Below are 288,358 nucleotides of genomic sequence, written 5' to 3'. Positions count from 1 at the left end.
TGACCCAAAGTACTAGGCCTAGGTGTGGAACCCTGACTACTGCCCCAGCTGAAACCAGGTAACCCAACTGTTACGACCAAGGTGGGAGGAGTGCACTGTCTTTTCTGGTTCCACTTTCCACAGGTCACAACATATATTTTATCCAGTTACCAATGCAGTCAGTCATATACTCTACTCTTTATCCCAGAATAAAATACACCAACCAGGTTTCTTTAACACAATTATCAATTTATCAAGCAAGACTTATCCAGTAACGAAGCAAAGCATTAACACAGATTGAAATACGAAAGTTCCCTTTTTAAATTCTCCCCTCCACAAAAGAAAAAAAAATACAGAAATTCTCTCTGCAGAGATCAGTCACAAAAAAAGACAAGGAATACTTTGGCCAAATACTTGCTAATTCTTGAAGTAAAAGAAGATATGGAAGGAAGTCAGCTGTCCGGTTATACGGAGACGAATCACTGGGATCTTTCCTAAAGCAGTTCTTTCCAGACAGCGTTGAGAATTAATCTGGCAGGTTTTTCCAGCTTCTCAGGTGAGATGCAGCATCAAGGATTTTAGCACTCCCACACTGGATCTTTGCAGAGTTTCTTCAGAGGCAGAGAAAGAAGTGAGCTGGGTGGTTTTGCCTTGGCAAGTTGATCTCCAACTGTCTTCAATACACCCCAACAGAAAGTCAACCTCCTGACCTCCATAAACCTCGACATGTGGCTTCTTTGTAAACATCTTCCCCAGGTCACCAAGGTTTCTGTTGTTTATTGAGCTTAAAGCACATGATTTCCAGCACAGGTTGTTTTCAAAGATCTCAAGTATCCTTTCAGTGAACTTGGTAAAAGAACACATTCATGGATCTTCAGTTTTAACATAATCCTAAAAAAAAAAGTTAAAAAATGGAAGCACTTTCGTAACACATCCATCCTTGGAGGAATGAAACACCATTTTTAAATGTGTTTCAGTACAAAGTGGAAAAAATGAAAAATATTAAAGCACATTTACACACTCATTCTCAATCACTCTTTACCTGTAGCTAATAGAGTTTGGCTTTCGACCATCTTTGCACTCAGATAACTCAAAGCATCCGCAATTGCATTATTTTTTTCTGCAACATGGATACTCTTTAAGTGATAAGGTTCCATCGGAATAGTCTGGCATTCTGGTTTTTACATTTTTCCAGAAAGGCTAGGGGGTTGTGATCAGTATACACCAGTGTCTCTCTGTAGTCATGGCAGACATAGACTTCAAAATGTTCAAGAGCTACTAATAAGCCCAGAGCTTCTTTTTCCACTGGTCTTTCCAAGTCTGATTCATCATTTTGTACCAAGAATGCACCGGCCCCCAGGTCACTGGCATCAGTTGCTGTCTTGAAGAGCTGAGTGAAATTTGACGCAGCCAACACTGGTTCAATCAAAATGGCTTTCAGCCTCTCAAAGGATGCTGGCACTCCGCTGACCACACTACCTTGGTTTTCTTTTTTTGCAACAAATCTATAGTACTAAAATTTGGTACAAACTTGCAGTGGAAACCACATATCCCCAAAAACCTCATGATTTCTCATTTAGTCTTAGGGGTAGGGCACTCCACCAATGCTTGTACTTTTGCTGTTCTTGGCAACATTTGTCCTTGCCCTACTATACGCCAAAGGTAGGTTATTCTCGCTTTTGCAAATTCACTTTTGGCTTGGGTGATCACTAAATCAGCCAATTGTAATTTTCTAAACAGAGCTTCTATTTGTTCCAAGTGTCACTGTATACCAGCACATCAAGATAAACCACACAGTTAGGAACACTGACTACCACTTGGTTCATTAGTCTCTGAAAAGTGACTGGAGCATTTTTTTAGCCTGAATGATATCACTCAGCATTGGAAAAGACCGCCTGGTGTGACAAAGGCCAATATTTCTTTAGCTTGAGGTGTTAAAGGAACTTACCAGTATCCCTTTAACAAATCTATTTTTGTAAGAAATGTGGCACTGAAGGAATTGGGTAGGCGTCTGCCTTTGTTAATGCATTAACCTTTCTGTAGTACATGCAGAATCTCGTTGAACTATCAGGTTTAGGCTCTAATAATACTGGGGAACTCCAGCTGCTTTGACTAGGTTCAATTAAGTAGTTTTCCAGCATGTATTGGATTTCTGATTTTACCTGGGCCTGTTTCTCTGGACTGAAGTGATAAGGATGATGTTTTATAGGAAAGGATTCCCCTACATCCACATCATGTGTAGCGAAGGTGGTACATCCTGGCTTGTCCCTGCAGACTCTTAAATGCTGTGAGTAGCCTTGTTAGGTCTTCTCATTGTTCTGCATCTATATATGAAAGCATAGTGTCCCATCTCCCTAACAATTCAGTATTAGCTAACCAGATAGGAAGAAGTTTAATTTGAGAATTGTCTAGGTCTCCTTCTGCCTCATCCTCACTACCCCTTTCATCCTTCACTGTTTCTACTACTTGCATTACCTGCTTATCCTTCTCCTGGCAGTGATATTGTTTCAACATATCGATGTGACACAGCTGATTCTTTTTCCGACAATCTGGGGTGTCAAATAATTTACTTAACCAATTCTTTTGACCACTTTATATGGACCACTGAACTGTGCTTTCAGCAGTTCACCCTGTAAAGGCAATAATACTAATACCTCATTCCCCTGGTTGAAATGGTTGAATTGGCATGCTTGTCTGCCCATTTCTTCATGGCTGTTTGGGAAGCTCTAAAGGTATTCCTGAGCCACTTTGCAGGCTCTCGTGAGCCGCTCCCGGAACACTGATACATAATCCAGCACAGATGATTCGTCCCTCTGTTCCAAAAACCGGTGATCAGGTTTAGAGGACCCCTTATCTCATTTCCATAAACTAATTCAAAAAGGACCAAAACCCATAGGTGAATCCCTAGTGGCAAACAAAAGAAATTCCAGCCCTCTATCGCAATCACGGGGATATTCATGACAATATGCCCTGATCATTGTCCTGAGGGTCTGATGGTACCTTTCTAAAGCCCCTTGTGTCTGTGGGTGGCGTGCTGAAGACTTGACCTGTGTTATACCCAAATTATTCATAACTTCCTGGAAAACTTTAAACACAAAATTGGAACCTTGATCCAACTGAATCTCAATCGGTAATCCATATCTAGTGAAGAACTGGGTTAACTTCTCTACCACTACCTTAGCAGAAATTGTTCTCAAGGGAATGGCCTCTGGGAACCGAGTAGTCATATCCATGATTTTGAGCAGAAATTGGTGTCCCGCTTTTGTTTTCGGCAGAGGTCCTACACAATCTACCAATGCCATATTTAATGGTTCCCCAAAAACGGGTATGGGAATTAGAAGTGCTGGTTTTATGACGGGTTGCGATTTTCCCACAACCTGGCATGTATGGCATATTTTACGAAACTACATCACGTCCTTGGAAAGACCTGGCCAGTAAAAATGTTGACCCAAGTGTGATTGGGTCTTAGGAATTTCATGGGCCATCCTTAATATTTCCTGGTGATAATTGGGTGGTATCACGATTTGATGAACAACCGTCCCTTCTTTGTCCGCAAGTTTGTGAGGAGGTCTCCACTTCCTCTCAGAATCCCATTTTTAAATATACTAGCCTTCTGGAAATCTCTTTGCCTCAGCTTCAGTTAGAGCCAACTGTGCCACTGTGGATCAGCTTGCTGAGCCTTGATCAGAGAAGACTTACCGAACATTTCCTTTGGATTATCCAAATCCCCAAAGAAAGTTTCAGTTATTCGGCTATCTGTGGTGCCAATTTGACTTGCAACAATGGAAGTTGTTTAGCCATTGCTTGGGTCACTACACATGAAGGAAAAATTCATGGAAACTTTTCCTGCAACTGTTGGGTCTCCAACTTCACCTGATTTTTCCGTGACTACTGGAGAAGCTAATACCTTTGCTCCAGCCAAATCATGCCCCAGGTGTAGGTCAACTCCATTTACAGGCAAACTATGGACAACTCCTACTGTAAGCATTCCAGACATTAGGTCACACAGGTATATACTCCCCACCGATACCAATCACTAAAATCTTGGCATTCAATTCGTTCTCTGGTGTGAAAGTTATGTCTTTCCCCGGCGAGAGAGTTGGGTAGCTCCTGTATCCCCAAGTATAATGACATGTTTATCTGCATTACTTGAGGGATAAGGAGTTTCTTATCGTTTTGACAAGAATTCTCTATAACTCTCAGGTATCTTATTCACATCCCTCACACTATGTGATTTTTGTACTTGGCCTTACAGATGCAATCTGAGCTACAGCCTGATCTGTCGTATTCTTGGTCAGGGCCCCTTTCTCTGCATTGGCTTTGTGTACCCCTATAAGTCCCATGGGTATACCCCGTAACTGCCAGCATTCTGCACAAAGGTGTCTTACCTTGTGGCAATGATAACACTTAGGCTTTCGGACCTCACTTCCACCCTCAGCATCTTCCTTTCTGGCCAGAGGAGGAGATCCTCGGGCGTTCCCAGCTGTTGCTGGCTACTTGCCTTCCTTTCACTCTCCCACCTTCTAGGGTTTGTGGAGGTGATGGACAAAGGGTTTGAGCTTGTAAACAAACTCGTAATCATTAGCGATATTCGCTGCCTGTCTGGCCGTTCAAACCTTCTGGTTCTCTACTTGGGTTCTTAATAACGGAGAGAGTGAATTTTTTAATTCTTCCAGGAGAATTAATTCTCTAAGGTTTCATACATGGCCTCTATCTTTAGTGCCCGCATCCAACCATCAAAATTAATTTGCTTTACTTTCTCAAATTCTATATAAGTCTGTCCAGGCTTCTCTGGAGATTCCAAAATTTCTGAAATAAAAACAAAATACTGTTCTGCCTGTGCACTTCAAGGACAAACTCAAATAGCGGGAATAGCCTTTTTTGCCAACTCAAATTGCAGAAGCCTCCTCGGAAAGCATGGGATAAACTTCTTGAGCTCTGCCCATGAACCTGCTTTGCATAAGCAGTATCCAGCTTTCTTTAGGCCACTTCATCTGTCTGGCTATCTTTTCAAAAGAAATGTCCCTTTCCTCAAACTTCGGGAGGGCTTGTACAAATTTAAACAGCTCTCCACTGGATCCTGGGCTGCAATCAGATCTTTCCTCACAAGAATTTTCCTTGAAGCCAAGGCCACTCTTTAACTCCAGCTTTTTAAACTTTGAATTCCCTTTCTTTTTGAAATGCTCTCTCTTTTTCCCTTTCCTCTCTGTCAATTTAACATTTTTTTCATTGTCAATCCTCTTTCCTGTTGAAGTTTTATGTTTTTCCAATTCCTTTTCCTGCTCAAGTTTTTTCATTTCCAACTGCAACTGAATCCTAGCTAATTCAACTGCACTACCATCTGGTTCGCCTTTTTCTTCTTCCAATTTCAAATTGTGTGATATTACCTCCTTCCCCAAAAAGGTCATAACAACTGGTGTAAGCTTTACTCTAATGCACAGGAAAACATTTTTTTTAATTTCCCTCCTTTTCAATTATTATTACCCCACTTACAATTGCATGTTGCCAGCTTTTGAGTTACCCCACACAGAGCCCCCAATTATATGTTGCGACCGAGGTGGGAGGAGTGCACTGTCTTTTCTAGTCCCACCATATATTTTAAAAATGTTTACCCATTCATATACTCTACTCTTTATCCCAGAATAAAATATACCAACCAGATTTCTTTAACAAAATCAGATCAAACAAGACTTATCCAGTAATGAAGCAAAGCATTAACAGATTGAAATATGAAAGTTTAATTTTTAAATTCCCCCCACACACTGGAAATACAGAAATTCTCTCTGTAGAGATCGGTTACAAAAATAGACAGAAAAAGGAATACCTCGGCCAAATACTTGCTAATTTTTGAAGAAAAAAAAAGAGAAATGGAAGGAAGTCAGCTGTCCCTTTTGGTCTGGCGTCCGGGTATACGGAGACGAGTCAGTGGGATCTTTCCTAAAGCAGTTCTTTTCAGGCAGCGTTGAGAATTAATCTGGCAGGTTTTTCCAGCTCCTCAGGAGAGATGCGGCAGCAGGGATTTTAGCACTCACACACTGGATCTTTTCTGGGTTTCTTCAAAGAGGTAGAGAAAGAGCTGAGCTGGGTGGCTTTTCCTTGGCAAGTTGATCTTCAACTGTCTTCAAAACAGTTCACACACACCCCAACAGAAAGTCAACCTCCTGACCTTCATAAACCTTGACATGTGGTTTCTCTGTAAACACCTTCCCAGGTCACCAAGGTTTCTGTTGTTTATTGAGCTTAAAGCACATGATTTCCAGCATAGGTTGTTTTCAAACAACATTTCAAATGTCCTTTCAGTGAACATGGTAAAAAAAAAAAATCCATGGAATCTTCTCAGTTTTAACACAAGTACTAAAAAAAAAATTAAAAAAGGAAACACTTTCATAAGACAGAAATCAAATCTAGGTCCTTTCGAGCCTAATAAATCATTAAGTATACAGCAACTGTTTACATTTCTGCAGGCAGCAGTTCACAGGCTGTGGCACAAGGCCAACCCTTATCTCAAGGAATATTTTATGCCTCAGGACACTGCTAGTGCATTGTTTAATTATATGGGATCACCCAAGGGTACTCCTGCTACTGGAGGCAACCCTGTAAAAAAAAAAAACTATGGGTTTTAAACAACCAACCCAGGAGAGTCCACTCTCCACCGCAAGCCTCCTCCCCCATTGAAAGATAATTTTGCTTCAATTTGGCTTTGCCCTGGTGGCAGTACCAGCACTACTGGAAAGCCCATCATATTTTGGGCTTTTCATACTACATATTTTCCTCTGGTTCAGCATCAGCAACTACTTCCATAAACAAATTTCATGCCCCCCACGATCCTGAGTACATCCTTTTCTGCCTCAGAGATTGTAACAGAAAATTCTTACTCTGTACATCAACTACAGGAATTTATTACGTCACCATAATTCTCTTCAAAAGCTGTACGCTCTTTACAAGATTGAGACACTGGCTGCAAAATCAATAAATGGTTTTATTTATACTAAACAGTTGAATGAACAGTACAAGGTATAAATATATTCATTTTGTTTGCCTTGATAGAAAAATTATGCACTTTTAAATTTCAACAGTTTACTTACTGTAGCTTGAGTCTGGGCTAGTTCTGCTACAGCTTCAGCACCAAAACTTACGTGAAGACAGACAGAAACACTGACCACTGGTTCTTGAATTACACATGAAGCCCAATATAAATCAGACATCCCTAGCGCCTGAGACGTCTGCCATAGAGAAATACAGCCAGTGACCCTTTTCCATAGGCTTGATTCTTTGATCCAAAAGCAGCAGCCTTGGAAACAGCAGGCAAGCTAACCCACAGAAATATAATCTAAAGTCCATTGATACACAGAAACATGGGGCAATAGACTTACTGAGTCTCAATCATGAAACATACATCAATATTTAATAGTTAGCCAATGATGATGATGGGAAAGAAATTTGTGTTTGAATATAATGCCTCTAGTCAACTTAACCAGACATTTCAAACAACCTATTTTTCTGGCCTTAAAAACATGAACCTGTGGGGCCCTTACAGCCCACACCTGTCTGGTGTGCACGATTGCTTTCCTATTGAGAAATAATTTTGTGACCCTGGATGTTAGCCATGACATGCTGTTTCTAGCAATACAAAAGTTCAACATGGACAAAAAAGTAAATTGTCACACCGACCTATAGTTTTGTTTTTAGATGCAAAATAAGTAGACCAGCTCTTTGGTCCACCGCTCATTTTAAAAAGTGATTAAGTCAACAACCTCAGTAGCTGTTCTTATTTCAACACTTCATCAGGAGTTGAAAATCAGTAAGCAATATTCCTTGTATGTATTTTCACATACTCGCATAGAATTGAGCTAATTTCCATTCTACAACAAGGATACAAATATTTGTGATCCCACACTCTCATCACTCTATATACTCTATCTGGTATACGCAAGTATAAAATGTATTCCTAAATATCGGTTGAATTATATGGTCTTTTCATCAATTATTGCATCAATTTGTGATTCATAATTACCAACTATGAAGGTGGGCTTTCCAGTAGTGTTGTTACTGCCCTGGGGCAAAGCCAAATTAAAGCAATGTGAGGATGTGCATTTAGCTTACATTGTTACTGTTCATGTTTACGTTCAGCGTTATGTTTGATTCAACTTCTTGTCATTGTATTTTTAAGGCAAGACAATAGGTTCAGATAAATAGTGATACAGGCCATACTGGGCGAGACTTGGACATGGACATGGTCAAAGGATAAGAGGGCCAACATCACAATGGTGGAATATTTTCAGTGCACTAGCAGGTCTAGTGCCACAATATTAACAAATGTATATTTCAACATTATTAACCTGCTCCATAAACTATTTTTTCTTGCTACTACTTTTGACATTCGCACCAATATTTTAACTACTACCATACCATATACTGGGGAGAGCGTGAGATGATGCTACTCTATATGAATTTTTAAAATACTCACACCACTGGGTCATACTACTTAACATTTGCACATCAGGCTCTGCATTTAAGGGAAACCAAAAAAGAAAATGTCCTTCAACTCAAATATGGCTTCAAATTCAGCTTACTGTTAGCATTTTGAGGGGGCCTAGTGTCTTGTTATCCAGATCCTATTGCACACCTGGGACTTTTACACTTATTTTGTCAGTGGGATTATTTTAATTGACTGTCACCCAATGTCAGCATCAAACATTCTAAGGACAAGCAAAGCACAGCTGGTTGCAGGATGAAGTATTCTTTGCTCGATCCCAATTGTACCCAAACAGAACAGCATCCCCTACTGCAAAACTGCAAATTTATTTTTATTTTATCAGTAGTTGCTTTAGGTTTCAGTAATTTGGTAGCCTGTTTGGATTGGTTTTGATATTGGTCACATAATTTGAAAATTTTGTTACGTCTCAGTTAACAGCTTTATAAAGCTCTCCAATGGAGCTGACAAATTCAAAACTCTATGGAATTAAGCAGTACAGGCAATTCCAGGTTTCACTTCTGATCTCAGCTGGGGTGGTAGCGATGGCCATGTTTGGTCTCAGATTTCTTTACTCAGCAGGAGGTTAGAAAGGAATTCTTTGGCATCAACCATTATTGAAAGAGACTCAAAAACTTACTTTAAAGGGCAGTTAGATAGTTGCTTCCAAATGAAAATGATTAAGAGACTGTGGGGAGTGAGCGGAAGGAATTAAACTAGATGAATATGTTGGAAAAAAATAAAGATATCATAGGCCAAATGGCTTGTTGCTATGCTATGAATCTTGCGATTATATAATTGTTTCGAAAGCTTTGTTACAGTGAGACACAGGAAGCCTTAAATAAAACAATATTTCCTGTTTATGTCATCTTAGCATGATCAATAGCACTGTTACTTGAGGGATGTCCCGAGCATGCAAGAAAGTGATAATCCAAATGATTTTTCAAACTGAAAAATTAAAATTACTTGGGTGTATTATAAGGCTCCATCACAATTAAGTTCAGATGATAAAATAAACCATTGTCTCTCTTTGCCACTTATTTCACAACTAGCAGTTAAATGCAGTTGTAGTGAGATGAGAATACAAACAGCACCCACAACGGATTGAGACAAGATGGAAGCACAGACGTCACATCCAAGCCCATACTGGAAACATGAAAAAAATCTCAGTAATGTGTCACAAAATGTGTAGTGTGCATTCTGCTGTTCTATGTAGATGGGAGAAGTTGGTACGAGAATGGGGAGCAAAATAAGAGTCAAAATGGAGATTTACTAACTATCCGCCACATCACTTTTGTAACTGCATGATAAAACAGCTCTATGCATTTCTCAACTAAAATCAGCAAACTCACTTGAGTAAGCTCTGGCTACAACAGAATTTAATGAGCCCTCCCTTGGAAAACGAGCATGAGTAGGAGAACTTTGATTGTATAGGAGCAAGATGTTGCATACACATTGAGGTTCAATGCAGTCCACTTAATAATAATTGTGGTATGGGGAGAAAGGTAAGAGAAATAAAAAATCCTGAAAAAATTTTATTTGTTCATGGGATGTGGGCGTAACTGGTAGGACAGCATTTATTGCCCATCCCTAATTGTCCTCGAGAAGATGGTGGTGAGCCGCTTTCTTGAACCGCTGCAGTCCATGTGCGGTCGGTACACCCACAGTTCTGTTAGGAAGGGAATTCTAGGATTTTGACCCAGCGACAGTGGAGGAACGGCGATATAGTTCCAAGTCAGGATGGTGTGTGGCTTGGAGGGGAACTTGCAGGTGGTGGTGTTCCCATGCATCTGCTGCCCTTGTCCTTCTAGGTGGTAGAGGTCGTGGGTTTGGAAGGTGCTGTCAAAGCAGCCTTGGTGCATTGCTGCAGTGAATCGTGTAGATGGTACACACTGCTGCCACTGTGAGTCAGTGGTGGAGGAAGTGAATGCTGAAGGTGGTGGATGGGGTGCCAATCAAGCAGGCTTGCTTTGTCCTGGATGGTGTTGGCTTCGAGTGTTGTTGGAGCTGCACTCATCCAGGCAGGTGGAGAGTATTCCATCACACTCCTGACTTGTGCCTTGTAGATGGTGGACAGGCTTTGGGGAAATCAGGAGGTGAGTTACTTGCTGCAGGAATTCTAGCCTCTGACCTGCTCTTGTAGACATGGTATTTATACGGCTGGTCCAGTTAAGTTTCTGGTCAATGGAACGCCCAGCATGTTGATGGTGGAGGATTCAGTGATGGTTTTGCTTCATTGGCATTACAATCATTTCAGTCCATGGAAATTCTGTACGAACAGCAATAATGCCAGCCCTAAAGGTTTCCTTACGTACTTTTGAGTGTTCTGTGTTTATCAAGGTAATAGATCATCACTTCTGAAGACTCTGCACAGTGGCTGTCCAAATGGGCATCGAGTACTCCCTGATCAAGCTTGGCATTAGATGCTCCCCCAATGGGTCTAAATCACAACTTCAGAAGAGAACTGCCTGTAGCACTGGTGTAACATTTTTCTGTTTTCTCCATCTTATCCAATAAAAACAGAAATTGCTGGAAATAGATCAGATAGCATCTGATGAGAGAAAAAGTTAACATTTCCGATCAAGTGTGTCTGTTGTAGTTCTTGGCTAGGGAAATTCAAAACTAATCCCATTGTCCTGTTCTCTCCCCATATCACTGCATGTTTCTCTTCTTCGAATATTGAGAGATTTTTCTTTTAAAACATTTCTGCATCCACTACTACCCGTGACAAAGCATTCCCTGCTCCTACAAATATGTGAAGAAATTTCTCCTAATCTCTCTCCTCAGATATTAAATTGATGACCCGACCTCCCCGCCCCATCACCAATACCCCAAGCAGAGGAACTAATCTTCCCTTGTTCACTATCAAAATCTGTCATAATTTTAATAACCTTGATTAAACTTCATGACCTTCTCTGCTCCAGTGGAAATGATCCCCAGTACCTCAAGTCTCTCTGCACAACAATGGTTTCCCATTCCGGACATGATCCTGGTGAATATAAAACATATGCTATCTACAGCCTCAGCTTTTTACTATAACGGGGTGCCAACACTACATATAAAAAAGAAAGAGGACCGGTAGAGATCAGTCCATCAATTTTCTATCCACTCTGCTTTGCTTCATCTTATACCATGCACCATTTTTTCCAGCACGTCCTTTGTGATGTACTCCATCATCTGTGCAATTCGACTTCTATTCAGCTTGAATCAACTGCACAAAACTGTCCCAATTTAACAATATAATTCCATGGAGAAAACTGAAAAATGTTGCACCAGTGTGGCAGGCAGTTCTCTTCTGAAATTGTGATTTAGACCCATTGGGGAGCATCCAATGCTATGCTTGATCAGCGATCGATGCCCTTTTGGGCAGCCACCGTGCAGAGTCTTCAGACAATCTAGCACCTTGATAAACACAGAACACTCAAAAGTACATAAGCAAACCTTTAGTTCTGGAATAAATGCTATTTGTGCAGAATTTCCAATGACTGAAATTATGGTTTTGATGAAAAAAACTGATCAACTAAGCAGAAACTAAAAAGGAAGTACAAAGAAGGTCACTAAAAGAATAAAAACTCATTAGCACTAAGCTTTATTTAGCAAAAAGCTTTTAATATTACTGCTTGGGTAGAAATTTCATTGGTTGAAACATTTATTTTCATTTTACAAAGGAGCATACAAAACAATTGTTTGAAAAGCTTCAAATAAATATATTTGAGTAAATGCGTTAATATTTGAAAACAAATGAATGGACAGACCAAGCATGTCAGTGTTTAGTTGGATCATAGAACTAGATTACATTAAAACTGATACTAGAGCTTGTGGGCATTATTACCAAACCACAGGCTTCTTGTGGTACAGGAGATGCAAATCAGACTATTCTGTTCCAAAAATAGAAAATTTGAAACGCCTTGTGAAATTTCAGTGTCAACACTTGAGAGTCCAGTGATAGTATGAAAGTTTCAAAAGAACTGAGAAACACCCAGTAGTACAGTTTTTGTCCTTTCAAACGGAACGTGTTACTGAAAGGAACCTTTTTACCTGAATACCAGGGTGAAAGGTTTGTGGTTACAGTTCTATCACTGTTGGTGAAAGCAATTGAAAGTGATGCATTAAGGAGCAACACATGAGAAGCATCCTGATGCAGTAAAATATATTGACTCGTGTGATTTTTTCCATTTCATTTTGTTACCAATATGTTATTATAAGCCCAATGACAACATTCCAAGACAATACAATGTGGAATAGACAGGCTTTAGAATAAATAAAGCTATTAAAATATAAACATCATATTTCACACCACATTCAACAATAAATTTAATTCCTGACTTACTCTGATAACTGGTGTACCAGTTATGTACCTTCTCATGTCACTACTACAGATTTCTAGGGAAGATATGAATAATTTGACAATTCAGACCAGTTAATATTGAAAATGTGAGCGTGAATGTTTTCACTTACCCATGAAACTAATAACATCAAGATAAAATGAATGAGGGCATTCACCAAAATGCCACAGAACAGTATCTGCAAATCAACTAAAACCATTAAAAGCTAAAATGAACAGCAAATTAAACTATTTTAAAATTATGTTGGTTCAAATGGTTTCAGAGACAGAACTAAAAGGGGAATTACTGCAACTTGTTTTAGAAGAATATCCACACTTTCATTCAAATGCCAGGCAAAATATCATTAGTAAATTAGGTTATGAAAACAAATGAAAACTTAGTGAAATAATATCCATGTCGAAAACAGAAGTAAAAGCATTTGCCAACATCAGGGTTTAAAAGCAATTTAAATCAATCAATCCAAAATTATGGTGCTGAATCTGATCTTATCTTCAAAAGAAAAATTATTGGAGATTTTAGAAAGTTGAGACTTAAATACACATTAAGTTAGCTAACTATACTTCAGTGCAGTGATGAACCACATTAGCAGAATTTCAATTCTGGTCACAGTCATTACCACATAGGGTGATCACAATGACAGATCAAAACGGACCTAAAAATTAAATAAAGCCAAATTAAAACATCAAGCCAAAAAAATCATGGAGTGATTTCAAGGCAATTCCAGTATTAAAGAATAGACATAATCCAATTCGGTTTTTACAGAGTTTAGAAGATTATTTAAATCTTTTGATTAGACTGAAGAGGTTTTCCTCCAGTCATGGAAAACTGCCTTACACATGATGCTTTCCATCAAATTTCTTTGCTCTTCGATTAGTTTTATTTTTAATAGACATCTTGCAGAACAAATCCACATGACAAAATGCAGCAGTTGAAAAAGGTGAAAGGTTGGATGATGTAGAGAAACAGCGAGATGGGGGTGGACGGGAAAGTCAGGTTCACAAGACATTAAAAATACTTCAACTGGATAATGCCATAAAAAAGCTAACAGAATACTGGGTTTTATGCATTATGTCACTGCATAGCATAATGTAGGAGTGTTTTCTGGATCACACATTCCAGGTGGCCACCCCACAGGTAGTGTGTGTTCAGGATAATAGATGGGTGCCATCGGAAGAGTAGGGAGAGGCAGGAAGTGCAGGAATTTTTCGGGTGTGTGCCACTCTCAAACTGGCATTGAAGACTTCGGGGAGTGACAATACCCTGAAGGGAGTACAGTCCACACAATGGCACCATTGGGCAATGGACTGCACAGGTGGGAACAGCAAAGAGTAGAAATGTAGTCATTATAGGAGATTACATAATTAGGGAGACAGACAGGCATTTGTATAAGGGTCATCTCGAGTCCTGCATGGCGTGTTGCCTCCCTGCTGCCAAGGTGAAGATCACGGAGAGGGTGAAGAATATTCTGCAGGGAAGGGAGTGAGCCAGAAGCTTTGATACACGTCAATACTAACGACAGAGAGAACAGGTATGGAGATCCTATAGTCAGATTTTCAGGAGGAAGTTAAAAGGTAGGACCTCAAAAGGTAGTGATCTCTGGATTACTGTGGTGCCATCTGTAGTGCCACACGTTAGCAAGAGTAGAAATATGAAGACAGGGAGGATCAGTGCTTGAGGCATGGAGGAGGAGGGAGGGCTTCAGATTCTTGGGACACTGGGATCAGTTCTGGAGCAGGAGACACCTATTCAAAGGGACGGGTTGCATCTCAATAGGATTGGGACAATTGTGCTTGTGGGTTGTGCTTCACTAGTGTGGTTGGGGAGGGTTTAAACGAAATTGGCAGGGGAACGGGCACCAGCATATATAAGTAGAAAAGAGGAACAGAAAAAGGAGCGAACATTGGATAGCATTAGAGAAAGAAGTAGTACTGTATTAGAAAGGAGCAGACTAAGGAGGACTACCAGGAATACAAAGACAGGTTTGTATTGCATGTATGCAAATGCACAAAGCGTGGTGAATAAGGTTGGTGAACTACAAGCACAAATAGCCATGTGGGAATATGATGCAGTGGCAGTAGCGGAAATGCGACTTAAAAATAGTGAGGTGAGGCGCTTAATATTCAAGGACAGTGGTGAGAAAAGATAGGGCAGGAAAAGAGGGAGCTGGTGTGGCAGTACTGATCAGGGAAGACACTAGTAGTGGAAAGAGAGAATATCCTTCAGGGGGCAAAGACAGAATTCATGTGGTGAGCAAAAAAAAAAAGGATATCTTTGGCCTCCATATCTCGAGAGACAATGGGTAAGCGCCTGGAGGTGGTCAGTGGTGTGTGGAGCAGCGCCTGGAGTGGCTATAAAGGCCAATTCTAGAGTGACAGGCTCTTCCGCAGGTGCTGCAGAAAAATTTGGTTGTCGGGGCTGTTTCACGTTTGGCTCTTCCCTTGCGCCTCCGTCTTTCTTCCTGCCAACTGCTAAGTCTCTTCGACTTGCCACACTTTAGCCCCGCCTTTATGGCTGTCCGCCAGCTCTGGCGAACGCTGGCAACTGACTCCCACGACTTGTGATCAATGTCACAGGATTTCATGTTGTGTTTGCAGACGTCTTTAAAGCAGAGACATGGATGGCCGGTGGGTCTGATACCAGTGGCGAGCTCGCTGTACAATGTGTCTTTGGGGATCCTGCCATCTTCCATGCGGCTCACATGGCCAAGCCATCTCAAGCGCCGCTGACTCAGTAGTGTGTATAAGCTGGGGATGTTAGCCGCCTCGAGGACTTCTGTGTTGGAGATACGGTCCTGCCACCTGATGCCAAGTATTCTCCGGAGGCAGCGAAGATGGAATGAATTGAGACGTTGCTCTTGGCTGACATACGTTGTCCAGGCCTTGCTGCATAGAGCAAGGTACTGAGGACACAGGCTTGATCCACTCGGACTTTTGTGTTCCGTGTCAGTGCGCCATTTTCCCACACTCTCTTGGCCAGTCTGGACATAGCAGTGGAAGCCTTTCCCATGTGCTTGTTGATTTCTGCATCAAGAGACAGGTTACTGGTGATAGTTGAGCCTAGGTAGGTGAACTCTTGAACCACTTCCAGAGCGTGGTCGCCAATATTGATGGATGGAGCATTTCTGACATCCTGCCCCATGATGTTCGTTTTCTTGAGGCTAATGGTTAGGCCAAATTAATTGCAGGCAGCCGCAAACCTGTCGATGAGACTCTGCAGGCACTCTTCAGTGTGGGATGTTAAAGCAGCATCGTCAGTAAAGAGGAGATCCCTGATGAGGACTTTCCGTACTTTGGACTTCGCTCTTAGACGGGCAAGGTTGAACAACCTGCCACCTGATCTTGTGTGGAGGAAAATTCCTTCTTCAGAGGACTTGAACGCATGTGAAAGCAGCAGGGAGAAGAAAATCCCAAAAAGTGTGGGTGCGAGAACACAGCCCTGTTTCACGCCACTCAGGATAGGAAAGGGGTCTGATGAGGAGCCACCATGTTGAGTTGTGTTTTTCATATTGTCATGGAATGAGGTGATGATATTAAATAGCTTTGGTGGGCATCCAATCTTTTCTAGTAGTCTGAAGAGACCACGTCTGCTGATGAGGTCAAAGGCTTTGGTGAGATCAATGAAAGCAATGTCGAGGGGCATCTGTTGTTCGTGGCATTTCTCCTGTATCTGACGAAGGGAGAACAGCATGTCAACGGTCGATCTCTCTGCACGAAAGCCACACTGTGCCTCAGGATAGGCTTCCCGTTACTGGGGGTATTCTACAGGCCTCCAAATAGCGAAAGAGATAGAGGAGCAAAGCTGAGGAAAGTCAGATGTGCAAGAACTATAGAGTGGTAATACTGGGAGACTTTCATTACCCAAGTATCGATTGGGATAAATGATAGAGTAAAGGGTAAAGAGAAGGAGGAAGTTCTGAAGTGTGTTCAGGAGAACTTCCTTGAACAGCATATTCTTGGTCCAACTATGAAGGAGGCATTGCTGGACCTGGTACTGGGGAATGCAGTGGGCCAAGTATCTGTAGGGGGAGAACTTGGGCAAGAATGATCATTGGATCATAAGGTTTAGATTCGCAATGGAGAAGAGCAAGAATAATCTAAAGTAGAACTTCTAAATTGGAAGAGGGCTAACTTCAATATGAGAGAGGAAATCTAGCCAGGGTAAAATGGAAATGAAATTTGACAGGAAGAGCTGTAACGGAACAATGGGTGATCTTTAAGGAGGAGATGTTTCAGCTACAGGCTAGGTATGTACTAGAGGGAAAGACAGGGGAACCTTAGCCAGGGCTCCTTGGATGACAAGGGAGATAAAGAACATGATGAAACAAAGAGAGGTTGTATGATGCATAGCAGGTGAATTCTTCAAGTGAGAACCAAGCCAAATACAATAAGCTGAGAAGGGAAGAAGAAAAGACTGCCAAAGAGAATATGAGAATAGAATGACAGTTAACATTAAAGCGAACCCAAAAATCTACCAGCATGTAAATAGTAAGTGGGTAGGTAGGTCCGATTAGGGACAAAGCGGGTGATATGTGCTTAGAGGTGCAGAGCAAGGCTAGAATACTTAAAAACACTGATTCAAAGTGTTCATTAAGGAAGAGGATGCTGACAAAATATCGGTAGAAGTGGAGATGGTAGAGGTAATGGATGGGATGCAAATTGGGAGGAAGGATGCACTGGAAAGACTGGCTATGCTGAGAATGGATAAGTCGCCTGGTTCGCATGGCTTGCATCCTCGGTTGCTACAGGATGTGGGAGGGGATCGGAATGGCTTGCCATAATCTTCCAATCTTCCCTAGTTACAGGGAAGGTGCCAGAAGATTGTAAAGTGGCAAATAGGACACCCTTATTCAAAAAAGGGTGGAAGGACAGTCTTACTAACTACAGGCTGGTCAGTTTAACATCAGTGGTGGGTAAGGTCTTAGAAACAATAATCAGGGGGGGGAAAAAAAAAAATCACCAGGCATTTGCAGAGGTTTGAGTTAATTAAGGAGAGCCAGCAAGGATTCATAAAAAGCAGGAAATGCTGGAAACACTCAGCAGGTCTGGCAGCATCTGTGGAGAGAGAGAGAAGCAGAATTAATGTTTCGGGTCAGTGACCCTTCTTCGGAACTCACTGACCTGAAACGTTAACTCTGCTTCTCTCTTTCCACAGATGCTGCCAGACCTGCTGAGTGTTTCCAGATTTCTTGATTTTATTTCAGATTTCCAGCATCTGCAGTATTTTGCTTTTATTTGTAAAAAGCAGATTGTGCTTGACTAACAACTGAATTTTTGGATAAAGTAACAGAGAAGGCTAATGAGGAAAAAGCACCGGATGTTGTCTATATGGATTTTAAGAAAGCGTTTGAAAGAGTACTACGTAAAAGGCTGGTTAACAAAATTGAGGCTCATTGAAAAAGGTCAGTGTCAGCTTCAATAAAAAATTGACTTCCGGACAGAAAATAATCGAGTCATGGTAAAGGTTGTTTTTCAGTCTTGAGGAAGGTAGACAGTGGTGTTCCCCAAGGTTCAGTGCTTGGACTACAGCTATATATGCAAATATATGACTTGGATATTAGAATATAGAGTAAAATTGCAAAACCCACCAATGATACCAAACTTGGAGGTGTGCCAGTGAGGATGATACCAATTAAAGGCCTGCTACCCGATCTGGACCTGACGACGTGTCGGGTTCGGGTCAGGTCGCGCCGGACACACACGCTAAGTGCTCTGCTGGTAAGTATTGGAATAATTTTTTTTTAAATTACCTGAGCTGGGAGTCCTGGACACAACAGTCTGCATAGTGAGCGGGTGACGTCACTATGACATCATCATGCATGCGCTGCAGCTTCCTGCAGGTTCAGTATCAGGGAGGTAAGTAAAGGGGTGGTTGGGTCAGGCCTGCTATGGTTCGGTCGGTTGGGTTCTTTTTCCCCAACCTGAGCAGGTCATTAATATCAATGGACTTTAATAGGGCATATATAAACTAACAGAAGGGCAGACAAGTGGCAGATGGAATTTAATACAGAGAAGTGTGAGGTGATGCATTTTGCTAGCAGGGATAGGGAAAGGCAATATAGACTTAATAGCACAGTTCTAGAGTGTGCTGGGGCAGAGGGACCTGGGAGTTCACGTGCACAGATCTTAGAAGGTTAGCTTAGCAAAGCATATGGGATCATGGGCTTCATAAATAGAGGTATTGCTTGCAAAAGCAGGAAAGTTATGCTGAACCTTTATAAAGCTCTGGTCAGGCCACAACTAGAGTGCTGTGTCCAGTTCTAGTCACCACCCTTGAGGAAGGATGTGAGGGTTCTTGAGAGGGTGGAGAGGAGATTTACCAGAATGGTTCCAAGGATGAGAGATTTGAGCTACAAAGTTAGGTTGCAGAAGCTGGGGTTGTTCTCCTTGGAGCAAAGGAGATTTAGGGAAGATTTGATAGAGGTGTACAAGATTATGAAAGATTTAGATAAGGTAGACAAGAAAATCTGTTCCCATCAGTTGATGGAACAAGGACTAGGGAACACAGATTTAAAAGTTTTGGGCAAAAGATGCATGGGGTTGTGAGGAAGAACTTTTAGAACTTTTTTATGCAGTGAGTGGTAATGACCTGGAACTCGCTTCCCATAAGGGAGCTGGTAGCAGAGATGGGCACTTGAGGGAAATAAACTTGCAGGGCTATATAGAATGGGGAACGAGACTGACTGGATTGCTCGAGAGCCGGCATCGATTTGACGAGCCGAATTGCCTCCTTCTGTGCCGTAATGACTCTACGTATGAAATATAAAAAAGTTGAAATGTATTAGTGAATCTATATAAGATCTTAAAAACCAGCTTCGGTAGTGGGCCGCACACTACAGGAAGGATGTTGAGGCAAGAGTGCACAAAGATTCACAAGGCTGCTTTCACCAGTTCTGATGAAAGGTCACAGACCTGAAATGTTAACTTTGCTTCTCTCTCCACAGATGCTGCCCGACCTGCTGAATATTTCCAGCACTTTATCTTTATTTCACAAGGTTGCTGTCTGGTATAAAAAATACTTCAAAAATTGGGGCTGTTGTCATGGAACAGAGATTACAGGATAATTTGATGTGGGTATTTAAAATTACAAAGGGATCAGACAGAATAGTTAAAAATAGATAGTATCCGGTGATGAAGCAGTTTCGAATAAGAGGGCATTAATATAAAATTAATAGAAGACATTTAAGGCAGAGAGGAAGTGAAACTTTTTAAGTTGGAGGATTGTGAGGCAGTGAAATACACGACCATTAGTGACTAAAGCAGAGATCATGGGACCATTTAGAAAGATAGTTTAATGAAAGGATTCGAAAGATAGGAAAAGGGCAAGCACGAGATTTGGATTACTGCTCGGGTGGAGGGCAACCACCTAGGACCGACTGGTCAGAAAGGCTGGTTTCCATGTAATTTCTGTGCAAGGTATAATAGTCCATTTGTTTTTCGAAACAAAAAAATTCCTGCAAAAGTGCAATTTTCTAAACAAAATGTGCCCAAATGTTATGGATAGAAAGAATTGTGTATTAGATAGATATCAAATGCCCATCATTTCTCTTAACTAGCAGCTTTTTGTAGTTTATTCATCCAACATTTCACTCTTTCACAAGTGAAATTGCAATGTGCAACAGGTATGGACAAAGCATGACGTACACAAATTTGTACTTTAGAAATCAGAGAAATTTAGAAGAGGCGAAGGTGAGAGTAACTCCCCTCATCAAGGTAGCATCTCACTGAATACGGCATCAAGGAGCACTAGAAAACTGGAGTCAATGGGAAATGGGGGGAAAACTCTCCGTTGGTTGGAGTCAGACCGAGCACAAAGGATAATGATTGTGCCTGTTGGAGGTCAATCATTTCAGTCCCAGGAAATCACTTCAGGAGTTCGAGTTTCTCAGGGTAGTGTCCGAGGCCCAACCATCTTCAGCTGCTTCATCAACGACCATCCCTCCATCATAAGGTCATAAGTGGGGATGTTCGCTGATGATTGCACAATATTGAGCACCATTCGAGATTCTGCAGATACTGAAGCAGCCTGTGTCCATACGTAGCAAGACCTGGACAATAACCAGGCTTGGGCTGGTAAGTAACATTTGCACCACACAAGTGCCAAGCAATGACCATCTCAAACAAGAGAGAATCTAACCATTGCCCCCTTGACGTTCAAAGGCATTACCATCGCTGAATCCCCCACGATCAACATACTGGGGGTGGGGTGGAGGTCACCACTGACCAGAAACTTAACTGGACCAGCCACATAAATGCTGTGGCTTTAAGAAGTCAGAGGCTGGAAAATCTGCAATGAGTAACACCTCCTGTCTCCCCAATGCCTGTTCACCACCTACAAAGCACAAGTCAGGAGCGTGATGGAATACTCTCCACTTGCCTAGATGAGTGCAGCCCCAACAACTTTCAAGAAGCCAAACACCATCCAGGGAAAAGCAGCCCGCTTGATTGACACCCTATCCATCACCTTGAACATTCACTCCCTCCACCACCAATGCGCAGTGGCAGCAGTGTGTACCATCTCCAAGATGAACTACAGCAACTCACCAAGGCTCCTCAGACAGCACCTTCCAAATCCATGACCTCCACCACCTAGAAGGGCAAGGGCAGATGCATGGGACCACCACCAGCACATTCCCCTCCAAGCTACACACCATCCTGACTCAGAACTGTACCACTGTTTCTTCACTGTTGCTGTGTCAAAATCCTGGAACTCCCTTTCTAGCACTACCGTTGGTGTACCAACACCCCAAGGACTACAGCAGTTCAAGGCGGCAGCTCACCACCACCACCTTCTCAAGGGCAATTAGGGATGGGCAATGCTGTAATGTTCTAATTCTAAATGCTGGCCTAGCCAGCGACGCCCACAACCCCGAATGAATAAAACAGAAGTGTTGATAGAGCATTCTTGATGGCTTAGTTGGTAAGCATACTACCTCAGAAGTGTTTGTTCCTAATATAATGACTCACGATGGAAGGCTCACATGGAAACCAGTTGAGGTCAAGGCCAGGCTCAGCTGTTCAGTCCAACAGGAAAATAATCTGCTGACACTCATTCAAGGCCAACATGTGAAGAATGGTCATTTAGATGATGTACTGGGGAGAAGCTGGTGCCATTGGAACTATACTGCAACAAAAAGCAGCAGCATCAGGATTGGGAAGAAAATATATTTGTTGCCCAATATAACAAGTTGGAGCTTCTATTTACCAGTAGGGGTTAGCAAATTATCCTTTGTTTTTGCAACTCGGGTTTGAACCCAGCTCAAGTTGATAGGATGCAGATGTCCTCCCTCAGTTTTAAATATATTTTAAACGCAGATTCCAGTGGACACCTGAATAAATGTACAGTTAGTGTTTAACTATGTATCTGGGTGTGGTATACCAAATCTCGAGTGTAGTGATGCAGACACTATGTGGCAAAATGAGAAAGTGTCCCAGAGTGCCCCCTCCATGACCTACCTCCACCCAAATGACGACATTCCATAACTTGTTCTGCAATTGATTTTCATTTGCTTAGCTTTCAGAAGCAAGTTGGTCAGTCCTCAGCTGAAGTGCCCTCGAATCAGGACAAAACAAAGGCAGACCCAGCCTCGTTGACCCTCTGAAGTCCTAGTCACATATCTGGAAGTTGATGCTAAAGTTGTGTCCCACAGACTAGTCAAGAAACAACATAACTGAGAATATATCTATCCAATAACGTTCCAGACTCCATCATCATCATCGCTGGATATGTCCTGTCCCATTGGCAAAGTAGGGTACTGCTGATTACCACATACCATTATCTCTCGGCTGCTGAATCAGTACTCCTCCACGTCAACCAGTTGGAAAAAGCACTGAAGGTAGCAAGGACACGGAATGTACTCTGGATGGAAAACTTTCATGTCAAGCACAAGAAAGCCTCAGTAGTACCACCATTAACCGACTGGTTGAGTCTTGAAGGGCATAACCACCCATCTGGACTTGCTGCAGGTGGAGAGAACCAATACGATACTACTGATCTGATCCTCACCAATCTACCTGTTGCAAACATTGCTGTCCATAAAAGTGTTGGTAGAAGCGACCATTACATTGTCACAAGACACGTTTCATTGTGTTGAGTGGCACGATCATGCCAAGTGGGTAGATTAAGAACAGCTTAAAACTGGGCATCCATGAGGCACTGTGGGCCATCAGCAGAACTGAGTACTATCACATTCTGTAGCATCATGGCCTGCATGTTCTTCACTAATCCATCAAGTCAGCTGTCCAACCTGGGTTCTACAGGGAGCATAGAGAAGCATGACATACACTGATTACATTCAGCATAACTTGTCTTTGCCAGCATTTATGCTCCACACAAACCTCCTCCCACCCCTCTTCATCTAACCTAATTCACATATCCTTTTATTCCTTTCTCCTTCATGTGTCACTTCCCCTTTAAAGCATCTGTGCCGTTCACCTCAAATACTCCCCGTGATAGGTAAGTTCCACATTCTTAGCACTGTCTGGAGAAAGAAGTTTTTCTTGAAATTTCCTATTCGATTTATTGGTGACTATCTTATAATTATGGCCAGTAGTTTTGGTCTCCCCCACAAATGGAATCATCGGCTGGAATTTTACACCCCCCTGCCCCCTCCCCAAAGAGCCGGAAGGCGCGAGGAGGGGAACGTAAAACGGAGCGGGGTCCTTCCTGACCCGCTCCCGCCACCACTTTAAGCAGGGTAGCAGCAGCTAATAACAGTCCGCCCGCCCCAGGCCAATCAAGGCCCTTAAGTGGCCACTTAACGGCCCCTGCTCGCCGCTACTGGGATTTTACCCATGGATGGTCGGGTGGCCCAGGCACGAGAGAAGCTATCTGACAAAAGCAGGCGGTTCTGTGACGGCCAGGAGGGGAGACCCGCATCAGGCACCCCGTGCCCGACAGAGGGCTGCCCCTACTGCCCCAACCACGCCCAGTCCCCCCATTCGACCACCCTTGCCAGACCAATCACTCCCGGCGAGGCCCCAAAAGCCTACTTTTGTTCTGGGCTCCTTGACATCATCTTTGCAGTGGCTGGGTTGCAGTCTCAGCAGCGGCCACTGCTCCCATTGGCGCTGCTAGGACTAAGATGCCAGCCCACTGATTGGCCAGCAGCTCCATTAGGCAGGACTTCCTGCCTCAAGCAGGTGGAAGTCCCACCTCAGACCAGTTAAGGGCCGGGGAACCGCAAAATGCAGATCGGATACAGAGGCCAGGCAGAAGCAAACTCGCCACTGACTTTTCAGATGGTGGACGGCTCCCGTCCGCTGAGGGAAAAATCCTGGCCATCATCTCTATCTCTGTCCTATCAAACCCTTTCATAATCTTAAAGGCCTCCATCAGGCCATCCTTTAGTCTTTTCTTTTCAAAAAGACCCAGCCTGTTCAGTCTTTCCTGATGAGTAAATCTCATCAGTTTATCCATGTGAATCTCTTATGCACTTTCTCTAAGCCTCCATATTTTAAAAAAAAATGGAGACCAGAACTGTACGAAGTATTCCCAGTGAGGTCTAACTAAGGCTCGCAACAAATTTATCACATTTCCTTTTCAATTCTATCCCACCAGAAATGAACCCTGGTGTCTGGTTTGCTTTTAAAAAAAAAAAGGCCTTTATTAACCAGTCACTTTTAGTGATTTGTGGAACTACTCCCATAGACTCCTTCGTTCTTCTACCCCATTTAAACTCTTACTATCCAAGGAGTACGAAGCCTCTTTATTTTTCCCTATCAAAATGTAACACCTCACAGTTATCTACATGGAAATTCATTTGCCAATTACATACCCATTCTGCAAGTATCTTAATGTCATCTTGCATTTTGTCGCAGTCTTCTGCAGTATTTACTTTACACCCCAACTTGGTGGCACCTTCAAATTTTGAAATTAAACTTCTGATTCCCAAGTTCAAATTGTCAACAGTGGTCCCAGCACCAATCCTTGTGGAACACCACTTCCCACCCTTTGCCAGTCTGAGTAGCTACCTTTAACTCTTACTTGGTTTACTGTTCTGTAGCTAACTTGCTATCTATTCTGCTACTTGTCCCCAGACTCCCACCTAATCTGACCGTAGTCATGAGTCTGGTACGCAGGACCTAATTGAAGGCCTTTTGAAAATCCAAATACATGTACTGCATTGCTCGCCTACCCTGTTACTCCTTAAAATAACTTAATAAAGGTTAGTCAGCATGACCGTCCTTTTTAAAATCTATGCCACTATTATGTTTTGGGTTCTAGATGTTTACCTAAAAATGAGGCACCTACCTACTACAGGACTACATGCATACTGAACAGCAAAAGCAAAATGCTAGACGACATTAAGAAACCCCGCAACCAACAGATGAGGTTAAGGCACTGTAACCTGTGACATCCAGCCATGAATGGTGGTGGTAAATTAAGCAATTAATAGGAGGACATGCCATCAACATTCCCATTCTAAAGGTTGGAGGAGTTCTGTATAGGTTTGCAAAAGACAAAGCTTAAGCGCTTAAAACCATTTTGAGTTAGAAAAGGTGAATGATGTGTCTTGTGATATGAGTGGATGATCCTTCTTGGCCTCTTCTTGAAGTTCCCACATTCACCAAGGTCTGACTTCACCCACTGCTATTCACTCCACGTGACATCAAGAAACGGCTCAGTGCACTAGACACAGCATAGGCTATGGGTCTCAACACCACCCTGACTGTATTCCTGAACATCTGTTCTGCATAACTAGCCGTGCCACTGGGCTAAACTGTTCTAGTACAGCTACAACAGTGGCATCCGCCTGGAAAAATGAAAATATTGTCAAGGTATGGCTTGTCCATAAAATTCAGAACAATCCTATCCAGTCAGTCAATTAACCTACCAACTTACACCCAATCAGAAAATTGATGGAAGAAGTTGTCAATAGTGCTATCAGGTGCATTTACTCATCAATAGTCCATTAACCTATAATTAGGTTGCGTTCCACCAAAGCCACAATTCTGCATCTCATATAGCCTTGGTCCAAACAGACACGAGGACTGAAATTCCAGAAGTGAGGCTAAAGTGACTGCTGTTGACATCAAGGCAGCATTCAATCAAGGAGGCCTAGCAAAACTGAAGTTAATGGGGATCAGTGGGAAAATTCTCCAAGGTCTGAAGTCATACTGGGCACAAAGGAAAATGGCAGTGATTGCTGGAGGCCAATCTCAGCCCAAGGATATTGCTGCAGGAATTCCTCAAAGACAGTACCTGAGGCCAGACTATCTCCAGCTGCTTCATCAATAACCTTTGCTCCATCATATGGTCAAAGTGGGGTTGCTCAATTACTCCAGATACAATGGATAAGGATAACCATTCCTCAGATAATGAAGCAGTCCATGCCCATGTGCAGCAAGACCTGGACAACAAACAGGTTTAAACTGAAACAGCAAGTAATATTTGCGCCACACAAATGCCAGGCAATTACCACCTCCCCATTTCATCCAATGGTATTACCATTGCTAAGCCACCATTGTCAACATTCTGTGGGGGCGGGGGTGGAAGTCACCATTGACTAGAAACTCAAATGGTTTAGACAGATCAATGCTGTGGGGACTAAAGCCAGTAAAAGTATAGATATTCTGCAGTAATTGTCTTACTTCCTGATTGCCCAAAGGCGTTCCACCATGTTCAAGGCACAAGTCAGAAGTGTGATGGAACACTCCCAATTGCCCGGATGTGGATAACACAAGAGCCTTAATGTCATTCAGCACAAAGCTCGACACTTCACCCATTAGCCTAGATATCCATCCCTTCCACCATCGTTGTGTACTAAATACAGGATGCACTGCAGCAACTTGCCACTGCTTCTTCAGCAGTACCTCCCAAACCCAGGACTTCCACCTGCTAGGACAAGGGCAGCTTGTGCATGGGAACCAATGTTCCTGCAATTTCCCTTCACTGTGCACGGCCCATTTCTTATACTGCACTGTCCCTTTAAGATTGCCACGCAGCCACTCGTCTTAAAAGGGACCGCTGCTTGTGCCAGAGTCTGTTTGTCCCCTGCATGGCTCATTCCCAATTACTGCATGACTGTGTATCCTAGAGGAAATGTTGATAGGAACCCAGTAACCTTCATGTTGCCTTCCAAGTTATACACCATCCTCACTTGGGCATATATTTCCATTTCTTCAATCACTGGGTCAAAATACAGGAACTCAAATATATTTAAAACTCTGATAAAAGTTCATTGATCTGAAACATCAAAGGTTTCGCTCTCCACGGATGCTGCCAGACCCGAGTATTTCCAGCATTTTATGTTTTTATGGTACAATTTTGGAGAGACACAAGACGACTTGTCTATATGGGGTCAAAGTAAATTCACTGATTCTCCATTTTAGACAAGCAATTCACCAGGAAGAGCAAATTGCACTGAAAATAGTTTCAATGCATTATGCAATAACCAAAACACTACGGTTACTTTAAAAAAAAAGCTAGCAGCATAACCAGTCTCTAATGCTAAGTTTCATTTATCTGCTTCAGTGCTCATTTCATCAGATTTAAGTTTCTTTAGTATACGTATTTTCACTATAGCCCACTTCTTGGTTCCAAACGCCAGATAAACAGCTGTGTAAAAGAACAATGGATTTGATGCAATAAATCTTAAAGCTTCATAATATTTAAATTAAGAGGAGTTTACTCCTAAACTGAATCTGCACAGCTTCGTGTGAAGTAATAGGAGGCAGCTGAAAATTTAGTCTAAAACACTAGGAATGATATATAATCTAAATCTTGGCCTTTTTTTTTTAAATTAGGAAGTGAAACACCAAGACTAACTTTAAAACTAAGATTCAATAGGCCATACTCATTGCATCATGAGACACATATGGCACCAATAAGCTATTTTTAATTGGCAAGTCACATGACATCTTTTACTCAAAGTTTAAGCAAACCACACTCAGAGGCTACCATGATTTCAGCTTATGTAAATTTATTCTAATCATACTTAACATCGCTAACAGCTACTTTAACTGGGAAAAAGTATTTTTTGGACCTGCATTTATAATTATAATTACCCCAGTTTTCAAATGGCTGAGTCAGTAAGATCCATACAAACCAGTGGGATCTCAAATTCAAAATCTCAGTTGCTGCTTAATAAAGTGATCAGAGTTGCAGTAATGGTATTTGCATTACAACTGGATTAGGGATAGGGGAAAAAATTGTGAGGATATCAGGTGCTGACGTTTGTGTCTTTGAACAATTCATGAGAATAGGGTTGAGGTTGGCTATGATGTACTATGCCATGGAACAGCTTTCCACTACCACCAAGGTTTACATATAACCAACAGACACAGGTGTAATAGCAGTGAGCAGTTGCTACAGTTTCACAAACGGCAACTAACACCTTCAACAGAGGCAAAAATCAAGAGAAAAGAACAGCGTGGGAGAGGAAAGAAACAAGGACATGAAAAGATCAGAGTGTAATGTTATCCAATTGAATTAAAGATCTGCAGGACATTACAATGAACAAACAGATAAGCAGAGAGTTCAACGGCTGATCTCTTCCCCATAAATAAGCAGTAAACTCTAAACTGCATTGAAAATATACACTGGTCTACAGCTCACGGCCAGCTCTCTCACGTTTCAGCAAATAGTAATACAATTCTCCAGTTACTTTTTTGACTTATCCCACGTTTCTCAAGTTAATACTGCTGGGCAGCATGCGACAACAGCACTCCATCAGTGTCAAGGTTTAAAAGCACAACCATGATTCTCTCAAACCAAGTTAACACTTTGCTCCAAAGGGAAGAAAAATAAAGTCACTATGGTGCAGAACAGAGGAAGTATACAGCAGCAGATGCAAAAGTAGGTTACATGTTTGCTCTGTAACCACTGCTAAAACACTATTACACAATTAAAAAAATACAACTACATTAGAGCTGTAAGATCAATTTTCCAAAATAATTGTGTTTGTTTGGGGGTGGCGGTGGTGTTCAACTCATTTATAAGATCACATGAACATCGCTCCAAAATTTTCGATGATATTTTAAGCAAGGTAATGAGATATTTGCTACAACCCCTACTTGTACACAATTTGCAAAGCAACATGATATTTAAATCAGAGGTAGTTTCATTTTCTTGGGATATTGTATTTTGGAATTCTAAGTTGTGAGATACATGATAAAAACTCAGTCGATTCATCCACATCTGTTGCTTTAACTTGTTTTTGAACAAGCAAATATTAAAAACCAAACTGTACATGTACAGATTTTCAGTATACTCATGGTTTGAATGTTGACTTGATTTATAAATCCAGGTTATTGCAGAATCATTTTATATTTCATGAAACTTTTAAAACTTAATTCTAAAAAGTGTCAAAATTATCAGTTTCACCATGCAAGTCTATGAGTAAAGCACAAAACACAAACAGCAATAAAAAGTTTTTCCAGTCAGATGTTTGCAAAAAACTAACAAAACATTAATTGAGCAGGCATTTAAATTACACCACCCAAAAGTAACTGCAAATTTCAAGGTCACTTTATAGTAGGAAATATATTGTGTATTTTTCATGTAAATTTTTTCTTCAGCATGTGGATGATGCTGGTAATGCAGCAAGCAACCCTAGTTTCCCCGAGATGGCGATGGAGGCAATTTCAAATGACATTTAGAATCAACCACATAATGTAGGACTGATATCACATGTGGACCAGATCAGGTATGGATCAGGTTTCCCTTCCTTGAAGGGCACTAGTGAACCAGTAAATTTTCATGACAAGCTGGCAGCTTTCAATCATTTTTCTTGTGCTATTTCTTAACCCACAAATTACCAGATATAATCAAGATCAACTTCGCAACTTGCCAGCAAGGGATTTGCACACAACCCCTGGGATCTACGTTCACTGTCATAACCATCACACCCTATAATCCATTTTTGACCCTAGAGGGTTATACTAGTTGTTCATGTCCAGTGATGGATCTATGTTTGTTAGTGACGCAATCTACAGGCATACATCCATTACTGTCCCCCCAATTATGCAGATTGCTTTCTGGAAAAGTTGCACTGCAGGATTAACTGACTAATAGTTTATCCCCATTTTTCTGGGAATGTTTTATTTTAGACAAGGAAACTTAAGTTACATGTGCCGAATTGGGCAAGTGGATTCACAGTTCGGCACCAGCTCCAAGTCCGTTCCTAATACACCAATATTCAACTTAGTGAGCATGATGATCATTCAACTCAGAAGTTTGCTGCTCCCAGTTGTCTGCTCAGCAAGCTCCACCAGAAATGCTGTTAACAGTACTCAGTCCTCTTCCACTGGCCACTCTCACATTCTCTCCATCTCATGCGGTAACTGGTGGACTGCCTTTCCAAGCGAGTATCAGTCCTACAGGAAAGTGCTTTTAAAAAAGTTATCATGCCTTCTATTCATTACTAAATTTCTCCCTTCTGGAGTTACAACTAGAATATATGAAGGAAAAAAGCTAGATGAATCTGTGGCATGGTACACCTAATTTTAACAAATTTTATATTATGAATAGCAATGGTTTCAAACAGTCTATTAAAAATACACCAACTGGTAAAGTACACAAAGGCCCAGAAAAACCCTAAATGCTGCATTTCCACTTGAACAAATCAATTCAGTGGGCTCCAATATTTGAGCATTTCCAAATGAAAGGGGGGAAAAAAAGTGATAAAAATAGCAAACAGGAGTACCTACCATTTTATAACACTTTTAGTACATACACTTTAAAAATAACTAAGTACAAAAATGAAAAAAATTGGCACAGTTAAGCTTAGGGTTGGCATTTATTCAACTATTATTTCACATTTTATTGTTGTATTTAGTAAGCAATTTAACATGTTGAGAGAGCATATTCAATTATATGCATTGTGGGGATTTGGTTAAAATACATTTTTCTACAACCACTGATCCAAGTTTATACATTTTTTGAAAATGTTATTCCCATAACATGGTTGGTACCATGATGGAATTTTCATAGATTTCTTCCACCACTATGTTTTACAGCTTATACAAGCTTCATTCAGGAAAATATTTAATTGCATCCGCAATACTTGATAACTCACTCAGCAAAGATCAGTAAAAACCCAGCTATAATCACTCAAAGGCACTCAGATGTAGAGATTACTTGTAAATACAGCAATACAAAGTATAGTGTTCAGGTTTGAAGAATGAGAAACATTACAATTCCTTGCTGCATATAAAATTTGCACTGGAGTTGCAGAAATGATCTGTAGACCAAGGAATAAAATTAACAGAAGCAAAAAATCAAAGACACCAACTGAGTCTGAAGTATCAGCCTGCATTCCAATGAAAATGTACAACTGCTCAAAATATTAATGATTAACAGAATGCATCCGATGTGCCTTTTATACAATGCTGTTTCAAACCATTTAAGCAGCAGTTTCTTTCAAGTACAACAAACTGCATGAGTGCTACACGTAGGAAAATCTAAAAATACTAATTTACATAAAAAACCCACTCTAACCTCAAAAATCTCTTCACTTGACTGATTTGAGACAGCTAGTAAAAATTTATGTTACTTAATTTTGATCATTCCTGAACGTTTTAAAGTTTGAACATATACTATAGTGTCGTTCACTGGTTTGTACAGATCAGGCTCTTACCTGTACCTCAGCTGCTGGTGGCCAGAATTGTGTTTTCTTTTAAATACATTACCTCTGTTTGTGCACACTGCGAAATTGAGATTAAGGGACATTTCACCCAGAGACCTGCAAGGGTACAACACCTGGGCTGAGGTTTAAGTAAACAGACTATGGTCATAGGTGGTGTACCTCATTTTTGCTTGTAAAATTGTTAAATCAAAATAACAGATAAAATGTGAAAAGAGACAACCAAAGAAAATTAGACCAATTTTATTGGATATATTAGAAATCTGATTATTCAGAAGGCTCTCAAAATGGATTGTATTCATATCTGCAAGCTTAAAAAAAAAGCAGCCCAAGTCGATCACAATTTGGCTCAAAAACGGGAAGCACATATCAAACACATGATCATCATGCTGTCAACATGGAGAATCACAGAAATTAATACATTCTTGAGAAATATGAATAATGAAGTCCTTCTGGAGGTCTGAGGCCTGTTTCATTGGGTAGCTTCCCTCTTCAGCATCATCACAGAAACAAGAGTAGGCCATTTAGCCCCTCAAAACATGTTCCGCCTTTCAACGAAACGGCAGCTGATCCAGGATCCTACTCCATTTACCCCACCTTTGCCCCATATCCCTGAATACCTTTGGTTAATAATTATCTACCAATCTCAGATTTTAAAATTATCTAGTATGAATTGCTATTTGAAGAGTTCCAAATTTCTACACCCTTTGTATATAGAGATGTTTCCTAATTTCAACCCCGATTTTTAGATTCTCCAACCAGCAGCATAGTTTCAATCAACCCTATATGATCCCCTTAATACCTTGAAAACTTAGATCAGATCATCCCCTAACCTTCTAAATTCTCAGGAATACAAACCAAGTTTGCATATCTCTCCTCGTAATTTAACCAAGTCCAAGTATAATTCCAGTAAATTTACACTGCAATTCCTCCAAGGTCAATATAACCTTCCTACAGTGCGGTGCCAAGAACTGCTCACATCATTCTAGGTGTGGTATAACCAGGGCTTTATACAGTTGTAGCATAATTTCTAACCATTTGTATTCTAGTTCTCTAGATATAAAGGCAAGTATTCCATTAGCCCTTTTGATTATTTTCTGTACCTGTTCATGGCATTCTAATGATCTATGTACATGGATCTCCAAGTTTCTTTGGACCTCCACTGCTCCTAGCTTTTCACCATTTAGAAACTATTCTGGTTTTATCCTTTTTAGATCCCAAGTGGGTGGCCTTACATTTGCCTACATTGAAATCCATTTGCCAGTTTTGTCCATTCACTTTATCTATTAAGATCTTAATTTTATGCTTCCATCTACACCACTTACAGAGCCACAATATCTCATCTAAGTCGTAAATATAATGAATAGTTGAGGCCCCAACACAGATAACTTACAAGACACAAGTCACATTCTGCCAATTATAATACCTGCCCATTATCCCTACTCTCTGCTGCCTGCCATTCAGCCAACTGCATAACCAGAACAATAATTTCCCTTCAATTCCATGAGCTTCAACTTTAGCTAACCGTTTCTTATGAGGGACTTTTATCTAATGCCTTCTGGAAGTTCATTGAAATCGCGTCCAGACATTCCTATGTCCACTAATTTAGTCACCTCTTCAAAAACTTCAACCAGATTCATCAGGCATGACCTACTCTGTTTACAAATCCACACTAGCCCTCTCTGATCAGTTGAAAATTTTCAAGGGTGTTCAGTAACTCTGTCCTTCATTATAGGCCAGTAATTTGTCTGTAATTTCCTGGTTTCCCCTCTCACTTTTCTTAAGTACTGGAATGACATCCACAATTTTCCAATTTAAAGGAATGGTTTCTGAATTCAGAGAACTTTGGAAGTTTATAGTTGGGCATCTGCAATGTTCTTAACTACTTCCTTTAAAAACCTGGGATGGAAATGATCTGGTCCTGGAGATTTGTCACTCTTTAATGCCATTATTTTCTTCACTACTGTTATTTTGTTTACATTAATTTTGGTGCACACGTCCCTGATTCAATATTAATTTCCTTTGGATGTCCAGCATGCTATCCTCTTCCTCTGCTGTAAATACCAACATAATTATTTAATACATCTGCTATTTCCTTATTTTCACTGACAATATCACTATTCAATTTTCAAGGGGCCTATCTGCTCCTAACCACCATTTTCTTTTCCTAATATAAATTATAAAAAGGTCAATTTTGATATCCCTTGCAGGTGTTTCATACTCCCTTTTTGTAGGGTTTTCTGTCTGTTTCGTTATCCTTTGCTGTTCTTTGTACTGCACTAATTCACCAGCATCTGTGCTATTTTTTGCATTTTGCATGTTTTTAAAAAATTTTTTATGTTGCATCTTACTTGTATTTGTCCAGGGCTGTTGCTTTGGCAAGTAGAGCTCTTGTTCCTATGGGGTATAAACTGGTTCTGCATTGCAACATATTTTTTGAACACCTGCCCCGATCTATCTTTTTGCACATTAACAGATTTGTCCGGTTTACTGTGGACAGTCTCTGTCTCATTACATTGAAGTCAGCCTTACCTATATCTAGAATCTAAGCAGCTGCTTCACGTTTCTCCCTTTCAAACATTACATCGAACTCAATTATATTATGATGATCGCTATTTGATAAATGCTCACACTACATTAGTCTATTGACGAAAATCGAGCGCAATTCTCATTACTAAATCTAATAATGGCATGTCCCCTTGTTGGTTCTGACATGAGCTTGTCTGCTTATCCCAAACCATATGGAAGTTAAAAACCCTCATTAAAACCAGTAGTCCTTTGCTACATGCTTGGCTAATCTCTGCATTTATACATTTTAGCACTTCACAGCTGCTGCCAGGGAGCATATACAACTCTTACTATAGTCTTAAGTCTTTTTTCTATTTCTTAATGCTACCCATAAAATGTCCATTACTTGCTTACCCCTCTTATCATGGAAGTTATTTCATCCTTAATCACCAAGGTTACTTCCCCCTCTCTACAATTTTCCTTATCTTTCCCATAGGCCTTTTAACCTCATACACATTTAGTTCCCAGTCCTAAACGCACTGCAATTATATCTCAGTAATTGTTATCATGCCGAAGTTGAATTTGTGCCTGCAATTCCAACAATAGATGCCTAATAAATCAATCAATTTGTGATTGCAAATCCATGGTGCATGAGCTGGCGAGCAGAATCAGAATGACATGCCTGATGACGGAAGATTGAGTTAATCCCCCACAGAAGACTCAATCATTTGGTGCCTGAGTTAGGTAATTTGCAGTACTCCCAGCACTGTTAATTGACCAGCCATCTGGTGAAAAAGCACAACTGGATGGATGGATCTGTTACTGGGGGATGGGATTCTTCTTCAGCTCCAGATAATCCTATAAGCCAAGACCGTTACACGTAGGGCAGCTCTAGCTAGTTTACTTATGACTTTGTACACTTATTTGCGGCACACCCCTGAACCGGTCGTCCTGTTCTAATGTTTCACTCATTTCTTATTTCTCTCTCCAGGTTTTAACTTTTAGTTTGTCTAAAGCGCAATTTCTGACAGTTACTCCACTCTCTTCGCTTTTGTTTTTATAAAAATTATTAGTTATATGACCTTTTCCACCTGAGCCTGCACCACTCACCTCCCCCCATTTACTAGTTCAGTTTAAAGTTTTTGCGACTATGTGTTTCATAATTCCTGCTAGGACCCTGGTCCCTGCTTGGTTCAGGTGGAGCCTATCTCAACAGTACATTACTGTCCTATCCCAATACTGGTGTCAATGTCCGAAATGGAACCCCTCTTTCCTTAACCACTCCTTCAGCTGCGTGTTCACCCCTCTAATCTATTTATCCCCATGCCAATTTGTATGTGACTCAGGTAATAATCCAGAGATTGAGGTTGTTTTTTTTTTTTAAACATAGCTCCTGGTTCCCGGTACTTTTCAAACAGGACTTTTACCTACTTTTCCCCCAAGTTGTTGGTCCCAACATGGATCACAGAAACATGGATGCTCCCTCTCCTTCTCCAATATCCTTTCAAGTTGGTTCAAGGTGTTCCTCAGCCTGGCACCAGGTAGGCAACGAACCATGTTTTTAACCAATTCTTTTCTCAGGTTAAGCGAGCCTGAGTAAATTTGCCTGATATGCACAAAAACTCAATACTTGCAAGTCTCCAGATATAGTTTTAGCTCATCTGATAAGCATACTTTACCTCTGAAATACAGATTAGCAAGAGAAAAGTTCAGGGATCCCAAAGCAAAAAGCATCAGTAGTTTCCTGTTGTTTGTCTAGCTAGGACTAAAGGCCCGCTAACCGACCCGAACCCGACATGTGCTGAGTTCGGGTCGGGCTGCTCTTCCGGGCTCGGGTCGGGTCAGGTCCGGGTCGGACACGCACAGCAAGAATTGCTGTTAAGTGTTAAAAAGTAAAAAAAAAACCTTACCTGAGCTGTAAGTCCAGGATGTCAAAGAAGGAAACGCTGAGTCTGTGCAGTGAGTGTCTCTATGACGTCATCACGCTCATGCTGCAGCTTCCTGAAGATTGGGAGTCGGTAGGTAAGTAAAGGAAACATTCAGGTGGTCAGGTGGGGTGTGGTTCCGTTGGGTTCGGTTCGGGTTGGCTCTTTTTTTTGGGACTTGAGCAGGCCTTTAGCTAGGACCACCCGACTTATAGCGGTCTTGGCTTCTGGGATTATCTGGAGCTGAAGGAGAAGAATCCCAACGCCCAGTAACAGATTTATCCATCCAGCTGTATTAAAATACGGTGGCTGGTCAAGTAATAGTGCTGGGAATACAGCAGAATTACCTGGCTCAGATATCAGATGACTGAGTCTTCTGTTGGGGACTAACTCACTCTTCCATCATCAGTCTCATGTCATTATGATCCGGCTTGTCCCATGGTGTTATAATTACCAATCGGTTATTAGGCAACTATATAAATGTATATTCAACGCAGCAATATCCAAACTATTTGAACTAAGCAAAATTTTCAGGCTGAATGGGAGACACCATATTTATGTTTCAGTGGATTACCTGATTAACATGGTGACTAATGCACACAAAGATGCATACCATCTTAAGAATTGCCAAATAAAGTTAGAGAAATCCACATCCATTTGTAGGTATCTATTTACCCAAAATGGAATTCACACACTTTCTCTCTTCCCAACTACCCCCACAAGGATTATATTCATATATCCAAAATTCAGTGATGAGGCACACCCTAGGCTTAGCAAACCCCAGCTGTGAACTGGGATACTATTAGGTGCTTAACCAGTCAAACAGAAGCAATATCCAGGGCTACTGCCTGCCACTTTTCCAGTCATCCATTGGTATGCAGGGTTACCTGGAGCAAAGTAGGAGAATTCTAACTCCCAAGGACACTGGTGCACCTGCAGCTTCCATCAGTGGGCCAGTTAGGTGATTTGGTGCATCATTAACAGTACCCGGAGAACAACAGACCTACTTCAGGTGTCACAAAGTAGAGTCTGCCAGACAGTTGGTTCAGTGTCACCTTAGAATAGTTTTCTATGTTGAAGGTATTCCATAAATGCCCCTGATCATAATTTGCATGAGGCCTTCTAAACCCTCAGAAATGCAGCCATTCAGGTATTTTGCCTAAATATCTGCCTCTTGTTCTGCAAAGGGCACTGATTAATTTCCACTAAAACTCAACCAAAATGCTAAGTCTCTCAGGGTAATGCAATGAATAATGTCAAACTCTACAACTGGAATTATAACTCCGTCTTGAGGGGCACAGAATTGACTTAACACTATCCCAAAAGTCCAAAATCAAAAGGAATTCAAGAAATTCAAGACAACTTGAGGTCGAAATTTACAAACACAATGCAGTGGCAGTGTCCCTTTTGCATGTTGTAGCTAATGGGACATGCAATTATTTCATGACTTCAAAGGAATGCGTGGAGAGATTAAGGGCAGATTTTGATTTTGAACATCAAATTCTTAGCTCCCAAAGTAGCTCGGTAAAATGACTTAGCAGGTTAAGACAGAAACTGAACCAGAGATTAGAAATATCCCAAGTTTGATCCTTGACATTTACTGAGCTGACAAGAATGGGTCAATGGGGCAAAATACTACAGACACTCCAGCAGGAGAGAAAGAGAAAACAAGAGAAAATTGACAGGAAAAAAAAAGACAAAAAGATTCTTCTGCACAGGCATAACAAAGTTTGAAACTTCAAGATACCCAAGACAAATATACTATTAAAAGGTCAATTATCTTGTATCCAAATAGAAATCTCCATCACCTCAGAAATAAACACTGGATCATATCACAAAGCTGGCTCTATGCAGCTTCAGGATGGGCTTTTCTTTCTCAGCATTCGTCAAATCTTGCTTTCAAACATTTAAAATAACTCACGAGTTGGTTAGACTTTTTGGGTACCAATTCCTTTGTCTAGCTCTTCAATATGAAATAATATGCACACAATAGCATTCAAAACTATCCACTTGGACAGCTCAATAGGGACACCAAGAGCTAGGCCTGAAGGGAATACAATGACAAAAGATACAGGCTTGCATCAAGTTCCCTGGTCTTGCTCAAAGACTCAATATAGTTCTTCACGATAGCTTCTAATCTTACTCAGCCATTTTGAAATATATTGTTCACTTGAATCGTCCACGTGATATAAAAAGAGTCCTTAGCAGTCTGGACATGCAGTTGCTGAAATCTGCAACTCAATATTACTGAGTATAATGGAAAATCAGAAGCGCCAAGTTAGGCGGGCAACCACCGCCCTCAAAAAGCACCTACCATGGATGAAGTATCTTTGGTGGAAATTAGCTGCACAGCTATGAAAGATTTGGCTGATGCTACAGATCAGGAGGCATAATAATTAGTTCCACCCACATAAGGAATTAGATCGCTTAGCATTTTTAAGGACTGACCTAAGGCAGTGTTAGAGCAGTGAGTAAAAGCAAGACGACAGCAAAATAGTAGTGATGAATTTTGATGTTTTTCTGAATAAAATTTGATGTATTCTCCAACCATGCTTCCTTAGTTAACGAATGTCTGTTCGGGTACTACAGTTGGCCTAATTGATTGAAAGGGGGCGTGGGAAATGGGGTAAGAGCCAGGGTTTGTGCTCCCAATTGGTACCGTGTGTGGACATGGGTTACCACTGCTGTTACGTAGTGTGAAAACATCAGATAAGTTAGGACTCTGAGGTGATGCCTTCCACCCCCACAACATTACACCCACCGTTGAAGCACAAGTATGAAGGCACAGTCACCTGACATATTGGCAGGATGAACAATGCAGTGGACTCATAGCCCAGTAAGGAGTTAATCCTGTTAAGGAAGGGGAGAAAATTAAAGAAAATCTGGTAACCAGAAATTGATTCATGTCACCAGTTTACTCTGACAACTAGCAACCTGAGTTGGTCTAACCACCACCTGGATATAAAGATTGTAATAATGTATTGGGATTCCAGTGGATTATGTAATTAACAGCTTCAGAACATGAACTGTGTGCCCATTTCAGTATATGGAGAAGCACTTCAAAATTACAGATAGAAATGATAAATTTTAAAAAATCATTGTTGACAATTACTGCAAGGAAAAAAAATCTATTAGCTCATGGACAACCCAGGACATTAGACTGGATCACAGAAATGCAGCTCAATTACCTTGATTATTTCGGCAAAATAAAATGATGCAGCATTTAAATGACAACCAAGTATTTTAAGCACAATATCCAATGATGCAGAACTGTATACTTATCAAAAGTAGAAACATGATTATAGGATTGTGTGGTGTGACATCACTTACAAGCTTCCACAACAGGACTGGTGCTAAACATGAGACTTTAAATGCACAACAATTTTTATAAAATTAATTCACTTAATGTACATGGAGTAGTAAGCCTCATTTTTTTTTTTTAAAGTGGTGAATTACAACATGGTTATTTAAAGTACAAAGTATTTTGAGCTGCATATCCAACCATAATCCATAGCAAGCTATTGAAGTTGAAATGAAGTTTATTGTACATGTATCATTTGAGTAAATATACACAAAACCCTTTGCACAAATCCCACTGTATATAGACACAATATATTTGCAACACAACTGGTCGTCAATATTGAGAACAACCTCTGATAAAATTGAAGTATATTGCAAAATACAAACTTAACCAGTATCTAAAAAAAAAGTAACACTTTATCCAATTTTCTCCATGAATGAAATCAGCCTGTCTGCTAAAAAAAATTCTTGCGTAATGACTTACCAGTTACATTTCAGCTGCTCTTATAAACAGATCACAGCAGATGTGCTTAACCGTTTAATCTCTTGGATACTACATCCACTCTCAAATAATCAATTTTCAGCATGCTAGGCATGTACAAATGCTAAGTATGAAATCCTATATGGATGTGCAAAAAGCACAAATCAGTAATTTACAAGAGTAATCATCAGGCTTTCAGACAGATAATAGTCAACTGACTGTAAAGTGACATTATACATTTTAATACAATTTCATCAACCACTACTTATCCAGGTATTAGGTGAAGTTCCACAAAGAAAAATATTCTGCAAATGTTGGTGCGAAGGTTTCCATCCAAATTAGCATGGTCACTCGAACATTTTACTTTTAAAACCAAAACATAATTGAGGTCATAAATCCACAGCTGTCGAAATGGAATATTTTATAGTGAAATGATTCATAAATATGCTTTAAAAAGCACAGATGCATACGATAGGTGTAAGATGTTCAACCATCAAGAAAATTAGTGGAAACATAACAAAAGCAAAGGATAACTAAAACCACCAGTAGAAATGCTAATTGGACAAAAACACTGGACAACTGCAGCAGTGACAGCAAGTCTTTTTGCAGTTAAGTTAGAAATCAAGGACTATATTGGTCCTTCAAAAGGATGTGTCAGGACAAGTTAGACAAAAACAAAATTATCAGGCTGAGGAGTTAAATATATCTTTTGCATTTTTTTTTACTTCAGCAAGTGGTCGCAGTACCATAATGTTACCAGGAGAGGTGTGTAGCTAAAATTGTTTCTGCAAAAATAACCACAGAAATAGCTTTTGCCAAGATGAATGCATTTATGCAAATATCCCCTTTACCCCAAAAAGTGTTCAGGGAACTGGGAAAGGTAATTTGCAAACCACTTCCTCATACATACATACATACATACATACATTCAGGAGCTCACTGAGGTCCAAGCTGATTCCGAAAGATTGGAGAATGGCTCACATGATCCAATTATTTCAGAAAAGATTAAATTGCAGTGGTAATTAATTTTGAGTTTGACGACAGTAATTGTGAAATTGTTGGAAAGCATCATGAGATACCAGATGTACCTGGTGAACTCAGCCATTATTCAGAATACCTTGCATGGTACGCCATAGGCTCTGCCTCACTAATCTGTTAGATTAGAGTTCTTTAAAAGTGGCTAGAATGGTGTAGGAAGCAAGTCTGGCTGATGTTGTACACCTCGACTTCCAAAATGCTTTCAGTAAAGCACTGCACAGACAGCTACTGCAAAAAAAAATTACAGGATTATAGGATAACTATTACAATACCACATAAGCAGAGGGTTGTGGATCGTTATTAATGGATTTGATTGAGCTTTGGAGGTTTCACAGGATTTGACAGAAGTGTTCAAAAATCATGAAGGGTTACGACAGAGTAAATAAGGAGAAACTATTTCCAGTGGTATCCTTCAGGGCGGCACAGTGGTTAGCACCGCAGCCTCACAGCTCCAGCGACCCAGGTTCAATTCTGGGTACTGCCTGTGTGGAGTTTGCAAGTTCTCCCTGTGTCTGCGTGGGTTTTCTCCGGGTGCTCCGGTGTCCTCCCACAAGCCAAAGACTTGCAGGTTGATAGGTAAGTTGGCCATTAGCAATTGCCCCTAGTATAGGTAGGTGGTAGGGAAATATAGGGACAGATGGGGATGTGGTAGGAATATGGAATTAGTGTAGGATTAGTATAAATGGGTGGTTGATGGTCAGCACAGACTCGGTGGCCCAAAGGGCAGTGCTAGGACCATTGTTTTTTATATTTGTACATAAATAACTTAGATATTGGAATACAGACTAAAATTTGCCCATGATAGCAAACTTGGGAGATGTGGTAGACAGTGAGGATGATAAGAATCAACTGCAACAGGACATAGACTGGCAGAATGGGCAGACAAGTGGCAAATGAAATTTAATACAGGAAAGTGTGAAGTGCTGCATTTTGGCAGAAGGAGTAGGATAAGGCAATATGTATAGATCTTTGAAGGTGGCAGGATATATTGAGTAATTATCAAAACATATGGATCTTGGGCTTCATAGAGGTAGAGTACAAAAGCCGGGAAGTTATGCTAAACCTTTATAAAACTCTGGTTAGGCCACAACTAGAGTATTGTATACAGTTCTAATCACCACCTTTTAGGGAGGAAGGGTGTGAGGGCCCTTGAAAGGATGCAGAGGAGATTTAGCAGAATTGTTCTAGGGATGAGGGATTTTAGCTACAAGGTTAGGTTGGGGAAGCTGGGGTTTTTCTCCTTGAAGCAGAGGAGACTGAGGGGAGATTTCATAAAAGTGCACAAGATTATGACATGTTTAGATAAAAGGTAAATAAAGAAAAACTGTTCCCATTAGCTAATGCTAAGTATTGGGAAACACAGATTTAAGGTAGATGGGAGGAAGAATTTTAAAAAAAAATTCACACAGCTAGTGGTAATGATCTGGAACTCGCTGCCTACGAGGGTGGCAGAAGCAGAGAGGAACAATGATTCCAAAAGGAAATTGGATGGGTACTTGAGGGAAATAAACTTGCAGGGCTATGGGGATAAAGCAGGGGAATGGGATTGATTGTATTGCTCTACAGTGAGCTGGTATGGAGTTGATGAATTGAATGGCCTCCTTGTGCGCCATTATGACTCTACGTATCAGTAATCAGAGGACCTAAATTAAAAAAAGGATTTAACAAAACCACCGGAGGTGAGATAAGGAGGATTTAAAAAAAAATAACAGCAAGTTACGAAGATCCAGAACGCACTACCTGGAAGGGTGGTGGAAACAGATTGAATAGCAACCTGCAAAATTGAATTGGAGAAATACTTGAACAATAAAGATTGAGGCCCATGAGGAAAGGAATTAAATCGCACAGCTCTTTCAAAGAGTTGATGGGTGAATGTTTTTTTTATTCATTCATGGGATGTGGGTGTTGCTGGCGAGGCCAGCATTTATTGCCCATCCCCAATTGCCCTCGAGAAGGTGGTGGTGAGCTGCCTCCTTGAACCACTGCAGTCCATGCGGGGTAGGTACACCCACAGTACTGTTAGGAAGGGAGTTCCAGGATTTTGACCCAGCGACAGTGAAGGAACAGCGATATAGTTCCAAGTCAGAATGGTGCGTGGCTTGGAGGGGAACTTGTAGGTGGTGGTGTTGCCATGCATCTGCTGCCCTTGTCCTTCTAGGTGGTAGAAATTGCAGGTTTTGAATATGCTGCCCAAGTATCCCCTTGGTGCATTGCATCTTGTAGATGGTACACACTGCTGCCACTGTGTGTTGATGGTGGAGGGAGTGAATGTTTGTAGATGGGGTGTCAATGAAGCGGACTGCTTTGTCCTGGATGATGTTGATCTTCGAGTGTTGTTGGAACTGCACCCATCCAGGCAAGTGGAGAGTATAGAGTATTCCATCACACTCCTGACTTGCGTCTTGTAGATGGTGGATAGGCTTTGGGGAGCCAGGGGATGAGTTACTCACCACAGGATTCCTAGCCCCCGACCTGCTCTTGTAGCCACGGTATTTATATGGCCACTCCAGTTCAGTTTCTGGTCAATGGTAACCCCCAGGATGTTGATTTGGGTGGGGAGGGGGGGCGAAATTCAGCGATGGTAATGCCACTGAATATCCAGGCGAGATGGTTAAGATTCTCTCTTGGTGGAGAGAGTCATTGCCCAGCAATGAATGTTCCCCTATCTTTGCTGTCTCATTCTTTAATAAAATTGACAAGTGCAGTGTCATGCACTCAAGTGAAGAAACACCAGGCAGATTTACACTAAGAGGAAGACATAGCAAGGGAGTAACTTGATCATTTCTTAAAAAGTTGCATAGTGCAAGATGGCCATAGATAACAGAAATAGTGTTTTTCAGTACTTTAGGGCAATAGGAGGTACAGAAATGAAGAGCATTAAACTTAGGCGACTTAAAGTACTCGTATGCCTGCACTTCAAGTATTGTCTCCAATTTAAGTTCCCGTGCAAGGTGAGGAATATTAAAGCTAAGAAGGTGCAGTGGAGGATAACCAGAGTAACAACAAATCTTGATACTAGATGAGGATACATGCCAGACGTTATTTGCTTTGGAGAAACACAGATATAGAGGATATGATTTGAGGATTTTAAATTGACAACTCAATTGCATAGTTAAATTAGATTATTTGAAGTAAAGAGGGATTGGAGAGCTAGAGATCTGCCTATAAATTCCATAAACAAAATATTAGATAAGATGCCAAGAATAAACTGCCAAGACAGGTGGCAGTAAGGGATCACTCGTCATTCAAATGGGAATTTGAGAGGTTCATAAGAGAAAAGGATGTTCCACTTACAGGACAAGTTGCTGGTCAGCTGCGACTAGAACGTGCACAGGTTACTACAATCTCCAAGAGTTTTCTTGATTGCCTTTGGGAGTTGGAAAGGAATTTTTCAGTTTTCCCCGAATTTTCTGCACGTGTTTTGTCTCTCAGGAGACATCTCAGCTGGGGAATGGAAGAATGAAGCACGTAGCTGTACCCTTTTCTGATTAAAGTGAGCTTGATGGGACTGAAGATTATTTCTCATCAGTTTTTTTTTAAAAAAAAGTCATATCCAAATATTTAGTATAATCTAAAATACAGTGAAGCCTTTGTATTAATATACAAAATTTATTGGAAAGTACTTGAACCAGAGACCACCCAAAACCTTCAACTTTATGTTGATCACAAAAATTACTTCCACCTTAAGATGTCCAAACTTGATGGAAATGTAGGGTAGAGCAACCAAGATGCAAAAATGAATTTCATTAAAGAGTTCACACAAGGAACCAAAAATTGGTTAATGATCAAAAATCAAAGGCAAAAAAGTTAAAAAATACCCCTCTATACTCTGGTCACAGCTATTTCTAAGCATGAAACTGTTCAGACACAATTCAACCTCAACAAAATTAGCATTGAGGACATCAGTCTAACCTAACCTAAAACTTTTTTTTTTAAAAACTCTCTCTGCTAATTGACCAAATACCTGGTTAGCACAATCTAATCAGATCTAAGAAATCAACACATAAAAGAAGACATGATAGTTCTATACTAAAAACAAGTTATTTTTGAAATGACCATTTAAAAGATGCAAGTGAAAACTCAAGTAATTTGAAAAGAAAAATGTTTCAACTCTCAAATTTGATTTCTTTTTAAAAATTTGGGCCTCAATTTATGATCAAACTGATGTTATGTCACTCAACACTACTTTAGTAAACTTTATGTAACTCATTCATTTAAAAGTTAGAACTAAAAATCTCTATATATTTTAAACTTCCAACAAGCCTACAACTCCATTTATTAAGGGGTCAATGCTGTGAGAAACATAAGATACCATAAAAAAGGCCCCTTCTTTTGATAAGAAATAAGCAGGCTCTACTCTTTGGGGGATTGAAGATTTGAAGCATGTTGCCAATCTAGCAGATATGTAAAAGTACCTTTTTCTTCAGCAGGAAAGTAAGTGAGGTGTTAAGAGTTTATGTTTGCAAAATTCCCAAGTAAATGGAAAAAATGTTTTGCTAATAGTTATTTAATGGATGTTGTTTGTTAACTGCCTGCAGTGTTCCTGTAAGATAGCTGATACGGCACAAGATTTCAACATGGTGACTTTAAGCAAAATAAACTACCTTGGAACACACTTTCCTAGATGTCCCCTCAAGTTTTCACACACTAATAGCACTTTGGTCTAGTTATGTATATGTGGGGGCTGGGGAAAGGGGAGGGAAGGAAGGAAAACAGGAATTTACCTTGCAACTGTTTCCAAGCAATTAAAAATTAACGGTGGATATTAAATTAGCATTTACAACTGGAGTTTGAGTTAATAATCTGTGAAGCGGTATAATGAACTCTGGGGTGGGATAATTTGAACACCTTCAGTACTAGGATCTATCAAAGAGATATGATTGTTGGCTGCACCAATTTTCTAATCATGCACAGCATATACACTGTGCATTTCTCAGTATAAATGGCTTAGTTTTCAATTACTTTTACAAAAAGAAAATGGTTTATTTTCTGTTTTATTTATTATTCCAGAACTCCATGGATTTTACAGCATGGTCACATTTTAAAAGATGTAATGTACTACATTCACAAGGAGTAAACCCAACTTGCTAAACAATGATGTTTATGTGGTTGCTGTTCTATGCTACAAAGACTGAAGCATTTACTTCAATATAAAGGTTCAAACAAAAGATTTTACATAAGAAAAACAAAATTCAAGATCTACATCACATTAAAAAAAAACAGTGTCAGCTAACAGCAGATAAAACTCAACTGATATTTTTAAATCACCAGATATCCATATACCTTAAATTGTCACAGAAGGGAATGGTCTGTTGTTACAATTCAAAATGTCTAAAATCTGTGGCCTCTAGGGGTTGTGTCAAAATTACCCCTTTGATTTCCTTTACCAAAACCACCAGGTGCACCACTCACGGTACCCACACCTGCCATGGGTTGTTGAGGAGCCTCAGGTGCAGGGGTTCCACTCAGGTTTCCCCTATTGATCATAGGAGGAGAACCCATTTGACCAGGGCCTCCTTGGGGAAATCTATCATTGCGCTAGTGTCCATTCAGATAGCAATTATTTTTTAAAAAAGTGTCCATTACACGTTCCATTGTAGGAACAAACCAAAAGATGGCAATTTTATGTATTGATTGGCGACATCCCCGTGTTGGTGTCATGAAGTTTGGCAGGCAGTCCAGCAGTACCAGGAACATACAAAAAGGAGATAGAAAGGAGCAATTACATTAGTTAACGTATAGATTAATGGTGCTTTGAATTATGAAAAATTTATATTTCACAGCCTACTTTCAAGCTGTCACAAAAAGTAACTACAGCCATAATACAAAAAATTAGAAATACCCTAAGAAATCCAAACCCTGATAAAACCCATTATGCAAATTCATCACAATACTAGATTTTTGAATTATAAATTTGATTTTCTCTGTACTTTAAAGACAAAAACAAATAACTAAAACATGACAAATCTCAAAACATTAATTACATAAATTACAATTATGCAATCAACCAAGAATCAAAAAAAATTTTATTTTTCACACCGCAAGTGTAGTATTTGTATAGCTCTAACTGCAACCATATTTTTGGAGAAAAAAATCTATGATCTTTTAAGAACTGACCAGTTCCACATTCAGGAACAATGAAATATCACGTATTTTTTTAGTATCACCTCATTGATAGCTCATAGTTACCTCCAATACCTCCTTCAACTGGTTTACATGGTGTTAAAATTTTGGTCTGCTAAGGCTGTAACATCTTCCAACATTTAAAATTTTCATTAGATTTATGCATATCATAGTATCAATGAAGTGTAGCTCATTTAAAAAAATAATTTTAAGTTATTAGAGCAAGGGTATCCTTTTGAAGGATCGAATAAATAGGAGTGGACAGTGTATGATGCAATCCTTTCAAAACATATCCAATCCTTAAGCATTTTTTGTACTACTTCAAGTCACTGGACCATGTTATTTCCACTTCTTGCTCTTCACTTAATCATCTTTTCTGAGCAACTCCACTGTGCATCCCCAGCCCTCCCAAATCCATCTCCCTCACCTCCTTCTCCACTTCTCTCTCCTATTCTACTGCCATTTACACTTCCCCACACCCCAACCATCTCCACTCCCCATTTCTTCCCTCACTCCTCTGTCATGCTCTCGCTCAATTACTTCCTCCCCACCCCTCACTCCTTCTCCACTTCTTCCTTTTGCTCTCCTCTGCCACCTCCTCCACTTTGGTCTGTCTTTCTCCCAGCATTACATCTTCCCACCTTCATCAGTCCTCTGTGTCTGTCTGTATTGCTCCACTTCCTCCTCGACTTCTGTCTCGCCCTTTCTTGCAGTTCCATTCACCCATTTTTCTGCAAAACAAGCTCACTCTCATTCTGCAATTCTAGCTCTTTTTACTTTCTTTCTCTCCACCACACTTCCACTCTCTTGCCCAACTGCTGTCTTTTAGATCTTCTTCCTCTGACCATACCTTCCTTTTCTTTCCATTCTCACTCTTCAGATTTGATGCCTCTACGTTGCTTTTTGCAGGAATAGTGGATGAGGAAATCATGCAAACAGGGATTGCAATTGTCCCTTGATTTTTTTGTAGTCTGGGGGTGGTAGGGGGGCGGGAGCGCGGGCTATGCAGGGATGCTGGCATACATACACTTACTCTGTGCAAATCTTTTTAAAAGGGCATACGGGTTGCTCTAAAGTGGCAAGCCTGACTACACTCAACCCTCCCATTCCCAGCAGACAGCAACACTGAATAAGAAAAGCTCCATGAATGAAAAGATCACTTCTGAAAAACCCACCAGCAGAGACAGATTTTCCAGCAGGAAATTTAAAATAAAAGCCTCTAGTTCTTAGGCGGATGCCATAGTCCACTCCTGTAGTACTGCTCTCCTCAGTACCTACTTTAGCAACTTGACAATACAAGTTCCAATTGAAGAGGAGTGCTTCTGGAGGTGGAAAATGAACAGAATCCTGCTGCATTACCAGAGCTGCAGCACTGTTTCATTCCTTACCAGCAGATTTTTGGGCAATTCTTAAAATCAGGAGCTGGAAGTGGCAAACAGGCAGGTATTGAACACAAAAAATTTACAAATACCATTTTGATATGGTTTCACCAAATTATCACAAATGCTTGATGCTACACTAAAATAGTTTTTGTTTTTATATAAACAACTCTGTTTGGCAATTCCAAAGCAGTAGTGCGCTTTTTTCTCCCTAAACATTTATGGTAGATCACACACAGTAAAACTAACTCCCAACAGATACATGTATGGTTTATATAAATACACAAAGGAAAATATTAATTTGGTTCTCATTTGCAACACTAAGCAGCCAATGTTGTCCAATCAAAATAAACAAAATTCACCTTTCAGATTATGTGACCAAATGTACAGTATGCTGACATAGGTAAGAGTGAATGTTTGCTACTGATGTGTGGAAAACAGTATGGCCAGCCGGTCACCTGTAACAGTCCTGTCCTCTCAGCAATTTTAACAATTATGAAATCAACTTTTCTTCTGTCTCGTAGGTCAGTTCTGGGTGGGAAGAGGGGGCTTAAGATAAATCTGTCTGTGTACCAACAAGGAAAAAATACTGCCAAAAAAACCTTTTAAAAAAAACGGTTAAACTAAAAAAGGCAAGACCATTGAAAGAGGAAGATATTGGCAATGTTTTTCCAGCTTGCAAAGATATTCATTTCTATCCCCACTTTCCATTTGTGAATCTAGTCTCCATTACAGGAGAACAGTTTTAGACAGTGGAGCTGGCACCTCCTCGATGTGCTCATATGTAGATTCTAGCCTCAGATCAAAATATGAAAAAAAATGGTGCTAACTACAGTACACAAGTTTTAGAATTTAAAATCCAATACCCATACTTGCTATATTACTTCAAAAATCTTAGCTTTTGATGACTTAAATAAATGGAACTATGATATGGGCTGCACCCAATTTTTAAGTACTCATTTCATTTTTTATCATTTTGTATGCCAGACAAACAATTCAAACTTTCAATTTTGTTGAGAAACAGGAGTAAAGTTTCCTCCCCCCTCCCCCAACCATTTTCTTCAGCATAACCAAATCTAGTAGTACACAGGGTGTACAGCTTGATGTGACTGGAGATATGAATGCTTATGGAATTCTCAGTCTCCCATTTTAGCATTGTGCTGTATTACTTTAAGATTTATATTCTAGACCCGGCAAATCTCAGCTTTGCACAAGTGTGAAGATGCAAACAATGTTTTTGTATGAATTTGAGTTTAATATCCGAAAGATATGTTTACACTTTCAGAAAGCTTGGCACATTGCACAAAACTGTACAATCTAAAGTAAGAGCACCTAAGTAGTTACAGCAAAATTTGAAGTGTCAGAAACAAGTTGTGACTGGGAAACTTGAAATACTTTGAAGTATTGTTTCAAGTTCATGCTCGTTTTGCGTGAAGTGCAATGGCAGATGCCACATAATGTGGGTGAATGCTTAGTGTTACACAAATCCCTTTGAAAGATGACATTTGGATTTTATCTAACTTTTCTCCCAAACTGGATCACAGAAAACATTACCAAACTTCAAACTTGCCCAGAGTCCATCAGAATATATAGAGGATAGTCATTTACTGTTGTTAATTTAATTTGACTTACTGCATGGTCCTGTAATATAATCACTGCCATAATTTATATTTACTTCAACAATGATTACACTAAAGTACAATCACTATAACAAAATAACTAAAAATCCTATTGCCTATTGAAATTCACAATCGAGGTTCATCTGTGTACTAAAATCCTAAAGAATGAATACCTCAAGCTTTTATACGAGCTATACTCTGATAATGCCCAATTTCAATGCACCCATACTCTTGATAATTTCAATACTGTGCAATTGCTATATTACACTGCTCTATAACATTTTTCACTTTATCACATGTATAAATTCTGATCCATCTTAGTGCATCAGAATACCCATCTTCCTAATTGAGGATGGATCTAAAAATACCTGATAACACAACTGTGTTGATAATCCAGAGGATATTTTACTTTTTTGATTTTCCCAAGTATGCTTTCTATAAAGTATTTGTGCTGAAAACTAGAAAGTTTTGATATTTATTTACATAAAGTATGCAGCTCTGATAAAAAAATCATGCCAGTCTGAGTGTTAGTGTAAACATACCTTACGGTACTTAATAAAAAGGCAATAAACATTAGGTGGTTTAATACATTACCATTGTTCCACCGTTGTCTCCCAGCATGGGTGTTCCCAGATTTGCAGCTCCTTCTGGCCCAATGGCTGGGACTGGTCCCATTGTAGCGCCAGGCATAGGTCCACGGTTGTTCATGTTCATACCCAAAAGTGGAGCAGGGCCTTGATTGCCAGCAGGAGCCGGGCTATACGCATCTATTCAAAATAGTGGGTACTTAGATCTAGCCTAAATCTAATTTTGCTTCCAAGGCAATTAATTGGATTGAATATTTGTAGAAACTCAGTAGATAAATATAGAAACATGCTTATTTAATAGACTGACCATGCAAGGCAACTGCTACCTGAGTAACAGCCTGCAAAAATTGTTCTTTGGGACTGTACAAATTATACTGCATACACACACCCCAAACATTTTTCCAACATCTTTGCTTCATAAACAAGCTTTCCACAAGAAGAACTACAGTATTAAAAATATATTGTTTGGATATTTCCATTTCTGCAAATGATTTGTTTTCCAGTTTTAACTGTGAACCATTGAGGAGACAATTTGATTACAGTTCAAAGAAACACCTGTTGAAAATAAGGCCAAACATCAAGTAGTTACGGATTTTTCCAAGTATTCCTTAGGCGGTGAAATTATTTTTTCCACATTATAAACTAAACTATGGTCATTCTGTTCCATTCATCTGGAAGATTCTTCACAAGCTTAAGCAAATTTACCCACTTTCCCTCTCTACAGAAGTCATAATATCTCCAGTCCTAAAAGTTACGAATTGGGATGGTCTTTGCCAGTGCTTATACTTGGCCAAGAATTCAGTTACAGATAAAGACCAGAGCTGTCAAATCACAAATTTTCATTAACTTCCTTGGAACTTTTCTCCCCAAGTCTAGTGTAGGGGCATATGTTTTTTTAAATCTAGGTTTACACCAATATAAATATGTCTAACAGGATACTGAGCTGACAAAATGTAGCATGTTATTTTCTCGTCACTTCTGCAACCTAAAGAACAGAGCAGAATTATTTTGGAAGAATATTGGTCGCACCTGTAATATTTTGCTTCACATTACCAGCTGCAAAAAGTTGGACTGCCAAAGTAAGTCAACTGAAAACTATTCTAAATATTACTTTGACTATTTTAACAGATTTGTCTCCCAATGTTTTCATTTTAAATCAAACATAAAAAAGCAAAAGACTACCGAACATTAATAAAATATATACAATACCATAACCTTTAGATATTATCTATTCATGCTTAACTGTTCAGTCCCAAGTAATTAATACTACAATCTTAAACCACACAATGGTAACTTGAAACAAAGGATTTGAGCTAAAATTGAAACACTTGCAGAGTTCAATTTTACTTTTTCTGCAGTCTTGGACTCGCTCCCTTAAACCACTTTAAGTTCATTTATTGAAATATCGTACAAGCATGATACCAAATCCAAGTACAATTCTTAAATATCATAATTTCTAAAACATGTCATCTTACAATAATCTCCCTGGTTGATGTAATGTTCATAATATCTGGTTGGTGAGGGGAAGAAGGGGAAGAGAGTGGGCAGCTACAGAATGCAAGGGATGACAAGCTTACAAAGTTCAAACCATTCCCACTTTGCATAATGACTTTAAGTGCAACTTTGCTTAATACTTGATTAGTAGCCTATGGCACTCAATCACATGCAATGCCCTGAACAACATTCACTTAGATAGTGACTTTGCCATGTCATACATCTTTTGAGTGGTTACAGAAGTACAGGACAAACAGAACTTTTCATAACTTCTATATTGGGGACATATACCCACTGAAATAACAGAATTCATTTTCTTTCACTTGCACCTGTAACATCCATCTGATGGATTAGTCAAATTAAATTAACAAAAGACCCACATCCTAACTCTGTTAGTTTTACTACATTTAGACTGGCTGATAAAATTAAGCAGATTTCATAGAATGGTTACAGCACAGAAGGAGGCCATTTAGCCCGCCGTATCCATGCTGACTCTCTGCAAGAGCAAATTAGCTGGACCCATTTCCCCACCCTTTCCTCATAATAATGCATCTTTCTCCAGATGCTTATCTAATTCCCTTTTGAAAGCCACGATTGACTCTGCCTTCATCACACTCAGGCAGGGCATTCCAGATCCTAACCACATACTGGTCAAAAAAGTTTTTCATATCATCATTGGTTCTTTTGCCAATCACTTTCAGTTGGTGCCCTCTGGTTCGTGACCCTTTTCGCCTATGGGACCAGTTTCTCTCTACCTACTTATTTTTATAGACCACATGCTCGGAATTCAGCTAGCATACATTCCAGAAGCACCAAGTACTGGAGTTTAAATTCCTTTCTCCAAAAAAAAAAGACACAGGATTATAAGACATGTAAAGAATGCTATCTTAGAATGTATGCAATAAGAAGCTTTCAGTTACTCTTGGATAAACATAGTTTGAGCATATGTACCATCTGTGAGGGAGACAACAGGTGAAACTGCATTTGTAACTAGAATCCCATTAAGTTCCATTAAACAGAAATCTTATTATTGCTGGCATATATAATCTTTGATTGGCTGTTAGATATGAAGCATACCCACATCTCATGTTGAAACAGTAATTAATTGTTAAACCAATTTTAAAACCATGTTTTTGATCCAGACAGAAAATGTCTTGGTTTTATTTCTAGGATAAATATAGTCTTATTCAGTTTGAATACAACAAGTCGAACACAAGTATGTCCTATTTTTTTCCGAACAGAGTTTCAATTTAGTCATTTGATTTAAAAAAGACAACACACAGAAATCCATGCTAATACTACATTTATATTACAATGCAGCTTCTAGGAGCTCCAAATCAGACAGCAGTACTGTAACATGAATAAGGTGTTGCAGAGCACCATCAGCTGTAGATTTCTCCCCAGCCACTCACCAGCTGCCTCCAGTTGTAATAGATCAGTAGAGTCCAATATACTAACCACATTAGGAATTAAGATGTGGCTAACTGCATTTCTAATTAGAAAATTTTAAAAAGTAGACATTATTGGGCATGTGATCTCACGACTCATTTACATGTCATCTGCATATGTGCTTTCACTGTGTGTATTTGTTGATAAAATGACAAGACAAAAAGTAGAGGTATTTTTTGATTACTGTGAATGCTTTACTTCCTTGGTTGCTGGACGATGGTAGATGTTTGCTAAGTAAATATGCTTGTGTGAAGTAGATTTATCTGTATTGCAAGCAAGATTTTTTTTACTAAGATTAGTGCATGCAGCTAACACAGTCGCTGCAGCCATGCCTGAGGCAAGTCAGCAATTTCAAATGGTTAGCATTGTAATTGATTCTATGCATCATCACTTTTTCTAGCCTTGGGCTGCAGTGCACCATGCAAGATAGGAATGCTATTTTGTATATGCAGTCTTTACAGACCTACCCATAACATTGGGTACAGTAAAAACAAAAAATAAGTATATAGTTATTTCTCTGATGTTACTGTTACTCCTAAATTCACCTGACGAAGCAGGGAAAATTTCAGAACTGCTGGCTGCTTCAGCCTCTGGTTTGACTGATCACTTTGTCTCCATTGCAAGCCAAACACCATCCTCCTCAGGACCAACAGGCAGTTTGGGCCAAACGGTTATTAATATGCCCAACTACAATGTCTACTCATTATTTATTTACCAACCAGAAATTTAGTTAGCCACACCTTGATTTCTAATGTAGCTCGTGGCGAATGGATTGGACAATACTGATCTATTGGCACTGAAGACAGCTGTTCATTGTAAGTGGCTGGGGGAAATAAAAAACTTCAATTTGTGGAGTTTCTGCAATTCATTTGCAGTGATGGATTGTCCTGGCCAATATGTATCCCTCAACCAACATTATTTAAAAAAATTACATTGCTGTTTGTGGCAACATGCTGTGCATAAATCTGGTCGTCACATTTCCTACGTTACAACATTAACAATGCTTCAAAAGTGCTTAGGTCCCAAGGTTCTGAGAGGCATATAATTCCAGCACTTTCTATCTTTCCAGCCTCAAGATTGCACCATAGTGGCCAAAATACTTCATGTGTCACTGCGAATACGACAACTGATTAAAAATTGCACGTTTAGACTCTTAATGGTAGAACTTGAGAATTGCGACTATCCATGGCTATTCAAATTTAATTGGAAAGTCAATTTTTTAAGATTCTCCTGAACCCATATATTCTGATAACGGTTTATCACAATGTTAAATAAGGTGCAACTTGTACCAGAATGTGACATCACCAAGCAGTGCAATCAAGTTCAAATTATCTTTATTATATAGATGGTACGACTGCTAGAATATTAAAGGTTTTTCAGAACTGCCAGACATCAACTGAAAAATATTGACAAAATGTTCAAATTCATTATGACAAAAACATTCCACTGCAGTATGACTTAAAAGCAAAGTAAATACATTACAGTGTAACTGTCAACACCTCAGTGAAGCATATAAATGCAAGGATGTTTGTTTGACCACTAGTTTCACGGAGCACGAAGAGCAATTATGTGCCGTACTATAGTCTACATACAAAATGTTGTATATTTAAATACTAATTGGTTTTAACAAACGGCAGTCCACATTATCTTCTCTTTGGTACAAGATGTAACTTTACAACGGTCAGACCATTGCAGAAGATAACGGTTTACGACAATTCAAAAAAGCATGCAACTTGTTCCATAATAATATGGCATCGCCAGTGAAATTCGATTTTATTAAGTTATTTTATTATATAGATGGAATTATTGCTTCAAGTTTACAAAGTGGTTCAGAACTGTCAGACACCAGCGAATAAAAATAGTAATAAAAGCTTGGTGAATTTAAAACGAGAGCAGGACTTTTAAAATTCAAAAGTGCCATTACTTTTTGACAAAAAGCAGTCAACTACAGTTTGACTTAAAATCAAAGTAAATACATTAGTTTATTAATAAGCACTATAGTAAAGCATATAAACATGAGAATGCTTATCTGACTGTTTTTGTTATTCATTCACAGGAAGTGGGCATCACTGGCAAGGTCAGCATTTGTTGCACATCCTTAAATGCCCCAGAGAAGGTGGTGGTGAGCTGCCTTCTTGAACTGCTGCGGTCTGTATGATCACCAGTTTCAAACAACTGAGTGACTTTTTAAAGGGCAGTAAAGCATATTGCTGTTGGTCTGGAGTCACATATAGGTCAGATTGGGTAAAGGACAGAAGATTTCCTTCCCTAAAAAGGACACCAGTGAACCAGATTAACTGAATTTAAATTCCCCAGTCGCTGTGGTGGAAATTGAATTCATGTCTCCAGACTATTAATCTAGTCCTCTGGATTACTAGTCCAGTATCACTATGCTCCCAACTCCAGCAGTTTCATAGTGAGTGAAGAGCAAATGTACACCATAGTACAGTTCAGTTATGTACAAAATGCTGCACATTAGAAATACTAAGCGATTTTAACAAGTATTTCACATTATAAACTCTAAGTATATGTACTAGATGTAGCTTTACAACTTTCGGAACACTGACACCTTTACATGTAGACTTTTAATAAATAATTTCATCTTTCAAACAGGTACAGTCCCAAAGAACATTGCGAGGCACAACCATGAAGTAACAGATGTCCAACACCTCAGGTGTTTTCACGGATTAAAACCCTACCTCCCATGCCAATTCCTCCACGTGGACCCATATCACCCATCCTCATATCCTGTTCTCTCTGAAAATAAAAACATTTTCATGGTCAACCTACCAGCACAGATTATCTGTGTATGTTCAATTTCTTACCTTTAACAGCACCAAAAAAAACCCATTTGCTTTATCAAAAAACCCAGTAACTTTAAAAAGGACTACGATTAAAAATCTGAATTTTGGGGAGGGAAGAAAAAAATAGTTGAAATCCAACTGTATCTCACATATATAATGTACCCTTTATGAAACAGATAATGGGGGTAATTTTCAACTCCAGCGGAGGGTGGAAAACTGGCAGTAGTGGATCAGCAGCCTGTTCTACCACTCCACCCAATCTTCCTTTCCATGAACTTCAATTTCACTTCTTCGTTTTTTTTTGCACCACCTAATATGAAAAGTGCCCCCAATGTCTGACTTTTTTCTTGAAAGCATCTGTAATTACATTAGAATGAATGTATCTGCACTTAGCAATCGTCAAAGCAAGTTTCACATTCTTGTATTTTGATACATTACAAAAAATCAGTTTGTAAAGTATGAAATATTACAAATCAAACCAATTGATACATGCCTGCCTATTCTCCACATTCTCTAGAAAGTACAAGTGACTCAGGATTTGTATTATAGCAGTATTATTTTAGGCATATCCACAAAATATATTACAAAAAAAGCAAATAAAGTCCATTCTTGGCAAAATTAGCTTACTTTGTCCATTAGTGGTCATCGCCAAAAACAAAAACACCTAGCTATACAGCGCAGATTATTAGCTTATTGCATTCAATCAGAATTACACAAAAACTGTAATTTGTCCCCAGGCATAATTATCTTATGTTTTAGAATCAAAGCTTGTTGTACATTATGTAAAAGATGCAAATTGTGTCCTTCCACAGGAGACATATCTGAAAGCAAAAATCTCAGAACTTAAAAGAACAGAAAAATTATCCAAAACATACACCTAATTATAACGTTACTATTAAGTCAGCCTCCGTATTAAGGGCTCCCAATTAGAACCAATACTCTGCTTTTCAACTGCTTAACAGGATACATTCAGAAGCATAATTTAATATAACGTGCGTGCCTTTTTGTTTGATGGTAATTTTCAACAAAAAGTTTTTTTAAAAACTAAAAATGCCTCATTTGGTAGCAGACCTAAAGTATTCTTACAAATAAATTATACGAACCTCTGCACATGCAGTTTCTCAGCCATTCTTTTGCATCATCTCGAACAATTGTTTTCAAAAATTGTGTGGGTTACCTCTTAGCTTAACTTCCAAAAGACTGGCAGGTACCCAATGGAAAAAAGTAGCACCACTGGGTAAAACACTTCGGGATTGAAACAGAAATATGATACTAACCCAACAAATACAGAAAACAAATGTAGACATGGAATACTAGGCTAAGTTCAGGCAGATGTCTGGTAACTCTGAAGACCCCCTTAGGGTCTGAATGCTAGTGCTCAGTCTTCCCACTTTTAATTCATTCCTAGCCCAAGAATAAAAAGCATTTTAAATGAAATCTATGAAGGCATTAACAATTCATGGGTTCTATTCTAGAGAAGTGTTTGTGGTACAATTGTGCTCCTGAAGTGGTAAATTTAAATCAGCAACACAGTGTACCTTATTAATGTGAATAAGCTGCTAATTTGTAAAATTTTTGACTATTTAATTTCCCACAGGTGTATACAAGAGGACTGAAGACCACATTCAGTCCTTTGGTGAAGCAGGTTTATAGGACAGGTTATAATTGCACCAGTATCTGCAGATATAATTCAGCATTCACGTTAAAATCATATCCCATCCTTATTCTCATACTATAATTTTATATTACAATCACAAAATTTCTAGCAATTTTGAAATGACAAGTGGAATTGGCTGCAGCATTGAAGATTCTAAGGGTATAGTAATTTACAATGTTATTTTCCATTCAGATGACCATCTCCGATGACCACCCCCCCACTCCATTTCTAATATGAAATAGTACTCCTTAGTGCTGCTGCACACATTCTACATACAAAAATATATGATATGATAGCAGTCTTTTGAACCATTTACTATATTTCACGAATTATTTTTGCAAGTATGAAATTCTATTCAGTTACCACTGACTGGTGGTTTTTCCAAATCATTCAGTACAATTTCCCTCCTTGTCATGCTCATGAAAAAGGTCTTGATGAGCTTATTTAAGTAAAATCCAACCATACCACTCCTGCAATTAAAAAAAAAATTGAAAACTGTTACACTGAAGTGAGTCGGAGGACAATTCTTGGAAAACAGACATTCCAAAAAAGAGTGATGGTGCACTTTTGTGGTCAAAAGCTTAGAAAATACATTTTTGGTCTCATGAAAATATCACATTCTTCAAAGTAATTCATGGAATAAAAGCAGTCTTACATAAATCATTGCAGCAGAGCACGGAGCACTAATGGTAGAAATGTTGACTCCCAATATATAGTACCATTGATGCAAAGTTTGTAGTCTCAGGTTAAGAGTACTTTCTTTCACAAAAGCCCATGCCCTGCAAGAAATCTGCAACCACTCAGGCAGCTATAAAAGTGGTTGACAAAAGATAATGTTTTAGAAAGTTCCTTTCATTGCCAAGAATTAACAGTTTCTCGGGTTTATCTTTTTATTTTCAAGTCTTTTGGGAATACTGCATTCTGTTCGATTCTGGCTTCATTTTTACATAATATGAATTCACAAATTTATTTTGCTGCTTCAAATTTGGTACATCTCCTGCAACTTCAAAAATAGATTACAATCAATTTTCTTACATTATATTGATTGCAGGGTTGTTAGCATGGCAATCTGTGCTATGTCATTTGAAAGATGAAAATATGTTCTGATTCTCTGAAGATTTTACACAGTATAAGACTCAAGACGACCTAACATGGATTTAGCTCAATGATTCACCTACATCTCCCAAAAAAAAGACACCCTTGCTGTTTAGGATTTATACCTGGAGACTTGCGCATTGCCATTTGTTTTCCCTCTTGGGGATCCTGTGTACTTCAGCCACACAAAATTACCATGTTACGCAAATCAGCTATATTTTGACTCGAAAACAAAATGCGCTCCAACAGTATGTAAAAATTCCACGCTCATTACGAACAAGCTCATGACTAGTTCACTGCCAATACAAATCAATGCTGCCTAGTAAATCTGAAAGATTTCAAAATGTCAACATCTGATACTAACAATTTGTCTCATCAATTTTCAGCTTTTGGCATCTTTCTCAACGTTAATGTTTAGTCCCCAATTATGCCAAGTTTCAAATGGAAAACTGGCACAGACTCAGACTACTGAAGGAATCAGAAAAAAATGAAGTAAAAAAAAAACACGAGCAAATTATTACAGACCTGGTACCAAATGAGGCATGAGCTAACCAGTTAACATAAAAAATATATAATCAGTATTCCAGGTTACGGCAATGACCCTTCAATCAATCTACAATTTGTGACGAAATTCCCAAGGGACCATCTACTGCCTTTCAGTCTTTAGGGATTATATTTTTGTTCTTTACCATTACAGTACAGAATTTAAGGAAATATGGAATTCAAATAAAAGTTTCACTTCAAGAAATGGATCTGAAAATCCTTAAAAGTACAAATACTGCATGATTGAACTTTTTCATTATTCACCTAGTGACTGCATTTACATTTGTTCAGAAACAAAAATTCTTGACCAAATACAGTTAGAAATGGTGCAATTCATATTAGGTTTGCAAACTACAAGAGGATATTTTCACATATTTCGCAAGACTTTCGGTGACTTATGATAACCTGTTGAGAGCTTTTCCATAGAAATATTCTTTTTTCAATTAGGACCGTTCAGAAAGGATGTGCAGTTCTTATCTGTATACTAAAAGTAACAAGGGTGAAAAAATATGAGTTTTACCTATCTAATACAGCCACTGAAAACTTTAAAATGGTCAAAAATAGAATATTGCTCATCCAAGCACTCAACTTAAAATTACAAACCACTTTATTGATTAAAGCAGTCACAGGCTAACTCCATATCAATTCTGCAGTACTTTCCTTTGCCCAATGGGCAGTGCTTATATCATTATGAACTATTCCATCACTTGGTACAAGAGGGAATATGAGAAACTTTTGCTGGCAGCTAACCTATCACTTCAGGGAAATTAAACTACTAAACTGCTTTAAAAATGATTCATCAGCTGGTACAATTAAAATCATATCATGGTTTACAAGATGTGTGTGGCCAATAGAGAGAAGAGAAAAAAGGTTCCAACTTTAGTACAAGGCATTAAATACTATTAGTAATGCAAGGAGCACTCTTTTTGAATCCATAACAAACTTACAACAATTCATGTGCACTTACCAATGTGTTTGGCAACCATGGATAGGTTAATAAAGTGTCATCACACAATGGCAAAGAAATCAACAGATCAGGATTTATAATGTTAAGAATGGACTGCAAACCTGTACTGAAAGACCTAGATTACTTGGACTGGGATACTAAGAACTACTCAAGATTTCAAACAGCCGAATGCGAGCTTAACAGCCCTGCTTTATTCTACACATGAGCTTCCATGGGTTCAACAGGCAAGAGGTGTGTGAAGTTACACTGCTTTTAGACTTTTTGGATGAGATCAATAGAATAATCAGGTAGCAGCTATTGTATTCTTGCCATAGACATGGAAGGCTGGCATAATTAGATCTCAAGCACACTGTATACTCAGCATTATTTTGAGAAAACAAACATTAAAATGTTAACATTGGCAGTGCTCAGATTAATGTTGACATTACAGCACTACAGTAGCTTTGGCACACTAAGTGATCTTTCAAAAGCTGATTAAAATATAAAATAAAGTTGGCATTAACTTAGATGTGCACACAGTAGTATATGCCTATTTTGCAAAATCCTCTAGGGTCCCAATTATTAGAACGGTAGCAACTTTTTTTCATCAGCCAACTCGGAACGAGTAGTATAATTCTTCGAGTAGGTTCAATTATGCCACCAGATTTTTAAAAATTGTTCCTACGGTTTCAAAATAAAGAGTTCATCTTTTCACATTCAGATGACCAACGACGTTAAGAATTGTCTGAGTTCTGGTTTTACAATATAAATTGAACATATAGAGGTTAGAAACTGAAGCTTGATTCCTAGATCAAACTGATATAGCTTGTTAAATGCCAAATAACTGGCAATAGTTTAAGAGAATTTAACTTCAAAATTCTGCTGTTTCTAATTAAATTTTTGCAGTTAAAAAAAATAAACAAGCAAATCAAAAATGCTGTTATCAAATGCACTCTAAATACACAAGTCTTTCACAGTAGGTGTATGGAAGACAAGCTTCCAATTTTCATTCTGGAAAATAAGTTTGTGGAAAAGCCAAAAACAGTGACAAAGACAATAGTCACCGTTGAAAGATGATGGAAAATGCTAGATAGCTTCAATATATTTATTTGTAAACTAATGCAAAACACACATTGAACTTCCTGGAAATAAAGAATTTGTATTGATTATCCATGGACCCCAGGAGGATAATGCTCACCAGTTGCGTAATACATTTCTGAATTGCAGTTACAGCTACCAAGAACAAAGCTAGCATGTATTTAAGATTGTTACTCAAATTCAGACAGTTACAGTTTTGCTACCTTGAAAATACATGCATTCTATTTTATTCAAGCTGCAATTGTGACCCCAGAACTGAACCAGAAATATTTGAGGTCTAATGTGAAAGGAGGTACCTTTGAGGTCAAACAGCCAACCACGCCCCCCCATCCCTGTCAACGTACTCTGAAAGGCAATGCATTACCTGAACCTTTCCTTTTTGAAGATTGTGCTCTGTGCTAAACTGAAACCAAATCTTCCCAATTTCTTAAATGAGGATTTCCAAAACCAGCTTATGTGTGTATCTTTTTCCAACTTGACTGCAAAATGGTGTAAATAACTTCCCATCTAAATTCTCTGTAGGCTGCATGTGAATGTCCAGAAGATCACAACCCTTGACTTGTTCAAAAGGAATAGCTGAATATTAACAGAAAACCCTGAAGCTTCAGGCAAAACCATAAAACATGCATTATGAAGGCATCTAGCTGAAGTAATTACAGATCCTCAATGGGGAGTTCGCATCCGAGCTATTCAAGAATTCTCTGGTGATTCTGTTGGCGGTGTTTCAAGACCTCCTAAAGCTCTTTCACTTATCCACCAAAGGGAATCTAAAACTGTGGGCGCTGCAGTTTCAAACAGAAAGGAGAACAATTCATTCAAGAGAGTTGTTAAGATTCCATGGACCACAAAATGTTCTCCCAGGCCCAGGGCATCTAGTACAACCTGCTGGTATGATGAAACAGTCCAACGCTCGTCTTCACTCTGCAAAGCATAAGCCACAATCTGGAACTGTGAAGCCAATTTATGAGCCAACAATCCCAAATAGGATTTGGATGCCAAGCAATCTGAACCCTGTTAGAAAACCCACCAATCAATATAAGTCCAGCTGAAAGTTTGGTAGCTCATGATTGACATCCTACTTGGTAATCTTCCCACGTCTGATAAACACACAGACGCAGCAAATGAACTGGCATGCATACAGTGGAGACACCAACAACTGTAAGTTGTCATACAACTTGACTGATAACTAATGTTGCTGTTTCACATCAGCCTCCAAAATATGAGGCATGGTAAATATGGCAAACTTCCAGAATTATGTTTAATCTGTGGGCCAAGGCATTGATCAAGTCAGATTTCTAACCCTCGATCAAGAGCTTTCTGCCCTGTCAGCTGATGTAGTTCTGTGCCACATCTTCATGTTAGAACAAAAGGTGGTACATACTTGGCTCCAATTTAAGCAACAGTGATGGCTAAAGAAGTTTCCACGCTGACGAATAGATGAGGATGTCAAAGCTCTATTAACAGCTGCCTTCCATGCAAGTCATGTGTTGTAGAGGGCTAACTAATGTTCAAGACCTCGATCTTGTTTTTTTTTTAAGCTGATGCAGCATCAAACAATGTGTAGTCTAACCATTATACAGGGTTTCTTTATAACATTATCTTACAGAATACTGGATATTCCTGGACTTGAGTCTTTATGGGTATCAACAGAAAATACAACAGATGGGTGTGTTACGTCTGAAGGTCGAATGCATTTTACACATGCTTAAAGTAGACGTTAGAGGGAAAATTACCCCATGGCCAGTTGGCTGTAAACATAAGTGTTAATAAAGGCTCAAGGTTTAAAAAAAAGAGTGATGGGGAGGGGCGGGGGGAAGGCATCAATTCTAACTAAATCTAAGGTGGCCAAACATCAACTTTAAACAAAGAGTTATTTTTTCTTTCGCAAACATGCCAACAAGTGATACAAAAGATAATCTAGAACGGCTCAAACAACATTTCACATCGAACACTGGATTGGGAATACTGATTACTTAATTGAATTGAACAAGCTGCGACTCAAAACCATGTATGAGGCTTTAAACACTCAAAACTATGAGGCAGGCAACACCCAACACCACCAATGTCGACACACACCAAATTAAGTGTCGCTCGACAACACAGTCATCCATTATTTTCCTATGCTATTGTGCTTGGTGTTTGAACTCAAAGCATGTGGAAGATATTGAATTGGAAAAGTTAAGTTCTAATTGTACACTACAATTCATCACATCGCGGCACAGGGAATAAAAAAAAAACAGATGAACAAACACTTACTCTGTTCAACTGACCGTTCACTTCAACGGATCAATTGCTGATAATTTTTGTGTAAACTACTATCAATTCTGCTCTGTATGTACAGGATCTTTTAGCTGTCCAAATACAACAACTTTGAAAAAGGTAAACAATTGTAATTTTGATGACTATTGTGACGGAACCGTATTTATTCTCTCCTCGGATTAAAACAGAGCACCTTTAAGATAGAGAGAAGTTAGATTTGTAAGGCAGTGTGCCAGCTGCAACGGTTACCTAGGGGAGAGAGAGAGAGAGAGACAGAGATCACATGGTGTACAGTGTCATGGTCCTGTAGTTCCCCCCCCCCCCAGGAATATGCAGTGTACCTTTAAGGCTCGCAAAGTATCAGTACTGTTTTAAGAACCAGCAAGCCTCAGGAATTAGAGAAAATGCATTTTTGGTTGCCATTGGATACAACCATTTGGAGACTGATTCAAAGGGTGCATTCTCGTTACCATAGATACAGCCACTTGGAGTATCAAGCGATACATTTGTTACAATTCAATTTTGAACTGGCTATTTAGTTGAAGACAGTTTGTTCTAAGAGGACACACAGACAGCTGTGGTGTTAGCACATGAAAACAGTGCTCTCAGCCATTTAAACTTGAGAATTTTAGTCTGTTTAAATATATCTCTAAAAATTCTTTAAAAAAGTCAAGCCAAAACAGAGATCTCTGGTAATTTGAACTTAAAGAAGGGAAGTTTGACTGTGACAATCTTTTATCCCTCAAAAACTCTAAAGTCAGATTGCCTTTCCTTTTGGGCCTCCTTATCTCGAGAGACAATGGATACGCGCCTGGAGGTGGTCAGTGGTTTGTGAAGCAGCGCCTGGAGTGGCTATAAAAGGCCAATTCTGGAGTAACAGGCTCTTCCACAGGTGCTGCAGAGAAATTTGTTTGTTGGGGCTGTTGCACAGTTGGCTCTCCCCTTGCGCCTCTGTCTTTTTTCCTGCCAACTACTAAGTCTCTTCGACTCGCCACAATTTAGCCCTGTCTTTATGGCTGCCCGCCAGCTCTGGCGAATGCTGGCAACTGACTCCCACGACTTGTGATCAATGTCACACGATTTCATGTCGCGTTTGCAGACGTCTTTATAACGGAGACATGGACGGCCGGTGGGTCTGATACCAGTGGCGAGCTCGCTGTACAATGTGTCTTTGGGGATCCTGCCATCTTCCATGCGGCTCACATGGCCAAGCCATCTCAAGCGCCGCTGACTCAGTAGTGTGTATAAGCTGGGGATGTTGGCCGCTTCAAGGACTTCTGTGTTGGAGATATAGTCCTGCCACCTGATGCCAAGTATTCTCCGAAGGCAGCGAAGATGGAATGAATTGAGACGTCGCTCTTGGCTGGCATACGTTGTCCAGGCCTCGCTGCCATAGAGCAAGGTACTGAGGACACAGGCCTGATACACTCGGACCTTTGTGTTCCGTGTCAGTGCGCCATTTTCCCACACTCTCTTGGCCAGTCTGAACATAGCAGTGGAAGCCTTACCCATGCGCTTGTTGATTTCTGCATCTAGAGACAGAGCCCTTTCCTATCCTGAGTGGTGCGAAACAGGGCTGTGTTCTCGCACCCACACTTTTTGGGATTTTCTTCTCCCTGCTGCTTTCACATGCGTTCAAGTCCTCTGAAGAAGGAATTTTCCTCCACACAAGATCAGGGGGCAGGTTGTTCAACCTTGCCCGTCTAAGAGCGAAGTCCAAAGTACGGAAAGTCCTCATCAGAGAACTCCTCTTTGCTGACGATGCTGCTTTAACATCTCACACTGAAGAATGCCTGCAGAGTCTCATCGACAGGTTTGCGTCTGCCTGCAATGAATTTGGCCTAACCATCAGCCTCAAGAAAACGAACATCATGGGGCAGGATGTCAGAAATGCTCCATCCATCAATATTGGCGACCACGCTCTGGAAGTGGTTCAAGAGTTCACCTACCTAGGCTCAACTATCACCAGTAACCTGTCTCTAGATGCAGAAATCAACAAGCGCATGGGTAAGGCTTCCACTGCTATGTTCAGACTGGCCAAGAGAGTGTGGGAAAATGGCGCACTGACACGGAACACAAAGGTCCGAGTGTATCAGGCCTGTGTCCTCAGTACCTTGCTCTATGGCAGCGAGGCCTGGACAACGTATGCCAGCCAAGAGCGACGTCTCAATTCATTCCATCTTCGCTGCCTTCGGAGAATACTTGGCATCAGGTGGCAGGACTATATCTCCAACACAGAAGTCCTCGAGGCGGCCAACATCCCCAGCTTATACACACTACTGAGTCAGCGGCGCTTGAGATGGCTTGGCCATGTGAGCCGCATGGAAGATGGCAGGATCCCCAAAGACACATTGTACAGCGAGCTCGCCACTGGTATCAGACCCACCGGCCGTCCATGTCTCCGTTATAAAGATGTCTGCAAACGCGACATGAAATCGTGTGACATTGATCACAAGTCGTGGGAGTCAGTTGCCAGCATTCGCCAGAGCTGGCGGGCAGCCATAAAGACAGGGCTAAATTGTGGCGAGTCGAAGAGACTTAGTAGTTGGCAGGAAAAAAGACAGAGGCGCAAGGGGAGAGCCAACTGTGCAACAGCCCCAACAAACAAATTTCTCTGCAGCACCTGTGGAAGAGCCTGTCACTCCAGAATTGGCCTTTATAGCCACTCCAGGCGCTGCTTCACAAACCACTGACCACCTCCAGGCGCGTATCCATTGTCTCTCGAGATAAGGAGGCCCAAAAGAAAAAAGAAAAGAAAGAAGAAAGTTGAGGTAGTTCTGCCCCTGCATGTCAGTCATGCGCCATCTTCATTCTCCCTTGTTTTTTGAGCAGTGTCTCCTGCAACTCAGAGAATTTGGACAGATGATGCCTTGGCAGAATTGTTCTCATTTGTCTGCCAAACATAATCTCTGCTGGTGACGGTAAGCCCATATCTGTAGCTCTGAGGTGTAACATGGCAACACTAAAATCTTGTTTCATTGTCCTACACTTCGGGATAAGCGATTTAACTGCGTGAACCATTCGTTCGGCAAGACTTTTAGATCTAGGGTAACGTAGTGAGGACATCACATGGTTTATGCCCCATTTGGCACACATATCCCTGAAAGGTCTGCCCATATACTGTGGCCCATTGTCAGAAATAATTTCTTCAGATGCACCAAACAGACTGAATATGGCACTCAATGTGTCTGCAATAATAACGCTTGAAATTTGGAGAAATAATTGGTGACTAAGTTAAAGTCATCTCCATTCATGGTAAATAGATCAGTGGCGATTTTGGACCATTTGACTGACGGAATCTTGTGAGGTTGTAGAGGTTTTTTATATTGTTGTGGCTGGTGGCTCGGGCATGCCTCGCAAATCCTCACTAACCTTTCGATGTCACCACCTGCCAATAAACAGTGTCTTGTGCCAGTCGTCTCGTTCGTTCTATACCCATATGGCCTCGGTGAGATTGATTCTATTGAAAGTGTTCGCAAGTTGTTAATTGTTGAAATCCATCGCTGAAGAAGGAAGCATCACTTACTGAAGTTGGACTATGGACTGTTCTACTGTGGAAGAGCCTTTTTCCCCGGCTGTGAGGACTTCAAGCAACATTGGATTGTACATTTGCAAGGACTCTAATTTTTTCCATTTTAAATGTTGTTTATATCTTCATAGTGTTTAAGAATTTAGTTCTTCTAATTAAACAGTTAATTTGTTGATTTAAAGACACCTGGTTTGATTAGCCTCATTTGGGGGCTAATAGATGGTACAATTTGGTTGGGTCTTTTAATTTGGAAAGTTTTAAATGATGTTAGGCGATCTGCGGAGCAACAGGATTGAATTAACAGTGCGTTTCTCTCACCACAATCAGAATCGTATATTTTGATTGGGGGCTTTGACTGGAGCAGTCGGTTGTAACAACTGTAACAATTTAACTTAGTACAAACCAGAAAAAAAAGTTCGAGACACTCATCAGCAAAGCGTGCCATTGAAGAGCTGTCTATTTATCTCAGCAAAAATTCTACAAGGAGCTTAATTACCTACGGAGGAAATAACGCTTTGAAGAGACCGTTTGCGTTGCTGAAGTAAAGTTTCGACTGAGACCCCGACGGTTTTTTAAAAATTCAATTTGACCTACTGCTGTGCTCAACGTTGAAAGAAACAGCTGATGCCTGCTGCAGCCGAATGCCTATCTAAGAGGCTGCTTCATCAAATCTGCATGGAGATGTCGAGTGGCATTTGATTGTTTTTACATTTAGATACCTCACCCATCAGGGACGCAACCCACAAAGACTTATTAACTGAGTTATTTATTTATTTATTCTCAAGAAACAGCTAATTTTATCATTTTCTTTAAAAACCAGTTAACCGTTAATTTTTGAGTATGTGTGTATGAATGGGGGAGTTAGGTTAAAATAGGAAGTTATAAGATCTTTAGACATGGGTTGAAGATGTAGTGTTTAATAAATAAATAGTTAATCTGTTGTTGTCTAAAGATACCTGGTTTGGTCTGTTTTATTCTGGGGGTTACTAGAGTGTTTAATTTGGCGGTTTTCCTGTTGGGTGGGAAAACTTTAATAATATGTTACGACCTGTGGAGTGATGGGACTAAATTAACAGTCCGTTGCTCCTACTTTGGTCGTAACACTATGTTCCATACAACTGAAATATTAAATTTCCATTTCAACACTAAGTATGTATCAGTGAATAAGTGATGGAATAGTTTGCATTTCCAATGTTTTGTACAGTGGTCGGACCCAGGTTTACACCTGCAATCTCAAAAACAGCTCATAAGTCAAAACATGCATCAAAATCCAAATTTTTCCCAAGATCTGCCAAATTATATTTGATATTTTCATTGGCTGCATTGCAATTGCAGGATTGTGTTAATAATTTGGTAAGCAACAATTATACATTGTATAAATCGATTGCAATTTTAATTCGGAGATTGGAATCAAAATCATTACATAACTAGAATTTAAACACCAGTGTGTGAATCAGTCAGCTGGAATTCCTCCTTTAACATGGGAATAGATTAACTAAAATTCAGCAATTCGAGACACTGGCTGAAGTATTAATCAGCTGTTTCCCACGAAAAGAGTCCTTGAACAAATGCCAAAAAACTATGCAACCAAAAGGGAGTTGCCCAAGTCAACTGCCTGCTCCTTCTTCCTTCCTGTCTCCTCATCTAGCACACAATTTGTCACATCAATAGTTACCAGTTTCATAATACTTAGCTAAAGAATATATTTTATGTAACCATTGCACAACAGGTCACATTTGGTTGCATATGCCTTACATATTTATCATTTAACACTTTGTGCAAAACTTTTCATTCCATCGAGTTGGAACACAAAAACATCAACCTGGCATTTTCTGAAGTTGTGCACAATTGTGCAGAAATATTTCACTTTTCAGCAAGTACCTTGCTTAAAAAAAATTGCTACTAGAATGCCAATAGCTTAGAAATAAGCTTCACGGTTTAGAAAGAGGTTATGTTTCACTCTTTCTGAAATCTACTATTCATAGCTACTGCTTGGGTGCATTATGGGTAGCAGTGGAAGTGAATACATTAAACACATCACCCAAATAGTTCTACTGTTCCCAGTACGTGCAAGAATGAGACACGAACCCAAAAGCAAAATACTGCAGATGCTGGAAATCTGAAATAAAAACAAAAATGCTGGAAATACTCAGTAGGTCTGGCAGCATCTGTGGAGAGCGAAACAGATGCAACATCTGCCCTTTTACTGCCTCTCTCCTCGCCGTCCAAGGCCCAAATCTCTCATTCCAGGTGAAATAGCAATTTACTTGACTTCTCTCAATTTAGTATACAGCATTGGCTGCTCTCAAGGCGGTCAACTCTACAGTGGAGACCTGACGCAGAATGGGTGGCTGCTTTGTGAAGGACCTCCGTTCAGTCCGCAAGCGTAACCCCGAGTTCTGGTGGCCTGCCATTTTAATTCTCCACTTTGCATTCTCGCTGACATTTCTGCCCTCAGCCTACCACAGTGTTCCAATGAAGCTCAAGGAACAGCACCTCATCTTTCGATTAGGTACTTTACAGCCTTCTGGACTCACTGAAATCAACAATTTCAAACCGCAATCTCTGCTCCCCATTTTATTTCCTCTTCTTTGCATGTTTCGGTCTTAATCTTGTTTATGTTTTCGGACAGCAGCTTTTTATTATTCTGCCATTCACACCTCTTCTGGACACATCTTGTGCCTCTTTACTTGTCCCATTATTACTCCCTTTGGCTCTGCTTCACCAACTCTCGTCATTTAATGTCTCCCGCCTTCTGCCCTATCACAGACCCTCCTCCATTTGACCACTTAAAATCTATTAGGTCTCTACATTTTCCCAGTTCGACCTGAAACATTAACTGTGTTTCTCTCTCCACAGATGCTGCCAGATCTGCTCACTTTTTCCAGCACTGTCTGTCTTTATGCAAGAATTATAGCTCACAGTTGTATTAAGTATAAATAAATTATTAAAAAGATAATAAAGCACTGCTTCCAGACCAGTACTTGGAACAGAAGTGGACTAAAGGAAGCAATTCCAGAGGCACCTTTAATTATTTTAGTAGCTCAGTCTTTCAGATCAACGTCTCAATTAAGCGCCAAGTCACTGCAGTGCATCTGGGAATATGAGAGCTTCTTTGATGAATTTCCAGGATGAGGCTACCCCAGCTACAGGTGGTGAGGGAATGGCTGACCATTAGAGGGTAAGAGGAAGACATAGGTAGTGCTGGAATTCCTCAAGCCAGTAGCACTTGCTTATCAGTTTTCTACTTTGAAGACTGGGAAGAGTGATGACTCTTTGCAGGAATGCACTAAGAATCAAATCCCTGGCATCACAGGAGATTTCACAGTATTCAGAGGAAAGAAGAGTAAAAATGAAGTAGTCATATTGGATTTGATAGTTAGGGGCATCGACAGATATTTCTGTAACCCACAATAGTGATTCCCGAATGGTTTGTTGCCTCCCTGATGCCAGGGTAATAGACATCACCAAGTAAGTGCAGGACATTCAGCAAGAAGGGGAATAGTCTATATTGGAACTAATGACAAGCAGAAAAAGTGCTTAGGTCCTTCAGGCAGTTTCAAGAGCCAAGATGATTGGTCATTGAGCTACTAAAATAATTAGCGGCACCTCTGGAAATGCTTCCTTTAGTCCACTTCTGTTATAATAATCATCCCAGGATTACTCCCAGTGCCATGTGCCAGTGAGAAACAGGAAGAGAGTGCAAGTGAATGTGTAGCTCAGGATGTGAAGGATGGAGAGTTTCAGATTCTTGGGCATTGGGACAGATTCTGGGGGAATGAGCACCTAAACAAGATGGCTGTGTTGCACCTGAACAAAGCCAGGACCTATGTTTCTGCTGAGGCGCTAGCTGGTACTGCTGGGGAGAGTTTAAACTAATTTGGCAGGGGAGGGGGAAAACCAGAAAATATCAGAAATGACAGGAGAGATACAAACAGCAGTAAAATTGGAACGATCCCAAAAGTTGCAATGACCAGACTGAGGAAAATAGCGAAAATTAACGAAGACGGCATTAAAATTGTGTGCATGCCATTGTCTGTAGTTTAATCAACGGTGAGCTTCAGGCACAAATTACTGCATGGGAATAAAAGGTGGTTGCATTAACTAAGATGTAGCTCAAACAAGGCCAGGAATGGGTTATTAATATTATTGGTTACCAAATATTTAGGAAAGACAGAGAAGGAAGAGGACGGGTCATGTTAGTATTAATTAAGGATGATGTTATAGTTCTAAATAGAAAGAATTTATTACATGGTTCCAGGCCTACATCTATTTGGCTCGAGTTGAGAAACAGAGGGGAAACGGTTACACGATTGACAATTTCACAAAGTTCTACACAGGGATAAGGAAATAGATGAGCATATTTATCAGCAAATTTCAAAAGGTGTAAGACGAAAAAAATAGTAACATTAGGAGACTTATGTTACCCTCATATAGACTGGGAAAAACCATAGTGCTAAGGGTAAAGAAGGAGAAGAATTTCTAATGTGCACATAAGAACCTTCTTGATCAATATCCTCAGTCCAACAAGGAAGCTTTGTATCTGGTTCTGGGAACTGAAGTTGGGCAATTGGAGTGTGCCACTGTTGGAGATCATCTAGCTAACAGTGACCATAACATAATTCATTTTAAATAAATCATGGAAAGAGACCGGAAAATACTTAAAGTAATAATGTTTAACTGGGGAAGAGTTAATTTCAGTCATCAAACAAGGGACCTAGCACAAGTAGATTGGAAAAGGCAATTTAAGGGTACAGCAGTTACAGAGCAAAGGAAGGCACTCAGGGAAGCGATAAATCAGGTAAAAATTATGCATATTCCTTTAAAGGGAAGAGGTACAGCATCCAATGCTAATGTGCATTGCATGACAAAGGAAATAAAAGTCAAAATACAACAGAAAAGGAAGCCTCATGACCAATGCCAGGAAGAGGATTCAGTTAATACCTAGGAAGATCATGGAAAGTACATAAGGAAATTGGAAAGTTAATACTGGAGACAAAGGGAGGTTGCAAGAAAGATTAGCAGGTAACATTAAATTGAACCCTAAAACATTTTATAGAGCTATAAAGTGTAAGTGGTTTGCTAGGGAAATGGTTGGTCCTATTAAGGACCCAAAGGGAAATTTTCATGCGGAGGCCGACGACAAGGTTAATTATTAAACGAATACTTTGCATCTGCCTTCACAAAGGAAGCGGGTGACATGAAGGTTACACTAAAACAGGAAATGGAAGATGTTAATAGAGAAGACATACTAAAAAGATCATTCCTGATAGTCCAATAAGTCATCTAGTCCAGATGCAATGCATCCTAGATTGCTGAAAGAAGCGAAGGTAGAAACAGCAGAGGCACTGGTCACAATTTTTCAATCCTCATTAGATAAGAGTTGTACCAGAGGCCTGGAGGATTGCTAATGTTACACCACTATTCAAGAAAGGGAAGATGGATATAGCTGGGAATTACAGACCAGTTAGTCGAATGGTGGAGATGAGGAAGTTATTGGAAACCATTATTGGACACAAAATAGACTTTCATTTGCAAAGGCATGGGTTAATCAAGGACAGCCATCATAGATTTAGAGGTTAAATCGTGTCTGATTAACTGTTCTTTGATGAGGTAACAGAGAAGGTCGATCAGGGTAATGCAGTAGATGTCGTATATACGGACTTTAGGAAGGCATTCAATAAAATGCCGCAAAGCAGGCTTATTAAGAATATGAAAGCCGATAGAATTAAGGAAAAAGTGGCAGTTTGAATATAGAATTGGCTCAACGCCAGGAAGCAAAGGGTAGTGGTGGATGAGGTTTTTCACTGGGAGGTAGTCTGAAGTGGTTTCAACCCAGGGTCAGGTTTGGTCCATTACTCTGCAATTTTTATTAACGACCTAGACTCAGGTATAGGGAGTGGCATTATAAAGTTTGCAGATGCTATGAAACTTGGTAGTCATGATGAAGTTATAGGTTTCACGATGACTTAGACAGGATGGTAAAATGGGCAGAAGCACGGTAGATAGAGTTCAATGCAGAGAAGCGTGAAGTGATGTGTTCTGCTAGTATATGTATGAAAAGACAGTATATTATAAAAAGAGTATGATTTTGAAAAATGTGGATGAGCAGAGAACCCTTGATGCCCATACACAAATCTTTATAAGTGGCAGGGTAAGTTGATAAGGTGGTTAACAAAAAAGCATGAGTTATTTGGGTTTATAAATAGAGGAACAGAATAGAAAAACAAAAAAGAGATTATGACAGAACTTCATAAAATCACCGGTTGGGCCCCAGCTGGAGTACTGGGCATCATACTTGAGGAAAGATGTAAAGGAAGGATACAAAAGGAGGTTTACCAGGATGTTACAAGGGACGAGGGGATTCAGTTAAGAGGAGGTTGGAAAAGTTCAGACTGTTCTCCTTGGAACAGAAATGGTTAAGAGGTGACCTAGTTGAGGTTTTAAAGATGAGATTTTGATAGAGTAAATAGGGAAAAAAAAAATTCCTCTGGCAAGTGGGTCAATAACTGGAGGTCATGGATGTAAAATCATTGGAAAAAGATCTGGAGAGGAGAGGAGAGGAGAGAAATTTTTTTTAAATTGTGATTGAAAAGGGGACCTAAAAAGGTGGTGGAAACGGATTCCATAATCTTTATAAGGGAGTTGAACAGGTCCTTGAGGTAGAGGAACTTACAGGGTGAGACACAAAAAGCGGGGCTATGGGACAAAGCATGACTGCTCTTTCAAAGAACCAATGAAGGCATGACAGGCTCTATAGCCTCACTCTGCTCTACGTTTCTATGATTTTATGATTCAAAAAAAATTCTGATGTCCTAAATTATAAAAGCAAAATCCAAGCCATAATCTGAACCAACATGGAAGTGCCTCCTGTAATTCTTAGTCATTTATAGCTTGTTTGAATTAAATTGATTTTCTTTTTAAAAGCTTGCTGCAATTTCTTTGCTGTTCGATGATGCAAAAAAAAACCCCATCTGATGGCATACAATGCTCTCACTACATCAGGCTCTGCTGGATGAATCAAAAAGGATTCACCACTCTTCATATATATGCATTACTGTAAATCCACAGAAAGATCAATTAACTTTTAAAATCCTTTTATAGGCCTTTCATCACGAGATTCATTGCTAACAGCTCTGACATGGACGTTAGGATTTGCTCTGTTTATGGAAATTTACCCCAGGAGATATTTAAGTCCCCTTACAGGTTGAAACCAGTTTTTAGCTAGAATTTTTTTTTAAACACTGCAAAAAGGGCATCTTCTAGCTATAAATGGGAGTAATGTGTGGTTCAGAAACAATTATAAAATTAAACAGAATGTAATGAGATTTCCATGGCAACTAAAAGCATATGCACATACAGAAAAAGTCAACTGTTACATAATCTTGTACTAGTCTACTATTCAGGTCACAGTGAAAACTATGACATTAATTGCACTGCTGTTAAATCAGTGGTATGAAATAAAACACCAATATACATTCACATCCTAGTAATGAGCATGTAAAAAAAATTCCTATCATCACATCTGGTCTAATCATGTGGGAGACTAGCTGTTTAATGCTGTCCATACAAAGTCAAAAAGGTAGCAATTAAAAAAAAAACATATACATTGTGCTCCCAAGGTAGTAGCATACTTTTGTGTTGAGGTGATATTGGTAAAGTTCAAGATCTATACATTTTAGTATGACAATTTAGCACTCCAGACTGTGCATTTCCTTTCCGGATTTTTTGTTGCAGAAATCATCATTTCAGGGCATTTATTCAGGATTTTATTACTCATGTCACAATAAAACACTTCATTCAAATATTAGATTAAAGCTTAATTGTGCAAACACTTAAAAAAATATTGGATGACTGTTTAATTGTATTTATTAAGTGAAGATCATTTATGCAGAGATTTTAAAATTAATTATACAGTCAGGATTCCATTCTTTTGCAGAACATGATGGCAAAACAACTGCAATAAAATTACAAGCCATAAAAATCCCACCAAACTGCAGTACAATACCAGTTTAAGTATTCATCTTTATTATAGAAGGGACAAGCTTATAAAGGAAAAAAGCATCCATCCTTTATGAAATCAAAATTTCTAAAAATCCTGACTGTCTAAAATAAATATTGTCCTGCCATCCACCCAAGTCTTTGTATTTCTTACTTACATTGTCCATGTAGTTGGGCTTATACCCTTCTTGCTGCCTTCTCAATTCATCCTGTTCTCTCTGGCGCATCATTTCCTCCTCTCGTCGGCGACGTTCCTCTTCATGCCTGTCAAAATTTAATATGATCTTAGTTTAACATAACAAGCAACTGAAAGGCTGTCCAACTTAAACAGCTAACAATGCATTGGAAGCATAATTCATCTTCTCAACCTCTCATTTTCTTGATTGTGTGTTTTTATGCACATCAAGATGATCAATAACTATTTGGACATGACAAAGGCACATCCAATCCAGTGAACCCTGCAAAGTCCTCCTTAACATCTGGCAACTTGTGTCAAATTGGCAGCGTGTCCCAAAGGCCAGTCAAGCTACAGCCCATAACCCGACACAAAACCTTCCTTTTCAGTCAACATTACAGAATCCTCCACCACCGTCCCTGGTTATGTCCTGTCCTACCTGCAGCTGGTACAGTGGTATACAGTCAGGAGAGAATGGCCCTGGGAGGCATCAACATTGACTACACACCCTAGGAAGCCTCATAGCATTAGGTTAAACATGGGCAGGGAAACTTGATTACCACCTACTGCCCTCCCTCAATTGATGAATTAGTACTCCTCCACCTTCAACATCATTTAGACGAAGCAGTGAGGGTAGCAAGGGCACAGAATGTACCCTGGGTGGGGGACTTCAACGCCCATCACCAAGAGTGGCTTGGTAGCACCACTACTGACTGAGCCCTGAAGGATATAACCACCAGACTGGGCCTGCAGCAGTTGGTGATACCACCAACAAAAAAAAACCTACTTGATCTCACCAATCCACAGATGTATCTGTCCATGACAAGTGTTGGTAGGAGTAACCACTACACAGTTTTTGTGGAGACAAAGTCCCATCTTCACAGAGGACACCCTTCATCGTATTACATGGCACTACTACCGTGCTATTTGGGATAAACACAACAGACCTAGGAGCTCAAAATGAACACCTATGAGGTGCTATGGGCCATTTGCAGTGGAATTGTATTCCACCACAATGTGTAACCTCATGGCCTGACATATCTATTCTTCTATTACCATCAAGCCAGGGGACCAACTCTAGTTCAATGAGGACTGTAGAAGGGTGGCACAGTGGTTAGCACCACAGCCTCACAGCTCATAAGATCATAAGAACTAGGAGTAGGCCGTCCGGCCCCTCGAGCCTGCTCCGCCATTCAATAAGATCATGGCTGATCTTTTCGTGGACTCAGATCCACTTACCCGTGCTCTCACCGTATTCCTTAATTCCTTTATTGTTCAAAAAGATATCTACCTTAGCTTTAAAAACGTTTACTGAAGAAGCGTCAACTACTTCACTGGGCAAGGAATTCCATAGATTAACAACCCTCTGGGTGAAGAAGTTCCTTCTTAATTCAGTCCTAAATCTGCTCCCTCTAATCTTGAGGCTATGCCCTCTTGTCCTAGCTTCACCTGCCAGTGGAAACATCCTCTCTACTTGTATCTTATCTATTCCCTTCATAATTTTATATGTTTCGATAAGATCCCCCCTCACTCTTCTGAATTCCAATGAATATAATCCCAATCTACTCAGTCTCTCCTCATAAGCCAACCCCCTCAACTCCGGAATCAACCTAGTGAACCTCCTCTGCACCCTCTCCAGTGCCACTATATCCTTTCTCAAGTAAGGAGACCAAAACTGCACACAGTACTCCAGATGCGGCCTCACCAGTACCCGATACAGCTGCAACATAACCTCTCTGCTTTTAAACTCAATCCCTTTAGCAATGAAGGACAAAATTCCATTTGCCTTCCTAATTACTTGCTGTACCTGCAGACCAACCTTCTGCGATTCATGCACAAGGACACCCAGGTCCCTCTGCATAGCAGCATGCTGCAACTTTTTACCATTCAAGTAATAATCCTTTTTACTGTTACTCCTACCGAAATGAATGACTTCACATTTATTAACATTGTATTCCATCTGCCAGACCTTTGCCCACTCAATGTATCTATGTTCCTCTGCAAAGTTTCACAGTTATCTGCACACTTTGCTCTGCCACTCATCTTAGTGTCATCTGCAAACTGACACCCTACACGTGGTCCCCAACTCCAAATCATCTATATAAATTGTAAATAATTGCGGTCCCAACACCGATCCCTGAGGCACACCACTAGTGACTGATTGCCAACCAGAATAGCACTCATTTATCCCCACTCTCTGCTGCCTGTTAGTCAACCAATCCTCTATCCATGCTAATACTTTACCCCTAACGCCATGCATCCTTATCTTATGCAGCAGCCTCTTGTGCGGCACCTTGTCGAAGGACTTTTGGAAATCTAGGTACACCACATCCACTGGGTCCCCATTGTCCACCTTGCTCGTAATGTCATCATAGAATTCCAAAAGATTTGTCAAGCATGACCTGCCCTTCATGAACCCATGCTGCGTCTGCCCAACGGGACAATTTCTATCGAGATGCCCTGCTATTTCTACTTTGATAATAGACTCAAGCATCTTCCCCACTACAGAGGTTAAGCTAACCGGTCTATAATTCCCCATATTTTGTCTACCTCCCTTTTTAAACAGTGGCGTCACATCTGCTGTTTTCCAATCTGCTGGGACTACCCCAGAGTCCAGCAAATTTTGGAAAATTACCGCCAGCGCACCTGCTATTTCTCCCGCCATCTCTTTTAGTACCCTGGGATGCATTCCATCAGGGCCAGGAGACTTATCAATCCTTAGCTCCATTAGCTTGCCCAACACTACCTCTTCCGTAATAATGATTGTTTCCAGGTCCTCACCTACGTTCGTCTCTTTGTCAATTACTGGCATGTTATTAATGTCCTCCACTGTGAAGACCGATACAAAATACCTGTTCAATGCCTCGGCCATTTCATCATATCCCATAACTAAATTCCCCTTCTCACCCTCTAAAGGACCAACGTTTACTTTAGCCACTCTTTTTCGTTTTATATATTTATAGAAACTTTTGCTATCAGTCTTTATATTCTGTGCTAGTTTTTTCTCATGTTCTATCTTACTTTTCTTTATAGCTCTTTTTGTGGCTTTCTGTTGACCTTTAAAGTTTTCCCAATCTTCTAGTTTCATGCTGTTTTTGGCCACTTTGTATGCCATCTCTTGAAATTTGATAGCCTCCATTATAGCTCCAGTGACCCGGGTTCGATTCTGGGTACTGACTGTGCGGAGTTTGCAAGTTCTCCCTGTGACCGCGTGGGTTTTTGCCGGGTGCTCCGGTTTCCTCCCACAGCCAAGGGTTGATAGGTAAATTGGACATTCTAAAATTGCCCCTAGTATAGGTAGGTGGTAGGGGAATTGAGGGAAGGTGGGGATGTGGTAGGAATATAGGATTAGTATAGTATATTAGTATAGTATAGGATTAGTGTCCTCAATACCTTGCTCTATGGCAGCGAGGCCTGGACAACGTATGTCAGCCAAGAGCGACGTCTCAATTCATTCCATCTTTGCTGCCTCCGGAGAATACTTGGCATCAGGTGGCAGGACCGTATCTCCAACACAGAAGTCCTCGAGGCGGCCAACATCCCCAGCTTATACACACTACTGAGTCAGCGGCGCTTGAGATGGCTTGGCCATGTGAGCCGCATGGAAGATGGCAGGATCCCCAAAGACACATTGTAGAGCAAGCTCGCCACTGGTATCAGACCCACCGGCCATCCATGTCTCCGCTTTAAATACGTCTGCAAACGCGACATGAAGTCCTGTGACACTGAACACAAGTCGTGGGAGTCAGTTGCTAGCGTTCGCCAGAGCTGGCGGGCAGCCATAAAGGCGCAGCTAAAGTGTGGCGAGTCTAAGAGACTTAGCAGTTGGCAGGAAAAAAGACAGAGGCGGAAGGGGGAGCCAACTGTGTAACAGCCCCGACAAACAAATTTTTCTGCAACACCTGTGGAAGAGCCTGTCACTCTCGAATTGGCCTTTATAGCCACTCCAGGCGCTGCTCCACACACCACTGACCACCTCCAGGCGCTTACCCATTGTCTCTCAAGATAAGGAGGCCAAAGAAGTATAAATGGGCGGCTGATGGTCGGCACACACTCGGTGGGCCGCAGGGCCTGTTTCAGTGCTGTATCTCGAAATAAAAATAAAATAAGAGCATGCTAGGAGCAGCACCAGCTGTACCTGGTGAAACTACAACACAGGACTAAATGCATGCTAAACAGCAGAAGCAGCATGCTATAGACAGAGCTGAGTGATCCTACAACCAAAGGATTGCATCAAAGTTTTGCAGTCCTGCCACATCCAATCATGAACTGTGATGGACAAATAAACAACTAATTGGAGGAGGCTTCATGAACATCCCAATCCTTAATAATTGCAGACTCCAGTACGTCAGTGCAAAAGACAAGGCTGAAGCGTATGCAACTATCTTCAGCCAGAAGTGCTGAACTTGGTCCATCTTGGGTGCTGAACTTGGTCCATCTTGGTTTCCTTCTGAGGTTCCAACATCACAAATGCCAGTCTTTAGCCAATTTGATTCACTCCACGTGATATCAAAGAAACAGCTGAATGCACCAGATACAGCAAAGGCTATGGGTCCCAACATTCCAGTTGTACTGCTGAAGACCACACCTCAAGTCAAACCGTTCCAGTACAGCTACAACCCTGGCATCTATCCCAGTGAAAATGTATGTCCTGTCCACAAAAAGCAGGACAAATCTAATCTGGCCAATTACTGCCCCATCAGCAAAATGATGGCTAGCGTCATCAACAGCATTATCATGTGGCACTTACTCACTGATGTTATTTTGTGTTCGGCTTGGATCATTCAGCTCCAGACCTCATTACAGCTTTGGCCCAAACATGGACAAAAAGCTGCTGAATTCCGGAAGTGAAGTAAAAGTGACTTCCCTCAACATCAAAGCAGCATTTGACCGACAGTAGCATCAAGGAGATCTAATAAAAATAAAAAGTCGATGAAAATCAGGGGGAAAACTCCACTGGCTGGAGTCATACCTAGCACAAAGGAAGATGATAGTGGTTTTTGGCAGGCCAATCACCTCAGCTCCAAGAGTTCCTCAGGTTGTGTCCTGGGCCCAACCATCTTCAGCTGCTTCAATTGCCTTCCCTCCATAAAAGGTCAGAAGTGGGATGGTCACTGTTGATTGCAGAGTTTTCAATTCCAATTGGAACTCCTCAGATAATGAAGCAGTCCATGTTGCCATGCAGCAAGACATGGAGAACATTCAGGATTGGCTGCTATATAACAGATAACATTCACACCACACAAGTGCCAAGCAATGAACATCTCCAACAAGAGAGAGTCTAACCACCTTCCCACGACACTCAATGGCATTACCATCGCTGAATTCCCCACCATTGCTGAATTTCCCACCATTAACATCCTGGGGGTCACAATTGACTAGAAACTTATTTGGACCGGCCATATAAATACTGTGCTTATAAGAGCAGGTCAGAGGTTGGGTATTCTGCAATGAATGACTCATCTCCTGACTACCCAAGGCCTTTCCAAGCACCTATACACACAAATCTGATGGAATATACTCCTGGATGAGTGCAGCTCCAACAACACTCAAGAAACTTCACACTATCCAAAACAAAGCAGTCCACTTGATTAGCACCCCATCCACCAGCGCAACATTGCTTAGTGTGCACCATCGTGGAGATGCACTGCAGCAACTCGCCAAGACTCTCAACAGTATCTTCCAAATCTGCAACTTCTACCACCAGAAGGACAAAGGCAGCAGACACATGGGAAAGCCACGACCTGCAAGATCCCCCAAGTCACACACCATTCTGACTTGGAAATATATCACCTTTCCGTCATCGTCCCTTGGTCAAAATCCTGGAACATCTTCTAACACCGGGGGAGGATCTTCGCCACCAGACTGCAGGAAGACAAGAAGGTGGTTCACCAGCACCTTCTCAAGAGCAATTAGGTATAAGCAGTAACTGCTGACATTGCGAATAATACCCACATCCTACAAATGAATTAGAAAAAAAAAAATCTATGCTGGTCATAGACAATGTTTCAAAACAGACAAGCCAAACACGAGATTCTGGATTGTACAATGCAGTTAGCACCTGTAAACTTAATCCCATTTCAGCTGTGCTCATTGCAAGTTGAGAAATAAAATTTATAATTCAAATCAAATACATTTCAAAACCCATCCATACCAACCATGGACACGTAATTTGCACCCTTTTAAAATGCAGCATTAATACAATCATGCTTCACATTTTAGCATTAAAGTAACTTATACTTTTCATCTAAAAAGCACCAATTATTTGGTTTAAACTAAAAGCACGAGATTATCTTGCAAGCAGGTCCAGCAAATTTTCCAAACATCAGAATTAAACTGATTAGCTCAGTGATACAACACTAACAAAACTGCTCAAATTTAATTTTATTACTGCAATCTTGAATCTTTTCTTTATGGTTTGTTATCTCCGTTGACCACACCTATCTTATTATCTCCATTTTCAATGATTCATTCTGTTGAATAAGCATTTATTCTGACTCTATGCCCCATCAATTCTGTTTAAAACATTTACTTTTCCAATTGTTCAATCTTTTCCCTTCCACTATTTGGATGTTGGGCATTTTTAAAAATGACCATCTGATTGACTTTGGTTTGTGTTAAACTGGGCAGTCATTAGCAGCCCAGGGAACCAATAAGCTTGACCACAGTTCAATGATCAAGCCATTTTACTTAAAATATTCCAAATGATCCGCTTATCAAAACTGTGTATAAAGTAAGTAATGTTTAGACTTCTGGATTTTATGATTAAACAAGACACCACGCTCCACTGATGGCCCAGTGGTTAAGGACACCACCAGGTTTAGCACTAAGCTATTCAGACCACAAAATACTACCGGCGATTCAGTATCTGTGCCAAATCCCACTGATGGAAATTGAACATGTATAAATGGCTATTATAATACCTAAACTGCTCATTATAACTCCACTACAAATGCACAGGCTTTACTTTTCAAGAAATTTGTATTCAGGGCATTTCCTTCATTAATCACCAAAATAGCAAGCAGCACCACCAAAGCTTTACCCCACTGCAACCCGAACAAAATTATAACAGCACCCCTAGAAACACACAAATTGAACAGGGGGGCAGGGGGAGAATGTGTAGAAAAGCACAATATTCAAAATGTGGGAAAAAGGGGCAATTTTATGGAGGAGATGGGGGCCTCGGCCACCGGCTGGGGAGCCAGCGAGAGACCCGCGTTGCCACCTTTGGGTAAGGTCCACCATATGACGATCCATTCAGGCTCTCGAGAGGCCACTGGCAGGCCTTTTCCCAGATCAGGACCTCAGTGGTGGCTGCTGCTGGGAAGACACCCACCCGAGGCCCAGGTCAGTGCTGGATCCTTGACTCAGGTGACTGATGGCAGGCGGAGTTTTGCGGGAGGGGGTGATTGGCAGCAAGGGAAGCAGGTGGCTCTCAGCAGGACCCCCTTCCCAGTGCCAGGTCCTTGAACAAGCACTAAGTATCTTTGAATGAGGCTCCCACCCCGCACCCCCGCAGGAGGCCCACAAGCAACCTTGCACGGGTTTGCATGTTGTACTCCCAGCATGGCGACAGGCCCGCCCACCGTTGGGTAAATACCAGAGGTAGTGGGAAGATGCCGTTAATTGGGCATTAACTGCCCCTTAAGGGCCTCCATTAGTGGCAGGGCAGGAAGGCCGTTCACAGGTCTCCCTGCCACTGACCCAATTGGGGTGGAGGTGGAAAGGTGAAGAGGTCATCACCTACCACCAACCCACCCAAAGTCTTTATTCAAAAGGTGAAAGAATTAAAACATTATAAACAAAAAGGTTGTACTTTCGACAACAATTTAGTGCTGAAACAAAATATACATCTACAGAGCATTCTTAACGTAGTTAAACAATCCAACATGCTTCACAGAGGGAAGAACAGATACCAAGGTTCAATTTGTAGTACTCTCACATCAGAATTATAGGTTGAAGTCCTACTCCAGGACACAAGTGCATAAAGTTTGGCTGACACGGTGGTACAGTGGCCTCTGCTCACTTTGGTGGTTCAGGTGTGAAGTAGAAATCTGAAGGTATTATTTAAAGAGGACGTTGCTGTGGTGTCTGACTAAAATTCTTTTCTCAATCAAGATCAAAGAAAACAGATCAACTTATAATTCATTGCATTGTTGTTAGTTCTGCACAATCACTGCGCTTCGCAATACATACTTCCATGGAAAGTATTTTGAGATAGATAAACACTTAAGTGATGTGATGATACACCATATTAAATCAAATTTCTTTTCTGAAATGTGGTGCTGATTTTCCTCTCCCACCTTGCCTAGCACAGGGCAGATTGACCATTTTTGCACACGCCTGACTCAACCCAAGATGCGCACAGCAAATTTTCTTGACCCGATGAAAGGTCACAGACCTGAAATGTTCACTCAGTTTCCCTCTCCAGATACTGCTAGGCCTACTGAGCATTTGTAGCATTTTCTGTTTGTATTTCAGATTTCCAGCATCTGTAATATTTGCTTTTGCACCAAACTTGAACATGAAGGGCATAAAAGCAACAGGAAATTTATCTCTAAGTGTAAAGTTAACTGAATCCAAAGAAATATTTGACCAACTATGGATCCAAGAGGCAGTAATGGCAAGTCTGCTGATCGAGACACTTCCAAAATTTGACATGGCAATATCATTAAGAGGTTGACAAGGTGGTATTATCAGTATCTACTTCCAATCGATGTGCTTTAAACCAGCATGCATTTACCCAAACATTTAACAGTTACTACCAAAAGAAATCGGGATTCTGAAAATGTTTAATTAATTCACTGTACTAGATAAAATACAAGATCACTTAATACAAAAGCCATATAGTGAGGCTGTTTCTTCTATTTCTTTTTAAAGTTATATTTATGAGGGCCATCACTGCTGGGTAATTCAGTATAGCACTTAGCCAGCTCTGGAACAAATCTTTGCCTAACCTACTCAAAGTATATATCCTCAGGTTTGCCTAAGTGACATTTGCCATTCAGTACCAAATTAGGGAAATATTTTGTTGTAAGCCAAAGGCAGCTAACAACTGAAAAGAGACTACCCCAACTCATTTCAAATGAGACACTTATTGCCAGCAAATGAGGGGAACTGTCACCCCATCAATCCAGATTTGAATCTTGGTTCCACATGCCAGCATCTCATGTCCTGCACCACCCAATTTCTTCCCCCCACCCCTGCCGTTGAACTTGAATTATATCTGATCCTCAATGAAGCCACTGATATACAAAAATGCAAGAAGTACCATTTCTTTCAATCAACACACAAATTTCAGCTCGTATGAAATGACTCACACTTGTAATCAACACTTTGTGCACTACATAAAAAAGTCAAATCCAAAAGTGGAGATTAATAACAAACAGAAAAGACCTCTTGCATTAATTTATATTAAGAATGCACCAAAGCAGAACTTCCAGGACTGAACAGTTACAGAATTACACCAGCAGGACCTGAAACTTTAGGGTGTGGTGCAGGACCTGTTGCAATTAAATGATTACTTCATTTGGAAGACACAAATCTGCATTCAAATGGATATTTCCAAATGATCCAAATTGTCACCCGCATACCAAGGGGGGAAAAAAATCAAATATATACACGCTGACATATCTAAAATGGAAGTTTAATACCAGACACAGCCATTGCTCCAATCTCCCCCACTGACAATTGTGAAAGACATTATGCTTTTAATTAAACGTTTCAGAAATAAAGGAATCGTATAACATACTGCAAGATCTTGATCTGAACTGCACGTACCTCATTTCTATATGTTTTCGTTTCTGCAGCTCTTGATTCCTCATTTCTTCCAGGCGTCTCAGCTCCTCTTGGCGTCTCATCAAATCTACAAAGAACAATCACTTTCAATTTAACACTTGTTGCAGAACATAAATTAGGTCAGCCATTTTTAAAGACATCTCTTAGGTGCTTGCACCAGACAAGTAGCCATACAATATCCAGTACTGCCCGATTTCACGCTAGTGCAGCACAATTATATAGCGTAGAAACAGAAACTAGTATTTTCAAAATAGTGACATAATTAGTAACACAGTAGCATGAAACCGCAGCAACCCAAGAAACCCACTAATCGCGATGGTCTTTGCTTACACCGACTGCAAAATATCCCGCTTAAAATCAACGTTAGATACCTAACTGGTACATACCTTAAAGAACGATATACGCAGGATCTGTCAATTTGTAATTGCAAAACACGAACTCCACCATGACCAACTCATACAAGTACATATTTTTCCACAAAAACAAACTGGGGAAATTAAGATTAAATTATGTCAAAGGAATATACAGATTTAACAGCATGAACTCGGCTGTTATTCTGTATTTCCTAAAATATAAGCAAGGAAGGAATAGCAATATTGGGAAAGAAGTAAATGCTTCGCGTCAAGAGGACTGATCTGCACATAAAGCATATTTAGACAGATGCAATATGCTTAGAGATCAAAGATGAAAAAGGGATGTTACTTTAGCATAATTTTACTACAGATCCCTGAAACACTGTAGGAAAACAGAAGAGGAAATTCACAGAAAGATCAGAGATAGAGCAGAGGGAGAAAAAGGAATGGAGCTCCTAAACGGTGTGTGTATATCCTTCCTAAAGCAGTATGTTAGCATATTTACAAGAGGAGAGATGTTGCTGCACCAATCTATGAATTGTAAGTTAAGTCAAATAAATGAGTTAAATAAGCGCAAGGGCTTCAGGAGTAATAACCATAAGCCTGCAGGTCCAAATAGAGTGGGAAAGCGTTAGCACAAAATTGGAGGGTTCCAGATGGTAATGGGGCACGTTTTAGAAAGGTAAATGAGCTGAAGAGGAAAAAGAAATTGACACACAGGACATTTTTTTCAAAAAGGAGAGTGCGAAGTCGCAGACTAAATACACATCATTCAAAAAGAAAACAACTTCAAGTTTCAAGATGCTGTGGATAAATAAAAAGATTAGAAACAAATTAAAACACAAGGGTATATGTATGATGACAATGAGAAAGTAAGGAAAAGTAGGACAGGGACAGTCAGGAGGGAGGGTGAGGAGATAATCTCAAGAAAGTAAAGCATTCAACAATATATCAGTAAACAGAATTGTTAAATGCAAGGCATAACCTGTAAGGAGTGGATAAATAGAATGCTTAATAAGTACTTTGCTTCAGGGAATGATTTTTGGGATAAGGTCAATCCTGAAATGGCTGGTTGAGATAATGTAATAAATGAAAGGAAATGGAGAAATTAGTTAAGCTGAACTTGGCAGAATGCCCTGGAAATTATCGTTCCACGGAGAGGATTGGAGAGTGGGCATTTCAAAAAAAGGAGACAGAGTTAATTCTGGCAATTACAGGTCAGTCAGTTTTACATCTGTAGTTGGGAAAATTTTGGAATCTTTAAAACTTAATTACTAAATGGCGATGTAGAAGAGTAGAATGATTAGGAGTACAAGTTCACAAGACATTTAAAAGCAGAATCTCAAATAACTAAAGACATAAAAACTAATAGAATACTGGCTATTATGAAAAGGTATAGAATATACCTTTTATAAAACTTTATATATACACCTGTATAAAACCTCAGTAAAACCATAGTTGGAGTAGTGTGTTCAGATTTGGGTTCCATGCTAAGGGAAGGTGGCTGAGACAATAAACTGTACAGTACAGATTCACTAGGATGTTGTCAGTTATAAGGAAATACAAATATGAAGACTTAAAACTGGGTCTGTTTGTGCTAGAACAGAGATTATGCAACAATCTGATAGAGGAGTTTAAAATTACGACAGGATGGGACATTGTAGATACAAACAGATAACTTGTTGATGAGGGTCTAGAACAAAGAGACAAAAGATGCAATATTAAATACAAGACATTTAAAAAACAGATTTTTCTGTCTGTCCTCAAAGTGTGTTATGAGATTGTGGAATGCGCGATCGGAGCTTGTGACTAAAGTAGAGGCCTGGTCAACATTTAAGAATAAGTTAGATAGGTGGGTGAAGGAAAGGAAAATAAAGGGATATGGATAAAAGGACAGGCACAAGGGATTAGGATACTGCATATGTGGAAGATAAACACCAACACTTAATGTGGTGAAACAGTCAGTTTCAGTTTTGTGATTTCCATTTAGTGTAATGTAAATCTATGATGGGCTTTGCACCTCATAAGCAACAGCCATAAATAGTTAGGAAAGATGACCACTAAAATACAAAATACATATTACCGATTACTCACATTTTCATATTTGCAAACTCCCTATAAATATCAGTCAATCCAAGTTATTGTCCAAAATAGGGCTCTGCATTGATCATAGCAATTTTTCAGCCAAAATAAATTAATTTTCCCAAGAAACTTCTTTCACATAGAGGACTCTTAAATCAAGTATTTTTTCTGTGGGGGGGTGGAAAAGAGATTTACAAATATTGGGCCAGATTTTGCAGTGCCAGTAACAACAATGCGTTCAGCATTCACCGCTACAGATTGTCAGGAGAGGCTCCGCAACATCTGTAGTACCCACATCGCACTGTAGTGCGCAAATCCCAAAGCTGCAGTGGGCCAACCAATGCTACACCAAATGGCAAATATGAATCCAAAGCGAATTTGGGCTAATTGTCCAATTATGAATTAATCACTAAAATTTTAGAGTTATATTTCCCTCTCAATTCACAAATACTTAATGAGGAGGTCCACACCAGAAAGGATCCTTTAAAAAAAAAGTTAAACCGGATTGATTTAAAAGCATACATTTTCCAAGTCTGATAAATGGGTAAAAAGGAAACTCTATGATTTGTTCACGAGTTAACATACTTCTTAAATATAATAGAAAAGTAATTTGTGATCAAAATTATTGTACTTTTGTTAAAATGTTTCAATTTTTAATTTTGTAAAGTTGTGTTTATATTTTCGATTTTGTCTACGAATTCTGATTTTCCATAGCCTTTTTACCTCAGCTGACTGCTTTATACACTTTTTGCAGTGCAGTGACTGTAAACCACACCATAACTGCCTGCCGTTTTTGCCCACTCTACAGAGTGCTATTGGGCCTTACTGAGACAATCCTCCTTCAAGGCAAATGAAATTCTCGCCATGGGGATCATGGTACGTTGGTGCGTAGATTTATTCAATGTCACGTAGTGAGTGCCATCCATACACTTCTGACTGCAAAATCCAGACTTATGTGTTAACTCCAATTAAAAGACAAATGTTTGAGAACTCTTAAAAGCACATGCCAGAATGCCAGCCAAAGAAACTGTTGAAGGTGCAATTAACCTGCTCTAAACTGCAAACTGATATGCAGTAGGTTTTATAAAATGATGGTAAAACATTGTTTATGGAAGAGAAATAAACACCTAGTGACAGCTGAGGGGGAAGTTAATAATGTAATCTTGCACGAGCTGATAATAATCACTGTCAAAATACCAAGTCTTAAAAGGCATTCCTCACCAAGGAGCAAAAGTAACTACTTGCTTCCAAACTGTTGCCAATACAAAATATCTTGGCTGAAAGTGGCAATTTAATCTTTCTGGGAGCACTTTGGGGCAAAAGTGCAGCATTATTTTCCTTTAACAAAATTAATACATCAAAAAAAACAGGAGAGAGAGAGAAAAAAAAACTAGGACAGAGAGAGAGAAGCCAAGACAGATCTAAAAAAGAATGTGCAAGGGTTACAGGGTGAATTGCTTATTCGGAGAGCAGGTGCAGACATGACGGACTGAATGGCCTCTTTCTGTACTGTAATAATTCTGTGAAACCAGAGTCATTTCAAGCAACCTGATGACCCTTTTCATAAATTCAGCTGAATGAGTAGAGGGAAATTGAACAGAGGGAAAATAATAGACACAGGTCAGGTTGCATTAGTTCATTAATCCAGATGCAAGATATGAAGTTACACCAATAATTTACTTGAAGATCTCCAGATACCTTGCTACACTCTTAAGTTATGGCAGCAGAACCAGATTTTGGAAACTCCACAACCACCACCTCAAGATATTGACTTTCAAGATATGTCCTAAGATTACTCAGTGGCTGATTACCACAGGTTACAATCCACTGCAATTATTCAATAAAATATCAACCGTAACAATCTTATAGGTAAAGTGTAATAACTTACCTTGTCTCATAAGCATAAGCTGATGTTCATGACGAGCAGCTTCCATTTCTGCCTCTAGTTTCTGTTTTGCTTCTCGGATGTTTCTATCAACTTGCTCACGTTGTTGCTTTTCCATTTCATCAAGGGCTTTCCATCGAGATGCATATTCAAACTCAAATGTCCCAGGCTGAGCAAAACGTGGTGGCTGCTCCCTTTCCCTAATTCAATAAAAACATACATTAACCATAAATCACCAAAGCACTACTCAATTACCACCAGTTCCTATATTTATGAAATACATGTAGCTTTATACCATGTTTAGTAACACACAGGACATCACAGACTGTCTGTGCATCATTTCAATATGCTCTTTTTACATACATCTTAAATAATACCCTTGATGCAGAGCTTGATACACGCAGAGGGAAAGCAGCTACCACCTTTGGTCGACTCGCGAAACAAGCATGACTCTTAGGATCAAGCTGTTGGTTTACAAGGCCTATGTTCTTAGCACCTTGCTGTATGGCTGTGAAACATGGGTGACTTACAGCTACCAGGAAAAGAAGCTCAATTTCTATCTTCGCTGTCTGCGACGCATTATGGGTATACTCTGGCAGGATAAGAATCACAAATTGGCAGTTCTCTCAAAGGCAGAGATCACAAGAGGGTTGGCACTAATCAAGCAGAGGCGGCTTTGGTGGATCCGACTTATCTGTAGAATGGAAGACAGTCGCATACCCAAGGACCTTCCATATGGTGAAGTTGCCGGGGACAGATGACCAGTGGGGTGCCCAAAGCTCTGCTTCAAGGGTGCTTGGAAGTGTGACATGAAGGCCCTAATTGTCGACTATTGCACTTGGGAGTCACCAGCTGACGAAAGAGGGAAATGGCAACACACCCTGTGGACTGGTGTGCACTACCAAGACGACCAGTTGCTACACCAGCTTGGCAACAGGCACTGTCAAGAACTCCTCGCAGCGTCACCTGGCAGCTTCCCGTGCAGCACTTGTAGCAGAACCTGCCTCTCAAAGATTGACCTAAACAGCCATCAGCAAAGATGCATGTAAGAGAAGACACCCCACCCAAATGGATTGTTTGCTGCGTGTCCATCATCTTTTCGTAGATGGAAGGATGCCAACCTCTCTCAATATGCACCAACATCTTCATTGTCCTCTTAAAAGATTCTCAATAGCCCAGAAGATAGAGACAGAAGACATTTTAGTATTACTTCCTGCAACATATAGTGTCATTTCATGGTGGAGAAGCTTTCATTTTTCCATATAAAAGTATGAGGTTCGTCATATGTTAAAGTGTAAATCTACAACATCTTTTCAAAAGGTACATATTGTGATGGAATCTGCGGTCTGCACGACCTATGCAGAAATGTGTGCAACCTGTTATAGATGGCTTGTTGAATGCTCTGGTAGGTGCACAGACCCTGGTTTGCAAAGATGGTTTCTTTTTTTGGAGCAGAATGTCAGAACAGAAATTGAAGACAAATACTTCAGGTTGCGGAGGTAACTAAAACTGGTTATAACCAAATAAGAGTGAGACACTGCCATCCAAGCTCAGACAGCAAGTGTTTTTGTAAAAACAAACAAGGTGAAGAGAGAGATGACAGGAACTAGGAGCGGTTTCTGTTATTTAGGGGAACTGATTCATCAGACCTGGCCGTAGAGTGCACAGGGTTGTCACTAAAGGACACAGATAAAAGGTAACATTGGGAATCCATGCCGTCAAGTCTGTCGTGAGGAGAACTGAGAAAGTTCTGGAGAAGGATGTCATTTTTCATTCAGTAAAGTCTGTACCTGTGGAACATAGGATTAAAGTGAAACTGCTGTCAGTCGAGAATTGTGGCTGCATCTTGGAAGACAAGATCTGGAGACCTACATGAGGAATTTCAGAGTTTTGAAGAACTGTGTGACTGTAATTTGGTGCCATACATGTTGAATGGACTTCCCAGTAAATATGAGATCCATCTTTGTTGTATCTGATAGTGAATATATAATTAGTCACATCTTGATCGTGATCTGTCTGGTAATTCATGGTTAATTTATGTTGATTCTGGTTTGATTTTTAAAGTAAAAGTTATAACAGTGAAATCTTGTCCATTGGGATTGCTTGGTAAATTTGGTTCTTTTGACTTGTTGGTCTCTATGGGGATTATAACAATATTTCAATAATTATTTCCTAATGAATAACCTGTCGACTAATTACTTGTGATAACAAAGCCCTCATTTTCTCTGATATATTGCCTTTGACCAAGAGAGTGGGTGCCAAAATGAAATTCCACTTTAAAACGGCAAATGCTAACAAATTAAGATTCAGGCAGGTTGTGAATATCCATTTCCAATTTGTGGAATGCTTCATAATCTGCATTCAATGATTGAAGCAGTATGTTGTGTTCAACTAAACTACACCTTGATTCGCTGTAAAACATTCGAGGTTCTGCTCAATGCAAAACATGGAAAAAAGGCTTCATGATTCAAGAGACCTTAACCGCAGTCACATAGCACAGAAACTGGAAAAAAAAGCTGTAACAAAAGGCTATAGGTGAGCATGATAGCAGTCCTCTCTCAGACTTCAGTCACCCCTCTGCTGATGGGCCAAAAGACTTGAAGGTAGTCACAATTTGTATATTATGTGCTGTATTTATTGCTCTTACTAAGTGCAGTTAAGGTACCTTTGATAGGAATCCTTGACTTTCACATCATGTGCCAAGAATGAAAAGGTGTACTCTGTACAAAATTATGGAGATGCTTATGGGACAAAATTCTCAGAAAGCATTTCCAGCATCATTTTTGCACCTTTACAATTCTCAGCCCCAGACAGAGAACTAAGTCTTCCAAAACAGTAAAGTATTAATGTATCAGAAAAATAAAACCAAAAGCTTCACATGTGCACTGTAGACATGGAAAGTGATCCAAAAGCATTTTGTTTGGTCAACAAAATACCTCTTAAATGAATGGCAAAACCCATAATATTTTAGATGTACTTGTTACACTAAACAAAATAAGATGGAAATATCTACTTGTGATATTGAGTGTTCTTTTGCAGTAGTTTCTCAGGAAGTCCATCTTCATCATCAAACTGTTCCATGGGCTCCACAATAACAGGACGAGGAGAGCTGAAAAATATTATAACATGGCATTTACAGTAGGAAAAGGCTAACCAACGTTAAGAACCTTTAGAAGTACTTGATATGGTGTTAATCGTTTCCACTAATTACATTATCTTAAATAACTTGCATAAAACAGAATGCACATTTTCAGAAGGGTTCAACCTGGTCAGAATTCCTACCTTCAAACAGCTGCACCAGACTGTAATTATGTACTTTGGCCTACATTAACAGATGAGACCATGTACAAGCATCCATGTTACAATTTGCCATTTTAAGATTTTGCTAGTATAGAAACACTTATTTCAGAAACATGCTTATAAAAAAAAAGAGGTGGCAGGTGAGCTGAAAAGGTAAAGCTAAAAGGTAAACCCTCAGAATGTTTATTATTGAAATAATGTCAAAGTTAAGAAACGATTTATAATTTGAAGTTGTACTAATCTACTGTTCTTTCAGTGTTCCAATGGAAGGCTTTGAAATCCAAAGACTCTTTCACCCTCTTGGGTGCTTATTCATAAGTATCTATTTGTATTTTAGCGATCCAGAAAGTTTGTAGTATATAGAATTATCTACAAAAAAGTGAAACTTGTTTAAAAATAAAACCATGAAGTTCTCTTACTTTGTCGCCTGGTTCGTCATATTGGAAGTCCTATGGGAACAATAATTGGTTTACTGTCAGGTGATAAACTATCAATCAAATCTACCTTTGAATGTGACTGCGGTTAACCTCACATGTACCGAAATATTACACAAAATTTTACAACAAAGAAACAGGCCATTCAGACTAACAGGTCGATGCCAGTGTTTACGCTCCACACAAGCCTCCTCCCACCTTACTTCATCTCAACTCATCAACATATCCTGTTCTATTCTCCCTCACATTCTCGTTTCACCTTAAATGCATCTATGCTATCTGCCTCAACTACTCCATGTGCCTATTGTAAGACATATGAACAAATTGTCATGAATTTAATAAATATTTCAGTATAAAAAATAAGACATATTGGGCATCAAGTATGCATCTTGCATAACAGCATACTACTAACATATTAACTAAATTAGTAACCATGCCCAATGTTTCCATGGTAAGAAATTTTGGTCAGTATCTAAATGAAATGAATCCATAACTACTTGAATTTATACTAGATAGGTTTCTCTTTAAAACAATCATTTTGATCCTATTCATTTGAGAAATGTATATGCCAAAGATGCATAATTGTTGAATACAATAAATTTTTTGCATTATAATTCACAATGTACATATTCTGTCAATATGATATCCATTTTTTTTTTTTTTTACAGAGTTTTCTGCTTTAGGAATTACTGTCAAATCTTTATTTGGGAGAAGAAGCTTTAATTTTTTTGCTAAAGATTGAAGCTGGTGTTTATGCACAATTATAACCACAAGACACTTCTTGCCCACATCCTACCTTTTTGGGCTTGGTGGAAACAAAAGTGATTAAAAATAAAAAGTATAAAGCTTGTAAAGGAGCAAATCCCTTAAGATTTCCTCAAATATTTCAATGTTTCTAGTCAGTAAAGCAATATCATGCTTATGAATCCAAACACTACATAAGTGCTGCCAAGGAAGAATAACTATTTTAGACCCTATATAATATAAACCTTACTCTGTAGCCGAGAAAAAATTCGACTGCAACAGAGATTGAGAAATTCCCACCAGTCTGAAGGGCAAAAGTATAACTTGCGCAAACGGATTAGTATCAGTTCAAGGACACTGCAGAGAAATTATGGGGCTGTACTTTTAAATTGTAAAAATTCATGTAGCATCTATGAAATCCCCAGGGATCTGAACCTCGAGTCATGTACATTCTTATCAGCTGGAAAAACACCTATCTCTGCACACCACACTTCGTTTGGCCAAAATGAGGGTTACACAGCAATGAGACTGCTGAAAGTGAAGAAAATGACTTACGACGTCAATAAAAATGCTCCATCGGAGCACCTTTCCAGTGCCTTGCGAGCAGCAGGCTTTGCTGCAAATTCCACGTAACCTTTTCCTGTAGGCTTCCCACGGTCATCAACAACGACTATTGCTCGCTCTACTGGACCAAACTGAGAAAAGGCCTGCTCTAGAAGCTCATTAGAAACCACTGGAGAAAGATTCCTCACAGTCAAAGCTGCTCCATGAGTAGCAAAACGAATACGTAGAGGTCGATTCCTCAGCATTGTACTGTCAAGTTCAGCCTTTGCTATTTCAGCTAATGTTCTGGTTTCCTACAGGAAAAAGAATTTTACATTTTAAAATTGATATCAAGCATTAGCAATCGCAAAATTTCATTCTTAAAATTTCAACATTCTGGAAGCACTGATTCAGATGAAGTCAAACAGTTGCAATGTTCTGCTAAACAACTTAAATTGCAGTTTCAGCAATTTGTTCACACTCTTGTTCATTAAAGAGCATTCAGTGATGAGAAAATTTACAACATTGCAAGTGATTTTTAAAAATGAATTTACAAGAAAAATCCTCAACAACTTATGGAAGAGACAGTAAGGCATGTTGTGGAAAACTCTATGGCAGAAGGTGCTGAAAGTAATTTGCATAAATAGGAAACTGGAGCTGGAAGTCACCACTGGGGATCTGTGACCCAGTTAATGCCACCATGTCGAGATCTTAGGCTATACAGCAGCATTGTTCCCCATTCCCACATAGCCCATGATCACCTTCACCCCATCTGTAAACTAACTACTCAACATACTCCTGTTGCTGCGATCTAATTTACTTCTTGAGGATCTCTAAATTGGTAGTTAAAAAAGGAATTACAGGCAAGCGTTTGCCACCATTATCCCAGCACCCAAACCACCACACAATGGATATCCTGAAACCCTTGCCACTTTAATGCTTTCAGTTTTCAGGCCTTAACCACCTCCTTTTCACTATCTGGATGGACATGTCTGCATCTTGAATAAGCTCACAAACATCCATCATAAGCTCAATGACACCAAAAGCTACTCGGAGTCTGCTTCTCTGCACTCACTTAAAAATCACAAAATCTCACAAACACAGAAGACAGCCATTTGTCCCAACTTGCCTGTGCCAGCTCTTAGAAAAAGAGCAGTCCAATTTCATCCCACATACCATCTTTTCCCTCTTAACCCTGCAAACTGGCTCTCTTCAAATACTTGTCCAATTGCCTTTTGAAAGTTTCAATGGAATCTAATTCCACCATCCTTTCAGGTAGTGCATCCCAGATCATCATAACCCTGTGTGAAATCACTTCTACTCATTTCCCCTCTAGTTCTTAATTATTTAAATCTGCGATCTTCAACTCCCAACCTGCTTACTAGAGGAAAAAAAGTTTCTGCATACTTGCTCAAACCCTCAATTTTGAATACCTCTAACAGATCGTCCCTTAACCTTCTCTGCTCCGAAAGCAACCCCCTGTCTCTAACCCCTCGAAATAACTGAAGTCCCATATCCCGGGTATCACCCTGGTACACCTCCTCGGTACCCTCTCCAAGGCCTCAACATCCTTCCTAAAGTGGTGCCCAGAAATGTACACAATACTCTAGCTGAGGCCCAAATCAGCTTGCAACAATTAAGCACAACGTCCTTGTTTTGTATTCAATGCCCTATATACAAAGCCAAGTATCCCATACCCGTTCATAACTGCCTCATAAACTTGCCCTTCAAGAATTTGTGAACATGCACCCCTTCAAAATTGTACCATTTAGATTATACAGCTTCTCAATGTTGCTTCTCCCAAGGTGTACCACTTCAGTTATCCACATAAAATTGCATGTCATGTATTTGCCCATTTGAGTCTATGTCCTTCTGAAGTATGCTAAAATGCTGCTTATGACTTACGATATTGCTAAGTTTTGGATCATACACAACCCTCAAAACTGTACTCACTATAATGGTCCTAATACTGACTACCAGTAAAGACTGCATGGTATCATCCATTTGATGACTGACCTCCACACTGCAGCCTCTGAAATGTCCTTTCCCTCAACAGTTTCCCCTCCACAGTGGCCGACAGAACTTGACTGCATTCATCCCATTTCCCATGCCTGTTCTCACCCCTTGCTTTTCTCTCAATAGCAAACCCTCTTGTCCTCACACTCCATCCCCAGCAGCCTCTGCATTTGCCAGATCATCTGCCATTTTGCCACCTATACGATATTACCGCCAAGCACAACTTTCCCTCCACTCACTAGACAGACCACTCACTCAAGCATGCCTTTGTCCACTCTTCCACTAACCTTAATTCCAGCCACCCTCCTCTTAGCACTTTCCCAGAAAAAAAAGACTTGCATTTATATATTCCTTTTCATAATATCAGGATGTCCTAAAGTGCCTCACAGCCAATTAAAGCATGATCACTGTTATAATGTAGGAAACGCACCAACCAATTTGCATGGAGCAAGGTCCCACAACAGCAATGCAATAATGATCATATTTTAGTAATGCTGATTGAGGGATCTTCAAGTGAACTCTCCTGCTTGTCTGTGAAATAGTGCCATGGGATCTTTGGGGTGGGATCTTAACTCATTCAAAACCCACATACTTGCAGTTGAAAACCCTTTACGCCCACGCAACAGAACAGATGGGGATTCGGTTTAACGCCTCATCCGAAAGATGGCACTTCCGTCAGTGCAGCACGGTCTTGGTACTGCTCCAGAGTGTCAGCCTACATTGTGCTCAAGTTCCTGGAGTGCAGCTCAAATGTACATACTGATTCAGGGAGGTGTGCTCCCAGTAAGCCATAGTTGATGCCTTGCAACTGCAGCAGGCAACACCAATATATCCAAATCTTCCCACACAAATTGTCCAAGGCCTAAACCACTCACCCCGCAGTAGACAGTAAATAATATGCATGGCCTCCACTATTGCATTCACTGCTGACGGGACAGCATTGACACTGGTAGAGTAAATATAGATTATGTAAATTTGTTTTATATTTGTTCGGTGGATGTGGGCATCACTGGCTAGGCCAGCATTTATTGCCCATCCCTAATTGAACTTGAGAACATACAAACATACAAATTAGGAGAAGTAGGCCATTCGACCCCTCGAGCCTGCTCTGCCATTCAATATCATGGCTGATCTGTGTGTCTCGAATTTCACACTCCCATCTATCCCCGATAACCTTTGATTCCCTTTCCTAACAAAAATCTATCCACCTCTGCCTTAAAAATATTCAATGACCCTGTCTCCACCACGTTCTGAGGCAGAGTGTTCCAAAGTCTCACAATCCTGAGAAAAACTTTTCCTCATCTCTGTCCTAAAAGGGCGATCCCTAATTTTAAAAAAGTGACTCCTAGTTCTGGAGTCACCTTGTCAAGACCGTTCAGTATCTTATATACTTTAATCAAGTCTCCCCTCACTCTTCCAAACTCCAATGAAAATAAGCCCAGTCTGTCCAACCTTTCCTCATAAGACAACCCGTTAATTCCAGGTATCAATCTAGCAGACCACCTCCAACGCATTTACATCCTTCCTTAAATAAGGAGACCAAAACTGCACACAGTATTCGAGATGTGGTCTCACCAATGCCCTGTATAACTGAAGCATAACATCCTTACTTTTATTTTCAATTCCTCTCATCGTAAAGGATAGCATTCCATTAGCCTTCTTTATGACTTGCTGTACCTGCATACTAACTTTTTGTGACTCATGCGCGAGAACACCTCGATCCCTCTGCACCTCGGAATTCTGCAGTCTTTCTCCATTTAAGTAATACTCTGCTTTTTTATTCTACCTGCCAAAGTGAACAACTTCACATTTCCCCACATTATACTCCATCTGCCAGAATTTTGCCCACTCACTCAAGCTATCTATATCGGTCTGTAACCTCATGTGCTCTTCACAACATACTTTCCTACCTATCTTTGTCATCTGCAAATTTAGCTACCAAGCCATTGCTCCCCTCATTTAAGTCATTAATATGAATTGTAAAAAGTTGAGGCCCCAGCAGAGAACCTGTGGGAATCCACTCGTCACACCCTGCCAATCAGAAAAGGACCCATTTACGCATACCTTCTGTTTTCTGCCAGCCAATCTTCTATCCATGCAAATGTTACCCCCTACACCATGAGCTCCTACTTTGCACAATAAACTTTTATGTCGCACCTTGTCAAATGCCTTCTGGAAATCCAAGTAGAGTATGTCAATAGGCTCCCCATTATCCACAGCACGTTAGTCCTTTAAAGAACTCCAATAAATTGGTTAAACATGATTTCCCTTTCATAATACCTTGCTGGCTATTTCCAATTACCTTAAGTTTTTCTAAGTGCCCAGCAATAGCCTCTTTAATAATCAATTTTAACACCTTCCCCATGACAGACATCAAGCTAACTGGCCTAGTTATCGGTTTTCTGTCTCCCCCCACCCCACCCCCACGAATAGAGGGGTTATATTTGCTACATTCCAGTCTGATGGAATCTTTCCAGAATCCAAAATATTTTAACCAACGCATCTACTACCTCATTAGGATCTCTTTTAAGACCCTAGGATGAAGCCCATCAGGTCGTCAGTACCGTTTTCCCGGTGATTGTAATTTCACCAAGTTCCTCTCTTTTCACCTCCTAATTTACAGTGATTACTGGAATCTTTTTTGTACCCTCTATAGTGAAGACAGAAGCAAAATATTTGTTCATTTCACCCACCATTTCCTTATTATCTATTTACTCCCCATTCTCACTCTCTAGATGACCAACACTCACTTTAATTACTCTTTTCCTTTTTAAAATACCTGTAGAAATTAGTTTTACATTTCTTGCTAGCTTCCTCTCATACTCGAATTTCTTCCTCCTGATTAACCTTTTAGTTATTCTCTACCGTTCTTTATATTTTGACCAATCGTCTGACCTGCCACTCATCTTTGTGCAATTATAGGCTTTTTCCTTAAGTTTGATGCTTTCCTTAAATTCTTTAGTCAACCACGGATGGTGGGTCCTCCCCTTAGAATCTTTCTTTATAGTAGGAATATACTTGAAACGCCATAAACATACAAGGCTACGGGCCCAGTCCTGGAAAATGGGATTAGAATAGATAGGTGCTTGATGGCCGACACAGACACGATGGGCCAAAAGGTCCCATTTCTGAGCTGTATTACGCTGACTTATTCTGAAATATCCCCTTAAATGTCTGCCACTTCTGCTCCATTGATCTATCTCCTAGCCTAGTAACCCAGTTCACTTCAGCTAGCTCAGCTTGAATCCCACATAGTTGCCTTTATTCAAGTTTAAAATACTAGTCTTAGACCCACTTTTCTCTCTTTCAAACCGGATGCAAAATTCAATCATTGTGGTCGCTGCTACCCAGAGGCGCCTTTACTCGGAGGTCATTAATTAATCCTGTCACATTACACAAAACCAAGTCGAATATAACCTGCTCTCTGGTTGGTTCCAGAATGTCCTGCTCTAAGAAACTCTCTCAAAAGCATTCTATGAACTCATCATCCAGGCTACTATTGCCAAACTAATTTTTCCAGTTTATATTTAGATTAAAATCACCCATGATTATTGCTGTCCCTTTATCACAAACACTCGGAGAGTTTTCCACGATTTCCGTTGTCTCCTGTTTTGCTAGGGAACCTTAATGCCATACTTGGTGAAATACTGTGAGGTCAAGGGCAGCAACTCTCACCTCTGGAGTTCAGCTCTTTTATCGATGTTTGGACCAAGGCTGTAATGAGGTCAGGAGCCGAGTGGCCCAGGTGGAACCTAAACTGAGCAGGTTATTGCTGAGCAAGTGCCACTTGACAGCAATGTCGACGACCCCTTCCTTCACTATCCTGAGGATCGGGAGTAGACTGATGGGGCAGCAACTGGCCGGCTTGAATTTGTCTTGCTTCTTGTGGACAGGACATGCCCAGGCAATTTTCAACATTGCCGGGTAGATGCCAGTGTTGTCGCTGTCCTGGAAGAGCTTGGCTAGGGGTGCGGCTAGTTCTGGAGCACAATTCTTCAGTAGTATTGCCGGAATGTTGTCAGGGCCCATAGTATTTGCAGTATTCTTAGGACCTCAGGAGGATGGATCATCCACACAGCACCTCTGGCTGAAGATGAAGGCAAATGCTTCAGCCTTGTCTTTTGCACTGATGTGCTACACTCCCCCATCATTGACAATGGGGATATTTGTGGAGCCTCCTCCTTTTGTCAGTTGTTTATTTGTCCACCACCATTCACGACTGGATGTGGCAGGATTGCAGAGCTTAGATCTGGTTGTGAGATCGGTTAGCCTTCTCTATTGCATGCTGCTTCAGCTGTTTGGCATGCAAGTAGTCGTGTTGTAGCTTCACCTGGCTGACCTCAGTTTTAGGTATGCAGAGTGCTGCTCCTGGCATGCCCGCCTGCACTCTTCATTGAACTATGCGATAATCTGCCCAAAACACCTCAGTCTATAATAGTATGATGCTGAGGTCAATGTAGCTGGTCACTTAAACCTTCCTTCTTGCTATGACCTCTCCATTTTTGCCTTCTACACTGTTCCAACTCAATCTAAGTATTTTAACTTTTCTCCTGGGTACTCTGTAGCCCTCTTCCATAATTCTAAATTCAGATCATCTGCATCTTTACAGCAAGGGATGATGACAGGGACCCTATCAGTATCCAAGAGGTGAGAGAGAATATTCTAGATGTAGCTCCATCTTCAAATGCAATTCTGCTCAAAAGAGGGACTGTACTCTTGGTGTTGGCACCTAATGGAGGCCCCCCCCCGGTTTATCAGTATTTCAGTTCTGTTGCTCTTCGAAAACCTGAAGGGCACAAATGACGATCCAGAAACACTCAATGCAGTACTGTACCAGGTGATCTTATTAAATTTAGGAAGAGCAGATCTCCAGTGGTGTGAACTGTTCTTAAGTCTGTTTTATAAAAAGGACAATATGTTTTCTCATAGAAAAATGAAGTCACTCCTTTCAGGCAACATCCATTAGGGTTAGGTCAGAATTTCATTGCGAATTGGCCAAATTTGGTGACCACTTGTCACCTTTTTAAAAAATTGCTTACATCTGTCAGAAAGGGTCAAGTGTGCAGCTGATTATCCATTCAAAAAATTCCCTAAACTGATTGGACCACAATAGCCAACAGTAAATGCCCTGAACAATTGTAAAAATAGTTTAGATACCTTATCAGCTCAGATCCTGTTTCATTCAAGACAGATGAGGCCAGCGATTCAAAGGAAAACACTGAAATTATATACACGAATGCATGGAATTCGCAACCTTCTACACATCGAGATTAGTTGCGGGCTGCTTCTGAGACAATGGACAAGATCTTAACTCATTCAAAACCCATCCGTTTACAATGTTGAAATTGGACCTATTAATATCACAAAACTGTTTAAGCAATTTGCATTTACATATTAATTGAACGCTTTACTGGAAGGAAACTTACAAGTTAACGTCAATACTTGGTTTTATAATTCGGTTTCGCTGTAAAGCCATGCAATACGACTGCCAAAGACGCATTTACAACTCGCAGTTCGCAAGTCATGACTGATTTGAATTTTACTCTATATTGGTAAGTGCGACTAGAATACTGTGGGCGCCTCAACGCCAAATCGTGCCACAAGGGCACTTTTCCTAACTAATTAAATTCACAAGACACAAGATACGCAGTACAAATAGTCACCAAAACAAGCGTGTAGGGAGCATTTGGGGCGATCTTTTAATCAATTAAAAAATAATACCCCGTCAGCAGCGGTAAACATTTCGGCTGTTAATTGTGAAACCAGGAAGTTTATCGAACTATTAATTCCGATGACAAAAATTTTTAAAATGCATTTAGTGAAGAATGAGATTTCAGGTCTAGTATGCAAATGTTTTTTAATTTGCATCAGCTAGATTTTTAAAAAAACTTCGTAAATTTTGATCCAACACCTGAATCAGAGACTATGTTCGAACAAACATGGCGCCTACAGAGTGAGCCAACACATGCTCAACTCACCAAGCGAATGAATCCGAACCCGCGGTCGCGGTTGATAAAAACCTCGGACGGTTCCCCATATTTCTGGAACAGTTTCTTGAAATCTTCTTCCGTAATATCAGTCGGTAAATTGCCAACGAAGAGCCTACATCGTTGAGTATAAGTCTTCTCTCCCGGCCTGCGGAAATTCTTGATGTCTACTGTAAGGGCTTCACCTTCCTCGCCAGTCACTGTTCCTTCCAGATCCGCCGTGTCATAATTTCTTTTTATTGGAGAATTGCGGCTGTTCTCCATTTGCACTTGTTTCAAATTTCGGTTAATTTGATTTGACTGCATTTCTGATAACTGCTTTCAACCCGACAATCAGAAAACTTAAAAAAAAGATTTTGATTATTGGGTAGAGGCAACAACGAAATCACTAACTGCATTCAAACTCAAAATGGCTGCCCTAGCACAACCTCCAATTGAAACTGAATGACGTCACACAAAATGCTACCAGTTAGCGCAGCCAGGGGCCACCGCGCAGTGCATTATGGGAGACTCATGTTCGCTCCTCGCGCTCTCCACAGTTAGGTATCAAAAGGGATTTCAAATCGAACTACAATTCCCATCAACCATTGCATCGTATTGCCAGTTCCGTTCAATCTGTTGAACGAACTTTTTTATTTTCTCCTTAAAAATACTTCGCCTATAAAATTTATTTTCCCTGTGACTAGTTTTTAAAAAAAAATAAATTGATAAATTATTTTTGATACATCTCCACGCATTTCCCTGCTAATCACACAGCGCCCTCTCCAGCCGAGAATTGTAAAACTATATTTGCTGAAACTCTGCGCGACACCCTAAAGTGATGACGGAAAAGCGATGCCGTCACAAAGATTGACAAAACACACAACCACAGAGATGTCGTGGTAATGCCTTTCACATGCGAAATACGAGCAACTGACCAACCAGTATGCCCCGAGGGCGGGACTTTGGTTATCAAGTTAGAGTGACCTCAAGTCTAGCCCGGGACTGGAACGAGTGCGGTCGGTGTAGATCTCTGGGAAATCGGGTAAGATGTGATATTAACCACGCCTGCATTTAACCTTTTTTTCTTGAATTGTTACACCGGTTTTGGGGTCAAAACATATAAAAGGTATCTTAATGATTCCATCAGTGGAAATAATAGTTAATTGAGTAAAGTTTCACTTGTCCCGCCTCTAATTTTCCCTTTTTAATCCCCCTCACGTATTGTTTCGGTCGCTCTCTAATGGCGGACGTGTGCTAGTACCGCAACGAAGGGGGTAAACCCGCGAGGGATGGTATGGCCGCGGGGGGGACAATCTTGTGGGGGGGGAAGAAATGTCTTTCCTGTGGGAATTTTACACCTTTACTAACCTGCTTGTACCCCCAAAAAACAAAACCCCAAACTATTTATATTTTCATGGAGTAAAGGGGGTAATTTTTTCTGGTTTTTTTGCAGTTGGAAAAAAGCTTTGTTTTCTCCCCCCCCCACCAATAATATGGCAATGGGGTTCCTTTCACCATATTTAGATTATTTTGTTTTCCCTTCCTTTTGTCATCACTTATAACATTTATTTTAAATGTCTCCCTTTTTACCCCCTTTCCTCGGGTTGCTAATCCCGGGTGAGTAGCTTTTTTTTTCTGTGAGCATTGTGGGTGTGAATAGTGAAACGCACAGACGCTCGCCACAAGCGAGCTTGATGCGTGTTTTAGGCGGAGCGGCTGGGGGTGGAGGCAATAGAACCTCGCGGAGATTGGTGCAAACCTCTTAACTGGGATGAGTTCCCTTTTTCTTAACTCTTCTCAGCTAGTAGTGTAATATATGTATATATGTAGTGTAATATAACCTTGTTACCAGGTGGGTAGCTTTTCTTGCGTAATCAGTACTTTTAACTTTGGTGAAAAGTGGGGGTTTGGTGGTGGTAGTAGGGAGATAGAGAAGAGCTCTGATTGAACCGAGTTCAGAAAATAATCCATTCCAGATTTTAGGATTAGCCGCTGTCCTCGATTCAGTCCCTCGTCGTGTTTCACGTATGCAAAGCGGTTCAGCACCCTGTTTTGACGGTCTTTGTTAGTCCATATTGTGGTGGTAAAGAAACTTGCGGTCTGCCTAATCAGTACCTTTGTTTAACAAAAAAAAGTATTTTACAATAATATCATTATGAAACCGTGTGGTTGTAGCCACCTATTCCCATTAGGTAACAACTAAATGTAAATTGGAAATAAATTTCTTAAACGTGCCTAAATGACTTATTTTGCAATGCGTTACTGAATTGTGTTGTGTATATATGAATTGTAGCCAAACCCAGTCGTGGCTACTTCAGTGAATTTTTCGGAACAAGTTTTCCTTTATGAATATCTGTACTTTAGCATTTGCTTCCTTATTCTGCCGCTTATGTTCACTATCTGTAATGTAGTGTTAAATATAAAAGATATGGGTAGACGTGGTTTTTCACGTCTGATCTTCATCACTTACACCTTCAATCTGGAAAGGACGGTCTCTGTCAACTGAGATGACCACGGATAGAGTAAGTACAGAAGGAGGCCATTTGTCTCATCTTTGGTAGAGCTATACAAGTAGTCCCACGTCCCTTTCTCCTTTCCCGCCCCCCCCACCCATTCTTTTTCCATAACACTGAAGTTTTTTGTTTCCTTCAAGTATCTATCCAGTCCCTTTTGGAAGTTACTATTGAATCTTTCACTGCCTTCAGGTAGTGCATTCCAGATCTCAGTAACTAGATCTGTTCCCTCTTTCTTTTGTCAATCACCTTAAATTCGAGTCCTCTGGTTACTGAGGTTTCAGCCACTGGAAACAGTGAGAATCATAACTATTCATGATTTTGAACCCCTCTATCAAATCTGCTCGAAGAACAACTGTCTCATGACTGCACCAATCAAGTAAATCTCAGCACCCTCTCCAAGGCCTTGATCTCCTTTCTAAAATGTGGTGCCCAGAATTCAACACTATTCCAGCTGAGGCCTAATCATTGTTTTATAAACATTAAGCTTTTGTACTTCGTGCCGCTATAAATAAAGCCTAGGACCTTATGCCTTTAAAGAGCCTTTTCAACTTGTTCTGCGACTTTCTAAGATTTGTGTACTTACACCCCCATGTCCTGTAAGGTCACTGCAAGAGCAAGTCAGCTTGTGCCACTCCCCCACCCTTTTCCCGTAACCCTGCAAATTCTTTAGCTTTGTCCAATTCCCCCTCAAAAGCCACAATTGAATTTGCCTCTGCCACAATCTTAGGCAATGCATTCAAGATCTAACCACTTGCTATGTAGAAAAATGTTTTCTCATATCACTTTTGGTTCTTTTGCCAATCACCTTGAATCTGTGTCCTCTGGTTCTTGACTCCCTCCACCAAAGGGAACAGTTTCTCTCTATCTACTGTCTAGAGCCCTCATGATTTTGACCTCTATCAAATCTTTTCTTAGCCTTTCCTCAACTCAAGTCCCTTATCCCTGGAACCATTCTCAAATATTTTCTGCATCCTCTCTAAAGCCTTCAAATCCATTGGGTCAATACTCCAGTTGAGGCTGATCCAGTTTTTTACAAAAGTTCATAATTTCCTTTCTTTTGTTCTTGATGCCACGATATCTAAAGTCCAGCATCCAGAATGCCTTTTTAACCACTTTTGCAACCTGCCTTGCCATCTACAGTGGTTTGTGCATGTATATCCCAGATCTCTGTTCCTGCACCCCCTTTAAAATGTATCCTTTGGTTTATATTGCCTCTCCTCGTTCTTCCTCCCAAAATGTATCACTTATTTTTCTGCATTAAATTTCATCTGCCACATGCCCACCCATTCCACCAGCCTGTCTGTGTCCTCATGAAGTTCTATCATCCTCACAGTTCACAATACTTCCAAGTTTTGTGCCATCTGCAAATTTTGGAAATGTGCTCTGTACATGCAAGTCTAGGTCATTAATATAGATAAAGTAAAGCAGGGGTTCTATTACTGACCACTGGGGAACACCAGTGTATTTCTTCCTCCAGTCTGAAAAACAACCATTTACCACACTTTCCTGTCACTCAGCTGTAACCCTGTCCCTTTTATTCTATGGGCCTCAACTTTGTTTAGAAACCTTTTGGAAGTCCATCTACACCACATCAATCACATTACCTTCAAAAAAAAAAATCAAGCAAGTTAATCGAACGCAAATTTGCCTTTGACAAATCCATGCTCATTTTCCTTAATTAATCCACCGTTGCACAAAGGACTGATTGTGGTCCTGGATTATCACTTCTAAAAGCTTTCCCACCACTGAAGTTAAACTGACCAGCCTATAGCTGCTGATTTTATCCTTACACAATTTATTTGGACAAGGGTGTAAAAGTTAACTTCTCCAGTACTACGGCACTACGCCCATATCTAAGGGGGATTGGAGGATTATGGCCAGGACCTCCACAATTTCCACCCTTGTTTCGCTCAGCATCCTTGGATGTATCCCATCTGGTCCTGGTAACTTGTCAACTTTAAGTACAGCCAGCCTTTCTACTGCTTCCTGTTTGTCAATTTTTAGCCCATCCAGTATCTCAATTACCTCTTCTGTCACGTATGACTGGCAGCATCATCTTCCATGGTGAAGACAGATGCAAGGTACTCATTTAGTACCTCAGCCATACTCTATGCATAGATTCCTTTTTTGGTCCCTAATCGGCCACACCAATCCTCTTGCTACCTTTTTATTATTTTTTGCCTACAGAAGACATAGACTCAATGGGCCAAATGGCAGTCTTTCTATGCCATAATGAATCATAGAAGGTTTATGGCACAGAAAGAGGCCACTTGGCCCATCGTGTCTGTGCTGGCTGAAAAATGTTCCTCCCATTCTAATCCCACCTTTCAGCATTTGGTCCTGAGCCCTACAGATTACGACACTTGAGGTGCATATCCAGACTTTTGAATGAGTTGAAGGTTTCTGCCTCAACAACCCTTTCAGACAGAGTTCCGGACCCCCACCACCCTCTGGGTGAAAAAGCTTTTCCTCATTTCCCCTCTGATCCTTCTACGAATCACTTTAAATCTATGCCACCTAGTCACTGACCTCTCTGCTATGGTAAATAGGCCCTTCACAACAATTCTATCCGGGCCCTTCTCAATTTTATATTTCTCTTTCAAGGAGAATGACCCCAGCCTATCCAATCTTTCCTCATAGCTGCATTTTTCTGGTCCCGTCAACATCCTTGTATCTCCTCTGTACTCTCGCTAGTGCAATTACGTCCTTTCTGTAATGAGGTGACCATAACTGCACACAGCACTCAAGTTGTGGCCTAACCAATGAGTTATATAGTTCCAACAAAATCTCCCTACTTTATATCCTATACCTCAGCAAGGAAAGGATTCCATATGCCGCCTTAACCATCTTATTGACCTGTCCTGCTACCTTCAAGGATCTCTGGGCATTTACTCCAAGGTCCCTTACTTCCTCTACACCTATCAGTATTTTCCCAATAATCGTTATTTCTTTGCCTTGCTGGACCTCCCCAAATGCATCACCTCGCACTTCTCTGGGTTGAACTTCATTTGCCACGATATTGATGACCAGTTCATCGATATCTTGCTGCAGTCTACAGCTATTCTCTTCGCTGTCTACCAGACGGCCAATCTTTGTCTCGTCTGCAAACTTCTTGATGTGACCCCCCCACCACATTTATGTCCAAATCGTTAATATAAAAAAACAGCGGACCAAGTACTGAGCCCTGCGGAACGCCACTGGAAACAATCCCTCCAGTCGCAAAACACCCGTCAACAGTTACCCTTTGTTTCCTACCACTGAACCAATTTTGTATCCACCTTGCTGTCTCTCCCTGGATCCCATGGGATTTTATTTTTTTTAACCAGACTGCTATGTGGGACCTTGTCGAAAGCCTTGCTAAAATCCGTGTAGACCACATCAACTGCATTATCCTCATCTATCTTCCTTGTTACTTCAAAAGATTCGATCAAGTTGGTCAAACAAGATCTTCCCTTAACAAATCCATGCTGGCTATCCTAGATTAATCTGTGCCTTTCTAAGTGACTGTCTCCCAGAATAGATTCCAATAATTTGCCCACGACTGAGGTTAGACTGACTGGCCTGTAATTATTCAGTCTATCTCTTGCTCCCTTTTTAAACAGAGATACAACGTTAGCAGTCCTCCAATCCTCCAGCACCTCACCTGTATCCAGTGAGGACTGGAAAATGATGGTCAGATCTTCCACTGTTTCCTCTCTTGCTGCTTTTAACAGCCTAGGATACATTTCATCTGGCCCTGGTGATTTATCAACTTTCAAGGCTGCTAATGCCATTAATACTTCCTCTCTCCCTATGTTTATCACATCCAATACTTCACACCCCTCTTACTTAACTACAATATTTGCATCGTCCCCCTCTTTTGTGAAGACAGACGCAAAGTATTCATTAAGAACCATACCAACATCTTCCACCCCTATACATAGGTTACCTTTTTGGTCTTTTATGGACCCTACTCTTTCCTTCGTTATCCTCTTACTCTTAATGTATGGATAAAACATCTTTGGGTTCACCTTGATTTTGTTTGCCAATATTCTTTCATGCCCTCTCTTAACTTTCCTAATTTCCTTTTTGATTTCACCCCTCCACTTTCCATACTTGTCTCTGCTTTCTGTAGTATTGAGTTCTCTGTCAGGCATAAGCATTCCCTTTCTGCCTTATATAACCCTGTAAGCTCCTTGACATTCGTGGGGCTCTAGATTTGGCCGTCCACTCTTTTTTTCGTTTTGGGAACATGTTTACTCTGAACCCCTTGAATCTCCCCTTTGCCTCCCACTGCTCTGACACCGATTTAGCTTCAAGTTACTGTTTCCAGTCCACTTTCGCTAAATCACTCCTCAGCTTTGTAAAATTGGCCTTGCCCCAATTGAGAACTAACTCCTGTTTTATCTTTATCCATAATGATGTTAAAACTGACTGAATTATGATCACTACAACAAAAATGCTCTCCCACTGAAACTCCTTCCACCCGCCCATCCTCATTTCCTAAAACAAAGTCTAAAGGTGCGCCCTCTTTTGTTGGACTTGCTACAAGCCAGCCAAAAAAGTTCTCCAGAGTGCACCTCAAGAATTCTGCTCCCTCAGTTCCTTTCTCATTCAAACTATCCCAGTTAATATTGGGGTAGTTAAAATCCCTATCTCAGAGATTTGCCTACATATCTGCTCTTCTATCTCCCTCTGACTGTTTGGAGGTCTATAGTACACTTTCAGCAGTGTGATAGCCCCTTTTTTGTTCCTTAGCAATCCATATGGCCTCATTTGATGAATCTTTCAACATATCATCCCTTATAGCTGTAATAGTTTCTTTGACCAAAATTGCCACCCACCTCCCTCCTTCCCCCTCATTCCTTTCTTTCCCCTCCCCCGATTAAATGTATACATTTTAGGAGTTCCTTCTCCTCTTTGTCCTTTTCACTGTCCCAGTCTATATTGGGATTATTCAAGTACCCATTATTACTACACTCAGGTTCTTGCATCTTTATGTAATTTACCTACAAATTTGCTTTGTATCTTTCCACTATTTGGTGGACTATAGTATACACTCAGTTGTATAATAGCTCCACCATTGCTCCTTAATTCTAACCAAATAAATTCTGTCTTTGACCTCTATTGCATCATCCCTCTCCAGTGCTACAATAGTTTCTTTGGATGGATCCAATTAACTCAAATCAATTTATAAAGTAATTGGCTTGCAATTTGTAGCCAAGATAGTATCCAAGTCTTTTTGTCCTAGTTTTTCTTCTAAACTTTTTTTTCCTCATTCATTTGCTGTTCTTTCGTTTTTCATGGTCAAAGAAATGTTGCTTTATTGGCTTGTTTCTAGCTCCCGCACCAGAACCTTAATCCATTTCTTTGCTGCACTTTAATATCTATCTTCAAGTGTTTAGTTCTTGACCAGTTGTAAAGCATTCGACATCCTAATAATGCTGTAGAAAAATCTGTCTAACCAATCCCTTTTTGTAGTAGCAATCCTGTGTTTATGGCCTTTGCTACCAGTTTGCACATCATTAGATATATTTGTTCAGAATTCACCCTCTAATAATTTCAACATCTAAGCTGCACAGTTTAATCATTCTCCACATCTGTGATTACATCTCTATATCCCTGGTATTGCATTGCGTTTCTATAATTGGGTGCCCAAAACAGCGCACATTTGTATTGTATCCAGTGTCTTGTATGATTTTTTTTTGTTATTGTCTGGTTTCTTTTGTATCCAGTGCCCTTCAGTACTATTGTTTGCACTCATTGGTTTCCTGGTGTCACACTTTGTGTTTTTTTGTATATTCCCGTGTTTGCATTTGTAACAAAAATGTCTGTTAGTATGTCAGTGTGGTCACAAAGTTCCCACAACTGTCTCAAATATTTTCTGAAAATCTTTCACTCAGCCACGTTTTCCTCAAAATTTCAGTAACTAACTTCCAAATGAGTTTAATGAAATGCTGTACTTGGTGATGCTACAACTGCAGCGGGCGCACTTGCTGCCGATGCGCAGTCTTAATGATCTAGCCCACATATCTTAATATACCACATACTATGCTTAATCTCCAATGGTAGTAACTGTAATGGGGATGAATCTGTATTCCATTATACCACAACATACTATGCTTAATGCTGCATCTACTTTCCGCTATATCACTACGCTCTATTCGTAATCCTCATAAAGCTATAATCAACAATATCCATTTCCCATATTATTTTTCCTTCTCAATTTCCTGCAATAAACATTACTTACGTGGGCTGCTAAGAAACCCGCATCCTGCTATTTACTGGCATATTTTGTATGGTTTGTGGTACTATAATTGATTAACACCTTGTAATTGATCAAATCTGGCATCTGATTCCTGCTCGATCATTTCAAGGTTTACTTTCTGACCCTGAGGTAAACTTGAACTCCCTTCGACATGAATATCATATACTCAACCGATGGGGGGAAACTGCACGCAGTGCAAGTCAAGTTTGCAAGTGCAAATGGACGCATGTGCAACGATGCCTTCAAGAGATAGTGTTGATTGAAAATAAAGAAGTTTCTGTTCAAAATAATTCCAAAATTGCAAGTAAAATAGAGAAGAGATTTCAGAAGCTTTGAGGTAAAATTCATATTTGTTTTTAAAGGCTGTATGGGTCATTGAGATGGCTGTTTTGATTGCAGACTGTGTTCGTAAACTCTGGAAAATGAAACTGGGGCAAAGTAAAGATAATGGGTGGAGAGGATTTTGTATTTTTCTAATTTCCGTTTTTAAAAAAAATCAGTTGAATTTTATCGAGTCTATGTTTTGTTAAATTAATAAAAGATCAGTGCTAATTGCTTAAAGCTGTAAAACATTCTAATCGCTTAACCCTCAGACAGATGGAAATAGAGAAAGGTAGACAGGCAGCTTCATACCTTATTCTAGTTTTATTTAAAAAAAATTGAAGTAAATAGCTTCTTTGAGGACAACACATTGAATGGGAGGGGAAGCTCTCTTCTGGACTCACTCTTGTAAATCATTTTTGCACTTTTGCCAATGCCGATATATATGTACCAGACTCCAAGTGTCGACTAAACAAGATTCCTTACAAGTTTAACATGACTTCCCTGCTTTTCAATTCAGTATGGAGTTTTGAGGCCACAGATCAGCCATGATCTCTTTGAATGCCAGAACAGTCTTGAAGGACTAAATGGCCTGTTCCTATTCTTGTGTTCCTATCCCTCCCAATATGAACCTTTTGAACTTATTAATCTGCATCGCTACTTTGTGATTTGTTTATCTGTACTCCTAGATGTCCTTGTCCTCTGTCCCATTTAGACTTAATAATCATGTGGTACGTGGCCTCCTTATTCTTCCTACCAAAATGCACCATCTCATATTTATCTATATTGAATTTCATTTGCCTATTAAACGCCCATTCTTCAAATGTATTAATGCCTTAACTTGTCACAATCTCCCTTTGTATTTAAATACACCCCCAATTCGGTGTCATCCGCAAATTTTGAAATTGTGTTCAAATCAATGCTGTGAATTGTGAACAAGTGGTCCCAGGACTGATCCCTGTGGAACACCACTTCCCACCTTTTGCCAGTCTGGGTAGCTGCCCTTAATTCCTGCTCTGTTTTCTGTTTTGTGGAGAATGTATTCTGCAATGCTACGAGGAATAAATTAAAAATCTTGAAACTGCCTGCTCTTCCTCTCAGCCTTTCCCATTATGGATTCCTGTGTCCATGTTTATAATGGAGACTGCCTGCGGAAACTTTTCAATTTGTAACTACACCTTCCTGCTCATGGAGGTGCTACAGTGCCACCACTGGCAGAAGGTTGTAATTGCAGCATTAATGCTTTTCAAGATCAGTGTATTTGCACCCTTCACTTGACAATTTTACTATTTGGGTATTGTTACGACCGACTGCTCCTGTCAAAGCCCCCAATCAAAATATACCATTCTGATTGTGGTGGGACCAACACACTGTTAATTCAATCCCGTCACTCCACAGATCGGCTAACATATCATTTAAAACTTTCCACATTAAAGAAAGACCCAGCCAAATTGTACCATCTATTAACCCCCGAATGAGGCTGACCAAACCAGGTGTCTTTAAATCAACAAATTAACTGTTTAATTAGAAGAACTAAATTCTTAAACACTATGAAGATATAAACAACATTTAAAATAGAAAAAAAATTAGTCCTTGCAAATTTACAATCCAACTTTGCTTGAAGTCCCCACAGAATGTTGCTTGAAATCCTCACAGTTGTCCGATGCAGGAAAAAGGTTCTTCCACAGTAGAACAGTCTGTAGTCTAACTTCAGGTGATGCTTTCCTTCTCCAGCGAAGTTCAACAATTGACGACTTGCAAACACTTTCAAAAGAATCAATCTGACTTCAGAGTTTTTGAGGGATAAAAGATTGTCACAGTCTAACTTCCCTTCCTTCAGTTTAAATTACCAGAGATCTCTGTCTTGGCTTGATGTTTTAGAATTTTGAGAGATAATAATTAAACAGGCTAAAATCCTATTCCTTCAGTTTAAATGACTGAGCTCTTTTTCCAAGTGCTAACACCACAGCTGTGTCCTCTGTCTGTGTGTTCTGTTAGAACAAGCTGTCTTCAACTAAAAGCCAGTTCAAAACTGAATTGTAACCAATGTATTGCATGAGACTCACTCCAAATGGCTGTTTCTAAGGCAACGAAAATGCACCTTCCTATAACTCCTGAGGCTTGCTGGTTCTTAAAGCAATACTGATCTCTTGCAAACCTTAAAGACAAACTGCATATTCCCAAAAAAGCTACAGCACCACGACAGTGTATTTTTATTTTTCCCCCCAAAATGTTACACTTCACAGCTATCTATGTTGAACGCTATGTGTTTTCCCATTCCCATAATCTTTCTGTGCCCTTCTGTAGTCTGTGTTCTGCCTCCACATTTAGCATACCCCCTAATTTTGATATTTTCAGCCTGTTTTAATATAACTTGCTCCATGACCAAATCATTTTATATGTTTATCAGTTTTCCCTCGTGGCTGTGCAGCAACCCAGAAGTTCTCACGCAGGCTAAGCACAAGTCAGCCCCTTTGTTACCGCTCATGGCCATGCAAAAAAAATTTAAGGGCCTATCTACTTAAATGAATAGGCTGCTTACAACAAAAAAAATTTCGAAGGGACATTGCTTATGTTAGGATCTCCCAATCTCCCTGTATAATAGATAACTAACACCAAGAGGCACACCACTTGGTGTGCTTTGCCAGTTCAAAAAATTTTGATACTTGTACTCTGAATTACTTCAGCCCTCCCGCAAGAATTCATTTTCTTTAATGACATGGACTTTCATCTTAAGTGTCTTGTGGCATTTTATTAAATGCTTTACAAAAGTCCAAATATACCACATCTATTGTGCTCAATATCCCTGTACACACTTCATAATTTCATTGCATTCAATTTAAATTAGCTAAGTACTTTTCTCACTACCAGGATGCTACTAACTAGTCATTGATATTGCTCACCCCTTTCCCTTTTTTGAATGGCCCTTTGGTACAATTTCTCTTAAAGCATTTTGGAAAATTATCGTAGGTACCTAATTTTTTGTTATCTTATTATCAAACAGTTTTGTTCTTGCTGAGTAGTAGGTTTAAGCTTTGCCTCCATTCACATGAAACTGACCTTTGATTAGTAACAGTGCAAGAGACTGATGGATAATCAAATTCTGGTAATGGCATCCATCAAAGACTGGGAGAAATGGTGCATCAGGTGTTTAACATGTTGAATGATGTGCAGTTCTCTTTTATAGGATGTTGAGGCCAATGCACAATAATATGCCCTTTGAAAACGTTGGGAAGAGTTTTATCATGGGAGGGTGGGTGAGAATGGGTGTGGGAGAGGGGTTAAATGGCCAAAAGTTTGGAGCGCATTGAGAAGCTGGTTCAAACCCACCAATTTCTGTGTTTTACTGAGACAGCATGAGGGGCAGGCTGCTTTTGGGAAGCTGGTTGGCATTTTAAATGCATTACTGAGGCTGGAAGCCTTTGATGTAGGTTTAACTGTTGTTGGTTGAGTTTCCCGGCTCACTGGAAACCTGGTAGCTGCAATGAGACAAAGACAGCCTTGGAGAGAAGGCAAGTGTCATCTCAGCGCTCCTTGTGCTTCCTCCCAGCCCCCCAAGGTCTTCCATCAGACACCATCACCACCCCCTGCCACATTGGGTCGGGGGCTGACCTGGTCCTGCAGCTTCCCCGAGAGTGCTTCCTGTCTGAGTAGATGTCAGACCTATCAATTTTTCTTTCAATTTATTGGGGTGTGGATGACACCCACATGGCAATATTTATTGCCCATTTGTAGATACTGTGCCATTAATGCAGCAGAACATCCCAAAGAAGTGTTAGAAAATACAATTTGACACGGAGCCATGCAAGGAGATATTAGGGTAGATGACCAAAAGCTTGGCCAAAGAGGTAGGTTTTAAGGCACGTCTTAAAGGAGGAAGGGAGGTGGAGAGGTTTAGGGAGGGAATTCCAGAGCTTGGGACCTTGGCAGCTGAAGGCATGGCCACCAATGTTGAAATGAGTAAAATTGGGGATGCACAAGAGACCATAATTGGAGAAGTGCTGCTTTTTCGGGTTGTAGGACTAGAGAAAGTTAGAGATAAACTCTTAATTCAAGCATTAAGAGTCAACAAGTAATTCATGTTGGGAGTTGCATGTGGATCAGTTTGGTAAGGATGGCAGCTTCCCTTTCGTGAACCAGTTGTTTTTTTGTGATAGTCCTGTAGATTTCATGGTCATTTTCTTTTGCTAGTCCACAAATTACCAGACTTATTGAACTCAGTGTCAGTTTGTCATGTTGGCATGTGAACTCGTATAACCTCTGGGTTGCTCGTCCAGTACCATAATCACTACAACAACAACTTGAATTTATATAGCACCTTTAACACGGTAAATTGCCCCAAGTCACTTGGCAGGATGAGACAAAAATTGATACTGAACGAAAGAAGGTGATGGGTCAAAAAGATAGGTCACTATGCCTATGTTGGAATAGTTCAGAAACTAAATTGGGATTTATTTTCTGCAGGTGGGTCTCATTACTTGTTGAAGTTCCCCCCACTGAAGGGGGAATCACTGATGGGTATCACTGAACTCAGTCCTATCCTCTGTGCACAGACACAGAGGTATTTACATAACCATTAGGCTAACTATTTTTTTCTTAACCCCTTTCCAAACTGGATTCATTGAGGCATTTGTTGTGATATCTCCATTGTGGAATGTCTCTACTATGTTGCCTGGTCTGGAGGGCATTAGCTATGAGGAGAGGTTGGATAAACTCTGATTGTTTTCACTGGAACGACGGAGGTGGAGGTGCGACATGAAAGAGGTTTACAAAGTTATGAGCGGCATGGACAGAGTGGATAGTCAGAACCTTTTTCCCAGGGTGGAAGAGTCAGTTACGAGGGGACATAGGTTTAAGGTGAGAGGGGCAAAGTTTAGAGGGGATGTGCGAGGCAAGTTCTTTACACAGAGGGTGGTGAGTGCCTGGAACTTGTTGCCGGGAGAGGTTGTGGAAGCAGGTACGATAATGACGCTTAAGAGGCATCTTGACAAATACATGAATAGGATGGGAATAGAGGGATACGGTCCCCGGAAGTGCAGAAGGTTTTAGTTTAGGCAGGCATCAAGATCGGCGCAGGCTTGGAGGGTCGAATGGCCTGTTCCGGTGCTGCACTGTTCTTTGTTCCTTGTACTGGTCTGTGCAGACCTCAAACTGTTGGATGGGAGTAAATTTGCATATTGCGTTGTTGGGAAGCCTCTTTCCCCTAATCCCCACCCCCTGTAATATGTCTCTTGATTTTTCTGCATTACTGTAGTGTGTGTTCAGTGAAACGGTACGGCAAGGCTTTGAACAAAGAACAAAGAAAATTACAGCGCAGGAACAGGCCCTTCGGCCCTCCAAGCCTGCGCCGATCCAGATCCTCTAAACATGTCGCCTATTTTCTAAGGGTCTGTATCTCTTTGCTTCCTGCCCATTCATGTATCTGTCTAGATACATCTTAAAAGACGCTATCGTGCCCACGTCTACCACCTCCGCTGGCAACGCGTTCCAGGCACCCACTGCCCTCTGCGTAAAGAACTTTCCACGCACATCCCCCCTAAACTTTTCCCCTCTCACTTTGAACTCGTGACCCCTAGTAATTGAATCCCCCACTCTGGGGAAAAAAGCTTCTTGCTATCCACCCTTTCTATACCTCTCATGATTTTGTACACCTCAGTCAGGACCCCCCTCAACCTCCGTCTTTCTAATGAAAATAATCCTAATCTGCTCAACCTCTCTTCATAGCTAGCGCCCTCCATACCAGGCAACATCCTGGTGAACCTCCTCTGCACCCTCTCCAAAGCATCTACGTCCTTTTGGTAATGTGGCAACCAGAACTGCACGCAGTATTCCAAATGTGGCCGAACCAAAGTCTTATACAGCTGTAACATGACCTGCCAACCCTTGGACTCAATACCCTGTCCGATGAAGGAAAGCATGCAGTATGCCTTCTTGACCACTCTGTTGACCTGCGTTGCCACCTTCAGGGAACAATGGACCTGAACACCCAAATCTCTCTGTCCATCAATTTTCCCCAGGACCTTTCCATTTACTGTATAGTTAACTCTTGAATTGGGTCTTCCAAAATGCATCACCTCGTATTTGCCCTGATTGAACTCCATCTGCCATTTCTCTGCCCACCTCTCCAATCTATTTATATTCTGCTGTATTCTCTGACAGTCCCCTTCACTATCTGCTACTCCACCAATCTTAGTGTTGTCTGCAAACTTGCTAATCAGACCACCTATACTTTCCTCCAAATCATTTATGTATATCACAAACGACAGTGGTCCCAGCACGGATCCCTGTGGAACACCACTGGTCACACGTCTCCATTTTGAGAAACTCCCTTCCACTGCTACTCTCTGTCTCCTGTTGCCCAGCCAGTTCTTTATCCATCCAGCTAGTACACCCTGGACCCCATGCGACTTCACTTTCTCCATCAGCTTACCATGGGGAACCTTATCAAATGCCTTACTGAAGTCCATGTATATGACATCTACAGCCCTTCCCTCATCAATCAACTTTGTCACTTCCTCAAAGAATTCTATCAAGTTGTTAAGACATGACCTTCCCTGCACAAAACCATGTTGCCTATCACTGATAAGCCCATTTTCTTCCAAATGGGAATAGATCCTATCCCTCAGTATCTTCTCCAGCAGCTTCCCTACCACTGACGTCAGGCTCACCGATCTATAATTACCTGGATTATCCCTGCTACCCTTCTTAAAAAAGGGGACAACATTCGCAATTCTCCAGTCCTCCGGGACCTCACCCGTGTTTAAGGATGCTGCAAAGATATCTGTTAAGGCCCCAGCTATTTCCTCTCTCGCTTCCCTCAGTAACCTGGGATAGATCCCAGGTAGTATTTTTTTTATTCATTCATGTGATGTGGGTGTCACTGGCCAGGCCAGCATTTATTGCCCATCCCTAATTGCCCTTGAGAAGGTGGTGGTGAGCTGCCTTCTTGAACCGCTGTAGTCCATTTGGGGTAGGTATACCCACAGTGCTGTTAGGAAGGGAGTTCCAGGATTTTGACCCAGCGACAGTGAAGGAACGGCGATATAGTTCCAAGTCAGGATGGTGTGTGACTTGGAGGGGAACTTGCAGGTGGTGGTGTTCCCATGCATCTGCTGTCCTTGTCCTTCTAGTTGGTCGAGGTTGTGGGTTTGGAAGGTGCTGTCTAAGGAGCCTTGGTGCATTGCTGCAGTGCATCTTGTAGATGGTACACACTGCTGCCACTGTGCGTCGGTGGTGGAGGGAGTGAATGTTTGTAGATGGGGTGCCAATCAAGTGCGCTGCTTTGTCCTGGATGGTGTCGAACTTCTTCAGTGTTGGAGCTGCACCCATCCAGGCAAGTGGAGAGTATTCCATCACACTCCTGACTTGTGCCTTGTAGATTGTGGACAGGCTTTGTGGAGTCAGGAGGTGAGTTACTCGCCTCAGGATTCCTAGCCTCTGACCTGCTGTTGTAGCCACTGTATTTATATGGCTACTCCAGTTCAGTTTCTGGTCAATGGTAGCCCCTAGGATGTTGATAGTGGGGGATTCAGCGATGGTAATGCTGTTGAATGTCAAGGGGAGATGGTTAGGTTCTCTCTTGTTGGAGATAGTCATTGCCTGGCACTTGTGTGGCGCGAATATTACTTGCCACTTAGCAGCCCAAGCCTGGATATTGTCCATGTCTTGCTGCATTTCTACACGGACTGCTTCAGTATCTGAGGAGTCGCGAATGGTGTTGAACATTGTGCAATCATCAGCAAACATCCCCACTTCTGACCTTATGATTGAAGGAAGGTCATTGATGAAGCAGCTGAAGATGGTTGGGCCTAGGACACTACCCTGAGGAACTCCTGCAGTGCTGTCCTGGAGCTTCGATGATTGACCTCCAACAACCACAACCATCTTCCTTTGCGCTTGGTATGACTCCAGCCAGTGGAGGTTTTCCCCCTGATTCCCATTGACCTCAGTTTTGCTAGGGCTCCTTGATGCCATACTCAGTCAAATGCTGCCTTGATGTCAAGGGCAGTCACTCTCACCTCACCTCTTGAGTTCAGCTCTTTTGTCCATATCTGAACCAAGGCTGTAATGAGGTCAGGAGCTGAGTGGCCCTGGCGGAACCCAAACTGAGCGTCACTGAGCAGGTTATTGCTAAGCAAGTGCCGCTTGATGGCACTGTTGATGACACCTTCCATCACTTCACTAATGATTGGGAGTAGGCTGATAGGGCGGTAATTGGCCGGGTTGGACTTGTCCTGCTTTTTGTGTACAGGACATAAATTGGCAATTTTCGACATTGCAGGGTAGATGCCAGTGTTGTAGCTGTACTGGAACAGCTTGGCTAAGGGCGTGGCAAGTTCTGGAGCACAAGTCTTCAATACTATTGCCGGAATATTGTCAGGGCCCATAGCTTTTGTAGTATCCAGTGCCTTCAGTCGTTTCTTGATATCACGCGGAGTGAATCGAATTGGCTGAAGTCTGGCATCTGTGATGCTGGGGACTTCAGGAGGAGGCTGAGCTGGATCATCAACTCGGCACTTCTGGCTGAAGATTGTTGCAAATGCTTCAGCCTTATCTTTTGCACTGATGTGCTGGGCTCCCCCATCATTGAGGATGGAGATATTTGTGGAGCCACCTCCTCCAGTTATTTGTTTAATTGTCCACCACCATTCACAGCTGGATGTGGCAGGACTGCAGAGCTTGGATCTGATCCGTTGGTTATGGGATTGCTTAATTCTATCTATCGCATGCTGCTTACGCAGTTTGGCATGCAGATAGCCCTGTGTTGTAGCTTCACCAGGTTGATGCCTCATTTTGAGGTATGCCTGGTGCTGCTCCTGGCATGCCCACCTGCACTCTTCATTGAACCAGGGTTGGTCTCCTGGCTTGATGGTAATGGTAGAGTGGGGGATATGCCGGGCCATGAGGTTACAGATGGTGGTTAAGTACAATTCTGCTGCTGCTGATGGCCCACAGTGTGTCATGGATGCCCAGTTTTGCATTGCTAGATCTGTTTGAAATCTATCCCATTTAGCACGGTGGTAGTACCACACAACACGTTTGACGGTATCCTCAATGTGAAGGCGGGACTTGGTCTTCACAAGGACTGTGCGGTGGTCATTCCTACCAATACAGTCATGGAAAGAAGCATCTGCAGCAGGTGGATTGGTGAGGACGAGATCAAGTATGTTTTTCCCTCGTGTTGGTTCCCCCACCACCTGCCACAGACCCAGTCTAGCAGCTATGTCCTTTAGGACTCGGCCAGCTCGGTCAGTAGTGGTGCTACCGAGCCACTATTGGTGATGGACATTGGAGTCCTTCACCCAGAGTACATTTTGTGCCCTTGCCACCCTCAGTGCTTCCTCCAAGTGGTGTTCGACATGGAGGAGTACTGAGTCATCAGCTGAGGGAGGGCAGTAGGTGATAATCAGTAGGAGGTTACCTTGCCCATGTTTGACCTGATGCCATGAGACTTCATGGGGTCCGGAGTCGATGTTGAGGACTCCCAGGGAAACTCGCTCCCCACTGTATACCAATGTGCCGCCACCTCTGCTGGGTCTGTGTTGCCGGTGGGACAGGACATACCCAGGGATAGTGATGGCAGTGTCTGGGACATTGTAAGGTATGATTCCGTGAGTATGACTATGTCAGGCTGTTACTTGACTAGTCTGTGGGACAGCTCTCCCAACTTTGGCACAAGCCCCCAGATGTTAGTAAGGAGGACTTTGCAGCGTCGATGGGGCTGGGTTTGCCATTGTTGTTTCCAGTGCCTAGGTTGATGCCAGGTGGTCCGTCCGGTTTCATTTCTTTTTTATTGACTTCGTAGCGGTTAGGTACAACTGAGTGGCTTGCTAGGCCATTTCAGAGGGGATGTAAGAGTTAACCACATTGCTAAGGGCAGCAGATTTCCTTCCCTGAAGGACATTAGTGAACCAGATGGGTTTTTACAACAATCGACAATGGTTTCATGGCCATCATTAGACTAACTTTAAATTCCACATTTTTTTAATTAACTAAATTCAAATTTCACCTTCTGCTGTGGTGGGATTTGAACCCATGTTCCCAGAGAAATACCCTGGGTCTCTGCGTTACTAGTCCAGTGATAATACCACTGCGCCACCGCCTACCCCTATTTGTAATGGGATCCTTATCGCTGGTTTATTGATGTGTTTTTTGGAAGGGAGATTTCAAATGGAAGCACAAGTCTCAGGCAAAAAAAAAAGAAAATTGTAGAATTAACACCATCTTGAAGGGCAGTATAATGGACTCTACAGAAGATGATTGCCTGGACTTCCATGTACTTTTGTGTTTCATGGATAAAACCTAGATTATGTCTTTCAATCATTCTGAAGTGCAAACTCTCACTTGTTAGTTTTCAAAAGGCATTTGTGAGGTGCCTGTATGCTATCACTTCTGTTTAGCCTCCTCTGGCAGATGTTATTGTTAGTGATTGGCCTGTGCTTTGAACATAAGAAATAGGAGCTGGAGTAGGCCATTCAGCCCTTCGAGCTCACTCCACCATTCAATGAGATCATGGCTGATCTACTTCAACATCATTTTCCTGCACTATCCATGTATCCCTTGATGTTTTTAATATGTAGAAATCTATCGCTCTCAGTCTTGAACATGCTCTCTGCCCTTTGGGGCAGAGAATTCCAAAGATTCATCACCCTCTGAATGAAGAAATTCCGTATCTCATTTCAGTCCTAAATGGCCTGCCCCTTATTATGACACTGTGTCCCTTGGTTTCGGACTCCCCAGCCAGGGGACAAATTCTTCCTGCCTGAACCCTGCTGAGCACTGTAAGAATTTTGTATGTTTGAATGAGATCACCTCTCATTCTTCTGAAGTGTAGAGGATAAAGGCCCAGTCTATTTAATCTTCCCTTATAGGACAATCTATCTATCCCAGGAATAGTTTGGTAAACCTTTCTTGCACTTCCTCTATGGCAAGTATATTTTTCCTTTGGTAAGGAGACCAAAACTGCACTATACTCCAGGTGCATTCCCACCAAGGCTCTATATAATTGCAGTAAGACATAGAAACATCATAAAATCTTTACTCCTTTTCTCAAAACCTTTTGTAATGAAGGCCAACATGCCAGTTGCCACCTTAATTGCTTGCTGTACCTGCATGTTAACTTTCAGTGACTCGTGAACAAGGACACCCATCTTTGCTAATGAAAAACAGCTGCATTTATCATAAGCTTGGGGAGGTGTGGGGGAGCAGCTGGAATAATGTGACTGCCTCTGAAACTGCATGTTGAAAAGGCAATGTTAAGGCCAAGTGAGGAGCGGGTCTCGGGCTCCCCTCTTGCCTTCGCTCTTGTTTGACTGTAGCAGGATTTATTCCTTTTGAACAGTGTTTGTGTTTACCACCTCTTGAGTGTTTCACCTTTTGACCTTTTACTGTGATCGTGAAAGAACCAATCGGACAGGTTTTCTTGAGTTTGAACAAGAGGTCATTTTTATTATATATAAGACTACCCCCCGATTTAAAAATACAAAAAAAGTGCAACACATTCTCACGAGAATCGCGTGCACACAAATAGATTACAGGAGGGAAAATAGATTTGGTGGTTGGATTGAAGTCCAGAATACATGGAACTTAAATACACAGTCTATGAAGTGGATGATCTGGTAGTTATTGGCTAAAGTTGTATTCTTGAAGTCCTTGCTGGTCAAAGTGCACTTTGGCTGGCTTGCTTTGTTCAGGGTTTTCCTGAAGGCAGAATTATATTTGGCTCCCTTCCCCTGGTCGCTGGCTGTAGCAGTCTGTAGATTTGGAGGGTCCCCCAGTCACAGACGGTTTTCAAACTTGATGTTTTCTGGGGAGAGAGAGAGAGAGCGCGAGAAAGGGAGGCCTGCAGCCGCCTTTGCGGCTGCCCACTCAGTTACTGCTTGTCTCTTTGTCTGTGTAACAACTCCCCCAAGATGGACAGACAGTCACATGGTTGCTTCAGGTTTTTATGTAACCTTCCAAGGTTCCACATGCCCCAAGATGTCACTTGACACTTGGAGGGGATTTGCTCTTTCAAAGTCAGTACGTGAGGATTGCCTTGACTGTTGTGCTAATGAAGCCATCTTAGGTAGTTAAGTCACTTGGAGCAAGCCATTGTCCTGGCTGGGCTTCTTGTTAGTCGACTTTTGTCTCCAGTTCAGTCTCCTGGTATTACAGATGTAAATTGCAGTGGCCATCTTGGCTGCTAGTTTTTTAAAAGTTAATGTAGGATTTTTTCTCGTTTAAAGTCTAATGTAAGTTTCCAACTGAAGAAATTAATATTTTGCATTTGGCATATAGACGTTTGTTGACAGCAACTAGCTAGAAAATCATATGTTTTTTGTGTTTAGTTGAGTAATGCTAACAGAAATGCACATAACCTATTTGGAATTTTGAACACCAAACTTTTACAAGTGTCCAATGTCATGAATGTATTCTTCTCCCCTTCCCCCACCCCCAAAATGGGCAAATAAGCTAATTTTATGTGGTGCTCTATGTTTACATTTTTCCCACGTGTAAAGAAAAAACGGTGGTTGTATTGAGTGGCTGGATATTTTAAAATTCATAAGTCAGTCTTGGTGACAATGCATGCAGGGAGTCAAGAACAGGGACAGTATATAGGTCAATTGGATGCTAATTAAATCAGGGCGGATGGGGTGGCATCAAGTGAAGATGGTGGTCAGGAAATATGCTCAGCAAGGATGGTTTGGAATGAATGGGGAGACAACCTTGTGGTGTGCAGAAGGTAGGGTTGTGCATGATATGCAAAATGCTGCTCAGTGAGGGGCTTTCAGGCCGCAAGTGAATGCTCCATGTTCGGGAGAGGATAATACAAACTGCAGAGGCGAGTTGGGGGAGCATGCACAAAATGCTGCAAAATACAGTGGCAGGTTAGCATTGCACAATGTTTTTCAATTAGGGTGCATATTTCCAAAAAGATGGACAGTTGGGCACTTCCCAGTCACCAAAATTCAACTCTCAGGCTGTCATTATAATTTTGAGGGGCGGAGGGGGATGAGGCAAAAAGCATACTTCCAACAATTAATGATTGAAACTAGGTGTAGAGCAAAGCACAAAATCCAACAGAACACTTCAGAATCAGCCAATAATGTGGTTTTGAGGGGAGGGTAGCTGCATAATGAGAGTTGAGAGAACATCTACGAAAGGATCCACCATGGTGGATTAATTAAGGAAAGCCAGTATGGATTTGTTAAAGGCAAATCTTGTTTAACTCAACCAAATTATGTGATGAAGTAACAGTGAGTTCATGAGGGTAATGTGGTTGATGTGGTCTATACGGACTTGCAAAAGGCATTTGATAAAGTGCCACATAATAGACTTGTCAGCAAACTTGAGGCCCATAGAATGAAAGGGACAGTGGTGACATGGTTACAAAGTTGGCTGAGTGACAGGTAAATGGTTGCTTTTCATACTGGAGGAAAGTAAAGTATACAGTGGTGTTCCCCAAGGCTCGGTACGAGGAACACTGCTTTTCTTGATTTGTATTAATGATCTAGATTTGACTTCCAGGGAACAATTTCAAAATTGGCAGTTGAGACAAAATCTGGAAATTTTGTGTACTGTGAGAAGGATAGTGATAGACTTCAAGAGGACGTGGACAGCCTGGTGGAAAGGATGGACATGTGGCAGATGAAATTTAATGCAGAGAAATGTGAAGTTACACATTTTGATAGGAAGAACGAGGAGAGGAAATATAAACTAAAGGTTATAATTTTAAAGGGGGTGCTGGAACAGAGGAAACTGGGAGTATATACGCACAAATCATTGAAGGTGGGAGGGCAAGTTGGGAAAATGGTTAAAAAGGCATACTGGATGCTGGGGTTTATAAAAAGACAGAGTACAAAAGCAAGGTTATGATCCTTTTATAAAACACTTTTGGCTTCAACTCAAGTATTGAGGCCAATTTTGGTCACTGCACTTCAGGAAAGATGTGAAAGCTTCAGACCAGCTGTCGAAAAAATTTATGGGAATAGTTCCAGGGATGAGGGACTCCAGTTACGTGGATAAATTGGAGAATCAGGGGTTGTTCTGCTTAGAGAAGAGAAAGTTGAGAGATTTGACAAAGGTGTTCAAAATCACAAGGGGTCGAGACAGAGGGAAGCTGGTCCCTTTGGAGGAGGAGTCGAGAACCAGAGAACACAGATTTGTGATTGGCAAAAGAACCAAAGGTGATATGAGAAAACTTTTTTTTTACGCAGTCAGTTGTTTGAATCTGGAATGCACTGCCTGTGAGGATGGTGTAGCTTTCAAAAGGGAATTGGAGATGCACGTGAAAATAAAACAAAAAGGCTGCGTTTGCTAACAACGTCACCACTAGGTGGCGCTGCAATGCCACATGAGCAAATGCAGCCTGTGCCACCAAAACGTCTCAGTCTGCGATGTCAGGCAGCTGCCAGGATTAAAGATGGCGCTGTTCAAATAATCACGAGGGCAACCTGAACATATGGCAGCACACAACGGCCAGGGAGGGGAGGGAGCCGGGGGCTGTGAGCAGGGAGGGTGGGGAGACGAAGAGAGCGCACCCGCCACAAGCAAGGTCTTCGGCTGCGCTCTCCCCACACCCGCTCTCAACCCACTCTCCAGACCCCCTCTTCCCCCACCCCTGCTCTCTCCGGCCCAGATTCCCCACCATCTGCCCGTGTTGCGATGACGTCATCTGCGCATGCGCCAACCCCATCTGCCCGTGTTACACTGCGGAACGCAGTGCATGTGTGGAGGTTAGGAACCTTTGCATTGGCGCAGTTGGAAGACGTAAGCTGCCGGCTGCGTTGTCAGTAATCACTTTGGGGGAAAGAAAATTGCAGGGTTCCAGGCAACGGGTGAGAGAGTGGGACTAGCTTAATTTTTCTTGCAGAGACCTGGCAAGGACTTAACGGGGCAAATGGCCTCTTTCTCTGTTGTAATCATTTAATGATTCTATGTCAGGTAATCCGTGTTTGGAATGCTGGTTTTCTGGTGTTACTGTGTTGAATTCAAAATGGAAATCTGCCATTTGCATCAACATCTACAGACTTGACTGGTTGACACTTTTCTGATTTACTTTTTCCATCGATAAATTTTACATAATTTTCAGTGCATTTTTAAATGGAATGTTGTGACATACTTAACATTTTCACACCTCTTTTAAAGGAATTGATTCACACTCCTGTGGGGTTGCATGGCACTTGCAGCCACTATCCACGTTATTCCTCAGTTGTGAGGAATATTAACAGGGAGGATCATGATAGCAGAACCAATTCTATTGTAGCCCAAGTGCAATGCTTAGGATTTTTCTCACGTACCTACCATACCCCACATTTTTTTTTTCAAAAGCCAAATTAGAATTAGAACATTACAGCGCAGTACAGGCCCTCGATGTTGCGCCAACCTGTGAAACCATCTGACCTACACTATTCCATTTTCATCCATATGTCTATCCAATGACCACTTAAATGCCCTTTAAGTTGGCGAGTCTACTACTGTTGCAGGCAGGGCGTTCCACGCCCCTACTACTCTCTGCGTCAAGAAACTACCTCTGACATCTGTCCTATATCTATCACCCCTCAACTTAAAGCTATGTCCCCTCGTGTTTGCCATCACCATCCGAGGAAAAAGACTCACTATCCACCCTATCTAACCCTCTGATTATCTTGCATGTCTCTATTAAGTCACCTCTCCTCCTCCTTCTCTCCAACGAAAACAACCTCAAGTCCCTCAGCCTTTCCTCGTAAGACCTTCCCTCCATACCAGGCAACGTCCTAGTAAATCTCCTTGGCACCCTTTCCAAAGCTTCCACATCCTTCCTATAATGCGGTGACCAGAACTGCACGCAATACTCCAGGTGCGGTCTCACCAGAGTTTTGTACAGCTGCAGCATGACCTCGTGGCTCCGAAACTCGATCCCCCTACTAATAAAAGCTAACACACCATATGCCTTCTTAACAGCCCTATTAACCTGGGTAGCAACCTTCAGGGATTTATGCACCTGGACACCAAGATCTCTCTGTTCATCTACACTACCAAGAATCTTCCCATTTGCCCAGTACTCTGCATTAAATGTTAGTTTTATGTAGTTCATACAGGTCCCACTTGACATGTGTTATTATTTACTTGGCAGATGTAGTTACAGCCTTGTTTAAGCACATCTGTACTTGAAAATATTTAACTGTTTCATTATCAATTTGTTTAAAATATTAAATATTTAACAGCAGAACTTTGTTAATTCACAGAGCTTTTATATCGAGTACAAAGCAGCGTGGTAAGAGTCAGACTTTAAAAAAAAAATGGATGCAGCATCAGCTGCTGTTGTCTAGTTGGTCTATATGCACATTTTGTTTCAGTTAGTGGCCTCCGTCTTAAAAATTTCAGTTGACCCAGCATCCACATCATTTTGTGGGAGTGCTCCAGATCTCCACGGGGTAGTAGCATAGTGGTAATGTTACTGGACTAGTAATCCTGAGGCCCAGACAATGCTCCAGAGACATGAATCCCACCACAGCAGCAATTAATAAGTTTGGACTAAAATGCAAGTCTCATGTTAGTAATGATCGTGAAACTATTGGATTGTAGTCAAATCCATCTGGTTCACTAATGCCTTTCGGGGATGAAATCTGGTGTCCTTACCCGGTCTGGCCTACATGTGACTCCAGACCCACAGCAATGTGGTTGACTCTTAATTGCCCTCTGAAATGACCAAGCAAGCCACTCAGTTATATCAAACTGCTACAGAAAAGTTGAATGAGTAAAACCAGACTGACTATGCAGCATTGGCCTAGGCACCGGAAACAACAAAGGCACACCCTGTCCAGTTGACCCTGCAAAATTCTCCTCACCAACATCTGGAGATGTGGCAAAATTAGGAGAGCTTTCTCACAGATAAGCCAAGTAACAAGCTGACATGACTATACTCACCAAATCATACCTTGCAGCCATTGTCCCAGGCTCCTCCATCAGCATTCCTGAGAATGTCCTGTACCACTGGCAGGCCAGACCACCAGAGGCATAAAATTTACCAGTATAAAAGATAGGGATTGTGAAATTTGAGTGCAGAAGCTTAAGGATCCATATATTGTTTCAGTGGTTTGACGACTCTTCCAGGTCTTGTTATGGAAGAACCTGGGAATATGGGTTTTGCCCTTGGCTATTTGACAACACATATGCAAGCCAATGTGTTGGTTGTTGTCCTGTTGTTCCATCACACCTTTGTCATGTATGTGTTCTTTTGAGTCTGCTGTGTACTATTGGAACTTAGGTTCCTTCTCAACACTACTCCGTTAGATGTTGTAACCTTTTAAGACCTAGGTTCACTGCATAATTTTGATACCTCTGGGGGGGTAACCATGTTCTCATTGTGGGTGTATGACCCTGACCTTTTGTCCTATGTGTAGTTCAGGTAGTTCTGCCCCTGCATGTTGGTCATGCACCATCTTCATTCTCGCATGTTTTTCGAGCCGGGTCTCCTGCATCTCTGAGCATTTGGACAGATGTTGGCTTGGCAGAATCTTCTCACTTGTCTGCCAAGCATGATCTCTGCTGGTGGCGGTAAGCCCATATCCATAGATGTAGCTCTGAGGTGTAATGTGGCAAAGCGAAAATCTTGTTTCGTTGTCCAACACTTCAGAAGCAATTTCACTGTGAACCATTCGCTCAGCAAGACCGTTAGATCTAGAGTAGTGTTTTGAGAACATCACAAGGTTTACGGCCCATTTGGCGCACACATCCTTGAAAGGTCTGCCTGTATACTGTGTGGCCCATTGTCAAACAATTTCTTCAGGTGCACCGAACAGACTGAATATGGTACGCAATGTGTCTGCGACAACTGCACTTGAAGTGTCTTTGACCTGTCTGACAATTGGAGTTTGGAGAAATGATCTGTGACTAAGATAAAGTGGTCTCCGTTCACGGTACATAGAACAGTGACGATTTTGGACCAAGGGATTGACGGAATCTTGAGGTGTAGAGGTTCTTTATGTTGTTGTGGCTGGTGGCTCTGGCATGCTTTGCACATTCTCACTAACCTTTCGATGTCACTGTTGATTCCTGGCTAATAAAGTGTCTCATGCCAGTCGTCTTGTTCGCTCTATACTCACATGGCCTTAGTGAAGTTGTGACAAGATGTTCTGTCGGAGATCTTTGGGCACAGTCACTTGTTTTCCTCTGAAGGTTACACCGAGATACCGAGTTCATCTATAAGGCCAGAAGCATCTGAGGATTTCCGTCACCTGTTTTGTCGTATCAGGCCATCCTCCTATGACGACTCTCCATAGTGCCTTCATTTGTGGGTCATTGGCTGTTTGGTTGCAGTTGGTCACATTTGTGCTGACTAAAATGCAGTAAATTGATTTTGAGCACATCTTCCACCTCGTTGTCCAGGCTGTCTACTTGTAGATCCAGCAGGACATCATTCTTGTTCAGATTTGGCAATCTGCTCAGAGGTGACCATTTTGGTACCTGGTTTGTAGCAGACATCGAAGTCGTATCCCTGTACTTTCACAAAGTTGCTGCAGTCAAGGTGGTGCGCTTGTCGATGGTTTGCGCCAAATCCATCTCCATTGGTTTGTGGTCAATTTCTACAGTGAACTGCTTATCGAACAGGCAGGTGTGGAACCTTGTGATCCCAAACACCAGAGCAGCCTTTCATGCTCTATGTTTGAGTAATTAGATTGTGCTGAGGATAAACTTTTGGATCCGAATGCAGTTGGTTTGCCATCCTACAGGATGCATGCTCCTAGCCCATTCTGAAGGTGTCGACATCCAAGATTGTCTTCCTTGGATCATAGTACTACAGGGTACAGGTTTCTGATGACAATGCTTGTTTGAGAGACTCAAATATATGCTGATGGTCCTCCTGCCATACAAATGGTACATCTTTAAGAGCTCTCTCCGTGCTGATGCTCTGCTAGAAAAATTTGGAATGTATGGTGTCAAGAAATTGAAAAATCCAAGGCATCTCTGTAGATCTTTTGTCTTGTGGAATAAGCATATGCCTTACATCTTTGACTTTGCCTGGGTTGGAACGAATTCCGCAACCTGAATAGATGGAGCCAAAAAAATTGATCTGACATTCACCTTGCTGTTAAAAATGAGCCCCTTGCGAGGAGCTACTTCTAGTGAGTGAAGATTTCGATCATGCTCTTGTTACGACCAAGTGCATTGTTTATTCTAGTTTCACTTCTCCACTGGTCACAACATATATTTAACTTTTCCTGCTTACCAATATGGTAAATCATAGACTCTTTATCCCAGAATAAATCACACCAACCAGGTTTCTTTAATAAACAAAATTATCAGTTTACAAGTCTTTACCAGTACTGACAAAGCATAAATGCACAGATTGAAATATTAAAGTTCCCTTTTTATCTTAGCCCCTCATACACACTCTCACACACATACACTCATTGACTGGGAAAAAAATGGATTTTTGTTTTTAAAGCTCTAACACAGACAAAAGAAGCACTTGGGCTGAATACTTGCTCATTCTTGAAGAAACAGCAAATGAGATGTGTTTCAAAAATGGCATACAGTCTGGCCTCTGCGTACACTTAAACGGGTCACTGGGATCTTTTAGAACAGTTCTTTTCAGGCAGCATTGAAAATTAATTTTGCTGGCCTTTCTTCAAAGACAGGAGATAAGATGAGTCGACACCGTGGACTTCTTGGGATCTTTGAGCGGTGCTGGAAAGTTGAGCTGGGTTGTGGTCTTTCCTTCCTTGGAAGTTATCTCCCTTTTTATATAGCTCAACCCCAACTCAAAACAATTCTAAAGCAAAACCGACTGGCGGCGCAGTGGTTAGCACCGCAGCCTCACATCTCCAGCGACCCCGGTTCAATTCTGGGTACTGCCTGTGTGGAGTTTGCAAGTTCTCCCTGTGTCTGCGTGGGTTTCCTCCGGGTGCTCCGGTTTCCTCCCACATGCCAAAGACTTGCTGGTTGATAGGTTAATTGGCCATTATAAATTGTCCCTAGTATAGGTAGGTGGTAGGGAAATACGGGGACAGGTGGGGATGTGGTAGGAATATGTCATTAGTGTAGGATTAGTATAAATGGGTGGTTGATGGTCGGCACAGACTCAGTGGGCCGAAGGGCCTGTTTCAGTGCTGTATCACTAAAACTAAAGGAGGTCAACCTATTGACCTCCATCAATCTTGACCTGTCACTTCGTTGTAAACAACTTCTCCAGGTGTCCAAAGTTCTGTGGTGTTTGAGCTAGAAGTCAGGTGGTTTCCTGGAAAGGTGCGTTTTTCCCAAGCCCCCTCTTTGCCCCCTTTTTAAAAAAAAATTTCCAGGGACTGTTTTTTTTCCCAAGACAAGTGGCCTTTACATGACCCCCTTTGAAAACTCCAAAGTTTAACATTTCTTCAATCTTTCAAAAATGAATCCTGAAAAGATAAATTTCGCAAAATACAGAGGTACTTCTGTAACACTCTCTTTGGTTTTGTGAATTACTGCAATATCATCGGCAATGCATATACATTCAGGCACATTTTTTTAATAATTCTGGTCATATGCTGCTGAAACAGATCTTGACTGACAGATAAGCCAAAGGGTAGTCTCTGGAACTAATATCATCCAAATGGTGTTCTGAAGGTGGTGACTTCCTGAGATTCCTTAGCTAGGTGTACTGACCAATATCTATGTTTAGCATCCAAGGGGAAGAATTTGGCTTCTGTGAACTTGGGATTCAATTCCTCTAGTGGTGCAATCTTGTGGGGACCTCTCTTTTTAGGGAGAGGTTTAGATGCTTTGGATCTAGACATACCCTGATTGCTTCATTTTCCTTTAGTAATTGAGCTGCATCAATCTGTCGGATGATGCCATTGCATTCCATGTCATCCAACTTGCCTTTAAGCTTTTCTTGTATGTGAATGCTGTATTTTCTGGGAGGGTCGATTGACAGAATTTCATCCTCTCTGAGGTGCAGTATGGCATTGCCTTTGAAATATATAGCGTCGAACCTGTCCGGATACATTTTGTTGTAAGTCCTGGACTGACTCAATGCGGGTACACTTGGTCTCTTCTGCTGTAATGGGTACGTTGGTGATTGCTTTAAAGGCCTGCTCGGGTCTGCAAATGAGACCCGACCCGAACCAGACAGAACCCCATCCAACCCTGAGCCCGGCCCGAGTCCTTCCATTTTTTTCCTACGCCTGACCTGACCATCAGTTAACCGACCTTCCATTTTTCACTTTGTTCCTTACCTGCACAAGCTAAAAATAACTAGCAAAACCACCTTTAAAGTCCAAAATGTAAATTAACATTAAAGTTAATTACCTGAGGTGGTGATAGTGTGTATCGGGTCCCGGGCCTTTAGATAGTGTGGATAGTCACAATGTTGAGGGCCTTGCAGGCTGGTAGTCCTGCCACTGTGAGTGTTGAACTCCAGAAAGCTTGTTATAGAAGGATAAGGCTAGAGCCTATATTTGCTCAGTTTCACATTTATTGTGCACAATAAAAGGATTACAAACATGTAGCTCTTCATACAAATCTCCCTTCCAGTCCCAGTGAGTGTCTGTCTGCTTTTAAGTGCTCAACTTTCTTTCTTTTGGGCCTCCTTATCTCGAGAGACAATGGATACGCGCCTGGAGGTGGTCAGTGGTTTGTGAAGCAGCGCCTGGAGTGGCTATAAAGGCCAATTCTGGAGTGACAGGCTCTTCCACAGGTGCTGCAGAGAAATTTGTTTGTTGGGGCTGTTGCACAGTTGGCTCTCCCCTTGCGCCTCTGTCTTTTTTCCTGCCAACTACTAAGTCTCTTCGACTCGCCACAATTTAGCCCTGTCTTTATGGCTGCCCGCCAGCTCTGGCGAATGCTGGCAACTGACTCCCACGACTTGTGATCAATGTCACACGATTTCATGTCGCGTTTGCAGACGTCTTTATAACGGAGACATGGACGGCCGGTGGGTCTGATACCAGTGGCGAGCTCGCTGTACAATGTGTCTTTGGGGATCCTGCCATCTTCCATGCGGCTCACATGGCCAAGCCATCTCAAGCGCCGCTGACTCAGTAGTGTGTATAAGCTGGGGATGTTGGCCGCTTCAAGGACTTCTGTGTTGGAGATATAGTCCTGCCACCTGATGCCAAGTATTCTCCGAAGGCAGCGAAGATGGAATGAATTGAGACGTCGCTCTTGGCTGGCATACGTTGTCCAGGCCTCGCTGCCGTAGAGCAAGGTACTGAGGACACAGGCCTGATACACTCGGACTTTTGTGTTCCGTGTCAGTGCGCCATTTTCCCACAGAGAGTGTGGGAAAATGGCGCACTGACACGGAACACAAAAGTGCTCAACTAAAACACCAATTAACTCCCTTCACCTGCATATAATCACACTATCACAATTAACGGATTCCCTTCTTCCTTTTACAATCCAACTTAGATTAACATTCTCAAGGAATATTTCAAAATAAATCCATTAAATTCCATATTGGGCAACTTTCTTTTTAGACTGTGAGACGCCCCTCATCCATTCAAGGCCATTCAAGAGGGGGGAGCAGAAAGGCAAGTGGTAGTTATAGGGGATTCTATAATTGGGGGGATAGATGGTATCCTTTGCAAGCCGGTTCAGGAGTCCCGCATGGTGTGTTGCCTGCCCGGTGCCAGGGTGCAGGACATCTCTGACCGGCTTGAAAGGATATTGGAGCGGGAGGGGGAGGATCCAGTTGTTGTGGTCCACATTGGGACTAACAACATAGGCAAGGCTAGGATGGTGGACCTGTTTGGGGATTATAAAGCACTAGGAACGAAATTAAGGAACAGGTCCTCGAGGGTCATAATCTCCGGATTACTGCCCAAGCCACGTGCAAATTGGCTTAGGGATAAGAATATTAGGGAAGTAAACACGTGGCAAAGGGAGTGGTGTGGGAAAGAGGGGTTCCATTTCATGGGGCATTGGCATCAGTTTTGGAACCGGGGGGATCTGTACCGATGGGATGGTCTCCACCTGAACCGATCTGGAACCAGTGTTCTAGTGAAACGGATTAATAGGGTGGTCTCTAGGACTTTAAACTAGTGAGTCGGGGGGAAGGGAAAGGGAAAACGACAGGGAGTATGATGGTAAATAAAAAGGTAAGCAGCAGCTGAATGTGTGCAGGAGGGTTTAAGTTCAAGGCAGACTATGAAAGAAGCAGAAAGGAAGGATAACTCAGGAGTTATTATTAGAGATGTTGGAAATCATGAGGGTAAGAAAGCTAGCATAAAGGCACTTTACCTGAATGCTCGTAGCATTCGTAACAAGGTTGATGAGTTAACGGCACAAATCATCGCGAATGAATATGATTTGGTAGCCATTACGGAGACATGGTTACAGGTTGGTCATGACTGGGAGTTAAATATCCAGGGGTACCAGACTATTCGGAAGGACAGACAGGAAGGTAAGGGAGGTGGTGTAGTTCTGATATTCAAGGACGACATCAGTGCGGTGCTGAGAGATGATATAGGTTCTATGGAGAATGAGGTTGAATCCATTTGGGTGGAAATTAGAAACTCTAAGAAGAAAAAGTCATTGATAGGCGTAGTCTATAGGCCACCAAATAATAACATCACATTGGGGCGGGCAATAAACAAAGAAATAACTAATGCCTGTAAAAATGGTACGGCAATTATCATGGGGGATTTTAATCAACATGTAGATTGGTCGAACCAGCTCAGTCAGGGTAGCCTTGAGGAGGAGTTCGTTGAGCGTGTCCGTGATAGTTTTCTTGAGCAGTATGTAATGGAACCGACGAGGGAGCAAGCTATCCTAGATCTAGTCCTGTGTAATGAGACAGGAATAATTAATGACCTCATAGTTAGGGATCCTCTTGGAAGGAGTGATCACAGTATGGTTGAATTTAGAATACAGATGGAGAGTGTGAAGATAATATCCAATACCATGTTCCTGCGCTTGAACAAGGGGGACTACAATAGAATGAGGGAGGACTTGGCTAAAGTAGACTGGAAACAAAGATTTTATGGTGGGACAGTTGACGAGCAGTGGAGGACTTTCAAAGTGCTCAGCAAAAGTATATTCCAGTGAAAAGGAAGGTCTGGAAGAAAAGGGGTAATCTGCCATGGGTGTCTAAGGAAATGAGGGAGGCTATCAAATTGAAAGAGAAGGCATACAAAGTGGCCAAAAACAGCATGAAACTAGAAGATTGGGAAAACTTTAAAGGTCAACAGAAAGCCACAAAAAGAGCTATAAAGAAAAGTAAGATAGAACATGAGAAAAAACTAGCACAGAATATAAAGACTGATGGCAAAAGTTTCTATAAATATATAAAACGAAAAAGAGTGGCTAAAGTAAACGTTGGTCCTTTAGAGGATGGGAAGGGGAATTTAGTTATGGGATATGATGAAATGGCCGAGGCATTGAACAGGTATTTTGTATTGGTCTCCACAGTGGAGGACATTAATAACATGCCAGTAATTGACAAAGAGACGAACGTAGGTGAGGACCTGGAAACAATCATTATTACGGAAGAGGTAGTGTTGGGCACGCTAATGGAGCTAAGGATTGATAAGTCTCCTGGCCCTGATGGAATGCATCCCAGGGTACTAAAAGAGATGGCAGGAGAAATAGCAGGTGCGCTGGCGGTAATTTTCCAAAATTTGCTGGACTCTGGGGTAGTCCCAGCAGATTGGAAAACAGCAGATGTGACGCCACTGTTTAAAAAGGGAGGTAGACAAAATATGGGGAATTATAGACCGGTTAGCTTAACCTCTGTAGTGGGGAAGATGCTTGAGTCTATTATCAAGGAAGAAATAGCAGGGCATCTCGATAGAAATTGTCCCGTTGGGCAGACGCAGCATGGGTTCATGAAGGGCAGGTCATGCTTGACAAATCTTTTGGAATTCTATGATGACATTTGGAGCAAGGTGGACAATGGGGACCCAGTGGATGTGGTGTACCTAGATTTCCAAAAGTCCTTCGACAAGGTGCCGCACAAGAGGCTGCTGCATAAGATAAGGATGCATGGCGTTAGGGGTAAAGTATTAGCATGGATAGAGGATTGGTTGACTAACAGGCAGCAGAGAGTGGGGATAAATGAGTGCTATTCTGGTTGGCAATCAGTCACTAGTGGTGTGCCTCAGGGATCGGTGTTGGGACTGCAATTATTTACAATTTATATAGATTTGGAGTTGGGGACCACGTGTAGGGTGTCAAAGTTTGTAGATGACACTAAGATGAGCGGCAGAGCAAAGTGTGCAGATAACTGTGAAACTTTGCAGAGGAACATAGATACATTGAGTGGGCAAAGGTCTGGCAGATGGAATACAATGTTAATAAATGTGAAGTCATTCATTTCGGTAGGAGTAACAGTAAAAAGGATTATTACTTGAATGGTAAAAAATTGCAGCATGCTGCTATGCAGAGGGACCTGGGTGTCCTTGTGCATGAATCGCAGAAGGTTGGTCTGCAGGTACAGCAAGTAATTAGGAAGGCAAATGGAATTTTGTCCTTCATTGCTAAAGGGATTGAGTTTAAAAGCAGAGAGGTTATGTTGCAGCTGTATAGGGTACTGGTGAGGCCGCATCTGGAGTACTGTGTGCAGTTTTGGTCTCACTTGAGAAAGGATATAGTGGCACTGGAGAGGGTGCAGAGGAGGTTCACTAGGTTGATTCCGGAGTTGAGGGGGTTGGCTTATGAGGAGAGACTGAGTAGATTGGGATTATATTCATTGGACATCAGAAGAATGAGGGGGGATCTTATAGAAACATATAAAATTATGAAGGGAATAGATAAGATACAAGTAGAGAGGATGTTTCCACTGGCAGGTGAATCTAGGACAAGAGGGCATAGCCTCAAGATTAGAGGGAGCAGATTTAGGACTGAATTAAGAAGGAACTTCTTCACCCAGAGGGTTGTTAATCTATGGAATTCCTTGCCCAGTGAAGTAGTTGACGCTTCTTCAGTAAACGTTTTTAAAGCTAAGTTAGATATCTTTTTGAACAATAAAGGAATTAAGGGATACGGTGAGAGCACGGGTAAGTGGATCTGAGTCCACAAAAAGATCAGCCATGATCTTATTGAATGGCGGAGCAGGCTCGAGGGGCCGGACGGCCTACTCCTGCTCCTTGTTCTTATGATCTTGCAGTCCTTTTTTTTCTATAATGAGGTCCAAAGTCCAAGAACCCCAAATCGCTCTCAGTTTGTATTGGTTCAATGTTTTGCCGCCTGGAGGTATGTCTCCACTAGTGAATACTGCCAAGATGGCTTTTAATGTCCTGCTAACTAGGGTGATACTGGATAATTTACTCAGCTGTTCAAGCCAGTCTCCTGGATGGGAATATTTTAGACATGCGTCTCCACTGCAATGTCCTGGAATGTGAGGTATTTCAGTGTAAATTGTGGTGGCCATCTTGGCTGCCAGCTTTTTAGAAGTTTAATGTCGGTTTCCAACAGATGATTTAAAAATCCTCATTCAACATAACATGTTTTCTTGACATCAAAAAACTCAACCAGGTTAAAACACAGTTTGCCAGTAAGAAATCTGTGCTGGCTTTCCTTAATTATTTCACATTTATCCAAGTGAAAATTGTCCCAGATTAATGTTTCTAAAAGCTTTCCCACACTGAAGTTAAACTGACTGGCCTGTAGATGCTGTGCTTATCCTTGCACCTAGTTTTGAACAAGAATGTAACATCTGCAGTTCTCCAGTCCTCTGGCATCACCCCTGTATCCAAGGAAAATTGGAAGATTTATGGCCTCTGCAATTTCCACCTTTACTTCCTTCTGTATCCTCAAATGCATTTGATAGAATTTTTGAAGACATTAAGGGGAACTGATGGGGTACATATCTGTTGTGTAAGGAGTCTAGAACCATTGGATATAGTCTATAGATTGGAGCCAGGCCATGTAAGGAAACACTTCTACATGCAAAAGGATGGTTGAAGTTTTGAACTGTATTGTGCAAACAGCAGTAGAGGCTAAAAATAAAAGCAAAATACTGCAGATACTGTAAATCTGAAATAAAAATAAAATGCTGGAAATATTCAGGTTTGGCAGTATCTGAGGAGAGAAACAAAACATCAGAACAGCAATAGAGGCTGGTTTGTTAATTTTAGATCTGAGATTGAAAGATTTATTTTAGTCAGGAATATGGGGCAAAGGTGTGTTTACTCACAGATCAGCCACGATCTCATTGAATGGTAAGTAGGCTCAAGGGGCTAAATGTCTACTCTTATGTTACAATGTATTCATCTTTTTAGTTAAAAATCCATTGTAACATGCCTTCCAATTACTTTTTACTAAAAGTTTCCTGTTTAAATTAAAGACAATATTAATGAGATTTCAAATCATTCTTGGCAAACTTTATGTTGTCTTCGAACACTGAAGTGTGTGCTATAGACGTTGAGGTAAATAAAGTCTAAATGAGTTGTATCATTACTTTGCATGTATTTCAAACTGTGAATACTAACCAATAGATGTTGGTGTTTTAATCTAGACTTTTCCGCCAATGAGGCCGCAGCTCCAAGAAAGGCCCTTTCCAAACCTTCGGACCCACAAAATTCAAACAGGACAAACCAGCGAGTAAGAAATATAAGTGCAAATAGAGCTGAGTTTCCTTGACTTTGTGGATAGTGAGGTCGGTCTGTTGGCCTCTTGACTGTAGTTGAGACTCCCCGCCCCCCCTATCTGACTTGCAGTATTTACTCATTGTCCTAGTAGATAAATACAATTAGAAAAGTTTACATCCATAAACATGTAGTCCTGCCTACTTTATTTTTCTTTTCCACTATTAAAATATTTGTGTAATCCAAGGGTAATTCTTTTACTTTAGTGGTTCAAATACTGTAATTGCAAGAAAAATAGCACTCTCACTCTGCCCCCCACACTTTTTTTGCTTTTTGTCTGATAGTCTTGTTCCTCTGAAGTTATTCGCTATTTAGTTAAACTGATAAATTCCAGAAAGCTTGTGGAAAGATGATGCTGGAGCCGATCTTTACTCCCTTTCACATTTATTGTAGAGTAAAAGGATTGCAAACATTTAGCACCTCACTCAAAAACCTCCACTCGTCTCAGTAACTGTAATCTTATAAGTGCTCAAGTAATACCCCAGTTGACACCTTGCACCTGCATATAATTAAACAATGACACAAAATTTCCTCCTTTCTTTCATAAGCTTAGATTAACATTTCAAAATCAATTCTATATTATGTACAAAGTATTACATTGTAAGATGCCCCCCTCCTCTCGCATCCCTAACAATTTATTTTGTATTAACATTTCTGTTTGTGAAACAATCTTAATAGCTGATGACTTGCATCTGACCATTTCAGTTTGGAGGTTTCCTTTCTCTCCAGCATTTGGTTCAATCCATCAAGGTCAATACGTAATCTTTTCTCACTCGCACCTTTTGTAGAATATACATTGTCCCATAAAGAACGACTATCCACATAACATTCAATGGGTAGCCTATCTTCAGTATGTCGCCTTGTTCAGAATTTCAAAAATATTTGACAAGTGAAACCCCATTTTCCACAAGACCCAGTGTTTCTGCAATTAAAGTGCATTCAACAAACCCGTTTTATTTTCTTAGCTTCCCAAACTAAAGGACTAGATTTCCCATTTTCACCCATCAGAAATATTATGACACCAGCTGCACTCAAATACCCATCAACAAGATTAGCATGTGAAGCATCACTAATAATTATGAGCTTCATGTTCTTTGGGTCACCCAAGGATGGGAACTTCAGTACATGTTTCTCCAGATTTAGTTTTTTCAATATTTTATTTGTCCTTTTAAAACATTCTCAACTTTCAGATGTTTTATCATCGTGCTTAACACCAGCACATCAAAACTAACATCAGGCCTAGTCTAAGTGCACAGCCAGTTTTAATTGACCAATCAAGCTTCTCAATTGTTCAGTCTCTGCTTTAGATATATCATCATTCTATGATGAACTAGCACGATTAACTGGGATGGGAGTAACGCTGTCTAAATAGGATTGTTGATTTAAAGTTATTCCACTTAATATCTAAATAAATATATTTAAAGGCCCCACCCAATCTGACTCCCAATCTTAAATTCTGTCCTAATCTTAACATATTTCTCAAATTCCACAGTACCATCCCATAAGAAATAATCAACATGCATCATGAAGATGCCTGAAAGTTTCCCTTTTATGATACCAATAAAACATTGCAGTATCTACTTTTAGTTGAAGACAACCAATTTTCAACAAAACCGATCTCACCAAGACATACCACACTCTGGAAGTATCATTAAGGCTACAGACGCATTTGTTCATTTTGCATAGTTTTCCTTCTGTATCTGCTGCCTCTAGGTGGTTTCAGAAACACTTCTCTGCAGAAACGTGGCTTTTATGTCAATGGAGCTACACTCCCATGAATATGTGGCCAAAGAGCTAAAAAGATTGTCAAAATTACTTTTCCAGTTCTGGGAGAGTCCACTCGAACATCAGCATCACCCAGTCGCTCTCCAGAACCCCTCACAACTAGTCTTGCTTTAGCCTTATAAGTTTCCTCAAGAATGACTCCAGTACAAATCCAACTGTGACTAAGCTGGCTTTCCCCTATCTGGTACCTCAGAATAAACTCCAAAAGCTCTCCAACTCTGTAATTCCTTATGTTTTGCTTCTCTTGGTTTATCCTCAAGTTTATTGGCAGTCACGAAGACTTTTGCTTTTAGTTCTGTTCCAAGACTGCTTTCTAGCCTTCGTTTCATTTGTGGAATCTGTTCAAACTATGGCCTCTATTAGCACTTCGATGTCTTTCAGGACTACTGCTGTAAGATCTCCCTCACACACAATCGGAAGCTCTTTCTCCAATATGTGATCGCTTCCTGACCCACTATTAGAACTTGCACTGCGCTTTTCTTATTTTCCACTCTTTCACCCCATTCTGCCAGTCTGTGGACCTTGATTTTTGGCTTTCATCTTGAACATTTAACCAATAATTACTTACCAGTAGATTTTCCTGTGTGTCCCACAATTGTTCCATCCCTCCATTTATTCGACCCCTCTGGTCTATGTCACCCGAGTACCTACTCAGGGCAATTGACTTTTGGATGCGATAGCTCTTTCCTGAGCGTCATGATTGCTCACATTACTATCCAACCCTTAATCTACTTTATTCTGTTCCTCAGGACTTTCATAAAGCACATCAGCATTTGAGATATAAGGTGCCCCCTTTTTTCCCCTCTAACAGCTGATGGATTCTGAGATTTTGTATTCAACCCTAGTTAATTGTGAGGAATGAACCTTAACAGTTTGATTTCCATGCTTGATAACTACTGTCTTGCCATCACCACCTATTACTTTACCAGGGCCCTTCCATTCTCTATTAACGTCTCTTTCATAATACACCAAATCTCCTGAATTAAATTCTGCCTCAGATGGCTTCATACGATGCCTCGGTACTCTCTCTCAGAATTTTCTCAGAGACCTCAGTCTTGGTGAAAGCCTGTCTCCCTGCATGTAAAGCATTCAGATGTGCAGAAGAAATTGAAATAATTGTATAACCTTCCAGAGCAGGAGGACTGTCATACATTACAGAAGGCAGTTTGGGATTCCACCCACAGACCAAATGATGGGGACTATCTGAAGTGAATTCTTTGCATGAACCGCTCATGCCAAGGCAATTGACCACTTGTAGTTTGGTAGGTCAGCTCGGACCTATGCAACATGTCATCAATTATTGCGTGATTCCTTTCACAGAGCCCATTGCTGAAAGGACTTTTTGCTGCAGTATTCATAACCATAATATTCATGTTTTCACACATGTCTCTGAATTCTTCATTGGCAAATTCCCCTCCATTATCAGTCAGAAATTTAACTTGTCCATTTCTCCATAATTTTATCTATAATAACTTTTTTGTTCTTGCTATTTATTATTGTGGAAGGACTAAATCTAGTTGCTAGATCGAAAAATACGGAATGAAAATATTCTTGTCTTTGTCCCATACCTTTAAATCCATGGCAACTACCTCGTTAGTCATGTGCCAATGGAAGGCTGAGAATAGGACGTGATGGTGTCCTCCAATACTTCTTACTGATTTCACACTTTTCACCAATCTGTTCTGTTATCCTCATAAACTCTTCATCAGTCACACCTGCATCCTTTAGCAGGATTTTTAATCTCTGACAAAGGTGAGCAAATTGTCTTGTACTTTTAAGACCATTTGCTTTTTATCTCTGATTCTTAACACCTGGTGCCATTAATAGTTCTCTAACACTCTGACTAGGAACATCAGGTTTTGTTAAGGTGTTACAGTAATGCCCTGACAGGGTCAACTACAAATCATTGACTTTCCAAAAACAATTGTCTGATGTTCCATATCAAGTTTCATTTGTTCCTTTTACATTGACAGTTTACTCAACAGTAAAGCTTCCTCACTAGAGACTACACCAGTACTGATAAAGTGGCTTATTCCAGCTATTTTACATGGCATTACTACATTCTTCAGTGAGTATATGTTATCACCAAACCCAAGGCTGGTTGTACTTTTATACTCCTCAGGGCGGTGCAGTGGTTAACACCGCAGCCTCACATCTCCAGGGTTTGATTCTGGATACTGCCTGTGCGGAGTTTGCAAGTTCTCCCTGTGACCGCGTGGGATTTCGCCAGGTGCTCCGGTTTCCTCCCACAGCCAAAGACTTGCAGGCGATAGGTAAATTGGCTGTTGTAAATTGCCCCTAGTGTAGGTAGGTGGTAGGGAATAAGGGATTACTGTAGGTTTGTATAAATGGGTGGTATACCGCACAGTTAAATGAATCATCAACAAACACATTCATCACACGACTAAAACTCTTTGTGATTAGTACAATTCATTCAGATTCATTATCTTCCTCTTCTGCCTCAGAATTCTCTGTCATTTCAAGGACTCTGCCTCTCTGCTTTGGGTAGTTCATTGCATAATGATACTTTGAGTCACACTTGAAGCATCTATTAACTGGGGCATTCCTGGGATTTATTCACCTTTGATTGCTGTTCCAATTCTGTCTTCCACTGTAATAGTGAGACCTGCTAAAGGTGCTTTCATCCTCATTCCTCCAATCTTTAACTGTTCCATTGTACTTATGTCTGCATTCAGTGTCTGGGCCATTTCAAAAATCCAATAAAATTGAGTCCTCCATTCTTTGTCTTTGCAGAATGCCCTGTTTGTTCTACCAGGGATGCAGGAAATGACTGTCACCCCAGGAATTTGTTTTAATGCAGCAGGCATCTGATCTAACAGGGAATCTTTTTCCAAGAACCAAACCCCAGTTGGAACCAAGAGCCTGTCTATATGCAACATCTGAGCACAATGTAACAATTTAAATGATAGCGCTGAACCATGGATCTCCAAATTGAAATTCCTTAATCTTCTATACAGTCAGTTAAAATCCATGATATATTCTTCCATTGAATAACTATCTGTTTTCCGAAATCTATCGAAGTCTGACTGTGCCTCATACACATTCAATAGGTTATCTTTCTTGTAAATTTCATCCAAGAATTCTAATAGAAGACCCAAACCTCCACCAATATCCAACTGACGAACATGCATTTCACAAAACACTTCACTTCTGGTAGGAAATGACTATGCCAAGGCCGTACCTTATTTCCTCTTTGGTCGGGATGTAACCCGTGCCCACATATCCACTTCATTCTTCCACTGTTGATATGGTTCAGACTCAGAACATTAGTGGGTAGTCATACCCTGCCAATTTACACTTGTTTTCTGCTATATTTTCCACAATAACCAATGAGATTTTAGTTGTCTGTGTTTTAAAAAAAAAAATTCCTAGTTTCCAACCATCAGCTTTAGGCAACCATCCTATGCTACCATGTTAAATTCCAGAAAGCTTGTTGTGGAAGGGTAATGCTGGAGCCTATCTTTACTCAGTTTCACATTTATTGTACATTGTAAAAGGATTACAAATATGTCGCTTCTCAATCAAAAACCTCCACCAATCTCAGTAAGTGTCGACTTATAAGTGCTCAAGTAAGACCCCCAATTAACATCCTCCCTCCACCTGCATATAATTAAACAATTGACACACAATTAACAGATTAACAACTGATATTGGTTTGTCTTGACCAGAAATGTAACAATCCGCCAGGCCCTTCCTCCCCCAGCCCCCGATTAACTGATTTCTATTTCTGTTCACTGCCTCTATTCATGAATATCCCATCAAAATTCTGCAGTCTATTTTCTGCTATTCTTGGTTTTTTAAAAAACACAATGTTGAGCACCTTGGATTCTTGGAATGTAATTTTAAATGTGCAAGCTGTTTAGCGCTCAGAAAATATTTCTTCGTATGGAAAAAATACATTCTCTAATGTTCCATAATTTTTTGATCTACAGATACATTAACATTGTATTTCCATTGTCCAAGTTGTCAGAGAAAAGAAGCTTCCATCATTCATGAACAAAATTTCACTTGCACAAGCTAGGTAGACGTGGGTACATTGAGTCCAATCAATAAGTTAGTTGGCAAATCAAGAAATGTCTTAACCTTGAATCTTTTGAGATAAAACTACATACAAGTAATTCTTAATAGTATAGAAATAACCTAACATTCTTTCTTTTTTAATGCAGCTGGTACTTGAGACATGAATGTTGGGAATAATGAAGGAGCTGTAGATATGAGTTCAGCACCAGAAAACCATTACACTGATCAACAAAAATACTTTGGAATTGGAGGAGGAGTACATGGTAATCTTAATATGTCAACTGCAATTTCCAATGCAGCTGCGGCCTTTGATGGCTCTCAAAGTTTGAGCAATCTTCTCAAAACTAATTCTGATAACTCCCGGTGGAAACCTGTAGAAGGCAGTATAACCTGTTCCCAGAATGAGGAAGACGACGATGATGTTGTTTTTGTTGAACCTTCATTTTCTGCAAATTGTCCTGCCACCACACGAGTAAATAAAACCGGTGCCTCGCTTGCAGTGTTTCAAAATTCAGAATCCATAGGAAGTGAAATGAATATATCGTTGCCACCAATAGGAAAAGATTTTATGTCTCCAGTGGAGCCCATCGTAATTGATGATGAGGAAGAAGGAAACCCTGAGCCAGGAAAAGCTGCCAGCATTGCCACATCTGGAAGATGCGCTGAAAGGAATGGATTTGGTGAACCAACTGAAATGGATTTTTCATCATCTGACTTGGACGGCCAGAAAGTTGGTTTTCATAATCTTGTAGTGCAGTATGTAGATAATCCGGGTTTATTTTGTACTCCAAATTTGGAGAATAACAATTTAAATTGGGAATGCAGAACAGGAATAAAGGAAGTTGACTTGAATGAATGCCTCCCTTTACAACCAACAATGCTTTCGGATCCCAGGAGAGGTAATATTTTGTCAACAAATGGAGGAGCAGCATTAAATCATGGTATAAGTACTGAACCAGATTCTGAGATACAGATAACCTGTGTCACAACATTAGATGCCAGTTCAAAGCCAGTCATAAATGAACCACCAACACAACGTTCTGGGGGAATGGATTTAGACTTAATGATTTGCAATGTAACATCTCTTCAAGATCAGAAATTTGAAGGCGTAGATGAGGGAGTACAGAAACGAGCTTTTCAAATTGGCATGGGAGCTTCTAACTCAGACAACATTATGGATGGTGCTGGAGATGGATTTCTAAATGGAGAATCTGTGCTTTTAACGTCACAAAACAAACATGGTGAGTACTTGGTAAAATAAACATATTGTCACAAGTGAGTGAATCTGTAACCATCACTTAATAGCAGCTGATGACTTAAGATGCTTAGATCATTTTTTTTTTAAAAGATCGCAACTAACATTTGATTTTCCTGTGCAAATGCTTGAGGGAAGTCAAAATCGAATGGAATATTCAGGGCAAGCAAGGTGAGAGTGTGTTGGTTAATTTCACCTGTATAGGGATATGTGGATAGCAATATGGGATAAGGGTGCAGGAATGAGGTCAGGGGACGGGAACAGGGAGGAAGTGATTGGAGAAGGGCAGGGGGTTCATTAACCAGAGCAGGGGAAGGGAAGGCTTTTTAGTGAAAGGTTGCTAAAATGCTTCTTGGGGACTGTACTCAGTGTTAATCTGTGAGAGGTGGGAAAATGACTGGAAATTTGATAGTTCACAGCTGAATGAAGCAGAGGAAGCACCTGAGATGTTCATTCGGCACAGGGAAGGCCTGATGTCATTGTAGTGGTGCAGGCTTAGGAGGGTGTTTGGGACTCTGGGGAATAATGAGCTACATGAGCACAGGTTTCACGAACCATTCTTGGCTGAGTGATGGAGGACAACCTTCGAAATCGGTGTGAATCCAATGAGAAAGGGGCAAACGGGGAGAAGTTGTTCTAAGTGTGTAGCATTACAAGCTAGTGGGTGTGGGAAATTGCCTTATATGGAGCCTGGGAGCAAGTAGAAACAGTTGGTTATGTGTTGGTTCATGATTTTGCTGTGACTCTGCTACGAAAGCCAGTCCCACATGGGAGACTTATCAAGAAAGCAAATGCACATGGGATACAAGGTAACATGATGAGGTGGATTCAAAATTGGCTTAGCTGTAGGAGACAGAGTGATGACAGACGGCTGTTTGTGACTGGAAGCCAGTGTCCAGTGGCGTACCACAGGGATCTGTGCTGGGTCTCCTATTGTTTGTCATTTATATAAATGACATAGAGGACTATGTGGGGGGTAGGATCTTTAAGTTCGCCGATGACACAAAGATTGGCCGAGTGGTTAACAGTGAGGTGGAGTGTCTTAGGTTACAGGAAGATATAGATGGGATGGTCAAATGGGCAGAAAAGTGGCAGATGGAATTTAACGTTGAAAAGTATGAGGTGATACACTTTGGAAGGAGTAATGGGACACGGAAGTATTCAATGAATGGCCTGACACTGGGAAGTTCCGAGGAACAAAGGGACCTTGGCGTGTTTGTCCATAGATCTCTGAAGGCAGAAGGGCAGGTTAATAGGGTGGTGAAAAAGGCATATGGGTCACTTGCCTTTATCAATCGAGGCATAGATTACAAAAGCAGGCAGGTCATGTTGGAGTTGTACAGAAGTTTGGTAAGGCCACAGCTCGAGTACTGTGTGCTGTTCTGGTCGCCACATTATAGGAAGGATGTGATTGCATTGGAGGGGGTGCAGAGGCGATTCACCAGGATGTTGCCTAGGATGGAACATTTAAGCTATGAAGAGAGGTTGGATAGGCTTGGGTTGTTTTCGCTGGAGCAGAGAAGACTGAGGGGTGACCTGATCGAGGTGTACAAGATTATGAGGGGCATGGACAGGGTGGATAGGGAGCAGCTGTTCCCCTTAGTTGAAAGGTCAGTTACGAGGGGTCACAAGTTTAAGGTAAGGGGCGGGAGGTTCAAGGGGGATTTGAGGAAGAACTTATTTACCCAGAGGGTGGTGAAGGTCTGGAATGCCCTGCCTGGGAGGCTAGTGGAGGCAGGTTGCCTCACATCCTTTAAAAAGTACCTGGATGAGCACTTGGCACGTCATAACATTCAAGGCTATGGGCCAAGTGCTGGCAAATGGGATTAGGTAGACCGGTCAGGTGTTCTAATGCATCGGTGCAGACTCGATGGGCCAAAGGGCCTCTTCTGCACTGTATTATTCTGTGATTCTGTAAGTCGTGTGAAGTTGCAGTTCATAGAGGGTTCATGAGTGGGTCACTGGTGGAGCTGCTTAATGGTGAAGGGCCAACTGCTTCCACTCGCTCCCAGGCCCCATATAAGGCAATTTTCCCCTCGCACTTGCTTGCAATGCGACATGACTCTCAACAACTTCTCCCTGCTTGCCCCTTTCTCATTGGATTCACACCGAATTAGACTGAATCTGCAGCAACTTCTAATAAAAGCATTATGATTTCTTCAGCAAAATGCAGTGAGTTGGAGATAGTTATTTCTTACAAATTGATTAACTGCATTTTGCTGGAGAAATATAGTTACATATAAATTATGCATCTAAAATCAATCCCAGCCACCTACAAGAAATCATCTCTTTTCTGACCCAGGATAACGGTGGCATAATATGCAGCAATGGCTTGGCACCTATTTAGCAGCTAATGTTATGTGACATTTAACACTGAAAATCCCTTGCACCATGCGACCCACACCGCGACCTCTTCTGCAATCCTTGTATCCGAGGCCCAGCCATCTTCAGCTGTTTCATCAATGACCTTCCCTCCATCATAAGGTCAGAAGTGGGGATGTTTGCTGATGATTGCATAGTGTTCAGTACCATTCACAACTCCTCAGATACTGAAGCAGTCCGCATCCATATGCAGCAAGACTTGGACAACATCCAGGCTTGGGCTGATAAGTGGCAAGTAACAATCGCACCACACAAGTGCTAGGCAATGACTGTCTCAAACAAGAGAGAATCTAACCATCTCCCCAGGATGTTCAATGGCATTACCATCACTGAATCCCCCATTATCAACATCCTGGGGGTTACCATTGACCAGAAACTGAACTGGACCAGCCACATAAATGCTGTGGCTACAAGAGCAGGTCAGAGGCTGGAAATTCTGTGGCGTGTAACTCGCCTCCTGTCTCCCCAAAGCCTGTCCGCCATCTACAAGGCGTAAGTCAGAATTGTGATGGAATACTCTCTCTACTTGCCTGAATGTGTGCAGTTCCAACAACATTCAAGAAGCTCGACACCATTCAGGACAAAGCAGCCTGTTGATTGGCACCCCATCCCCCACCTTCAACATTCACTTCCTCCACCACGGGTACACATTGCTGCCATTGTGCATCGTCTACAAGATGCATTGCAGCAACTCGCCAAAGCTCCTTTGTCAGCATCTTCCAAACCCGCAACCTAGAAGGACAAGGGCAGCAGATGCATGGGAACACCACCACCTGCAAGTTCCCTTCCAAGCCCCACACCATCCTGACTTGGAACTGTATCTCCGTTCATCCACTGTCGCTGGGTCATAATCCTGGAGCTCCCTTCCAAACCGCCCTGTGGGTGTACTTGCACCCCAAGGACTGCAGCAGTTCAAGAAGGCAGCCCACCACCTTTTCAAGGGCAATTGGGGACGGACAATAAATGCTGGCCTCGCCAGTGACGTCCACGCCCCACGAAAGAAAAAAAAATTTTATGTCAACACATTTATAATGAGTTCTTCCATAAATGGAGCCTGACGGGGTTGTTTGAATTTTATTAGAAATTAAATGCTGCAACATTTCTAATACCGAGTAGCTTTTTGTTAACTAGCAAAACCGACAGCAATTTGGGAAGCAGAGAGTTGGTTGGAGCAAAGACATATATTAGCAATAAAGGCTGAGGAACTGGGATACAGCAAACTGAGTTGCTACAGGGCCACATTTGGTGGGAGATTAAGAAATTAGCTTTGGCAAGTTTACTTCGTAGTTTCCATTATGAATTAGGATGTAAGAAATAATATTGATAAAAATTTGACAAACCTGTGAAAAAGGCAAAACCATCGGAAATGAGCAGTTGTAAACAAAAATTTGCAGTTGTTAAAATCTTTTGTATCTCCTGTGGTATTTCTCAGTGAACCAGGGAATCTGCTGTTAATAAAAGCAAAATACTGCGGATGCTGGAAATCTGAAATAAAAACAAGAAATGCTGGAATCACTCAGCAGCTCTGGCAGCATCTGTGTAAAGAGAAGCAGAGTTAACGTTTCGGGTCAAAGAAGGGTCACTGACCCGAAACGTTAACTCTACTTCTCTTTCCACAGATGCTGCCAGACCTGCTGAGTGATTCCAGCATTTCTTGTTTTTATCTGCTGTTAATAATGGTTGGACTAGTTATGTCATATAGTGCATAAAAAGGGTCCCTACCTTACAGTGACTAAATCGATTTAAATGCATTTGGGGACAGTGCTGTGATTTGATTGCACTGGAGAAATGGACCTGGAGTTTGGCAGAACTGGCTTGGGGCCCTTTGATCTGACGTCACTGTAAAAGGGGAAGTTAGAATGAAGGCTGACGCTACTGAAGTAGTGAGAGAGTGCTGTCAAGTCCTACCTGTTGTGTTTCGGATGAGATGTTAAGCCAAGGCCCATGTACCCTCTTGGATGGGTGCAAAAGATCTCCTAACACTATAGAGCTTTCCTGGTTACCTGGCCAATATTTATCCTTCAACCCACCCCACTATAAATATCTGTTTATTAACTCATTGCTGTTCGTGGGACCATCTGTGTTTAAAATAGCTGCCATGTTTCCTGCGTTATAACAGTGCCTACACTTCAAAGGTAAAGTGTTTTGTGAGCTTGAGGTCATGAGAGGTGGAAGATAAATTGTCTTTCATTCCCCCTCTCATTGCTGTCACAGTACACAATATACACAAAAATCAAAGCTTTCAAAATTAACTTCATTCTATTTATTTGAAAAATTCCTTGATGAGGAAATACGTTACGTCTACAATATTACATGATAATTTTTCTATTTTTTTCTAACTTAGTATATTGTAGGTGATAATTAGAGCCTATTGACTTCAAAATGCTACCTATTTTTGAAAAGTGAACTCAAATTAGGAAAGACATTGCCTCTCTTTAAAATAAGTGCTGAAGTTAATAGTACACAAAGCAAAAGCTACAAGGTTGTCAGTTGGCTCTTTGCTGTTAATTTTTTTTAAATTTTATTTAAACTTTTGAACATAAACCAAAAAAAGGACTAAAAATCTTTCAGAAACTATTTTAATCAATTTCTATGGAAAAGATAATACAGGACCACTGTGGTCAGATTTTGCAGTGAAGTGTTTGCATGACTGGTTAGTATTATAAACAAGGATGTAAGAAAAATTGATACATAAATGTGATGAAAAGCATGATGGCAGTAAGTAAATTTCGTAGATTGGATGTGTGCGCAGTAATAGACTTTTAAAGGATACTCGCCAATCTCTCATGACGTTGCACACAGGGAGCAGAGACCATTTAGCCCATCAAGTCCATGCTGGCATTCAGTAGAGCAATCCACCCAGTCACATTCACCTGCTCCAACCCCGTAGCCTGCATTTATTTCCTTCAAGTGCCCATCCAGTTTCCTTTTGAAATCATTCATCGTCTCCATTCCACTACCCTCTTAGGCAGCGAGTTTTAGGTTATTACCACACGCTACATAAAAAAGCTCTTCCTAACGTCCCCTCTGCATGTCTTGCCCAAAACCTTCAATCTTTGTCCACTCGTCCTTGTACCATCAGCTAATGGGAATAGCTTTTCTTTGTTCACCTTGTTTGAACTTGTCATCTTGTACACCTCTGTCAAATCTCCTTTGCTATAAGGAGAGCAACCCTAGCTTCTCCAACCCAGCAAGTTGATGAGAGGCATAGATAAGAGTGGATAGTCGGAGACTTATTCCCAGGGTGGAAAGGGCTATCACCAGGGGGCATAATTTTAAGGTGATTGGAGGAAGGTTTCGGGGAGATGTCAGAGATAGGTTCTTTACACAGAGTGGTGGGTGCCTGGAATGCGCTGCCAGTGGTGGTAGAAGCAGATACATTAGGGGCATTTAAGCGACTCTTGGATAGGTACATGGATGACAGTAGAATGAAGGGTAGGTGGTTAGTTTGATCTTAGAGTAGGTTAAAGGTTCGGCACAACATCGTGAGCCGAAGGGCCTGTACTGTTCTATGTTCTAACTTGTAGCTAAAATTGGTCATACCTGGGACCATGCTGGTAAATATCCTTTGCATCCTCTCAAAGGCCCTCACATCCTTCCTAAAGTGTGGTGACAAGAACTGGATGCCAGTTGTGGCCTAAGCAGAGCTTTAGAAATGTTTAGCATAACTTCCTTGCTTTTGTACTCAACACTTCTATTTAGGAAGCCCAAAATCCCATATGCTTTGCTAACTGCTATCTCAATATGTCCTGCTAGCTTCAAAGATCCATGCACATAGACCCCCAGGTCCCTCTGTCCCTGCACATGTTTTAAAATTGTGTCCTTCAGTCAGTATTGCCTCTCCCTATTGCTTCTGCCAAAATGTCTCTCCGCCTCGCTCGCCCTCGCGCTCTCCGCCTCGCTCGCCCTCGCGCTCTCCGCCTCGCTCGCCCTCGCGCTCTCCGCCTCGCTCGCCCTCGCGCTCTCCGCCTCGCTCGCCCTCGCGCTCTCCGCCTCGCTCGCCCTCGCGCTCTCCGCCTCGCTCGCCCTCGCGCTCTCCGCCTCGCTCGCCCTCGCGCTCTCCGCCTCGCTCGCCCTCGCGCTCTCCGCCTCGCTCGCCCTCGCGCTCTCCGCCTCGCTCGCCCTCGCGCTCTCCGCCTCGCTCGCCCTCGCGCTCTCCGCCTCGCTCGCCCTCGCGCTCTGCGCCTCGCTCGCCCGATTGTTGCCGAGGTGGGGGGAGAGCTGCAGCCTCAAAGTTTCTCTTTGAGCCACATCCTCCAGCCGAATGGGGGGTGCTGGATACCGGATGACTCTTTGTCGCATATGCGCAATGATGGACCACACGCGGATATGCGATGATGTCGGCGCTGCGGGATGATGTCATCCTGCGCATGTGCTACTAAGTCCTGGCAAGATTTAGCTGCGCATGTGCACAGCTTGGCACACTGACGTCAGCGGGCCGCTGTGTTGTCAGGAGTCACTTCGAAGGAGAAAAGCCCTTGCGTGACTCATCAAAGCACTGAGAGAGGGTTCAGAATGCATCCACCCACTAATGACTCTCATGAGCAGAACTCCAACCTAGGGCTAATTAAACCTAGCCCTCCCCCTGCAGACCTCAATAGGAACGAAGGCACCCTAGACAGTCATAGACATGTGCAAACTGCAAATCTCCCCAGAAATCACATGTTTACTGGGGCACCCGTTCCCAAACCATTGCAGGCCAAAAGTGAAGAAACTTCAAACTGCTTTGGGGCAACATGCAGTTAGACCCACCTTAAGGGAAAAGGGGCAGTTTAAAGCAGCACTGCTACAAAGGAAAGACAGGCGGTAACAATTTTTAGGATTTCCGAATGAATGAGAGAAGTGCATGTGTGTTTTCCTGTACTTACTCTTCCCTCTATTCTCCTTTTAATGAAGTGCTGTTGTAAAATCGCATTTCATTCTGCTGGATGTGGAGGTGTGATGAAAACCACACCTACCAAGAATGAGCCATGTTAATTTCATCATATGGAACATGAATTTTTAAACTCTTACTGGACTGAAAACATGGCTACACCTGCATTCTAACAGGACAGTGGCTGGAAACATTTGCATTCTAAGAGACCATTGCCTGGAGAAGACAATGGAACTCCTCTATGATTCAATTAACCAAATGGATTTTGATCACCAGATATTGAATGTGTAAAAGTCAGCATTCCAGCCCCCTACTGAGGATGTCTACTAAGATTGAAAGTATCCACAAAACTTCGCCAGGCTGGTTGTCCTGAAAATAAAAGGTAGTCACATGACTGGCCTGCTGGCCCCAGTATGGTTTGAATTGTGTTCACAGAACAGTTTGAGGTCAGACTGCAACTGAACTTGAAGGAAGAGCATCTCTCCCCCTCCCTCATGGAAAGAAGAAACTGCAACTGGATTTCAAGAAGAAAGAAAACCATCCAAACAAGTTTGAAAGTGTGTACTGGGCCCCAATGATTGAACTGCAATCAAAGACTTTACATCAAACTCAAAAGACAGTAAATGAAGTCCAGCTATTACTTCAAACCTTTTCCCTTGATTTTTTTCTCCTTTTCTGTCTCTGCATGTGCGTTTATCGCGTACGCATGCTAGCATGGTCGTGTCATGCATTTTTAGAAGTTTTAACCGAATTAGTTATAAGGTTATTAAACTTGTACCTTTCTTGTTTAAATCTAAGAAAACCTGTCCGTTTGATTTCTTTGCCATTACAATTGGAGAGCAGTGAACAAGGATTCACTGAGGGGAAGTTAAAAAACATGGTGTTTTAAAAATTAAGCCCTGTTACATTCAAACCAGGAAAAGGCTGAGGGGGAACCCCTAGATCCCTTTCTCACCTGGTTGGAACAGTCTGCTCTTATCTGAGACAGTACTATTTCCTTCTCTAGTACTGTCAATTACTCTCATTCCTTTATGCACCTCATTCCCCTCTTCTATTTCCATTTGCTGGCATCTATCCACTTGCCACTTTAGTTTAAACCCTCCCCAACCACACTTGTGAACCTCTTATTGGTGCCAGTCCTGTTGAGGTGCAGCTCGTCTCTTATGAATAGGTGCCTCCTGCCCCAAAACTGGTCCCAAAGGCCCAAAAATCTGAAGCCCACCCTCCTGCACTATCCCTCAAGCAAAGCATTGTTCCTCCCCATCACTACTCTCTCTAGAATGTGACACTGGGAGTAATCTAGAGACTACGACCTTTTGAGGTCCTACTTTTAAACTTCCTCCCCAGCTCCTGAAAATCTGACGGTAGGACCTCAAAACCTGCCCTCTTTGTGTCATTGGTGCTGGTGTGTACCACAACTTCTGGCTTACACTCTTACCCCTGCAGAATATTCTGCCCCCTCTCTGTGATGTCGTTTACCCTGGCACCAAGGAGACAACACACCATGCGAGAGTCACAATGACACAAATGTCTGTCTTTCCTTCGAATTATAAAATCTCCAGTAACAACTGCATTTCTACACTTTGTTCTCTTCTGTGCAGTCACTTGCCTATTGGTGCCATGGTCTGGACTGCACTGCAAGCTGCTATCAATCCCAACAGTTTCCAGGGCCGAGTACCAGTTTGAATGTGGCATGCACCCTGAAGATTCCTGACCTTCCTGCCTTTTCCTACTCTTCTGGATGGCCACCCATCTACTATCCTGAATTCTCATTGCCTGTGGGATGTCCACCTCCAGGAATAAACAATCCAGGAAACTCTTAACCTCCAGAATGCTCCACAGTGACTCCAGCTGCCCCTTAGCTTGGAAATCCAGAGCTTGAGCTGACGCATCATCCTACACACGTGGTCCCCAAGACACATGAAGTGTCCCAAAGTTCTCACATGGCACAGGAATTGCAAGCAACCGATCTCACGTGCCCATCCAGGTGTAGTGGAATAAGATGACGCAGCGTAATTGGAACACTGCACAGAGATATAAAGTGATGCACACTGTCCTTATTTTTATTAATTTACAAAGTTTACGTTAATTTGGGAAACAAAGTCGTCTCGATTGGAGCATAGAAGGTTCTGTGCAGCGCACACTGGAGAGGATACAAGCAGACCTACCTGAAGTGGAGCAGAGGCAGTCCGGAGCCGGGAGTGCCATAAATACAGCCCAGGGATCAGAGCGCGGCCCTGCCTACCTGGAACGACAGTGGTCCGGCACCATTTCAGCTGCTGGAGAAACTGAGTGGGGAAAAAACTAACTGACATCACAGGAAACTAGTAAGTTGATGGCTGGTAAGCACTTTGTGTAAGGGACAGTGTGTTAATAGCTAGCTTAGGACACCAGAGTTAAAGTTGATCTGTAAAAAAAAAACACTTTAAAATAAAATATAAATTAAAATAAACAAAATAAAATAATTAAAATAAATACCTAAAACACCTGTAATTAAGAAAAGTATAACTTTAGTTGTAGGTGGTACTAGCATTTAACAAGCACAGTAAATTCTGCTATACATAGGAATTATTCTAAGTTAATGAAGAAAGTAATTTAAAGTAAGTTAACTGATAGCATAAGTAACAATGGCAGGACAGGTGTTATGTTGCAGCTGTGGTATATGGGAGCTTTTGGATGATAAGACGATCCAGGACAAACCTGTTTGCAGAAAGTGTAAGCAGCTAGAGGAATTCCAGATTAGGATTATTGATCTGGAAGCCAAACTGCAAACACTATGCAACATAAGGGAGGGGGAGAAATACCTGGATGCTCTGTTCCGGAAGACTGTCACATCTCTTTGAACAGGGTCATATGTTTTGGTCAGCAATGAGGGACAGGAGGATGTGACCATGAGTGAGGCAGGTGAGCGCAGAAATAGTGGAGGAGCCTCAGACTTTGCAATTATCAAACAGGTTTGAGGTGCTCTCAACCTGTGTAGACGAAAGCAAGGTCTGTAAGGTGGTTGAGCAGACTGACTGTGGTACTGGAAGCCATTCAAGTCGGGGGAGCAAAAAGGAATGTAGTGATAGTAGGGGATAGTATAGGGGGATTGACACTGTTCTGTGCAGCCGAGAGCGTGAGTCCAGAAGGCTGTGTTGCCTACCTGGTTCTAGGGTTTGGGACATCTGTTTAGGGCTGGACAAGAACCTGGAGTGGGAGGGGGAGGATCCAGTTGTCATGGTCCATGAAGGTACCAACGACATAGGGAGGACTAGGAAAGAGGTTCTGTTTAGACAGTATGAGGAGGTAGGCACCAGATTGAAGTGCAGAACCTCAAAGATAATCTCTGGATTTTTACGTGAGCCGTGTGCCAGTTGGCAGCGGGCACATAAGATTAGTGAATTGAATGGTTCAAAGACTGGTGTAGTAGAAGTGGGTTCTGGTTCCTGGGGCACTGGCACCTGTACTGGGGAAAGTGGGGACTGTACCGTTGGGACGATCTGCACCTGAACCATGCTGGGACCAATATTCCAGCAAACCGTATAACTAGGGAAGTAGAGAGGGCTTTAAACTAAATGGGGGATGGGGGCGTGGTGGAGATGGGGTGAGGGCTGAAGCTTTAGATGTAGCAAATCAAGGAGTAGTGTCAAGGTAGGAGAGCAGAATAGTAATATGGTAAATGAAGGTCAGAGAATGGCAGGGACAGAGAAAAAACCTAAGAACACACCAACAGTTGAGACTCGATGTTACAAAGATAACTAAAAGACAAAACTAAAGGCGGTTTATCTGAATGCACATAGCATCTAGGATATAGATCGCTTGGAGACTTGGGCGGAGAAATGGCAGATGGAGTTTAATCCAGACAAATGTGAGGTAATGCATTTTGGAAGGTCTAATGCAGGTGGGAGGTATACAGTAAATGGCAGAACCCTTAGGAGTATTGATAGGCAGAGAGATCTGGGCGTACAGGTCCACAGGTCACTGAAAGTGGTAACGCAGGTGGATAAGGTAGTCAAGAAGGCATTCGGCATGCTTGCCTTCATCAGTCGGGGCACTGAGTATAAAAATTGGCAAGTCATGCTGCAGCTGTACAGAACTTCAGTTAGGCCACACTTAGAATATTGCGTGCAATTCTGGTCGCCACGCTACCAGAAGGACATGGAGGCTTTGGAGAGGGTACAGAGGAGGTTTACCAGGATGTTGCCTGGTCTGGAGGGCATTAGCTATGAGGAGAGGTTGGAAAAACTCGGATTGTTTTCACTGGAACGACGGAGGTGGAGGGGCGACATGATGGAGGTTTACGAAGTTATGAGCGGCATGGACAGAGTGGATAGTCAGAAGCTTTTTCCCAGGGTGGAAGAGTCAGTTACTAGGGGACATAGCTTTAAGATGCGAGGGGCAAAATTTAGAGGGGATGTGCGAGGCAAGTTTTTTTTTTTTACACAGAGGGTGGTGGGTGACTGGAACTTGCTGGCAGGGGAGGTGGTGGAAGCAGATACGATAGCGACGTTTAAGAGACATCTTGACAAATACATGAATAGGAAGGGAATAGAGGGATATGGGCCCCGGAAGTGCAGAGGTGTTAGTTTCGGCAGGCATCAAGATCGGTGCAGGCTTGGTGGGCTGAATGGCCTATTCCTGTGCTATACTGTTCTTTGTTCTTTGTTCATAACAAAGATGAACTGATAGCGCATATTGTAGTAAATAAATATGATCTGATAGCCATTACGGAGATGTGGCTGCAGAATGACCAGGATTGGGTCCTGAATATTGAGGGGGTATGTGACATTCAAGAAGAATATGAAGCTAGGTAAAGGTGGTGTTGGTGCAATAGTTAGAAATGACCTTGGTTCAAGAGATCAGGATGTAGAATCGGTTTAGGTGGAGATGAGAAAAAGTAGGGGAAAGATGTCACTAGTGGGAGTGGTCTGCAGGTTCCCGAACAGTAATCATAATGTAGGATGAAGTATACAAGAAGGAATATTGGGTGCTTGTGATAAGGGACGGCAATAATTATGGGTATTGGGCAAAATTATCCAGTCCAAATCTGGGCTATGATGAGTGGCTGTGAACATAAGAAAATGAAGGGGAGTGGACCATCATGTGTACATTAACTGTTGATCCACGTAGCTTCTGCCCCAGACTGGAGCTGGTCCAGCTTCCTCTTGAGGGCATGAGGAGAATCAGCACGTTCCACAAACAGAAAAGACTAACTGTCTAACATCTTGCCTATTCTACTTTTGTGTAATTCAAGTGCATGTCCCTTTTTCCTCTCTGATCTGAGACTACAATAGTCTAGATTTTTAAAAATATTCGTTCATGGGATATGGGCGTCGCTGACAAGGCCAACATTTATTACCCATCCCTAATTACCCTTATGAAGGTGGTGGTGAGCTCCCTTCTTGAACCGCTGCAGTCCATGTGGGAACACCACCTGCTAGTTCCCCTCCAAGAGCGCCACACCATCCTGACTTGGAACTATATTGCTGTTCCTTCACTGTCGCTGGAAAATTTTATTGTTTATTAAAGAAACCAGGTTGGTGTGCTTTATTCTGGGGACAAATAGAGTATCTAATTGTCTGTTTTGGTTTGTGGGAAAACTTATTGATATGTTGTGACCTGTGGAGAAGTGGGACTGAATTAACAGTGCACTCCTCCTGCCTTGGTCGTAACAAATGTTATGTAGATAATCATTCCTTGTGTGATAGAACAAGTGAGAGTGAGGAAAGATTACGCATTGACCTTGCTGGCTTGAAACAAATGCTGGAGAGAAAGGTAATCTCGAAAATTAAATGGATTGATGCAAGTCATCAACTATCTGATTGTTTTACAAAAAGAAATGCTTATATGAAGAAATTGTTCGTGGTCCTAGAGGAGGGGCATCTTGCAATGTGATGCTTTGTACAGAATATGAAGGTTTTTGATTTAACTGAGTTGACCAGATAATGTGGGACTGGACACGTAGGTCAGACTGGGAATGGCTGGCAGGTTCCTTTCCTTGAAGGATATTGTTGAACTAGTTTTAAATGACAATCCATAAGATTTGATGGTCACATTTCCTGGTTCCGGCTGCCAGATAACCAGAGTTATTGAATAATTTACCATGGTAGAATTTGAAGAGTCAGCTTCTGGGTTGCTAATCTTGTAACATAACCGCAAGGTTTCTATATGCAGATTTCAGGGACACCTTCCCATTAATTCCAGACGTGCTCCAATGTTCTCAATCACCTCCATTGCCAATAAACAGTGCTCCATATAATATTGCTTAGCATAGCAGCTGTATTAGAAAATTCTGGATCAGTGTTTACAATACCTCAGGAAATCTAAGATCTCAATATATTAGAAATGGGAATTGCAGAGAGTTCAAATATAACTATTAAATAACAATTCATCTTGCATTGCTTGCCACACATCTCCATTTATTTCAGTAGAACATCTGCCACTGAATAAGAATCAAGGTGTATCGTATCCCGGTATGTTAAGGCAACTCACTTGGATTTTTCTTTCACCTGACCCCTCCCACAGCAACCTTGATGAGCTCAGTGGTGTGAGGTATTGGTATATTTGTGTTGTTTCATGATTGGGTTATTGTCCTGTCCCATGGGCTCAGCTGGACACAGTGCCTTTGCGATATTGAGTGTTTGTTACAATGTCAATACCACTTGAGAAAAATATCGATAGCCAAGTGGCTGTATTTGTACAATTTGCATCATCTTGTGTTTGGGACTGCAGACACTCGCCCACAATTACATTAAACAAATCACCAGTGATGTTCCTCTACTGCTGCAAGTTACCTTTGTTGACGGTTGGAATACATTTCTTTATGTTTACACATTGGCATTTTCCAGGAAACATGCAAAATATTTTATCTAAAACTACTGTCCGAACTCAGGAAATGGCCGAAGATTCTGAAAGAAAAAGGAGCAATTTTAAGGTATTTTTAAACTCTGCTTTTTGGATTTTCAAAGTTTAAAAAAAAAATTATTTTTATCTCTTTTATACTAGATTACAGTTTTAATTTTCTTCCACTGGACAAGTCTTCTTATCAGATTTTAACCAGCTATTACAAGTGCTAGTTCCCATAATCACTTGCATAGTGTTAACGACCGAGGTGGGAGGAGTACATTGTCTTTTCCCCAGGTCACAACATATATTTAAATGTTTACCCAGTTACCAATGCAGTCAATCATATACTCAACTCTTTATTCCAGAATAAAATGAACTGATCAGGTTTCTTTAATAAACAACAAAATTTTCAGTTTATTATAAAACAAGACATACCCAGTAACAAAGCAAAGCATTAACACACAGATTGAAATGTGAAAGTTCCCTTTTTACCTTAGCCCTTCACAGACACCACTGCCCCCCCACCCCCAGGTTAACTGAAAAAGAGATTTTCTGTTCAGAGCTCTATTACCAAAAAAGAATACTTTGGCCAAATACTTGCTAATTCTTGAAGTGAAAAAAGAGAAGCAATGGAAAGCTGTCAGTTGTCCCTTTGTTCTGGCATCCCAGGACGCCTGTCACAGATCTTTCTAGAACAGTTCTTTTCAGGCGACATTGCAGATGGCGGGCTTTCTAGGAGAAATGTGGCAACAGGCATTTCTGGCAGGCCTTCCAGGAGGAATGCAGCATCGATTTCTCTATTTCTTACACTTGCTTCGAAGAGCTTCTCAAAGCGATGGAAAAGGTGGCAGACTTTTCAAAGACATGGAAAAGGCTGAGCTGGGGTTTTGTCCTTGGCAGGATGATAAACTCCTTTCAAAATGCTGTCCACCCCGAACTCTCCGTCTAAAGCGAAACCAAAAGCAATACCTCGAGTCAAGCCTCCTGACCTCTATAAATCTTGACCTGTCACTTCTCTGTACAAATTTTCCCCAGGTCAAAAAATCCCCTGCTGGGTACTTATCTGAAGAAAGGTGACTTCCAGTAAGGGTTGTTTACAAATCCAGTCCAAAAGACCTTCTGATGACCTCTTTTCAAAAAAAAAAACACGGAAGTCCAGCATCTGTGGAATCCTTCTCAGTTTTAAAACTTAAGTCCCCCAAAAACATGCTTAACAAAAAAAAACACAGTCATAACAGTAGTTTCAGTGAAAGTGTGCTTTGGACAATCATGTTTGCCATTGACACATCTTTAATAAATGAGGGCATATATTTTTACAAATGAACATGGTCGAATACATCAGTAAGTTTAACCTGCTCATCATGCCAAGCAGAGTAGCTTGTGACCTCTTCTAATCTACTTACTGGTGTACCAATGCATTACAAGAGTGGCAGTATCTGGAGAGTTCCCAATCTCTCCCCTGCCATCCAGTTCAAAATTTAAGACAACATTCTGTCCTACTTGTTCATAACCTTTACTGATGTTGCAAAATGGTTGAAAGATTTGAGAATAGATCAGCTGTACTTTTGGCAAAAGGCTTGTCTATGGAAGAAGTTATGAATAGGAGCAGGAAAATAGTTTTCAGGTAAAATTGGGTTCGTGGACTGGGGATAATTGGACCAGGATGCAAAGATATAATTTACTCCCCGTTTTAAAGTCATATATATTTTACCCCTTTTATATACTTAGAATTTCACAGCACAGGAACAAGCCATTCAGCTCAACTGGTATCTGCCAGTTTTTATGTTCCATGCAAGGCTCCTCCCATATACTTTAATTCACCCTGTCAACATATCTTCTGTTCCTTTTTCCCTCATGTCCTTGACCTTAAATGGGGCAATGCTATGAGCCTCAACCACGCCATTTGCCTGTCGTTCAGCATATTCACAGATTGCATGCTTGACTTATTTTTGTACTCCAAAACATTTTTCATCGGGCATTACTGAGCATGCATGTTGCATAAAAACAAAGGTTTTAGCATGATACTAATTTACTGGCTTAAGTTAGTAACCACGCCCAAATTTTCTATGGTAATTAAACTTTTGTCACTGTCCATCAAAAGGCTTAACTTCAATTTATTCCTGATATGGTTTCCTTTTTGTAAAAGTAATTTGTGATACTATTCATTTGTAAAATGTGTGTGCTAAAGATGCACAATATTGAATACATTTTCTTTTGACTTTGGTTTTATGTTGGTTATAGTTAAATAACTTCGGGTGTTTTATGGTTATTTAGGTCAGCAAACCAATTGCTGGACACAACGTTGGAATACTTTGTGAAAGAACATAATTCCAGTCCAATGTTTTTCATTCTACTGCAGATTAGAGTGGTTACCTTGCCTTTGCTCCACTGCATACCCAGTTTTAAGACTGCATAAACTTGTAAAACTTCAGAGTTTCTTTTAAAGTACCCAATGACTGGTGAATAACAGAAAACTTTTTTCTTAGGTGAACAATGGAACCTGTGAAGATATGACCATGAATGCCATAAGAATCAGCGAAGTGTATGGATCTTCTAGCCATCCTGCAAATGGTGAATAAACTGAGTTATTTAATACTTTAACAGTTCAAACTTGTCACAATTCGATATACAGTGGCCAACAAAGTGCAAAGGCTTGATTTCAGATTTTTATACCATAACTAAGGAGTTCAGTTTGTTGCAGGAAAACTTTGCTAATTAAATTTTTCATAATTCCTGAAGCAAGAAGTATTTGCTTTTGAATTTGCACAGTTTATGATAAATGTTCAGAGTACATTTTACTGGTAAAATATTAAGCTGTACATTGAAATATCTATATAGGATAAGAGCAAATTTTATAGAAGGAAAAAAGCTGCAAAACATCTTATGTAAAGGGCTGATTTTTAAAGAAATTGAACTGCAACACCTTGTTAATTTTTGTTTCAGGGGTTGGTAAATATTTGATTGTATTCATACATTTTTATGTTGTGTATGGTTGATTACTTCGTTTTTCAATAACTGAGCTTCTGATGCTAATTCTCCATTAAGATGCGAAATAGTAACTGATTTGAAAAAACTTTTGATGAATTGCTAAATTTTGTATTTTAAAATGAGGTAAAATGTGATGTAGCTCTAACTATCAAATATGAATATTTTTTTTTTCGAGATTCGTGGCTATCACTGTCATCTTCATTCCCCACAAATCGTAAACTGAATGTCTCCGATTCTGTTGTGCCTATGACGCCTCTTTCAAAACCAGTCTTCCAGTCCTCTGGACTTCAGCAGCAAGCTAAGCCATCTGTGAAAGTCATTTGTGCTCACTGCAAAAAGCCATTACAGAAAGGTCAAACAGCATACCAGAGAAAAGGCTCATCTTATCTCTTCTGTTCTACTACTTGCTTGTCATCATTTTCTCATAAACCAGCCCCAAAGAAACTGTGTACTACATGCAAAAAGTAAGAAACTTTTTTTTCATATATTGAAAGTTGTTGTTCTATGTAGAATTGATGATTTGGAAGCAGATACGCATGTTTATTCACCACATACAATCCTGATTCACTATATGACTGGATAGACAGTTTCTTGGTCTCTTGGAATCAAGGGATATGGCGAACAGGTGGGAAAGTGGAATTGTAGCCTAAGATCAGCCATGATCGTTTTGAATGGCGGAGCAGGCTCGAGGGGCCATCTGGTCTACTTCTGCTCCTATTTCCTGTGTCCTTGATGTTGAAAATTGTGACCAGAGTACCAAATTTGCTGAAGCATGGTATCTCATGGTCTGCTGGAAGTGTGAATTAATAACTGACATAGGGGCATCTGGGACCTTGGTGAATGATGGGATCAACAGCCTATCTCCTTAAACGAGATTCAAGGATTATGAAAAAAACAGGATTCATGGAGGAGGAAATGGGTGAAATATTCAAATTGGTCGAAGAACGAGAAATAAAGAGAAAAATAAAGTTTGGATTTAGAGAAAAAAAGTAACAAAGGAAAATTTAAGAAAAAAATTTCAAAGAACAATTTACTATCTGCAAGTTTTTTTTTCCTTTCTGGACTGGAGAGGTTAAGTAGCATTGCAGGAGCATAAATCTCAATAAAAAGGTCCTTACATTGTTAACTTTTTGTGGTGAGTTTAGTTGGCAATGAATGTGCAAATGTAGCAACTTCTTCAAACTCTCGGAAGTTTTTGTGGTGCAAATCACTGAGTAACTTGTGGCGATATGCAATTCATGGGGTACCACTTCATTGCTACAAGCTACTGGGTGATTTACACATTAATAATAGCATGTGTTTTCAACTTGCTATCATTTTGGCTGTAAGTTCTGCCCCATTGCTTAACAGTTACTCCATTTGACAGTTCAGTTAAGTGAATGGCTAATATGTAAATCTGATTGCCTAACTAACAATAATACAGTTTTGGTGCTGTTAACATTTTACTGAAATGATTTCTGACTGCAAGTGTGTGAACTGTAAGCAGTCCTGTGAAATTATGATGCAGATTGATACCTCACAAAGAATACTTCCTTGGGGAATTCTTAGCCTATAATGAAATGCAGTGATTTATTTGTTATAAAGCTATATTTCCTTTTAAAATGACTTGCTTGGTGCACACCAGTGAAAGTTATGCGACATTCTGTTTTTATTACAAGTCTAATGGATTTCCAGTATTGTTACTCACTAAATATCAGTTGATGATGTTACGGTCAAGTGAGGAGGGGTCGATGGGTTTCCCTCTTTTCCTGCCCCTTGTTTGACTACAACAGGTTTAATTCTTAAAGTGAATGTACTAGCCAATTCAGTAGGTGTTTGATTACTTATTTGCTATGATCATAACAAGAACCAATTGGACAGGTTTTCTTGCCCTCAATGCAGCCCAGCCTCTACCAGTCATGGATGAGCTGGACAAACAGCCAACCAAATCAGAACTCAGTGATGCCATTGATTCTCTAGCCAGTGGAAAAGCCCCTGGGAAGGACAGCATTACCCCTGAAATAATCAAGAGTGCCAAGCCTGCTATACTCTCAGCACTACATGAACTGCTTTGCCTGTGCTGGGACGAGGGAGCAGTACCCCAGGACATGCGCGATGCCAATATCAGCACCCTCTATAAAAACAAAGGTGACCGCGGTGACTGCAACAACTACCGTGGAATCTCCCTGCTCAGCATAGTGGGGAAAGTCTTTGCTCGAGTCGCTCTGAACAGGCTTCAGAAGCTGGCCGAGCGCGTCTACCCTGAGGCACAGTGTGGCTTTTGTGCAGAGAGGTCGACCGTTGACATGCTGTTCTCCCTTCGTCAGATACAGGAGAAATGCCGTGAACAACAGATGCCCCTCGACATTGCTTTCATTGATCTCACCAAAGCCTTTGACCTCGTCAGCAGACGTGGTCTCTTCAGACTACTAGAAAAGATTGGATGCCCACCAAAGCTACTAAGTATCATCACCTCATTCCATGACAATATGAAAGGCACAATTCAACATGGTGGCTCCTCCTCAGAGCCCTTTCCTATCCTGAGTGGCGTGAAACAGGGCTGTGTTCTCGCACCCACACTTTTTGGGATTTTCTTCTCCCTGCTGCTTTCACATGCGTTCAAGTCCTCTGAAGAAGGAATTTTCCTTCACACAAGATCAGGGGGCCGGTTGTTCAACCTTGCCCGTCTAAGAGCGAAGTCCAAAGTACGGAAAGTCCTCATCAGGGAACTCCTCTTTGCTGACGATGCTGCTTTAACATCTCACACTGAAGAGTGCCTGCAGAGTCTCATTGACAGGTTTGCGGCTGCCTGCAATGAATTTGGCCTAACCATCAGCCTCAAGAAAACAAACATCATGGGGCAGGATATCAGAAATGCTCCATCCATCAATATTGGCAACCACGCTCTGGAAGTGGTTCAAGAGTTCACCTACCTAGGCTCAACTATCACCAGTAACCTGTCTCTAGATGCAGAAATCAACAAGCGTATGGGAAAGGCTTCCACTGCTATGTCCAGACTGGCCAAGAGAGTGTGGGAAAATGGCGCACGGACACGGAACACAAAAGTCTGAGTGTATCAGGCCTGTGTCCTCAGTACCTTGCTCTGTGGCAGCGAGGCCTGGACAACGTATGTCAGCCAAGAGCGACGTCTCAATTCATTCCATCTTCGCTGCCTCCGAAGAATACTTGGCATCAGGTGGCAGGACCGTATCTCCAACACAGAAGTCCTCGAGGCGGCCAACATCCCCAGCTTATACACACTACTGAGTCAGCGGCGCTTGAGATGGCTTGGCCATGTGAGCCGCATGGAAGATGGCAGGATCCCCAAAGACACATTGTACAGCGAACTCGCCACTGGTATCAGACCCACCGGCCGTCCATGTCTCCGCTTTAAAGACGTCTGCAAACGCGACATGAAATCCTGTGACATTGATCACAAGTCGTGGGAGTCAGTTGCCAGCGTTCGCCAGAGCTGGCGGGCAGCCATAAAGACGGGACTAAAATGTGGCGAGTCGAAGAGACTTAGTAGTTGGCAGGAAAAAAGACAGAGGCGCAAGGGGAGAGCCAACTGTGCAACAGCCCCGACGAACAAATTTCTCTGCAGCACCTGTGGAAGAGTCTGTCACTCTAGAATTGGCCTTTATAGCCACTCCAGGCGCTGCTTCACAAACCACTGACCACCTCCAGGCGCGTATCCATTGTCTCGAGATAAGGAGGTCCAAAAGAAAAAAGACTAGCCAATTCATTAGGTGTTTTGTTCTTGCTATGATCATAACAAGAACCAATTGGACATGTTTTCTTGATTTACCAAAGAAGGAGGTTAACTTTATTGTACCTAAACCGAACTAATAAAATAATACACAACATGCTGACTTACACTCTCACATACACAAATAGGTTACAGAGTGGGGAAAGGTAGATTGGTTGAGTTCGAGTCCATAAAAAAAGGTCTCCAGTCTGTGGAATTTGGTGTTTTGGCTGGCTTCTAGCTGAATTCAGTGGTCCTTGGGCTTTTAGTTTGAAGAGGTAGATGACTGGTTCAGTGGATCTCTTGGAGATAGCGATGCGGATGATTTCCTCTAATTGTATACTCCGGCTACAATCAGAAACCCAAAGGAAGTTGGTCAACATGCTGGAATGGACAGAGAGGTACCCGCACTTAGGGTTTGCTCATATCAGAGTTCAAAAACTTCTCTGTTGCAGAGAAAACACCAGCTTAAAAACCACAGGGGGAGAGGCTTGTCACATGACAGTCACTCAGTGATTCAAACATGGCAGTTAGCAGTATTTCTCTGCTTGCTGAAAAGAACAGGTTGTTCCTTTAAACTTCCTGGGCCTTGGTTCTTGCTGGGAAATGCACAGACAGTTCGTTTCCCTCCTGACAGTCCTTTGCAATGTAGGATACAGTGTAGCAAACTAGGCGATCATCATTTTAAGCTGAAAGGATAGGATGACTTTGCTGGCATGTTGTCTTTTTAAAAAAACATAAATTCAGATCTCCAGTCAGTGGATTAAAGAAAATTATCATTCAACAAAGCATATTGACGACATAATGTTCTGTTCTACAACAACAGAGAAATTATAAATATATTATTCTGTAAGATGGAGATCTGTGCCTTTAAGACCAAAAAGTCTAATGGTTGTTAGGTTAGTCAGATTGTAATTGTTCAAACATGAAACTTTTTGCCTGTCAATTTCAAGTTGAAAGTGAAAAGTGCAACTGAAATGTTCACGGAATCACAGAATTATTACAGCACAGAATGAGGCCATTTAGCCTGTCGTGTTTGCACTGGCTCTCCAAAAGAGCAATTTACCTAGTGCCACTTCCCTGCCTTCTCCCCGTAGTCCTGAACATTCTTCCTTTTCAGATAACAATCCAATTCCCTCTTGAATGCCTCGATTGATCCTGCCTCCACCACAATGTCAGGTAGTGCATTCCAGATCCTAACTGCTCGCTGCATGGAAAGGTTTTTTCTCATGTTGCCATTGCTTCTTAAATCTATGCCCTCTTGTTCTCGATCCTTCCACCAATGGGAACAGTTTTTCCCTGTTTTACTCTGCCCAGACTGTTCGTGATTTTGAACACCTCTACCAAATCTCCTTTCAACCTTCTCTGGTGTTTTAAGACTGTTTGTTTTGCATTTGTAACTTCACATTCGTGTATATTGTGCTATTTTTAATGTGTTACCAGCAAGTCTACCATGGTGTTGCTCATGGTGAGTCAGGGTACACTGTTTTCTGCAACTGGAGTGTTATACAATGTAATACACAAGGTTTTATCTGGACTACTGCTATACAGTGACTGAACAGAATAATACAATTATTGCATGGTATTTTAAAATTTCTTGTATTTTCAAGATCAAAATTCTGCTATTGTCTGTTTTTCCTTCAAAAGTAAATTGTCACCTTGATTATTTTATTTCTTTAAAGCCTAGGATAGTTGTGTTTAGCAGCATAGCAGGTAGGTCATGGAAGATATCGAAGAACTAGGGATGGGCATCTTGGAGTTTGTCAGCACTACAGTGGGTATCTTGTGATTTCACTGGGGGGTGGAACATGGGGTTTGACCTGCTGGGGTACACTCCAGATTTACAAGTAAGAAACAAAGACTTGAGTTTATATCATACCTTTTATGACCTCAGGGCATTTATGACTATAGTGCTTTACAGATGATTAAGTATTCCTGAAGCATGGTCACTGTTGTAATGTAGGAAACATGGCAGCCAATTTTTGTACAGCATTGCGATAATGACCATATCATCCGTAGATTCAGTGATGTTGATTTGAGGGTTAAATATTGGCCAAGGCACTGAGGGGACTCCACTACTCTTCCTTGAAGTAGCGCCGTGAGGTCTTATACATCCACCTGAGAAGGCAGACAGAACCTCGGATTAACGTCTAATCCAGGAGTACTGTGCTGAAGTGTGTGCTAGATTTTGTGCTAATTTCTGGAGTGGGACCTGGACCCACAACCTTCTGACTCAGATGAGAGTGCTACCACTGAGCCAAGGCTGGCACCCATTACTGGTATGAATACTGAGGGATGGGAAGGGAAAGGGGATTATGAGGTCTGGCAGCAAAATTGGGAGAGATAAAAGGAGAGAAATGTAAAGATTCCACTCTTCCTCTTGTTACGACCAAGATGGGAGGAGTGCACTGTTTGTTCTTGTTCCAGTTCTCTATGGGTCACAACGTATATTTAAATTTTTTCCCACTTGCTGATACAGTCAATCATCGACTCTATTTTTAATCCCAGAATAAAACACACCAACCAGCTTTCTTGAATAAGCAACAAAATGATCTGTTTATTATAAAACAAGTCTTAACCAGTAATGAAGCAAAGTGTAAACACAGACCGAAATATTAAAGTTCCCTTTTTACCTTAGCCCTTACATTCTCACTCTCTCACTCTCTCACTCTCTCACTCTCTCACTCTCTCACTCTCTCACTCTCTCTCTCACTCTCTCACTCTCTCACTCTCTCACTCTCTCACTCTCTCACTCTCTCACTCACACGCACACACACTAACCAGAAAAATAGAGATTTTTGTTTTTAGAGCTCTCTTACAGACAAAAAAAAACACTTGGGCTGGAGGTGAAATATGTTGTGTTCAAAAACTGGCATATAGTCTGGCTTCCGAGTACACACAGACACACTGGGATCATTTAGAACAGTTCTTTTCAGGCAGCGTTGAGAATTAATTTAGCTGGCTTTTCTTCAAGGACGGGAGACGAGATGAGTTGACACAGTGGACTTCTCAGGGCCTTTTGGAGAGGTGTTGGAAAGCTGAGCTGGGTTGTGGTCTTCTCTCCTTCCTTGGGAATTCTCTTCTCTCCCTTTTTATACAGTTCAACCCCAACTCAAAGCAATTCAACCTTTTGACCTCCATCAATCTTGACCTGTCACTCTTTCTGTAAACAGTTTCTCCAGGTGTCCAAGGTTCTCTGTTGTTTATTGAGTTGGAAGTCAGGTGGTTTCCCGGAAAGGATGATTATTGTTGTTGTTGCTGGAAGTCAAGTGGTTTCCCAGACTGCTCTGTGCTCCTTTTACAAACATTTCCAGGGACTGTTTTTCAAAGTCAAGTGGCCTTTACATGACCCCCTTTGGAAACCCCAAAGTTCAACATTTTATCCATCTTTCAAAAATGGATCCTCAAAAAATATATATAACAAAACACTGAGGCACTTCCATAACACTATCCCTGGAACAGTCTGTAAGCACATGGCTAATTTATTGAATTATTAAAATTTATTGAACAGAAAATTGCAGAATTTTCAAGACCCCTACATTGCTTTGACCATTGTCTCAAAGAATTAAAAAAAAACATGTTTATGCTATTCCTATATTTTGGTACACAATACTATACTGACACTTAATAGTGGCAGGTCCTCCATAAACAGTGAGCCATGCAACAAAAAGTTGTAATATTTCCCTCCAAAAAGATGAATAAGCTTCATGAGTTCTAAAGCTCACTTTTTTAATCCCAAATACATAATGAGCTCACGCTACAGTGTTTGACCGCAAGCGAAAGAGCTGAGAGTGAATGCTTGACTCAAAAATAAACTATATCGGAAGCTGCACTTGGATGGGGCAAGAAGTTTGTCAGTAATGACATAGACAGCAACCAATTATGGCAAACCAAGGCATTTATGGGAAAAACAGCCAAGCTAACACAATAATTCAAACTATGTTAACTTGCAGTTAAATTTAAAACCATTTGAGGAAAAAGAATATTTGTGGTAGTTGGGCAAAGACATTTTTACTTTTCCATTGAGAATTTTTTTCCATAAATGTTTACTTTAACAGTATCTATTTTGTTTATACTGAGGAATAATCACCTATTTCTTTGTCTGGTTAAGAGTAGAATTAAGCAGTTCATGATAGATTTGAAAATCTAACGGTTTAAATGTGAAACAGAACTGAAACATTGAAAATTTGTCCTCCATATTGTTTTGAAATAACTTGGGATTTATGACTTTTTGTTTCCTCAATTCAAATTGAGCTGAGCTAACCTTCTGTTTGCACTGGGAATTCTACTGATGCATGTTGCGAAATTGTGCAAACTGCACATGCTCAGACCAGAGCACCTACCCTCAGTGATAGCTTTAGGAAACAGCCAGTCTTTTGAAAAAGACAGTCTTCAAGTAAAAATATTCAGGAAGCTATTCAAAATGTATGAAAGATTGTGTAATTTGAATCTTTAATCAGGATACTTTGTAATGTATCATTTTTATTGTCTTAGAAATTCTAGTTTAAACCAGTACCCAAAACTGTAGCAGCATGTTTATGTTGCATTCGTGAACAGTTCAGGGCTGGCCCCACTGGCATTGATTTTTTTTTTTCTCTCGCGCAGGTAGATCTCATTGGAGTATTTTAAGCTTCTATCCTCTGAAAATTATAGACTAATAGTTTTTAGTCACTTCCTGTTGTATATTGTTAAAAAAATTTTTTTTTAGAGATACAGCACCGAAACAGGCCCTTCGGCCCACTGAGTCTGTGCCGACCATCAACCACCCGTTTATATTAATCCTACATTAATCCCATATTCCTACCCCATACCCACCTTCCCTCAATTCCCCTACCTATACTAGGGGCAATTTATAATGGCCAATTTACCTATCAACCTGCAAGTCTTCAGCTGTGGGAGGAAACCGGAGCACCCGGCGAAAACCCACGCAGTCACAGGGAGAACTTGCAAACTCCACACAGGCAGTACCCAGAATTGAACCCGGGTCGCTGGAGCTGTGAGGCTGCAGTGCTAACCATGGCACCACTGTGCCGTCCAGTTTTAGTTGACAATGCATTTGTTAGGTTTGTAGCAGCACCAGTATTTTGTAAGTGAGCAAAGAAGTCCCTGCTTCTCCTTTTGTGAGACCATGTTTCCTTCCATGGGCTTTTCATTTCTAATCTTTTTATAATGCTTTTGATGTACTGATGAGTCTTGTTATCCTGTTTTGCAGAGAGATAACTAATACAAAGGGAACAATTGTTGCACAAGTAGATTCCAGTGAAACATTCCAGGAATTTTGCAGTACGTCCTGCTTATCTTTTTACGAAGAAAAACAAAAGATTCCAGCACATACAAGTCATGTTACCCAAGGAAATTATGGGAAATGTACAATTTGTGGCAAAATGACTGAGGTATGCTTTTATTGTTTGAGACTTGGTTGCATTTGAATTTTTCTGCGCCAGTTAAACATAGTTGAGCCTACATGGTTTGTTTGACATTTAGGGATGAATTTTACCCTCGACACCGTGGGTCGCAGTGGGAGAGGCCCGCCTCGATCCCCGAAGTTGAGAAGGGCCCGCCGCATATTACCGGTGGCGGGGGGGCATCAGTGCGGTCCCCCATTGCCTGGCGGTGGGGCCTTCAACTAAATATTTAAATTAACATAAATTATATGTAAATGAACTTACCTGATGGTGGCAGCCATTCCACGCTGATTTTACGGCCGCCTTTGGCACCTCGCGTGCCTTCGGAACTACATATGGAGTTCCAAAGCGAGAACCTAGTTGGGCGGGGGGGGGCGGTGGGGTGGAGGAATAAAATTTTCAGGGCGGGAGGGGTGGGGGAGCTGGGAAAACAATTTTTATTAGCTGTGGGGATGGTGGGAAGAGTTTGAAGGGCAGCAGTGAGGACGTTGTGGGGGTAAGTTTGGGTTGGGCATAAAATAAGACCTGTTCGTATAGGGCAATGCAAAGACCATTGGGGGGGGTTTGAGAAAGGGCCTCCATCACCTAAATATTTATTATTAAATTAATTATAATGTACTTTTTAAAAATTTAAATCTTTGCTAAGGGCTTGAAGCACTTTAAAAATGGCGGCGGTGCGTTGGCGCCAGACGCCGTTGCCGGGGACCTGGCAGCCGCCCCCTCTATTGAAATGAGCCCCCGCGCATAATATAGCAGGGGCTCAGCGGTGGCACTTCCGTGTCAGAAGGCCGCCGAGTTCAAAGCGTGCCGCTGCGGACCACAGTGCGCTAATAAAATTCAGGCCTTAGTTTAAGGTCTTCTCCCATTAAAATGTTTACTTGCATAGACTGAAATATACTACACCAACATGGAAACAGACCATTTGGCCCATCCAGTCCATGCAAGTATTTATACACCACTCAAGTCTCCTCCCTTCTTTGACTTCTAACTTTATCAGCATAACTCTCGCTTCTCTTCTCCCTCTTGTGTTTATCCAGCCTCCCTTTAAATGCATCTGTACTACTCGCCTCAGCCATTCCCTGTGATAGTGAATTCCACATTCTCCCCACTCTGGGTAAAGAAATTACTTCTGAATTCCCTATTTGATGTTTTTGGTGACTGTCTTATACTGATGACCTCTAGTTTTTCTCTTACCCCATAAGTGGAAACATTCTGTGTCTATTCAAGCAAAATCTTTCAGAATTTTAAAGACCTCTATTAAATCACCTCTTGGTCTTCTCTTTTCAAGAGAAAGGAGACCCAGCCTGTTCATCCTTTCTTGATGAATATAACCTCAAAGTTCTTATATGGTCATTGTTAATCTTTTTTGCACCCTCTCCAATGCCTGTTATGTTTCTTTCCATAATATGGTGACAAGAACTATACACAGTACTCAAGTTTGGTATAATCCAGGTTTGATGGAAGTCTTTCCCTCTAGAAATAAATTCTAGTGCTTGTTTTGCTATTTTTATGGTCTTATAAACCTGCATACCTACTTTTAATGATTTATACATTTGTACTCATATTCCTTTGCACCTCTAAGGGCGGCGCAGTGGTTAGCAACGCAGCCTCACAGCTCCAGTGACCTGGGTTCAATTCTGGGTACTGCCTGTGTGGAGTTTGCAAGTTCTCCCTGTGTCTGCGTGGGTTTTCTCCGGGTGCTCCGGTTTCCTCCCACATGCCAAAGACTTGCAGGTTGATAGGTAAATTGGCCATTAGCAATTGCCCCTAGTATAGGTAGGTGGTAGGGAAATATAGGGACAGGTGGGGATGTGGTAGGAATATGGAATTAGTGTAGGATTAGTATAAATGGGTGGTTGATGGTCGGCACAGACTCGGTGGGCCGAAGGGCCTGTTTCAGTGCTGTATCTCTAAACTAAACTAAACTCTACCCCATTTTGATTCTTAATTTCCAAATAACAGATGGCATCCTTATTTTGCTTGCCAAAATGTGATACATAATGCTTATCTGCATTAAAATTCATTTGCCAATTATATGCCCATTTTTCAAGTTTATTCATGTCTCATTATAAGTTGGAGTCGTCTTCAGTATTAACAATCTTCCTTTACCACCCCACCAAAATAAAATTTGGCGTCATCTGTATATTTGGAAATAGTGTTTTTGATTCCAAAGTCTGAATTGTTGATAGCACTGTAGGTGTACCCACGCCAGATGGACTGCAGCGGTTCAAGAAAGCAGCTCACCAGCACCTTCTGGAGGGCAATTAGGGATGGACAACAAATGCTGACCTTGCCAGCGACACCCACATCCCATGAAATGAATAATAAATTGGGAACAACTGTGGTCTTACCTCCCTTTGGATACTAAACCTTCCAACACATTATTAAATATATGTTATAGTGAGTCATATGTTTTGACATTGTTAATGTGGAATATAATGCAGTAGCTTTTTATTCACCAAACTCTCAAAATTTAGTTTTAATATTTTATTTTAATAGTTGTAGGTTAGTACATTTAAGTATAATGTGTTAATTTGGCTTAGATGGTAATAACTCACCTCTGAATAAGATGATTCTAGGTTGAAGCTCCAGCCCAGGACCTGAGCACATAATCTAGATTTGTGCTCCAGTGCAGTACTGAAGGAGTGCAGTATTGCCATGAATGTGGCTGCTCTTATGAAATATTAACCCATGTTCCATCTGCCTGTTCCAGCTGTTCAGCTGGATCTAAAGATTGCCACAGAACTATTTGAAGAAGAGCAGAGAGTTTTAGGTCTTCATTCTTGCCCTCCCAAAAAAATGATTAATTTATTTCATTATTTGTGGTACCTTGCTGTATGCAAAATAGGGGCTACACTTTTAATATCAATTCTTGCACTTCACAGAGTAGTTCGTTGTTTATGGAGTGATTTGGTATGTTTTTGGGTTTGATCTAATAGCTATTATGAAGATGAGGTCGCAGAGTGACTCAGTTTGGGAACTAAAAATTCCAGGATACTTCTCTTTTAGAAGAGATAGCCAAAATGGAAAAGGAGTGGTGAGGTAGCCCTAATAATAAAGGATGGGTTAAAGACAGTAGAGAGAAAGGAGCCTAGCTCGTAAAATCAAAAGGTTGAATCAGTTTAGGTGGAGCTTCGAAACAACACGGGCCAGAAAACAATGGTAGAAGTAGTTTATAGGATGCCTACCTGTAGTTGTAGTATCGGGCCGAATATAAATCAGGAAATTAGAGGTGCATGTAACAAGGCTAATACAGTAATCATAGGGGACTTCAATCATCATATAGACTGGACAAACCACATTTGCAGTACAAGTAGGGAGGACGAGTTCATGGAATGCATTCAAAATCATTTTCTAGATTAATATGCCAAGGAACCAACTAGGGTAAAGGCTGTTTTAGGTCTTGTATTGTGCAGTGAAACAGGGTTAATTGATCTTGTAGTAAAGGAACCTTTGGAGGCGAGTGATCGCAATATGATAAAACTTTATATTGAGTTTGAGAGTGATTTAGTTAAGGCCGAAGCTAGAGTCCTAAATCTGAACAAAGTAAACTACATAGTTATGAGGGACGAGCTAGCTATGATAGATTGGAAAATTAGATTGAAAAATACGATCGCAGATAAGCAATTGCAAACATTTAAAGAAATAATTAATAATTCCCAATGAGTGCACATTCTCAAGAAATTAATAACCCCACGACAAAAGCGGCCTCACCATGGCTAACTAGCAGGTCGATAGATTTTTGAGTACTGGGGGAATTATGCAATGTTGGGATAATGCAGGAAGGTGGAGTTGTGGTAGATGGTCAGCCATGGTCTTGTTGAATGGCGGAGCAGGCTCGAAGGGCCAAATGGCCTACTCTAGCTCCTATTAATAATGTTAGATTAAAGGCAGAGGCTTGTAATGTTGCCACAAAGAGTAGTAAACCTTGAGGATTGTGAGGGTTCCAGAATTCAGCAAAGGATGACCAAGAAATTGATTAAAAAAGAGAATGAGAGTAAACTAGCAATCGACGTAAAAACAAATTGTAACAGCTTCTGTAGCTATGCAGAAGGGAAGAGATTAGCGAAAGTAAATGTGGGTATTGTGGAGGCAGAGACAGGAGAAATTATGGGCTGAAGTTTACCAGTCCCTCGACATCGGGCTATGGGGTGGGGCCCGTTTAATACTTGAGGGAGTGGCCCGCCACGACCCCTGATGCCGAGTCAGCCCTGCTGTATTTTACCGGCGGCAGCAAGGCCTCGGTGTGGCCCGACCACCGCTCGGCGGTGGGGCCTTCGTTTAAATATTAAAATCAATGCAAATATATTTACATCTACTTAGCTTGTCCCGGCATCCGTTCAGAGTTCCGAGGCGAGACACTGGTGGGGAGGGGGGAGGAGTGAAAATTTCATGGCAGGAGGGGTAGGGGAGTGGTGAAAACTGTTTCAATTGGCTGAGGGGGTGGTAGGAAGGGGTTGAAGGGCAAAGTTACAAAGTTCGGGGGACAAATTTGATCAGGAAGAAGAGGTTTTCCAGTGTGTAAAAAAAACATGAAATGGCTGTGGGGTGGGGGAGGGGCTTCGATCTGAAAATAAAATTTTCCTTTTTACTTTGCCCTCCTTGTCTCGGCTTCGATCTGTAAATAAATGTTTCCTTTTTACTTTGCACACAGTCTGAATTTAAAAGGGCTTGAAGCCTTTAAAAATAGTGCCAGCGCCTGTGCGGTGGTGCCAGATGCTGTTGCCGGGGCTGGAGTGGCTGCCCCCTCTATGACATTGGGGGTGGCCGCTCCGCCGCCTCCTTTTTAATGAGCCTCCCCTGCAAAATATCGCGGGGGCTCAGCGGTGGCGCATCCACACCTGAAGACCGCCGACTTCAAAGCATCCTCGCGTGATGTGCGGCACGCAAATAAAATTCAGCCCTATAATGGGGTTTAAGAAAATGGTAGAGACGTTAATGAATACTTTATCTGTCTTCATGGTGGGAGACACAAAAACTATTCCAGAAGTAGTGAGGAGCCAAGGATCTAGTGAGAATGAGGGACTTAAGGAAATTAGTATTAGTATAGGTAATTTATGTGATGGCAGAGTGTAAGTAGTGGAGTGCTGCAAAGATCAGTGCTTTGGGCTTCAGCTATTTACTATCTATATCACTGACTTAGGTGAGGGAACCAGCGGCTACAAAAGGATATAGAGATGTTAAGTGAATGGCTAAGATCACGGCAGATGGAATATAATCTGGAGGTGTAAAGTTGTCAATTTTGGTAGGTAAAGTAGAAAAACAGAATATTTTTTAAATAATAAATATAAATGTTGGTATTCAGAGAAACCTGGTTGTCCTTTTACATGGATAATAGAAAGGTAACCTGCAGGTACGCTAAGCATTTAGGACAGCACATGGTATGTTGGCCTTCATTACAGAGGGATTGGAGTACAAGACTAAAAAAGTCTCACTGCAATTATATTGAGGGTCATTAGTCTGTGGAATTCTCTTCCCCAGAGAGCAGTGGAGGCTGGGTCAATGAATTATTCAAGGCTGAGTTAGATTGATTATTGATTGACAAGGGAGTCAAGGGTTATGGGGAGGAGACAGGAAAGTGGAGCTGAGGCCACAATCAGATTAGCCATGACCTTATTGAATGGCGGAGCAGACTTGAGATCCCACCCTGGAGTAATGTGTGCAGTTTTGATCTCCTTACCTAAGAAATTATACAGTTGCTTTAGAGGGGGTGCAATGATGATTCACTAGTACAGGAATAGTGTAGGAAGGTGGACTTGAGGTAGAAGATTAGCCATGATTTTATTGAATGGTGAAGCAGGCTCAAAGAGCTGCAGGGTCTATTCCTGTTCATATTTGCTATTCTTATTCTTATAAGAGATGTGATATGGCATTATTTATCCAAGCCATTTTCTTAATAAAATATTGAATATTTGAGAGTGAGCAGCAAAGCTGTTTAATCTGAATAATCAGATGACAGTCATAAGCTGCTCTTACAATATTGACTGTCGTGAAAGAGCAAGACACAAGAATTAGGAGCAGGAGTAGGCTATACGGCTCCTCAAGTCCGCTGCACCATTCAGTAAGGTCATGGCTGATCTGATTGTGGCCTCAGCTCCACTTTCCTGTCTGCTCCCCATAACCATTGACTCCCTTGTCAATCAATTATCAATCTAACTCAGCCTCGAATAATTCAATGACCCAGCCTCCACTCCTCTCTGGGAAAGAGAATTCCACAGACTAATGACCCTCGGAGGAAAATATTCTCATCATATTCTCAATAGTTTAGACAGGCATCCAGATCGGTGCAGGCTTGGAGGGCTGAATGGCCTGTTCATGTGCTGTACTGTTCTTTGTTAAATGGGAGACCCCTAAATTTTAAACTGTGTCCCCTAGTTCTAGACTCCCCCACAAGGGGAAACATTCTCTCAGCATCCACCCTGTCAAAACCCCTCAGATCTTATATGTCTCAATACGATCACATCATTTTTCTACATCTCATTGGATATAGGCCCAACTTGTTCAACCTTTCCTCATAAAATTACCCCTTCATCCCAGCAATCAGTCGAGTGAACCTTCTCTGAACAGCTGATGCAATTTTCTTAAATAAGGAGACCAAAACTGTACAGATACTCCAGATTTTATATATGGAGAGGGACCAGCAGGGAGGGTATTGGTTCAAATTCGGAGCTGGGTAATTTTATTTCAATCGTGGTAGTGTAATAGTAAGTGTTATAATAAGAGTATAAACACAGAGCAGGACTAGAAGTATTGATTACAATTGATTGTTTCAACAGGTACTTTTAATTTAATTCAAATCAAGCATCCAACTATTTAACATCCAAATTAATTAATTAAGTAGAATAGAGATGGCTGGGCAGGCAATGTTTTGCCGCTGTAGTATGTGGGAGCTGGTGGACGACGGTGCGATCCACAGTGGCCACATCTGCAGCAAGTGTTGGCTGCTCGAGGACCTTCAGCTCAGAGTTGATGAGCTGGAGTCTGAGCTGCGGACCCTGTGACACATCAGGGAGGGGGAGAGTTACCTGGACACTGTTTCAGGAGGCAGTCATACCCCTTTAGATTAATTACATCAAATTTGGACCGTGATCAGGGACAGGAGGGTGTGACTACGAGTGCGGCAGTCAGATGGGGATCCAGAATTTAGCTTTGGAGGAGCCTCAGTCAGTGCCCTTATCCAATAGGTACAAGGTTCTTGCTCCGGGTGTGGACGAAGGCACAGACTGCAGAGAGGATGAGCAAATTGACCACAGCACCGTGGTTGAGTTCCATTCAAGTGGGGGGAGAAAAGAGAAATGTAGTAGTATAGGGGATAGAATAGTTAGGGGAATAGATACTGTTTTCTGCAGCAAAGACAGAGTCCCAAAGGCTGTGTTGCCTACCTGGTGCTAAGGTTAGGACATCTCTTTTGGGCTGGAGAGGAACTTAAGTGGGAGGGGAAGGATCCTGTTGTCGTGGTCCTCGTAGGTATGAACGACGTAGGTAGGACTAGGAAAGAGGTTCTGCTGAGGGACTATGAGCAGCTCGGGGCTAAATTAAAAAGCAGAACCTCGAAGGTAACAATCTCCGGATTGCTACCTGAGCCATGTGAAAACGCGTTGCTCAAAGATTGGTGTGGGAGAAATGGGTTCCAATTCATGGGGCACTGGCACCAGTACTGCGGAAGGAGAGAGCTGTTCCATTGGGACGGGCTTTATTTGAACCATGCTGGGACCAATGTCCTGGCGAGTCATATAACTAGGGTTGTAGATAGGACTTTAAACTAATTAATGGGGGTGGGGGGGGAAGGGTTCAATTGAAGGTAAGTTTTAAAAAATCAAAAAGAAATGAGAGCAGAGGTGCAGGGTAGTGAAGAGGCAAACGGTAATCTAAGTGTGACAGGAAGGGGCAGAAAATATAAGCAGAAGAGTGCAGCAGAAATTCGAACCAAAATGAGTAAGTAATAATGGTAAAAAGTCCAAGTTCTAAGGGTCTTTATCTGCGCGCAGCGTTTGTAACAAGATAGATGAGCTGGCGGCACAAATAGAAATAAATGAATATGACTTGATAACTACTACAGAGATGTGATTGCAGGGTGACAAAGACTGGGAACTCCATATTCAAGGGTATTCGACGTTCCGGGACAGTAGGCAAAAACTAGGTGTTACTCAAAGATTGGTGTGGGAGAAATGGGTTCCAATTCGTGGGGCACTGGCACCAGTACTGCTTTGTTAATCAAGGGAGGTATCAGTGAGGTGGTGAGTAGTGATATAGGTGCAGTAGATTGTGATGTGTAATCAGTTTGGGGGGGAAATAAGGAATAGCAAGGGGAAGAAGTCATGGGTGGGTGTCATCTATAGGCCCCTGAAGAGTTGCCTCACTGTAGGACAAAGTATAAATTGTGAAATATTGGAGGCGTGTTAGAAGGGCCCTACAATTGTCATGGGTGATTTTAATCTGCATATTGACCGGACAAATCAGATTGGTAGAGGTAATCTGGAAGATGAATTTATGGAGTTCATCAGTGATACTTCGAGCAATACGTTGCAGAACCTAACCAGGAACAGGCTGTTGTAGATCTAGCAATGTGTAATGAGGTCGGATTAATAAGATATCGTAGTTAAGGATCCTCTAGGGGGTTGCAGTCACAACCTGGTAGAATTTCAAATTCAGTTTGAGGGTAAGCAACTCGGGTCTCAAACCAGTGTCCTCAACTTAAACGAGGGCAATTACGGAGGTATGAAGAAAGAGTTGTCTAAAGCGGACTGGGAAGATAGACTGAGGGGAAGGTCAGTGGGTAAGCAGTGTTAGACATTTAAGCAGATATTTCATAACGCTCAGCAAAAACTTATCCCGGTCAAAAAGAAGGACTCGATGAGACGGATGAACCGCCCGTGGTTAACAAAGGCAGTCAATCAAAAACTAAGGCATACAAAGCGACAAAAACTAGTGATAGGCCAGAGGATTGGGAATTTTTTAGGAACCAGCAGCAGATGACTAAAAAGCTTATAAAGAGGGAGAAAATTGATTATGAAAATAAATTGGCAAAAATATAAAAACTAACAGCAAGAACTTCAATGGGTATATAAAAAGAGAGCATCTAAAGTGAGTGTGGGACAGTTGGAGGATGCGACTGGAGAATTGATAACCAGGTACAGGTCAATGGCAGATAATTTATGTTAATATTTTGCATCGGTCTTCACGGTGGAGGACACTACAAACATCCCACAGATATCCGATAAGCAAGGAGCTAATGGGAGGAAAGATCTTGTAACAGTCTCTATCATGAGGGGCAAAGTATTTGACAAACTAATGGGACTAAAGGCAGACAAGTCGCCAGAACCTGATGGCCTGCATCCAAGGGTTTTAAAGGAAGTGGCTGCAGAGATAGTGGAGGCATTGGTCGAAATATTCCAGAATTCATTGGATTTCGGGACGGTCCCAGTGGATTGGAAAACCACTAATGTGATGCCCCTGTTCAAGAAGGGAAACAAAAAGCAGAAAACTATAGGCCAGTCAACCTAACATCGGTTGTTGGGGAAAATGCTCGAGTCCATTATTAAGGAAGAAATAGCAGGACATTTAGAAAAGCTTAACACAATCAAACCGAGTCAACATGGTTTTGTGAAAGGGAAATCATGTTTGACAAATTTGCTAGAGTTCTTTGAGAATGTAACGATGTAGGGTGGCGCAGTGGTTAGCACCGCAGCCTCACAGCTCCAGTGACCCAGGTTCAGTTCTGGGTACTGCCTGTGCGGAGTTTGCCAGTTCTCCCTGTGACCGCGTGGGTTTTTGCCGAATGCTTTGGTTTCCTCCCACAGCCAAAGACTTGCAGGTTGATAGGTAAATTGGCCATTATAAATTGCCCCTAGTATAGGTAGGTGGTAGGGGAATATAGGGAAGGTGGGGATGTGGTAGGAATATGGGATTAGTGTAGGATTAATATAAATGGGTGGTTGATGGCCAGCACAGACTCGGTGGGCCGAAGGGCCTGTTTCAGTGCTGTATCTCTAAATAAATAAATTAAAACAAGCAGAGTTAGCCAAGGGGAACAGGTAGATGTAGTGTATTTGGATTTCCAGAACACATTTAATAAGGTAAAGATTATTGCACAGGATAGGAGCTCACTGTATTGGTGGTAATGTATTAGCATGGATTGAGGATTGCTTAACTCACAGAAGGCGGAGAGACGGGGTTAATGGGTCTTTTTCAAGTTGGAAAGACATACCTAGTAACTAGTGGAGTGCCACAAGAGTCAGTCCTAGGGCCTGAATTATTTGCTGTCTATGTTGACTTGGAGGAGGGGGCAGACTGTAATATATCCAGATTTGCTGACAATACAAAAATAGGTGGGAGGGCATGTGATGAGGGCATAAGGAAACTGCAAGGGGATATAGATAGGTTGATTGAGTGGGCAAAAACTTGGCAGATGGAGTTTAATGTGGGAAAGTGTGAGGTCATGCATTTTGGTAGGAAGAATCAAAAGGCAGACTATTTAATTGGAGAGAGACTCCAGAAAAAGTGCAGCACAGAGGGATTTGGGTGTTCTTGTGCATTAAACACCAAAAGCATGCAGGTGCAGCAAGTAATTAAGAAGGCAAATGGAATTTTGGCCTTTATTGCTCGGGGGTTGGAGTTTAACATTAGGGAAGTCTTGTTACAATTGTACAGGGTGTTGGTGAGGCCATATCTGGAGTACTGTGTACAATTTTAGTGCCGTATTTAAGAAAGGATATACTGGCATAAAAGAGATTCACTAGGCTGATTCCTGGGATGAAGGGGTTGACTTATCAAGTATGGCTAAACAGGTTAGGCTTTTATTCATTAGAGTTTAGTAGAATGAGGGGTGATCTTATTGAAACGTACAAGATTCTGAGGAGGCTTGACAGTAGATGTTGAGAAGATGTTTCCACTAGTGGGGGAATCTCGAACTAGGGGACATAGTTACAGAATAAGGGGACACTCATTTAAAACTAAGATGCAAAGGAATTTCTTCTCTGAGGGTAGTGAATGTCTGGAATTCTCTACCCCAGAGAGTTGTGGAGGCTAGATCACAAAGTATTTAAAGAGGTAGCTAGACTTTTGAAATATCGGAGAATTGAGGGCTCTGAGGAGCTGGCACGAAAGAGGAGTTGAGGTCTGGGGCAGATCAGCCATGATCTTATTGAATGGCAGGGCAGGCTTGAGGGGCCGAATGGCCGACTCCTGCTCCTATTTCTTCTGTTCCTAGATGAGGTCTAACTAAGGCCCTATACAGCAGCAGCAACACTTCCCTAACTTTATATTCGATTCCCCTTATAATAAATGCCAACATTCCATTTTCTTTCCTAATCACTTGCTGTACCTGCATACCAACGTTTTTGTGATTCATGTACCAGGAGACCCAGATTCCTTTGTACCATAGAGGTCGGCAGTCTCTCTCCATTCAAATAATATACTGCTTTTCTGTTCTTCCTGCCAAAGTGGCCAAGTTCACATTTTCCCACATTATACATCATCATCTGTCAGATTTTTGCCAACTCACTTAACCTATCTAAATCCTTTTGTCAATTCTTATAATCATAGAAAGTTTACGGCACAAAAAGAGGCATCTTGGCCCATTGAGTCTGCGCCAGCCGAAAAACGAGCCACCCAGCCTAATACCACCTTCCAGCATTTGGTCTGTAGCCCTGCAGGTCATGGCACTTGAGATGCATATCCAGACACTTTTTAAATAAGTTGAGAGTTTCTGCCTCTACTACCCTTTCAGGCAGTGAGTTCCAGACCCCCACCACCCTCATCTCCCCTCTAATCTTCTTACCAATTACTTTAAATCTCTGCCCCCCTGGTCATTAACCTCTCTGCTAAGGTAAATAGGCCCTTCACATCCACTCTATCCAGACCCCTCAATTTTTTACATTTCCATCAAATCTCCCCTTAGCCTGCTCTGTTCCAAGGAGAACAACTCCAGCCTATCCAATCTTTCCTCACAGTTGCATTTTTCCAGTCCCAGCAACATCCTGGTAAATCTCCTGTACCCTCTCATGTGCAATTCACAGAATCACAGAATAATACAATGCAGAAGAGGCCCTTCGGCCCATCGGATCTGCACCGATGCATTAAAGACACCTGACCTGTCTACCTAATCCCATTTGCCGCACTTGGCCCATAGCCTTGAATGTTATGACGTACCAAGTGCTTATCCAGGTACTTTTTAAAGGATGTGAGGCAACCTGCTTCTACCACCCTCCCAGGCAGGGCATTCCAGACAGTCACCAGCCTCTGGGTAAAACAGTTCTTCCTCAAATTCCCCTTAAACCTCCCGCCCCTCACCTTAAACTTGTGACCCCTCGTAACTGACCCTCCAACTAAGGGGAACAGCTGCTCCCTATCCACCCTGTCCATGCCCCTCATAATCTTGTACACCTCGATCAGGTCACCCCTCAGTCTTCTCTGCTCCAGCGAAAACAACCCAAGCCTATCCAACCTCTCTTCATAGCTTAAATGTTCCATCCCAGGCAACATCCTGGTGAATCGCCTCTGCACCCCCTCCAATGCAATCACATCCTCTCTGTAATAAGGTGACCAGAACTGCACACAGTACTCAAGTTGTGGCCTAACCAATGATATATACAGTTCCAGCATAACCTCCCTGCTCTTATAATCTATCCCTTAGCTAATAAAGGAAAGGATTCCATATGCCTTTTTAACCACCTTATCAACCTGTCCTGCTATCTTCAGGGATCTGTGAGCATTCACTCCAAGGTCCCTCACTTCCTGTACACCTCTCAGTATTTCTCACATGAATTGTGTAATCCTTTGCCTTGCATCACCTCACACTTCTCCAGGTTGAATTCCATTTGCCCCTTTTCTGCCCACCTGACCAGACCATCGATACCTTCCTGCAGTCGACGGCTATCCTCACTATCAACCACACAGCCAATTTTTGTGTCGTCTGCAAACTTCTTGATCATGCCCCCTACATATACGTCCAAATCGTTAATATATACCACAAAAAGCAGGGGACCTAGTACTGAGCCCTACGGAATGCCACTAGAAACAGCCTTCCAGTCGCACAAATGCCCTTCAACAATTACCCTTTGTTTCCTGCCACTGAGCCAATTTTGTATCCACCTTGCTCCATTTCCCTGGATCCCATGAGATTTTTTTTTAGCCAGCCTGCCATGTGGGACCTTGTCAAAAGCCTTGCTAAAATCCATGTGGAACACATTAACTGCATGACCTTCATCAATCTTCCTGATTACTTCTTCAAAAAATTCAGTCAAGTTTGTAAGACAAGATCTTTCCTTAACAAATCCATGCTGACTATCCTTGATTAATTTGTGCCCTTCTAAGTGACATTTTATCCTATCTCTCAGAATAGATTCCAATAATTTGCCCACTACTGAGGTTAGACCAACTTGCCTGTAATTATTTGGTCTATCCCTCGTTCCCTTTTTAAACAGTGGTACAACGTTAGCAGTCCTCCTGCCCTCTGGCACCACACCTGTATCCAGTGAGGACTGAAAGATGATGGACAGACCTCTTTATGTCCTCTTGACAGCTTACTGAGCAAGCAACCTAAGCCATGTGCGCTTATTTACTTTTGTGATGTGAATTTGGTCTGCGGGGGTGTAACATTCTGCAAACACATCCGTGTTTTTTTTTCACCACTGCAGCATCCATTTTCTATTCAGTAAAATAGATGGATCCTGCCATCTTCCATGCGGCTCACATGGCCAGGAAGACAGACAGACCCAATGGAAAACAAGCGTCTTAACATGCTATAGGTACCAACAGGTGAAGAACAATAAAAAGCAACTGAAAATGGTTATCTAAATCTTTATCAACTCTCAACCACCCAAGTTCAGTATTTAAGTATTGGATAAAAACCATTTTAAGGGAGTTTCTATTTTTCCCCGCTGCTGCGGGGAAAATAGAGGAAGGAGTATTTGAGAATTGCTTCTTCGATTGCCGCATAGCTTAACATGATTGGCAGAGACTTGGTTGTACACTTGCTATCTTTGCTGCAGTTGTATCATAGCCTGGTAGACCAGAGAACTGGGGTGAATATAGAGCAGTTTGCTACAATCACATAGATTTAATATTCAGAAATAAAAAATTCCAGGCCCTTTACCAATTATTTGAATGGAAACTTAGAAAGTAACTGTTAAGTACATACAAGACCTGGCAGATAATTTGTAAGTGTGCAACCTCGATAATATCAATTCACATTTCTTCTTTAGATTCGACATGAAGTAAGCTTTAAAAATTTCGTCCACAAACTTTGCAGTGATGTTTGTTTCAACAAATATAGACAAGCCAATGGACTTGTAATGAACTGCTGTGACCAGTGTGGGATATACTGTTATAATAAAGGATCTGGAAGCCACTTTCTTTTCCATGATGGCCATCACAAAAGATTCTGTAGCTCCAGGTGCCTCAATGATTTTAAACAGGTAATTTGTACACTGCTCTATCTCCGTTGAACTGACAAATATGTCCAATAATCCCCTGTTAATCCCTTCTAATTCAAATAATAGAACTAATTACAAGTAGCTTAAAATTATAGGTGTATAAACCGAGCTGCATGTTTTAGTAAATATGTGCAGAAGAGTTCAATATGTCTGCTGCCTAATTTTTAATCTGGAACATCTGAAGTTATATCTTGTACCCTTTTTACAATATTTGAGAAGTGGCAGAATTATATTCGACTGTTACAATAAGGGACTAAGGCCTCTGGTGACTATTTCATCAGCACGAGAACCGATCAAAGGTAAGGCTAGTATTATGAATTGCTGTGTTCCATGTAGTGATAAAACATTTTGTTTCAATAAATTATTGAATTTCCCATGCCGTTAAGCTAGATACTCATTTCACTTCACTTCAGAAGGGAGGAACATTTTGCAATTAAGCCACCTAACATCCAGCTTATGAACTGCATTCGGAGAAAGTTGGGAGTAAATTTTTTTCCCTCTGCCATTTTGATTCTTTTGACTGAGCATGCTGACTTAAGGTTCATGGATGCAGGCAGGCCTCCAGTACTTTACCCAAGAGGCCATTCCTCATGCTAGATCCCATGCATTGAATATTGGCATCATAGCAGAGTGTGACCCCTTACCTGCCTTTCATAAGCAGCACATGCACTTTACGTGAGGTATCCTTGAATAGTGTTGAGAAACAGAAATTTTGTTATTTCCCTGCCCCTCTTCCCCGCCTCCCCAACAATTCCTCACTCACTCCTCCCTTTTCTGAGCTGGGAACGCTGAGGCTAGATGTGACTTCCTTACTGCTATTCTGACTGAGTCAAGCTAGCTTATCACAGAACAAGGATTAAATTCGGGATATTCCTGATTTGTGTGGCTCAGTACCACACCTTATTGAGTCATCAAAGGAATGGTCTTTTTTGAACTATATTTTCATTCCTGATTGTGAGAAATATTGAATTATCACTTACACGCTGAATTAATTATCAAAGATGTTACTCTTTCTAACTGCTGCATGACTGTCCTAAAGTATCTTAGCAGTTTGATTTTTTTTTTACGCCGCTAAGTAACTTTGGTCAGTAAATGCTGGAGATGGAGTTTCAGTACTAAATTTAAAAAGTACATTATTTGCTCAATTTTGAGACTCTTTTGTCACGTAAGCTAACTATTTTTAACTTTCTTTTAGAGAAACAGCAAAATAATTCCCTGCACAGCATGCGGAACTCCATGTAAAAGCTTTGACATGACTCAGCGTGTAGAAGCTGGTGGAAATATCGAAGCATACTGTTCAGTTGCGTGCATGTCCGTACACAAAACAAGATGCCCAAAGCCAACAGGTAAAACCACAACTTTCAGTGTCTTCACCTTATATTTTCTCGCTGGATAAGGTTATAGAGCTTTTTACTTGATTTCCGCAGTTTCGATCAAACATCGTTCAGTAAAATATTTGTCTTGTGGTAAATATATTCAGCTATTATAATATAATGTGAGTACAGTATCAAGGATTTGTTTAATAAGCTTTAGCCTTTAAAATGCAAATGTTGCTGTAAAAATAAACATATGTCTGGTATTTCTGGAGATGTGTGTAATTTGGAGGAAAACCATGTAGCTGGATTATTCAAAGCGTCGCACTTGTCTGAACTGCAGCTGAATTTAATTGTAAAAGGTCTTAGACTTATGGGTGTTACTTTATGCTTGCCGTGTTTTTAACTATAGTTGCTTGTTGAAAGCAATTTAGAATCGGATATATAGTGCAGAACGTTTCTTTGCATTAATCAAGCTAGCTTTCATGGTGGCACTGAGGAGAAGCACAAAACATCTGCCTTGAACCTGGGACGATGTATAGACATTTTAATAAATGTCGAGTTTTTGTAACATTTGAATGATGTAACAGTTGAAATGATTACGATTCCACATTTTAAATTATACTATGGTACTTTGTAGAAAATCAAAATGATGCACACTAACTCTGTAGAATTGATTAATTTTTTTCTTAACATAATAGATTCACGATCAAATGCTGTGGCCAAATCACTTCAATGACTGAACTTTACCTCTGACCATCAAGCAATGCAACAGCATAAGTTTTACTTTGAGAATGTACCCTAATAAAATCATATGCATATATTAACTATAACAGGAACAGTAGCATAGTGGTACCGTTGCAGGACTAGTAATGCAGAAGCACGGACCAATGCTCCAGAGACACGAGTTCAAATTCCACCTTGGCAGCTGAAGGAATTTAAATTCAATTGATTAATAAATCAATAGAATAAAATGCTCGTTAATAACGATCATGACACTACTGGATTATCATAACCCATCAGATTCGCGAATGTACTTCAGGGGAGTAAATCTGCTGTCCTTACCCAATCTGGCCTACATATGATTCCAGACCCACAGCAGTGGGGCCGAGCAAGCCACTCACTCAGTTGTATCAAACTGATGCAGAAAAATCAGATAAGGTTAAAACAGGACAGTCTACACGGCATCGATATAGACACCAGAAGCGACAAAGGCGCACTCTGCCCAGTCGACCCTGCAAAGTCCTGCTTACTAACATCTGGGGACTTATGCCAAAATTGGGAGAATTGTCCCACAGGCAAGTCAAGCGAAAGCCTGACATAGTCAGTCATACTCGCTGAATCATAGCTTGCAGCCCATATCCGAGACTCTTCTATCACCATCCCTGGATATGTCCTGCCCACTGATAGGACAGACACCAGAAGTGGCTGCTCAGTGGTATATAGGCAGGACGGTGGCACTGGGAGTCCTCAACCTTGGGCTTAAATTTATACCATTATAGCAGTGGACGTAAACAGTGGCGGGCTGCACGTCACGGAACCGCCACAATATTAAACATGGTGGCTCATGTAAATGGCAGGGGCAATTCACCCCCAGATGACGTGCAGAGGGCGGGCTGTCCACCCCCAGCAATGGTGTCAGCCACCTATATGCAGGCATTGACGCTATTTTTAAAGGGCTTTGAGCCCTACATTTCAAATTAAATATTTAAACAGTGATTTTTTTTTAAATGTAAATAAATTGATCCTGACCATCTCCCACACCCTAAAAAACATAGAATTAATCACCTGCCCTCTTTTTTCCCCCCCCCCTCCCCCCAATACTTAACTTGTGCACCTGACCTACTCTTCTCTTTTTTCCCCCCCCCCCCTCCCCCTTCACAAACATTAAACTTTAGCCCTTTCCACCATCCTCCACACCAATGAAATGACTCTGGCGCATTTTCCACCCGGCCCCACCACTGAAAAACTTACTTGCTACTTACCTGCGCCCCCCTACCCACCAGTGTTCCGCCTCGGATCCCCGGACAGGTATCTGAAGGCAGGCAAGTGCCAGCTGCCAGCGCCAATATCATATTGGGACAGGTGGCGGGAGCAAAAAGGTATTTAAATTAATTTACATAATTAAATTTGGCCCCCATCGCTAAGCCGTGGGGGGCTGCCACGAGGTCTCGCCGCCGCCAGCAATATCTGGCTTTCACGACGTCAAGGCCCGGGGCGTGCATCCGCTGGAAGCTCCCCCTCCACCCCCACTATCGCGCCACGACCCCTGACGTCGGGGGGCTGTAAAATTTGCCCCATTGTCTCAAAAATTCCATGAAGCCGCACGGCATCAGATCAAACGTTGGCAAGGAAATCTCCGATTGATTACCACCTCAGCTGATGAGTCAGTGCATCTCCATGTTGGACACCACTTGGAAATAAGCACCGAGAGTGGCAAGGATACAAAATGTACTCTCGGTGGGGGACTTCGATCTCCACCACCAAGAGTGGCTTGGTAGAACAAACTACTGACAGAGCTGCAGAGTCCTGAAGGACATATCTGTCAGATTGGTCCTGCTGCAGGTGGTAAGAGAACCAGCAAGATGGGTAAAAACTGCTTGACTTCATCCTCGCCAATCTACCTGTTCAGATGCATCAGTCCATGACAGTATTGGTAGGAATGACCACCGCACAGTCCTTGTGGAGACAAAGTCCCATCTTTACACTGAGGACACCCTCCATCATGTGTGGCACTATCACTGTGCTAAATGGGATAGACTCCGAACAGATCTGGCAGCTCAAAACTGGGCATCCATGAGGTGCTGTGGGCCATCAGCAGCAGCAAAACTGTACTCTAGCACAATCTGTAACCTCATGGCCTGGCATATTCCTCATTCTACCATTACCATCAAGCCAGCGGACCAACTTTGGTTAAATGAAGACTGTAGGAGAGCATGCCAGGAGCAGCACCAGGCATACCTAAAAATGAAGTGCCGACCTGGTGAAGCTACAACACAGGATTTGCATCCATGCTGAACAGAGGAAGCAGCATGCTGTAGACAGCTAATCAATCCCACAACGAATGGGTAAGATCAAAGCTCTGCAGTCCTCTCACTTCCTGTCATGAATGATGGTGGAAAATTAAACAACTAACTTGAGGAGGAACTCCAAAAACACCTCTATTCTCAATGATGGGGAGTCCAGCACTTCAGTGCAAAAGACAAGGCTAAAGCATTTGCAAATATCTGCAGCAGAAGTGCAAAGTGGATGATCCATCTCTGCTTCTTCCTGAGGTCCCCACCATCATTAGATGCCAGTCTTCAGACAATTCGATTCACTCCACGTGATATCAAGAAACGGCTGAAAGCACTGGATGCAGCAAAGGCTATGGGCCCTGACAACATCCTGGCTGCAGTACTGAAGAATTGTGCCGCAGAACTAGTCGCGCCCTTACCAAGCTGTTCCAGTACAGCTACAACACAGGCATCTACCTGACAACGTAGAAAATTACCCAGGTATGTCCTGTCCACAGAAAGCAGGACAAATCCAATCCGGCCAGGCACTGCCCCATCAGTCTCCCCTCAATGATCAGTAAAATAATGGAAGGTGTAGTCAAGTGCTAATAAGTGGCATTTACTTGGCAACAAATTGCTCAGTTTGGATTCCGCCAGGACCACTCGGCTTGTGACTTGATTACAGTCTTGGTCCACATGGAAAAGCTGAATTTCAGAAGTGAGGTGAGAGTGAAAGCCCTTGACATTGTCAGACAAACCCCCCACCTGCCATGATTGAGGCACATAGTATTTCACTACATGAACAAAAACTTAAAATTGCAAGCCCTGACTGGAAGGACATTTGCATAGTACCAGACAATGTTGAAACAATGGGGACCCAGCAGTTCTCCAATACGCAGAAGTGGTTAGATCAATTTTAGTCACATGACTAACTGGCTATTGCAGAGAATTTGAACTTCCAACAAAGGATTTTGAAGACTGAACGCCGTGCGCTCATGGACTGAGAACATCTCCTCTCCTGTCTGCCTATCTCCATCTCTCTTTCCCATGAACTGAATCTTGTGAAGACATGTAAACTCAGAGGAAAAAATCTGACATGAACAAGGTTTACAAAGAATACTGGGCCCCAACAAAACACAAGACTGTATCTTCCATCAAGGACTACAGCGAGCTCGAGAAACACCAAGATATTGCCTCAAACTGTTCTACTTATCTTTTCTGTCCTTATTTGCATGTGTATCGCGTGTGCATGCTAGCGTGGGCGTGTTGTATATCCGTAGGCGTCAACCGTATTAGAGTTTAAGGGTTAATAAATTTTATCATCTTTAAACTACGGAAAGCCTGTTTGTGCTCATTTCTTTGCCTTATAATTAGAAAGTTGTGAACAAGGATTCACAAAGGGGGAGGTCAAAAGACAGTGTTTAAAATAAAACCCTGTTACAATAAAACCAGGTAAAGATAGTAATAGACTCCTAGACACCTTTCGCACCTGGTCATAACATTAAGTCAGCATTTGACAGAGTGTGGCATCAAGAAGCCCTAGCAAAATTAAAGTCCATTGGAATCGGTGGTAAAACTCTCCACTAGTTGGAGTTGTACCTAGCACAAAGGAAGATTACTGTGGTTGTTGGAGGCCAATCATTTTTTTTTAATTCATTCATGGGATGTGGGCGACGCTGGCCAGGCCAGCATTTATTGCCCATCCCTAATTTCCCTTAAGGTGGTGGTGAGCTGCCTTCTTGAAACGCTGCAGTCCATTTGGGGTAGTTATACCCACAGTGCTGTTAGGAAGGGAGTTCCAGGGTTTTGACCCAGCGACAGCGAAGGAACGGTGATATAGTTCCAAGTCAGGATGGTGTCTGACTTGGAGGGAAACTTGCAGGTAGTGGTGGTCCCATGTATTTGCTGCCCTTGTCCTTCTAGTTGGTAGAGGTCGCGGGTTTGGAAGGTGCTGTCTAAGGAGCCTTGGTGCATTGCTGCAGTGCATCTTGTAGATGGTACACACTGCTGCCACTGTGTGTCGGTGGGAGTGAATGTTTGTAGATGGGGTGCCAATCAAGCGGGCTGCTTTGTCCTGGATGGTGTCGAGCTTCTTGAGTGTTGTTGGAGCTGCACCCATCCAGGCGAGTGGAGAGTATTCCAAAACACTCCTGACTTGTGCCTTTGTAGATGGTGGACAGGCTTCGGGGAGTCAGGAAGTGAGTTACTCGCCTCAGGATTCTTAGCCTCTGACCTGCTGCTGTAGCCACGGTATTTATATGGCTACTCCAGTTCAGTTTCTGGTCAATGGTAGCCCCTAGGATGTTAGTGGGGGATTCAGCGATGGTAATGCTGTTGAATGTCAAGGGGCGATGGTTAGATTCTCTCTTGTTGGAGATGGTCATTGCCTGGCACTTGTGTGCCGCGAATATTACTTGCCACTTATCAGCTCGAGCCTGGATATTGTCCATGTCTTGCTGCATTTCTACACTGACTGCTTCAGTATCTGAGGAGTCACGAATGGTGCTGAACATTGTGCAATCATCAGTGAACATTCCCACTTCTGACCTTATGATTGAAGGAAGGTCATTGATGAAGCAGCTGAAGGTGGTTGGGCCTAGGACACCACCCTGAGGAACTCCTGCAGTGATGTCCTGGAGCTCAGATGATTGACCTCAAACAACCACAACCATCTTCCTTATTGCTAGGTATGACTCCAGCCAGCGGAGGGTTTTCCCCCTTATTCCCATTGACCTCAGTTTTGCTAGGGCTCCTTGCTGCCATACTCTGTCAAATGCTGCCTTGATGGCAAGGGCAGTCACTCTCGCCTCACCTCTGGAGTTCAGCTCTTTTGTCCATGTTTGAAACAAGGCTGTAATGAGGTCAGGAGCTGAGCGGCCTGGGCGGAACCCAAACTGAGCGTCACTGAGCAGGTTATTGCTAAGCAAGTCCCACTTGATGGCACTGTTGATGACATCTTCCATCACTTTACTGATTGAGAGTAGGCTGATGGGGTGGTAATTGGCCGGGTTGGACTTGTCCTTTTTGTGTACAGGACATACCTGGGCAATTTTCCACGTTGCAGGGTAGATGCCAGTGTTGTAGCTGTACTGGAACAGCTTAGCTAGGGGCGCAGCAAGTTCTGGAGCACAGGTCTTCAGTACTATTGCCAGAATATTGTCAGGGCCCATAGCTTTTGCAGTATCCAGTGCCTTCAGTCGTTGCTTGATATCACGCGGAGTGAATTGAATTGGCTGAAGTCTGGCATCTGTGATGCTGGGGACTTGAGGAGGATGCCGAGATGGATCATCAACTCGGCACTTTTGGCTGAAGATTGTTGCAAATGCTTCTGCCTTATCTTTGGCATTGATGTGCTGGGCTCCCCCATTATTGAGGATGGGGATATTTGTGGAGCCACCTCCTCCAGTTAGTTGTTTAATTGTCCACCACCATTGACGGCTGGATGTGGCAGGACTGCAGATCTTCGATCTGATCCGTTGGTTATGGGATCGCTTAGCTTTGTCTTACATGCTGCTTACGCAGTTTGGCACGCAAATAGTCCTGTGTTGTAGCTTCACCAGGTTGAGACCTCATTTTGAGGTATGCCTGGTGCTGCTCCTGGCATGCCCTCCTACACTCTTCATTGAACCAGGGTTGGTCTCCTGGCTTGATGGTAATGGTAGAGTGGGGGATATGCCGGGCCATGAGGTTACAGGTTGTGGTTGAGTACAGTTCTGCTGCTGCTGATGGCCCATAGTGTCTCATGGATGCCCACTTTTGCATTGCTAGATTTGTTCGAAATCTATCCCATTTAGCACGGTGATAGTGCCACACAACACGATGGACGGTATCCTGAATGTGAAGGCGGGACTTCGTCTCCACAAGGACTGTGTGGTGGTCACTCCTACCAGTACAGTCATGGACAGACCCAGGACATCGCTACAGGAGTTCCTCAGAGTAGTGTCCAAGGTCCAACCAGCTGCTTAATCAGTCACCTTCCCTTCAACATAAGGTTACAAGTGGGGATGTTCGCTGATGATTGCACAGTGTTCAGTACCGTCTGCAACTCCTCAGATACTGAAGCATTCCATGCCCACATGCAGCAAGACCTGGACATCAGTCAGGCTTGGGCTGTAAGTGCCAAATAACATTTGTGCCATACATGTGCTAGGCAATTACCACCTCCAACGAGAGAATCTAACCATCTCCTCTTGACATTCAGCGGCATTACCATTGCTGAATTCCCCCACCATCAACATCCTGGGGGGTTACCATTGATCAGAAACTTAACTGGACCAACCATATAAATACTGTGGCTACAAGAGCAGGTCGGAGGATGAGAATTCTGCAGTGACTAACTCACCTCTTGACTCCACAAAGCCTGTCCACCAAGGTACAAGTCAGCAGTGTGATGGAATCCACTCCATTTGCCTGGATGAGTGCAGCTCCAACAGCATTCAAGAAGTTCGACACTGTCCTCCACAAAGTAGCCCACTTGATTGGCATCCCATCCACCACCTGAAACATTCCTTCCTCCACCACTGGCGCTCAGTGCCTGCAGTGTGTACCATCTAAAAGATGCACTGCAGCATTTCGGCAAGCCTCATTCGACAGCTCCTTTCAAACCCGCATACTCTACCATCTAGAAGAACTAGGGCTGCAGGCGCATGGCAACACCACCACCTGCAAATTGCCCTCCAAGTCCCACACCATCCTGACTTGGAACTATATTGCGCTTCCTTCACTGTCGCTGGGTCAAAAACCTGGAACTCACTTCCTCCTGGCACGGTGGGTGTACCTACAGCACATGGATTGTAGCAGTTCACTTTCTCAAGGGCACTGATGGATGGGCAATAAATGCTGCCCTTGCTAGCGATGCTGACATCCCAAGAACAAATGTTTTTAAAACTTGAATTGTAATATTGTAAATATTAATGAGTGCATTATAACATACTCCAGATCAATAATCTATTCAATACTTCACTCCAAAGCTTGCTTCTCCCTCCAAGATGTTCATGTCTCTGCCTCTAACCCTTCCTCTTCCACACTCAGCCTTACTCCACACCTTCGCCACCTTGAAGCTTGAATGTAATCCTATCCAGTTGCTACAAGTTTCAACTTATTCAAAGCACTGTATCCTCATGCAATGTCTTTGCCCTGACCTCTTTAAGCTTCCTGTGCTGCACAAGTTGACTTCAAAGTTTTAATACTCAATTTGAGATTCATGTATGGCCTCACCCTATTATTAGTGATCTCTTCCTGTTTCTTTTATTGCTGAGCTGCTTCTTGCTTTCCATCTATCATTGGTGACTGCTTTTTTAGCCACTACGATGCTTCAGAAACTCCATGTCCAGTTCCCAACCACTTTAACACCTCCCTCCCCATTGTCCAAAACCTCAAAACTCTTCTCTTTGACCATACCTTTGATACTACACCTTTCCTTTCTCTTCCCCCATGTTTAGCATCTGCTGTTCTGCTCTCCAAATGTTATACACTTTGAGCATTTCCCTGTATGAGGAAAAAGTGCTATAGTAATGCATGTTGTTTTTAATACTGAATTGTATTAGTTGGTTTTATAGCCTAAATACTGTATTATATTTGTTCTGTTGTACTTTTGGGTGGAATAATTAAAAGTGAGAAATTTTTTCACCTGTTTAGTGCAATTTGCTGTATTTCATGGTGTTAATGGGCAATAGAATTCAAATTCCTGCAAATGCTGAAAACTTGTCGGGTCACATCAAATAACGGGAATAATAAAACAAAATTATTACATTCAGTGGTTCTTCAGTTAATTACAATTGTATAAATCAAGCGGGTTTACAGTTTCATTCTTGGCAGTTGAGGAAGATGAACTTTCTGAAGTGCCATGTCGGCAATTAACACTTTTTTATAGTTAAAGATAAAAATAACAATGCTTTCCCCATCGGATAAGTAATAAGGCATTTAGATCCTTGTTCTGTAATGGTCTCCGATGGGGTAATACAATTGGTCTCATTGTTGCTGAGCTCAGTAGCAGAAATATATGCCACAATCCTATTCCTGATCTGTCTTTAGTAACGTCTACAACTGGTGTGTCTAAACTGCAACCCATAGGCTATTACAACTCATGAACCTGCTAACCAGCCAATTGTGCTTGGACTTCACATGTAATTAGATTAGATTATTTTTTTTAGATTAGAGATACAGCACTGAAACAGGCCCTTCAGCCCACCGAGTCTGTGCCGAACATCAACCACCCATTTATACTAATCCTACACTAATCCCATATTCCTACCAAACATCCCCACCTGTCCCTATATTTCCCTACCACCTACCTATACTAGTGACAATTTATAATGGCCAATTTACCTATCAACCTGCAAGTCTTTTGGCTTGTGGGAGGAAACCGGAGCACCCGGAGAAAACCCACGCAGACACAGGGAGAACTTGCAAACTCCACACAGGCAGTACCCGGAATCGAACCCAGGTCCCTGGAGCTGTGAGGCTGCGGTGCTAACCACTGCGCCACTGTGCCGCCCTGCAATTTGGTTTGCCAGTTAGAATTTTATAAATCAGCACAAAGCAGTTTAATTATAATTAAACACTGCTGTTACACATTTAAATTATGTGCACTGTTTGCCAATTTTTATTAAATTCATATTTTGAATCAGCTATCAGTTTCAAAAGGAATAACAAAAAATGGACTAATATTGCAAAACCTATGTTTTGATCCACAAACAAATTGTCTTGGTAAAATGGTCAGAAAAGTCAAAGTACCTCATGTAACACAAATCCTTATGTGGAGTTTTTTTAATCAATTCTGTATAATTGAAAGTTTCATAATTTAAGTCGTTCTTAAATTTTATGTTTTGTACTGTAATTGTTTATATTTGCTCTTTGGTGCTGTATGAAACACAGCTAAATGACATTTAGACAAAATGTTTGGACACACCGTGCACATGGACATTGGGTGAAATCATGATTGGGCTCAACTGTGATCCCTTGTCTGGCCAAATAACATGCTGCTGCTTGTTGTCTGAGCTAACCTCCCATTTTTCCATTTTACTTCTAATCTTAGCTTGTGCACGGTACTTATCTCTCAACCACTAGCACTTCTGACCATTATCTCCGATCCATATCTGCAGAATATCCTGATGAGTCACACTTTGTAAACCATTTCTGCCCTGTTTGGCATATTATAGCCAAATGGGCCAGTTTTCCCTGGTCAATCTACTGCTTTCAGTTATCTGGCCCTTCTATCTGACGGTGAAGTAACTGATGATCTGGCTTGCATTGAAGATTTCTTGCCAAAGTCTGCCTGAGGTAGAAATTAGCTCATATTTTGTAGCAGTTTTATGCTATAGCTATGATTTTATAAGTATTTACAGTGAGGTTATCATGTTGCACCTTGAAGTCTCACTGCAGTTTTGTCATCTTGTTTTAGGTATGGGATCTTGCCACTTTTGTAAAAGAAGCGCTTTACCTCAATATCAAGCCACAATGCCTGATGGAAAACTGTACAACTTCTGCAGCTCTAGCTGTGTGGCTAAATTTCAGGTTTATATGTTTTGTTCTTTTTGTTACTAAATTATTTGATTTTAGTTTTGTGATCCATGTCACATTATGTAAATTTTGACTCATGAGAACCATTTCAAAGCCTTTGAGTTGGTTTTCAGTTTTGCATTTTCAGTTTGGCATTACTTAAATGATACAGGGATAAATGTGCAGTTCAGATCCCCTTTGACACATTAAATCTCCTGGGTGCATATATGGAGAGTTTCTGCATGAAACCTATGACATTTATTGGACAATTGTGTTAGAAATAGTTAATACCAATAAGTAACAAATTGTGCATCACTTTCATAGCTTGTCTTGCCAGATATCTTTGCTATGTGGTGAATGTATAATGTTGTTTAAAGGATGCACCCAAGATTAGATAAGCCATGCCATACCTGACATGAGCAAACTGTCAATTTTTGGTGCCTTTTTAGGTATAGTTGAAGTACACCATTAGATTTCCATTACATCAACCAATAGATCATAGCTGTAGCTGAAGACTCCTATTTTTTTCTGCTACACAATGTTTGCATTTGAAGCCTGGAATAGGTTTGAACTTCAACTAGTCATTGCTACCATCTGGATTGGTAGGTTAGGTGCTTAACGATGGATAGATAGCTGGACTATCATTGCTGTCAAAGTAATGGCCTTAAGTCTTCTAGTAGCATAGAGGTAAGGGCTCTTGAAAAGACATATGGGGAGGAGGCATTATAAATGTAGACACAAAATTTATCATGATTATGCTTTAGTCTTACAGTGTACAAACAACTACAAATGGTCAGGTGATAACAAATGAGGTGCAGCTGAAGTGTACCTACTGCAAGACTGGATTCAGTGCTAAGCCAGAACTGTTGGAATGGGAGGTAAGGCTAAGATAAATTTTCATGTAGATTCTATAACTAGATCTTTAACAAGTGCAAATGGGTGTTGAATGGTATTGTGGGGACGTAAGACTGTTGATTCTCCTTTTTGGTGTTCAAATTCAATAAATGCTGTAGAAAAGTGAATTTTTGCTATATACAAGGAGATGTTTCATAGCAAGTGGACATCAAGCTGGGGAGCATGAAGTAGGAAGAGAGTTGGGAGAAGGCAATAGTAGAGTTGAAGAGGAGGATCCAAAGAAGATTTTTAAAGGCCAGGAGGGAGTAGCAAGGCAGAGATTCCAGGAGAGCAAGTTCGCAGGGCTAAGTTGGTTGAAATTTAGGTTTATAGCATTAAGTTCTTCTCTGTAAGGGTACTGTATGAAGTAGGTTTGGACAGTCCCAACTGATTTTTGTAGTGAGTGTCCACCATGAAGCACTCCCTTTTCCAATAGGCCCCTTGAGCCTGCTCCGCCATTCAATAAGATCATGGCTAATCTGATTGTGGCCTTAACTCCACTTTCCTGCCTGACCCCATCCACCATAACCCTTTACTCCCTTGTAGCTCAAAAATCTATCTATGAATATATTCAATGACCCAACCTCCACTGGTCTCTGAGGTAGCAAATTCCAAAGATTGACAACCCTTTGAGAGAAGAAATTCCTCCTCATCTCTGTCTTAAATGGGAGACCCCTTATTTTGAAATTGTGCCCCCTAGTTCCAGATTCCCTCACGAGAGGAAACATCCTCTCAGCATCTACCCTGTCAAGCCCCCTCAAAATCTTATAGGTTTCAATGCGATCCCCTTTCTTTCATCTAAGCTCCAATGAGTATAGGCCCAACCTGCTCAACCTTTCCTCCTAAGGCAACCCCTTCATCTCAGGAATCAACCAAGTGAGCCTTTTGTGAACTGCTTCCAATGCAAGTATATCCCTCTTTAAATAAGGAGACCAAAACTCTTGCACAGTACTCTAGGTGTGGTCTCACCAATGTCCTGTACAGTTGTGGTAAGACTTAGCTGTTCTTATACTCCACCCCCCTTGCAACAAAGGCCAACATTCATTTGCTTTCCTAATTACTTGCTGTACCTGCATATTAACTTTGTGTTTCATGTACGAGGACACAGATCCCTCTGTACCGCAGCACTCTGCAGTCTCTCTCCATTTAAGTATTCTGCTTTTCTATTCTTCCCACCAAAGTGGACAACATCACTTTTTCACACATGATACTCCATCTGACACATTTTTGGCCACTCAACTTATCTATTTCTCTTTGAAGACTCTTTGTGTCATCATCACAACTTGCTTTCCTACCTATCTTTGTATTGTCAGCAAATTAGGCCTCAAAGGTACATTTCAACGAACAAGAAAAATTCCAAGGGTGGGACCTACCCTCCGTGTTTAACGAACAGTTAAAGAAACTTAAAGAAAAAGTATACAATTGCGCAAAGATAGGAGGCAGGTCAGAAGATTGACTGAATATAAAAAACAGTAACCAAGGCCTAAAAGATTGATACGGTAAAATTAGAGTACGAGAGAAAGCTAGCTAGCTACAGATAGTAAGAGTTTCTACAGATATTTAAAAAAGAAAAGAGTTAACAAAGTGAGCGTTGGTCCTATAAAAAGTGAGCCTGGGGAATAAATAAAGGATAATAAGGAGATGGCAGATGAATTGAACTGATATTTTGCATTGAACTTCACTATTGAGGATACAGGTAACATCCCAGTATTAACTGTAAGTCAGGAAATGGAAGGGAGGGAGGAACTCAAGAAAATTACAATCTCCAGGGAAGTGGTACTAAACAAATTTTTGGAGCTGCGGGCTGACCGGTCCCCAGGTCCTGATGGACTTCACCCTAGGGTATTAAAAGAAGTGGCTAGTGAGATAGTTGAGGCGTTAGTTTTAATTTTCCAAAATTCCCCAGATTCTGGGATGGTACTTTTAGATGGAAAAATAGCGAATGTAACTCCTTTATTCAAAAAGGAAGGGAGACAGAAATCCGGAAACTACAGGCCAGTTAGCTTAACATCTGTCTTAGAGAAAATGTTAAAAGCTATAAAAAATGTTACAGCAGGACATTTAGAAAAATCCAATGTAATCCGGCAGAGTCAGCATGGTTTTGTGAAAGGGAAATCATGTTTAACCAATCTTTTTTTGAGGAAATTACATGTGCTGTGGATAAATGGGGAACCGGTGGATGTATTGTACTTCGATTTCCAGAAGGCATTTGATAAGGTGCCACATCAAAGGTTATTGCAGAAAATAAAAGCTCATGGTGTTGGGGGTAACATTGGCATGGATAGAATATTGGCTAGCTATCAGGAAACAGTAGGCATAAATGGGTAATTTTCTGCATGGCAAGATTTAACGAGTCGTGTGCCACAGGGATCTGTGCTGGGGCCTCAGCTTTTTACAATTTATATAAATGACTTAGATGAAGGGACCGAAGGTATGGTTGCTAAATTTGCTGATGACAAAGATAGATAAGAAAGTAACTTGTGAAGAGGATATAAGGGGGCTACAAAGGGATATAGACAGGTTAAGTGAGTGGGCAAAGACCTGGCAAATGGCGTATAATATAGGAAATTGTGAAATTGTCCACTTTGGCACAAAGAATAAAAAAGAAGCATATTATCTAAATAGTGAGAGATTGCTGAGCTCTGAGATGCAGAGGGATCTGGGTGTCCTAGTGCATGAATCTCAAAAGGTTAGTATGCAGGTACAGCATGTAATTAGGAAAGCTAATAGAATGTTATCATTTATCGCAAGGGGAATTGAATACAAAGGTAGGGAGGTTATGTTTCAGCTGTACAGGGCATTGGTGAGACCACATCTGGAGTACTGTGTACAGTACTGATCTCCTTATTTGAGGAAGGATGTAAGTGCATTGGAGGCAGTACAGAGAAGGTTTACTAGACTAATAACTGGAATGGGTGGGCTGTCGTACGAGGAAAGATTGGACAGGCTAGGCTTGTATCCGTTGGAATTTAGAAGAGTAAAAGGTGACTTGATTGCAACATATAAGATCCTGAGGGGTCTTGACAGGGTGGATGTGGAAAGGATGTTTCCCCTTGTGGGAGAATCTGAACTAGGGGTCACTGTTTAAAAATAAGGGGTCGCCCATTTAAGACAGGGATATGGAGAAATATTTTCTCTGAGGGTCATGAGTCTTTGGAATTCTCTTCCTCAAAAGGCAGTGGAAGCAGAGTCTTTGAATATTTTTAAGGCAGAGGTAGATAGATTTTTGATGAGCAAGGGGGGGGAAGGTTATCGGGGGGGTAGGTGAAAATGTGGAATTAACTTATTGAATGGTGGAGCAGGCTCGAGGGGTCGAGTGGCCTATTCCTGAACCTAATTCATATGTTCATATGTCTCTTCATCCATGTCATGAGTATAGATTGTAAATAGTTGAGGCCCCAGCACTGGTCCCTGTGGCATCCCTCTAGTTACAGTTTGCCAACCTGAAAATGACCCATTTATCCTGACTCTCTGGGCTGAATTTTACTAGTCCCCCAACGTTGGGGGTCGTGGTGGGGGGCCCAGAAAATACCTCCGGGAGAGGTCCACCGTGGACCTCAACACCGGGAAGGCCCCACCCCATTTTACTGGCAGCGGTGAGGCCTCATAGTGGCCTCCCCGCCACAAGGCAATTTAAATATGTTAATTAAATTTAAATGAATGCCTAACGACTTACCTTGTAGCGACAGCCATCCCACACTGATATTCAAGCTGATTGCCGGATCTCCGTTCAGAGATCCAAGGCGTTATACTGGTGGGAAGGGGGGGAGGAGTGAAGTTCTCGTGGCGGGGGATCAGGGAAAACTGTTCCTATTGATTTCAGGGATGGTGGGAAGGGGTTGAGGGTCAAAATTTGTGGGGGGTGGAGTAAGGTCGACATCTGAGAAAACATTTTTTGGGGGCGAGAAGGCAATGTGCATATTGATTCCTCATTGGGGGGCGGGAGAGGGGATTCAAAGTGCAATCAACAGTTTATTTCTTTTTTCACATTGTGATTCTCACTAAAGGGCTTGAAGCCCTTTAAAAATGGCGCCTGCGCGGTGGCACTGGACGGCGTTGCTGGGGACGGATCGGCTGCCCCCCCCACCTTTACGTCATTGCGGGCGGGCATTCCACCCCCTCCATGTTAATGAGCCGCCGCACGAAAAATTGCAACGGCTCCGTGGCCCACTTCTCACGCGTGCGCTGTGCCTCTTTTGCAGCTCGCCGCTGAGATCGGTGGTGAGCTTTAAAAATTCAGCCCTCTGTTTTGTGTCAGTTCGCCAATCCTCTCTTCATGCTAATATATCCCCCCCAACACTGAACTCTTGAGCAGTAACCTTTTATGTGGCACCTTATCGATTGCCTTTTGCCAATCCAAATACCCGACATCTACTGATTTCCCCTTTATCCACCCTGCTTGTTACATGTTCAAAGAACTCTAATAAGTTTGTCAAACACTATTTCCCTTTCGAACCCATATTGACTCTGCTTTTTTTGTATTATGGTTTTCTAAATGTCCTGCTACTACTCCCTTAAGAATGGATTCTAGCAATTTCCCAATGACAGATGTTATGCGAACTGGTCTATAGTTTTCTGCTTTCTGTTTCCCTCCTTTCTTGAATAGAGATGTGACTTTTGTGGTTTTCAAATCTGCTGGGACCTTTCCAGAATCTAGGGAATTTTGGAAGATTACAACCAATACATTCACTATCTGTGCAGCCACTTCTTTTGAGACCCAAGGATGCAGGCCATTGGGTCCAGGGGACTTGTCAGCCTTTAATCCCATTAGTTTTCATACTTTTTCTCAAGTGATTGTTTTAAGTTCCTCACTCCCTTTTTTGCCGTTGATTTTCTACTATTCTTGGGATTTGTTTTTTGTGCCTTCGATGAAGACAGATACAAAATACTTGTTTAAAGTCTCTGCCATTTCGTAATTTCCCATTATTAATTCCCCAGTCAAAGAACAGTACAGCACAGGACCAGGCCATTCGGCCCTCCAAGCCTGCACCGATCTTGATGCCTGCCTAAACTAAAACCTTCTGCACTTCCGGGGACCATATCCCTCTATTCCCATCCTATTCATGTATTTGACAAGGTGCCTCTTAAACGTCGCAATCGTACCTGCTTCCACCACCTCCCCCGGCAGCATGTTCCAGACACTCACCACCCTCCGTGTAAAGAACTTGCCTCGCACATCCTCTCTAAACTTTGCCCCTCTCAGCTTAAACCTATGTACCCTAGTAACTGACTCTTCCACTCTGGGGAAAAAGCTTCTGACTATCCACTCTGTCCGTGCTGCTCATAACTTTGTAAACCTCTACCATGTCGCCCCTCCACCTCCGTCGTTCCAGTGAAAACAATCCGAGTTTATCCAACCTCTCCTCATAGCTAATGCCCTCCAGACCAGGCAACATCCTGGTAAACTTCTTCTGTACCCTCTCCAAAGCCTCCACGTCCTTCTGGTAGTGTGGCGACCAGAATTGCACGCAATATTCTAAGTGTGTCCTAACTAAAGTTCTGTACAGCTGCAGCATGACTTGCCAATTTCTGTACTCTGTGCCCCGACCGATGAAGGCAAGCATGCCGAATGCCTTCTTGACTACCTTATCCACCTGCACTGCCACTTTCGGTGACCTGTGGACCTGTACGCCCAGATCTCTCTGCCTGTCAATACTCCTAAGGGTTCTGCCATTTACTGTATACTTCCCACCATCATTAGACCTTCCAAAATGCATTACCTCACATTTGTCCAGATTAAACTCCATCTGCATTTCTCCGCCCAAGTCTCCAACCGATCTATATCCTGCTGTATCCTCTGACAATCCTCATCATTATCCACAACTCCACCAACCTTTGTGTCGTCCGCAAACTTACTAATCAGACCAGCTACATTTTCCTCCAAATCATTTATATATACTACAAACAGAAAAGGTCCCAGCACTGATCCCTGCGGAACACCACTAGTCACATCCCTCCATTCAGAAAAGCACCCTTCCACTGCTACCCTCTGTCTTCTATGACAGAGCCAGTTCTGTATCCATCTTGCCAGCTCACCTCTGATCCCGTATGACTTCACCTTTTGTACCAGTCTGCCATGAGGGACCTTGTCAAAGGCTTTATAGAAGTCCATAGAGATAACATCCACTGCCCTTCCGTCATCAATCATCTTTGTCACTTCCTCAAAAAACTCAATCAAATTAGTGAGACACGACCTCCCCTTCACAAAACCATGCTGCCTCTCGCTAATAAGTTTGTTTGTTTCCAAATGGGAGTAAATCCTGTCCCAAAGAATCCTCTCTCATAATTTCCCTACCACTGACGTAAGGTTCACCAGCCAATAATTTCCTGCATTATCCTTGCTACCCTTCTTAAACAAAGGAACAACATTGGCTATTCTCCAGTCCTCTGGGACCTCACCTGTAGCCAATGAGGATGCAAAGATTTCTGTCAAGGCCCCAGCAATTTCTTTCCTTGCCTCCCTTAGTATTCTGGGGTAGATCCCATCAGGTCCTGGGGACTTATCTACCTTAATGCTTTGCAAGACACCCAGCACCACCTCCTTTTTGATAATGTGATGACACTTCCTTCCCTCGGCTCATCATCCACCAAGTCCTTCTCTTTGGTGAATACTGATGCAAAGTATTCATTTCGTACCTCGCCCATTTCCTCTGGCTCCACACATAGATTCTCTTCTCTGTCCTTGAGTGGGCCAACCCTTTCCCTGGTTACCCTCTTGCTCTTTATATGTGTATAAAAAGCCTTGGGATTATCCTTAATCCTGTTTGCCAATGGCTTTTCATGACCCCTTTTAGCCCTCCTGACTCCTTGCTTAAGTTCCTTCCTACTGTCTTTATATTCCTCAAGGGATTCGTCTGTTCCCAGCCTTCCAGCCCTTATGAATGCTTCCTTTTTCTTTTTGACTGGGCTCACAATATCCCGCGTTATCCAAGGTTCCCGAAACTTGCCACACTTATCCTTCTTCCTCACAGGAACATGCTGGTCCTGGATTCTAATCAACTGACATTTGAAAGACTCCCACATGTCGGATGTTGATTTACCCTCAAACAGCCGCCCCCAATCTAAATTCTTCAGTTCCTGCTTACTATTATTATTAGCCTTCCCCCAATTTAGCACCTTCAACCGAGCACTACTCTTATCCTTATCCACAAGTACCTTAAAACTTATGGAATTATGGGCACTGATCCCGAAATGCTCCCCTACTGAAACTTCGACCACCTGGCTGGGCTCATTCCCCAATACCAGGTCCAGTATGGCCCCATCCCTTGTTGGACTATCTACATATTGTTTCAAGAAGCCCTCCTGGATGCTCCTTACAAATTCTGCCCCATCCAAGCCCCTAGCACTAAGTGAGTCCCAGTCAATATAGGGGAAGTAAAAATCACCCACCACTAAAACCTTTTACATCTTTCCAAAATCTGTCTCCATATCTGCTCCTCTACCTCCCGCTGGCGGTTGGGAGGCCTGTAGAAAACCCCCAACATCGTGACTGCACCCTTCCTATTCCTGAGCTCCACTCATATTGCCTCACTGCACGACTCCTCCGAGGTGTCCTCCCGCAGGACAGCTGTGATATTCTCCTGAACAAGTAATGCAACTCCCCCACCCCTTTTACATCTCCCTCTATCCCGCTTGAAGCTTCTAAATCCTGGAACATTTAGCTGCCAATCCTGCCCTTCCCTCAACCAAGTCTCTGTAATAGCAACAACATCATAGTTCCAAGTACTAATCCAAGCTCTAAGTTCATCTGCCTTACCTGTCATACTTCTCGCATTGAAACAAATGCACTTCAGACCACCAGTCCCGCTGTGCTCCGCAACACCTCCCTGCCTGCTCTTCCTCTTAGTCTTACTGGCCTTATTTACTAGTTCCCCCTCATTTATTTCACTTGCTGTCCTACTGCTTTGGTCCCCACGCCCCTGCCACACTAGTTTAAACCCTCCCGAGTGACGCTAGCAAACCTTGCAGCCAGGATATTTGTGCCCCTCCAGTTTAGATGCAACCCGTCCTCCTTGTACAGGTCCCATCTGTCCCTGAAGAGAGCCCAATGGTCCAGATATCTGAAACCCTCCCTTCTACACCAGCTGCTCAGCCACGTGTTTAGCTGCACTATCTTCCTATTTCTAGCCTCACTGGCACGTGGCACGGGGAGTAATCCAGAGATTACAACCCTGGAGGTCATGTTTTTAAACTTTCTATCTAACTCCCTAAACTCCCCCTGCAGGACCTAGTCACTCTTCCTGCCTATTTCGTTGGTACCAATGTGTACCACAACCTCTGGCTGTTCACCCTCCCCCTTCAGAATGCCCCCTGTCCATTCAGAGACATCCTTGACCCTGGCACTAGGGAGGCAACATACTGTCCTGGAGTCTCTTTCACGTCCACGGAAGCGCCTGTCTGTGCCCCTGACTATAGAGTCCCCTTCTGCGCTTTGTCCCTCCCTGCTGCACAACAGTGCCAGCCGTGGTGCCACTGCTCTGGCTGCTGCTGTTTTCCCCTGATAGGCCATATCCCCCCCCCACAACAGTATCCAAAACGGTATACTTGTTAGAGAGGGGGCTAGCCACAGGGGATTCCTGCACTGACTGCCTGCCCCTTCTAGTGGTCACCCATCTATCTGCCTGCATCTTGGGTGTAACCACTTCTCTAAAACTCCTGTCTGTGACGCTTTCCGCCACCTGCATGCTCCTAAGTTTATCCAGTTGCTGCTCCAACTGATCCATGCAGTCTGTGAGGAGCTGCAACTGGGTACGCTTCCTGCAGATCTAGTCGTCCGGAACGCTGGAAGTGTCACGGACCTCCCACATCTCACAGGTGAAGCACTTCACCCCTCTAACTGACATTTCTAGCACTAATTAATAAATTAATTTAAGATAAATAAATACTTAAATCCTTACTAAATTTTTATAAGAACTGTATGGTCCCTAGTGCTAGATTTCTACTATAAATATTATTTGCTATCTAAATACAGTAATCTCCTCCTTCTGGTTTAGTTACTCTACTTAATTAGTTAATTAGGGTTTTAATCAATTTTTATCAGTGTTTTATATTCATTTTCAGTTCAAAAAAAAAAAATCCCAATCATGTCACAACTTTCTGTGACGTCACTTTTTTTTTTAACCAGAGGTAAGTTTTTTTTTATATACTTATGGGTCCAGAACTCCGCCCTCCGAGTCTTCTCCCGATCAGCTGTGCTCTTTGGAAGCTCTCTGCTCCCCTCACTCTGAGGACAGGGAGGAAATGAAAGGAGCTCCTCGCTCCCTCCTTACCAAACTTCCACTGTCGTACTCTAGTGCAAACAAAGTCAGTCCTGTAAGATGGCTCACTTTTATACTGACTGACTCTAGCCCCCTGAAAACTGGTTTAAGCCACTTCTCTAATTAACAAGGTGCAGCTGCAAGCAGAGCCTTTGTAAACCCTGTTTAAAGCTGGTCTAAAACTCACCTTCTCCAACCCTAACAGCAACTGTTAAATCTAATCTGTCTTTTATTTAGCAGATTAACTTAAGATAAAATTAACCTTTAATTATCCTCAGTTACCAAACTTCCACTGTAGCACTCTAATGCAACCCAGGTCAGCACTCCAGAGTCTCATCCTCTTCGGGAACCAATGTTTACTAAAAATTCGCACTCAGAATTGTTGTTCTCGGATTGGATTATATGAATCTTGTCTGGGAAGGATATAGAGAACTTAAATCGCATTTTGGCTGTGCTTGATGTAAATATGGGATGCCAAAAGTGCTTTCCTTCTCAGCACCTTGGTTAATTTGATCAGTTTATTTTGCCAGTAAAAATATTATAGTAATTTTACTTTTTTTCTTCAGAATAATGTATTTCAGTTCTGCAGCAAAATGTGTTGTGAGGATTATAAGAAGCTGCACTGTGTCGTCTCATACTGTGAATATTGTCAGGAGGAGAAAACTGTACATGAAACTGTGAAGTTCTCAGGAGTAAAGAAAATGTTCTGTAGTGAAGGTAGGTTTCATTGTATTGACATATGTAGCCTAAAGTTGAAGTTTGCAATGGAAAAGTAATTTTGAATGTTTTCCCAAGATTTTTATGTTTGGAAAAATCTTTAACTTTTTTTTATTCGTTTATGGGATGTGGGCATCGCTGGCTAGGCCAGCATTTATTGTCCATCTCTGATTGCCCTTGAGAAGGTGATGAGTTGCCTTCTTGAACCGCTGCAGTCCATGTGGGATAGGTACACCCACAGTGCTGTTAGGAAGGGAGTTCCAGGAATTTGACCCAACGACAGTGAAGGAATGGCACTATCGTTCCAAGTCAGGGTGGCGTGTGGCTTGGAGGGGAAATTGCCGCTGGTGGTATTCACGTGCATTTGCTGTCATTGTCCTGCTAGGTGGTAGAGATCGCAGGTTTGGAAGGTGCTTTCGAAGGAGTTTTGGTTAGTTGCTGCACTTCATCTTGTAGTTGGTGAACGCTGCTGCCACTGTGCGCGGTGGTGGAGAGAGTGAATGTTTGTGGATGGGGTGCCAATCAAATGGGCTGCTTTGTTCTGGATGGTGTCGAGCTTCTTGAGTGTTGTTGGAGCTGCACCCATCCAGGCAAGTGGAGAGTATTCCATCACACTTCTGACTTGTGCCTTTGTGGATGGTGGACAGGCTTTGGGGAGTCGGGAGGTGAGTTACTCGCCACAGGATTCCTAGCCTCTGACCTGCTCTTGTGGCCACGGTAGTTATATGGATACTCCAGTTCAGTTTCTGGTCAGTGGTAACCCCCAGAATGTTGATCGTGGGATTCAACGATCATAATGCCATTGAATGCCGTAATGAGGTCAGGAGCTGAGTGGCCCAAGTGGAACCCAAACTGAGCAGGTTATTGCTAAGCAGGTGCTGCTTGATAGCACTGTTGACGACACCTTCCATAACTTTACTGATTGAGAGTAGACTAATGGGGCAGTAATTGACAGGGTTTGACTTAGCCTGCTTTTTGTGTACAGGACGTACCTGGGCAATTTTCCGCATTGCCGTTTAGATCAGTGTTGTAGCTGTATTGGAACAACTTGCCTCGGGGCATGGCAAGTTCTGGAGCACAGGTCTTCAGTACTATTGCCGGAATGTTGTCAGGGCCCAAAGCCTTTGCAGTATCCAGTGCCTTCAGTCGTTTCTTGATATCACGCGGAGTGAATTGAATTAGCTGAAGATTGGCATCTGTAATCCTGTGAACTTCAGGAGGAAGTTGAAATGGATCATCAACTAGGCACTTCTGGCTGAAGATTGTTGCAAATGCTTCAGCCTTGTCTTGTCTTTTGCACTGATGTGCTGGGCTCCTGCATCATTGAGGATGGGGATATTTGTGGAGCCACCTCCTTCAGTTAGTTGTTTAATTGTCCACCACCATTCACGACTGGAAGTGACAAGACTGGAGAGCTTAGATCTGATCAGTTGGTTATGGGATCGCTTAGCTCTGTCTATCGTATGCTGCTTATGCTGTTTGGTGTGCAATTAGTCCTGGGTTATAGTTTCAGCAGATTGACACCTCATTTTGAGGTATGCCTGGTGCTGCTCCTGGCATGCCTTTCTGTGGTCTTCATTGAACCAGGGTTGGTATCCTGGCTTGATGGTAATGGTAGAGTGGGGGATATGCCGGGGCATGAGGTTACAGATTGTGCTTCAGTACAGTTCTGTTGCTGCTGATGGCCCACAGTGTCTCATGGATGCCCAGTTTTGCATTGTTAGATCTGTTCGAAACCTATCCCATTTAACACGGTGGTAGTGCCACACAACACGATGGACGGTATCCTCAATGTGAAGGCAGGACTTTGTCTCACTAAGGACTGTGCAGTGGTCACTCTTAGCAATACTGCCATGGACAGATGCATCTGCGACAGGCAGATTGGTGGGGACGAGGTTAAGTATATTTTTCCCTCTTGGTTCTTCACCACCTACCAGATACCCAGTCTAGCAGCTATGTCCTTTAGGGGCTCAGTCAGTAGTGGTGCTACTGAGCAACTCTTGGTGATGGTCATTGAAGTCCCCCACCCAGAGTACATTCTGTGCCCTTGCCGCCCTCAGTGCTTCTTCCAAGTGCAGTTCAACATGGCGGAGTACTGATTCATCAGCTGAGGGGTGAGGGGGTGGGTGGTAGGTGGTAATCAGCAGGAGGTTTTCTTGCCCATATTTGACCTGATGCCATGAGACTCCATGGGGTCTGGGGTCGATGTTGAGGACTCCCAGGGCAACTCCCAACCAACTGTGTACCACTGTGCCGTCACCTCTGCTGGGTCTGTCCTGCCGGGACATACCTGAGGACGGTGATGGCAGTGTCTGGGGCATTGTCTGCAAGGTATGATTCCGTGAGTATGTCTGTGTCAGGCGTGCTGCTTTGGCACAAGCCTCCAGATGTCCACGTTCTTGCCGTGTTGGGATTCAAACCCATGTCCCCAGAGCAAGGCCCTGGGTCTGTGGGTTACTAATCCAGTGACAATACCACTACGCCACCGCCTCCCGTTGTATATTTTTGTACCAGAACATAGGAACGATGGGCCATTTAGCCCCTAGAACCTGATCTGTCATTTAAGTAGATCATGGCTGATCTGTTTCTCAACTCTATTTTCCCGTCTTTGATCACTTTCCCTTGCTAAAATCTGTCAAGTTCAATCTTGAAAATTTATGTTGACTCAACATGCACGGCCTTTTGGTGGAGAGCATTTTGTCAATTTATAATTTTTCTTCTTTTCTTGTGAGAAACATATATTGCATTGTGGAAGTATATATTGCAGGCCACTGCCAAGGTTGAAAAGATAAATAACAAAAAAGACTAGATAATACATTTCATCTTGTAGGTGAAAAAAAAAATGTATTTGCATTATCCAGTACTTGAATGTTGGGTTATTTTACCCAAGTTTATATACATTATTTGTTTACATGGATGGAAGATTGCTTGAAAAAAATACTCTGTTTTCAGGCTGTAAGCTTCTATATAAGCAGGACTTCGCAAAACGTTTGGGTCTGCGCTGTGTCACCTGCAGTTACTGCTCCCAGATGTGTAAGCGGGCAGCAGCTAAAGAAATTGATGGAAAAGCAAGAGATTTTTGTAGTGATGATTGTTGCAAAAGGTTTATAGACTGGTACTTTAAGGTCAGTGAAGCTTATTTTCTTAAGTAGATTGTTTTATTTTTATTAAATTCTCATTTACAATCAGAATTGCCATATAGATTGCAGACAGTTTATATTTGCTTAACTGGCATATGGTGGCAATTCAATAGTGTGGAATATTAATTAAGATGGATCAGATCAGTTTCCCTGGAATGAATGCAGTTAGTTGCATACAATATAGAGCGCATGAAGTAAAATTTACAGATTGTTGATGACCTTTCTGATTGTGACACAATTTTCAAGGATACATTTTCTTTTTTAATTGCAAAAATGTTATTAAATAAGAAATAAGTAACTATTTTCTAGATGTTGCACAAAAGCACATTCAAAACAAGGTTTATTTAAACTTGCTCAATTCTTTTAGCAATTTTCTGCAGCACAGCAGAATAAATTTAGTAAAAGATGGTATGTAATTTTCAAATAATTTTGGAACCTTTTATATATGTTTAACAAGTTGTCATAAATGTACAAATGAATGCATAGTGTTATAGTAGGAATAGATGTGAAATTCAGATCAACCATATGAAGCAATGCAAATTTTGCATATTGACATTTTCTACAAATGATTTGCGATTGCTTAGTTGCTTTTAGTCAGATTTTGTGCATCCCTAATAAAATTACTTCGCTGAACAACATGAATCTAATTCCTGGTAGGTGTCACCAGTCACATTATGGGCGGCACAGTGACGCAGTGGTTAGCACCGCAGACTCACAGCTCCAGCGACCCAGGTTCAATTCTGGGTACTGCCTGTGTGGAGTTTGCAAGTTCTCCCCGTGTCTGCGTGGGTTTCCTCCGGGTGCTCCGGTTTCCTCCCACATGCCAAAGACTTGCAGGTTGATAGGTAAATTGGCCATTAGCAATTGCCCCTAGTATAGGTAGGTGGTAGGGAAATATAGGGACAGGTGGGGATGAGGTAGGAATATGGAATTAGTGTAGGATTAGTATAAATGGGTGGTTGATGGTCGGCACAGACTCTAGGCCGAAGGGCCTGTTTCAGTGCTGTATCACTAAACTAAACATTACTCTCAACACTAGTTTCTGACACAAGTAATGCATTATGCAAAAATAAATGTAGGATTTCTATGAGGAATAAAGTGTAACAGTTTGCACAACTTGGACAAACTAGTGAACAGGTCTGAGTATTCAAGTGAATCCTTTAATCAGATAGGATCTAAAAACAGCATTTGTTTAAATTACAGTACATAAGGTTATTTGAAAGCATGTGTGTCCTAATCTTTTGTGTATTTCAAAAGGCATTGTATTTCAGAAATTGCATTTTTCCTGAAGTAATTAATATTTTTTTCATTTTAGGCTGCAAGATGTGACTGCTGTAAAGCTCAGAGAGCGCTGACTGAATCAGTTCAGTGGCGGGGAGAAATGAAGCATTTTTGTAATCAGCAATGCCTTCTGCAGTTCTATTGTCAGCAAAACGAACCTAACATGTCTACACAGAAAGGTCCTGAAAACCTGAATATGGGTAGGTGCTTGATCACAAGAAAATAAAATTGCACTGCATTTAGAGATATTTACTCATATTTGTGGTTGAATACTCCTGCCAGCTGATTACAGAGCAGAATTGAGGCCAGCCATTGGGAAGTCAGCAGTCCAGATTTGCCATTTTCCTGATTGCAGGAGTACTGTCAAATGACAGAGTAAGGGGAAAAGGTATTTTCTCACTTCTATATAATCTGCCCTGTATGTTTGTTTAGTGTCTTATTGGTCAGTCATTGCCATGTAACCAGTAATGTATTATTGGTCATTTTACCAAGGATTCATCCCCATCCTCAACTAAATGTTCCCATCCAATCATATTTACAACAGATATTAAAACTTATTTTTTGAAGGTTGATACTTTTGCTTGCTCAGTTGGCAACTCTATTGATATAAGAGCAACGCTTCTCATCCTGATACTGCTACTTGCTAATGTCACTCAACGAAGCTTGCGAGAAAGCTTGTTGAATAGTGAAACAAAATCATAGAATCATACAACATAGAAGGAGGCCATCCGGCCCAACATGCCTGTTCCAGCTCTTGAAAAGACCTATTCAATTAAACTCACTTCCCTACTATTTCCTTATTGCCGTGCAGATTTTTCCTCTTCAAGTATATATCCAATTCTCTTTTGAAAGTTATTATTAAATCTTTGTTCCCCTACTCTTTGAGGCAGTGCATTCCAGATCATAACTCTCTGCATGAAAACATTCTCTGCATCCCTCTCTTTTTTTTGTTGCCAGTGATCTTAAATCTATGTCCTCTGGTTACTCTTAAAAACCCCTCATAATTTTGAACACCTCTATTAAATTTCCCATGAATCTTCTCTGCTCTAAGGAAAACCATCCCAGCTACCGAGTCACTCCACATAACTAAAATCCCTCATCGCTGAATTTCAGTTTTTTTAGATAGACCAGTGTTCGTGGTAATTTACAGATAATGAGATACCTCATCATCCCTCATGCAATCATAAGCTTGATTGTATACACATTCTTTGCTCATAGAATATCTCTGCAATCTACTCATATTTTCTGGTCAAGGTGACACTATAAAGGGATTCCATGCAACGTTGTGCTAATGCTAGGAAACACTCTTAAAATGGCTGAGACACTCCCAACAATGGAAGCATAACTGCAAAATTTTGCTTTCTTTCTCTATTTTATTTATATATATATATACTTAAATTAATCATGGGCGTCTGATTATATTTTCCAACTGCTCATATCTCATTTGAACCTCATGCATGCAGTTGCCCATTATTTTGTATTCGTGTAACCTTTTAAAGAATATGGTGAAAAGCATGTACGAAAGATGCACATCCCACAAGTGACTTTAGATGTCAGAGCAGGTTACCCATGTGGTGAATATTAAGCATCAGAATTATGCTATTGCAAGAATATTGCATAGCTGAAAACTCTTTAATTTGTGGATGAAATTGACTGTGGGCTGTTGAATTTTTGCTTGTTATTGCACCTTTCAGTTTGGAGTTCCTTTTCAAATTTTGTGATTGTCAGATGGAAAACGTTTTTTTTTATCTTACTCCATCCTTTCCTGAAGGCTTTGATTTGCTTGGATACTTGGGTACCAAGCTATTTGACCACAGGAGCATTCCAGCTGAACCAAATACTGTCCTGCAGGTACTCAGGTTTATTTCTATCAGGAATAACTGGATAGCAATCGAGGAGGAACCATTGCTTGTGGTCTCCCTCCCTTCCCTGTTCTTTCTCTCACACCCCCCCACCATCCCACTCCACCCATCATGACCACTATCCAAAACTACCAAACACAGACAGCAATTTTATAAAAGCAAAATACTGCGGATGCTGGAAATCTGAAACAAAAACAAGAAATGCTGGAATCACTCAGCAGGTCTGGCAGCATCTGTGGAAAGAGAAGCAGAGTTAACGTTTCGGGTCAGTGACGCTTCTTCGGAACTGGTTCCGAAGAAGGGTCACTGACCCGAAACGTTAACTCTGCTTCTCTTTCCACAGATGCTGCCAGACCTGCTGAGTGAATCCAGCATTTCTTGTTTTTGTTTCAGCAATTTTATAAGCCCTGTTGCAGTGTCAGCTGATATCTTATTTGCTATAAACTGGGGATTGAAGCTGGGAACTTTCTAATCTGTATGACTATGCTGTTGACTGGATGCATACAGTGAGTTGTTGGGTGTAAAAAATATCTTTTGCTTATATTTCAGAATAAAATGATAGAGCTAAAATATGCCCATAATTATTTGAATTGTTTCATGTAACTGACAACTGTACCTAATTGAAGTATTGTTCCATTTTTCAGTTTCAGATCAAAATGTTCAGACCCAAGTTTTTAAAGTCACAGTAAGTATTGTTCAAATTAGTACACGTCATATCTAATTATATTTGAACGTAGCCTTTTCCAGGTCTACCCTGCACCCCCACCCCGCTGCCATTTATTTTCTCTATCGTGGCTCGGAATTAGACTCATAGAATCATTTACGACACAGAAGGAGGCCATTCAGTCTTTCAAGTCCATGCTGGCTCTCCACGGAGCTATGCAGTCAGTCCCACTACCCGTAGCCCTGCTCATCTATTTCTCTCAGGTGGCCATCCAACTTCCTCTTGAAGTCATTCGTCTCCACTTCCACCACCCTTGTAGTAATCATAATTGTATTATTTTAGCAAAATATGATAATTACCACATCTAAATTAATTTTAACAAGAATTGGTTTATACATGTGCCATATAGCATAACGCAGTAACAACAACAAGCTCACAATTGAGCATGTCATAGACAAAGATCATTAAAATTCATTTTTTATTGCTGTTTTTTTAAAACTCGTTTTTGACTGTTTTGCTGGTTTTATTTTTAGCATCGATAACCTGGGAAGAGGTAATGAACTCCAAAGAACCTAGGTGAATTAGAAAGAAATGAGATGAAGAATCAGTTATTTGGAAAATCACTGCTATTCAAGAAAGCAAGCACGGGGGTTTTTTTTAAAAAAGGCAAAATTAAGCTAATTGGCAACCCACAATGTTTTTCAGTTCATGGAGCTGAGTGGCAGTTCCAAAAGTTCTGGCAAGCATGTGCTCACAGCAGCTGTGCTGTGACACATATGCCAGAGTCTTTTCACTAGTCATTCACTTTAGATGAAGCCAAAATCTGCAAAACATTCAGAATCTGATGAGGATACTGAGAATGCAAAAGCCTGCAAAAATTTGCAGTTTGTGATGTATTTTCCAAAACTCAATCGATGTCACAGTATAGTTTGGAATAAGCATGGCCAGGTAGGAGTGGAATTCACTTGTTTTAGTTTTGCTTTGTCTTCACCACAAGCCACAAGGGGGAATATCACTGAAAAATACTCCTGATTTTTACAGACAAAGCAAAAGATTTCTGATGGAGGTTGAACAGTACAGTCAGCTTCCTGAATGAAGATTGAGCCTTAATTTTATTCCATTTCTCTGACAGCCTTATTAAAAAAAAAAGGCTGAAGCTCATTTGCCAATCTCCTCTGCACAGATAATGGCAACATTGACACACAAATGTTGAGCAATGTCAGTTGTTCAGCAATGACTTTGACAACCTAAATTCAATAAACATCGGTGTTTCATAAGTTTGTGCCACCCAAAGAAAAGGAAGATTCCAGTAGGTCCTGAACTTCATTCAATGATCCAAAAGTTGACATAAATTGCAGTCTTGCTGCAGAATTTGTTTCTATTTTTGTTTATCCACTGTCATTTTCAAAAAATAGATCTCCTTGCTTTCAAATTGGTTTATTTAAATGGTGCAACACAGCATTTTCTGCCTTTTGATCATCACTAGTTAAATGCATACTAAACCATTTTGTAGCAACAATAGAAGTGGGTCTCTTCAGAAGCATCGTAAAACATGTCTCATTCTGTTTCCGTGCTGGAAGACAGCATCCGTATTAATGACAAGGCAGCTTTGTGGTAGCCATTTCCAAAATATCTCTTGCATAAGCAATGAGCAATGTGGAGGATTTTAGCTGATTATTATATGCAAGCCTAATGTGGGTTATCATGTACTTTTAGATTGTGGCAGACTGCAGTAAACAGCTGAGTTTGAATTGGCAGTTGTAACTTCACGTCACAGAAGTTTGTCATTTGCAAGCTGTACTTGCACGTGGTAGCTGCTTCACTCTTTTTCCAGCAGTGACTAAATTCAGACCTAGAGACACAAATGCAGGTATCTCCAAAGCAAGCCATAAAGTGCAACCAAAAAAATTTGCTGTCTTTTGAGACTTTTCAATGAAAATTAGTGAATTCTTGGTTTTAAATTCATTTTCGGAATATGGCTATTGCCACCATTTATTGTCAATACATAGTTGAGTTTCTTTTCCCCACCCCAAACATCCAGCCAGGATGATATTGGTGAGGGGATTCAGTGTTGGTAATTCCAAGGGAAGGTAGTTAGACTTTAATTGGAGATGATCATTGCCTGGCACTGGCACTTGTGTGGTGCGAATGTTACTTGCCACTTACCAGCCCAAACCCAGATGTTGGGGTCTTGCTGCATGCAGGCATGAACTGCTTCATTATTTAAGGAATTGCGAATGGAGCTAATTGTTGTGCAGTCATCAGCAAGCAGCCTCGCGTCTGACATAATGGATGGAAGGTCATTGATGAAGCTGTTGAAAACAGTTGGATCTAGGCTGCTGCCCTGAAGAACTCCTGCAACGATGTCCTGGGACTGAGAGAAATGACTTTTTCAATAACCACAGCCATCTTCCTTTTTGCTAGTTACTGAGGAGTTTCCTTCCCAATTGCCATTGATTTCATTGTTACGAGGGCTCCTTGGTGCCATACTCAGTTGAATGCTGCATTACTGACGAGGGCTGTCACTCTTACCTAATCTCTGGGATTCAGCTGTTTGTTCATGTTGAACCAAGACTGTAATGAGGTTTGGAGTGGAGTTATCCTCGTGGAACACAAACTGAACATTGGTGAGCAGGTTATTGGTAAGTGTCATTTTCTAGAGCTGTTGCTGACTCGATCCATAATTTTGCTAATGATTGAGAGTAGAGATAGGATGGTAATTGGCTGGTTTAGATTTGTCCTACTTTTTGTGGCCAGGACATTGCCAGGTAGTTGCCAGTGTTGTAGTTGATTAAGAGGCATGGCTAGTTCTAGAGCTCAGCTCTTCAGTATGACTGCTGGGATGTTGTCAGGATCTTTGAAACCAATGCACTCAACCATTTTTTGTCATATTGTGGGGAGATGGTGGCATAGTGGTAATCTTGCTGGACTAGTAATCCAGAGGCCCAGTCTAATGCCCTGAGGACACTGGTTCAAATCCCACCACAATAATGAAATGGAATTTAAATTCAATTAATGAATAAAAATCTAGAATTCAAAACTAATCTCATTAATGCTGCCATGAAACTAGCATCAGTTGTCATAAAAATCCATCTGCTTCACTAATGTCCTTTAGGGAAGGAAATCTGTCCTACTTGGTCTGGTCTACATGTGATTCCAGACCCACAGCAATGTAGTTGACTCTTAATTGCCCTCTGAAATGGCCTAGCAAGCCACTCAGTTGTTAAGGGCAGCAAGGCATGGGCAACAAATGCTGGCCTTGCTAGCAACGCTCATGAAAGAATAAAAAAAATCTCATGGAATGAATCGAATTGGCTGAAGACTGGCATCTATGATGGTGGGGACATCAAGAAGAGAACGATCATCCTCTTGGAGCTTCTGGCTGAAGATGGTTGGGAATGCTTCAGCCATGTCTCTTGCACCCATGTGCTGGGCTCTGCCATCGTTCTTGTAACCTCATCCTCCACCTGTTGGTTGCTTAATGTTCAGCATCATTGATGACTGTGTGGCTGGACTCCAGAGCTTTGAACTGATCTGTTTGTTGTGGGATTTCATAGCTCTGTAGCATGCTATTACTGCTGTTAACATGCCTGTAGCCCTGTGTTGAAGCTTCAGATCACCTGGTGCTGCTCCTGGCATCATCATCTAAACCCCTCATTGAACCAGGCTTGGTTATTTGGCTTGATAATGCAATGAATAATATTCCAGGCCTTGAGGTTACAGATTGTGATAGAATGCAATTTTGCTGTTGCTGATGACCCATTAGCTCTATATTGATATGTGATATTTTCTGTTTACAAATGTTCCTGGCCAGGGTTCCAATGCCCTAGCGGTCACATATGTACAGGAGTTCTGTTCTGTTGACTGCAGAGGTTAGTAGGGACTCGGCCCTGGTGACAAGAGTAACAGTGACCTCCTTAATTCAGCTGCAGTCTGTTGATGGGAGAGGCAGCTGATTTTTCAAGTAGCAGACTGAAAGGATCCAGTGGTGTAAAAGTTCAGGGCTGTGGTTACTTCGAGGGCCACTGGCAATACATTCCTTCCCCACCCTACCCCCACCTTTCTAACAGGCAGAAGATCCTCTTGCAGGAGGGTCTAGAGATTTACTTCAGCCTGCCTGCACTTATCCTCAGATAGGACCAAGCAGACGACTCTTGGCCTATAAACGGTGTGTGCTGTTCTCTCCAGATGCCTGGCTGCTGGTGGTGGTAGTTGCTTAAGCAGTTGCTGCTGCTACTGCAAGCCTTGCTCCATCCAAAAGAGAAAAGTAATAATAGCTCCCATTATAAATAGAGGAAGCTGATTTAAGGTTGTAAGGCAAGAAAAAAATTTGTAATAATTATCTGGAAGCTGAAACTTTCCTTGCAAACAGGATAGCAAAAGAGCCTATGATTCAGTATGCTGCAGCTGAGAACCACCACCCCCCAGCCCCGCTCTCCTTTTATAGTGCTTCAGGAACTATCAACCAATCCAGCTAGTTTTTTCTGGCAGATTTGGGATAGGCTGTGGCATTCATGATTAGGGTTAAAATGCTTTGGGCATGTGTTTGCCATCATTGGATTGCAGCTTTGGCCTTTTTAATTGCTTTGGGTGGGTGCCTGACCTGAAACCAGAATCTGATGTATTAAAATGGTGACACGGGGGACAGCCCTTGAAAGTGACATCGCCAAGCTGGCGGGGTTAAAATTGATCCTCATACTTTCAAGTAACTCGTGCATGTTATGTAATTTCTTTGGTCAAAAATAAGAGATGAAAATTAAATCAAACTGAAACTACTTTCCTAGACTTTTATTCCCTCTACTAGTTTGACTCTCACTGAAAGAGAAAGGCATATGTATATTTAATTGTGTGTCTTTTACTTTTTTAGGCTTCTAACCAGACATCAACACCTTCACCAACACCTGTAAAAGAGCTGAAAAATAAAGCATTGTTGTGCAAGCCTTTGACCCAGACAAAAGCTACTTACTGTAAACCTCACATGCAGTCAAAATCCTGTCAAACAGGTATGAATTTTCACCTTCCACCTGTGATTTCCCAGTGTGCCCAGTGGAGCATTAATTAGACCAAACAGTTCAAAATGGCCAGACTTCCTGCCAGGCAGGAAGTTTTGCTGCCTGACCCTGGCTTTTGCCTAGCAGTTGAGATTCCTGCTTATAACTCTTCCTTCGACAAACTTAGCACTTAGTAACAATTTTGAGCAACCAGTTGAGGTAAACCTGCTCAGCTGCTGACTGATGCTGTGCACTTTAGACCAATTCTAATGGTTTGGCAGTCCTATATCTGTTTGTATATTCAGTATATATGGCACTGCATGTGAGGAGTCGAGACCAGTTGTTGCCTTCAGCTGAAGTGGAGTTGGAGGGCAGGCAGTAACTACACTAGGCACACTGTGTAATCTAGTCCCCATTTTATATACAGGAGGATAGTGATAAACTTCAAGATGACATAGGCTGGTGATATGGGCGGACAAGTGACAGATGAAATTTAGTGCAGAGAAGTGTGAAGTGATTCATTTTGGTAGGAAGAATGAGGAGAAGCAATATTTTAAAAAAAAGGGTGCAATTCTAAAAGGGCAGCAGGAGCAGATGGACCTGGGGGTGTATGTGCACAAGTCATTGAAGGTGGCAGGGCAGGTTGAGAAAGCATACGGGATCCTGGGCTTTATAAATAGGGGCATAGAGTACAAAAGCAAGGAAGTTATAATAAACCTGCATAAAACGTTATTTTGGCCTCAGCTGGAATATTGTGTCCAGTTCTGGGCACCACACTTCAGGAAGGATGTGAAGGCATTAGAGAGAGTGCAAAAAAGATTCACAAGAATGGTTCCAGGGATGAACAACTTCAGTTGCGTGGATAGATTGGAGAAGCTGGGGCTCTTCTTGTTGGAGAAGAGACAATTAAAAGGAGATTTGATAGAGGTGTTCAAAATCATGAGGGTCTAGATGGAGTAAATAGGGAGAAACTTCCCGTTGGCAGAAGGTGAGATGCTTGGCAAAAGAAGCAGTGTCAACATGAGGAATATCTTTTAATGCAGCGAGTGGTTATGATCTGGAATGCATTGTCTGAGAGTGTGGTGGAGGCAGATTCAATCGAGGTTTTCAAAAGAGAATTGGATAGTTATCTGAAGAGAAAAAATTTGCAGGGGTATGGGGAAAAGGTGGGGGAATGGGATGAGGGGAGTTGCTCTTGCAGAGAGTTGGCACAGACACGATGGACTGAATGGCGGCCTCCTGTGCTGTAACCGTTCTATGATTGCATGATTGTTATTACCTGTACTTGGACTTGATGTTTATAGCCATATAGCAAAATGTACACCAGTTTAGGAACCAAAGAAGTAGAGCTGGTTGGAGCATAGGAGTGTCTCTGCTGTACAGACTCAGCACCTGGTAGATGCAAAACTGAGGTGTGAGTGTGCCATCACTAATGGGTAGCTGTAATTATAATGTGGCACATTTACTTTGGCAGATTCTATTATAAATTTGGAGATTATTTCTAATGGAAAAAGTTGATACACAAGTGTGACAATACATGACAACAGGAAGTGGACACAATGTGCATCCAGACATTAAGATTTTAGGGCTCAAAATTTGTCTCTGTAGGCCCGGGTTTTCGACCACTATGAGTGCCGTTTTGCTTGCAAAATGGGGTCCGCGATGTGCACTCTAACTTCCGGTTGATGCCAGACTCCATTTTGGTGAGGGCATTAGCGTGTCCACCGGAAGTATGCAGAGCAGGCACATCATGATGTAATACTGGTGCTGCCATCTCAAGGCTCAATGCTCCAGCTTAATGCCTTCTCTTAACCTAGGATAGCGGAACATGCATTCAGCAACTGGAAGGACTCAGCGCCCCCAACCATGGCTATTTAAAGGGATTGTCAACTACTTTCAGATTAGTTGCTGATAGATTTCAACTGACTGTTGCTGTATTGTAGAATTGGTTTCCAGAGTTGCTTAAAGTTGCTGAAATCTACAGGGAGTGGTATAGCACATGCTGCAGGCCTTTGACCTGACTTCAAGGATTGCATACAAACCACATTCTCCCAGACATGGATGCAGTAGTATGCATCCCCCAGACAACAGCATGACGGGGAGAATGAACAGAGGTGACACATAGGAGGACAAGCTCTGGATGAGTGGAGAAAGGGAGGAAGGCTGTCAGCAGGGGTCATATCTGTCCATGTTCAGGGAACAATTCTCTGACGTGAACCTCAGCAAGAAACGGTGTGTCAGACATCTCTGCTTCACTAAGAGCATTCTTACTGAGATCTACCACCTGCTGCAGCCTCACAGCAGGGTGAGGACAGCATTGCCAGTGACTGTGGTTGTGACTCTGGCTCCTTCCAGGCTGGACCAGGCAATATTTGCAGCATCTCCCAGTTTGCTGTCAACTGTTGCATAAGGGAGGTCATTGCACTCTATTCCAAGACAACTGAATATATTTCATTCTGTTTTGCCAGAGAGAAGCAAGTGGACTGAGCAAGCAGCTTTGCAAGGATTGCAGGCTTCCCCACGGTGCCACTAACTGTATGCATGATGCTTTGTGGGCACCGCACATCAACTTTGAAATGTACCCCAATCGAAAGGAATTCCACTCCTTCAGCGTCCAGCTGGTGTGCAACCAAACACAGCATATCATGCAGCAGTCATCATTTCTTCATTGTGCGCAATCTGCTGTGCCATCTGCGTTTGAGCCCTCTCAATGAACCAGAGTGTGGCTACTTGGCAAGGAGGACCATCCTTTTAACAACATGGCTCATGACTTCAATGCACAACCCACGCACAAGTGGGCAGCGTGCATCTAACAACGTGTCATATAGTAAACCATTGGGGTGCTTATACAATACCTTCACTGCATAGACTGCTCTAGAGAAGCCCTGCAGTACTTGACAGTGCAGTCAAATTTTTTGGTGGTCTGCTGCATGTTGCACAGCCTTGCCATAATTAGGGCATGCTCTTGCCACAAGCTGAGTAGGAGGAGGAAAGGAGGGGACAACGAACATAGGTCCTTCTGTTTGGGTTGACTCATCCAACTGTGGTACCAGTAAACGTGACCCATTTCCCCATTCACCAACAGTCCCATACCTTACCTTCCCTCTATTAATGACCATCGCAGCATCCGCTTGACCACAATGCTAAAATAAAAGCTACCACAAAATAAACATACCAAACCAAATTTATAAATCAAACCATGCCGTATTGCATACAAACATCAACTAATCACCCTTGTGCATTCCCTTCATGTCTGTCTTCCACATGCCTTTGCCTGTCCTAGTACTTCTACGGAGTGCTACCCAGTGGCTGCAGCAGGGCTGGTGAAAGGCTCATGAGTTTCAGTGGGGAGACTTCAGATGGCTTTGCAGGACAACCTTGACCAGTTCTGGGCCGAGAAAGCACGGCTTTGGATTGTACTATTTTGGCATGAGTAGCAGCAGTATGGCTAGCTGACTGATGGGCAACAAAAAAGGCTCTGGTAGAGTGGCAGTGGTAAGAGGGCCAATGCTGCTGTCTTGAGGGTGGACAGCAGTTTCGTGCCACACAGAGCCACTGCCACTTCCCGGATGGTGCCTCAGTAATCTGGGTAATGTTGGAGGACAGTTTGCTGGATTGCTATGACACTCTGCAACCTTCTTTGAACACTGGTATCTGCAGCTATGATGGTAGTGGTCTGAGCTTGCATGATTTCAGTCTGAGTTTCCACTGTAGCACTCAGATTTTTGTGGAAACTGCTCACGCTCCAGTGGAAGCTGAGACATCACCTATCAGCCGCTCCATCGTGGTTGGGTCAGTAAGTGTACTAATGGAGTTGACCACCACTTCCGTGCTGAAAAGGATAGGCTCCAAGCTCTGTGCAAAGCCCTGTGCCAAGTTGGTGCCAATCTCTTCCATGCTCTTTTGTATTGACTGCAGGCCTAACAATGGACCAAGCATTTCAATGTGTATACCTATTAGCATTCTTCTGTAGGCTGCCCCGTTGAAGTCCCCATCTGTGTCCTCTGCATCAGAACTTGTGTGTGACATCACTGTCTGGCAAGCTGGCATCCGTACTACCTTTTCCCCTGCCTGGGCTGCAGGCCACTTCTGTTCAGTGTCTCATCCCATGTAGATCCCTCCTCAAGTACATGTAGTGTCAGTATCTGAGCTAGTGGCTGAGAGTGACAAAGATACTTCTTCACTGTTGTCCTGCTGTTCCACCACTGTCTGGCCAGGTTGCAGTCAATGTTCTTTCTAGTTTCCCCTTGCTGTGTACGACCCATTGATTGCACTGTGGTGATCCCTTTATGATTGCTGCATGGCCACACATGCACGCATCTTAAAAGGATCGCTTCTTGCATGCGGCCTATTTGTCTGCTGCGTGGCCGTGCACTCGCGCAACTTAGAGGGAATTTTCGTTGCAGTTCTTGGTATCTGAAAGGAGAAAAGCGCAAAGGTGAAGTTGTAATGAGGAGAGCGGTCAAAAACAAGAAATGCATACTTGTGCCATCTGCAGTTTGTAAATCGGAAGACATTGTGGGATCTGAGGAGGAGGATTAGGTATGAGAATGCCGTCATCTTGGACTGTTTTAGCCCCACTCCTCGTGATCCCATCAGTCATGGCAACTCCCATGATGGCGACCACAGTCTCCTCCACTGATGTAAGGACATGTCTATCCTCCACTGGGTATCTGCTGCAGGCTCCTGTTATGCACCAGCTTGTCCTGCAAGTGGGGTGGGGAGGGTGGCGTCAGTGAGTGGTGCAATGTGTTTGGATCCTGTGACTGTCATGGTTGAATATCTGACAGTGTGCAACCTGTGAGTTGGAGGTGTGAGCAGTGCTATGTATGTGGGGTTGAACTCAAGCTATGAATGTTGGGTATGAGTAGTGATTCATAGAGATTGTTGGTAAATTAGTGATGGCAGTGTGGTACACTGAACAGTGAGAGAGGCTAGTGGGGCATGGCACTCAGTGACAACTACCTGTGCAAGCCATTGAACTTTTTGTGGCTCTGCAAAGAGGCCCTCGGGACTAAACTCCTGGCATTAACCGCCAAGACTATCTGGTCCCATTGCCTTTGCAAAGTTTGTTTAGAGGGCCTCCTGGACCCCTGTGGATAGATGACGTCTCTCCAGCTCTCCACGTCCTGCACCAAGACTTCCAGTGCAGCTTGGGAAAATCTTGGACCCCACCGTCTGCCCTGTTGTCATTCATGTGTCTTTCCCAGGACAGATTCAGTTGTAGAATGACTTCCAGCACCTGCTCCAGCCAGAAATCACCACCTTTTAAGAGGTGCAGCTTCACTTTAACTCATGCTGGCCTCTCATGATTTTGTATTCCCTGTTAAGGCATGCCACCACTCAACAGCACGTTTGGCGCTGGTTGCATACTACAGTCATTTAAATTAGCAGGTAGCACGATGTTTGCTTTCTACCTGTATCAAAATCAATGGGCACGGGTTATCATGCATCATGGTCCTCATGCCTTTTTTTTGAATTTTAACGAATTTCTTGACCTTAATATGTTAATATATATCCTGTGGCATATGGGGTCAATAGCAAGTGTAATCTTCAAGTAAAGTGGGGTTAGAGACTGCGTGACCAGTGTAGCAGATGCAGCATCATACATGTTGGCCTTATTTTTATATCTCCATTATAAATTCCTAGGTCCACATTTATAATCAAAACACAGATGTAAACTGGTCAAACTATGATCACATCCTCCTGCTCATGATGGTGTTGCAGCATATCAAAATCACATAGGCATTTATAATAGATAAAGTTGACAGGAATTGTACACGGACATAAGATTTTAACTAGATTTTAATTTGCAATGGCTTCTCTTTCCCCACTATTACTTCTGCTGCACCCCCAAGGTGATATCAGCCCCTTCCTATTTCCCATCTACATGCTGTCCCTCAGTGATATCATCCAGCTGCACCCCACTATCACCTCACACAACTCCTCCACTGTTGCTAAATTATCAGACTGCTTATCCCAAATCCATGAGCAGAAATTTCCTCCAGTTAAATATTGGGAAGCCTGAAACACTTGTATACGGTCCCTGCTACAAACTCCGTTCCCTAGCTGCCAACTCTAAACCTTTCCCTGGCAACTGTCTGAGACTAAACCAGTCTGTTTGTAACCTTCTTGTCAGAATTGACCCCAAATTGAGCTTCTGACCACATATTCGCTCCATCACTAAGACTGCCTATTTCCACCTCCGTAACATTGTCTGACCACTCCTTTCTCAGTTCATCTGCTGTTGAAACCCTCATTCATGCCTTTGTTACCTCAAGACAAGACTTGACTGCACTGCTGGCTGGTCTCGCACATTCTACCCTCTGTAAACTTGAGGTCATCCAAACTCTGCTGCCCCCGTCTTAACTTGCACCAAGTCTTGTTCACGTATTACCCCTGTGCTTGATTACTTATTGGCTCCCAGTCAAGCAATGACTTCTCGTCCTTGTTTTCAAATCTCTCCATAGCCTCACCTGTCCCTACCTCTTTAATCTCCTGCAGTCCCACAACCCCCTCTGAGATATCTGCGCTTATCTAATTCTGGACTCTTGAACATCCCCAATTTTAAATTACTCCACCATTGGTAGCTTGCCTTCAATTGCCTGGACCCTAAGCTCTGGAATTTCCTCCTTATACCTTTCCATCTCTCTACCTTGTTTCCTCCTTTAAGACACCCCTTAACACCTCCCTCATTGACCAAGCTTTTGACAATCTTCCCTAAAATTACTTTGTGACTTGGTGTCATATTTTGTTTCCTAATACTCCTGTGAAGCACCTTGGGACGTTTTCTAACATTTAAAGGTACAATATAAATATAAGATGCTGTTGCAGTTTATCTGCAGTGCACAGTACAGTGAGAAATTTCTGCCAAATGGCGTATTTCCAACATCTGGGGTTTCAGAAATCCGCCATTGGCTTCTCCCTTTCTGACTTGGAGCAAAAGACCGGATTTTTTTTTAAAATCAGACAGTTGCTGTGAGTAGGAACTGCTGCTTCTGAACTTCAGAGTAGCTTCATGGTTTTCCAGCGGGCTTTTAAAAAATAAAATTGGAACTAACAGTTCTGGTGTTTAAAATTTACTTTATCCTTCATAATTATATGATGTACTAACTGTATTAAATGCTGGAATGTTGGAATGCTGAGGTCACTTTGGTTATTTTTGTACAAATGCATTGGTCCACTGTCTTGACGGTAATCGAAGGTAAACAAAGGGAAAACCAGTGTTTCTAAACGTTTGAAGTGGCCTGGTGGCATTTGCATTCATCAGAGATCATTAACAGTGCTATTATTACATGATTCCTTGTCAAAAAAAAATTAGACTTTTTTTTGTCTTTGGCCACTAATTTTCAGACCTTTTGGTCTTTGGCCACTCTCACCCCTGGTAGCAGCATTGCACACAAACTCAGAATATGAGTACTCTCTTACATGTCTCTGATGCCTGTGTTGCTGTTTATTCATTTCTGCTCCCATCTCTTTCTACTTTCTGTTTCATTTTATCCTCTCTGTCCTCCTCTTTATCTTTCTTTTTGGATGGGAGGCAGGTATGCATGGTTTGGTGGCACAAGGAGCCATCAATGGTTGTAAGCTGAATTTACATTGGAGGTTGCAGGGAAAGAGCGGCTCTTGCATCTCATTTGTGATTTCCCCTTCCCCCAATCAGATACTTTGCCCTCAACTCCCATCATGACCCCTGACCCATCACTTTTCAACTGCCCCTTTCCCTTCCAAGTACCCCTCACTACCATCCAAACCCTTTCACCATTGAAATATCAACTCTATGTTAAAGCTGCGTTCACTCCTTCCTACTTTCACTCATTCTCCCAAGGGCAGGTGGCAAAAGACCAGAAGCATCCCCATTCTCAACCAGTTTCCCTTCTCACCACCTACTTCTATTCTCCCTTCCTATTTGCTTTCCTCAAGGCCAGCTGATTTTCAAAATTCAACAAGTATATTTATTAAAAAGATCCAATTAGAATGTCTGCCTTTCATGCTATTTCTGCCTGCTTATGCGTGTGTCTCTCAGCTTAGTACATATTCTGAAGTTCATGAACACAAAGGCACAACATTTGTATAAGTAGTACATTAATAAAAGTACCTGCTTTGAAAATAAAGAATATTACATCATTTAAGCTTTTGAAATTTGACAATTTTGAAAAACAAGATATAAAGAAAAGTTACTGAGCCGGACATTGACGATCCTGAAGAAAAATATTCCATTGGTGCAGCTGACTGGATAACACTAATGTGTTCAGCAAGATTAGGAATTTTACCCATACTCAGATTGTGCAATCCAAATTCAGCTTGCACGGTCACAAATAAAAACAGAAAATGCTGGAACTACTCAGCCTGTCAGGCAGCATCTGACGAAAGTTCACAGACTTGAAACGTTAACTCTCCAAAGATGCTGCCGTACCTGCTGATTATTTCCAGCATTTTCTGTTTTTATTTTAGATTTCTAGCATCTGCAGGATTTTGCTTTTGCATAGTCACAGGTCCAGGCAAATCCTCAACTCCAAGCCTAAACTTTTGGGAGAGGCCAGAGCATTGATGTCAAAATACTAAGACATAAGAATGTGAACAGGAGCATCAGTAGGCCATTCAACCCTTCGAGCCTGCTCTGCCATTCAGTGAGATCATGGCTGATCTACCACAACACCATTTTCCTGCACTATCCCCATATCCCTTGATGTTTTTAATATGTAAAAATCAAAGATCTCAGTTTTGAACATATTCAACAACTGAGCCTTCACAGCCATTTAGGGCAGAAAATTCCAAAAATACACCAACTCCTGATGAAATTTCTCATCTCATTTCAGTCCTAAATGGCTTGCCCCTTATTATGAGACTGTGTCCCCTGGTTTCGGACTCCCCAGCCAGGGGAAACATCCTCCATCAACCCTGCCGAGTCTTGTAAGCATTTTGTATGTTTGAATGAGATCACCTCCCATTCTTCTAAACTCCAGACAATAAAGGCCCAGTCTATTTAATCTTCCCTTTATAGGACAATCTATCTAACCCAGCAATAGTTTGGTGAACCTTTGTTGCACTCTCTCTATGGCAAGTATATCTTTCCTTGGGTAAGGAGACCACAATACTTCAGGTGCGGTCTCACCAAGGTTCTATATAATTGCAGTAAGACATCTTTACTCCTATACTCAAATCCTCTTGTAATGAAGGCCAACATGTCATTTGCCACCTTAATTGCTTGCTGTACCTGCGTGTTAACTCATGAACAAGGACACCCAAGTCCCTTTGAAATTCAACACTTCCCAACCCCTCTCTTTTTAGGAAATACTCTGTATTTCTGTTTTTCCTACCAAAGTGGATAACTTCACATTTCTCCACATTGTATTCCATCTGCCAAACTTTTGCCCACTCACCTTAGCCTCTCCAAATTCCCGTGAAGCTTCTTTGCATCCTCCTCACAACTCTCACTTCCACCTGGTTTTGTGTCATCTGCAAACTTGGAAATATTACATTTAATCCCCACATCCAAATCATTGATCTCGATTGTGAATGGCTGGGGCCCAAGCACTGATCCTTGAAGTATCCCACTAGTCACAGCCTGCCAATCCAAAAATGACCCATTTATTCCTACCCTCTGTTTTCTGTCCATTAGCCAGTTCTCAATTCATGCTAGTATATTCCCTCCAATCCCATGTGCTCTAATTTTGTTTACTAACATCTTGTGTTTGAATGTGATATAGTTCATTCTGAATCTAGGGTCTTATACCTCCATAGTTTCCCTTGTTGAGATTTGAGGGGCAAGTTGGCTTTGGTGGATTGAGAAGATATACTAAAAGATTTGACTGTAGGCAGGCAATGGCTAGTATTTAAAGATGTGCTACATGGTCTACAACAGGTACATATTCCTCGAAGGCACAAGCACCCAATGGGAAAGGTGAATCAACCATGGTTAACAGAAGAAGTTAAAGATTGTATTAGGTCAAAGGAAGTGGTTTATAAGGATGCCAGAAAAAGTGGCAAACCTGAGGATTGGGAGATATTTAGAACCCAGCAAAGGATGACCAAGAAACGGATAAAGGGAAAACAGAAAATGACTGCAAGCTAGTGAGAAACATAAAGGCTGACTGTAAAAGCTTCTTTAGGTATGTGAAAAGGAAAAGATTAGCTAGAGCAAATGTGGGCCCATAACAGGTGGAGACAGGTGAATTTATGATGTACAACAGAGAAATGGTGGAGAAGCTAAACAATTACTTTGTGTCTGTCTTAGAATAGAACCAAAGAAAGTTTAAGGCACAGAAAGAGGCTGCTTGGCCCATTATGTTTGTACTGGCTGACAAAGATCCACCTATTCTAATCCCGCCTTCCAGCATTTGGTCCGTAGCCCTGCAGATTACGGCTCTTGAGGTGCATATCCAGACTCCTTTTGAATGAGTTGAGGGCTTCTGTCACAACCACACTTTCTGGCAGAGTTTTCCAGACCCCCACTACCCTCTGGTTGAAAAAGCTTTTCCTCATCTCCCCTCTAATTTTTCTACCAATTATCTTCATGGAAGAAGATACAGAAAATCTCCCAGAAATACTAGGCAACCAAGGAACTTGTGAAACTGAAAACTGAAATTAATTAGTATTAATGAAGAGGTAGTACTCTGGATTGAAAGTTGATGAATCCCCCGGATCAGATGAACTACATCCCAGAGTGTTGAAGGAGGTGGCAATTGATGTAGTGGATACATTGGTGGTTATCTTTCAAAATTCTATAGATTCTGGAAAGGTTCCTGCAGAATTAATTGAAGTGTAAAAAATTAAGAGGGACCTAGCTAAAGTAGACAGGAAGGATCTGTTTCCCCTAGCAGAGACGTAAATTAACAGGGGGCGCAGATTTAAAGTGATTGGTAGAAGGATTAGAGGGAACACCAGGAAAAGCTTTTTCACTCAGAGGGTGTTGGGTGTCTGGAATTCGCTGCCTGGATCAGTGGTGAAGGTAGAAACCCTCAATTCATTTAAAAGGTACCTGGACCTGCACCTGACGTGCTCTAACTGCAAGGCTATGGACCCAGATGATGGAAGGTGGGATTAAAGTGGGCGACTAGTTTACTCATTCGGTGCAGACACGACGGGCTGAATAGCTTCTTTCTGTGCCGTAACTTTTCTATGGTTCTATGGGCTGGAAAGTAGCAAGTGTCTCACCACTATTTTAACAAGAGAGGGAGAATGGAGAATCTCAGATCTGTTAGTTTGACGTCAGTAGTAGGGACAATGTTAGAATCTATTATAATGGATGTAATAACTGGACACTTCGAAAATAATAGTAACATTGGGCAGAGTCAGCATGGATTTATGGAAGTATGATCAAGTTTGACAAACCTGTTGGAGTGTTTTGAGGATGGGTTACTTGTAGCATAAATAAAAGAGAACCAGTGGAGGTGGTGTATTTGGAATTTCAGAAGGCTTTTGATAAGGTCCCATACAGGAAGTTAGTAAGCAAAATTAGAGCACATGGGATTGGAGGTAATATGGATTGAGAATTGGTTAACAGGCAGAAAGCAGAGAGTAGGAATAAACGGGTCATGCTCAGGATGGCAGGCTGTTACTAGTAGGGTACCGCAAGGATCAGTGCTACGGCCACAGCTGTTCACAATCTATATAAATGATTTGGATGTTGGGACCAAATGTAATATTTCCAAATTTGCTGACAACTCAAAACAAGGTGGGAATGTAAGTTATGAGGAAGAGGCAAGGAGGATTGGACAGGCTAAGTGAATGGACAAGAACGTGACGGACAGAATATAATGTGAATAAGTGTGATGATATTGACTTTGGTAGGAAAAACAGAATATTTCTTAAATGGCGAGAGGTTGGGAAATGTTGGTGCCCAAAGGGACTTTGGTGTCCTTGTTCATGAGCTGTTTCAGTGCTGTATCTCTAAATGAGTCACTAAAAGCTAGCATACAGGTGTAGCAAGCAATTAGGAAGGCAAATGGATGTCTTGCTGCAATTGTATAGAGCCTTGGTGAGACCGCACCTGGAGTACTGTGTACAGTTTTGGTCTCCTTAGATAAAGAAGGGTATATTTTCCATAGAGGGAGTGCAACGGAGGTTCACCAGACTAATCCCTGGAATGGCGGGATTGTCTTATGAGGAAACATTGCAGAAAGTGGGCCTGCGTTCTAGAGTATCGAAGAATGAGAGGTGATCTCATTGAAACTTGCAAAATTCTTACATGGCGTGACAGGATCTTTCCCCTGGCTGGTGAGTCCAGAGCCAGGGGACATAATCTCAATAAGGGGCAAGCCATTTAAGACTGCGATGAGGAATTTCCTCACTCGGAGGGTGGTGAATCTTTGGAATTCTTCCCAGAGGGCTGTGGAAGCTCAATCACTGAGCATGTTTAAGACAGAAATTGATAGATTCCTGTAGACAAATGACATCAAGGGATATGGAGATAGCACGGGGAAAGTGGTATAGAGGTAGATGATCAGCCATGATCTAATTGAATGGCAGAGCAGGCCTACTCCCGTTCCTATGTTCCTACTTTATGAAAAGCTTTATGAAAATCTAAATATACCACATCCACCGGTTCCCCCTTATCTGTTCTGCTGGTTACATTCTCAAAAAAACTCCCAACAGGTTTGTTAAACATAATTTTCCTTTCATAAATCCATGTTGACTGCCCAATCCTACCATTATTTCCAAGTGTCCTGTTATCACATCCTTTATTACAGATTTTCCCTACGACTGATGTTGGGCTAACAGGTCTCCAATTTCCTGTTTTCTCTCTCCCTCTTTTCTTAAATAGTGTGGTTATAATTGCCGCCTTCCAATCTGCAGTAACCATTCCAGTTCAAAAAAGTGTAAGCGCAAAAGACAATTCATGATTCAACCAGTATTATGATTTTGAAAATTATTTAAAGATGCACGCTGTCGCCCTCCTGCCTTTTTCTGACCCAGTCTGTATCTGTATCTCATTTTCTATCACTCCCCAGTCTCTCTCTCTCGATTTTTAAAAATCTATTTCTGTGACATGATAAATATGAATTTCATATTTACTTATTTCAGAGGATGATTGGAAGCCTCAGTTGGTTCCTGTGCCTATCCCTGTGCCAGTCTATATACCAGTGCCAATGCACATGTATTGTAACAACTATCCAGTACCTGTTTCAATGCCTATTCCGGTAAGTTTATTCTTCAAACAGTCAATAAATGAGAAGAAAAATTTTGTGGCTAGTAAAACAAAAAAATTAGAATCAATTTGAGTAAATAAAATGGATAAATGGAAGTTTGTTTTTCTCTTTTTTTCCCCCTACTTGTTAAATTTTTGCCATTGTTTGGCCTTTTCATCTTGATAGCATGTTTGTCACAAGATGTGCAACAATTAATGCAATATGTCTGGAGCAGGTACCTGTTCCAGTGTTTCTACCGACTACCCTAGGGAATGCTGAGAAGATAGTCGAAACAATAGAGGATCTAAAGAGGAAGGTCCCTTCAAATCCGATTGAAGCTGACATACTTGCTATGGCCGAGATGATAGCTGAAGCAGAAAGGAATCCTGTACCTATGGAATTCTGTGGTAAGCTTTAATATGTGAATGAATGGGAGAAGGAAATGGGAAGGGATGCAGTGTTTGATTACTGTTTTCCCAGTGCTTCTGGATGGTAGAAATAAAATTGAAACTGCATTTTAAATTGGATGCATTACTGGGTGTGTGGTTTTACATTCCACTGCTAGAATGCACCAGGACTACCAGTGAAGTCTATATGAATGAATGGATGAATGTTTCACATCTATTATCAAAAAAGCACCAATAATAATTGTGAAGTCAGAAGATTAAAAACTTATTTTGATATTTTGAGGCTTAACTGTACTGCCACATTTCTATTCCCTTCCTCACCCAGAAAAAATGTGGTTTTTGAAAGCACCAAATCAGTAATGTTTTTTAAACCTCCTTCATTGTTTGTATTTGCTTTTTAAAAATATATAAAACTGATGCAGAAGAGGAAATTGAAAAGATTAAAAATTATGATGTCGCAGAAATTGGAGCAGCAAAATGGAAAAGGGAAGTGAGGGATAAGACATGTTTGTTTATTCATTCATGGGATGTGGATATCACTGGCTCGCCAGCATTTATTGCCCATCTCGAACTCCCCTTGAGAAGGTGGTGGTGGACTACTTTGTAGAACCGCTGCAGTCTGTGTGATGAAGGTACACACAGTGCTGTTGGGTAGGAAATTTTGACACAGCGACATTAAAGGAACACAATCAATTTCCAAGTCAGGATGGTGTGTGACATGGAGGGGAATATGTAATCTAATCTTCTTTGGCCTCCTTATCGCGAGAGACAATGGGTAAGCACCTGGAGGTGGTCAGTGGTGTGTGAAGCAGCGCCTGGAGTGACTATAAAGGCCAATTCTAGAGTGACGGGCTCTTCCACAGGTGCTGCAGAAAAATATGTTTGTCGGGGCTGTTGCACAGTTGGCTCTCCCCTTGCGCCTCTGTCTTTTTTCCTGCCAACTGCTAAGTCTCTTAGACTCGCCACACTTTAACCCCGCCTTTATGGCTGCCCGGCAGCTCTGGCGAACGCTGGCAACTGACTCCCACGACTTGTGATCAATGTCACAGGACTTCATGTCGCGTTTGCAGACATCTTTAAAGCGGAGACATGGACGGCCAGTGGGTCTGATACCAGTGGCGAGCTGGCTGTACAATGTGTCTTTGGGGATCCTGCCATCTTCCATGCGGCTCAAATGGCCAAGCCATCTCAAGCGCTGCTGACTCAGTAGTGTGTATAAGCTGGGGGTGTTGGCCGCCTCGAGGACGTCTGTGTTGGAGATACGGTCCTGCCACCTGATGCCAAGTATTCTCAGGAGGCAGCGAAGATGGAATGAATTGAGACGTTGCTCTTGGCTGACATACGTTGTCCAGGCCTCGCTGCCATAGAGCAGGGTACTGAGGACACAGGCTTGATCCACTCGGATTTTTGTGTTCCGTGTCCGTGCGCCATTTTCCCACACTCTCTTGGCCAGACTGGACATAGCAGTGGAAGCCTTTCCCATGCACTTGTTGATTTCTGCATCTAGAGACAGGTTACTGCTGGTAGTTGAGCCTAGGTAGGTGAACTCTTGAACCAGTTCCAGAGCGTGGTCGCCAATATTGATGGATGGAGCATTTCTGACGTCCTGCCCCATGATGTTTGTTTTCTTGAGGCTGATGGTTAGGCCAAATTTATTGCAGGCAGCCACAAACCTGTTCATGAGACTCTGCAGGCACTCTTCAGTATGAGATGTTAAAGCAGCATCATCAGCAAAGAGGAGTTCCCTGATGAGGTCTTTCTGTACTTTGGACTTTGCTGTTAGATGGGCAAGGTTGAACAACCTGCCCCCTGATCTTGTGTGGAGGAAAATTCCTTCTTCAGAGGACTTGAACGCACGTGAAAGCAGCAGGGAGAAGAAAATCCCAAAAAGTGTGGGTGCGAGAACACAGCCCTGTTTCACGCCACTCAGGATAGGAAAGGGCTCTGATGAGCCGCCATGTTGAATTGTGCCTTTCATATTGCCATGGAATGAGGAGATGATACTTAGTAGCTTTGGTGAGCATCCAATCTTTTCTAGTAGTCTGAAGCGACCACGTCTGCTGACGAAGTCAAAGGCTTTGGTGAGATCAATGAAAGCAACGTCGAGGGGCATCTGTTGTTCACGGCATTTCTCCTGTATCTGACGAAGGGAGAACAGCATGTCAACGGTCGATCTCTCTGCACGAAAGCCACACTGTGCCTCAGGGTAGACCCGCTCGTCCAGCTTCTGGAGCCTGTTCAGAGCGACTCGAGCAAAGACTTTCCCCACTATGCTGAGCAGGGAGATTCCACGGTAGTTGTTGCAGTCATCGCGGTCACCTTTGTTTTTATAAAGGGTGATGATATTGGCATCGTGCATGTCCTGAGGTACTGCTCCCTCGTCCCAGCACAGGCATAGCAGTTCATGTAGTGCTGAGAGTATAGCAGGCTTGGCACTCTTGATTATTTCAGGGGTAATGCTGTCCTTCCCAGGGGCTTTTCCGCTGGCTAGAGAATCAATGGCATTACTGAGTTCCGATTTTGTTGGCTGTCTGTCCAGCTCATCCATGATTAGTAGAGGCTGGGCTGTATTGAGGGCAGTCACAAACCACTGACCACCTCCAGGCGCGTATCCATTGTCTCTCGAGATAAGGAGGCCCAAAAGAAAAGAAGAAAGAAGAAGACTGAGTTCCGATTTTGTTGGCTGTCTGTCCAGCTCATCCATGATTAGTAGAGGCTGGACTGTATTGAGGGCAGTCTCAGTGACAACATTCTCCCTGGAGTACAGTTCTAGATCGTGCTCAACCCAGCGGTCCATTTGTTTGCGTTGGTCAGTGATTATGTCCCCGATTTAGATTTGAGGGGGGCAATCTTCTTGATGGTTGGCCCAAGAGCTCTCTTAATGCCATCATACATTCCTCTGACGTTTCCGGTGTCTGAGGCCAGAATATGACTGCATAGGTGTTGCCAGTAGTCATTTGCGCAGCGCCTGGCTGTTCTTTGTGCAGTGCTTCTGGCTGCTTCAAGTGCTACGGATGTTAACTCGCTGGGGGCTTTCTTGTAGTTCAACAGTGCAATGCGCTTAGTGGCTATGACAAGTTCCAGCTCTTCATTATGAGATTGAAACCAGTCTGCATTTCTCTTCGCACTTTTGCCGTAGGTGGTCAAAGCTGAATAATAGATGGCGTCTCTGATGTGGGCTCACTTGGTCTCAGCATCCCCTGTGGGAGTGTTTTGAAGGGCTGTTACAAGTGAATTTAGAAATTTTTGTAACAGCTGTGGGTGAGAAATTCTGCTCGTGTTGATGCGCAGGTGGCCCTTCTGCTTGGAATGATGCAGCTTCTTTGGTCTGAGTCTAACCTTGCTGCACACCAGGGAGTGGTCGGTGTCGCAGTCCGCACTGTGGAAGCTGTGTGTGATTTGAACAATGTTTAAGGCGGCTCGCCTTGTGACAATGAGGTCTAGCTGGTGCCAACGACGCGATCTTGGGTCCCTCCATGAAACCTGGTGACAGGGTTTAGTGTGAAAGAACGAGTTGGTGATGCAGAGGTTATGATAAGTACACAACTCAAGCAGTCTCTGCCCATTCTCATTCATCCTTCCAGTGCCATAGCGCCCAAGGCAGGAGGGCCATGAGTTATGGTCGGCCCCAACCCTGGCATTCAAGTCCCCCAGCAGGAATAGGTGTTCGGTGTTGAGGATGCTGCTAATGATATGGAGTTCCTCGTAGAACTGATCTTTAGCTTCATGTGGGGAGCAGAGTGTTGGAGCATAGATGCTGGGTAGGTGTACTAGACCAGAGGTGGTGAGCAGTTGGATGGACAGTATGCGTTCTGAGCCATTTGAGGGAGGCTCTATCATGCTGAGCAAGGAGTTAATGATGGAGGTCTTCCGAGAATCGTTGATTTGTGTAAGGTTTTCCGACAGGCCAGGACACATAGTTCTGACGTTCCAGCTTGCAAAGCGAAGGGCTGGTACCTTTCCTTTTCTCGTGTTGTTTGGTGCGGTGTTTCAGTCCACCTTTCTGGCAATGACCCTGAGCTCCAAGCACCCATTGAAGCATGTAAATTTGTGGTATTCCCATATGTCTACTGCCCTTGTCCATTTAGGTGGTAGTGGTCATGGGTTTGGGTTGCTCTGTTGAAGGAACCTTGGCGAGTTACTGCAGTGTATCTTGTAGATGGTACATGCTGCTGCCTCTGTGCATTGGTGGTGAAGTGATTGAATATTTAAGGTGGTAGATGGGGAGTTAATCAAGCGGGTTGCTTTGGCCTGGATGGTGTCAAGCTTCTTAAGTATTGTTGGAGCAGCACCCATCCAGGCAAGTGGAGAGTATTCCATCGCACTTCTGACTGTGCCTTATAGACGGTGAACAGGCTTTGGGGTGACAGGAGGTGAGTTACTCGCTTCAAAATTCCCAGCCTCTGACCTGCTCTTGTAGCCTGGCTGTGTTTTCTGGCAATGCAACACTAGGTGGCGCATGTGCAAAATGCAGTCTCATCGACTGAAACGTCACTGTCTGCGATGTCTCAGGCAGCTGCCAGTAATAAAGATGGCACTGCTTAATTAGACTTAAAAATACAAATTGAATCCAAGCCCCATCACCCCTCAATGGCCGTGTTCGCCACCTCCGACCCCCCCCCCCCCCCCCCCCCCAAACAGTACGCCGCGGTCGCCGCTTCTCTTCCCCGCTCCCTCCTCCCGCAATAGTCGTCTCATTCGCTGTTTATCTTCACTGCTCCCTCCCACATCTGTTTGCTCGCAATCCCCTCCTGCTGCCCCTGACTGCTAACCACTCACACCCCGCTTCGCCCTTCTTCCTTCCCCCATCCCTTACCCCACCCATTGCTTCTCCTGGCAGCAAGGGGAGGAAGCAGCAGGCAGGTTGTGAGTGACGAGCAGTCGGGAGTGAGAACAGCGGGAAGGAGGAGTGGCAGGAGGAAGCAGTGAAGAGAAGGGGTGACTGTGGGAGGGAGTGGGGAAGAGAAGCAGCGATTGTACAAGTTAGCAGGGTACTGCTGGGGGGTGGGGGGGGGGGATGGAGTCAGCGATCGGGGGAGGGAGCGAATAGAAGTGGCGATTACGGGAGGGAGCAAGGAGGAGAAACGACAATCGCGGGAGAGAGCGGGGAAGAGAAGCGGTGATCATGGGAGAGAACGGGGTACTTTTGGGGGGACGGGTGTGGATCGAGGCGGCAGCCATTGTGATGTGAGGCAACACTCGGAAGTCATTACCTGGTGACGTCAGTGTGCGCATGTGTGGATTCATGCTGGCAAGCTGGCAAATGTTCTGACACACTGATGATGTCGGCGATCACTGCACATGCTCTGCGTTGTCAGGAGACACTTCATAGTATTTATGTGCCTTATCCTGTTAAGTTTCTGTTTAATAGTGAATCCCAGGATGTTGGTGGGGAATAGGGTGATGGTATTGCAATTGAATGGCATGGGGAAGTGGTTAGATTTTCTCTTGTTGGAGATAGTCATTGCCCGGCCCTTGCGTGGCGCAAATGTTACTTGCATAGACATTGCTGAGAAGAAACCAAATAAAACAGGAGTAACAGTAGTGTTTCAAATATTTTGTTTGAGAGGACATTATAAATGGAGTCATTTGTAGTCGGACAGACTGAAAACAGTTTGAGGTATTGTTGAGTCAGTAAGCAAAAGACAACAACCCAGTTTTTATAGTCATAATGACAGCGAAATTGTCAACATTTGCCTTCATTATTTTGAAATTAACAGCAACTTCTGGATTTCACTGTATATATGTAGACTCCAGAAGTTGCTGTCAGTGATTCTATGTTTCTCCAGAGGGTGTGCTGTTGAGATTCCCTCAGAATGCAGTCAATTACAAATTGTTGAGCTGATGAGAACTTCCATTCTTGCACCCTTAGTCTGCCCATTAAAAACCCTTGAAAAAGTTGCACCTTGTTGAATGAGGTGTAACTGGGTTTTTAACGATATACTAAGTTCCTAATTACTCCTAAACAGCCTCACTGGCTGTGAAAAAGGTGAGAAACATAGAGAGTAGGAGGAGGCCCTTCGAGCCTGCTCCGCCATTCATTATGATCATGGCTGATCATCCAACTCAGTAGCCTGTTCCCGCTTTCGCCCCGTACCCTTTGATCCCTTTAGACCCAAGAGCTATATCTAATTCCTTGAAAACATACAATGTTTTGGCCTCAACTGCTTTCTGTGGGAGTGAATTCCACAGGCTCACCACTCTCTGGGTGAAGAAATTTCTCCTCATCTCAGTCCTGAAAGGTTTACCCCGTCTCCTTAGACTATGACCCCTGGTTCTGGACTCCCCCACCATCGGGAACACCCTTCCTGCATCTACCCTGTCAAGTCCTGTTAGAATTTTGTAGGTTTCTATGAGATTCCCCCTCACTCTTCTGAACTCCAGTGAATATAATCCTAACCGATTCAATCTCTCCTCATACGTCAGTCCCACCATCCCAGGAATCAGTCTGGTAAACCTTCGCTACACTCCCTCTATAGCAAGAACATCCTTCCTCAGATACGGAGACCAAAATTGCGTGCAATATTCCAGGTGTGGCCTCACCAAGGCCCTGTATAATTGCAGCAAGACATCCCTGCTCCTGTACTCGAATCCTCTCGCTATGAAGGTCAGCATACCATTTGCCTTTTTTACCGCCTGTTGCACCTGCATGCTTACCTTCAGCGACTGGTGTATGAGAACACCCAGGTCTCACTGCATATTCCCCTCTCTGTTTATAGCCGTTCAGATAATCTGCCTTCCTGTTTCTGCTACCAAAGTGGATAACTTCACATTTATCCACATTGTACTGCATCTGCCATTCATTAGCCCACTCACTTAACTTGTCCAAATCACCCTGAAGCGCCTCTGCATTCTCCTCACAACACACCCTCCCACCCAGTTTTGTATCATCTGCAAATGTGGAGATATTACATTTAGTTCCCTCATCTAAATCGTTAATATATATATTGTGAATAGCTGGGGTCCTAGCACCGATCCCTGCGGTACCCCACTAGTCACTGCCTGCCATTCGGGAAAAGACCCATTTATCCCTACTCTTTGTTTCCTGCCTGCCAACCAATTTTCTATCCATCGCAATACACTACCCCCAATCCCATGCACTTTAATTTTACATGCTAATCTCTTATGTGGGACTTTGTCGAAAGCCTTCTGAAAGTCCAAATAAACCACATCCACTGGCTCCCCCTCATCACCTCTACTAGTTACATCCTCGAAGAATTCTGGTAGATTTGTCAAACATGCTTTCCCTTTCGTAAATCCATGCTGACTGCCCGATTCTACCACTGTTCTCCAAGTGCTCTGCTATAAAATCTTTGATAATGGACTCTAGAATTTTCCCCACTATCGACGTCAGGCTGACTGGTCTATAATTCCCTGCTTTCTCTCTACCTCCCTTTTTACATAGTGGGGTTACATTAGCTACCCTCCAATCTGTAGAAACTGTTCCAGAGTCTATAGAATATTGGAAGATGACCACCAATGCATCCACTATTTCTAGGGCCACTTCCTTAAGTACTCTGGGATGCATACCATCAGGCCCTGGGGATTTATCAGCCTTCAATCCCATCAATTTCCCCAACACCATTTCTCTACTAATACTGATTTATTTCAGTTTCTCCCTCTTACTAAACCCTGTGTTCCCCAACATTTCTGGTATGATATTTGTGTCCTCCTTTGTGAAGACAGAACCAAAGTATGCATTTAGTTGGTCAGCCATTTCTTTATTCCCCATAATAAATTCCTGTTTCTGTCTGTCAGTGACCTAAATTTGTCTTCACCAATCTTTTTCTCTTCACCTACCTATAGAAACTTTTACTGTCAGTTTTTATGTTCCCCGCAATCTTGCTCTCGTACTCTATTTTCTCCTTAATCAATCCCTTGGTCCTTCTTTGCTGATAACTAAACTGCTCCCAATCCTCAGGTCTGTTGTTTTCCCTGGAAAATTTATATGCCTCTTCCTTGGATCTAATTGTTGTTGAATGTCTATTTGCTCTAGTATGACTAGAAATTACACACTTTTTAAATGTTTAAAAAAATTTATGTATGATATTTTAATACCATGTGTATGTCCCAATCATTTACTTTTCTATTTGTAAAATGTAAAAGTGAAGAGATACATTGGTTTTTACTATCTGGTTTGCTGTCAGTGAGGATACCTCAATGTGATTGGCTGCTTATCCTGCTTGATGAAATCAATGTTGCTGGACACCTGGTGATCCCCTTGACTTGACACCAGAATCAAACTGGGAATGGAAAAGTCCAGGCCACAGAAATCAGTAGATCTTTGAAGTCAAAAGAACAAAATTGAGAGAGTAGAAGTTTTTTTTTAACATTGAATTCTGTGCCAGGAGTAATGGAAACTAAAATCCATGATTAGTTTTAAAATGAAAGTGTGTAAGTTGAAAATATAAATGTTGACAGGGTGAAAGCACAAGGATTGGGACTAAATATATAGCTCTTTCAGAGAATGTGTGATGCAGTGAGTCGAATTCCCACTTGTGCTGTAAAATTCTGTGATTCCAAGTTGAATGAAATGAAATTGTGTGCAAACAGAATTCTGGAGCAATGAAAAAGATTGCAACTGAAATCAAATGCATAAAGATTTTAATTTAACAACAGTAAATGGAACAAAGTGGGAGATAGTTTCAGATGGTGGTTGTTGCACAGACATAGGAATAAAGAAGCAGAGGGGAAACCTTGGATGACTGCCTGCAGTGGGTGCAGGCAGAGGTGGAAGAATACACTTGTAGTAGATGAGGCTTTGATTCTGAAAAAGTTAGTTGAACTCGAGAGTGGATAAATCACTGGGTATCAATTAAGAAATGATTTTTTTTTTTACAAACCTAAGGGTCTCTCACATCATATATTAAAAGTTCAGAATAGGAAGAAACTACTTGACCTATGCTTGTGCTATATCTTCAAGTGGACTTATCCACTTCCCTATATCTGTTTACGATTCTTTTTCAAGTACTTATCCAAATCTCTGTCCACCTATATTAGGGTTGAAAATTTTCTTGGGCAAGAGCAAATTGGAAGCACGTTTTTACATTTGAATGGAAGAGCAAATCGGGCAGAGTGTAAAAATGGGCTGCTAACATGCCGTCACTCATTTGCACTACTACCCAAGACAAATTTCATCCTGATATAGTTTTTTTTTAAAAAGTTGGATACTTTGCCCAAGGCAATTGACACTTCCATTGTCTCTGTTGAGCATTCCACTTTCTCATAAGTCTGTGATGGCCGTGGAGTGGGGTTGTAAATCTTATAACTTCCCCCTTTGCCTTTCAAATGTTGATTCAAAGTCTATGGCAAATTGATAAGGGGACAGTCAGTGAGAATGACTTTTCATCGTTTTCCCTTTCAAAAACCTTGGAAATCTCTAGTAGATTCTTCTTTAACTACTTCCAGTGTTCAGGTGAAAAATCCCAAGTATTTTGAACATTTCTGAATAAACATTTGCCTCTTATTCCTGATATTGGGATTTTTGTTTTTGTTTTAAGTGGCTCTAACTTGTTCCTATATAATGCAGTCCCAGAACTGCAAGTACTACTGCACTGTGGCGGAACCATTATTTTGTACAAGTTTGATGTCCGTTCTGTTCTTTTACATTCAGTGCTTCTATGTGTAAAACTGAGACCCATTTGCCTGTTGTCCTTTCTGCTTGCTCTCAACTTGAACTGTTAAGAATGAAACATTGGAGTTAGAAATATGTGCTACTTGTCGCATTTCAGGAAAATGGCCGACAGCAGAGCTGGCCAGGAGCTGAACGAAGCAGATTAGAATTAGAATATTACAGCGCAGTACAGGCCCTTCGGCCCTCGATGTTGCGCCGACCAGATAGGCAATATTTTGCAAATATAGACCTACGAAAAGGGATGAATGAGCTTTATTGATACTGCATGGCTTAGTAGCCTTCAGATTGATTAGCATTTGGGATCCAATGATCATTAATATTATTGTCAAAGCTAAGGTCTAAAACAGCTATGTTGAGGGAACTTTGGAAAGTAGTTTTTGAAACTGTGAAGAGAATCTTGGAGTTGTTAAATTAGCACAGAACAAAAAATTATATATATATCATGTATTTTACTGGATAAAAGAAAGTTTATTTTAAATAAAGATCAGTGGTTTCATAATGAGAATAGAAGAATGTGTAAAAAATAAACAAAATACTTTAAAAGATACAAGGAAACAAAAAAAGAATTGAGATTTATATAAAAGATAATAAGGATACCTGAAGAATACATTAGAAATAGAATGACACTTTGCAGAGGACAAAAAAGACGCAAAAATGCAGAGAAGTGTAAAGTGATGCATCTTGCAAGGGAGAACAAGGAGAGGCAATATAAATTAAATGGTACAATTTTAAAGAGGGTGCAGGGTAAGGGAGAACTGGGGGTTCACATGAACAAATCTTTGAAGTTGGTTGATGAGGCTGTTTTCAAGAAAAAAATGGCTTTATAAATGGAGGCATAGCATACAAAAGCAAGGAAGTTATGATAAGCCTATATAATTCACTGGTTAGGCCTCAGCTTAAATATTGTGTCCAATTCTGGACGCCATACTTTTGGAAGAATGTATTCATGACTTTATAGGTTAAGAGTTAAACTCGACAAAACAATTGCAGATCATCAGGATATGGCAGATACTGTGAATGGAGTTTTCACATGGGAACTGTAGGTACATTTCTGTCATAGCAATCCAAAAGACGGCTATTTGGAAAGTATTCAATAATATGTGGAGCTAGTCTTTGAACTTTAAGGTGGACAAGCTTGACCAAAATGATCTTTAACAAGCAACTGATAAGATTCTGAACTCACTGCCACAAGGAGTAGTTCAGGCAAATAGCATTGATGCATTTAAGGGGAAGTTAGATAAACACACAAGGGGGAAAAGAATAGAAGGATATGCTGATAGTTATCTGAAAAGGGATGGGAGAAGGCTCATATGGAGCATGAACGGCAGAATAGTCCACTTGGACCGAATGGCCTGTTCCTGTGCTGTTGACTCCTTTTAATGTGTATGTTGATTTGTAAAATGTGCCATTGTCAGTAATGAGGCCAGTTCTGGTGTATGGCTACCCTGCCTCAAAAAGGATATAAATGCCTTAGAAAGAGTACAGAAAGGAGTTGTCTGGGTAATTCCAGGCCTTGGGGGTCTAAGTTACGAGGGAAGGCTCAAGTGGCAACTTATTTTCTTTTGACAAAGGGGAAACATAATCTTCAAAATAATGGAAGGTATAGAGAAGTGAAATGGCTGCAGGTTTGCTAGCATCACTGTGTAGTGCCAGAGCCATTTGATATTAGAAATATAATTCTGGCAATTTTCAATTCATTCCAACACAACTGGTTACTTTGCCATACCTGAACAAGCAGTTGCATATTTCAGGTCACTATTATGGTTGAATTTGTGCCTCCTTCCCAAAGAACCAAATTGTAAATGATACTGCAGACTTGAAGGATGTTGTCATAGGTCTGTTTTCCTGTAGTACTGTGAACTAATTAAAGGTCGAGTATTGAATGCAACAAGCAACTTTAGAGGTTCCCTGACTTCATGATTGATTAGAGAATGTTTGAGATGTTTTAAGAGGTACCCTGGCTGTTAAGGATTGCAATTAAACCGTTGTCTGAGCCTTATGGTCTTGCCACTGTTTGAAATGCACAACCTCGATGCTGGTTGAGAGGATGACAGCATTAGGGCCAACGAAAATCACTTGGAAACGGAGTCCTTCTGCAAGAGCAACTGGAAGTGGGAGAGAGAGAGCACCAGTAACTATGTGGAGAGTTCCTGTAGGTCTGTGGTGTGGGCTATTGTATAATGTGTTTTGTTCTGGGAATCCGGCAACTTTTGTGTTTCTCCCTGAAGACTGAGCCTTTCCTCCCAGTAGCTGGGCTTCAGTGGTGTGGTGTGGGAGTCGGTGACTGAAGTAGGTTTGGTTTTGTTTTTATTATTTTTATAACTTGTGTATAGTTTAAAAAGTCATAAAATTGTACAAAAACTTTAGTTAGAAATTACTTCTATCAGTGATTTTGTTGAATCGGTGGTAATTACTTGGTGTTTTACAGTTAATGTAGAAATATCACGTAGTTTTTATTAAAATTTTTGTGTTTGATTTATAAAACGTTATTAATTTCACTATAAAATAAAACTTAAATGCTTGGTGAAACTGAAACGCCCAACTACATTAGATGCAATGACATTTGCAAACAGTGGACAACTGTCACGTGATCAAATACCATATCAAATCTCCAGGAACCCATCAAAGCAGTATTGGTAACCTTAAGTATTGGGTTGCCCCGAATACATCTGACATCGACCCAACTGCGTTCAGGAATACCAAGTCCACGTGCGGCCTAATGGGCTGTCCTTAAAGAGGCCACAACTAACAAGGCATGTATTTGGAATGTACTTGTCTGAATGCAGACTTGAGAGGAGCAGGCCACCGCTGCCCTCTTGATCCCGTCCACGAATCACCCTTCATAATTGCCACTACCCTCCCTTTTAGTCACTCCTCTTCTCGCTCTCCTTTAAGGACTTGCCTTAGGGTCACTACTGGTGTCAGAGCAGCCCAGTTTTTCAAGTTGTGTTCTCTGGCGAGCTGCATAGTAACACTCATTCAGAGGCAAGGGTTGTTCCCTGCATGCCCGTTACTGGATGCACTCGGAATTTCTAGTCCAGATTTTCTGGAGATTAAACACAGAGTAATTTCCTAGCATCTTGTTCAAGAGTCGATTATCAGAAGCCTGGGAACATGTTTCCCACCTAACCTTTCACTTGCATTTAGTGTACATCCAACAAGGAAGGCAAGAAAATGAGCAGTTTCATTACAATCCCTTTCTGTCTGTCTCTCACTAAATTTGCCCTATTTTGACCATTTGACTGGCTTTGATTGTGGATAATGTTGACTTGAATTTGGATTCTCAAAAGCAATTTATCTATAAAATTTCAGGAAATCTGTTGTGCCAATTATGTCACCTGAAAAATGGTTCAAAAGTACATAGAAGTGCATTTTTTAGTCTTAATAAACTGCAGCACTTACAAAGAATTGTGAAATCTATTCTTAGGTATCGACAACGATGAGAATGGTGAAAGTTTCTTGGATGTTTTTGGGACCATTAAAGATGATCTAGAAGAGCAACCCAATATGCCTGGTAATCAGTACGAACTTGGACTGGACTTGGAGATTGATTTTCCAAGAAGTAAGTTCCATAAGTAAAATTAGACTAATTATAAAGACTTTATTTCAAACATATCTTTGTTCAGATAAATTTAAGAATATTTTCTCCTCAATAATATCATTTCAATGTTGCAAGCAAGTAATTTGAGATGTAATTATGAATGCTGCACTTTATTTTCAGCTGACATATATTCATCCTGACTGTTTTTACTTTTATAACTGAACCAATAACCCAATTCGAAGGCAGACACAAAACCTGCTGCCAGGTCACCTTGCAGTTCAGTGCAGAAAAATGTACAAGTTATAATTTTGGATATAAGAACGGTGAAAGAAAATGTACCGTAGGTGGTAAATGTACAAGTCCAGCTTTAGGCTGCAATGTCAGTAATCTATACAATCTTGGGCACTCAACTATTTAGAAGAACACGGAATAAGTGGCGCGGCATAGAATCATCGGCATGTTATCGGGTAGAGGTATATAGTCATGAAGAGCGACTTGAAAAGTTGAGGCTTTTTGCAGTAGACCTAAAGACGCCCTTCAAGATTATAAAGAACAAAGAACAGTACAGCACAGGAACAGGCCATTCAGCCCTCCAAGCCTGCGCCGATCTTGCTGCCTGCCTAAACTAAAACCTTCTGCACTTCCGGGGTCCGTATCCCTCTATTCCCATCCTATTCATGTATTTGTCAAGATGCCTCTTAAACGTCTCTATGGTACCTGCTTCCACCACCTCCCCCGGCAACAAGTTCCAGGCACTCACCACTCTCTGTGTAAAGAACTTGCCTCGCACATCTCCTCTAAACTTTGCCCCTCTCACCTTAAACCCATGTCCCCTAGTAACTAACTCTCACACCCTGTCCATGCCGTTCATAACTTTGTAAACCTCTATCATGTCGCCCCTCCACCTCCGTCGTTCCAGTGAAAACAATCCGAGTTTATCCAACCTCTCCTCATAGCTAATGCCCTCAAGACCAGGCAACATCCTGGTAAACCTCTTCTGTACCCTCTCCAGAGCCTCCACGTCCTTCTGGTAGTGTGGCGACCAGAATTGCACGCAATATTCTAAGTGTGGTCTAACTAAAGTTCTGTACAGCTGCAGCATGACTTGCCTATTTTTATACTCTATGCCCCGACCGATGAAGGCAAGCATGCCGTATGCCTTCTTGACTACCTTATCCACCTGCACTGCCACTTTCAGTGACCTGTGGACCTGTACGCCCAGATCTCTCTGTCTGTCAATACTCCTAAGGGTTCTGCCATTTACTGTATACTTCCCACCTGCATTAGACCTTCCAAAATGCATTACCTCACATTTGTCCGGATTAAACTCCATCTGCCATTTCTCCGCCCAAGTCTCCAACCGATCTATATCCTGCTGTATCCTCTGACAATCCTCATCACTGTCCGCAACTCCACCAACCTTTGTGTCGTCCGCAAACTTACTAATCAGACCAGCTACATTTTCCTCCAAATCATTTATATATACTACAAACAGCAAAGGTCCCAGCACTGATCCCTGCAGAACACCACTAGTCACATCCCTCCATTCAGAAAAGCACTGCTACCCTCTGTCTTCTATGACCGAGCCAATTCTGTATCCATCTTGCCAGCTCACCTCTGATCCCGTGTGACTTCACCTTTTGTACCAGTCTGCCATGAGGGACCTTGTCAAAGGACTGAAGTCCATATAGATAACATCCACTGCCCTTCCTTCATCAATCATCTTTGTCACTTCCTCAAAAAACTCAATCAAATTAGTGAGACACGACCTCCCCTTCACAAAACCATGCTGTCTCTCGCTCATAAGTCCATTTGTTTCCAAATGGGAGTAAATCCTGTCCCGAAGAATCCTCTCTAATATTTTCCCTACCACTTCTTAAACAAAGAAACAATATTGGCTATTCTCCAGTCCTCTGAGACCTCACCTGCAGCCAATGAGGATGCAAAGATTTCTGTCAAGGCCCCAGCAATTTCTTCCATTGCCTCCCTCAGTATTCTGGGGTAGATCCCATCAGGCCCTGGGGACTTATCTACCTTAATGCTTTGCAAGGCACCCAACACCACCTCCTTTTTGATAATGAGATGACTGAGACTAACTACACTCTCTTCCCTAGGCTCATCATCCACCAAGTCCTTCTCCTTGGTGAATACTGATGCAAAGTACTCATTTAGTACCTCGCCCATTTCCTCTGGCTCCACACATAGATTCCCTTCTCTGTCCTTGAGTGGGCCAACCCTTTCCCTGGTTACCCTCTTGCTCTTTATATACGTATAAAAAGCCTTGGGATTTTCCTTAATTCTGTTTGCCAATGACTTCTCATGACCCCTTTTAGTCCTCCTGACTCCTTGCTTAAGTTCCTTTCTACTGTCTTTATATTCCTCAAGTGCTTCATCTGTTCATAGCCTTCCAGCCCTTACAAATGCTTCCTTTTTCTTTTTGACTGGGCTCACAATATCCCGCGTTATCCAAGGTTCCCGAAACTTGCCAAACTTATCCTTCTTCCTCACGGGAACATGCTGGTCCTGGATTCTAATCAACTGATGTTTGAAAGACTCCCACATGTCAGATGTTGATTTACCTTCAAACAGCCGCCCCCAATCTAAATTCTTCAGTTCCTGCCTGCTATTGTTATTATTAGCCTTCCCCCAATTTAGCATCTTCACCCGAGGACTACTCTTATCCTTATCCACAAGTAACTTAAAACTTATGGAATTATGGTCACTGTTCCAGAAATGCTCCCCTACTGAAACTTCGATAACCTGACCGGGCTCATTCCCCAATACCAGTCCAGAGTTGATGATAGATAAATTAAATAGTGACACATTCTTTCCAGTACTGGTGATGGTATTGAAAAGGCAAAAGTTTAAGTTAATTACAAAAAGAATTAATAAGTTGGAAAAAAATTCTTCACATTGAGCCTAATGTGAATTTCTCTGCTACTTGTTAGAGTCCATAAATTCTTTTTTTTTTTTAAAAAAGAGAGTCCGATGGCTATTTGAAAAGAATGAATGATGGCTATTTGAAGAGAGTGAGCGGAGGAGAAACTGATCGAGACTGCACCAAATGATCTGTTTCCGTGCAGTAGTAATTTATGATTCTGTCGGTGTTGGCATGTAGCGAAATGATTGGGAAGTCTGTTAAAGTAACCAGTTAATTTATCCTTGCCAAGTCCCTATTTACTGTCCTCCAACTGAAGCCAAGAACTTTTTGATATGTTGAAGAATTGCATATGTTAACCTGGATCCTCACATCACTTTCCATTGACAGTCAAAAGTGCTTCATTACTAATTTACATGACAAATTATTTGATTTCTAGATATTAAAATATAAATGTCTGGGTTTTATTTAAGTTTGACTTCATCCATTCTTTGCATGGAAAGGTGGAGTTAAATGTTTTCTAACTAAATATATCTTGGTACACTCCTGATACAATGATCCAAACACATCACATTAATGAATTGAGCCAAGTTATAATATTTAATGTGGTATCTGCTGTAAGGTATTTGGGACAGAAATCATTTTAGCACAGCAAAACAGGAAGCCAGACTGAATAGGTAGTTGCCTAGTTAGCCCTCCAAATATCTGCACTATTGGTCGACTGATATTGTTGATGGTTGAATGAATGAGGAAGGATTTTAGATCAGCGACTGTGGCAGTGCTTTTCCTCATTATGGAAGTAGCTCACACTGCACGTAAAGCTTCCATCAAGCATGCCTCTCATTTCTCTTGCTGACACAGAATTACAGAGAACCTATCGCACAGAAACAGGCTAATTGTCTCAACTGGTCTATTCTGGGGTTTATGCTCCATACAAGCCTCCTCCCACTCTGATTACTTTTTCTCACTCTGCCCCTTCCTCCCTTGTGTAACAGTCGAGCTTCCCCTTAAATGTATCTAAACTATATGCTTCAACTGCCGCTAGTGAGTTCCACACTCTCACCACTCTCTTCATAAAATTTTCTGCTAAATTATTTATTTGTTCTGTTAGACTATCGTGCATTTATACTGCCTTGATCTGGACTTGCCCACAAGCAGAAACACTTCTCCATGTGTACCTATTGAATCGGACACCCACGACTGCACACAATACTTTGGGGTCTAACCATGTACTTCATACAGTCCATGCTGCAGTACATGTACAGTGTGCACTCTTTTTGGACAATATTAAAATTATGAAGTATTTTGATAGCCTGCATAGGGAAGATAATTTCATCTGGTTTGGGAGCAATCAATTCAAAATTCTCGCTCGGTCAGTCAAGAGTGGGATTAGGAAAAATATATTTAGGGTGTTGCTGGAGTATCGTATGCTTTTTCAGAGGGAGTGGTTAATCCAGAAATTATTGCATCTTCATTTGAAGTATGGTGCAACTTCTGACATGTCAAATTGTTCCTATTGTTGCATTGCGTGTTGCAATGCTTACCTCCCTTTAATGGAGAAGTGAGGTTTTAGTTTAGAACAAGGTCTTGTATGAACTGGAGTTGGAGACAATTATCTAGTCAAAACGGTGTTCAGTGGAGCAAAAATTCTTGAAGGTTGTATGTCCAAATGGTTTCTCTGCCATAGGAATGGTGATGTTTATGGTATTTCTTGTTGAGATCACCCATCATGTACTAGCAAAGAGATTTGTGTTAACAGCTGCTGAAGAGTTGGAGACTGAGAGTGAATATCTGTTACCTCCAGTGTTTGGAGAAGAATATGAAGAACAACCCAGACCTCAATCTAGAAGAAAGGTATGAGGATATTTCCTTCAACCTAGTCACAATTTTTTATGTTTTATACTTTAATATGAAAGTTTACAGTCTTCTATTTTTAACAATATATTACAAGTTAGGTGCAATTTTAATTATAATATATGCAATAATCCTAAATATCTAGTTCTAGGAAACTTTGTGTTGGTATCAAAATGTCCAGATTTTCTTTGCCTCTGCATCATCTTTGCTTCATAATTTAACTGTATGTTTAACATCCTACAGCCATTAAGGCGGAAAACCGTATCTTGTTACTTTGGTATTAATTAACAAATAAATTACAAATCTATATGGGGTTACTTATATTTTGTATGTAAACTGCCATTTGTACACTGAATGGTAAAAACTAACTCTGGCATTTAGTACTAGTATCTATACTCCACCACAGCTGTACGTTGTTCTGTGATTACTTTAAAACGTCACTGATAAGTTTTATTTTCATAGGGTACAAAGCAGAAGGCACTTTCTGATGATCGTTCCCAAGATGATAGCATTGCCACTCCTGAAATTGGTTTTACATTAAGCTACATTTATGGAATAAATGCATGGAAGCATTGGATTGTAACCAAGAAAGCACAGAGTGAGGATACAGTTGAAATGGATGGTTTTAACTCTGCTTGTAAGTTGCATCTTTTTTGGTCAAGTACTTCACAATTTGGTAATGTTGAGTTACAGAGTTATTTTCAGTGAGTAGAATCGATCAGCTGTATCTCTTAGTCTGCAAACTGATTGCCTGGTAGCTATCAGGAGATAGACAGATTAAGGAAACAAAGCAAGAAAGAAGAACAGGAAATTGCAAAGCATGAAAGTTAAATAAGAAACAACCCAGGAAGTAAAAGGGGGCATAAAGAAATAAGAAACATTAGTCAGAGAACAAAACAAAGCACGTTGATAAAAGGAGAAAAATCAAATTGAGAAAAAAAGGGTGGGAAAATAAAGCAACTATTTTGCAAACCAGGTACTAATGTGTACAAATACATTTTACAAAAATCTGTGATTGTCCCATGTACTGACACTTGCTACAATTCAACACGAATGGAGAATCATCTGTACACAGCTAACAAAAATACGTTACGAAGGTTTATCAATCAAACTCCGCCTTCTGTCAGTGGTAATGTTAGTTATAAATAAACTCTTCTAAAGAAAATCATTAATTTTGCAATGTTGCGCCAGGTCGGTCACTTCCCCATCGTCGTCCTAGTAGTGAAACTGGACTGGTACAAATTTATAATTCTGTATTACATTGTAACTCTGTTTTATAGCTGTGAAATGGTAAATTGAATTTTTACATATAGGAGTTAATATATTACATTTTGCTGAAAGCAGTGGCATTTTGACGAAGCTTTTCGCCTTACACTCATCAAAACAATTTGCAAGAATACCAATGTAAGGGAAAGCAACAAATTTATACTGTATGAAGAGAGAGTGCTGTTTGGTTGGCAAGTGGACTCTGATTGGTAGAGTCATTGCCACGGAGAATGCACCAGTTTATGGTGACTGACAGTTAACTATCAAGCTTTGTTTGAAATTTAAACCAGGCAGCTTGACTCTGATTGCTCAAGGCATTGCCTTGAGGAATGAACGAGCGAAAGGCTGTCATTTGTTTTGTTAAGCTGAAACAGGCACAATGTGTTCTTTCTGTCTGCAACGAACAGGGCTGTGTGTATTAATATATGTAGCTTCCAGTCCATGCAAATGTGCCATACTGCAAGCTGGACTGACCATCCTAAATTGGTTGTCAGCGTAATTCTCAGCACACTGAGGATTATTTAGCAAATGTTGTCCAATTGTGGAATCGCATCTAATGTTGGACACTGTTTTGAGTTTTGCAAGCACGGGCTGGTTGGGTACACAGAATCACAGAATAATACAGTGCAGAAGGGAGTTTTACAAAAAAAAAAAGAGGCCCTTCAGCCCGTCGAGTCTGCACCGATGCATTAAAACACCTGACCTGTCTACCTAATCCCGTTTGCCAGCACTTGGCCCATAGCCTTGAATGTTATGACGTGCCAAGTGCTCATCCAGGTACTTTTTAAAGGATGTGAGGCAACCTGCATCGACCACCCTCCCAGGCAGGGCATTCCAGACCGTCACCACCCTCTGGATAAATAAGTTCTTCCTCAAATCCCCCTTAAACCACCCGCCCCTCACCTTAAACTTGTGACCCCTCGTAACTGACCCTTCAACTAAGGGGAGCAGCTGCTCCCTATCCACCCTGTCCATGCCCCTCATAATCTTGTACACCTCGATCAGGTCACCCCTCAGTCTTCTCTGCTCCAGCGAAAACAAACCCAAGCCTATCCAACCTCTCTTCATAGCTTAAGTGTTCCTTCCCAGGCAACATCCTGGTGAATCGCCTCTGCACCCCCTCCAATGCAATCACATCCTTCCTATAATGTGGCGACCAGAACAGCACACAGTACTCCAGCTGTGGCCTTACCAAAGTTCTGTACAACTCCAACATGACCTCCCTGCTTTTGGACAGTCTGTACCTTGCCCGTTGCAATCAGCGGATGGGACATGTTTGATAGGATCTGCCAGTCTTCGGGACGTACGGCCTATATACCTAGCATCACGCTGGTGCATTCTCCATGGCAACGCCTCTACCAGAGTCCATTTGTCAGCCAGTCAGCAGTCCTTTTCATACAGTATAAATTTGTTGTTTTCCCTTACATTGGTATTCTTGCAAATTGTCCTGATGAGTGCGCGATGAAAAGCTTCAACAAAATGTCTTTGTTTTCAGCAATACTCAAGTTCTGTACTACCAAACATTTTGTAATTCATACTTCAAAAAAAAAATTTTTATTGGCATCTTCTTGGTCATTTTTTCTGTATATGAATTTGCTGCAGAATTTAGTCTATGATGCAAATAAAAGGTATTGTCCAGTATGAACAAAAAATTACGTTTTAAGATGAGTTAGATTTTGATTCTGTCTGACCAATAACTTTCAGCTAAAACTCTCTTACTGAGACACAAATACAGCAATATGCATTGATATAGTACCTTTCATGCAAAGAACTTATCACAAAATAATTCATAAATAGGGAATGAAACGAGTAGTAAGGGAGACATTATGAGAGGGTAACTGAGTTTGGTTGAAGCGATGGTTTTTAACAATGAAGAAGGTTAGTGACGGTGTTCCAGAGAATAGGAGCAGGGTGCTGAAATGATGGAATGAAATGAAAGGGGGGATGCCTAAAAGTCAAGAGGAATGGAGCATTTGGGGGAGGCAGGCGTTGGAGATAGAGCTGCAGGCGATAGCAGAAGTGAGAAGTTGGAGACATTTATAGGTTGTTTTAAAGTTAATGCAAGAAATTGTTATAAGTTGGTACAATTGGGACATAAATGTGGCACAGCACAAGTGTGGCAAAGGTTTGGACAAAATGCAGTTTGTGGAGCATGGGGGGGTATCATATTAATGTAGTTGAGCTAATAACGCAGTGGTGGACGTAAGCAGTCTTAATGACAGTTGGATGTGTGGCTTAAAGCTCAGCTTGTGGTCAAACAGATCGCCAGAATTGTGACTTGTCTAGTTTAGCTTGAGTGCGTGGCTGGAAAGGGATAGAGTAGTTGCTTAGGAGTGACCTTCGTGGCAGGGGCTTAAGCTTTCAAAAAGGAATTGGATAAATGCTTCAAGGAGAGAAAAAATGCTGGGATATGGAGGAAGTGCCAGAGTGGGAATAACTGGATTGCTCTTTGAAAGAGCTAGCATGGACTCTGTGAGCCACATGGCCTGCTTCTGTATTGTCCTATGCTATGAAGATAATGGTTTCGGTCTTCTTGATATTGAGCTGGAGGAAGTAGTGATCAATAGCTGTGCACCAAAGTAGAGAGGTGAAGTGACTATGGGACACTGCTGTCAGTTGACTATCTTCATAACCAATGACAACAAATTGTATTTATATAGCCTCTTTTAACACTCGAAAACATCCCAAGGCAGTTCATAGGAACATTGTCATGCAGAATCTGACACTCAGCCACACTATTGGGACAGATGACCAAAAGCTTGGTCAAAGAGTTAAGTTTTGAGGAGCATCTTAAAGGAGAAGAGCACAGTGAAGAGATGGGGAGGTTTCAGGAAAGAATTCCAGAGATTGGGGCCGAAACAGCTGAAGGCACAGCGCCAATGGTGGAGTGATTAAAATCGGGGATATGCAGAAGGCCAGAGTTGGAGGGGGGCAAAGATCTCGGGTGGTGAGGGGGGTGGTTGTAGGGCATGGGGAAGTTGCAGAGATGGGATGAAGGCAAGGTCACAAAGGGATTTGAAAATGAAAACATTTTTAAAATTGAGGCGTTTTAGGTCATCGAGCACAGGGGTGATGGGTGGAATAGTCAAAAGCATTAAATTCAAATGAAATTTTTTTCTCCACTTTTCTTTTAGTGTTAGCAAAGTCAGCACGCTTTAAAGAGGAACTATTGTCATATACTGCAGCAGAGCTTGATTGTGGATTGGCTGAGTTTGTAAAGGAAGTTCGAAGGCCAAATGGGGAGCGTTATGCACCTGATAGCTTGTATTATCTATGTCTTGGAATCCAACAGGTGAGTTAAATGTTGCTTATAAGTAAATCTCTTCACATTGTATTTGTTTATGTATTACTGAGTATGTTTTGTTTGGTGTTTACTGTTTGTAAGTAGGAAATTGCCTTTTTTTAATCTATATATGCTTCTGTTCCAAATGCAGCATTTCAGTTGGATCCTTCATGACCACACTCAGTTGACATGCAGTATTTCAGTTGGGTGTAATGCAGTTGGATAACTCTGAAATACAAGAGTTTCACTACTTTTGATCAACTTTTCTCTTTTGTCACTAGACATAAGAATAGAGGAGCATGGAACCTGGTTTATTCTTTTATTAACGATGACAGCGCTTTATATTTTTGCTGCTAGTTCCCTGCTAGTTTTCCAAATCTTTACTTCCTAAGTAAATATACTTTTTTTAAAAATACCTCAATTAATTTTTCTTTGGCAGTCTAGAAAAGTGCTTTCCACATTCCATAGCCCTTAGTATAAAGACATTTTTAACCAACTTGATTCTAATTCGAAGATTATGTTCCCTTATTTGGAGCTTGATAGTGGTGGGCAATTATTTACTATCTACCCTGTCCATTCCTTTGATTATTTGAAATACTTCAATCTGCTCAGCTGTTAACTGCGAGAAAATATAACTCAAGTTTACCAGTCTCACTATAGCTGCATTCCTTCATACTGGGTATCCTAGTGCATGAATTGCAAAAGATTAGTACGCAGGTACAGCAAGTAATTAGGAAAGCTAATAGAGAATGTTATCATTTATTGCGAGGGGAATTGAATACAAAAATAGGGAGGTTATGCTTCAGCTATACAGGGCATTGGTGAGACCACATCTGGAGTACTGTGTACCTTATTGGTTTCCTTATTTAAGGACGGATTTAAATGCGTAGGAAGCAGTTCAGAGAAGGTTTACTAGACTAATACCTGGAATGGGCTGGTTGTCTTATGAGGAAAGGACAGGCTAGGCTTGCATCCACTGCAGTTTAGAAGAGTAAGAGGCGACTTGATTGAAACATATAAGATCCTGAGGGGTCTTGACAGAGTGGATGTGGAAAGGATGTTTCCTCTTGTGGGAGAATCTAGAACTAGGGATCACTGTTTAAAAATAAGCAGTCGCCCATTTAAGACAGAGATAAGGAGAAATATTTTCTCTAAAAGGGTCGTGAGTCTTTGGAATTCTCTTCCTCAAAAGGCAGTGAAGCCAAGTCTTTGAATATTTTAGGTAGGTAGATTCTTGATGAGCAAGGGAGTGAAAGGTTATTGGAGGTAGGCGGTAATGTGGAGTTGAGGTTACAATCAGATCAGATCAATGATATTATTGAGTGGCAGAGCAGGCTCAAGGGGCCTGCTGCTGCTCCTAATTCATATGTTCATACCATGTACTCGAGTGAATCGCCAATCTGCTTTCTCCAAGACCAGAGTATTCTTCTGAAGGTGGACCACTCAAAACTGAACACCGTACTCCTGGTGAGATATGTCCAGTACACACTAACTGCAGTTTAACTTCTTGTTTATATTTTCCATATTTTTTCTGATGCAGCTGGAGTTCACAGTCTTATTTTGGATGCTTTTCGCATCTGTTATTTATGCCCTGAGCACTTCAATCTCTGTTTATGTAATACTCCCTGTACAACCCTCCACAACCTGTGATTTTCCTATTGGATTATGTTCCGTTCTGCATTCATATGTCCAAAATCTATTATCTTGCTCTTTATTGTAAATTCCATCTGCAATCATTTCTATCCACTCACTTAATCTAGTTATGTTTTGGAACTTGCTGCTGTTCTTCACAGTTTGCCATACCTCAGAATTTAGTATCATTTGCAAGTTGGTGTACTCTCTATTCCTAAATCTAAATCTTTCTATGTATTGAAAGAAATGTTATGCCCCAAGATTGATCCCTAGAGCAGACATTTTCTGCCAGTCTGACAATGTGCCTTTTATCAACATACTGCTTCCTGACTCCCAACCAACCTTCACATGAGCTACGTTGCCAGAATCAATGCAGTGTATCTTACTGAGGGCTTTTGTATTTTATGAAAACTGTTGTATTACTGCAAAATACATAACTGTTATACCTCTGTAAAACAGTATAATTTTTATGCTGACATCTCTTGCTGATTCCATTATACTCTTAATGAGGATGTAGCAAGTAGGATGGATAAGGGGGAAACAGTAGATATAGTGCATTTGAATTTTCAAAAAGCATTCAATAAGGTGCCACGCTAGAGGTTGTTGCACAAAATTAGGACTCATGGGACTGAAGGTCATATATTGGCATGGATTGAGGATTGGTTCATGAATAGAAAACAGAGTAGGAATGAACAGGACATTTTCAGATTGGCAGGTTGTAACTAGCAGTGTACTACAAGGATCAATACTTGGGCCTCAGCTGTTTACAATCTACATTAATGACATAGATGAGGGGACTGAGTGTAACGTAACCAGGTTTGCTGGTGATAGGTGGGAAGGTAAGAGGTGAGGAGGATGCACAGAGGCTGAAGAGGGATATAGACAGGTTGGGTGAGTGAGCAGAAACATGGCAAATGGAATACCATGTGGCAAAGTATGAAGTTCTCCACTTTGATAGGAAAAAATTAAAAAGCAGAATATTTTTTGAATGGTGAGAGACCGGGAAATGTTTGGTTCAGGAGTGACCTGGGTGCCCTTGTACATGAATCACAGAAGGTTAACATGCAGGTACAACAAGCAATTAGGAAGGCAAATGTTGTGAGTTTTTGTTACAAGGGGATTGGTGTATAAGAGTAAATAAGTCTTACTCCAATTATACAGGGCATTGGTAAGGCCACACCTGGAGGACTGGGCTGAATTAAGTGACCCCCTCACAGATTCCGGTGGCAGACCCGGAAGTGAGTACCATCTCCGCTCATCACGTCTGTGATGGGCCCACCCCAATAGTGCAACAGCTGGCCAATTACAATGATGGAGGCGAGGGACCTGCCCATTTAGGTGGTGGGGCGGGCTACGAGGCGCAGATTGTCGTCAGCTGATCCCTCAACAGTAGCTGGTGCCATATTTACAATGCTTCCAGCCCTGCTTGTATTGGTGCCTTTCAGTGAGGCAGTGAACTTGGAGTGCTGCTGGAGTCCTTTGGTACTTTAAACTGCTGGACCCCTCCCCTGCAACACTACTGTATCTGCTGGTTCCTATGACTGCTGGACCTCACTGCAACTCTACTTTATGTAGTTGCTGTTTCCTGTGACTGCAACTGCTGGATCCCACTGCACCAGGACTTCAGATAGTCTGAACAGAGCTGATGGGACTGAGACCATGTTTGAGGCAAGGTGGCCCATGATTTTGCAATGCCTCCCTGCAGATTCTGCTCCAGGCTGCAAGACAAAGACAGGAGGTCCTCTTCCCCAGGGATGACCAGAAGAGACTTTCCACCTGACCAAGCAAGCTTGGACAGCGATCGCAGAGGAAGTATATAGCCGTGGTGTCACTTGCCCCCCCCCCCCACCACCAGACATGAGTCAACGACTTCCTTCGGTCTGCCGAGGTGAGTGCTCCACACGTCTCTCCTCTTGGGGCTTGCATGTGGGTACACAGCAGGCAATGTGACATAGGGAGAGACACACACCACAAAAGGTGCTGGCAAAGGGGGGTTAAGCATCACCACATCCTGGAAGATGCGTGGCTGCATCCTGGCCACAGGCCACCTTCTTTAAAACCTCACCCCCATCATCTCCCCTGACAGCACATGTGGGGAGGAGCAATGTAGGAAACCCCAGCAGGGATCGAGGGGCTGCCACTAGCAGAACTGTTAATCTCGCTCTTCCTGCGAAGTTTACTATCTCTGTTTCCACTTGCAGGACAAGCGGGCACGTAACAGAAGGGAGACCTCGCAGACTGGTGGAGGAATTGCAGATATATGGCCTCTCTCGACGGCTAAGGAGGAGGTACTCGAGTTAGTGGACACCGAGGGTGGCCACTCAATAGTGAATGGAGAGACTGGAGTATCTGCGCAAGAGAGGGAAGATTGTGTTCAATTGACATCGGGCACACTTCTACAGAAACACATCACACCTGGCTGGTTTGATGAGATCTCATCCTAACCCACGCATATTTGTGTTCTCTCATGCAGGTCAGCGACCGCAGGAGACTCCAGTAGAAGGGATACATAATTCCACCTTTGAGGAGGATCTGGAGTCAGAGCATGCACCGTCCCATGACTCTCCTGTACCTTCCACCAGCCCAGATACTTACACCTCGGTGTAGGTACCCCATGTGCTGAGAGTACCCCATGTGCGCCCGAGCAGCTGGCTGAGGCTGAGACAGCTTAGGCCACTGACAGTCAGAGGATTGTGGGTGGCCAGGCCCATGATGAGCCTCTGGTATCAATAGCACAGGGCATGCTGGAGTTACGGAGAGGGGTAAGGCAACATCTGGCGGAGATGCCAGAGGCATTGCACAGCCACGGGTGGACGATGGAGTCCATCCATGCCATGAGTGCTGCCATGTCACAGGCGGGTGAGCCCATGGCTTCCTCCATCGAGTTCACTCTTTTCTGGGTGGCACAAACACGATGGGCTGAATGGCCATAATTTTCTATGAAGCTATGAGAAGTTGGTGACCCTCAAGGAGATCCTCCATATGCGTGCAGACCTGCGCATTATTGCCTTGGCCTTGAGCTCGATGCATATCTGGCAAGGCGAGAGAAGACAAGGCCCCTGGAATCTTCTCCAGCTCCTCGTCCTTCTCTGGTCAGCAGAGAGCTCCTTGAAAGGGAGGAGGAGAGGCTGAGCTCCACAGCTGGGGGCTCCCTTTAGGGCGCTCCGCGTGTGGACAGCGACAACTCAGCTCTCCGCTAGTAAGCCCAGCTCCAGTGGCTACGACACCTGAGGAGAGTACTGCACCTGTTCAGGTAGGCCTCAGGAATCCAGAGGATGGTTGTCACAGTCATCACAGGCCAAGGGGCAATGTGATCAGCCTGCCTCCAGCCCACCTGCTAGCACGGGGGTTATACCTCGTAGAAATACTCAAACGTATAAAGAAAACCATCAAGAGACACTTAGGTATTTGACATTTGTTTTTAATTTAAAAAATTTTTTAATTAATTTTGATTCTGGAAAATGATTATTCTATCATGCCTAAATTGTGAGCTGCTGATTTCACCTTTCCTTTTACTGGCACAGCCCTCATTTGATTAGCGTCTCCCCCAAAGCGCGTGGTTCCGCTGGACGCTAGGCACGGAAAACAAACAGAAAGGAGGTGACACTGCATGCATTGGGGTGAGTCTTTCTTTATTGATTTTACTCAGAGGCCATCAGGGTGGCTGGAAGCGGGTATGAGATTGTCTCTTGCTTCCTTGGTCCATCACACAATATACCTGGCCTCCGATGCAAGGAATTCAACATCCACTGCTGCCTGCTCATCACACTCCTCCACGTCTTCCTCATTGGTTGAGGACTGGCACTCAATCATGTCCTCATCATGCAAGGCCTCTCCCCTCTGCAGTGCGAGATTGTGCAAAGCACAGCAGAGCACTACAATATGCAAGGCCCTCACTGAGGAATATTGCAGGGCTCCAAGGGAACAATCCAAGCAATGGAATTTCATCTTCAGCAGCCCAATGGCCTGCTCGATGGTTCCTCAGGTGGAGATACGGCAAGTGTTGTACCTCTCCTCTGCTGCAGTGCGAGTGTTCCTCATAGGCGTGAGTAGCCATGTCGTCGATGGCTAGCCCTTGTCCCTGAGAATCCATCCCTGAAGGCAAGTGGGAGCCCTGAAAAGCTGTGGCAGCTGGGACTGTTGAATTATGTAGGCATCGTGGCTGCTACCCAGGAAGTGGGCACAGACCTTCAGGAAACTCTTTCAGTGGTCGCAGACCACTTGAATGTTGATGAAATAGAAGTCCTTCCTGTCGATGAAGGTGGCTGGCTGGTCCATTGGAGCCTTGATGGCCACATGCTTGTAGTCTATCACATCTTCCACCTGGGTGTAATCGGCGATGACCTCCTTCTGTGGCATAAATGACTATGACCCTCTGCCTGACAGTTAGGGTCAGTCCGGTAGCGCAAATAGTTGCTGGCACTCTTGAACAGGGCATTGGTCACTTTCGTGACCCCACACATGTCCCCAGTGGATCCCTGGAATGATCCAAAAGTGTAAAAGTTAAATGTCGCAGGCATAAGGCGGACACCAACTCCCATAGGTCATTAATTGCCTTGCAGCAGGACGTATAAGTCGGTGACAGCCTCCCTGGAGAGCCATAGTCTTCGTTGACAATGTTGCTCAGCCATTTGGAGGTAGCTGACTCGAGTGTGGGAAACTCTGGCGCAGATGGGCCCTTCTTGGAGTGGCCTGCTGCTGCTGTTTTCGCCATGGACTTTCATGGGCCAGCCGCCTTGGTGCTTTCCCACCACTGACTAAATCAGGAATCGACATCGCAATATTGGATTTCTGGGCAGACTTGTTCAGTGCTATTCTGTGCACCCCCCCCACCAAAAGCCTGCATTCCCGCTCCAAATGACCGTACTAAATTTAGCCCACTGTGTGTAGTCTAAGCCTCCTTACCGATCAATCTGAGGTGCCCAGTATGTGGCTGAAGAAAGTGTGCTTCTCGCTTTTTGTGTGCTGGTGTGCTTCTCATTTTCAGCCTGCAGTGCAAACTAGCAGCAATGCAGTCAGGAGAGCCAATGCGCAAGTCTGTCCATGTCAGTGCACAGCCTCTCCATTGGCATGTCCTCTGCTATGCCTGCAGGCAGTGACACATGGAATCTGGGTCCCTTGCAGCTCCAAGCTAAAGCTTCAGAGGAACTTGGAAGAGATTTGGTTCCCTGCCATGCAGTGTGCAGGCCCACCAGTGTGTGGGCACGTCCTGGTACTCATGAACCAAACTCCCAGCAATGGGCAAATAGCTCCACTGTCTTGTGGATACCGCAGGAGAGATGAAGGCTAAGGGAGTTAACCCTGACAAAAAGTCTGGAGTGGAGCCCCAAGATGGATTGATGCCTAACTATGTCATCTTTTTGGCAACTCCTGCAACCAAGCTGGTGCCAAATGCAGTGCTCTGCATTCCTTTGGACCCAACCAGGGTGGTTGCGAGGGGGACTCTGACGTTTGCACAGCCCAGGGTCTGCATAAATTTTGCTCCGGCTTGTGCCCAGACGAAGACACTCCAGTTTTGCTGCAGAGTGTTAATGCAACACGGAAGACAGAAGTTACAAGTGATGAGCCCAACCCAATTGTCTTCGAAAATGGGCGATACAGGCTGCCTCCAATGGTGGGAGTGCCCATCGCATTCACCTGAAGCAATGCTGATCCACCATGGTTCACCTGCTTCAATGGATACTTGGAGCTTACACACTTTGCTCAACAAATGGATTGAATTCATAGCGCCAGGCAAACAAACAAAAATAGACACCAGCTATTCGATTGACAAGCTGGACCGTCAGGACCATGTGCACAGGACTAACGAATGACTTGCAACTGGTTGACAATGCCCACAAGCCAACTATGATCGATATGGAATTTTATATAGAGTCATAGATACAGCACTGAAACAGGCCCTTCAGCCCACCGAGTCTGTGCCAACCAACAACCACCCATTTATATTAATCCCATATTCCCTACCACATACCCATCATCTACCTACACTAGGGACAATTTTACAATGGCCAATTTACCTGTCAACCTGCAAGTCTTTGGCTGTGGGAGGAAACTGGAGCACCCGGCGGAAACCCACGCAGTCACAGGGAGAACTTGCAAACTCCGCACAGGCAGTACCCAGAACTGAATCCGGGTCACTGGAGCTGTGAGGCTGCGGTGCTGACCACTGCGCCACTGTGCCTAGGGTTATAGGTTGAATATTGACGTAGCTTCCCTAGGAGACACCTCTCACTGGGAATGCATCACTGAATGAAAAACATGGCGTCCATCTGGCAGGGGAAAAGTTCAGAGGAAATGTGTGACTACACTTCAAAAGTACTTAATTGGCGTTAAAGCGCTTTAAGACGTCTGGTCGTGAAAGGCACGACATAAATGCAAGTCTTTTTCTTGTTTTAATCATGGCAAAAATGCTTCCTCTGCTGTTATGCAAATTCTCAGTGGCTGCAATAATGGTGCCTGTTAGTGACTGTAAAAATTGCTTCTCATTTTTTAGTGACCCAGCTGTCTGGCAAAAAAAAATCTTATTGCAGTGGTCAGCACAGCTCCAGCGACCTGGGTTCAATTCTGGGTACTGCCTGTGTGGAGTTTGCAAGTTCTCCCTGTGTCTGCGTGGGTTTCCTCCGGGTGCTTCGGTTTCCTCCCACAGCCAAAAGACTTGCAGGTTGATAGGTAAATTGGCCATTATAAATTGCCCCTGGTATAGCTAGGTGGTAGGTGGCAGGACCGTATCTCCAACACAGAAGTCCTCGAGGCGGCCAACATCCTCAGCTTATACACACTACTGAGTCAGCGGCGCTTGAGATGGCTTGGCCATGTGAGCCGCATGGAAGATGGCAGGATCCCCAAAGACACATTGTACAGCGAGCTCGCCACTGGTATCAGACCCACTGGCCATCCATGTCTCCGCTTTAAAGACGTCTGCAAACGCGACATGAAGTCCTGTGACATTGATCACAAGTCGTGGGAGTCAATTGCCAGCGTTCGCCAGAGCTGGCGGGCAGCCATAAACGCGGGGCTAAAGTGTGGCGAGTCGAAGAGACTTAGCAGTTGGCAGGAAAAAAGACAGAGGGGCAAGTGTAACAGCCCCGACAAAGGAATTTTTCTGCAGCACCTGTGGAAGAGCCTGTCACTCTAGAATTGGCCTTTATAGCCACTCCAGGCGCTGCTCCACACACCACTGACCACCTCCAGGCGCTTACCCATTGTCTCTCGAGATAAGGAGGCCAAAGAAGGTGGTAGGGGAATATAGGGATAGGTGAAGATGTGTTAGGAATATGGGATTAGTGTAGGATTAGTCTAAATGGGTGGTTAATGGTCGGCACAGACTCGGTGGGCTGAAGGGCCTGTTTCAGTGCTGTATCTCTATATCAAATCAAATCAGACCATGTCTAAAAGTCTAAAAATTATGAGAATTCCATGTAAGTGGAGTCTACACACTCTTCCTGTAAATATACATTCCATTTGTTTAAGTGTAGAGAATTTGTGCATCTGAAGTTTAATCAACTAAAGCATTGGTGAGCTTCCCACTGCTTGTTCAGCTAAAATAATCCTACCTGTTCGGGCATGACTTTTACAGTGTTATAAAAAATCACATGGAAAAGAATCCCAGTACCCAATTACAAGTTCTATTCCTTCATCCGTGATCCATTCTGACCAGTCAATTATCAATAGTAATTGAGATCCTGCTGATCTGCCTGGCTTATGTTGTGGAAAAACCAAGTCTACTACAAAGGATCAATTTAATTCTGATCTATCATTAAGCATATACGTTTGAGGTCCGCTTGTGTCTATACCCATACTTTCTCCCTTCAAGGGGAGTAATCACTAGCTGGTTTTGTAACAGTTTAACTGGAATTGGCATAACCATCAGTGAGTGCTCCCGGAGCTCTTTATGTATATGCCCACTTTTCATCCTTACTATCATTTATGGAAATATTTCTCAACAACTTGAGAGATTGGGAGCTTTTGAATAATTTGAATACAGTATATGATGTATTTCTGCATTATAAAGGAACTTGCTAAGTAGTGAGAGTACCTTTTTAAAAATAAGTTGTTAACATTTTTTTACTCTAATGTAAGTTTGAAGTGTATTTCTAGTTTGCACATCAATTTGCAATTGTTTTTGTGATAAATATTTTCTTCATTAGCTAACTATATACAGAAATAGCTCTAGTTTGAAGAATGTGTGGTACAAAACCTTAATGCAAGTACTTAAGAATCTTTATCACTGAAGAGGTCATTATTTTGCTTTCTAGCAACAGGCTTGTTTTACTGAGATAATTGTGAAGTGGAATGGTTAAGAACCCAGGCACAGTTTTCTGGAATCAATTCCAGGGAAGTTATCGTTTACAAGAGCCGTCCCTAAAATTCATTCTTGATACAAGTTCAGAAGAGCTGTCATTCTTGTCGAGAAGATGATCAACAGACTGGAGAAAACCCTGGAAATGGACAGCCTTCTGGCCATACTTTCACCAGATTACTATAAAGAACTTGCCTTTTGATTCTGATTTATTTCAAGAATCCATTTGTGTATTATGCTAATCTCGAGTGTGTGTTGAATGGTCAGTCCATTTTCCATAATGTTTTTAACATGACTGAACTATATTCCTATGTTCATGTTGTTTTGACGCTGCAGTACTGAAGGGCTCATTTGAGGTGTGTTTCATTACAGAACGAAGTTCTGAGCTAATAGCATAGCACTTGTTTGATAGGTGGCACTGTGAAACATAAATTCATTTTTGACATTCTAGTTTATTGCTCACAGGATTATTGCAGTTTTATTTTTCCTTCCACAGTATCTGTATGAAAATAATAGGAATGATGACATATTTAGTGACCCCCACTACCACACCTTTAATGAAGAATTTAACACAATCTTGAGAAGCTGGCGACCAAGTATTCTACCAAATGGTAAGAAACTAAACAATGTTTGTATCCCTTTCTCTAATAATGCTTTTCCTAAATAAATGTGTTAATTGCAACTATTATGGAAACGTACACTCATTTTGCTGTGCATTTATGTGGAAAGATTTAGATCTATATACTTTTGAAAGTGGATAAGATACAGGCATTATTTAAACTGTTAAGATATTGGGTCACACACTTACAATCCTAATGTTACTTATATGTAATTGAACATTAGAAATTAAGACCACAATTAATTAAACTGACTTTTCAGAGATTTGCTAAGAAAGTTTCATTTGTTCAAATTCCTATGACAAGCAAGAATTGCAACTTTTTTTAAAACTTTATACAGTCACTGAGAAAATAGTTAAATGTCACTATTTTTGATTGTTCCTTAAAACAAGAAAGCATGTGACCGGGTGAATGGTAGTTCTCAAAATAACTGCAAAATGCATTACTTTAATATCCACTTCAAAGTGAGTTACATTTCTCCTGGAAAGCCTGCCAGACTAATCCTTGATGTCGCCTGAAGAGAACTGCTCCAAAAAGATCCCAGTGACAACCGTCTACGCATATTTAGGATGCCAGCAAAGGGACAACTGATACCATTCTATATCTTATCCTTTTCCTTCAAGAATTAACAAGTATTTGGCCAAAGTGTTTTTTTGTCTTTTTTTTTTTATAAAGCAATCTCTGCTGGGAAAACCTCTTCATCTTTTCTTTAACCAGTGGGTATGTGTGTGTGTGTGTGTGTTCGGCGAAGTTACAAGGGAACTTTTATGTTTCAAGCTCTTTATCAACGTTTTGCATCTTTACTGAATATGTCTGTTTCATAATAAATTTAAAATTTTGTTTATTCAAGAAACCTGGTTGGCAGATTTCATTCTGATATATAAATAGAGCATATAATTGGCCGTATTGGTAATTGGGTAAACATTTAAATATATGTTGTGGGGAAGTGGAATTAGAGAAAGACAGTACACTCCTCGCACCTCAGTTGTAACAGCGAACCCTTTCAGTTATTGATTTGGGTATGATGATTTTTAACTGAGCTTTGGGTGTGGTGCAAATCAAGGCTTTGCATTCAGTGGATGAGAAAAAAAGCATCAAATCAAAATGGCAACACGAGTTTAAATTTCTTGAAGGAACTGTGCCCCTAAGTGACTCTTTACGCCCATGTGTCAACTTCTCAGGTTGATAACTACAATTCCTAATTGTGAATGAAGGTTGCATTTGTTTTAAAGATTGAGGTGGCCATTTTTTTGGCAGATCGTTTCACATAGAACGCAGTGTTCTGACCCAAAGATAATCATAATTGAAGAGACTCTATGGGCTGGGGAGGGAAAATTGTTGCTTGTCTTTTCTATTGTAATGGCATCCTGGGTAGGCCAAGTGATGATGCATTTTGACAGTTATCTTTCTTATTAAATTCAGTAACCTTGATTGCAAACAAGGAAAATTCTTTAATAAATGGTGCACCAGACTGGTATTTTGCATGTTTATAATGTTTAACAAAGTACATGACCTTGTTTACTGGACAAACCTGCTACTCATGATTTGCAGGTATTATACATGAGAATCTTATATAAACATCTGCCCTGTTGCATAATTTAAATGCTGATTTCCTTTTGCTGTTTTTTAGGGTCAATATTTTCACGTGTTGAAGAGGATTATCTATGGAACAGCAAGCAGCTCGGGCCTCAATCACCATTTGTTCTTCTTAATACTTTGCTATATTTTAACACTAAATACTTTGGATTAAGGACCATTGAGCAACATTTGAGACTTTCCTTTGGAAATGTTGTCAAGCAATGGAATAAAAACTCTGACAATACTGTATGCATTCGATATGAGGTACCTGCTTTGTGTGCAAATAATCAAGGTAAGGTTTTAGTTTGGATAATAAAGGATTTTTTTTACATATTCTTGGGAGACTTCATTCCCTTCAATGTATAGTACAGATTCGTTTTTATTGACCCCTTATAATCCACATACATATTTCGAAGCATTTTTACCATTGTCTCATAGAGCCATTTTAAAATACCTACAAGCTAAGGTCACTATAAATAATGTTATAGAGATGAATTATCTGTTTCACAAGTCCATTTTATTTATAAAAACTTCTCTGCCAGTTAGTATGCCCTCTGGTGGCATGAACAGTAAAAGTCAGTCAGAGGTTGTGCACAATGGAAAACACATTCGAGTTGATACTGGGGCTGTTGGTCAAAGCCCTTTTTAGGGCCATGCCTCATTTAAACGGAACCAGCAAGCTGAGAGCACCAAACAAGCATCCTGATGGAGCTCGCTGTAGTCAGGCCACCCCAATGATTGGTGGCATGGACACTGAACAAAGTAAATCCAGGAGGGGGCTGTCGCTATTGCTGAAAGGAAGGTGGGGGTGGATGCAGAGACTGCTTTGGCCCAAGTTATTTTTGCTCCTTCCGTACAGAAATAATTTGAAATTTAGTTATGGGGGCTCTATAGTCAGGGGCACAGATAGGCGCTTCTGTGGACATGAAAGAGACTCCAGGATGGTATGTTGCCTCCCTGGTGCCAGGGTCAAGGATGTCTCTGAACGGACAGGGGGCATTCTGCAGGGGGAGGGTGAACAGCCAGAGGTTGTGGTACACATCGGTACCAACGACATAGGCAGGAAGAGTGACTAGGTCCTGCAGGGGGAGTTTAGGGAGTTGGGTAGAAAGTTAAAAGACAGTTTTAAAAAAAAAAGGAAGCATTCGTAAGGGCTGGAAGGCTAGGAACAGACGAATCCCTTGAGGAATATAAAGACAGTAGGAAGGAACTTAAGCAAGGAGTCAGGAGGGCTAAAAGGGGTTATGAGAAGTCATTGGCAAACAGGATTAAGGAAATCCCAAGGCTTTTTATACATATATAAAGAGCAAGAGGGTAACCAGGGAAAGGGTTGGCCCACTCAAGGACAGAGAAGGGAATCTATGTGTGGAGCCAGAGGAAATGGGCAAGGTGCTAAATGAGTACTTTGCATCAGTATTCACCGAATAGAAGGACTTGGTGGATGATGAGCCTAGGGAAGGGAGTGCGGATAGTCTCATTCATCTGATTGTCAAAAAGGAGGAGGTGTTGGGTGTCTTGCAAAGCATTAAGGTAGATAAGTCCCCAGGGCCTGATGGGATCTACCCCAGAATACTGAGGGAGGCAAGGGAAGAAATTGCTGGGGCCTTGACAGAAATCTTTGCATCCTCATTAGCTACAGGTGAGGTCCCAGAGGACTGGAGAATAGCCAATGTTGTTCCTTTGTTTAAGAAGGATAGCAAGGATAATCCAGGAAATTATAGGCCGGTGAGCCTTATGTCAGTGGTAGGGAAATTATTAGAGAGGATTATTCGGGACAGGATTTACTCCCATTTGGAAACAAATGGACTTGTTAGTGAGAGGCAGCATGGTTTTGTGAAGGGGAGGTCGTGTCTCACTAATTTGATTGAGTTTTTTGAGGAAGTGACGAAGATGATTGATGAAGGAAGGGTAGTGGATGTTATCAATATGGACTTCAGTAAAGCCTTTGACAAGGTCCCTCATGGCAGACTGGTACAAAAGGTGAAGTCACACGGGATCAGAGGGGAGCTGGCAAGATGGATACAGAATTGGCTCGGTCATAGAAGACAGAGGGTAGCAGTGGAAGGGTGCTTTTCTGAATGGAGGGATGTGACTAGTGGTGTTCCGCAGGGAACAGTGCTGGGACCTTTGCTGTTTGTCGTATATATAAATGATTTGGAGGAAAATGTAGCTGGTCTGATTAGTAAGTTTGCGGACGGCACAAAGGTTGGTGGAGTTGCGGACAGTGATGAGGATTGTCAGAGGATACAGCAGGATATAGATTGGTTGGAGACCTGGGCGGAGAAATGGCAGATGGAGTTTAATCCGGACAAATGTGAGGTAATGCATTTTGGAAGGTCTAATGATGGTGGGAAGTATACAGTAAATGGCAGAATCCTTTGGAGTATTGACAGGTAGAGAGATCTGGGCGTACAGGTCCACAGGTCACAAAGTGGCAACGCAGGTGGATAAGGTAGTCAAGAAGGCATACGGCATGCTTGCCTTCATCAGTCGGGGCATAGAGTATAAAAATTGGCAAGTCATGCTGCAGCTGTACAGAACTTCACTTAGGCCACACTTAGAATATTGCTTGCAATTCTGGTCGCCACACTACCAGAAGGACGTGGAGGCTTTGGAGAGGGTACAGAAGAGGTTTACCAGGATGTTGCCTGGTCTGGAGGGCATTAGCTATGAGGAGAGGTTGGATAAACTCGAATTGTTTTCACTGGAACGACGGAGGTGGAGGGGCGACATGATAGAGATTTACAAAGTTATGAGCGGCATGGACAAAGTGGATAGTCAGAAGCTTTTTCCCAGGGTGGAAGAGTCAGCTACTATGGGACATAGGTTTAAGGTGAAAGGGGCAAAGTTTAGAGGGGATGTGCGAGGCAAGTTCTTTACACAGAGGGTGGTGAGTGCCTGGAACTTGTTGCCAGGGGAGGTGGTGGAAGCAGGTACCATAGAGACGTTTAAGAGGCATCTTGACAAATACATGAATAGGATGGGAATAGAGGGATACGGACCCCAGAAGTGCAGTAGGTTTTAGTTTAGGCAGGCATCAAGATCGGAGCAGGCTTGGAGGGCCGAATGGCCTGTTCCTGTGCTGTACTGTTCTTTGTACCTTTCTAGGGCCTCTTTGGCTCCATCACTGGTGAAGCTGTTCAGAGAGTGCATATTCCAATGAGTTCTGACCTGAAATGGCAATCGGGGACCTATGGACATCATAGACCCCCAAATTGCATATTTAAAAGCGTCCTACTGCCTGAACAGGCAGTTCCTTTATCCACCCAATGGTAGGCTTCTGTGTAAGTGGCAGCTGGCCTATAGTTTGCATTGAGCAGAAAGTCTACTGATCCCATTTTGAGTCCATTAAGAATTAAAGTTCAAAGAAAACTCAGACACTGAATGCTGCAGGACGTTAATTTTGACTATGCACATGTTAAAAACCATACTTGTATCTGTATTGAGGTGTGTATGTATATTGGCCCGGATCTTCCCATCAGCGGCAAAGCTGAGGTGTATGCCATTGACTGCACTAAAAAATATGAATTTATCTGGTTCACTGTTTGCAAGGAAAACTTTCTCATCCTACAGCAGGGCCTACCATCGGGACAAGCAGTGTGGACTTCCAGCGTGGTGTACTGCTGGCAAAGCCATGCCTCCTTTGATGTCATGAGCTGATGACACGCCCTTGAGGTCTGTGTTCAGTTCAATGACGTGTAAGTTTTTTAAATGATTTTTAATATTTTAAAACAATTAGGACACTTTTTTAAAATTTGTCCAGAAACTTTAAAATACATTTAACACTTTTTTATAACAGTTTTAAAAGTCTGCTGGGGTCTGTCCCTCAGACATAATGCCGTTCACCACCCTTCCCCAGCTCCACCCCTGCCTACCACTGGGTGGACAAAGTACCTGCCGGTTTCTGGCATTAGGACCCTTTTAATATGCAAATAGAGGTGTCTGTGATGTCCATCGGTCCCTGAGTGCTATTTCAAATCAGAATTCGTGATGGAGCCAAAGAGACCATGGAAAGGTAAATTTTAAATTATTTTTGTGCTGGTCAAAGGAGCAAACATAACTTGGGCCAAAGCAGTCTCGGCACCCACCCCCGCCTTCCCTTCAGTGATAGACACAGCCACTTCCTAGATTTACTTCGCTACTAGTCTCCAGGCCACCAATTATTGGGTTGGCCTGACTGCAGCAATTTCCATCAGGATGCCTGTTTGGTGCCCTCAACTTGTTGGTTGCATTTAAAGAAGGCATGGCCATAAAAGAAGCTTTGACCAATTGCCCCAGTAGTGAGCCAGAAAGTTAAAATCAACCCCATTGTGTACAACCTCTGATTGACTTTTACTGTTCAGCCCACCAGAGGGCATACTGTATGGCGTCAGAAGTATTTTTAAAAATATGAACTTGTGAAGCATGTTCATCTCCATAACATTATTTATAACTACCTTAGCTTGTAGACATTTTAAAAATGGCCCTCTTATGGGTCGGGGCAGAGAGCGGGAGTGTTTAAGACTCTTGTTTGTTTTACAAGATTGGTTTAAAGGGATGCGCACCTGAGCAGGCCTCCTCGGTTCAGCCCTAAAAAAATCTCCGTAAAAATTAGTGTAACTTCTGGGTAATTGGCCCAAATTGACAAATTACAGGTCCCTGCCCCTTTAGAAACTGGCTAGGTGGGACCAACAGCTTCTACCGGAGCCCATTGAGGCGCACCACAACTTCTGGTTTTGGGCACAAGTGCGATCGCCGGAAATTGCGGTGCTGTGGCGGCCCTCTAGTTAGTGGTAGTGGGTCCACAAGATCTGGGTCATTGGGCTTTCTTGGAGTGAACACTGCCACAGGAATCCTATTTAAAAATTGGTTCATTGAGAATTGCTGGCATGCATTGCACTAACTGGATCTGAATGAGAAAGTAAGAAGCACCAGGTTATGCAGCCTCTTATTGATTCACTTGTATTAAAAACCATACTTCAGCAGTATCAGCAAATCTGAAGTCATTATATTGTGTTTCAGACAAAATTACACCAGGAAAGAGAAAACGAGAGGAGGATGATCCTGTATTTGAACAAAGAGAAAACTTGGTCAATCCATCAAGATGTCCTGTAAAAATGTTTGAATGCTACCTCTCGAAGTGGTAAGGTTAAAACTAACAGTTTTATTGTTGTCTTTGCACATATTCTTTTATACACTTGATTGGCTTTACTATCAAGAATTTTTTTTAAATTCATCTATGGATGTGAACGTCTCTGCCGAGGCCAGCATTTATTGCCCATCACTAGTTGGCCTGAGAAGGTTGTATATTAGTGCGGACTGTCATTTGTATCTACCACTAGTTTTCATAGAGATACGGTTTGGTTCACAGCCGTCTCGTCTGGGGTGAATCAGCTTATAGCAATGCTAGAGAAAATCAGAACACTACTGACATAGTAATGGGTGAAATTAAGTTTCAAAGTAGGACTGCTAATGAGGTTTAAAAGATGGAATTACAGAGTGAAGCATTGTACTTATGGGTTTTACATTGTCAAGATGGATAGTGTTTGGGGTGAAGAGAGAAATATACCTTTCTTGAGTACTGTTAGCAAATGGATACATATCCACTCCCTAGAGAATGCACTGTAGCAACACTTAGTGTTGTATTTACTTTGATAGTAGTATGCGGTGCAGGTCACTAATAATGGAATGAGCTATCCATTAATGTCCAATCTAGCTGTCTATTTCTTAAATAACAGAGCAGCTGTTTTTCTGAACACATTACTACTGAGACAAATTTGAGTGGTTCTGGTTAGTGGCCAGTCTTCAGCCTGTCAAAGCCAACCGCCCTCCCTCATTATTCTTGGAAATGAGAGGAAGGTATCCAATCTCCTAATCCATTGCAAAGCAGTATAATGTGTTTTATTCTCCACTAATAATTTTCGGTTGCGTTTATTTATGACGCAGATGGGTTGGACCAGATTTCTGATTCGTTCCATTTTGAGGACAAGACACACCCAACAGTTTGTCTGGAATGTGTAATTTGATCCAGTCTGCTGTAGAGTAATTCAAGGTCTCTGCAATGTGTAATTTGATTCAGTGTCAGGCAGGCAGGCTACAGAGTTTAGAGGGCTGCTGTGATTCTACAGTATGGCTGAGGAAGTTCCAAATCATATGACAACAATGATATGGTTCTTTGTGAAGGTGCTTCAGTGGTAACTACAGCTACCCTTGGCTGGTAAAATAAAAGACTTTTTATACTCTAATCAGTGGGTAGCTACTTCTTTGGAGTTTAATGCTTTTTTTCCTTCTGGAAGCGATAAAAATTCACTAATCTAGAATGAATGAACCAAGATCAAGGCTGTAACTTTAAGACAGAAACATTAATTCCAATTCAATGACCTGTTTTTTTTGATGGGGACAGTGTAAAGGGAGCTTTACTCTGTATCTAACCCCGATTTTTTTTTTTCCTTCCAGTTTTTTTTTTAAGGTGGTCTTTATACCCCAGGCCCCTTTTATATATTTTATGTCGAGGGGGCCTTTATTCCTCAGGCCCCCTTTATATACATTTTTTAAAAATAACTTTATTAAAAACCGCTAAATAAAGAAAAACTCAAATTAAAATGTCATTCTTGGCGTCGACAATGCACTCCAGTCCCTGCGGTGCCCACTGGTCGTGGAAGGCCTCAAGTGTGCCGGCGGACACCGCATGCTCCTTCTCAACGGACATCCGGGCGCGAACGTAACCGCGGAAGAGGGGCAGGCCATCAGTTCAACGACCTGGTGCAGCACAGGCTCAGCCACAGCAGCGAGCAGTTATTCCAGTCTGGCACATACGGCAAGGCCTTCCATCACCCGCTGCTACAGTCTGACGGTCGCCAGCACATCCACACAGGCGAGAAGCCCTACCTTCCACTACCTGGCATGCAGGAACGGCTTCACCCAGTCACACGCCCTGCACAAGCCACAGCGCGACCACACGGGCGACAAGCTTTTCCTAGTCGTGGAGTCATCACAAGTCGACTACAGGTCCATGGAGTCAAAGGACGGAAAGCAGTCTGTCTCGCAATCTTCTGTAACTACGTGTCTGCTGGCTGGGTACAACCCATCACATCCCTACCTGCTGTTTCAACCCACCCAGGCGGGCAGCAAGCAGTTCCTACCTTGGAGTCAGCTTTATGGGGTTTAGGCACCTGCAATTCCAAAAACAGTCTTCAGTCTCCCCCATACGGAACGTAGAAAGGCTGATATGCCTTGCAAGCAATCCCTTGGAGTGCTTATTCCTTTCTTTTAACCAATTATGATATTGTCTTAGATTAAATGGAGAGGCTTCTTTAATTGATAGTAACTGGACCTCTGTGTTCTGGCTTGAAACAAAATGAACAGTCTTGGTGTGCGGGGCAAAATATTTGCAAGTGGTCAGTTAAGAATAGTTTATATTGCTTTTCATTCTTTCTACTTCAACCCACCCTCCCCATGTTCCTCGCTTGTTCCAGGCCTCTTTTCCCCCCCGCCTCCCTCTCCCCCCAGTTCGGAATCGGGCCTTCTCCCACCCCTAGTTCTAAGCCATCGGCTCCGGCAGTTAGGTACATGCGCAACTACAAATGAAGTGTGCAACTTCGGGGGTGGAGTGGGGCAGGGCAGCGCAAGCTAGTCTCTTTGGGGTCAGAAGGACAGCTGATTCACCTTGCAGGTAAACGCTCCAATGATTTGCCACCACTTCTGATGGCCCACTTTCATAACCCAATGATTTACGGGTAGCCTGAAAAGAGAAAAGCATGCCAATAAGTGATCGAGACAAGAATCTTGGGTGCTGGGAGCCCCTGAGTTATTTGAGCTGTCTAATGGATGCGTGGTGTTCTGCAGGTATGAGGTGTACAGTGACTTAACTGGAGTATAATCAGAAGGATTAACAGAATAGTGAAAAAATATGAGAAAAATATATGTTTTAATTAACAAAGGATAAAAATACTTTGGCAGAAGGAACAAGCAATATCAAAGTAAGAAAGCCTGGATAAGAAAATAACGGTCAATATTCCAAAAATCAAGTCAGGATTGAGTGGTATGTATGTGAATGCATAAAACATTCAAAATAAAATTGGAGTTCGACAAAACTACAGCTATGGAGGTATCTAAGTATCTATAACAGATGTGGCTTAGGTTTGGATAGAACTGAAAACCTAACATTCCTGATTAAAACATTTTCAGAAGATATCAGGAAAGAAAAAGGGGTGTGGGGTAGTTGGAACGGTTACTGAAGGATTTTATCACAGCACTAGAATGTAAGGATGTTTTTGCATTAAAACCAATCTCATATAGATAGGCTTACAAAATAGGAAGGCATGGGTACAATTTTCAATTCGCATTGCAGGCCATCACACAGTAGACTTGAATTTGAGGTGGTGATCTACAGACGGTTCAGAGATGTGCAAGAATAACATGGCAATATTGGGTGGCTTAACTACCCAAAATAAACTGAAATAAATGTAATATATGTGGTCAAAATGGGAAACTGTTTTAGAATACATCTAGGACTGCTTCCTAGATCAGTATGTATCTAGCCCAACAAGAATATAGCATTAATAATAATAAAAATGTTGGAAATACTCGAGGTCTGGCAGCATCTTTGGAGAGAGAGATAGAGTTAACATTTCAGGTTGACGACCCTTTATTAACTTTGTTCCTCTCACCACAGATCATGCCAGACCTCCTGAGTATTTCCAGCATTTGCTGTTTTCATTAGATTTCCAGCATCTGTAGTATTTTGCTGTTATAAGACTGTAGCATTGCTTGGTTTAGTTCTGGGAAATGAATTCAGGAAAATAACTGATGAGAGGTGGGGAACAATTAGGACCACAACATAATCAGGTTCAAAACAAGAAATGCTGGAACCACTCAGCAGGTCTGGCAGCATCTGTGAAAAGAGAAGCAGAGTTAATGTTTCGGGTCAGTGACCTTTCATCGGGTTCCGAAACGTTAACTCTGCTTCTCTTTTCACAGATGCTGCCAGACCTGCTGAGTGGTTCCAGCATTTCTTGTTTTTATTTCAGATTTCCAGCATCCGCAGTAGTTTGCTTTTATAATCAGGTTCAATATAGGAACAGAAAAGATAATAGTTGAAGATAAGAGAACTGAGCAGAAAGTTTAGTAAACAAGTCAACAAACCAATAGTAGGAGATCTAAATGGGCTATAAAATAAAATATATTCCTGTCCAGTGAAAAGGGGGTGTATCAAAGAAAAGAATACCTCAGTACTGCATTGAAGTGTCAGGCTAGATTATGCACTCGGGTCCTTCATTGAGACTTGAACTCACAATGCTGAAGCAACACAGACATTACTTTTAATTCATTTTAGAATTATAGAATCTTACTGCATTGAAGAAGGTTTTTCAGCCCATCATACCTGTGCCAGCTCTTTGAAAGCTATTCAGTTACTTCCACTTCCATGCTCTCCCCATAGTCCTGAATTTTTTTCCTTTTCAAATATGCATCCAGTTCAGATTTAAAAATTGCTACTGAATCTGCTTCCATTGATCTTTCAAGCATTTTGGGTTTTTCATTTTATCCTATTTTCCCAATTGTGAACACAAACTACGTTCATTATAAATGAAGTGTATTATATCTACCATATAAATGGGGGAATGTGAAAAGAATTGCAAGGCTCTTGACTGATTTTATTCTGAATCTATTCTACATTTGACGTTTTACAAATTACTCTTTGTTCTGTAGCCCTCCAAATCTACAACAGAGAACAGACCTCTTTTATCTGCAGCCAGAACACTCCAGTGCCCCCAATGGTCCGATTTGGTACTCCAGTATTCCTTTGGACCGCAACATCTTGGAAAATATGCTTGTACGGATTCTTGTGATCAAGGACATATATGAAAAAAATGAAAGGGACAGTTCTGAAGTAGACGAAGATGATATTGATTGAAATTTCCCTATTGTGCAAAGAATCATGACACTGTATTGTCAGGCCACTAGGGTTTAATACAGGAAAACAATGGTGTGCATTTCTGGAATGGCAGTCTATAACAGAGCTTGTAGCAACATACCCAGATTGGGTATTATGTAAATAACCCTAAATGAGAGGAGAATAGCAGATGTTAGCAATCTCCCTAGTGACTTTTAGATATGTATACTTCAAAACAATTGCTCTCACTTGTTTTTTTTTAAGATTATTTATTGAATTGGTTTGTTGTCAGAAAGCATTTCCATTTGTAACTTTTTACATTACAAACTAAGGATCTCAAATGTGTCATGTGTAATTTTTTTTCTGATTTGATGAATTTGCATTAAAACAAAGTACAGTGTTTTGAAATTTCCCTGCAGAAGGGATGGTTTTAATGGGTGCTATCTCCACCTGATGGGTTTGCATCTATGTAATTAATATAGTCTTAGCACTATAAATCAATTTAGAGCTAGCCTCCTGATTGTCCTTCCACAATTGTACCAGTTGGTGGAGTTTTCACCACAGATTCTGTAAGCATTAATGATTTGTTACGCTGATGGATGGTGCAGTCTATTTTAATTCTCTGTAAAATAACTGGTTTTATGGAAAGAAGACCTGAAATAAAGAATTGAGGATTACTGAATACTGGCTGAATGTCATGGTGGAAGAAAAACTGAATTGCCTCAAGGAAGGAATCTATATACATCCTGATGCCGTGGAGAGGAAAACAAATGAAATATGGTTGCTTAATATTCAGCTGCTTGATTTACAGTAAAAATGCAAATCAAAGCTCAGTATACCTATTATGAATAGTTCACCTAGGTCACATGATTGATAAGTGTTGCATAGAATTGACCCTTGAGATAACAGTTCCTGTATCAGTGTGCCTTTGTTTATCTGCCATGTCATTCCTCTGTACCTCTCTGTCAAGGATTTTCAGTTTTGGAGCTTACTATTGTTATAATTTTTGTTGCCGTACTGCACTGAGTACTTGTTTTTCCATGTGCACTTTTTTTTGTCTTTGCATCAATTAAGTTCTGTGTTCCCTGCAGTAGAACTGAGGTGCAATACTAAAGCTTGGGAGAGGGCACTTGATCAAGTCTGGTGCTTGTTTGAATCAAATCTCTTGCAGGAAGAGTACCAGTAATCCTTCCCCTTCCCTCTTACGTCCCACATTTAGATGTTGGACTTTTGTGTGTGGAGATTTTCCTTGCATCCAGGTATAGAGTAGACAAAAAGAACAGAGGTGCAATTCTATAACCAGGCTGTATTTATGATAGGGGCTTAAGGTACATTAGGCAACCTAAGGGCAAAAATTGTGAAATGATGCTCTGAGTTGGGGATGGTTTGCAGCAGGATATCTACTTGCACGTGGATATTCCTGCTTGAATTGCCAGGTATGTTCTCACTGTATGCACAGTGAACTCCCGCCCACAGAGTGGGCCATCTCTTGGAGCTTGAACAAATTTCACAGGTCTTACATTAAATATTCTTTTGAGATGGATGTTACCAGTGTTTTATGTTTTTATGGAAGGTGGACTGAAAAACACTATAATCAAGACAAAATGTAATTATAAACCAACAAATTGTTTTAATTTATATAAATGAATGAACAGATATCAGTTTTGGCTGAGTTTCAGCTTTTTTGTATCTATTCTTGTACAATTTAAAACAAAGCTCAACTCTATTTCCATTCTAGGAAGGAACTTTCAAGCTAGTTAATTTGAAGCTAACTGATCATCTCTTTCTCTGTTATCGGCTCTAGCTGTTTAGATACTGGCTTAAAATGTCTCTGCTTTTATTTCACTGACGAAAGAAAGAGATACTCCAGTTGCCTTGTTCTGTATGTGGACATAAGTCCTTTTTCTAAATCATATAAACCCACAATAGGTCTTCCAACTATGTTGACTTAAAGCAAAGAAGACTAGCTCTTTTCTAAAAACAAAAAAAATGCTGTAAATAGTCAGCAGGTCAGGTAGCAACTGTGATGAGAGAAACAGTTAACATTTCAAGTTGATGACCTTTCATCAGAACTGGAAAAAGTTAGAGAAGTAACAGGTTTTATGCAAGTGCAGAGGCAGCATAAGTGGGGAGGGAGAAGAGGAAAGAACAGTAGGGAAGGGCAATGATTGAGAGGAAAACAGGAGAGATCAAAGGACAAAAAGGATACTGGTGCAAGGCAAAAGGGTTGGTAATGGGGCAAGAGAAAAAAGATGGATCTATAGGAGCTGCAACTGACAATCAGAAGAATCATTATCAACAGGTTCTGTCTGAAAAATTGGGAGCAATGGTTATGATCTGAAGTTGTTGAACTCAAAATGTTTGAGATAATCTTTCTTGGTGGTCAAATATGGTTCCTTAATGATTGACCCCATGATGCTTCCTGTGTTTAGAAGCTACAGTAACATACAAGAAGAAACTGTCTGATAGCTGTTCAAAAGCAAAATGCTGGAAATCTCAAGTAAAAATAGAAAATGCTGGAAATATTCCAGCATACTTGGAATTTTGAGCATTCCAGGTTAACTGGCAATGCCTGGAAATACTCAGAGCAGGCAGCATCTAGAGAGAAAAACAGTTTCCCCTGACTGGGGACTTTTGGCGGGGGGAAGGGGGTGGTGTCTAGAACCAGGCGACAGAGTCTCTGAATAAGAAATTTCTTCACTCGAGGGTGGTGAATCTTCTGAATTCTCTACCCCAGAGGGCTACGAAGACTCAGTCATTGAATATGTTCAAGACAGATCACTAGGTTTCTACATATTAAGGATATGGGGATAGTGCAGGAAATAAAGGTGTGCAAAGGAAACCCAACCGAGCCCGAATGCCGGACCTGGAAGTCCGACCCAACCCGGCCCGAACCCAACACGTCATCGGGACCCGTCGGGATTGAGTTGGGTAGCAGGCCTTTACCCTTATACTGATGTAAAGGCCTGCTACTCGACCCGATCCCAACGGGATCCAACGACACGTGTCTGGTTTGGGCTGGGTCATGTCGGGCCTCCGGCTCCGGCATTCGGACTGGGGTTGGGTTTCCTTTGCACACCTTCAGCGGGAAAATGGCATTAAGGTAGAAGATCAGCCATGATCTAGTTGAATGGCGAAGCAGGCTCGAGGGTCCAAATGATCTGCAGCTGCTCCTATTTCAGATGTTCTGACGAACAATAATCCACCTGAAATCTTGCTCTCTCCACAGATGCTGCCTGACCTGATTGCTGTTCAGTCTGATGTCCCACCTAGGAAGAATTCTGTTACTGGGATGCAAACTGATCTGGAATGGGCTCAACAAATTCTCATTTCACACTAATTCACATTCAAATAACTGTGGTAATCTAGATTTAATGTCACTTTAAATAGTGCCAAAAATGTTGCATTTAATAAGAAATGTTATAAGAAAGTTCTGCTCAGGCAAAACTGGTAAAACCTCAAAATGCTACACAGCATTTACGGCGTGCTATAGTTATTTTGAAGCACCGTTTAAAGGAGAACATGAGCAATTCTGAAAAACCTGTCAAGGAAAACGATGCTTGTTGCAAAGTTATGGAGGAGCCCAGCACAAGAAAGGATTTATTGATGCAGAGCTGAAGGTATTGCTGCACTGAGTAGGTGCAAGAAAGGCTGCCCTGTTTGGCACTGCAGGCAACTGTTCTCAAATGAAAACTGTGCAGAATGCCTGGAAGGAGGTGGAGGTCAGAGTCTGTCATCTTCAAAAACCATAGAACAAGGAAACAAATGCACAAAATAACATGCCTGAAGAAAGCTGCAAAGATAAGGCTTCCTAATTGTATCCTATATCAAGTAGGTAGCCCAACTATGCATTCCACAGTCAAACTATTGCACTTGAGCACAACCTTATGACACACAATAATATTATCTTATAAGCACTCTTCAAAGAGCTGTCGATAACACCTATTTCTTTTTTGTGTTTTGTAGGCATGCCACAGGAACCACCTAGTAGTCCCAGCATCACTGCAGCAAGCAACATACTGCAACACTCCACCTGTAAATCTTATAACCTGGTACGTTCAGTTCCCAGTCGTGACTGCTTGCAGCCATCCCTCAGTAATTTCTACCATATACATTCCAAGTTGAATTTGCACCTGCACTTCGTTCAATTTGTTTCTTTTCCTCTGTGTGTTTATATAAATGCTTATTTGGGCCACACACACTAACTAGTGCTTCTGCTCTAATGTGCTCTCACATTTCTTGTTCCTCTCGTAATTTAATTACATATTTTAGTTTTCCCTTTACCTGTAGTGCCTAAAGCACAATTTTGGTATACCGCAAATGTACCTTCACTGGTCAATACACATGTTGGGATTCTTACAGTTCCATGCGCTGTAAGATTGGCTTATCGGCAGCCTCATAAATAGGGCCCGACCATTTGCTCACCATGCAAGCTTGATGCTGAACTAGAGCGAATCAAAGACATCCTGCGTGACCATGGCTGCCCGGATCAGATCATTTCTCGCTGAATATTGCGCAAACTTATGGGCCTAAGGCTATCTTTTTTGGCCATGAAAAGTGTCCAGTCTACCTCAAATTTCCCTGGAAGGGTAATGTATCCCAAAAATTTGAGTAACAGGTAAAGCTAGTTGTTTCACGCTGCTACTCTGCAGTAGTAACACTCGTGGTGTTTGCCACTAACAGGATGCTGCCGTCAAGCCAAAAAGACGTCCTGCCTATCACACAAATGAGTAATGTTAAATATGAATTTCAATGCTAGTGTGATGGTAGGTATATAGGCCGTATATCCCAAAGTCTGGCGGATCGTATCAACATATCCTTTCTGCTGTTCGCAGCGGGCAAGGTACAGGCCGTATCCAACCAGCCCATGCTTGCAAAACTCAAAACACAGTGTCCAACATTAGACATAATTCCGCGATTGGACAACATTTGCTAAAATAATCCACATTGTGCTAAGAATTATGCTGACAACCAATTTAAGATTGTCAGTAGGGCTCGCAGTGTGGTGCATTTGCGCATACTGGAATCTACATATATTACACAGGGCCCTGATCTTTGCAGACAAAGAATATGTACAAACATTGTGCCTGTTTCAGCTGAACAAAATAAGTGACAGCAATTTGCTAGTTCATTCCTCAGGGCAATGCCTTGACCAATCAGAGTCAAGCTGCCTGGTTTAAATTTCAAACAAAGCTTGGCAGTTAACTGTCAGTCACTGTAAACTGGTGCATTCTCCATGACAATGCCTCTACCAATCAGGGTTCACGTGCTAACCAATCAGCACTCTCTTATGCAGTATAAGTTGTTGTTTTCCCTACATTGGTTATTTTTGCGGATTGTCCCGATGAGTGCAAGATGAAAAGCTTTGACAACATGTCTCTATTTTCAGCAATACTAATTTATAGTACTTGTGACCACCCTATTCTTTACGTGAGGTCAGAGCCCGTCCCAACATTACAGTTCCTTCCTGCCCTAGTATTGGTGCCACTGTCCAATGAAATGAAACCCCTCTTTCCCACTCTTTCAGCCACGTGTTGACTTCCCTAATTTGCTTACCCCTATGCCAATTTGCACTTGATTCAGGTAATAATCCAGAGATTGTAAACCTTGTTGGTCACAGCATAGAACACAACGATTGGATTCTTCCCCCCCAAAATATCCTTTCAAGCTGGTTCAAGTTGTCCTTCACCCTGGCACAGATGGGCAACATACCATGTGATCCTGCTTTGTCCCCCTAGTTATTGAATCCCGTATAACTACCACATTACGCTTCCCCTCCTCCTCCAATTGAACATCCTCCTGCTCCAAGGTGCCATGGTCAGTATTCTGGCCGTCCTTCCAACATTTTTTATCCTTATCCTCGCAGTCAGCAAGTGAATTGTACCTGTTTGATAGTATCAGTTTCTGCAGATCCTTATTCTCCCCATATCACCTGTGTATCCTTTACTCAGTACTCTATCAGCCACACCAACCCTATTATGGTCCTGTGCCTCTCTACAAGCTGTGAGCGAAGTCTGGAACAACCTGTCCAGATACTCCACCCCCTTCCTTATATGTTGAAGTGTCGCCAAGGGTGTCATCATCTGTGGTTTGTCCCCAAGTAGCTATCCTTGTAGTTTGCCTTCACCTTCAAATAAGGGTGCCGCAGATCATTATCTTTTTTAAAATTTATTCATCAGATGTGTTGTTCATGTGGGTGATGCCTGCAAGGTCAACATTTATTGCCCTTGAGAAGGTGGTAGTGAGCCACCTTCTTGAACTGCTGCAGTTTGTGGTGTAGGTAGCCCACAATGCTGTTTGGGAGGGAGTTCCAGGATTTTGACCCATTGCAGAAAGGAAAGGCAATATATTTCCAAGTCAGGATGGTCTATGACTTGGGGAACTTGCAGGTGGGGGTGTTCCCATACGTTTGCTGTCTTCAGGGTGATAGAGATTGTGAGTTTGGAAGGTGTTGGCGAGTTGTTTCAGTACATCTTGTAGATGGTACACACTGTAGCCACGGTACACCAGTGGTAGAGGTAGTGAATGTTTAAGGTGGTGCCAGTCAAGGGGTGCCAGTCAAGCTGGCAGTTTTGTCCTGGATGGTGTTAAGCTTCTTGAGTGTTGTTGGAGCTGCACTTATTCAGGCAAGTGGAGAGTATTCAGTCACACTCCTGACTTGCCTTGTAGATGGTGGACAGGCTTTGGGGAGTCAGGAGGTGAGATACTTGGTGCAGAATTCCCAATGTCTGACCTGCTCTTGCAATTACAGTATTTATGTGGTTAGTCTGGTTAAGTTTCTGTTCAATGGTAAACCCAAGGATGTTGATGGTGGGGAGATTCAGTGATGGTAATGCTGTTATCAAGGGGAGATGATTAGACAGTCTCTTGTTGGAGATGGTGATTGCCTGGCACTTCTGTGGTGCGAATATTACTTGCCACTTATCAGCCCAAGGCTGGATATTGTGCAGGTCTTGCTGCCTGCAGGCAAAGACTCCTTTCGTATTTGAGGAGTTGCAAATAGAACTGAACGCTGCCCAATCATGAGCGAACATCCCCACTCCCGACCTTATGACAAAAGGAAGATCATTGACGAAGCAGGTGAAGAAGGTTAGGTTTAGGACACTGCCCTGAGGAATTCTTCAGTTGCAGGACATTGCTGCAGAGGATTGGTTTTCAACAACTACAACCATCTTCCCTTGTGCTAGGTAAGACTCCAGCCAGTGGAGAGGTTTCCCCTTATTCCCATTGACTTCAAATTTTATCGGGTTCCTTGAGGCCATACTTGGTCAAATGCTGCCTTGATGTCAAGGGCTGTCACTTTTATCACCACCTCTGGAATTCCTCTCTTTTGTGTATGTTTGGACCAAGGCTGTAATGGGGTCTGGAGTTGAGTGGTCCTGGCAGAACCCAAACTGAGCATCGGTGAGCAGGTTATTGCTGAATAAGTACCACTTGATAACACTGCCTTAAAATGAAAATATTGGGACTGATGCTTAGAAACTGTTGTTTCTGATTGCTTATCAAATGCACAGTGATGGAAAGGAGATCCCTTTGGTATTATATCCAAGCTTAAGGTGACATCAGGGCATCAAGCCAGTGTCAGGCTGCTATTAAAAAAGGGAGTGGAGTAGATCAAAGGAAGGAATCCTGACATATGGAATGTGCCCCATCTCGGGTGTTCTGCGCAATAATAGAATCTACACTACAGAAAGGATGTAAATGAGCTGAAAATGATACAAGACTCAAAAGAACTGAAAATTTATCATGAGAGGAATAGATTGAAGGGTTGTAGAATTGTATAGAAATTACAGGCTGTTCAGTTCAACTGGTCCATGTTGGTACTTATCCTCCATGAGCAATACTCCTAATCCCATGTGCCAACTCTCTTCCCATATCCCTTTATTCCCCTTTCTTTCACCACTCATCTAACCTATCCATTAATGTTGACATGATGTTTGCTTCAATCACTAACACTGTATTCTACAGCCTTACAATACTCTTTTTCTTTAAATGGTCTTCTCTTTCTGAATGTCTACCATAGAAATGTTACGGCACAGAAAGAGGCCATTCAGCCCATCATGTCTGCGCTGGCTGAAAAATCTAGTTGCCCAATCTAATCCCACATTCCAGCACCTGGTCCTTAGCCTTGCAGGTTACAGCACTTCAGGTGTAGGTCCAGGTGCCTTTTAAATGAGTTGAAGGTTTCTGCCTCCACCACTAATCCGGGCAGTGAATTCCAGACATCCACCACCCTCTGGATGAAAAAGTTTTTCCTCAAGTCCCCTCTAATCCTTCTACCAATCACCTTAAATCTGTGCCCCCTGGTAATTGACCTCTCCGCTAGGGGAAACCGGTCCTTCCTGTCTACTCTATCTAGGCCCCTCATAACTTTGTACACCTCAATTAAGTCACCCCTCAGCCACCTCTGTTCTAAGAAAAACAACTCCAGCCTGTCCAATCTTTCGTCATTGCTGCAATTTTAAAGCCCTGGCAACATTCTTGTAAATCTCCTCTGTACTCTCTCCAGAGCAATTATGTCCTTCCTGTAATGTGGTGACCAAAACTGTACGCAGTACTCCAGCTGTGGCCTAACCAGCATTTTATACAGTTCCAGCATTACATCCCTGCTTTTAAATTTTTCAATTTGTATTTTCATAAAGCAAGCAGCATTAGGAAATAGGAGCAGGAGTAGGCCATTCGGCCCCTCAAGCCTGCTCCACCATTCACAGCTGCTCTTCTACCTCAACGCCATTTTACAGCGCTATCCTCATAGCCCATGTTATCAAATTCCACCTCCTCTCAGTCCTAAATGGCCTACCTCTTATTCTGAGACTGCATCCCCTGGCTCTAAACTCCCCCCAGCCAGGGGAAATATCCTTCCTGCAGCTACCCTGTCAGTAGGATGGGTTTCATTGTGATGAAACTG

General features: G+C 41.9%; 2 protein-coding genes across 7 annotated transcripts; one reads left to right on the top strand and one right to left on the bottom strand.

The window, feature by feature from the left end:
- Nucleotides 1-45,609: 45,609 nt before the first annotated feature.
- On the bottom strand, nt 45,610-102,974 carry pspc1 (paraspeckle component 1). Of its 2 annotated transcripts, XM_068033691.1 has the most exons (10): nt 102,525-102,974; nt 94,543-94,844; nt 93,229-93,258; nt 92,523-92,618; nt 89,513-89,709; nt 85,172-85,256; nt 75,375-75,480; nt 55,984-56,041; nt 50,349-50,521; nt 45,610-46,171 (listed from the first exon to the last, which is right to left on the bottom strand). In XM_068033691.1, exons 1-10 carry the CDS (start codon nt 102,837-102,839, stop codon nt 45,965-45,967), a joined length of 1,569 nt encoding a protein of 522 aa, XP_067889792.1. In that variant the 5' UTR covers nt 102,840-102,974; the 3' UTR covers nt 45,610-45,964. The 2 variants fall into 2 exon arrangements, with proteins under 2 accessions (XP_067889792.1, XP_067889793.1); XM_068033692.1 differs by lacking the exon at nt 93,229-93,258.
- Nucleotides 102,975-103,498: 524 nt separating this feature from the next.
- Nucleotides 103,499-281,106, top strand: zmym2 (zinc finger, MYM-type 2). 5 transcript variants are annotated; one of them, XM_068033682.1, is made up of 26 exons: nt 103,499-103,557; nt 138,997-139,082; nt 145,099-146,193; nt 160,293-160,378; nt 162,777-162,861; nt 163,454-163,742; nt 172,218-172,398; nt 186,615-186,827; nt 188,041-188,191; nt 198,557-198,669; nt 199,419-199,532; nt 209,372-209,522; nt 212,475-212,647; nt 213,978-214,143; nt 216,450-216,490; nt 221,337-221,472; nt 234,487-234,602; nt 234,826-234,997; nt 248,059-248,193; nt 252,810-252,904; nt 253,367-253,541; nt 257,305-257,462; nt 267,881-267,995; nt 269,632-269,871; nt 274,581-274,701; nt 279,267-281,106. In XM_068033682.1, the coding sequence occupies exons 3-26, from the start codon at nt 145,113-145,115 to the stop codon at nt 279,469-279,471; spliced, it is 4,512 nt and encodes a 1,503-aa protein (XP_067889783.1). In that variant the 5' UTR covers nt 103,499-103,557; nt 138,997-139,082; nt 145,099-145,112; the 3' UTR covers nt 279,472-281,106. The 5 variants fall into 5 exon arrangements, with proteins under 5 accessions (XP_067889783.1, XP_067889786.1, XP_067889788.1 ...); XM_068033685.1 differs by lacking the exons at nt 267,881-267,995; nt 269,632-269,871; nt 274,581-274,701; nt 279,267-281,106 and adding exons at nt 258,873-258,920; nt 262,610-262,705; XM_068033687.1 differs by lacking the exons at nt 267,881-267,995; nt 269,632-269,871; nt 274,581-274,701; nt 279,267-281,106 and adding an exon at nt 262,610-262,705.
- Nucleotides 281,107-288,358: the final 7,252 nt, after the last annotated feature.

Source organism: Heterodontus francisci, chromosome 6 (genome assembly GCF_036365525.1).
Source record: "Heterodontus francisci isolate sHetFra1 chromosome 6, sHetFra1.hap1, whole genome shotgun sequence".
Taxonomy (NCBI): domain Eukaryota; kingdom Metazoa; phylum Chordata; class Chondrichthyes; order Heterodontiformes; family Heterodontidae; genus Heterodontus; species Heterodontus francisci.
Note: the sequence above shows the minus strand (reverse complement) of the source record. Positions and strands in the feature narration are given on the sequence as shown.

Coding starts and splice junctions, on each gene's coding strand:
- pspc1 (XM_068033691.1), bottom strand. CDS start 102,839: ATGCAGTCAAATCAAATTAACCGAAATTTGAAACAAGTGCAAATGGAG. Junction 89,710..92,522: donor AAGAACACTCAATATCACAA/GTAGATATTTCC, acceptor TTATTGAATTAG/GGAAAGGGAGCAGCCACCAC. Junction 85,257..89,512: donor GCTTATGCTTATGAGACAAG/GTAAGTTATTAC, acceptor TGTTCTTTGTAG/ATTTGATGAGACGCCAAGAG.
- zmym2 (XM_068033682.1), top strand. CDS start 145,113: ATGAATGTTGGGAATAATGAAGGAGCTGTAGATATGAGTTCAGCACCA. Junction 221,473..234,486: donor GTCAAAATCCTGTCAAACAG/GTATGAATTTTC, acceptor TACTTATTTCAG/AGGATGATTGGAAGCCTCAG. Junction 234,603..234,825: donor CTGTTTCAATGCCTATTCCG/GTAAGTTTATTC, acceptor TGTCTGGAGCAG/GTACCTGTTCCAGTGTTTCT.